This window comes from Macaca fascicularis, chromosome 10, assembly GCF_037993035.2.
Source record: "Macaca fascicularis isolate 582-1 chromosome 10, T2T-MFA8v1.1".
Classification (NCBI taxonomy): domain Eukaryota; kingdom Metazoa; phylum Chordata; class Mammalia; order Primates; family Cercopithecidae; genus Macaca; species Macaca fascicularis.
Genome location: NC_088384.1, coordinates 106,608,187 through 106,887,338, shown reverse-complemented (window position 1 = coordinate 106,887,338; position 279,152 = coordinate 106,608,187). Strand labels below are relative to the sequence as shown.

Genomic DNA, 279,152 nt, shown 5'->3' with positions numbered 1-279,152 from the left:
TTGTTTTCCAATCCCACAGCTGGAGAAAATGAGGCCTTCACACATAACCGTGAAGTGGAGCGGTTGAGCTTTGCACCTATTATATCACATAGAGATAGATCAGAATCTTCTAGAAAATTGCTAAATACCCTAGTAAAAACCGTATTCTTTAGACTACATGAGACATTTGTTTTCTTGTTTCAGAAACTTGTGTTTTTGTTCATTAAGATTCTAAGAACTTCTTTCTCTCTTCTTTCATTAAGATTCTTTTTTTTTTTTTTTTTTTTTTTTTTAAATAAAACGAGGTTTCACCATGTTGGCCAGGCTGGTTTCAAACTCCTGACTTCATGTGATCCACCCACCTAGGCCTCCCAAAGTGCTGGGATTACAGGCATGAGCCACCGCAACCAGCCTTTCATTAAGATTCTAAGGACTTATTTCTCTCTTTTCTTTCTCCCTTTCTCTCCCCTTCCTTCCCTCCCTCCCTCCCTCCCTCCCTCCCTTCTTTCCTCCCTCTCTGCCTTGCCTTTCTTGCCTTGACAGGGTCTCACTGTGTGGCCCAGGCTGGAGTGCAGTGGCACTGATCTCGGCTCACTGCCGCCTGGACCTCCTGGGCTCAACCCATCTTCCCATCTCAGCATCCCAGGTAGCTGGGACTACAGGCACGTACCACCATGCCCAGGTAATTTTTGTAGAAACAGGGTTTCGCCATGTTGCCCAGGCTGGTCTCGAACTCCTAAGCTCAAGCCATCCTCCCACCACAGCCACCCAAAGTGCTGGGATTACAGGCATGAGCCACGACACCCGGCCTTTCATTAAAATTCTAAAGACTTCTTTCTTTCTCTCTTTTCTTCCTTTCTCTTTCTTTCCTTCTCTCTCTTTCCTTCTTTCTCTTTCTTTCTCCTCTTTTTCCTCTTCTCTCTCTCTCTGCCCCTCTTTCCTCTCTCCCTCTCCTTTCTTTTCTTTCTTTTTTTTTGTAAGATGGAGTCACTCTTTCACCCAGGCTGGAGTGCAATGGCACAATCTTGGCTCACCACAACCTCTGCCTCCTACATTCAAGTGATTCTCCTACCTCAGCCTCCCAAATAGCTAGGACTACAGGCGCACACCACCAAGTCCGGCTAACTTTTTTTGTATTTTAGTAGAGACAGGGTTTCACCGTGTTGCCCAGGCTGGTCTAGAACTCCTGAGCTCATGCAATCCACACACCTCGGCCTCCCAAAGTGCTGGGATTACAGGTGTGAGCCACCACACCCGGACTTTTCTCTTCATGCCTTGACAGGGTCTCAGTCTCTTTGGCCCAGACTAGAGTGCAGTGGCACTGATTTCGGCTCACTGCAGCCTTGACCTCCCGGGCTCAACCAATCCTTCCACCTCAGCCTCCCAGGTAGCTGGGACTACAGGCACACACCACCATGCCCAACTAAATTTTGTAGAAACGGGGTTTCACCATGTTGCCCAGGCTGGTCTTGAACTCCTGAGCTCAAGCCATTCTCCCACCGCAGCCTCCCAAAATGTTGGGATTACAGGCATGACCCACCATGCCCAGCCTCAAAGGACTTTTCCATCTTTGGAGTCCATGGCAAGGCTGTGTTCTTTGTAAATGAGGTGCTGCTCTATATGAAATCTGCAGTCATACCAATAACATAAAAAGCTGAGCCAGGCCTCTGGTTGTAACAGTGGCCAAAAGCAACCACATTAAAAAATTTAGCAAAAAAAAAAATTTGTTAATGCATTTACCTGCATGAGGATGTGGGAAATCTTGTTTTCAGCAGTTCTGTGACAAACACAGATCTTTTAAAGGGACTCTGAGTTCAATTTAAGGCAATGAAATAATATAGCTGATATAAAGCAAATGGGAATGAGGATGTTTACTTAGAAGAACACCGCATGCAAAACAGAGGGCCAAGAAAGAATGACCCCGGCTCTGGGACACCCCCTTCTGGGTACAGAGAGTGGCTTTGGGAGGGAGCATTGCATAGGACTAACTACACAGGTCCTAGACTCAAACTGCCTGGGTTCGAATTCTGGCTCCCCACACAGAATGACTGTGTGATCTTGGTGGAGTTACTTAACTTCTTTGTGCCTGACTTTCCTCTCCAGTAAAATGGCATGATACAACTCAAAAGGTTGCTAAAAAGATTCAACGAGGCTAGGCATGGTGGCTCACACCTGTAATCCTAGCACTTTGGGAGACTGAGGCAGGTGGATCACTTGAGGCCAGGAGTTTGAGACCAGCCTGGCCAACATGGAGAAACCCTGTCTCTACTAAAAATACAAAAATTAGCCTAGCATGGTGGCAGGCACCTGTAATCTCAGCTACTCAGGAGACTGAGGCCTGAGAACTGCTTGAACCTGGGAGGCAGAGGTTGAAGTGAGCGGAGATCATGCCATTGCACTCCAGCCCAGGTGACAGAGCAAGACCCTGTCTCAAAAAAAAAAAAAAAAAAAAGTTCAATAAGAACAATCTCATTATGTACGCTGCTTCAAACAGTGTCTGGCAAAGAGTGAACACTCAATAAATACTACATTTTAAGTGAAATTTTGACAAACTAGGATGTTTTCAAGGAAGGGCAAAGAGGATGGCCAGATAAACAAGAGAGCAGGTGACACTGCCAGGCAAAGTATTTGCCATTGTTAAATCAAGATTAGCCTAAAGCTGCCTCCTGACATATTTTAAGTTCCGCTTAAAGTTTTCTCTGTACATGGTGAATAAATGGAGGTGTTGCCTGGGCATGGTGGCTCACACCTGTAATCCCAGCACTTTAGGAGGCCGAGGCGGGAGGATCACTTGAGGTCAGGAGTTTGAGACCAGCCTGGCCAAACATGGTGAAACCCCATCTCTACTAAAAATACAAAAATCAGCTGGGCATGGTGGCGGGCGCCTGTAGTCCCAGCTACTCGGGAGGCCAAGGCACGAGAATCGCTTGAATCCAGGAGGAGGAGGTTGCTGTGAGCCAAGATCAAGGCCTGGTGATAGAGTGAGACTTCATCTCAAACAAAACGAAACAAGGCTGGGCACGGTGGCTCAAGCCTGTAATCCCAGCACTTTGGGAGGCCGAGACGGGCGGATCACTGGGTCAGGAGATCGAGACTATCCTGGCTAACACGGTGAAACCCCGTCTCTACTAAAAATACAAAAAACTAGCCGGGCGAGGTGGTGGGCGCCTATAGCCCCAGCTACTCGGGAGGCTGAGGCAGGAGAATGGCGTGAACCCGGGAGGCGGAACTTGCAGTGAGCTGAGATCCGGCCACTGCACTCCAGCCTGGGGGACAGAGCAAGACTCCGTCTCAAAAAAACAACAACAACAAAAAAAAACAAAAAAACAAAAAAACGAAACAAAACAAAGCAAAACAAGGCCGGGCGCAGGGGCTCACACCTGTAATCCCAGCACTTTGGGAGGCCGAGGCGGGCGGATCACAAGGTCAGGAGATCGAGACCATCCTGCCTAAAACGGTGAAACCCCGTCTCTACTAAAAATACAAAAAAAAAAAAAGAAAAAAAGCCGGGCGTGGTGGCACGCGCCTGTAGTCCCAGCTACCTGGAAGGCTGAGGCAGGAGAATTGCTTGAACCCGCAAGCCGGAGCTTGCAGTGAGCCACGATCGTGCCCCTGCACTCCAGCCTGGGTGACACAGAGAGACTCCGTCTCTGGCCAATCAAATGTCGCCAACTTGAACCGTGTTCAAATAAAGCAAACGCTGAGCTGTAACCAATCTGATTGTTTCTGTACCTCACTTCCATTTTCTTTTCTTTTTCTTTTCTTTCTTTCTTTTTTTTTTTTTTTGAGACAGGGTCTTGCTCTGTCACCGAAGCTGGAGTGCAGTGGCGCAATCTCGGCCCACTGCAACCTCCGCCTCCTGGGTTCAAGTGATTGTCATGCCTCAGCCTCCATGCAGCACCACACCCGGCTAATTTTTAGTAGAGACAGGGGTTTCACCGTGTTGGCCAGGCTGGTCCCAAACTTCTGGCCTCAAGTTATCCATCCGCCTCCCAGAGTGCTGGGATTACAAGAGTGAACCACCACTCCTGGCCGCCACTTCCGTTTTCTATCAGTCACTTTCCTTTTTCTGTCCATAAATCTTCCACCATGTGGTTGTGCTGGAGTCTCTGAGCCTATTCGGGCTTGAGAGGCTCCCGATTCACAAATTGTTCATTGCTCAATTAAACTAGCTTAAATTTAATTCAGTTGAAGTTTTTATTTTATCATCACCAACTGTGCATCTGGGTCTGTTGAGAAACTGAATATGAAGTCATCTCATGTTGGCTGGGCACGGTGGCTCACGCCTGTACTCCTAGTGCTTTGGGCAGCTAAGGCAGGAGGATCACTTGAGCTCAGGAGTTCAAGACCAGCCTGCTCAATATAGTGAGACCTTGTCTCTATTATTTTTAAAAACTTTAAAAAGAGAAAAATTAAAACTAAAGTCATGTCACGTGGTGCCAGTTTGAAGAAGCTGGAGCTGTTTTGCCTGGAGAAAGCTTGAATGATCTGAAGGAAGATCATGAGGAAAAACAATTCAGTGAGTTCTATGAGGCTTCTAAGGAAAGAAGTCCAACTGATCCAGAGAGACAAAAGCCGTAGAAGCACCATTGTCGTGGGTGTGCAGGCTGGTCGCCGCACCACTCATATAGATGACCATCTGAGTGGCATCCCTTGGTGCTGTGCTACACAGGGGCTGAGGGAAGTGGGATTCCAAAATGGCCCCCGAGATTCCTGCCCCTTGGTGGACATGCCCTGTATAACACCCTCCCCCTGGGGTGGGCTGGATCAGTGGATACATGGGATATCACTCCTGAGTTTAGATTCCTGACAAGCTTATTTTGAGTTACTCAAAAGGGAGATTATGGCTGGGTGCAGTGGCTCATGCCTGTAATCCCAGCACTTTGAGAGGCAGTCAGGAGGATCGCTTGAATTCAGGAGTTCAAGACCAGCCTGGGAAACATGGTGAAACCGTGTCTCTACAAAAAATACAAAAATTAGCTGGGTGTGGTGGTGCACGCCTGTAGTCCCAGCTACTTGGGAGGCTGAGGTGGGAGGACTGCTTGAGCCCAGGAAGTTGAGGCTGCAGTGAACCATAATTGCACCACTGCACACCAGCCTGACATGGTGAGACTCTGTCTCAAAACAAAACAAAACAAGCCGGGCGTGGTGGCTCACGCCTGTAATCCCAGCACTTTGGGAGGCGGGTGGATCACGAGGTCAGGAGATCGAGGCCTTCCTGGCTAACACTGTGAAACCCCGTCTCTACTAAAAAATACAAAACCGCCGGGCGCGGTGGCTCAAGCCTGTAATCCCAGCACTTTGGGAGGCCAAGACGGGCGGATCACGAGGTCAGGAGATCGAGACCATCCTGGCTAACACGGTGAAACCCCGTCTCTACTAAAAAAATACAAAAAACTAGCCGGGCGAGGTGGCGGGCGCCTGTAGTCCCAGCTATTCGGGAGGCTGAGGCAGGAGAATGGCGGGAACCCGGGAGGCGGAGCTTGCAGTGAGCTGAGATCCGGCCACTGCACTCCAGCCTGGGCGACAGACCAAGACTCTGTCTCAAAAAAAAAAAAAAAAAAAATACAAAACCAAATTAGCTGGGCGTGGTGGTGGGTGCCTGTAGTCCCAGCTACTCGGGAGGCTGAGGCAGGAGAATGGCGTGAACCCGGGAGGCGGAGCTTGCAGTGAGCCGACATCGCGCCACTGCACTCCAGCCTGGGCGACAGAGCGAGACTCCGTCTCAAAAAAAAAAAAAAAAAAAAAAAACCAAAGATTATCCGGGGTGGGTCTGACCTAATCAGGCAAGCCCTTAAAAGAGGGTTTAGAGGTGGAGGAAGGCAGAGAAACAGGCCTTTGCTGGCCTGGAAGAAAGGGAGCATTCATGCTATGGCCTACCCTTGGGGGCCACATGGCAGGGAGTTGCAGGTGCCTCCAGGAGCTGAGGTCCCGAGACCTGCAACTGCAGGAACTAAGTTCTGTCAACTACCTGAATGCACTTGGAAGAGGCCTGGAGCCTCAGACAGCCCCAGCCAACACCCTGATGACAGCCTTGTGAGACCCTGAGCCAAGGACCCAGGTAACCCATTCCAACACCCCTGACCCAGGGACACTGAGATAACGTGTGTGTCGTTTCTTTGTTTGTTTCTTTTGAGATGGAGTTTCGCTTGTGTTGCCCAGGTTGGAGTGCAGTGGTGTGATCTTGGCTCACTGTAACCTCTGCCTCCTGGGTTCAAGCAATTCTCCTACCTCAGCCTCCCAAGTAGCTGGGATTACAGGTGCCCACCACCACGCCTGGCTAATTTTTTTTTGTATTTTTAGTAGAGACGGGGGTTTCACCATGTTGGCCAGGCTGGTCTCGAACTCCTGACCTCAGGTGATCCACCTGCCTCGGCCTCCTAAAGCACTGGGATTACAGGCATGAGCCACCGCACTTGGCTGATGTGTGTCATTTTAAGCTGCTAAGTTTGTGGTGATTTGTCAGGCAGCAGCAGAAAACAAATACAGAGGCACTGCCAAAAGGAAGCCAACTTTACCTGGAAATAAGGAAAAGGGTGTCTAAAGGTGAAATGGCCAGGCGCAGTGGCTCACGCTTGCCATCACGCTGAGGCGGGAGAATTCCTTGAGCCCAAGAGATCGAGACCAGCCTGGGCAACATAGAAAGCCCCTATCTCTACTAAAAATTAAAAAAAAAAAAAAAAAAATAGCCAGGCATGGCGGTGTGCACCTGTAGTTCCAGCTACTTGAGAGGCTGAAATGAGAGAATCGTTTCAGCCAGGGAGATGGAGGCTGCAGTGGGCTATGTTCATGGCACTGCACTTCAGCCTGGGTGACAGAGCGAGGCCCTATCTCAAAAATAAAAATAAAATAGTCTTGGTGCGGTGGCTTACGCCTGTAATCCCAGCACTTTGAGAGGCTGAGGCGGACGGATCACTTGAGTTCAGTCGTTCTAGACCAGCCTGGCCAACATGGCGAAAACCTATCTCTACTAAAATTACAAAAATTAGCTGGGCATGGTAGCCTGGGCCTATAATTCTAGCTACATCGGCAGGCTGAGGCATAAGAATCACTCGAACCCAGGAGGCAGAGGTTGCAGTGAGCCGAGATTGTGCCACTGCACTCCAGCCTGGGCAACAGAGTGAAACTCTGTCTCTAAGTAAATAAACGAATAAGTAATGGCTGGGCATGGTGGCTCACGCCGTAACCCCAGCACTTAGGGAGACCGAGGCAGGCAGATTACTTGAGCTCAGAAGTTCAAGACAAGTATTTTCTTTGCAAGGATGTAGAATAGAGTTCCAGAGGAAGTTCACCAGAATAGCAATCCCGTGAAGACAAGAACGGCACTGGTCTTGTTCAGGGCCGTGTTCTCACCATCTGGCAGAGTAGAGTTGACATATTTTGAATGAGTAGAGTTTATGAATCATTCTTAACAGCTTCATTGAGATATAATTCACATACTATACATTTCACCTATTTAGAGTGTACATTTCAATGGTATATTTAGTACATTTGTGGAGCTGTGCAGCCATCATTTTCATGCCCCCAAAAAGAAACCCCACACACCTTATCATCACTCTGCAACCCTCCCATTCCCCTATACCTCCAAGGCAACCACTAATCTACTTTATGTCTCTAAGGATTTGGCTCTTCTGGATACTTTCATGTAAATAAAATCATATACTATATGCCCTTTGTGTTTGCTTTCACTTACTGTAATGTTCTCAAGATTTATCCATGTTGTGGCCCGTATCAGTACTTCATTCCTTTTTTTTTTTTTTTTGAGACAGTCTCACTCTGTCACCCAGGCTGGAGTGCAGTGTCACCATCTTGGTTCACTGCAACCTCTGCCTCCCGGGTTCAAGCGATTTTCCTGCCTCAGCCTCCTGAGTAGCTGTGATTGCAGGTGCGTGCCACCACGCCTGGCTAATTTTGTTTTACAGAGTTTCACTCTTGTCCCCCAGGCTGGAGTGCAATGGCACGATCTCAGCTCACTGTAACCTCCGCCTCCTGGGTTCAAGCAATTCTCCAGCCTTAGCCTCCTGAGTAGCTGGGACTACAGGCACAGGCCACCATGCCCGGCTAACTTTTGTATTTTTAGTAGAGACGGGGTTTCGCCATGTTGGCCAGGCTGGTCTCAAACTCCTGACCTCAAGTGATCCACCTGCCTTGGCCTCCCAAAGCGCATTACAGACATGAGCCACTGTACCTGGCATCCTTCTATATTTTATAAATCTGTGCAGTGAATATATATTACTTTTGCAAGGACAAACATTAATCTGTTATTTAAAAAGTTATTCTTCATTATGAAATACGGGTGGTATTTTTGTAAAAAGGAAGCATCCTCTATTGTCTTATCCCTCTGGAAGTATTAATCAATTGGAAATAGTGAGGAAGCTGTTTACAAATAACTTTACACAAAAAGAAGCAGGAGGGGAAGTTATAAACCAACAATAACCAGTTAGGGGACACAGTGGTAAAAATACCTCCTTCATATGAGAACAAAGACCAATCCCTAGAAATATTCCTAACAGGAAATGTATAGGAGCCTGAAGAAGAAAACTATGAAGAAACATAAAAGAAGAAGAAATGGGGAAACATCATATTTGCTGAAGAGAAGGCTCCACTTCATAAAGCTACCAGCTCTTCCTGAAAAGAATCTACAAATTTAGCCTGGGGCAGTGGTTCACGCCTGTAATCCCAGCACTTTGGGAGGCTGAGGTGGAAGGATTACTTGAGGTCGAGAGTTTGAGACCAGCCTGGTCAACATAGTAAAACCCCATCTCTACTAAAAATACAAAAATTAGCCAGGCGTGGTGGTGGGCACCTGTAATTCCAGTTACTCGGGAGGTTGAGGCATGAGAATTGCTTGAACTTAGGAGATGGAGGTTGCAGTGAGCTGAGATCCCACCACTGCACTCCAGCCTTCTCCTGCCTTGGCCTCCCAAAATGCTGGGATTACAGGTGTGAGCCACCATGGGCGACAGAGTGAGACTATGTCTCAAAAAAAAAGGAAAAAAAAAATCTACAAATTTAACAAGATCACAAACTAGACCTGCAGTGGGATTTTTCTTGTATAATGTAAAGACATCCCACAGTTGATCTGCTGAAAGAAGCATGCATTATCCTATTGGTTCTAAGACCCTTTCCTTCCCCTACATTTTAACATTTTTGAGCTCAACTTGCATCTTAGGTTTAGTGAACTTAGCTGTCAAGATTAGCCAGCAAAGTTTTGAATAAGAGTAATTGAAATCACAAAATTATAATTACTCCTCTTACATCATGACTGATGAAGAGGACAGAAATAAGTAAGAATGTAAAATATCAGAATCCTACAAATATTTTAAGCTGAGAACCTGGAAAATATACAACATACTCTGCCTCTCAAGTACCAATGGAACAGTCCCAAATACTGACCCCACAGTGAGCTATTTGGAGGAAAATTCCACAGAATGAAAATAGCACAGATAGCACTCTGTGATCACAAAACAATGATACAGGGCAGTTCTTAAAATACCATAATAACGGGACTTTCTTCTTTTCTTGCTCTTTAAGACAGGGTCTCCTTCTGTCCCCTAGGCTGAGTGCAGTGGTGCGATCACGGCTCAGTGCAGCTTCATCCTCCCGGACTTAAGTGATCCTCCCACCTCAGCCTCCCAAGTAGCTGGGACTACAGGCATGCGCCACCATGCCCAGCTAATTTTAAAGTTTTTCTTTTGCAGAGACAGGGTTTTGCTATGTTGACCAGGCTGGTTTCGAACTCCTGGCCTCAAGCAATCCTCCTGCCTCGGCCTCCCAAAGGAGGCCACCCCTCCTGACCAAGACTTTCTTAAAGAGGAAGCACAAAGCAAAGTTGCAGCACATTAAATAAAAATAATAAAAACACAACATATAGAACCTGTGGGGTTCAAATAAAAATGTCCTCAGATGAAAATTTATATCCTTAAAAACCTACATGAGTAAATAAAGAACAGAAAGCATAAAATATAAAGAAATAAGAAAAGAATAAAATGAATCAAAGGAGAATGGAGGAATTAATAAAGATAAAGCCAGACAGTATTAAAATAGAAAATAGCGGCCATGTGCAGTGGCTCACGCCTGTAATCCCAGCACTTTGGGAGGCCGGGGCAAGTGGATCACGGGGTCAAGAGATGGAGACCATCCTAGCCAACATGGTGAAACCCCCTCTCTACTAAAAAAAAAATACAAAAATTAGCTGGGCGGTAGTGGTGCACACCTGTAATCCCAGTACTTTGGGAGGCTGAGGCGAGTGGATCACGAGGTCAAAAGATGGAGACCATCCTGGCCAACTTGGTGAAACCCCATCTCTACTAAAAAAAAATACAAAAATTAGCTGGGCATGGTGGCATGCACCTGTAGTCCCAGCTACTCGGGAGGGTGAGGCAGGAGAATCAGTTGAACCCAGGAGGTGGAGGTTGCAGTGAGTTGAGATTGCACCATTGCACTCCAGCCTGGCGACAGGGCGAGATTCCATCAAGAAAGAAAAGAAGAGAAGTTTTTCCATGGCCAAAACAACTATACTCATATTCTAAAATAATATTAGAGTCACAGAAATGTTCTGTGTCTTGTGTTGGTAGTTACATGGGTGTATTACATTTGTCAACATTCATCAAACTGTACTTTCAAAGCACATTTTATTATTAACATAAATCATACCTCAATAAAGCTGATTGTTAGGAAAGTAATATGATAAGATGGGGGAAAAAGACAAAAGAAAAGTAATATGATAAGATGGGAAAAATATTTGCAAACACATATCATAGTCAAAGTAACATGACAAGCTGGGAAAAAAGTATTTCCCAACACATATCATAGTTAAAAGTTAATCTCTTTTGGGCTGGGTGCAGTGGCTCATGCCTGTAATCCCAGCACTTTGGCAGGCAAGGCGAGTGGATCACAAGGTCAAGAGATCAAGATCATCCTGGCCAACATGATGAAATCTCGTCTCTACTAAAAACACAAAAATTAGCTGGGTGTGGTGATATGCACCTGTAGTCCCAGGTACTCAGAGGCTGAGGCAGGAGAATTGCTTGAACCCAGGAGGCAGAGGTTACAATGAGCCGAGATTGCGCCACTGCACTCCAGCCTGGGTGACAGAGCGAGACTCCAACTCAAAAAAAAAAAAAAAAAAAAAAAAAAAACTTTCTCTCTTTCATATTTAAAAGGCTTCTAGAGGCCAGGCATGGTGGCTCATGCTTGTAATCCCAGCACTTTGGGAGGGCGAGGCGGGCAAATCATGAGGTCAGGAGTTTGAGACCAGCCTGGTCAACATGGTGAAACACCATCTCTACCAAATATATAAAAATTAGCTGGGAGTGCTGGTGGACGCCTGTAATCCCATCTACTTGGGAGGCTGAGGAAGGAGAGTCACTTGAACCCGGGAGGCGGAGCTTGCAGTGAGCCAAGATCACGCCATCGCACTCCAGCGGGGACGACAGAACAAAACTCCATCTCAAAAAGAGAAAGAAAGAAAAGATAATTCAAGTAGCTCATAATCATATAAAGAGATGTTCAATCTCATTCCTAATAAGATATATTTTATTTTTAGATGAAGTCTTGTTCTGTTGCCCAGGCTGGAGTGCAGTAGCATGATCTCAGCTCAGTGCAACCTCTGCCTCCTAGGTTCAAGCGATCCTTCTGCCTCAGCCTCCGGAGCAGCTGAGACTATAGGTGTGTACCATCATGCCTGGCTAATTTTTGTATTTTTAGTAGAGACGAGGTTTCACCATGTTGGTGAGGCTGGTCTCGAACTCGTGACCTCAAGCAATCTGCCTGCCTTGCCCTCCCAAAGTGCTGGGATTACAGGCGTGAGCCACCACAGACGGTCATAAGATACATTCTTCAACCATCAGATTAGTGAAAATCCACAGGATTGGCAAAGCTGTGGGGAAACAGGCACTCTTGTCTTTGGCGGATGGGAGTAGAAACTGGTGCACCCCAAAGAGGACAAGTTGGCAGTATCTATCAGAATTAGAAAGTCATATGCTTTTGGACTCAGTAATCCCTCTTCTAGGAATTTACTTCAGAAATGTATTTCCACATGTGCAAAATGACTTCTCAATACAACCACTGATTGCCATATAGCCCCTCCCTTCCCCCAGGTCTTCCGTATCACTCTCTCCCAGCCTGCAGGCCTCACAACCAAGCTACCTCCTCAGAGAGGTCCTCCCTGATCCCCTTGGCTAACGTGGCCTTGCCCCTCACCCGTATCCTTCAAAGAACTCATCACGGTTCTGACTGTCTCATTCATCAGTTAATCAAGTATCCTTCTCAAGAATATTAGCTCCAGAGGGCAGGGAGTTTTTCTGTCTTTAAAACAAAAAAATTTGGGGGGCTGGGCACATGCCTGTAATTAGGGGTTACGCCTGTAATCCCAGCACTTTGGGAGGCTGAGGCGGGTGGAACACCTGAGGTCAGGAGTTCGAGATTAGCCTGGCCAACACGGTGAAACCTCATCTCTACTAAAAATACAAAAATTAGCTGGGTGCGGTGGCGGGCTCCTGTAATCCCAGCTACCCAGTCTGAAGCAGAATCGCTTGAACCCAGCAGGCAGATGTTGCAGTGAGCTGAGATCACACCATTGCACTCCAGCCTGGGGGACAAAGCAAGACTTCATCTCAAAAAAATGTCACCCAGGCTGGTCTCAAACTCCTGGCCTCAAGCGATCCACATGGTGTGAGCCACCATGCCTGGCCTGCTTGTTTTTAAAGAGTGTATTTAAATGAAAAGAGACAAATTTAAAGGACCCTTGGTTTAAATAGAGCAGGTTGGAACCACCCTCACGGCAGCCCATGGTCCTGGCTCTGCCATCCTCCAGAACCACCTGGAGCCAGGCGGGGACACCCAGGTGTCTCTGTGCAGAGGACAGCGGCCTGATGGACAGACAGACGATGAGTGCCCTGATTTCTGATTTAGGAGAAGAACAAGCAACTCCTTGGGAAGCCCCAGTGTCCCCTGCGGTCCACTGTCCCAGGACTGCAGGCAGAGGGACGCCTCAACAGCAGGCACAGGAGTGAGGACCGGCGTCCAGGGAGGCCGCTTCCCTCTGTCTGTCAGTCTGCAGCCCTGGGTCCCAGCCCACTCCACTGGCGTTTTCCCAGATAAAGATGACTCATGAATTTCTGTGCATTATCTAGAGGGCGTTTTAATTCAAATGGCCCCATCACTGCCCCGTCACCACTCCCACCAGCCATGTTAGGGGTCAGGCAGGGGTCACCTTGAAGACAAAGTCTCTCTTTGGGAAAGAAGCGGTTTTTTTTTTTGAGACAGAGTTTTGCTCTTGTTGCCCAGGCTGGGGTGCAATGGCACAATCTCGGCTCACCGCAACCTCCGCCTCCCGGATTCAAGTGATTCTCCTGCCACAGCCTCTCGAGTAGCTGGGATTAGAGGCATGCACCACCACGCCCGGCTAATTTTGTATTTTTAGGAGAGATGGGGTTTCTCCATGTTGGTCAGGCTGGTCTCGAACTCCTGACCTCAGGTGATCCAGGTGATCCGCCTGCTTCGGCCTCCTGAAGTGCTGAGATTACAGGTGTGAGCCACCACGCCTGGCCGGGAAAAAAGCCTCTTGAGGCCACTATGGGGGTGGCTGTGTATCAGGGTGCCAGGTGGGAAGGCAACTGGGGCCTGCCCAAGCTGGGGAAGAGAGCGTGGGGAAGTGGGGGGTGATGGGGTAGTGGGAGGGAGCCGGGGAAGCTGGGCCTCCAAGAAGCATAGGCTGACTTGGGAATCCCATCTCAAACGTGCCCCACCCTGGTCTCCAGCTGTAGGAGCAATGATAAGGATGGGGACAGGCAGGAAGGGCTGAGATGAGGTGAGAGCAACTGGGGACTGCAGACAGACCCCTGACACTGAGGGAGTGAGGTAACCTGGTGGTTGCTGTTCCAGGCCAAGCACCTTTGTTCAACTGTCAAAAACTGGAAACAGGCTGGGCACGGTGGCTCGTGCCTGTAATCCCAGCACTTTGGGAGGCTGAGGTGGGTGGATAACTTGAGGTCAAGAGTTCGAGACCAGCCTGGTCAATATGTTGAAACTCCATCTCTACTAAAAACACAGAAATTAGCCAGGCGTGGTGGCACATGCCTGTAATCCCAGCTACTCGGGAAGCTGAGGGAGGAGAATTGCTTGATCCCAGGAGGCGGAGGTTGCAGTGAGCGAAGATCGCACCACTGCATTCCAGCCTGGGTGACAGAGCAAGGCTTGGACTCAAACAAACAAACAAACAAACAAACCTGAAGACTGCAATAATGCCAGTGGTACCCAACATGGCTACAGGAGTTGTGCAGTGCCAGGCATTGCTCAAAGAATTCACTCATTGAATTCCTGGTACCCAGGAAGTCTGGCCTTGAGCCTGTGCTCTGCCCCCACTGAACAGACCCCCTCTTTCTAAATCCCGGACACTGGGCTGGACACACAGGCTGTCACTCACCCCCACAGCTCCACTGGGGAGGGCACTGTTACCAGTGATTCAAACCCAGGTGGGCTGAACTCCGAAGCACACTTCGGCCAACCACTGGTCACTGGAGTGAACTGCCCCCAACCCTCTGTCATCTCAGAGACAAAACCCTGCCCCCTCCACAGGGCTGGACGGCAGAGCAGCTTCCCTCTACAAAACAGTCAAAAAAACAAAGACAGACTTCCAGGCCTGCCGCTGCCTGGGAGAACCCTGAGGTTCCTTTTTGGAGTGACCTCTCCATAAGACGCACAGGCCATGCATGGGCCCACGAACATGTGAATTACTTCTAGGATCAGAAGACAAAAAATGATTCTTTAGGTCAAAGAAAATGTGTTATTATATAATAGTAATGTATTCATTGTTATAACAAGTTGTAATATCCCCTTCTCCTTTTTTTTTTTTTTTTTTTTTTGAGAGAAAGAGAGAGGGTCTCGCTCTATCATCCAGGCTGGAGTGCAGTGGTGGGATCACAGCTCATTGCAGCCTTGACTTCCTGGGTTCAAGCGATCCTCCCATCTCAGCCTCCTGAGTAGCTGGGGCTACAGGTTCGTGCCACTGCACCCGGCTAATTTGGTTTTAATTTGTTTAGAGACAGGGTCCCTCTGTGTGGCCCAGGCCAGGGTGCAGTGGTGTGATCATAGCTCACTGCAGCCTCCAGCTCCAGGGCTGAAGCAGTCCTCCCACCTCAGCCTCGTGAGTAGCAGGGACTACAGGCGTGAGCCACCACACCCAGCCCTATTTCTTATTGGAAGGACCCCTGCAGGCCAAGATGCTCGGTGCCCAGGGAAGTAGGAGAGCATGACCCTGCCCTTGACCCCTCCCAGCCCTCCTGGGAATCTGTCTCCAGCCACCTCCAGGCCACAGGCTCCCTCCCCTTCTCTTCCCCTCCCAGGAGCTGTGGTACACAGATCAGCTTAGCGTTTCCCATGCTAAACAACTGAAACTGAGGGTTTTATCTCCCACTCTCCTTGCTCCCAGTTCAGCATGGCCACTGGCCTGGCCGAGACAGAGCCGCTGGAAATGCCCGGCCAGACCTCATGCTTGACCTTCAGCATCTTACTTAACCCTCGCAATGCAGGGCGGTGGCCTCCACTGGGTCCTGCTCAGCCACTACTCCTAGAAACGGTCTGGGGGGTGAGGGTGGGGCCCCCTGGAGAGCCCGTGGACGTGTGTTTGTGCCATCGCAGTAGTCACCCACCCCCTTCTGCTTCCGCAGAGCCTGGCCGGCTCCTCCCCATTCCAAGGAGAGGCTCCTCCTGCTCCCACTTCCCTCCTTTACATTCGGCTACTACTCTTAGGGGTGGGCCTTTGTTTACTTTGCATTTTCCTGATTCCTAATGAGACTAAGTATATTTCCTTAGGTTTACCGGCTTCCCAATCTCCTCTTCTGGGAATTACCAGTTCCTATTCCTTTGTCCAGTTATCTGCCTTCTTCTTCTTGATTCCTGGGAGCGGCTGATAAATCCTAGATGACCATCCTTTCTCAGTTTTCTCCCAGCCCCTCACCTTTTAATCTTATATTGTTCTGTGTGTGTGTGAGTGAGAGAGAGAGAGAAAGGGGGGGGGGAGAGAGAGAGGAGAAAGAGAGTGAGAGAGAGTGAGTGAGAGAGAGAGATACAAGCTTTAAATGCTTATGTGGCCAAATCTGTCACGGGCTTTCCTTCTGTGTTTTAGAGTTTGGAAACTGCTTTCTCAGTCTCTAAGATTAAGTTGCTAATCTGTTAACCACTGGTATCTAATTCCCTGGGGGAGAAGCTTGTCTTCCCAGCCAGGCTGCAAAGTCCCCCAGGGCATGGCTCCATCTCCCCCGCTGAGGAAGGCCTTGGTCAAGATATTCCACTGCTCCTCAGAAATACCCTGAATTTGTCCCCTCCTTCCCACCTCCACCCCTACTCACCAGGACTAATCCCTGCCTCCCCCTTACCCTGTGCCCCACATGAATACTACAATGACTTTTTAAAAAAGTATATCCATCAGAGGCCAGGCGCTGTGGCTCACGCCTGTAATCCCAGCACTTTGGGAGGCCGAGGTGGGTGTATCACCTGAAGTCAGGAGTTGGAGACTAGACTGACCAACATGGACAAACCCCATCTCTACTAAAAATAAAAAATTAGCCTGGTGTAGTGGCACACGCCTGTAATCCCAGCTACTCGGGAGGCTGAGGCGGCAGAATCGCTTGAACCCTGGAGGTGGAGGTTGCGGTGAGCGGAGATGGTGCCATTGCACTCCAGCCTGGGCGACAAGAGTGAAACTCTATTTCAAAACAAAAAACAAAACAGAAAAAACCTGATGTAACCCAAAGGTCCAACAATAGGGGATTGTTAAATAAATTAAACTGGTTACATATTATGAAGCTACAGCAAAGAATGGGGATAAAATGGATGCGGTATTCTGGACTAGGTCTTGGGCCAAAAGAAAGACATTAGTGGAAAACTAGTGCTATCTAAATAAAGTCTAAAATGTAATCAATAGTGAGCTGGGCACAGTGGCTCACGCCTGTGATCCCAGCATTTTGGGAGGCAGAAGGGGAGGATCACCTGAGCCCCGGAATTAGAGACTACCCTGGGCAAAATGGTGAAACCCTGTCTCTACAAAAAAAAAATTAGCTGGGTGTGGTGGTGCAGGCCTGTAGTCTCAGCTACTTGGGAGGCTGAGGTGGGAGGATCACTTGAGCCAGAGAGGTCAAGGCTACAGTGAACTGTGATTGTACCACTGCACTCCAGCCTGGGTGATGGCGCGAGACCCTGTCTCAAAATAATAATAATAATAATAATAATAAAATCTGGTGTTTTGAAGGAGAAAAAGACACACATATCCCTGCAAGTGTGTACATTAGAGCAACCTTTCTGGAAGGAAATTGGATCTATTCATAAGCCACTCCCTCCCTTTCCAAACAAATGTGTACGCCTTGACCTAAAGATTCCTTTTATTCTAAGGAAATAATTGGACAAGGAACACAAGGATGTATTTACAAAGTTGTTCACCACAGCACTGTTCATGATGGTGAATGAATGAAAGCAGTTCAGAATAAGGAATTGGTTTTACAAAATGATGGTGCATCAATACAGTGAAATATGATGAAGCCATTATAAATGATGCAGAGCCATATTGACAGAGAAGGGTATGTGCAATATATTGTCCTCTAAAGAAAGCAAACTACAGAATAATTTTATAGGTCTAATATGAATATACATTTGATGTGCACATGTGCTGAAAAACTTGAGTGGTTATCTCTGAATAGTAATTTTTTTTCTCTAAAATTTCTCCTAAAATCACATATTACTTCTGTGGGCACACAGCTTCCTTAACTTGTTTACTTTTCATATACAATATTTATATATACAAATATACATTTTTCCTTTCCAGGTATGTCTCCGAAGCTCCGAGTTAAACCTTCAGGCCCAGACATGAATACAAAAAGCCCTGGCCAGGTGTGGTGGCTCACGGCTGTAATCTCAGCACTTTGGAGGGCCAAGGCAGGTGGATCACAAGGTCAGGAGTTCAAGACCAGCCTGATCCAGATGGTGAAACATGGTCTCTACTAAAAATACAAAAAATTGGCTGGGTGCGGTGGCTCACGCCTGTAATCCTAGCACTTTGGGAGGCCAGGGCAGGCGGATAACGAGGTCAGGAGTTCGAGACTGCACTCCAGCCTGGGCAACAGACAGAGACTCCGTCTCAAAAAACACACAGACAAAAAAAGCCCTGCCTACAACTTTTTTTTTTTTTTTTTTTTGAGACGGAGTCTCGCTCTATTGCCCAGGCTGGAGTACAGGGGCGCCATCTTGGCTCACTGCAACCTCCACCTCCCGGATTCAAGCAATTCTCTGCCTCAGCGTCCCAAGTAGCTGGGACTACAGGCGCCCGCCACCACGCCTGGCTAATTTTTTTTGTAGTTTTACTACAGACAGGGTTTCATCATGTTAGCCAGGATGGTCTCGATCTCCTGACCTCATGATCCGCCCACCTCGGCCTCCCAAAGTGCTGGGATTACAGGCGTGGGCCACCGTGCCCAGCGTACAATTTTTATTTTTGTTGCCTATTGATAAAAACATCTAGGAATGAGTACTCAACAAGGAAAAAGTAAAAACAATTAGCCTTAGGAAGAAAAGAGTAAAAATAAGCACAATGTCAGTCTGCCAAGGAGACACAGTGGTTCCATGTTCTGAGAACCCCTAATTGAGAGCGAACTGCTGGCCTGGAAATGAGCATCGACTGAGGAATAAATTATGTATGGCCGCTGTTAAATATTTTATCCATCCTTTTTTTTTTTTTTTTTTTTTTTTTTTTTTTTTGCGACTGAGTCTCTCTCTGTTGCCCAGGCTGGAGTGCAGTGGAGCGATCTCAGCTCACTGCAACCTCTGCCTCCCAGGTTCTAGCGATTCTCCTGCCTCAGCCTCTCGAGTCGCTGGGATTAGAGGCATGCACCACCACACACGACTAATTTTATCTATCCTTAACCATTATTTGTCTTCACAAAGCAAAAAGAGGAAAGAAAAAGAAAATACCCACATCATAAGCATTATCAACTTTGTCATCTCTCCTCCACTGCAAAACAGCCACACAAACTCTCCTGAAGAGGACAAACTTTAACCAGGTTTGAAATACAAGACCAATGTGGCATTACTACTGAGGAATGTCAAGGTGGCATTGCCTCGTCCGTCAGGTTTGTCATCCTTCAAAATCATGAACGTTTTGCTCTACGGAACATGCTGGTCTAAAAACCACATGGCCAGGCCCGGTGGCTCAAGCCTGTAATCCTAGCATTTTGGGAGTCTTGAGCCCAGGAGTTCAAGACCAGCATAGGCAACATGGTGAGACCTTGTCTCTACAAAAAATTTAAAAATTAGCCAGGCGGCCGGGCACAGTGACTCATACCTGTAATCCCGGCACTTTCAGAGGCCAAGGCTGGTGGATCACCTGAGGTCAGGAGTTCAAAACCAGCCTGACCAACATGGCGAAATCCCGTCTCTACTAAAAATACAAAAATTAGTCGAGCATGATGGCATGCGCCAGTAATCCCAGTTACTCGGGAGGTTGAGACAGAGAATCGCTTGAACTCAAGAGGTGGAGGTTGCAGTGATTCGAGATCGTGCCACTGCATTCCAGCCTAGGCAACAGAGTAAGACTCCATCTCAAAAAAAAAAAAAAAAAAAATTAGCCAGGCATGGTGGCACATGCCTGTGGCACACAGCTACTCAGTAGGCGGAGGAGGAAAGATTGCTTGAGCCCAGGCCGTTGAGGCTGCAATGAGCCGTGTTATTTGTGCTGCACCCAGCTTGGGTGACAAAGCAAGACTGTTTCAAAAAATAAAAATAGGCCAGACATGGTGGCTCACGCCTCTAATCCCAGCACTTTGGGAGGCTGAGGTGGGTGGATTACTTGAGCACAAGAGTTTGAGACCAGCCTGGCCAACATGGTGAAACCCCATGTCTACTAAAAATACAAAAATTAGCTGGGTATGGTGGCAGGTGACTGTAATCCCAGTTACTCAGGAGACTGAGGCGCAAGAATGGCTTGAGCCCAGGAGGTGGACACTGCAGTGAGCCAAGGTCGCGCCAGTGCACTCCAGCCTGGGCGACAGAGTGAGACTATCTAAAAAAAATCAAATTAAATAAAAATAAAAATAAACTGTGTGGTGTATGGATTCTTGGTGATGCCCAGGCAGAGGGAGCTTGTATCCCCCTGGTATCCACACAGCGAGTGGTGAAGGACAGCTGGGATAGCTGAGGCCTGGTCAAGGGCTGATGTCGCCCATTCAGCCTCTCCCATTTGGCCAGCTTCCCAGCCACTCTGCCTGCTCTCCTGGCGCGTCTCCCTTTACCGTTTATTTTCTCCCTCTCTGCTGGCCCTGTCTGCTCAGCTGTTGGAAACACATGCCAGCCCCACTGGGCATGGGCCCTGTGAACATGAGCCAAGGCACCCTGGGGGTGGAGGAAGGACACTGAGGCCAGCTCACCAGAAGAACCCTGATGTGTTCCAATTTAATTGCAGAGGTTTATAAACCTCTCACCCTCCAAAGGGGACTGAAAAATTATTACAGTTTGTCAGTTTCTAGTGGGATTTGTGTGTAATCACTTTTCCCATATTGTCTGGCATTGTGTATATGTGTGTGCTCTAGAAGTTTAATTTCACATCTAGGTAGATCAGATTTGTGTGTGTGTGTGTAATTGCATATGTCCACTTTAAAATGAACTAGTCAAAAGTCATGTGGAGGCCAGGCACAGTGATTCATGCCTGTAAACCCAGCACTTTTGGGAGGCCGAGCCAGGCAGATTGCTTGAGCCCAGGAGTTTGAGACCAGCCTGGGCAACATAGTGAAACTTCATCTTTACACAGAATACAAAAATTAGCCAGGCGTGGTGACACACACCTGTAGTCCCAGCTACTCAGGAGGCTAAGGTGTGAGGCCACTTGGACTCAGGAGTTTGAGGTTGCAGTGAGCCATAATCACACCACTGCACCCCAGCCTGGGCGACAGAGCAAGACTCTATCTCAAAAAAAAAAAAAAAAAAAAAAAGTGGGGTGAGGGGAAGAAAAGAAAAAAAGAAAATTAGCTGGGTGTGATGGTTTGTGCCTGTAGTCCCAGCTCCTTGGGAAGCTGAGGTGGGAAGATTGCCAGAATCCTTGAGTTCGAGGTTGCAGTGAGCCATGATCGCACCACTGCACTCCAGCGTGTGTGCAAGAGAGCAAGATCTTGTCCCTTAAAAAAAAGAAAAAGTGTGTGGGTGTGTATTTTGAAAGTCAAGGAGCTTTTTCCACATTTTCTTGTTTTACCAGATAAGGAGTCAAACAATCGAAATCAACATTCTTTGTAAGCTACCCTACGTGGATTGTTGCTCCTGAGAATGACTGATTTGAGATTCTTGGTGATTCTAGGGTCCGTCACTGGTCCACCGGAGAAGCAACACCGTTCAGCGTTGCTATACTCAGGCAGTCGTCATCACTGGCATTACTGGAAGGCCTATGTTCTAAGTCTCTCCTTGAATTCCTCCTTACCTGTGCACATATTTACCAAGTTAATGATTTAGTTTCTGAGTCACTAAGCATACACATTTTTGCCTGAGTCAATTTGGGTTCATACCTGAGACAGCAGCTGAAGGCCTCTGGGAATGCAGGAGAAAACCTGATATGCAACTTACCTACCATTTATTGAAGGGTATCACATGCTGGCAGAGAAGCAGCCTGGGAACAAAACTCTTTTTTTTTTTTTTTTTTTTGAGACGGAGTCTCGCTCTGTCGCCCAGGCTGGAGTGCAGTGGCCGGATCTCAGCTCACTGCAAGCTCCGCCTCCCGGGTTCGGGCCATTCTCCTGTCTCAGCCTCCTGAGTAGCTGGGACTACAGGTGCCTGCCACCTCGCCCAGCTAGTTTTTTGTATTTTTTAGTAGAGACGGGGTTTCACTGTGTTAGCCAGGATGGTCTCGATCTCCTGACCTAGTGATCCGCCCGTCTCGGCCTTCCAAAGTGCTGGGATTACAGGCTTGAGCCACCGCGCCCGGCCAACAAAACTCTTATGTTCTATAAGAACAGTGCTGGGTTTGAGTGTAACCTGCTCCAGGTCTTAGAAACAATGGTATGAATGCTGTTTCCTTGTAGTTGCAAGCATTGCTAAGAGACTGAGTGAAAGAGGAGTGCTGTGCTGATACAATCTGCGGGGTGGAACCATTCGTCAAATTCTAGCCTTTCTTGTCCTTTCTTCTGGTAGATAACCTATAGCACAAAAACTCTGCCTGAAATTTTCAGAGGCTCATTTTCTGCACACATAAAAGGATTTGTGTGAGGAGTTACTGACTTCGATCAAAACTGCAATTCTGATGAATCAGAGTTTACCAATTTAGGAAGTGGGATTCTCGATCAGGCGCGGTGGCTCGTGCCTGTAATCCCAGCACTTTGGGAGGCCGAGGCGGACCGATCACGAGGTCAAGAGATTGAGACCATCCTGGCCAAAACGGTGAAACCCCGTCTCTACTAAAAATATAAAAATTAGCTGGGTGTGGTGGCACGTGCCTGTAGTCCCAGCTACTCGGGAGGCTGAGGCAGGAGAAGTGCTTGAACCCAGGAGGCAGAGGTTGCGGTGAGCCAAGATTGTGCCACTGCCCTCCAGCCAAGGCAGCAGAACGAGACTCCGTCTCCAAAAAACAAAAAGGACATTTCATATGAAAATATGGATTTCTGCCATCTTCTGAAAAGTTAGATGAGCAGGGCCGGGCATGGTGGCTCACGCCTGTAATCCCAGCACTTTGGTAGGCCAAGGCAGGTGGATCACCTGAGGTCAGGAGTTCAAGACCAGCCTGGCCAACATGGTGAAACCCCATCTCTACTAAAAATACAAAAAATTAGCCGGGCATGGTTGCAGATGCCTGTAATCCCAGCTACTCAGGAGGCTGAGGCAGGAGAATCGCTTGAAGCTGGGAGGCAGAGGTTGCAGTGAGCCGAGATTGTGCCATTGCACTCCAGCCTGGGCAACGAGAGCGAAACTCAGTCTCAAAAAAATAAAAAAAAAGAAAAGAAAAAAAGTTATAAGAGCTGACAACACTGGGCCCACACATACCAAAATGACAACCTCACAGCCATCGAATGTGGTGGCCCCTGCCTCGTTGGGGACAGGCATCTCCTACTTACCAGCCCCACCTGCCCTGCCCACTCTGGCCCTTTGGGCATTTGAATTTTCAACTTCCTATCTGAGACCCCTGGTCCTATGATTTCTATACTTTGAAAGTAATAGAATTTGAAAATTTGAAACTGCCATTTCAGGTTGAAGTTTATATTGCATTTATATATTCTTTATATATTCAATTTGTGTCAGATTTATTTCATATATATATATTTATATATATATTTTCTCTTCTTTTCTGTTTTTTAGAGATAAGTCTTGCTCTGGCCCAGGCTGGAGTGCAGTGGCATGATCATAGCTCACTGCAGCCTCAAACTCCTAGGCTCAAGCAATCCTCCTGCCTCAGTCAGCCTCCTGAGTAGCTGGGACTACAGGTATGCACCACCATGCCTGGCTAATTTTAATTTTTTTTTGGAGAGGTGAGGTCTTGCTATGTTGTTCAAACTCCTGAGCTCAAGTGATCTGCCTACCTCAGCAGATGTATTTAAAATAGAATCAAAATAAGCAATAACACTTGAAAACAGAAGTCCTAGTATAGTCACTATTAGGAGTTTTAAGTTTTTCCTTTAAATGTGGGACACTGCCACTGGTCTCTATATTTAATTTCCACCCTTACCACTTTACTTTGATAGAACACTGCTCTCTGTCCCCAGTTTACCTCGTGCAGGACACTTTATAAAAAAATGTATCCCCAAATACTCTTTAAATCTACAATGCAGTGGGAGCATTGCTTGAGGCCAGGAGTTCGAGACTAGCCCAGGCAACATAGTGAGACCCTGTCTCTCCAAAAAATATTAGCTGAGTGTGGTGGCATGCACCCATAGTCCCAGCTACTCGGAAGGCTGAGGTGGGAGGATTGCTTGAGCCCAGGAGTTTGAGGCTGCAGTGAGTTATGATCGCACCATTGTACTTCAGCCCAGTGACAGAGCAAAAGAAAAAAAGAAAAAAAGCTGCAAGTGATACCCACTGTGTTCCCTCCCCGGTAGTTCTTCCTCTTTCTTGTGGTAACAGAACCCTGATCCCTAATTTTTTTTTTTTTTTTTTTTTGAGATGGAGTTTTGCTCTTGTTGCCCAGGCTGCAGTGCAATGGTACAGTCTTGGCTCACTGCAACCTCTGCCTCCCAGGTTCAAATGATTCTCCTCCCTCAGCCTCCCAAGTAGTTGGGATTACAGGTGTCTGCCACCACACCCGACTAATTTTTGTATTTTTAGTAGAGACAGGATTTCACCATGTTGGCCAGGATGGTCTCAAACTCCTGATCCCCGGTGATCCACCTGCCTCGGCCTCCCAAAGTGCTGGGATTACAAGCGTGAGCCACCATGCCTGGCTGATCCCTGATTTTTCTTTAGGGGACCATCCCTCCCTCAATAGGTCCAGAATTGGGCCCATGACTCAGGCTAGGACAATTAGGAGTTACAGGGATTGGGTTAGGGATGGGCACATGACTGAGACAGGGCCAGTGAGGGTGGTCTCTGGGCTTTGGCTGCCATCCTGGGGAAGACAGGCTCCCTGTCAGGTGGTTGGTAATGTGACAGAAAGTTGCCAGGGTTGCTGGAGGCCATCTTTGCCACCATAAGAAGGCACTTGGCCTAAGGGAAAAAAGGTAACGGGGAAAAACAAAAGCAAGAAATGGAGAGGGATTCCAGTTTGTGCTGTAAAATAATACAGTAGCCACTGTCTACATGTGGCTGTTAACATTTAAATTAATTAAAATGACATGTAATTTGAAATCCAGTTTTTCAGTTGCACTAGCTACACCTCAAGTATGCAGTAGCCACATGGGGGCTAGTAACTCCCCTCTGGACAGAGCAGAAAGTTCTATCAGATAGCACTGTGTCTGATCTGTGCTGAAATCTTAGCCCTGATTTTTCAGTTACACGAGCTAATCCATTCCTTTGTATCTAAGTTGGAAGTCAATTGGAGTTAGGTGTATTCACAACCCAAAGAATCCCAAGGCAACAGCCTCCCACTCTGAACACTCTGACTACTGACCAGCCCCATTAGTCACAGATTTAGGTATCATTTGGGTGCTTTCCTTTTATTCAGACCAATGCCAGAGAAAGTCATTACTGAGTTCAGAAATGTAGCTAAGCAAACAACATTCGAGAATACTGGTGCCAGGTCACCATTTTCTATTGTTTCTTCAATAGGAATGCAATCAAAGATGCGGAACATGTGGATATAGAAAACACATGTCTTTCATCTGGATCCATTCAGGTTTTCTTTTCCTTTCTCTCTCTCTCTCTTTTTTTTTTTTTTTTTTTTGAGACAGAGTCTAGCTCTGTCATCCAGGCTGGAGTGCAGTGGCACAATCTCGGCTCACTGCAACCTCCACATCCTGAATTCAAGCAATTCTCTTGCCTCAGCCTCCTGAGTAGCTGGGATTACAGACGGCTGCCACCACACCCAGCTAATTTTTGTATTTTAAGTAGAGACAGGGTTTCACCATGTTGGCCGGGCTGGTCTGGAACTCCTGACCTCAAGTGATCTGCCCCCCTCAGCCTCTCAAAGTGCTAGGATTACAGGTATGAGTCACTGCACCTGGCCCCATTCATGTTTTTAATCAGGACAAGAATAATTATAACATCTTATTTATTTTTTGAGATAGGTCTTGCTCTGTCACCCAGGCTAGAGTGCAGTGGCACTCATAGTTGACAGCTCACTGTCGCCTTGACTTCCTGGGCCCAAGCGATCCTCCCACCTCAGCCTCCTCAGTAGCTGGGACCACAGGTGCATGCCACCATGCCCAGCTAGTTTTTGTATTTTCTGTAGAGACAGGGTCTCCCTATGTTGCCCAGGCTGCTCTCAAACTCCTAGGCTCAGGTGATCCCTCCAGCTCAGCCTCCCAGGTGCTGGGGTTACAGGCATAAGCCACCACCTCTGGCAATATATTTTATTTTATTTTTGCCAAATCACTTCTCACCTGATAAACCAATATTGAATCAAACTGATATGATGTACCTGTTGACATGGTGAAATGAAGATATAACATCACCTATGTAATATTCCTGATAAAAATGCAAACTTGAATCTATTTTTTTTTTTTTTTTTTGAGACAGAGTCTCGCTCTGTCATCCAGGATGGAGTGCAGTGGTGCCATCCTGGCTCACTGCAACCTCTGCCTCTTGGGTTCAAGGGATTCTCCTGCCCCAGCCTCCCAAGTAGCTGGGATTACAGATGTCTGCCACCACATCCAACTACATTTTTTGTATTTTTAGTAGAGACGGGGTTTCACCATGTTGGGCAGGGTTTTGAACTCCCGACCTCAAGTGATCCACCCACCTTGGCCTCCCAAAGTGCTGGGATTACAGGCGTGAGCCACCGCGCCCAGCCACTTGAATCTAATTATGAGGAAACAGACAAACCCCAATGAGGGACAGTCTATGAAACAGTTTGTCTTTACTGTTCAGAAATGTCAATATTATGAAAGGCAAAGAAAAGCTGAAGAACTGCTCCAGATTAAAGGGACCAAAAGAGATGAGACAACTCAATGTGATGCCTTATTCTGGGTTGGATCCTGGATAAAAGAAAAAAATTTCTGTAAAGGATATCATTGGGTCAGTTGATGAGATTCTAGTATTGCTTATATATTAGATAATATTGTAGCAATGTTAAATTTTTTGAATTTGATAATTGGGGTTGTATAAGAAAAAATATAAAAAATGTAAGAGAATGTCCTTGTTTTTAGAAAATATATGCCTAAGTCTAAAGGGGATAAAAGGGGAGAATCTCTTTAACTAATTCTGAAGCGGTTCAGGAAAAAATACACAGATAACAAATGTGGATATAACCTGGACAAAGGTTATGCTTTTCATGCAGCTCTTTTCTACATTGGAAATTATTTCAAAACAAACAAACAAAAAAGCTAGCAAGCAGATAATACAGTACCTTTATTCTCCTTTAGGGAAAAATGTGCTAGTCTTTCCCATGGCAGATATCTCAAGTGAAAAGTAAAGTGCTTCACAGTGTTTTTCAAACAGTGCATCCTGACATTGTTTTTGGAATGTTCCAATACACATCCTACACAAGTGAAATAGAAAATCAGAGCATTTTTCATTATTATATGAAAACATAGATGTGCATGTCCTGGATTATAGTGTTCAATGCATTTCTCACTGTGTATTGCAGTTTTTTAAGAACAATTTTGAGAGCCCCTATAATAGGGTGACCCATATTGCAATCTACCAAGACAGATCCGGTCTGAGCCTGTTCTACTGGCATAGTTCATGGCAAACCCATTCATTCTCAAAAGTGTCCCAATTTGGATTATAAATTATAGTCACTCTTATTTTAAGCCACGATTCCTTTTTGTAACAGAATACGGTGTGGATAAATGTGCATGGTACTGCCAAAACACTTCAGCTTTTTCTGTACTTTTTTTTTTATATGGAGAACGAATTTGCACATTATTTATACGATTGAAAATTATTTTAAAAAAGTTATCTTTACATACTCATACTGTATTATCTTGTTATCCATCCCTTGGGATTATAATGAACTAGATAATAAGGGTATTAAATTTTCTTTATTTTCTATTACACAGAGAATACTACTTTTAGAGTGAACTTCATTCCCAAAAGAGAGCTTTTATAAATGGAAAAACACCTAAATATAGCTTGTAAATAAAATACAAACTCCATTGAATTTTAATATTAACTTATAAAATACAATTGTGCTGTAAAGCAACTGGATAAACACATTAGCTTTTAAAATATTATCTAAGTCTTGTTTTTAGGGGAGAATTTGGTAGATTACTACATATTAAGGATCTTTTAACCGATTAATTTCCTTTATATTTACCTTCTAATGCCCAGACATCTACCCAATGACAATCATTTGACTGCACATATACTTCCTTTGGGCAATGAAGACTTATTTTGGTTTCCAAAATATCTTTTCTGACAGTACTTAAGTAGCATGTTATGTGATCATAGCTAGGAGGCACTGGGTTTTGCTTTACCCTACAGATAACAGCCACCATCACCACGATACATCATCACAAGATAAAAACAAAGGCTTTCCAAGTTTAAAAGCAAAACACTCCCAAAATTGTGCTTAGAAGAACTCAGCTGCCAAGTCGCTGGTGTACATACTTCCAAGTTAAATCCTGCATCAAACTAAAAGAAGGGAAACACAATCAAAAGTGGTTCTATCAGTTGCTGTTAAACACTTGAGCACCTAAAGGCAGGACAGAGAGGTTTGGTTTTTGATAAATTTTTGTAACTTTAGTTTTCCTTCAAAATCAAATTTGTCAGGCTCTTATTCAGCACTGGAAACTAGGATGCAAATTGCATTGGGGTCATTTTTTGGGAATGAAAGGGATGTTTTAATTCTGCATCGTTTCACAGACCTAAAACCCAGAGATGAATATCGGGTACCAAATGCAACCCAACCAAAGGTGTGAAGAGTTCTATGTGCATGATGTTCCCTTTATACTCAGGGGATTTCCAGTGTTTTTAACTTGGAGGGAAGGAATTAGGATTGTCCTACTGTCGTCTAAACTTGTTGGCAGAAGAGTTAGTGCAATGATCAACTAAGCCAGTGGCAGGGTGGCTAATTTGGGATTAGAAATGGCTCAGGAAGGGTTGTTGTTTTCCTCAGACCTTTTTTTTTTTTTTGAGACGGAGTCTCACCCTGTTGCCCTGGCTGGAGTGCAGTGACGTGATCTCAGCTCACCAAAACCCTCGCCTCCCGGGTTCAAGCGATTCTCCTGCCTCAGCCTCCCAGGTAGCTGGGATTACAGGCGTGTGCCACCACGCCCAGCTAATTTTTTTTTTAATTTTTAGTAGAGACAGTGTTTCACTATGTTGGCCAGGCTGGTCTCGAACTCCTGACCTTGTGATCTGCCTGCCTCAGATTCCCGAAGTGCTGGGATTACAAGCACGAGCCACCGTGCCTGGCCTTGTTCTCAGACCTTTTAAGTTTTTCAGTATAAAATGAATTCAATCCACATAGGCCATACTATATAGATAGTATTAATAAGTGAATTTGAATTTCAGAAGATAAGCTGTCACATTACAAACTAGTTTCAAATAGTCTTAAAGAAAATTTTGGGTCAATAGCTTGCATAACCTTTCACACTATCAGAATTAACTACATTTTACAAGTTACCTTCCAACCCATAGCCATATGGTCATACACAGTTGCAATAAGTGCACATACAATTTTGGGTTCATCTTTTACCAATTAAAAGTTAAGGAAGCAAGGATCTTGTTAAAATTCAGGGGTTTTTGGGAGGCCGAGACGGGCGGATCACGAGGTCAGGAGATCCAGACCATCCTGGCTAACACGGTGAAACCCCGTCTCTACTAAAAAATACAAAAAACTAGCTGGGCGAGGTGGCGGGCGCCTGTAGTCCCAGCTAGTCGGGAGGCTGAGGCAGGAGAATGGCGTGAACCTGGGAGGCGGAGCTTGCAGTGAGCTGAGATCCAGCCACTGCACTCCAGCCTGGGCGACAGAGCGAGACTCGGTCTCAAAAAAAAAAAAAAAAAAAAAAATTCAGGGGTTTTTCTCCCTACCTATTTTATATAATGATATAATGGGCACCTGGTATGTGTGGGCAGCTTTTCATATAACTTCAAACAAGAAAGTAGCCTTTATACAAGTCTATCTTTATTTGTAAAAAATAACATACAACTAAAGCTAATTTGATTTTTAAAATCAAAGTTCATTTAGTGATAATGTACACTTTATAAAATTGTAGTAAAATACTGACATTTGATAGTTATAAACAAAGTATCATTCATGTAAAAATCATGTTATAGCATGTAAAATTTAATTAGAAAATTCATAGCTCACAAAAGTACATATATTTTGTTGATAGCTCGAGAACATTATCATAAATTTACTTAAGATACAGAACAAAATTCACAGTGAGGCTTGACATTTAGTACTATAAAATTTTATGCTGGATCCACTGATACTTTTGTTAATAAGGTGCACTTGAAATAATTGAGACAACCAATGAGCTGATATTTTATCGTATAACCAGGATCTATTGGTTTTACAGTATGTCTAGTAATCAATTATTTCACCAATAATTTAAGAGTCAGAGATCTAGTTGAAAATACTATTGACAGATACCCTTAACACGATAATTAAAATAAAAAGCACTAGCAGCTTTGATTTCCATTTCCATGAACGTGTACAAGATAAATCTGTATTTCAGTTAAAATTTGTACAAAAAGTCAAGCCCTGAAGTAGTTTTTCCCCCAAAAGTTCTGATGTTAAAACTTTAAAAAAAAAAAAAGAGAGAGGTAGTGTGTAAAAATATTTTTACTTAAAATGTTGAACCCCTGCACCACTTATATTATAAATGAAAGTTAACCTTCTACATACTAACATTATTTTGCCATTCAAGAGTCAAATTTATAAGACTCACAGAATGTTAAAGCCGGAATGCCATTAAAAATAGTATATAAATGGAAGAACTTCGGTGATCTCAACAAAAAGTACATCGTATTACATAGTGTTGTGTAGTCAGTTAATAGTTTACTGATAATATGCTTAGTGGTAATGTGAACAAAATACATTGAAGTATTCTGAGTCAAGCGATATTCATGTAATCAAGACTTCTTCATATATTTTACCATATAGAGAAAACATCCTTCAAAACGGAGTCATTTGAATCTTCATTGTTTTAATAGCACACAATTGTTAAAAAGATATTCATACTAGCCCTACCATAAAGTTAATTAATAAATAACTCTCCATAAGCCATAGGGAACTTAGGTACTTCATAATATTTTTAGTTTCTATATACAAGCATACCATTGTGCTTGTGCACATTGTACAATAAAATCAGGCAAGGAATTAAAGTTAGCAGCCTTACTCTTAGCTTGTTCTAAGTGGATGCACTGGAAAGTAATAAATAGCCTCATAAAATTAACAGTGATAAACTACCTGTCACAGGTGAATACTATGTAGTTTTCATAAACTGTAGGCAGTGTTTCTAGAAATCCCATGAAGGAAAACCCAATTTTTTTTTTTTTTTTTTTTTTTGGTATAAAAAGTGCACAAGTTTGTCCTATGTGTTAAAACCTCTTAATTTGGATGCATTTTTTATCCAAAATGATGCATACTTGAATGCATTAAAAGCACACCAACAAAAATACACACACTAACAACAAAATGAATGATTTCAAATGAGACTGGGAATGGGAACAAGAACAGGTTAAAGGAGAGACTTCCATGTTTCCAAAGTCAAGAGAACTGCCTTTTAAAACATAAATTATAGCCATACACAATTAATTTGCAAATATGAAAGCTATAGGAAGGACAAACACCAACTTGAACAACTGTTGCAGAGTTTCATAACTCAAGAAAAGACAGCTTCCTGGCCGGGCACGGTGGCTCATGCCTGCAATCCAGCACTTTGGGCGGCCGAGATGGGCAGATCATTTGAGGTCAGGAATTCGAGATCCGCCTGACTAACGTGGTGAAACCCCGTCTCTACTAAAAATACAAAAAAATAAGCCGGACGTGTTGGCACACACCTGTAATCTCAGTTACTCAGGAGGCTGAGGCAGAAGAACTGCTTGAATCTGGGAGCTGAGATTGCACCACTGCACTCCAGCCTGGGCGACAGAGACAAAAAAAAAAAAAAAAGAGAGCTTCCTGAGCTTTATAACATGGGAAGCAACTCCTAAAAACAGCCACGTGGTTTGATTCTTAGAAACTGGAAATGCACTTGAGAACATCATTTGTTACAATTTATTAGAGAGGAACATTAAAAAAACAAAAATCAAAATAGGCTTGGCATGGTGGCTGTAATCCTAGCACTTTGGGAAGCCGAGGCAGGACTGCTTGAGCCCAGGAGTTCAAGACCAGCTTGGGCAACATGGCAAAACTCTGTCTCTACAAAAAATACAAAAAGTAGCCAGGTGTCATGGTACGTGCCTGTGGTCCCAGCTACTCAGGAGGCTGAAGTGGGAGGATTGCTTGAGCCCAGGAGGTTGAGGCTGCAGTGAGCTGTGATCATGCCACTGCACTCCAGCTTGGGCAACAGAGTGAGATCCAGTCACTAAAAAAATAAAAAATAAAAAATAAAATAAAATATTGGGAACATAAGACCTTTAAGAGCTGAGGTCCCCAGTGTACCAAAAGAGAGAATCAGACTTCACATTAGAATTTTAAAAATACAGTTAAAGGAAAAATTAACTGGGCTCTGCACAGCAGGTTAAATATGCAACCACTTCCAACAGAAATGATCTAGTCTTCTCGCATAGTTCCAAGAATGTGCTTTAACATCTGATTCTCCACAGACAAAAAAGTAAAAGCACGTAACTTCATCAGCAAAGGCCCCTTTGTTTTGGACTTAAATTCACCTCTGATCCACCAAAGTTTATATTAACAATTATCAGACTACTACTTTAATAATATTGTAAGCTTGCAACGTTACTCGTCTCATGCCTATTCCACGTCACTGGTCAGAGGTATATATGCTTTTAAACTAGCCAAATGTACAAGTTCTCATGGCATCCTCACTCTGAAAACATTCAAACAATGGTTTCATAATGTTATGATTGTTCCATCTTCTTCTAAGAGTTTTTGATCTGGAGCATGTGTTTCAAATTCCGTGTTTGAGCCACTTGCTATGGGTGCTAAGCTCACTTCATTAGAGGGAATAAAGCCATTCTGTCCAGACTCAAAGCTTAGCTCTATCTGTGTTAATGACTCCAGGCTCTCGGTATTAGGAACAGCTTTTGGAATCTGCTGTGGCACTCCATTGTCTTCAATGATAATGTCATCTTCATCGCTGTCTTCATCCTCTGGCTCACAGCTTGGTTCAATGTGCTGTGGGGAGCCAAGAAGGCTATTATCGGTAGACTGGCCAGAACTGCCAGAAGTCCGACTGTTCCTCACAACATTATTCCTCTGGTTTGCCGGTCTCACTGTTATGATGAGGTTACGGCTATTTGCAATCATCATGTCTGTTACTTGATCAAGGCTCTTCCCTGAAACTTCTATGCCATTAACTTCTAAAACTTCATCATTAACAGCTAATAGTCCTGTACTTTGAGCCAGACCTCCTGGGACAAGCCTGGATATAAAGATCCCTGGAACCTTTTCCAAGCCATGTGGTGTTACCCTGACACTGGAGCCATCCCGGATGTAGAATCCTAGGGGTTTCTCAGTGCCATATTTGTAAAGACGTACCCTACGATGTGTTTCTGGAAGAATATCCACGTCTATAATAGAAGACACAGGTCTAAAGTCTTGGGGCATACTAATGACTATATGTGGCTTTTTTCTATGGTTGTCAGGACGCAATACGTTGGTTAAAACATTCTTCTTCTTTATTAGCGTGTCTGTACCAAAGGCACTGTAGTCTGCTTCTTCTGTTTAAAAATAAAACAAAATAATTATAGAAATGCTGTAAAAATATCTATTCACTTGCGGCAGAATCTGTACAGAAAGGATAACTCAAAATATATTTGGTATATAAACAAACTAGCTAATAAGCTTATTTGCTAATCAGATCATAATCTAGTACAGTAGTAAAATGCCATACCAGAAAAAACCACTAGGTGGCCATCTCAAATACACATCACAAAATAAACCAATGTTGAAGTTAAATTTGATAGAGCTCAATCACTATTAAACATTAAATATGGCAAATGAAATTATGATAGATCTTACGTATTCTTTTTTTTTTTCTTTGAGATGGTCTCGCTCTGTCGCCCAGGCTGACTGCAGTGGCGTGACCTTGGCTCACAGCAACCTCTGCCTCCTGGGTTCAAGCAATTCTCCTGCCTCACCCTCCCGAGTAGCTGGAACTACAGGTGTGTGTTACCAGGCCTGGCTAATTTTTTTTGTATTTTTAGTACAGACAGGGTTTCACCGTGTTAGCCAGGATGGTCTCGATCTCCTGACCTCGTGATCCGCCCACCTCGGCCTCCCGAAGTGCTGGAATTACAGGCGTGAGCCACCGCACCTAGCCAGATCTTACATATTCTTAAACATCATTAAATATATATGTATTTTTCCTTTTTTTAAAATAGGGTCTTGCTGTGTTGCCCAGGCTGGTTTTGAACTCCTGGCCTCAGGAGATCCTCTTGCCTCGGCCTCTCAATGTGCTAGGAGTACAGGTGAGAGCTACTGTGTCTGGCCTTAAAACATGATTTTAAACCAGTTTTTTTTTTTTTTTTTTTGAGACAGAGTCTTGCTCTGTTGCCCAGGCTGGAGTGCAGTGGCCGGATCTCAGCTCACTGCAAGCTCCGCTTCCCAGGTTCACGCCATTCTCCTGCCTCAGCCTCCCGAGTAGCTGGGACTACAGGTGCCTGCCACCTTGCCCAGCTAGTTTTTTGTATTTTTTAGTAGAGACGGGGTTTCACCGTGTTAGCCAGGATGGTCTCGATCTCCTGACCTCGTGATCCGCCCATCTTGGCCTCCCAAAGTGCTGGGATTACAGGCTTGCGCCACTGCGCCTGGCCAAACCAGCTTCTTAAAATACATTTTTCCTTCATTTGTTTAAAAAACTTGTAATGTGGTTGGGCGCGGTGCCTCACGCCTACAATCCCAGTACTTCTCTGGGAGGCCATGGTGGGTGGATCACTTGAGACCAGCCTGGGCAACAGCGTGAGACCCTGTCTTTACAAAAAGTAAAAAAAATTAGCCAGGTGTGGTAGTGTCTGCCTGTAGTCCCAGCTTCTTGGGAGACTGAGATGGGAGGATGGCTTCACTCCAGGATTCAGGTCTACAGTGCACTATGATCACCGCACTCCAGCCTGGGTGACAAAACAAAAACACGCCTGCAATTTACATGTTTATCATATGCAACTCAAAGACTTGAAATGGGATATCTGATTCTCAAAGTAAATCAAGAGAGTAAAATCATAAACCAGTATCAGAGGCTGAGTGGGCAGATAATGTAATTGATGCTGGTGCATATCAAACACACACTTAGGAATTTTGGTCTTTTGCTGATAAACACTCTCCCTCAGTTTTCTGGGGGAGTTTTTTTTTGTTGCTATTGTTTGAGACAGAGTCTTGCTCTGTCATCCTGGCTGGAGTACAGAGGCATGATCTCAGCTCACTGCAACCTCCGCCTCCCAGGTTCAAGCGATTCTCCTGCCTTAGCCTCCCAAGTGGCTGGGATTACAGGCATGTGCCACCATGCCCAGCTAATTTTTGTATTTTCAGTAGAGATGGGGTTTCACCATGTTGGCCAGGTTGGTCTTGATTGAACTCCTGACCTCAGGTGATCCACCTGCCTCAGCTTCCCAAAGTGCTGGGATTACAGGCGTGAGCCACTTGCCCAGCAGGAATTCTTGATCTCTCATGTTCATTTTGAAAGAAGCAAAGGTAGAGTTTTAACTTTTTTCTTTACTGTGTGAAAAACTATGCATAAAGTGCAATGATATTTTGTCCTCAGTGGTGGTGACACAGACAATAGGAAGTAGTAGGACTCTGGCAAACTGGAGAGCTCCTGCCTCATTTAGATGGCATAGCTGCTTCTCAGTTCCTGGCAGATTTTCTTCATGCCAGAAAGTCTTGCTTTTAGGCAAAATCTTCCCATCTTTAAATACTGCCACCTAATTAAACAATAAACTAAAAGGGAAAACAGAACACCTAACACCAGATATGGTTAAATTTATATGGCTGAAGGAAGATAGTCTATAAACAAAACATTTCATCAGAGAATGAGAGGTAAAAGGGAAAATGAAACAGCAGAAACAAAAGTTAAAATAGTATTTTCAAAAATAACTACAACGAGGATAAACTAAAAAGTGAAATTTACATGAATTAAAAAAAAAAAAAAACTTCAATAATGCCTCTCCCTGGTTTTCTAGGGGCTAGGCAAAAAAAAAAAAAAGAAAAAAAGAAAGAAAAGAAAACAAACAAACAAACAAACAAAAAATAAATGGCTTCCCTCCTCCACAAAAGAAATAGTTGAAAATCCTAGTCTCAACTGCTGCCACAGAAAACACCAATCTCACCATCTTGCATTTGTATAGTGCTTCAATTCATATTCTCTTGCTTAATCCTGAACCCCCTCATTGCTAAACTATTATCATCTTCACTTTATAACCAAGAAATTAAGGGTACGTTAAGTTATAGAGAAAGAACTAGAGTCCAGGTTTTCTTACTAGACTAGTATCTTCCAAGTCACAATAATGAATGCCAAGTATCAATTATGTCAGAGCACAGGGAGCTTTAGTATTCTTTTCTGATGCTGTGTGAACACTTTTCAAAACCTGGTTTCAGATAAATATATAAGGTTAGGGGTACCCTATTTTTTTGGCATTTTTCCCCCTTGTGGACACTTGTCATCATTTATAAAGTATTTGCACTGGGCTCTTACAGAGACAGAAATGTATTTATAATATGGCTTTGGATATAAATTCATTGGTACAACAATCTTTTTGGCAAAAAAACCTATCAAGAATAGTCTTCTGGTAATGTGTTTTCTCAAAATCATACACATTTCTGTTTTAAAACAATCAATAAGGAAAGCCTACATAACATTTATAAGGGAAATTCCAGACCGTACAAACTGAGAACAATATTAAGTTGCCTACATACCTACTCATGGGAAACCTAACCAAAAAAACCCCAAATCTGCATAATTTGGCATCACATCCAGACTCCATTTGAATGCTCTCTGCTAAATTCTCAAAAGCAATATGCCCCAGTACAAAGCCACCTTTGTTCTCCCATCTAGCTAATCAGTTTCCAGGCACTGGGAAAGAAAATATTTTGGCAGAAAGCCAGGGTTCAGGATGTTAAAGTGTAAAGGTGAATGTCCACAAGGAATTGGAGTTGACTTTCTACCTGAATACTATCAGAGCATTAAACTCAGAATGAGATGAAAAGTTTGAAAACTTGAGCATAGCCATTGTCCATTTGTATAATTTCACTTATGCAACAGTACATGATATAGGCTGATACAGCAGCACCACATTTATCCCAAGCCTTTTCTTCAGTCAATGATCTCGGCTAACTGAACAGACAAGGATCCACCTAGAAGGCCTCTAAATAGTCAAGCTGGACGTCTTACTTTCTTACACACAAATAGTGGCTGTTCTTCACTCACCCTGCAGGGCCTCCCTCTGAACCTCTTACTCTTTAAACATTAATTCTGAAAAGCCTAGTAATCTCATTCCTTTGCTCATAGAGGGTCATAAACCACACATTCAGAGCAAAGGGTAAGGATCCACTTGTGGGTGGCAGGCAGATATAAGACATAAAAGCTTTACAGTGAGTAAAAAGCAAATCTAGAAGAAAAAAACTTCTACATAAGCTCCATCAGCATCCCCACACAGTAACAAAACAGCAACCGTTATAGTACAGTCATCAACAAAGTTCAAGATTATGCCCCATTTGAAGTTCAGAGGAAGAAATCAAATAATGAAATAATTTTTAAAAATGTTCTAATCCAAGGGTTGACAACCGTTTTCTGTCAAGAGTCAGACAGTAAATGTCTAGGTATTACAGGCCATATAATCCCTCTTGTAAAAGCAACCACAGACAATCCATAAAAGAATATGTGGCCAGGCATGATGGCTCATCCCTGTAATCCCAGCACTTTGGGAGGCCGAGGTGAGAGGGCTGCTTGAGCTTAGCAGTTCAAGACCAGCCTGGGTAACATAGCAGGACCCTGTCTCTACAAAAAAAAAATTTAAAAATTAGCCGAGTCGAGCGCGATGGCTCACGCCTGTAATCCCAGCACTTTGGGAGGCCAAGGCGGGTGGATCACGAGGTCAGGAGATCGAGACCATCCTAGCTAATACCGTGAAACCCCGTCTCTACTAAAAATACAAAAAATTAGCTGGGCGTGGTGGCGGGCGCCTGTGGTCCCAGCTACTCGGGAGGCTGAGGCAGGAGAATGGCGTGAACCCAGGAGGCAGAGCTTGCAGTGAGCCAAGATCGTGCCACTGCACTCCAGCCTGGGTGAGAGCAAGACTCCAACTAAAAAAAAAAAAAAATTAGCCGGGCATGGTGGTCTGTGCCTGTAGTTCAAGCTACTTGGGAGGCTGAAGTGGGAGGATCACTTGAGCCTGAGAGGTCGAAGTTGAAGTAAGCTAAGATGGCACCACTACACTCCAAAACAGGCAATAGTGAGACCCTGTTTCAAGAAAATTTTATATGCAAAAACAGCCAGCAGGCCTTAGTTTCCCAACTCTTGCTCTAATATAAAATGGTTAAATGAGATAGATCTGGTAACGTTTTTTGAGACGGAGTTTCGCTCTGGAGTGCAGTGACACGATCTCGGCTGTGTCACTGCATGATCTCGGCTGAGTGCAGTGACAATATCCAGAAGAGGGAGGGCCAGACAGACAAAGAAATCCAATACAGCTAGAACACAGGGTGAAAAGTGGGAGGGAGGGAGGGAGGAAGGGAAGGAGGGAGGAGTCAGGAGCTGAGTCAGAGGCAGCCAGGGGCCAAACAGACAAACAGGGCCTCCTAGGAAGTACCAAGGTTTACAGACTTTAGCCTAAGGGCAAAGGGAAGAAAACCAAGGATTTTAAGGGAAGACAGAGATGGTATGCTCATTTGGTTTTTCTACAAAGCTCACCCTGGCTGCAAGTTGGAGAAGCATGTGAGGGGGAGGACAAGAAGCTACTGTAGCCAGCGCAGTGGCTCACACCTGTAATCCCAGCACTTTGGCAGGCCGAGGCTGGGGATCACCCAAGGTCGGGAGTTCGTGACCAGCCTGACCAACATGGAGAAACCCCATCTCTACTAAAAATACACAATTAGCCAGGCATGATGGCGCATGCCTGTAATCCCAGCCACTCAGGAGGATGAGGCAGGAGACTCACTTGAACCCAGGAGGTGGAGGTTGTGGTGAGCTGAGATCACGTCATTGCACTCTAGCCTGAGCAACAAGAGCGAGACTGCTTCTCAGAAAAAACAAACAAAACAAAAGCAGCAGTTACTTCAGTAAATTAGGATAGCACCTGGCCTGGAGCAGAGGACGTGGAAATGGGGAGACAAATCTGCAAAATAACTAGAACACAGTTTTAACAGGCTTGGTGACTGACTAAAAAATAGGTATGTGTCAAAGGTGACACCCAGGTTTCTGTTGTGAATAACTGGTGTCACATACTGAGATGTTACTCCACAATTTCTTTTCTTTTTTTCTTTTTTGAGACAGAGTCTCGCTCTGTCGCCCAGGCTGGAGTACAGTGGCGCGATCTCGGCTCACTGCAAGCTCTGCCTCCCGGGTTCGCGCCATTCTCCTGCCTCAGCCTCCCAAGTAGCTGGGACTACGGGTGTCCACCACCACGCCCAGCTAATTTTTTGTATTTTTAGTGGAGACACCCTGTCCCAGGATGGTCTTGATGTCTTGACTTCATGATCCACCTGCCTCGGCCTCCCAAAGTGCTGGGATTACAGGCCATAATTTATTTTTTTCATTTCTGGGACGTATCTTTTGTTAAAACTACAATTTACAATTCACTACTAAAACGTATGTTCCTTAGACAATTTTAAACTAAACTCTGATTCGTAAAAATGTAACCTTAGAAAACATCTACAAAATAATGTCCAATGCACAAAGTCTAAGAGATGATTTAGATGCCCAGTTACCAGTATCTGGGCCACAAAATCGTGCCTGTGTGAGGGCATGCCCTACGTGAGACCAAGTTTAAAGCAAAGCCTTTCTAGTGTTTCCAACAAAACTAGAATAAATTGAAGAGTTAAACATATGTGTCTGGTGTCAATCAAAAATAGACTGTGTTATAGCAAGAAGTCTGGATGTAGAGATTCTGACTAGATCTGGAGAGGGGTCTGCTGTAGCACCTCAACAGATCCTCCACCTGGCTGATTATCAGGACTGGCTGGGAAGCTTTTAAAAATACACATTTCCCTGGCTGAATTCCAAACTGACAGGAATGACCTGAGTATTTTTAAAAGGCGCAAGCTTTAAACATTTTAAAAAAATTTTTGGTGCACAGCAATAACCTCAACAATGACAGCGGAAAAGTCTATTCTGTACCTTCTCTTCCCCGTCTCCTGAATCAATTAGGATAAACTCTAATACTCTTAACAGGGAATGGCGGATTGGGATCCTCCTCATGAAAATAACTTTTAAGATACCAGGTTTCTTGTGTTCTGTTTTTGCTCCCATGATAACTGCTCTAGGAATAGAGTATGGGATTTTTCTTCTAACAATAAATTGTTATAAAAATTTTTCAAGATATCCAACAACACTATCTTAAACTTCAGACTATAAAGTAGTTCACATATTGAATTGTAAGCTTTCACTTTAAAGGAATTTTAGTAGAGTATCAGATGTTAAAAGATCACATAGTTTTAAATTTTTAAATGGTTTTGCAATTTGCTTTTCAAAAATCACTTGGGGGCCAGGTGTGGTGGCTCATATGTGTAAACCCAGCACTATGGGAGGCTGAGGTGGGTGGATCACCTGAGGTCAGGAGTTTGAGACCAACCTGGCTAACATGGTGAAACCCTGTCTCTACTAAAAATACAAAAATTAGCCAGGCATGGTGGCACACACTTGTAGTCCCAGCTACTTGGGAGGCTGAGGCAGGAGAATCACTTGAGCCCAGGAGGTAGAGGCTGCAGTGAGTGGAAATCACACCACTGCACTCTAGCCTGAGTGACAGAGTTAAGACTCTGTCTCAAAATAAATAAATAAATAAATAAAATAAAATAATTGGGGCCAGGCACGGTGGTTCCCACCTGTAATCCCAGCACTTTGGGAGGCCAAGGTAGGTGGATCACTTGAGGTCAGGAGTTTGAGACCAGCCTAGCCAACATGGCAAAACTCTGCCTCTACTAAAAATACAAAAATTAGCTGGGCGTGGTGGCATGCACCTGTAGTCCCAGCTACTCGGGAAGCTGAGGCACAAGAACCCAGGAGGTGGAGGTTGCAGTGAGCCAAGGTCACGCCCCTGCTGCATTCCAGCCTGGGCGACAGAGCAAGACTTAAAAAAAAAAAAAAAAAGAAAACACTCGGTACATATTAAGTGTAACTTCTGCCTTATTGATGCCTAATTGAAATCAAAAAGCAAAGAAAACAGAAAATGTGCTGTATTCAAGCAGTAAAATGTAACTATACTTAATGTCATATTTTATATTAGTTTCTTGAGTTAAATGTTCATTAAGGTTTACAAAAAATCAGATTTCTAGTTAAGCATCGGCTCAACTTTGCTTAAAAGAAAAAGTGCATACATTATAGTAAACTAAGTAAGTCTGCCAGATTTAGATGCTGGGACCTGATGGTAAACAAGACAGACAGGAAACAAGTTAACATATTCTTAAATAAGATACTTCCAGGTCTTCAGAGGATGATGTGGTAAAGGTGGGAGGGTGGAGGGCTTTAGTTAGGGTAGTCAGATGAGACTCCTCTGACAAAGTTATCTGAGCTAAGTAGGAGGAGGCAGAAGTGGGAAGAGCTGAGGGTGAAGTGTCCTTAAGAATAACCAAGCATAAGAGCACAGAAACAGAAACAAGGTCACAGCTGGGTGCAGTGGCTCACGCCTGTAATCCCAGAACACTGCGAGGTCAAGATGGGTGGATTACCTGAGGTCAGGACTTTGAGACCAGCCTGGCCAACATGGTGAAACCCCATCTCTACTAAAAATACAAAAATTAGCAAGTCATGGTGGCGCGCACCTGTAGTCTCAGCTACTCAGGAGGCTGAGGCAGGATAATAACTTGAATCTGGGAGGCAGAGGTTGCAGTGAGCCGAGATTGTGCCATTGCACTCCAGCCTGGGTGACAGAGCAAGACTCCATCTCAAAAAAAAAAAAAAAAGAAAAAGAAAAAGAAAAGCTCACCAAGTCTGAGGAACAGGGAGGAAGCCAATGTGGCTGACTGGGATGAGGGAGTGAGAGAATGAGGGAAGATGAGGTTGGGAAGTCCAAATCAGAAGGGATTTTATTCTGGTTGCAATGGGAAATCATCAGAGGGTTTTAAGCAGGAATGAACTGACTACCTACTTTCATTTTTGCTGAAGTCATATTTGTATTACATTTATATTTTTAAAATATAAAATATTTCTGTTGAATTGCCTATTTCTAAATCAAATTCTAAGGGTTATCAATTATATAGGACATTTTACCTCTACTATTAATACACAGAAAGCATTTGCACATAGAAACGTATTTCTAAGTTGTAATTCCTATGACAATAAAAACCGTCAAAAGTCTCAATAAAAATTACACCACCAATAAATAAAAACCAAAAAAGGAAATAAAACATAACCACCCTTAAAAGATGTTAGGATTAATTCCATAATCATGCAAGGGTATAATTCCATTAACAAAACATGTGGTGGTATAACCCAACTGTCATAATCTTTCTAAGGGGATAATCCAACAAAAGTCTGTCAGATGGCAACACTTTAAAAACCCGCTCTATATCTGAATGCACATTCCAAACAGCAACTAACTTTTTAACAAAAATTACAATTGCTAACAAGAAAGGCCTATTATTCAACCATAATTATTTAAATTCTTCCTCCTTTTCCAGCACTCTATATATAGCTTTCCAAGGTTCTATCCATGGTCTTCATCTCAGGTGGCCTTTATGTCTACTCCCAAAATTTTAACTATCACTTTTCGAAAAGCTTGCAAATCTAACTAGTTTTTGGATTTCTACCCTGAACTCTTGTCTACCATTTCCAATCTCCTGCATGATTGGTTAAGTTTATTTGTCCTAACACAAAACTCATAATTTTCTTTTCCAAATCAATCTACTCTGCTTGTTCATGACACTGTCCCAGCTGTCAGACTCAAACCATCAAGGTATGCTCTGCTGGACTCTCCTTCACTGCAAAGCAGCCAGTGAGTGCAATGACTCCCAAGTATTTTCCCTCCTATCTTCCCACCACTGCCTCCTCCCCCCGGGCCCCGCTTCCCTCCCCTCTACTTCTGGGCCAGTCTCCTCACTTCTTTACCGCCTGCTCCTGGCTCTCTACTGTAAGGCTGCTGCCCACTCCAATTCATCCTGAACAGCCAACTGAATCTTCCTAAGATCATATTCTCATTATATCGCACCCCTGTTAATTACCTACAAGATCCATCTCAGGAGACTTTAGGAACATTAATTTGTGTGTGAAAGTATTTTGTAAAATAGTCAAGTGATATAGGCAGAGGTTATCCTTGGAGGTTTATTTTGTTGGTGGACTTTAGTTCCTGAAACCCAGGAAAGCAAAGATACATAATCAGTGGAATTCCAGAGCCCTGGGAGTGGTCTAATGCTTATCAACTGATTAGAAATAGTTTTCACCTTCAAAGGTAATCCCTACCCATTCTCTCAAGCTACTTTCTTTTTTAAAAAAATTTTTTGAGAAGGAGTCTAGCTCTGTCACCGAGACTGGAGTGCAGTGGTGCGATCTCGGCTCACTGCAACTTCCGCCTCCTGGCTGATTCTCCTGCCTCAGCCTCCTGAGTAGCTGGGATTACAGGCATGCGCCACCACGCCCAGCTAATTTTTGTATTTTTAGTAGAGACGGGGTTTCACCATGTTGGCCATGCTAGTCACGAACTCCTGACCTCAGACGATCTGCCTATCTCAGTCTCCCAAAGTGCTGGGATTATCACGTGAGCCACCATGCCTGGTTGCTCTCAAGCTCCTTTCTGGGTTGGCTTATAAATACTGTAAGTCTTTAATTTATCCCAATACTAGGCTCAATGCTCTCATGCTGGCTTCCCAAACCACTTCATTTACAATAAAGGAATAAATGGTACATACCATAATAAACCCTACCCTGCCCATCTGCAGACACACATACATACACACACAGAGGCTACGAGGTTAAAAAAAAAAAAGTTTTAGGACTCAAAATACATTTGAAAATTTTTGGCTGAGCATGGTGGCTCATGCCTGTAATCCCAGCACTTCTAGAGAGGTGGGGACTGGAGGATCACAGGAGACCAGGAGTTTGAGAAGAGTTTGGGCAACATAGTAAGACCCAGTCTTTACAAAAAAAGAAAGGAAGAAAGAAAGAAAGAAAGAAAATTATTGCCAAATACCGATTTCAATTTTTTTGGAAGACTAATTAATATCCGTGTTTACATCCCTCCATAATAGTAACTTCCCACCTCATTTTCCATATAATTAACTAGTTTTATACGATTTCGTTAAAAAGTATCCTAAAAGTAAAAGAAAATATTTACTGGGTGCCTACTATAAGCCAGGGCACTGCACTTAGCTCATTTAATCCTCATAGTAATTCTACAATATATTATAATCTTTCTATAGGTGCAGACATTGAGACTCAGGAAGATTAAATGGCTTTGTTTCTGGTATTTATTAACTGATAAATACAGCCCTTGAAAGTTGGTTGCCACCAAAAATCAGGAATGCTTCAGATTCCAAAGTCACACTCTTTTCACATTTTTCTGAATGGAGAATAATCCATTTGATAAAGTGAAGATTCAATAAATTCCCAATATTCAGTAAATTCCCAATTTCTACTTAAGGAAAAATAAAACCAAAGAGGTTAACACAAAAGTAACTAGAAATATAAATTTTCTAAAGTACACTTAGTGAAGCATAAAGATATTAATTAAACCAACAATATCACAAATGTTTTAACCTACGTGTTAGTTAACAGAAGAAGATTCACACAAAATGTTTATTCACTAAGTTTGTGGCAAAGTCTGGGTATCCTTTCAGTGAGGAAAATACATTATTTCTATTTCTAACACAATTTTTCTGAACAGTGATACTTACCCTTCTTTTGTATAAATATCCTAAGCAGTGGATTGGCCGTTGAAACAGCTTTGTGATAATTATCATCATTATTTATAGGTAGTAAGTCTCCATGGATGTCTGCATAGCCTACCAAAACGTCAACATTGGGGATCTTATGAACATGTTGTAGTAATCCATAAAACTCCTCAAATTTTCCAGGTTTTGATCTTTCCAGCGAAAACCGACGAAATTCAGCTCCAAACTATAAACATAACAAACATATTACTTATATAAAAAAAAAAAAAAGGTAAAAGGACCCAATTTGAAAATGCATGCAATAAAAAAATTAACGAGTAGAGCAAGTATTTTTAATTAAGGAAAGAAGATTGTCTACTGTCAGGAACCTTACTATCAGGGATTTTAAAAAGCCTAAGAAAGGCATAAGAATGTGCCTCCTGACTGCTGTGTCTCTGAAGAGCATTCCTTTCAAGAGAGGCAGGCTCAACTCAATCCCTGGGGTACCTAGGCGTTACTGCGGACTGTTCTGTATAGTGACTCAGCTCAAACCCTGTCTGGAGCCCAGACTCTGATGACAATGCTCTCCTTACTTGCATCATGGGGTACCAAAGACTTGTCTAAGTCTTTATTTCGACCAAAGGAAAGCATTTAAGTGTCCTCCTCCATAAATGGAACTAGGATTTCATGGGATGTGGTAAGAATCAACAGCAAAATGTACAAAAAGAACTGTGAGCTACGTGGCATTAAGGTATGATCTTCCCTATGTTAACGCAGAAAAAAGAAGCTTTAGTAATACATCAAATGTATGTCCTATAACTATCCAATTAACACACAAAGTGTTTATGTGTTTGGCACAGTGCTAGGCCCTAGAAAGCCTTGAGCCTGCTCCCGAAGCTCACCAATTAGTGGGTAAAGAGAATAATTACTTCAGGGAGGTATTAAGAGATCACATAAATGGGGCAGAATGGGGAGGAAGACAGCCTCTATCATGCCCACACAGTTCTTCTGTTCACAGTTCTGATTCTCAGTCTGTTTCCCTACACCTCTGTTTTCCCAATGTCAAATAATTAAAAGTGACTCTTATTCAACACTAAGAACTAAGGCCGGGCGTGATGGCTCACATCTGTAATCCCAACACTTTGGGAGGCTGAGGTGGGAGGATCATAAGGTCAGGAGTTCGAAACCAGCCTAGCCAACATGGCAAAACCCATATCTACTAAAAATACAAAAATTAGCCAGATGTGGTGGCACATGCCTGTAGTCCCAGCTATGCAAGAGGCTGAGGCAGGAGAATCTCTTGAATCTGGGAGGCAGAGGTTGCAGTGAGCCAAGATCGCGCCACTGCACTCCAGCCTGGGCGACAGAGCAAGACTCCGTCTCAAAAAAGAAAAAAAAAAAAAAAAAAACCAAAACACTAAGGACTGGCTCCATCCAGTCCATAATAAACAGGATTTATAACTTACTGTGGGAATAGCATGACATTTCCTCAAACGTGGAAACCTAAGAAAAGTTAATCAGCCTTCTTCAAAAAGTGTCCCAGTCATATAAGTTTGAGAAATGCTACATAATTATGCTCTTGAGAATCACTGTGGAGACCAGCACTTTAAAGGCTCATTTAAGCCCTATGTTGATTTTTTAAAATATTTAAACAAACATTTGCCAAATGTGTTTAACCACACTGAACTCATATTTCCTCCATGTATCTATTACTAGCAAGAAATACTAATATAAAAATATTATGTCCCAGAGAAATACTAATGTACTGTTGGGGCAGCCTTAAGTATCATGTTGAGAAAGCCCCATCATAATAATTTGAGTTTACAAATATGTCAATTCATTTACCCAAAGGCCCCATGGGACATCTGGATTCACTGGTTTTGCTCTATCTAAAGTTCATCTGCCCTGCTTACACCCATACTCCTCAGTGGTTTTAAAATCAAAACTCACTAAAAACACCTCTTACTTCTAACAAAAGGTTAAAATAGTTCCCAAAACACATTCCTGAAACATAAACACTAACATCTGTCAAGAAAATAAGGTGAGTCATACCTAAGGCTCTCAAAAAGTTTAGTCACACCTTCACATTTCGAAGTAAATAAAAACTCAGGGAACACCCTTCATATCAGAGTTAGTCTTATGATGTTATCAAAAGTCACAGTTTCTCTTCCATTTTCTTTATTCTGGTATCACAACATGAAGTTGCTAGTGCTTTCTGATTCATCTACAGGGTTTATCACTTCCCTGATGTATGAATGGGAATAACACCTGATCATTTAACATTTTAGGGCTTCAATGTTTTTGTTAAAGCTTTTGGATGAAATTTCTTCGCTCAAGATTTTCTCTTGCTTAACTGTTATGATAAAAACAATAAAAAATTGTATGGCTTCATGGTATATGTGCACTTTTGCCAATGTTGGTATGGGAAAAAAAACCAAGAGAAATTATTATGCTTCTTGCAACACAACAATAGGATTAAGAGAACTTTTTACATGAACAAAAACACTGAGAGACAAAATTAAGATTCAATCAGCAATTATTCACTATGTGAACCATTTACAACTGTTTTATCGCCTAATCTAGTTTGCCCTAGTCATCCAGAATGCATATGGACTCCCTTCCCCCAGTGTCTGTTGGTACATTCTAGAAATGCAAACTTAATTTTCATAATCTATTTGCCTATGAATAATAATTAGGAAATTTTATGACTTAAAGACTGTTCCAGGGTTATTAAAGGACATCACCATGATTATTAAGAATCTTCCCAACCCTAGAGATACAATTAGGAAGATAAATCAGTTACCAAAGAAAAGTCACATACTAGCTGGTACCACAAATTGAACTATAGGTATATTTACATTCTTCATTCTTTTATTATCATTACTATTTTTCCCTTCCACGTGTGAAGATAACAATGTTGACACTACTGCTTTATTGCATTTTTTTATTTTTTTGAGATAGAGTCTCCCTCCCTCTGTTACCCAGGCTGGAGTGCAGTGGCTCAATCTCGGCTCACTGCAACCTCCACCTCCCAGGTTCAAGCGATTCTCCTGCCTCAGCCTTCAGAGTAGCTGGGATTACAGGCATGAGCCACCACACCCAGCTAATTTTTACATTTTTAGTAGATACAGGGTTTCACCGTGTTGGCCAGGCTGGTCTTGAACTCAAGACCTCAGGTGATCTACCTGCCTTTTCCTCCCAAAGTGCTAGGATTACAGGTGTGAGCCACCGTGCCTGGCCAACACTACTGCTTTACATGAAGAAAAAGAGATCCTAAAAATGGACCGGAACCCAGTGGGGTGGCTAACACCTGTAATCCCAACACTGTGGGAGGCCTAGGTGGGCATATCACTTGAGAACAGGAGTTAGAGACCAGCATGACCAACATGGCAAAACCCTGTCTCTAAAAAGATAAAAAAATTAAAAATAGTAAAACAAAAATGGACCAGCTAGGTGCAGTAGCTCACACCTGTAGTCCCAGTACTTTGAGAGGTGGACGCAGGCGGATCACTTGAGCTCACATGTTCAAGATCAGCCTGGGCAACATGGAGAGACCCCGTCTCTACAAAATAAATAAATAAAAATAAGCTGGGTGTAGTGGCGCACGCCTATAGTCTTGCTACTCAGGAGGCTGAAATGGGAGAATCGCTTGAGCTCAGGAGGTTGAGGCTGCAGTGAGCCGAGATCGTGTCATTGTACTCCAGCCCCGGTGACAGAGCAAGATCTTGTCTCAAAAACAAAACAAAACAAAAAGGACCTGCACACTACCTAGTTTTGGTTATAAACTCTTAGCAATCAGTTTCGTAAAAAGCTGTGATATCACTAAAGCAATGTCAAAGAAAATACTGTTTCAAAAATCTGTCCAAATATTTTTAAAATATGTATCAGCAATATATATTTGAAACATATAAGGTGTCACAGACACATTAGAAACACTCCCTACCTATACCTTGCCTATTTGTCAACAGCTAGAATAGTGGGACCGACTTCATTCAGCACATGTTCCTAGAATCAGTGTATGATTCTATTTAAAAGACACAGTTCACTAAAAGCGCAGTATGGCAGTTCAAATATACAACATGTAGTTTAGAAGTAAGTGAAAGATTCACAAGTCAGTTGACAAGAGAAAGGCAAAAAGCCTGAAATTCCAGTTTTAAAGCACTCAAGGTTTTCTTAGTACTAGAGATAAATTACTGTTTGATTGTACTGATCAGTATACTTAGAATTCCTACTCATTTTTTTCTATGGAAAAAAATTAAAGACTTGCTACCAAGATTAGTGCTATAAACTTAAAATTTTAAGACGATGCAATATCACAAGTGTTTTTCTTTCCATAACCTCAACACCCACAAATCCAAACCAGACTTATAACAGAAATGCCGTAAGAAGGTTCAACCACTGGGCATGGAACCACTACTGCCACTATACACCGCTAGTGGAAAAGCTCTGCTATATATTTTGGGTCATCTTAACGCTATAGCTCAAGCAAGTCACTTCAATTTGCTATGCTGTGCACAGAGGACACATGGACGTGCACATTCCTTAAATTGCTATAACTACACTTCTATTCTTACTAATTCTGAAACTAGTGCCAATCCTCATATGAGTTAAGTGCCAAATCTTTTTTTTTTTTGAGATGGAGTTTTGCGCTTGTTGCCCAGCCTGGAGTGCAATGGTGCGAACTTGGCTCACTGCAACCTCCACCTCCTGGGTTCAAGCGATTCTCCTGCCTCAGCCTCTCAAGTAGCTGGAATTACAGGCATGTGCCACCACGGCCGGCTAATTTTTTGTATTTTTAGTAGAGATGGGGTTTCACCATGTTAGCCAGGCTGGTCTGGAACTCCTGACCTCAGGTGATCCACACGCCTTGGCCTCCCAAAGTGCTGAGGTTACAGGCGTGAGCCACCGGCGTCCTGCCTCAAATCGCATTTTTTTAATGATGTTACAAACGAATGTAGATTTTCTCGATGTGATTCTCAGTTACAGAAACTTAACAGAACTTGGCTTATCAACCCTAGACAACAAAACCATTCTACCCAGACGCTCTAGGAAGCTTTCCTCACTCCACTGGACCTCACTCAAATCACTCCTTCATTTTACATACTCCTTGGTAGTCTTACCATCTACGATGCTCCATTACATTTTTTTAACTGATGTACTTTCAATTTTCTCCTTTTCTGTGTTTTGGCCTTCTCAATTCTATTTTAAATGTTCTCAGGGCCCAGCCAGTGTCCTGTTTTGTATTCTGCAGTGCCTAAAAGTTATTGTTAAAAAGGCATGAAGGCTTTGCAAAAAGCAGCTTGGGGAAGTCATAACCTTTCTGAGCCTCAGTCTTCTCAGAGAATTGGACTAGATTATCTAAGCTCCTTTTAACTCTTTAACTCAAGAAACGCTTGCTGAAAATGTTCCCGTGGCTGCCCATCACCTTCAAATTCCACCTCAAAACCCCCTTTGGAAGGCATTCCCTAACTAATCCCTCTCTACAGACTACCCTGCTCACCGAGCCTTGAGACTTAGAAATTCAGTGAATACCGCAGTAATCAGCAGACTGGCATACCGTTGGTCAAGGGGAAAAGTACTTGATGTGAGTAGGTAGCAGGATGGAATGAAAAGAGCATCTAGACTCAAACTGTAAAGTGCTACTCCAACGTAAGGTGATAGTGCTAATTTTACAGATTAAATGCATACCAAAGTTAGTGCTACAAAGAGCGCCAGCAGGAAGCAAAGCGAACTTTTAAAGGGTTGTTTAGTTCACTGGGCTCTCTCCTTCGCCGCTCGATGCGCCCCTGAACCACAGAAAGTGGGAACAACGGGGTGGTCCAGGGCCCACACTCACAGCCCAGCAGGCAGGATTCTCCTACACCTTTTGAGCCGCCTCGCATTCCACTCAGTGTGTGCCATCCTCGGGTATACCTTGGCCCCTACTCCCGTCCGTGAACACGGGAATGAGATTTACGGAATGAGATTAAATGCTGGACTAGGTCTTCTCCCTGCCGGGGCCAGGGGCGGACACTAGCGCCCCCCGATCCCCGCCGCCCCCTCCTTGGCAAGTTTATTACCCACAGTCTCCCGCCCGCACCGTCCAGACCCCGGGGCAGCTCTGCCCGTCGCCTCCCACAGCGCTTAGAGCCTGGCCCAGCCTCTCCCAGGCCCCGGCCCTCCAGGCCCGCCGCTCCGCCCAGCCCGGGCCCCGCGCACCTTGCTCTTCACCTCCATGGTGCCCAGGCAGCCGCTGCCCGCCCCGTGCCGGTGGCTGCGGTTCATGCTGAGCGCCGAACTCCGCGACGGCCTCCTCCGGTCGGGCGGTCCCTCAGGAGCGCGGGGAGCAAGTGCGCGACCGGAGGTCTCGGAAACCGGCTGCGGCCCGGGCGCCTCCTCACAGGCACCTGCAGAGGGGGCGGCCGCAGCTCCTGCGTCTGCACTGAGCTCCACTCCGCCAGCTACTCACACAGCGGGACCGAGGGTCGGACTGGCGGCGCGGCAGGCGGGGAGGCAGCTCCCTCCCTCCGGGCCCCGGCGGCGACGGCGACAGCGCTGGAGGAGGAGGGGGCGGAGCGGAGGCCACAGGCGCCGCAACCTCTCCCTCGGCCACCTCCCCCGCGAGCCCGCGCGCGCGCACCCGAGCCAGCCACAGCCGCGGCGCGCGCGCGCGCTCACCTGCAGCTGCCGAAGCTGCCGCAATCGCTCGCGCTCCGCCCACACCCAATAGGAAGCGCGCACCTGCGCCCGCGGCGCCAACCAATCGATACACGCCTCGCGCGGTGCGTGGGCGGGCTGCCTCCTCAAAAACCCCGCCTACCACCGCACCATTGGTCCTGCGCTACGAGGGAGGGGCGGGATCACCTGAAGCTATGGACCTCCGCCCCGCATCAAGCCGGAGAGACAGAAGGCGCATGCGCGGGTTCTGGAGTTTCCGCCCCGGGAAGGCACGCGGGGAGGCCGGCCGGAAGCGCGAGCGCACCTGAAGAAGGGCTCGGCTGGGTGGGCCTTTTGCGCACGCGCGGGTGCGCGCCTCGTTGCCCGCGCCGCCGGGGGCTCTCGCCGTTTGGCGCGCGCCAGTCACACGCACTGCCCGGGGATGGGATGCGCCGCGCGACCGATTGCAGAGGCCCCGCGGGGCTGTTCGGTTCCCGCCGGTCACCCTCACCGCTTCCAATTTGGGATGCTGCAGCCCCCAACGACGCCCCTCCACTGCCCCTTATCGTCGCTTAGGCGTCCCGCTGCAACTCTTGGTTACAAAATTCAAGTTTTCCCGCCTCTGCAGCAGTTGCTGGGGGAGAAGCTTAGGGCTCTCTTGGCTTGATTTTATCCGAAGAGACACCCTGCACACCCTAAGTCCGTCAGGTCGAAAGGGAAGGAAAGTGGGCTGAGGCGCGGGAAGGCTCCTTGCAGGCCCAGCCTCTACTCCGGTCTTTCCGGGTTTTATTTATTTATTTTTTTCTTTAAACCTATTAAGTCTTCCTCTTCCCTTCTCCCGCCATTCCTTGGCCATTCGCTGTTTCTACAAATGACAGCCTCTAGGTTGTGTTCGTTTCCCGGAGTGACCAAGCTGTGTCCCAGAGCAACAAAACGCTGAATCCTCCTCTCTGAACGTCCCAAAGCCCGGCCTCTCTTCACACAGACCCTGTTGGTCATGGAGAGGCGAGGAGAAGACTGAAGATTTTGGCTGGAGGAGATTCCTAGGTCCCAAGGGCTCCCTGTGGGACCTGGGAATCCAAGAGCTGTTGAAACCTGCAAGCCAGGAAGGGGGCTGTGGAAATGGAGGTGGAGGGGCAGGTCCAACCTGAGATGTGGCAAGAAGAGTGGTTAGGATACCTTCCTCCCCTCATCTCCCTTCCCACCCCGGATGCCTCCCAACACTTGTACCCCTGTTTCCCAGCACTTGTGACAAGTTCCAGGTTTCCCATTTTTGTGTGCATCTGAGTTTTGTGAGTAATCCGCCTCCAGCCTAGAATGAAAGCTCCCAAAGGCAGGGACCGCTTGTGCTTTGCTGGCATTGAGTAGCACAGAACCTGGCTCCCAGCGGGTCCTCAGATGTGTCTTTGCTGGGTGCTGCAGCTGAGGGTGTCCGTTCTGCAGGCTCTTTGCGTCACCTGGGTTCAAAGGTGAGAAGCTCATTTTTCCCCCCCCCCCTGGAGGATTTAGGTCACCAGACGTTTATGGGGGAATTTAAGGTTTTTCTGGCCACCTGTGGCAGCACAGGTGGAAAGGACACCAATCCAAGCTGAATAATAAATAAGCAAGCTGCCTCTCTAGGCAGCTTCGAAAGCACATAGGAGGTGACTAAAGCTCAGCCGGAAATAAAGTGCGTGTCAGGGAAACTGCAGGGCCTGTAACTCCCCTGTTTGGACTAGCACAGCAGTTCCCAACTTTTTTGTTTTCAAGACCCCTTTACACTATTAAAAATCATGGAGGACCCCAAAGTACGTTGTTCATGTGTTATGTCTTTCAGTATTTATCTTAGAATTAAAACGGATGAGGCCGGGCGCGGTGGCTCAAGCCTGTAATCCCAGCACTTTGGGAGGCCGAGACGGGCGGATCACGAGGTCAGGAGATCGAGACCATCCTGGCTAACGCGGTGAAACCCCGTCTCTACTAAAAAATACAAAAAACTAGCCGGGCGAGGTGGCAGGCGCCTGTAGTCCCAGCTACGCGGGAGGCTGAGCCAGGAGAATGGCGTGAACCTGGGAGGCGGAGCTTGCAGTGAGCTGAGATCCGGCCACTGCACTCTAGCCTGGGTGACAGAGCGAGACTCCGTCTCAAAAAAAAAAAAAAAAAAATTAAAACGGATGTATCTAAAACATGGGAATACACAAGCATGCATTCCAACTGTCATCAGAGTGATGATGTCATCACATGTCTCGTCCCTTCTGGAAATCTCTATCGTATACTCATGAGACAATGAGAATGTGGAGAACAAATGATGTCTTAGTTTTGTGAAAGCAGTTTTGGCCTTTCAATGACCCCCGTAAAAGGGTCTCAGGGACTCCCAGAGACCACACTCTGATCATGGCTGGACTGGAAACCATGTCACCACCTTTAGAGAGCTCTGTTCTTAGGTCTCCTCCTCCTCTCCCTCATTGGCAGGGCCACACCCTGGGAGCAGTACCCCAGTTCTGTGTGAGTGAGTGTTGGGTGGTTGAGTTTTACTCCTGTTATCAGTACTGATTTATCAGGCCCTCTTGAAAAGGAAGTTCGTGGGTGCCAGTGCACCTGCGTGGGCCCTGCATTCCTGGAGGTGTTGTCACATCCTCTCTCCCTTCCCCGGGTGTGGCATCCCTCTTTACTTGGACTTTCCTTTCTAGAGGGAGGGCCAGGCCAGAGCTTCCTGGATTTCCTAAGGAAAATTATTTCAACCCGTGCGCCTGGGTTGTATAAGGAAGAAATGTGGAAAATAGTTGGAATTTGATAAAGGTATTGTGAAGGAAGAAAACCCTTTAATTCTGAGAGATGTTAAGGCCACAAGTGTGTTCACTGGGCCTGAATTTCAGCCATTCTTGAGAAGCATGATCAGCACAGACAAGGATATTATATTCCCGTTTCTTCCATTTGAAGGCTAACCCTAACCTTATTTCTCTCCATCATCCCTCTCCACCCGCAAATCCTCAAGCTAAAGCTGATCAAGACTTACATGTGGCCTGAAAAGCTAGTCCCTTGCCTGGGAGAATTAATACTCAGTGGGTTAGGGAGATAAGTAAGGTGAACACATGACATTCGGGACTCTCTAAATTATAGGTTCACAAAATTGTTAGTCCAGAATGGGCTACCAGAAATAATCATGCCCATACACTGTCAGGCCTCTCCACTCTCTGAAAGAAGTTAGTGAAGTTTACACTCCTGCTTTCTGCTCCTTTTCAATACTCTGTGTCTTTAGGTTCTACAAACACCCTGTCATGTTTGTCTGAAATCTACCTTGTGAGGTGAAAGGAGTTTGTAATTTTCCACAGTTTTCTTAATTCGTTATCGTGGAATGATTCTTCTTCCTTTCCTTCTTCCTCCAACTCTTAGGAAAAAAAAAAAAAAAAGAGGTGGCAAGAAGTCATCTGTATTGCTGGTAACAATTTTTTCAATAAATTTCTCTTGCCAGCTCTTTTTCTCCTTGATTGCCCAAGTTCCAACTCGATGGAACTGGTTAATCATTCTTTGAAAAAGAGTTGAAGTGTATATTTACGAATATCAGACTACTCACCGAAGCATTTTAAGCATTTAGCAGAGGCGGAATTAAGTCACATGATCAATTTTCTGGTTAATAGCTTACAATACGGTACTGCTTTTTGCGCGGGGCCGGGGTGGTGGTGCTCACAGAGAGACAAATGAATTATTTTCTGTAGCCTTTAGGATGTGAGAGCCCTTTTAGGTAAAAACTGAGCTTTGCAGGAGGCTGTATGTGCCAGGCACGGTGCCTAAGCCTTGCCCTTGGCTTGGCCTGCCACGGGTTTGCTTTCTGACCCCTCTCTGGGACTCAATTTCTCCATCTGTAAATGCAGGACCTGATGAGATCATCTCCACAACCCCTTCCAGCTCTTAACATTCTGTGGTACTCCAGGGATAATGGAGATTGATCATTATTTCAACATTACCAGGGATGAACTGGAATGAAAAGAATAATCTTTCCAAAAGGGTCAACAGACAGGCTGCAGTCATCAGCCAAACTATTCCACTTCCCAGGAGGTGCTGATGAAGAGAGTTGATAGTTAACATTTATGAGACCTACCAGGTGCCAGAAACTGGCTAAGCTGCTTTCTATTTACTTATTTAACTTTAAGTTGCATGATAGAACTTTGTATTTGGAGGCACTCAGATCTTTGTTTTTTAAACTGATAGACATTTATTTGAGTCATTGCTCTGCTCCTTGCTGTCTGGGTGACCTTGACCCTGTTCCCTTAACCACTCAGAGCCTCAGATTTCTCCTCTGTTCCTCTGTAAACAGAATTAGACAGCAATGCCTACCTCACCAGATTGTTGCAGGGCTCAGATGGTACAGATATTAGTGGGTTTCATTTAGCAAATAATGTTGCTTGCCAAAGCCTTTGAAAGGAATTCCTTGAAATAAAATGGAAATGTGTAATAAATACATGCTTCTTTTTGTTTTCACACCAGGTAACCTCTCAGTAGACATCCCTCAGAGAGGCCAAGAGCAGTCATTAAGAGCATGACTCAAGCCAGATACCTATAGTTGAGTCCTGCCTCTGGCATTTTCTAACTATGTGACCTTAGGCAAGTTCTTAACTTCTTTGAGCCTCTGTCTTCTCATCTGTAAAATGAGCATAATAAGACAATGAATTGTCTTAATTCACATACAAAGCACTTAGGATAGTGCCCAACAGAGAGTAAGGATGCCCTAAGTGTTACATATTATTGTCATTATTGCTAATTATTTTTATTACCTACTGTCATAATATAATTCATTAATGTAGCATGTATGTAATGAGCCCCAACTCTGTATATAACGTTGTGCATGGAGATAAAGGAAAACAACAACGAAAGAATGATGCTGGGATTGATTCCTGCCATTGAGCACTGGGCCCTCCATGGACAGACTGCTCCAACAAACTTTCCTGGAGCACCTACCATGGATCAAAGAGACAGATGTGAACGCGACAGAGTGCTTGCCTCCAAGGAACTCAGAGTCGAGCTGAGAAGTCAGACCTATGGAGAGGGAACCACAAACCCTTTCCCTGGAGATGGCGGGCACTAGACTTGACCATTCAGGGGTCACATGTGGTTCTGCCACCATCCTGCTGTGGAACCCTGGACACCTGTCTCAATCTTTGTTTCCTCAGAGTAAAATGAAGATAGTAATAGTATCTACCTTCTTTGATTTAATAATTATTGATTGAGGCTGGGCGTGATGGTTCATGCCTGTTTCCTAGCTCTTTGGGAGGCCGAGGCATGAGGATTGCTTCAGCTCAGGAGGTCGAGACCAGCCTGGGCAACATAGTGAGACTCTGTCTCTATTCTTTTTCTAAAAAAAAATATTATTATAAGGCCGGGAGCAGTGGCTCACACCTGTAATCCCAGCACTTTGGGAGGCCGAGGCGGGTGGATCACCTGAGGTCGGGAGTTCAAGACCAGCCTGACCAACATGGAGAAACCCCATCTCTACTAAAAAATACAAAATTAGGCGGGTGTGGTGTTGCATGCCTGTAATCCCAGCTACTTAGAAGGCTGAGGCAGGAGAATTGCTTGAACCCAGGAGGCAGAGGTTGCAGTGAGCCGAGATCTCACCATTGCACTCTAGCCTGGGTAACAAGAGCAAAACTCTGTGTCAAAAAAAAAAAAAATATTATTACTGATTGAGTACCTATTATGTACCAGGTACTAGTCTATTTTTTTTCCTTTTTTTTTTTTGAGACAGAGCCTCATCCTGTTGTCCAGGTTAGAGTGCCGTGGTGTGATCACAGCTCACTGCAACCTCTGCCTCCCAGGCTCAAGTGATCCTCCTACCTCCAGCACACGTTCCAGCCTCCCAAGTAGCTGAGACTACAGGTGTGCACCACCGCTCCTGGCTAATTTTTAAATTTTTGTAAAGACAGGGTCTCACTGAATGGTGTGAACCCAGGAGGCGGAGCTTGCAGTGATCCGAGATCGTGCCACTGCACTCCAGCCTGGGGGACAGAGCGAGACTCCATCTCAAAAAACAAAGCAAAACAAAACAAAAAGACAGGATCTCACTATGTTGTCCAGGCTGTTCTCAAACTCCTGGACTCAAGCAATCCTCCCACCTTGATTTCCCAAAGTGTTGGGATTACAGGCACGACCCACTACACCCAGCCCCATGTAGTATTCCAGATGTTAAGGAAATTGTAGTTTAAAAAAAGGACAAAATCCTGGAGCTGACATTTGCAAATAAATGAATTTAAGTATGTAGTGTGTTAGCGATAAGAGCCATGGAGGAAAATAAAGCTGGGAAGTGGGATGGGAGGCCTGGGGTGGTGGAGTGAGGAGTGAAGGGAGAAAGAAAATTTGAAGTAGGGTAGCAAGATGGCTTCTCTGGGACATTGGAGGTGAGAAAGTGAGCCTTGTGTTTCTGCAGGTTTAGGGGGCCGGGACTCAGGATGGGCGTGAGGATTAAGGGAGATAAAGCTCACTTGGTGCCTGGCACACAGCAGGGCTCAGAAAGCACCAGCTACTATTTTAAGCTATTACTCAGTGCTAAGGCCAGGGGATGAAAGGAGAGGAGTGGGAGCAGAAGAGAGAGAATGACTAAGTCAGCCCCGGGGCGGGGGGGTCTGGAGTGTTTCACGGGTGAAGTGACTTAGCGCTAGGGCTGAAGAATGAGTAGGAGTTTGCTAGAGGCACGGCGGGGAGGAGGCATTCCAGGAGACGAGCTTCACAGGCAGTGGTGTGGGGGCAGGGAAGGAACATGGTGTATTCCCCAGCCAGCAAGTAGGGTGTGGGCGCGTGCTGGGTGGGGGCCCTCTCTGGAGATCGGGACTGGAAAAGTAGGTGGGAAGCAGATTGAGAAGGGCCTCGGAGGCCATGGTGCAGAGTTTATGCTGGGAGACTCCACACATTTAAAACTGGGGAATGAAATAATCAGATTTGTGTTTTAATAATATCTACTGAGGAGGCAGGCAGTGGCGCAGCAAATTAGTAAGTCTTGCAAGGAAGGCTGTGATTAAATGGCCAAATGAGTGGTGTGGCCTGGGGGGTTTAGGGAGGTGGGAGGGTATGAAATACATTCATGTATTTTTTCATTCATTCAGCACGTATTTATTGAGGTCTAGCTAAGAGCCAGGCACAGGCTAGATGCCCAGGTTACAAGGGTGACAGACAGTCAGCAAGTGCACCAATGTGGGGTGGAAGGAGAGGCTGGGTGGGGACTCAAGGGGACCAGAGCTTCTGCCCCACAGGAAGGACTTACCTCCAGTCCATATGGCTGCAGCTGCATGGGAAGGAGGGCTTTGAAGTGGGCAGATCTGATTCTTTAAGAGAGGCTGGATTGGTTTTGTTTGTTTTTTTTAGAGACAGGGTCTTGCTCTATTGCCCAGTTTGGAGTACAGCGGTGCAATCATAGCTCACTGCAGCCTTGAAACCCTGAACACAAGCAATTCTCCCACTTCAGCTTCCTGAGCAGCCAGGACTATAGGCGTGTGCCACCATACCTGGCTAGTTTTTTACATTTTTTTGTAGAGATGAGATCTCACTATGTTGCCCAGGCTGGTCTGGAACTCCTGAGCTCAAGCGATCCTCACTCCTTGGTCTCCCAAAATGTTGGGATTACAGGCATGAGCCACTGCATCCAGTTAGAGACTGGACGTTTTTATATGAACCTTCCTGATTTTTAAATGTTGGCAACTGATCAAACCGGGTACAGTGACTGAAATGAATGGAGCAAGTGTGTGTGTTTGTGTTGTGTGTGTGCTTGTGTGTGCACGTGCATGCACACGCACATGCGTTCTGCTTAGGTAGAGGCATGAGCCACTGTACCTGACCAGGCCTGGAGCTTCGAGTGAAGGAGAAGAATGGCTTAAAATGAGACTGAAGCTGGACATGGTGGCTCACACCTGTAATCCCAGCACTTTGAGAGGCCGATGGCAGATCGCTTGAGGTCAAGAGTTCGAGACCACCCTGGCCAACATGGTGAAACCCCATCTTTGCTAAAAATACAACAATTAGCCGAGCGTGGTGGCACACACCTGTAATCCCAGCTTCCTAGGAGGCTGAGGTGGGAGGATTGCTTGAACCCGGGAGGTGGAGGTTGCAGTGAGCCGGGATTGTGCCACTGCACTCCAGCCTGGGCGACAAAGCAAGACTTCATCTCAAAAAAAAAAAAAAAAGAGAGAGAGAGAGACTGACTGTGGCCGGATCATGCAGCCTCTTGCAGGCTATGACAAGGACATTGAATTTTATTCTGAGGTCATTGAGAAGCCATCTCAGAACAATTAGAAATAATTTTAAGATCTGTGGCATCTGAATCAGACCGAGATGATGGGAGTTAAAGGAAGAGGTGTTCTGGGCAGGAGAATAGCAAGAACAAAGGTTTGAGCAGAGGTTGATCAAGGTGAGGACAGTAAGGCAGGCTGTTCACATGGAGGGATGTAAAGACAATGGGAAGCCTTGGGAGATGACATTTGAACGGGCAGGCTGGCGCCGTTTTACAGAGATCATTGAGGCAAGATCTTTAGTCTCTTCCAGATTTTATCTTGTAGGCCTGAGTGTCCCAAATGTGCCTGAGGAAAAGAATTGTCTTGGGTGCTTATTAAAAATGCAGATTCCAAGCGCCTCTTCTGTGATCTCATGTCTGGTAGTCTGGAGTGCGGCCCAGGAAACCTATAATTATTCTTATTTTTTGAGACAAGTTCTCACTCTGTGCAGTTGCGCAATCACTACTCACGACAGTCTTGCCCTCCCAGGTTCAAGCAATCCTCCTACCTCAGCCTCCTGAGTAGCTAGGACTACAGGTGCGCACCTCCCCACCAGGCTAATATTTTGTATTTTTTGTACAGATGGGGTTTCACCGTGTTGCCTAGGCTGATCTCAAACCCGTGGGCTCAAGCAATCCACCTGCCTTGGCCTCCCAAAGTGCTAGAATTACAGATGTGAGCCACCACGCCCAGCAGTGAACCTGTAATTTGGACTCTCATCCTAGTGATCCTTATCTCAAGCAAGTTTAGGAAACGCTAATGTAAGTATTCAGGTGTCATCGCAGGTTTTTGACCTGGGAGTCAGAAATTGGTGTGTTAAGATAGATCTGAAGACAGAGAGCTGCAGGCAGGCCTGCATTTGAAGAGGCCCTGGGAAGAGGAACTTGCACAGAATGTGAAGGTCTGGACTTAGGTTGTGGAAGGGAACTGTATTTGTTTTTTTGAGTGTTTTGTTTTGTTTCTGAGACAGAGTCTTACTTTGTTGCCCAGGCTGGAGTGCGGTGGTTTGATCTCGGCTCACTGGAACCTCTGCCTCCTGGGTTCAAGCAATTCTTGTGCCTCAGCCTCCTGAGTAGCTGGGATTACAGGTGTGCACCACCACATCTGGCTAATTTTTGGATTTTTCATAGAGACAGAGTTTCACTAAGTTGCCAGGCTAGTCTCAAACTCCTGACCTCAAGTGATATGCCTGCCTCGGCCCCCCAAAGTGCTGGGATTGAGCCACTGTGCCTGGCCAGGAACTGAATTTGTTCACAAAGTACCACACGCTGGGTGGCTTAACACAACACAATTTTGCTGTCTCACAGTTCTGGAGGCTAGAAGTCTGAAATCTAGGTATTGGCAAGGTTGGCTCCTTCTGGAGTCTCTGAGGGACGGGCTGTTCCGTGCCCCTGTCCCAGCCTCTGTGGCTGCGAGCAATCACTAGTGTTCCTTGACTGGCAGCTGAATCACTCTGATCTCTGCCTCCATCATCACGTGCATCATGTGGTGTTCTCCGTGTGTGTGTGTGTGTGTGTGTGTGTGTGTGTCTGTCTGTCTGTCTGTCTCTGTGTCTATTTTTATAAGGGTACCAGTGATTGGATTTAGGACTTACTCTAATGGCCTCATTTTAATTTTTTTTTTTTTTTTTTTTTTTTGAGACGGAGTCTCGTTCTGTCACCGAGGCTGGAGTGCAGTGGCGCAATCTCGGCTCACTGCAAGCTCCGCCGCCTCCTGGGTTCACGCCATTCTCCTGCCTCAGCCTCCCGAGAAGCTGGGACTACAGGCGCCCGCCACCACGCCCAGCTAATTTTTTGTATTTTTAGTAGAGACGGGGTTTTACCATGTTCGCCAGGATGGTCTCGATCTCCTGACCTCGTGATCCGCCCGCCTCGGCTTCCCAAAGTGCTGGGATTACAGGTGTGAGCCACTGCACCCGGCTACCTCATTTTAATTTTAATTATTATTATTTTTTTTTTGAGGTGAAGTCTTGCTCTGTTGCCCAGGCTGGAATGCTGTGGTGTGATCTTGGCTCACTGCAACCTCCACCTGCTGGGTTCAAGTGATTCTCCTGCCTCAGCCTCCTAAGTAGCTGGGACTGCAAGTGCTCGCTACCACACCCAGCTAAATTTTTGTACTTTTAATAGAGATGGGGTTTCACCATGTTGGCCAGGCTGGTCTGAACTCCTGACCTCAGGTGACCCACCCACCTTGGCCTCCCAAAGTGCTGGAATTACAGATATGAGCCACCATGCCAGGCCTGACCTCATTTTAATTTGATTACATCTGCAAAGGCCCTATGTCCTAATAAAGTCTCATTCCCAGATACTGGAGGTTAAGACTTTATCTTTTTGGGGAACACAATTCAGTCTACAACAGGGACATAGTAATGGAATAATAATCAAAATACTCATATAATACTGATCATAGTGGCTGCAAACACTGTGCTATGCATCTCACAAGCATTCCATCCTCACAACTATTTAGTGTTAATACACCATGTTTCTATTTTTCAAAAAAAGAAGAGCAGGCTGGGCGCGGTGGCTCACGGCTGTAATCCTAGCACTTTGGGAGGCCAAGGCGGGTGGATCACGAAGTCAGGAGATTGAGACCATCCTGGCTAACACAGTGAAACCCCGTCTCTACTAAAAATACAAAAAAATTAGCCAGGTGTGGTGGCGGGCGCCTGTAGTCCCAGCTACTCGGGAGGCTGAGGCAGGAGAATGGCGTGAGCCCGAGAGGCAGAAGCTGCAGTGAGCCGAGATTGCACCACTGCACTCCAACATGGGTGATAGAGCGAGACTCCGTCTCAAAAAAAAAAAAAAGAAGAGCAGACTGAGTGTTGAAGAGGTGAGGCTTCCTGCTCAGAGCCTTGTCACCAAGGCAGAAACTTGGCCAGAAAGCACAGTTGAAGCAGGAGAAGGAAGAGGAAACAGAATAGTGAAATGCTTGGAGCAAGGGCTCTGGAGTCATACTTTGGTTCAAGTCCTGGTTCTGCCACTAGGGGAAGTGAGCTGGCCTCCCTGACTCAGTTTCTTTATCTGTAAAATGAGGATAATAATGTTGCCGGGCGTGGTGGCTCACGCCTGTAATCCCAGCACTTTGGGAGGCTGGGGCGGGTGGATCACAAGGTCAGGAGATCAAGACTATCTTGGCTAACACGGTGAAACCCCATCTCTACTAAAAAATACAAAATATTAGCCTGGTGTGGTGGCGGGCGCCTGTAGTTCCAGCTACTCGGGAGGCTGAGGCAGGAGAATGGTGTGAACCCAGGAGGCAGAGCTTGCAGTGAGCCAAGATTGTGCCACTGTACTCTAGCCTGGGTGAAAGAGTGAGACTTTGTCTCAAAAAAATAAAAAATAAAAATAAAAATAAAATAATAATGGTACCTATTCCTTGGATTTTTCATAATGATCCAATGAGCTATTTTTAAGGGGTTTGATATAGTGCCTAGTATTATACATAGTAAGCGCCCCCAAAATTGTCACTATAATTCATATTATTCAACTATTCAACTATTTGTGTTTTTTTTGTTTTGTTTTTTTTTTTTTGTTTTTTTTTTTTTTAGAGACAGTCTCACTCTGTTGCCCAGACTGGAGTACAGTGGCACAATCACGTCTCACCGTAGCCTTGACTTCCCAGGCCCAAGCGATCCTCTCACCTCAGCCCCCCAAGTAGCTGGGACCCCAGGCATGTGCCACCATGTCCACCTAATTTTATTTATTTTTTTGTAGAGACGGAGTCTCACTATGTTGCCCAGGCTGGCCTCAGCTCCTGGGTTCAAGCGATCCACCTGCCTCTGCCTCCCACAGTGCTGGGATTACAGGCAGGAGCCACCACACCAGGCTCTTCAGCTATTAAGAGACAGAGGAGGAGTGGACAGATAAGCAAAAACCATCGTGGGCATTCACACAAGGGGAGGAGCCTATTATCCCCATTGTAACCTTTAAGTTACATGTCGCCTAAAAATTGAGGAAGAAGAAAAGCCTGAAGGATTTGTTGAAAAGCTCTTTGCCTGGCACTTAATAAATTATCTTAATGGCTGTCCCATGACTGGCCAGAACATGTATTTGGAACTTTGGGAAACAAGTCAGTGTAGTGATAGGAATAAAAGGCATATCATGGGCCCCCGCAGAGTGGATATTGAGGAAATGAGGACCACAGGCAAGGAATCAACGATGGCTGGAGGCAGCCACAAATAATAACAGAAAAGATGAAGGAACATTAAAATGTGCAGGTGTTGGCCGGGCACAGTGGATCGCGCCTGTAATCCTAAAACTTTGGGAGGCTGAGGCGGGCAGATCACGAGGTCAGGAGTTCAAGACCAGCTTGGCCTACACAGTGAAACCCCATCTCTACTAAAAATACAAAAAATTAGCCAGGTGTGGTGGTGGGCACCTGTAATCCCAGCTACTTGGGAGGCTGAGACAGGAGAATTGCTTGAACCCGGGAGGCTGAGGTTGCAGTGAGCCAAGATCATGCCATTGAACTCCAGCCTGGGCGACAGTGCAAGACTTCATCTAAAAAAAAGAAAAAAAAAAAAAGTGCAGGTGTTGTTTCTAAAGGTACATGTAGGCTGGGCTTGGTGGCTCATGCCTGTAATCCCAACACTTTGAGAGGCCGAAGTGGGAGGATTCCTTGAGCCTAGAGGTTCAAGATCAGCCTGGGCAACACAGTGAGACCCCATCTTAATTAATAAATAAAAAATTATTTTAAAATTAAAAATAGATAAATAAAATAAAGGTACATGTACACTCTCATTTCATCTTTTTTTTTTTTTTTTTTTTTTGAGATGGAGTCTCACTCTGTCACCCAGGCTGGTGTGCAGTGGTGCGATCTTGGCTCACTGCAACTCCCACCTCCTAGGTTAAAGTGATTATTGTGCCCCAGCCTCCTGAGTAGTTGGGATTACAGGCACGTACCACCATGCCTGGCTAATTTTTATATTTTTTGGTAGAGACAGGGTTTCACCATGTTGGACAGGCTGGTCTCGAACTCTAGACCTCAAGTGATCTGCCCACCTCAGTCTCCCAAAGTGCTGGGATTACAGGTGTAAGCCACCACACCCGGCCTCTCATTTCATCTTAAGGTGATGGGCACATATCAGTTTGCTTGTGACTTTCCCAGTTTTAGTCCTGAGAGTCCCAAGAAACCTTCTAGTTCCTTGCACACCCTATTTTATCTTCATCAAAACATATGGATTTAGGTACTGTTATCATCCTCAATTTACAGATTGGAAATAAAGGCACAGAGACGTTTAATAGCTTGGCCAACATCACACAGATAAGTGGCAGAGCTGTGCGGTATTGAAACCCAAGCAGTTGGGTTCCAGAGTCCTTACCCTTTTATATAGCCTTTTTTATGGTCAAATGAATTTCAATTATTGGTTTAAAACTCTTTCTTCCTTCATGAAATACATCATTTTCTTTGGGACCAGAAAGCATGCCTGTGTCTTTTTCCTCCTGCCCGGAGATAATCCTACAGGTAAAAAGTCAGTTAAGAGTCAGGTTGCAATGCCTGTTGGCTTCCAGGAGCCTTCTAGAAACATGATATCCTCCCAGGGATCTGACCCACAGCCCCAGTGTCTGATCCGAATTCCTCATGGGATTTTTTAAGGAGGAGGAAGAGTGGTTAACCATGGAGAAGAGTTTCCAAAATGAAAATAAACCAATAAACAACATGACTTATTAACGGAGATCCAGTGACTTCGCCTTTTTAAGTTCAACACGAAGGCGGGGAGAACGAAATCATTTATAGAACTCTTTTCTCCCCCAGGAGATATTTAAGAAGTGAACATATTATTTGAAATTTAAAGGAATGCGAAGTTTATGTAAAATTATACCAGTGATGACAGAAGCTTGAGAACAACAACAAAGCTGGCCAGAGTTGATGCCCACGGTTTCAGACTGAGAAACACAGCAGAGGACAAGAACAGGGCAGCACGAACGTCATGAAAATGGGATGATGGAGAGAAAGGCAGGGAGCCTTTCTGAGCTGGGAGAGCTTGGACAGGGGACCTCACCTTTCTGGCTCTCTAAAATTAGATGCTGGGCCGGGCAGAGTGGCTCACACCTGGAATCCCAGCACTCTGGAAGGTCAAGGTGGAAGGATCACTTGCGCCCAGGAGTTCGAGACCAGCCTAGGCCACATAGTGAGACCTCATCTCTACAAAATTAGCCAGGTGTGGTAACACACGCCTGTATTCCGAGCTCTTCAGGAAGCTGAGGTGGGAGGATCACTTGAGCTTGGGAGGTCGAGGCTGCAGTGAGCTGTGATCATGCCACTGCACTTCAGCCTGGGTGACAGAGGGAGAGCCTGTCTCAAAAATAAATAAATAAAAAGTAAAATAAAATGAGACACTGAGAGTAGCTACTCCAGAGAGTTGTACTAAGAACTCTACCACACTGGGTGTGGTGGCTCACACCTGGAATCCCAGCACTTTGGGAGGCTGAGGAATAGAGGATTGCTTGAGTTCAGGAGTTTGAGACCAGCCTGGGCAACATGGGGAAATCCCATCCCTACAAAAAATACAAAAATTAGCCGGGCGTGGTGTTGCATGCCTGTAATCCCAGCTAATTGGGGGGCTGAGGAAGGAGGATCACTTAAGCCCAGGAGGTTGAGGTTCCAGTGAGCTATGTTTGTGCCACTGCATTCTAGCCTGGGCAACACGGTGAGACCCTGTCTCAAAAACAAACAAACACCACACACACACACACACACGAAAAAAAAGGAAAAAATGGAATTCCACTAGTACTGGGCATGCTGGCTTATGTGTGTAATCCCAACACTTTGAGGGGTGTGGGAGGATTGCTTGAGCCCAGAATTTTGAGGCTGTAGTGAGCTACGATTGTGCCCCTGCAGTCCAGCCTGGGTGACAGAGCAAGACCCTCTTTCTTTCTTTTCCTTCCTTCCTTCCTTCCTTCCCTTCCTTCCTTCCTTCCTTCCTTCCTTCCTTCCTTCCTTCCTTCCTTCCTTCCTTCCTTCCTTCTTTCCTTCCTTCCTTTCTTTTTTTTTTTTTTTTTCTCAGAGTTTTGCTCTTGAGGCTGGAGTGTGGTGACACAACCTCTGCTCACTGCAACCTCCATCTCCCGGGTTCAAGCGATTCTCCTGCCTCAGCCTCCCGAGTTGCTGGGATTACAGGCACCTGCCACCACTCCCAGCTAATTTTTATATTTTCAGTAGAGATGGGGTTTCACCACGTTGGCCAGGCTAGTCTCAAACTCCTGACCTCAAGTGATCCGCCCACCTCGGCCTCTCAAAGTGCTGGGATTACAGGCATGAGCCACCATGCCCAGCCGACCCTGTTTCTTAAAAGAAAAAAAAAAAAAAAGAAAAGAAAGCATCCCACCAACTAATAAAGATCTTACTTAACACTGTTTCTGGCACATGGCATGTGCTGAATAAATGGTATCTGTCACTAATCCGGACTTCTTTGGGTTTCTATTTTGACTTGTGATTAGAGAGAGCCCCAAGCTTGTGCTCATCAAAGGCTCACTGTGTCAGGCCCAAGCTAAGGGTTCTACACACATTGTGCTATTTAATCCTCACATTAATCCAGGTACTATTATTATTATGATCCCATTTGCAGATGTGAAGATTGACACTTTAGAGGGGAGAATAAATAGGTTTGCCTAAAAGATTTACACCATGCGGAAGGGGAGTAGCCTGGGATGAGGACTGAGGGCTGCTCTGACATTGCTCTCTACTGCACAACTTTGCAGGAAAAAAAAAAAAATGCAATTTTCGTAATTCCAGAATTCCAGGTGCCTTTTTTTTTTTTTTTTTTTTTTTTTGAGACAGAGTCTCGCTCTGTCGCCCAGGCAGGAGTGCTATGGCACAATATTGGCTCACTGCAACCTCCTCCTCCTAGGTTCAAGTGATTCTCCTGCCTCAGCCTTCCAAGTAGCTGGGATTACAGATGTGTGTCCCCACACCAGGCTAATTTTTGGTATTTTTACTAGAGACGGGGTTTCACCATGTTAACCAGGCTGGTCTCAAACTCCTGACTTCAGGTGATCCGCCCGCCTCGGCCTCCCAAAATGCTGGGATTACAGGCGTGAGCCACCGCACCCCACCCCAGGTGCCTTTACATATAAAGGGACCTACTTGTTTCTGGAAGGTGCCAGTGGGAATTTCCAAAGCAGAGCAAGGTGTGCCTGGCACTTTTCTTGAGTGGGGCGTCTTTGCTCCCGTTTAGAGGCAGAAACTTTAGGTGGAAGCTGTTTCCTGCACAGTTGAAGCACTTCAAGGTAGACTTGAGGAACTTGTGCCCTAGGACTAAATCCCCCTCACTCCTGTTTCATCATCCTGGGGTAAGTGTGTTCAAAAGCCTCCACTTCAAACAGTAGTCCTTGACTGGATGTGGTGGCTCACACTTGTAATCCCAGTACTTTGGGAGGCTGAGGCAAGAGTTCGAGACCAGCCTGGTTAACATGCTACAACACAGCAACACCCTGTCTCTATAAAAAAATTAAAAAATTAGCCAGGTGTGGTGGCGTTCGACTGTAGTCCCAGCTACTCAGGAGGCTGAGATGGGAAGATTGCTTGAGCCGGGGAGGTTAAGGCTGCAATGAGCCATGACCGCACCACTACACTCCAGTGAGACCCTGTCTCAGAACAAAACCCAAAAACCAGCAGTCCATAAAATAGGATGTTTGTGCATGTGGGTTGTGTTTCCTGTTACTTGGTGAAAATGGTAAGGAGAATGTTTATCTAAGTCTACTAACCTAGTTTGAGTTTTGAAACCACGAGCAGTAAATATTGCTTGTTATTTATGTGTGGCTGTTTTTGGTATTCTTTCCTTTGTTGATCAGTTCTATGACTTGGGGGAAAAAGGTCTCCCACATCCGTCTTTAAAATCAGAAGGGTGCAGGTTTAGTGATGTGCATTATTAAGTGTGGCCATGAACTTGACATCCTAAGCTCTCACCCTTTGAATGGCTCTCAATGAGAAACGTGGATTCTGGGCATTTTTCTTCATGTGGCTGATCCTCTCACACTCAGATAGTCATTCCTTCAGTGATGTATTCTTTCATACACCAAACATGGAGCACCTGCCACAGCTTATTTTTTCTTTAAATTCTTCTTTATTTAAACTTAAATAGAGATGGGGTTTTGCTATGTTGCCCAGGCTGGTCTCGAACTCCTGGGCCCAAGCAATCTGCCACCTTGGCCTCCCAAAGTGCTGGGATTCCAGGCGTGAGCCACCACAGCTGGCTACCTTCCTCAGTTTAGACAACTCTTTCTCTGGCAGCCCAGTGCCTCTCAGAGTGCTAAAGTACTGGTTTTTTAAATTGTCCAAATGTTGCAGGTAAAATGCTGCCGTAAAATACGATAAAATAAATTACCAGAAAAATAAAAATTTAAAACCTCAAAGACCTACAAAATACAAATTTTAATTTTTTAGTTTAAGATTCAACAGAGGCCCGGCACGGTGACTCGCGCCTGTAATCCCAGCACTTTGGGAGGCTGAGGCGGGTGGATCACTTGAGGTCAGGAGTTCGAGACAAGCCTGACCAACATGGTGAAAGCTCATCTCTACTAAAAATACAAGAATTAGCCGGGTGTGGTGGCATGTGCCTGTAGTACCAGCTACTCGGGAGGCTGAGGCGAGAGAATTGCTTGAACCCAGGAGGCGGAGGTTGCAGTGAGCTGAAGTCGCGACACTGCCCTCCAGCCTGAGCAACAGAGCAAGACTCCGTCTCAAAAACCAACCAACCAACCAACCAACCAACCAACAAAAAAGAATCAACAGAGTACATTTAGAGTAGTATTGTGCTTGAGGACACAATTACAATACAGTGTGGTAAATGTCCTCATATGTTTGAGACCCCAGATGATAGGAACATAAATAGTTTTGTGGGAACCCATAGGATTCAATTATCTATGTAGTAGAAAAAGCCTTAAAGATTAGATTCTGGTGCTTGGCTCAGCAGCAGAGCTACTCAAACTGGAATGGTACAGAGAAGATTAGCGTGGTCCCTGCACAGGGATGACGCACAAATTTGTGAAGTGTTCCGTAAAAAATAAATAAATAAAAATTTTTTAAATTAAAAATTAGAGTCCAGAGGCCTCAATGTCTTCACTTGTCAGATAGTCTATTTCATAAAGTTATTGGGTGAAGGTGAAGCATCAAGCACTAGATACACCTAAATCTGAAGAATTTTAAGCAAATCTCTCATCAAGTTCCATTGGTAGTTTAATAACTCAAACTTGCTGGGTGCGGTGGCTCATGCCTGTTATCCTAGCACTTTGGGAGGCTGAGGCAGGAGGATCACATGAGCCCAGGAATTCAAGACCAGCCTGGGTGACATAGGGAGACCATGTTTTTACAAAAAATAAAAAATTAGCCAGGTGTGGTGATGAACACCTGTAGTCCCAACTACTAGAGAAGCTGGGGTGGGAGGATTGCTTGAGTCTGGGAGGTCGAGCCTGCAATAAGCTGTGATTGTGCCACTGCAGTTCAGCCTGGGCAACAGAGCAAGCCCTGTCTCAAAAAAACAAACAAACAAACAAACCATATATGTATATATTATATATACAATTTATATATATATTCTTTATATATATTCTTTATATATAATATATATATAAAGAACTCAAACTGCTTACTCAAACTGACCCAGATAGACTTGCCTTGTAGAGCATCCTACAGATAAAAATATTTTTAAAATAATTTTTATTGTCCAGGTGTAGTGGCTCATACTTGTAATCCCAGCACTTTGGGGAGGTCGAGACAGGCAGATTGCTCGAGCCCAGGAGTTTGAGACCAGGCTGAGTAGCATGGTGAAGCCCAGTCTCTACAAAAAATACAAAAATTAGCTGGTGTGGTAGCGTGTACCTGTAGTCCCAGCCACTCAGGAGGCTGAGGTCAGGGGATCACTTGAGCCTGGGAGGTAGAGACGGCAGTCAGGCGTGAGCCGTGATCGTGCCATGACTTGTGACAGAGCAAGACCTTGTCTCAAAAACAAAACCATACCCAACACTTTGGGAGGCCAAAGTGGGAGGATCACCTGAGATCAGGAGTTCAAGACCAGACTGGCCAACATGATGAAATCCCATCTCTACGAAAAATACAAAAATTAGCTGGGTGTGGTAGCACATGCCTGTAATCCCAGCTACTGGGGAGGCTGAGGCAGGAGAATTGCTTGAACCCAGGAGGCAGAAGTTGCAGTGAGTTGACATTGCGCCACTGCACTCCAGCCTGGGTGACAGAGTGAGACTCCATCTCAAAAAACAAACAAAAAACAACCCAATAAAATAATAATAATAATAAATTTTATTATAAAAGTAGAGCATTTCAGGCCGGGTGTGGTGGCTCAAGCCTATAATCCCAGCACTTTGGGAGGCTGAGACGGGCGGATCACGAGGTCAGGAGATCGAGACCATCCTGGCTAACATGGTGAAACCCCATCTCTACTAAAAAATACGAAAAACTAGCTGGGCGTGGTGGCGGGCGCCTGTAGTCCCAGCTACCTGGGAGGCTGAGGCAGGAGAATGTCGTAAACCCAGGAGGCGGAGCTTACAGTGAGCCGAGATCGCGCCACTGCACTCCAACCTGGGCAACAGAGCGAGACTCCGTCTCAAAAAAGAAAAAAGAAAAAAAAAAAGTAGAGCATTTCATAGGGGGAAAAGAAAAATCTCTCCTTACATTTTTTTTAATTATGCACATACAAATATAGCAATGGGCTTACACCATGTATAATTTGTTTTTTGTTAATGAACCTTTCTTGTTACACTCAGTCATACATCACTGGTGATGCTTTCATTTTACCACCTATGTGCTCTTCCTCATTCTTTTTAGTTGCTGTGTAGTTTCCCAAGGTATAGTGTATCACAAGGCAGTCTTATGATGGCGAACATTTAGGTCATTATTACTCATAAGTGTTGCAGTGAACATCCTGTGGTATATCCTATGCACTTATGTGTATATTTCTTTTTTTTTTTTTTTTTTTTTGAGACGGAGTCTCACGCTGTTGCCCAGGCTGGAGTGCAGTGGCGCAATCTCGGCTCACTGCAAGCTCCGCCTCCTGGGTTCACGCCATTCTCCTGCCTCAGCCTCCTCAGTAGCTAGGACTACAGGCGCCCGCCACCGCGCCCGGCTAATTTTTTGTATTTTTAGTAGAGACGGGGTTTCACTGTGGTCTCGATCTCCTGACCTTGTGATCCGCCCGCCTCGGCCTCCCAAAGTGCTGGGATTACAGGCTTGAGCCACCGCGCCCGGCCATGTGTATATTTCTTTAGGATAGATTCCAAGAAGTGAGCGGGTGTGTCTTTTTTTTTTTTTTTTTCTGAGACAGGGTCTTACTCTGTCATCCAGGCTGGAGTGCAGTGGTGTGGTCATAGCTCACTGCAGCCTCGACTTCCTGGGCTCAAGTGATCCTCCCACCTGAGCATCCCGAGCAGCTGGGATAGGACTACAGGTGTGTGCCACCACGCCCGGCTAACTGGTTGTGCCCTTTTTTAAAATTTTGTATGCACTGCCAAAATCATCTTCCTGAAAGATAGTACCAGTTGTGATCAGTTGTTAATGTTGGACAGTTCGATGTTGAACTTTATTCTGCAGATCGAAAGGCTGAACGGGGAAGAGCTTGACAGGGTCACATGGTGGGAGGGCGAGCCAAGAACACAGCCTCTGGACTCTATCCAGCAAGATTCCGGTGTTCCTGTCATCCTCTTAAAAGCCCCGTGGCTACTTACCTTGTCTGGTATGATACCCTGCACAGACTCAGGTGGGAAGGCTTTCAATTCATGTCAAATAAACCTCTGTCCTTGAGATTGTATCTTGAAGTCCCTTGTCAAATCATCCTCCAGCCACAGCTAGGTAGAGGGGGTGAAGCACAAGCTTTGAAGGCGGCCACCTTGAGTTCCGATCTCGGCTCTGCTCTGGCTGTGATTGGGACATGCTGCCTCAGCTTGCCCAGGTTGGACACAGAAACCTCACCAAGCAACTGCAGGGATAAAATGAGAACGACGTGTGTGAAAGGCTCCTGGGAGGTGTTTGTTTTCTTCTCAGTCCTTCTCACCATGGAGTCGAGGACGGGGATTTGTGGTTGAGGTTTCCAACAGAGGGCACTGTCTGAACTGCAAGTGGGGAATCAGAGCCAGAGAAAGGAGCTGGTGTAGTCCTAGAATTTCGATTTAATTGAGATCAGAGTCATTTTACTCATCACTGCTGCACAGTCTTTAGGGTGATATGGAAAGATAATGTTTCTGTGGGTTTGGAGGTTATTTAAGGACAAGAAGTGGCCATGTACCAAAATTCCATGGACACTCCCTACACTTTAATCCCTCTCTGAACTCTTTGTGTCCTAAGTGTTATCATTTGTCTTCCACTGCTCTATCTCCCATGTAATCCATCTCTGTTAACAGCACCACTATCTCTCCAGTCATCCAGGACTCTAACTTTATTTTGAACCCTCTTTCTCTGTCACTCCCCATATCCACGTGGCTGCCTGATTCTAAACTTCTAACATAGCCAGGCGCAGTGGCTCATGCCTGTAATCCTGGCACTTTGAGAGGCTAAGGCAGGAGGATAGTTTGAGACCAGCCTGGGCAACATGGTGAAACCCTGTCTCCACAAAAAATGCCAAAATTAACTGGCATAGTGGTGGACGCCTCTAGTCCCAGCTACTTGGGAGGCTGAGGCCAGGAGGATCACTTGAGCCTAGAGGGTTGAGGCTGCAATGAGCTATGATCATGCCACTGCACTCCAGCCTGGGCGATAGAGTGAGACACTGCCTCAAAACAACAAAACAAAACAAAACAAAACACCAACCTCTAATAAGCTGGTCTTCTCCTGTTGGCATGTAGCAGCACCCCCAGGTCAGATACTCATAACCTCCTGCCAGAACTAAAAGCCACATCCAAAGGGGTTGCAGGAGGCCTCTGCTGAGGGCTGCAGAGGCAGCAACCTGCCCTGCCCCCTCCGTTCCCCTCCCTCTCCCTTCCTTAGCATAGTACTCAGTTCTTTCCAGGGTCTCTAGGCTCTGGCCCCAACCCCCCACCTTTGGTTTCCATAATAATGGCTGCCACTCATGGAGAGTTGACTGTGCAAAGCTAAGGCCTTTATAGGCAGGATGTCATTTAATTCTTACAACCGCCCTAGGAGATAGGAACTATTATTATCCTCTATTATGGATGAGGAAACTGAGAGCCAACAGGGTGTAGCAACTTAAGGTCACACAGCCAGGAAGTGATGACGTTAGGATTTAAAGCCCTGTGTGTTTTACCTGAGTTTCCCAAACAGTGGTCCCAGCATCCCCCATGGGTGTGTTAAGAGGGTCCCATGAAATGTCAAAAATAGCAATGGCTTCTGTCTCAATGTTTACTTTATTTATTTTATTTTTTTGAGACAGGGTCTCACTCTGTTTCCCAGGGTAGAGTGCAGTTCTGTGATCATGGCTCACTGCAGCCTTGACCTCCTGCACTCAAGCCTCAGCCTCCTGAGTGGCTGGGACTACAGGTGTGTGACACCACACCCAGCTGATTTTTTTTTCTTTCTTTTTTTTTTTTTTTAAACAGAGACTGGCTCTGTTGCCCCAGCTGGAGTGCATTGGCACCATCTCAGCCCACTGCAACCTCCACTTACCGGATTAAAGTGATTCTCCTGCCTCAGCCTCCTGAGTAGCTGGGATTACAGTCATGCACCACCACGCCCGGCTAATTTTTGTATTTTTAGTAGAGACGGGGTTTCGTCATATTGGCCAGGCTGGTCCAGAGCTCCTGACCTCAAGTGATCCACCTGCCTCAGCCTCCCAAAGTGCTGGGACTACAGTCGTGAGCCACCGTGCCTGGCCATCAATTTCTACTTTCAAAAGATCAATAGAGTTACTATTTTTAAAATTTCCTTTAAAAACCTGGTGGCATGGGGCTGGGCACGGTGGCTCATGCCTGTAATCCCGGCACTTTGGGAGGCCAAGGCGGGTGAATCACAAGGTCAGGAGATCGAGACCATCCTGGCTAACATGGTGAAACCCCGTCTCTACTAAAAATACAAAAATAAAATTAGCCAGGCATGGTGGTGGGCGCCTGTAGTCCCAGCTACTCGGGAGGGTAAGGCAGGAGAATGGCACGAACCCGGGAGGCAGAACTTGCAGTGATCTGAGATTGCACTACTGCACTCCAGCTTGGGCAACAGAGCGAGACTCCGTCTCAAAAATAAATAAATAAATAAATAAATAAATAAATAAAATAAAATAAAATAAAAACCTGGTGGCATGGGAGCTCCCGCTTGCCCAGGGAAGGCAGATCAGGTGAGCGTGAACATCACACAGCCACCTACCTGGTTTCTGTGAAACACCTTGAGCACCATGTGGGTGATACAGTGTTTTAAGAATCAAATGACTTTCCTTCTTAGACTTATATTGCTTACTTTATACCATAGTAGAACACTATTGGTTCAATCTGACAAGTTAGCAAGGAGCTTGAGAGGCTGAAAAATCAGCATTAGAAAAAAAACGGAACTCCTGACACCCCACCCCGCAGACAAACAAACAAAACGCGGAGGCCAGTCGCAGTGGCTCACGCCTGTAATCCCAGCACTTTGGGAGATCGAAGTGGGTGGATCCCTTGAGCCCAGGAATTCGAGACCAGTCTGGGCAACATGGCGAAACCCCAACTCTACCAAAAATACAAAAAATTAGCTGGGTGTGGTGGTGGATCACCTGAGGTCAGGAGTTCAAGACCAGCCTGGCCAACATGGCGAAACCCTATCTCTACTAAAAATACAAAAAATTAGCTGGGTGTGGTGGTGGATCACCTGAGGTCAGGAGTTCAAGACCAGCCTGGCCAACATGGCGAAACCCTATCTCTACTAAAAATACAAAAAATTAGCTGGGTGTGGTGGTGCGCACCTGTAATCCCAGCTACTCAGGAGGCTGAGGCAAGAGAATTCCTCCAACCCAGGAGGCAGAGGTTGCAGGGAGCCAAGATCGCGCCACTGCACTCCAGCCTGGGCAACAGAGTGAGACTCCATCTCAAAAAAACAAAACAAAAAAAAAAAAACCACACACACAATTTAAAACACAACATGCAAGTGTTCAAATTGTAGTAGACTTCAATAAAAGGTGGCTGTTAGGAGGATGGTCCTTTCACCAGAAAATATGCTCCATGAAGGTAGGGACTGTGTCTACTTTTGCTGCTGGATAAAATGTGTTCCTGGCACATAGGAGACTCAGGAATTATTTACCAAATGAATGAATGTTGATAATAGGCTGGGCGCGGTGGCTCACAGCTGTAATCTCAGCACTTTGGGAGGCCGAGGCGGGTAGATCACGAGGTCTGGAGATCGAGACCATCCTGACTAACACAGTGAAACCCCGTCTCTACTAAAAAATACAAAAAATTAGCTGGGCATGGTGGCAGACACCTGTAGTCCCAGCTACTTGGGAGGCTGAGGCAGGAGAATTGCTTTTACCTGGGACGCGGGGGTTGCTGTGAGCTGAGATCGCGCCACTGCACTCCAGCCTGGACGACAGAGCGAGACTCCATCTCAAAAAAAAAAAAAAAAAAAAATGTTAAGAATGTTGATAATATAGCTGTCCCAAAGATGAGATGCAAGATGTGATTTTCTGTTTAGAGGCAGAAACTTTAGGTGGAAGGTTTCCCAGCACAGTTCTCTTTAGGAGAAACTAAATGATGACCAAGATTTTCTTTTCTTTTTGAGACGGAGTTTCACTCTTGTCGCCCAGGCTGGAGTGTAATGGCATGATCTCAGCTCACTGCAACCTCTACCTCCTGAGTTCAAGTGATTCTCCTGCCTCAGCCTCCCAAGTAGCTGGGACTACAGGCATGCACCACCACGCCTGGCTAATTTTGTATTTTCAGTAGAGATGGGGTTTCACCATGTTGGTCAGGCTGGTCTCAAACTCCTGACCTCAAGCGATCCACCCACCTTGGCCTCCCAAAGTGTTGGGATTACAGGCATGAGCCACTGTGCCCGGCTGATGACCAAGATTTTCTGCCTTTTATAATTGGCGGCACACTCTCTCCTAATTATTTCATAGAGTCCTTATAATCATCTTGTGCTGTGGCTAGATGAAGTGGTATTCCCTCTTTATAGGGAGATTCAGAGAAGTGAAATGCTGTGCTTAGGGTCCCACAGTAAATGACAGAGGGCAGGTCTTTTGGACCTAAATCCAGTTCTCTTTCTACTCTCCTCCACTCTCAATACACCAAAGGAGGCCCAGAGATTGGTGACTAAATTGATCAAGTTCAGATCCCCCATCTGTGGAGTGAAGTTTGTTTGTTTGTTTGTTTGTTTTTAGAGATGGGGTCTCACTAGTTGCCCCAGCTGGAGTGCAGTGGCATGATCACGGCTCACTGCAACATCAACTTCCCAGGCTTAAGCAATCCTCCCACCTCAACTTGCAATGTAGTTTGGACTACAGGCACATGCCACCATGCCTGGCTAATTTTTAAATTTTTTTTTAGGGATAGTATCTTGTTATGTTGCCCAGGCTGGTCTTCAACTCTTGGATTCAAATGGTCCTCTCACGTCAGCCTCCTAAAGTGCTGGGATTACAAACGTGAGCCATCGTGCCCAGCCAAGGAGTGATATTGTGATTGGCCCCCACTTCTAAATGCTGAGGACCTCCTGGTCCTCAAGCACCTCTTCTCTTCTTTGACTTCTTTCCCAGGATCTCATCCAGGGTCATGGCTTTCGATACCACCTGTGTGCTGGTGGCCTTCACACTGATATTTCTGTCCCCAGCCTCTCCCCTGAACTCCATTCATGCATATATAGTTGCCTACTTGGCCCTTCCATTATTTCTATCTAGTAGGCATTTCACACTTAACATGGTCCACACTGAACTCCCCACCTCCCTCTTCATCAAGAAGCAGATCACAGCTCCATCTTTGCAGTTGTATCTTCCAGATGACTACCATTAGAATTATCCCTAGGCTGGGTGTGGTGGCTCACGCCCGTAATCCCAACACTTTGGAAGGAGGATCACTTGAACTCAAGAGTTTGCCTGGGCAGCATATGGAGGCCCTGTCTCAAAATCAATCAATCAATCAGGACTGGCATGGTGGCTCAGGCCTGTAATCCTAGCACTTTGGGAGGCTGAGGTGGGCAGATCACTTGAGGTCAGGAGTTTGAAACCAGCCTGGCCAACACGGTGAAACCCCATCTCTACTGAAAATATAAAAAACTAGCCAGGCATGGTGGCGGGCGCCTGTATTCCCAGCTACTCAGGAGGCTGAGGCAGGAGACTCGCTTGAACCCAGGAGGCGGAGGTTGCAGTGAGCTGAGGTCACACCATTGAACTCCAGGCTGGGCAATAAGAGTGAAACTCTGTCTCAAATAAATAAATAAATATAAGTAAATAAATAAATCATAAAAATAACAAAGGAATTATCCCTGACTCCTTCGCTTTTCTCACCCCTCAACATCCAGTCCTGTTGGCTTGACCTCCAAAATATATCCGGAATCCAACTATTTCTCACCACGTCCACATCTTCTACCCTGTTCCAAGCCACCACCATCTCTCGCTCGGACTCTCATAGCAGCCTCTTCTCTGGTCCCTCTGCATCTACCCTTGTCCCTCTCCAGTTGATTCTATACAACAAGCCAGAAAGGATTCTGGTAAAACCTGTCGGATGGTGTCCCTCATCCGGTCAAAGCTTTCTGAAAGCTTCTTATCGCATTCAGAGTCAATGCTAAACTTACAATAGCCTTCCATCTCCTGTGATCTTTCGTCCTTTATGCAATCTAGCTCCCACACCATCTCCCGCCTTCAGGTCCTTCGAAGTTGCCTCTGCCACTCCCTCAAGCCCCCAGCTCTCTGCTTCAGGTCAGATTCTGGACATATTTACTTGCTTTGTCTGTTTGTCTTCCCTGCTAGAACCTGAGTTCCCTGAAGGCCTCCGTGAGAGGCACAGACTTGGTTTTTTTCCTGCTTTATTTCCAGTATCTAAAATAGTTTTGGTCAGGCTCAGTGGCTCACTCCTAGAATCCCAGCACTTTGGGACCCCGAGGTGGGAGCATTGCTTGAGCCCAGGAGTTCAAGACCAGCCTGAACAACTTGGAAGGACTCAGTCTCTGCAAAAAATACAAAGATTAGCCACGCATGGTGGCATGCATCTGTAGTCCCAGCTACCCTGGAAGCTGAGGCAGGAGGATTGCTTAAGCCCAGGAGGTTGAGACTGCAGTGAGCCAAGGTTGTGCCACTGCTCTCCAGCCTGGGTGACACGGCGAGCTCCTGTTTCAAAACAAAAATAAAATCGTTCTGGCATGTAGTCTGCACTTATGAGTGAATGGGGTGATCAGTCAAAATCCATATGGTTCTAAGAGGCCAAGACTACCTTGGCCCAGACCCAAGGCAGCACGACATAACTTTACCTTTATCTGGCAAAGAGGGAACCAACAAATGGCACTGGTGGTGTCAGCCACAAAATAACACAGATTCCATGTTAAGGTTTGATCAGGATGCAGAGTAGGCTGGGCGCGGTGGTTCATGGCTCTAATCCCAGCACTTTGGGAGGCTGAGACGAGAGGATCGCTTAAGCTCAGGAGGTTCAGGCTTCTGTAAGCCATGTTCGAGCCACTTCATTCAGCCTGGGCAACAGAATAAGACCCTGTCTCAAAACAAAAACAAGAACAAAAACAAAACAACAACAACAAAATCAAACACAACAATCTCTCCTGGCCATTTGAATTCACTGGGTCTGGGATGGGGCCCTTAAATCAGCCTTTTAATTTATAATTTTATTTATGTATGTATTTATTTATTTTTGAGACACAGTCTCACTCTGTTGCCCAGGCTGGAGGGCAGTGGCGAGTTCTTGGCTCACTGCAACCTCCACCTCCCGGGTTCAAGCAATTCCCTGCCTCAGCCTCCCTAGAGTAGCTGGGATCACAGGCAAGTGCCACCACACCTGGCTAATTTTTTATTTTTGTATTTTTAGTAAAGACAGGGTTTCACCATGTTGGCCGGGCTGGTCTCGAACTCCTGACCTCAAGTGATCTGCTTGCTTCAGCCTCCCAAAGTGCTGGGATTACAGGTGTGAGCCGCCACTCCTGGCCTATTATTTATTTCTATTTTTTGAGACAAAAGTCTTGCTCTAGTGCCTACTAGAGTGCAGTGGTGCAAACATGGCTTACTGCAGCCTCCACCTCCTGGGCTCAAGCAGTACTGTCACCTCAGCCTCTTAAGTAGCTAGGACCACAAGTGTGTGCCACCACGCCCAGCTAATTTTTAAATATTTTGTAGACACGGGGGTCTCACCATGTTGCCCAGGCAGGTCTCGAATCCCTGAGCTCAAGTGATCCGCCTGCCTCGGCCTCCCAACATGTTAGGATTGCAGGCATAAGCCAATTGCACCCGGCCAGGACTTTTTCCATGGCTGTTAAAACCACAAGGTAAAGATTCAAGTGTTTTTCTTTCAAATGTATTATATAAAAAGGAGTATATCTCAACAGCTGGAATCCAAACAGAATGAAACAAAAATTCAATGAATATGTATTTGTTTTTGATGCTTATTGCTCAGAGCAAAGTAAGGGAGGTTAAGCAGCAGAAAGAACCCACATCTCGTATTTAATATTAAGCAGCTGTCATCGCCCCAATTGATATATTGTTCACAGATTATGGTTTCTCTGGCACCTAAAATATACACACTCTCCATCCCTACATATAAGTGTCAAGAGTCCTTAATCATCTCCTGTGTAGAGCAGACTATATTTCCCAAACAATGAGCACAATTTCTCCCTCAAGAAAACTTATTGAAAGATGCGAGAGACTGGAATGTGTAATACAAAACAGAGATGCAGAGAAGAGGGTTTCCTAGTTCAAGAGGAAGAATGACTTTATTGACTGTAAAAATAAGGTCTGCGTGCCACGAGCTGGCCCGGACCCATCTGTGTACCTCTTTTTCAAACAGACCTGAGATTAAAAACTGACCAACAGCCAGGTGTGGTAGCTCATGTTTGTAATCCCAGAACTTTGGGAGGCTAACGCTGGAGGATCTCTTGATCCTAGGATTTTGAGACCATCCTGGACAACAGAGTGAGATTCCATCTCTTTTTTTGTAGAGATGGAATCTCGCTCTGTCACCCAGGCTGGAGTACAGTGGTGTGATCTCAACTTACAGCAACATCTGACTCCTGGGTTCAAGCTATTCTCCTGCCTCAGCCTCCTGAGTAGCGGGACTGCAGGCACATGTCACCATGCGTATTTTTTGTAAAGACAGGGTTTCACTGTGTTGTCCAGGCTGGTCTCAATCTCTTGACCTCAGGTGATCTGCCTGTGTAGGCCTCCTAAAGTGCGGGAATTACAGCCATGAGCCACTGTGCCTGGCCCATCTCTACAAAAAAATTCTTTAAAAATATTAGCTGGTGTGGTGGCACACGCCTGTAATCCCTGCTCCTCATGAGGCTGAGGTGAGAGGATCACGTGAGCCTAGGGGGTTGAGGCTGTAGTGAGTTATGATCGCACCACCGTACTCCAGCCTGGGCAAAAGAGCAAAACCATGTCTCTTGTTTTTGAGACACAGCCTTGCTCTGTCGCCCAGGCTGGAGTGCAGTGGTGCAATCTCAGCTCACTGCAACCTCTGCCTCCTGAGTTCAAGTGATTCTCCCATCTCAGACTCCTGAGTAGCTGGTATTACAGGCACCCACCACCACACCTGGGACATTTTTGCATTTTTAGTAGAGACAGGGTTTCACCATGTTGGCCAGACTGGTCTCAAACTCCTGACCTCAAGGGATCCACCAGCCTGGAGGAAAATAAATGGAAAGTGCTGGGATTACAGGTATGAGCCATTGCGCCCAGCCGACCCTGTCTCTTAAAATGAACAAATAAACAAAACTGGCCAGCCCTTTCATAGCTGTGTGGCCTTAGGTATGTCACCTGGACTCCTTTGAGTCTTGGCTCCTATTAAAAGATGCTATTGCCTCATAGAGAGGTTGTGAAAAATGGAAGGATAGGCTTTTTGGTTAGTTTTGTTACCATAATTGTTGTTTCCTGTCTTACCTGGCCAATGAATCCCAGCAAACCTAGGCACTTTCTAGCCCCCATACCTTTGCTGGTGCAACTCATTCTTCCTAGGCTGCCCTTTGAATTTTTGTATGCCCTATGCTGACCTGCAAAGTTCTGCTTAAATGCCACCTCTTCCAAATGCCTTCCTGGATGCCACCAGTCAGAAGTAATTTCTCCCAGCTCTTATCTTATCAACCCTCCATGTGATTGCGCCTCTGGTTACAGAAGTTAGTGCAAACTGCTCCCAACGCGTTGCTGCCAACATTCCTGTGAATGGCACCGCCTCCACCAGCTGCTCAAGCCCCAAGCTAGGCTTGTTCCAAATGCTTCACCCTTCATCACCTTTTAAAGCCGTCTGTTTTTGCCCATCTCCAGTTCATCCCCCACAGTGATCCTTCTAAAACGCAAACCTGTATTGCCACTGTGATGCCTAAAGCCCTCAATGGCTCCAGATTAGTCTAGGTGTGCCCTCCTTATCTCTGCAGCTTCATCTTTGTTTTTTGACATATCATTCACGTGCCATAACATTCACCCCTTTAAATTATACAGTTCAGTGATTCCTCTGTTTTGTTTTCCTTTTTTCTTTTTTAAAATTTACAGATGCACTTTTTGGTTTCATACGTGTGTGTGTTTGTTTGTTTGTGTTTTTTTGAGACAGAGTCTCGCTCTGTCGCCCAGGCTGGAGTGCAGTGTCGCGATCTCGGCTCACTGCAAGCTCCGCCTCCCGGGTTCATGCCATTCTCCTGCCTCAGCCTCCCGAATGGCTGGGACTACAGGCACCCACCACAACGCCCGGCTAATTTTTTGTGTTTTTAGTAGAGACAGGGTTTCTTTTTTTTTTTTTTTTTTTTGAGACGGAGTCTAGCTCTGTTGCCCAGGCTGGAGTGCAATGGCCGGATCTCAGCTCACTGCAAGCCCCGCCTCCCGGGTTCACGCCATTCTCCTGCCTCAGCCTCCCGAGTAGCTGGGAGTACAGGCGCCCGCCACCTCGCCCGGCTAATTTTTTTTGTATTTTAGTAGAGACGGGGTTTCACCGTGTTAGCCAGGATGGTCTCGATCTCCTGAACTCGTGATCCGCCCGTCTCGGCCTCCCAAAGTGCTGGGATTACAGGCTTGAGCCACCGCGCCCGGCCGAGACAGGGTTTCACTGTGTTAACCAGGAGGTGTCGATCTGCTGACCTCGTGATTCGCCTGCCTCAACCTCCCAAAGTGCTAGGATTACAGGTGTGAGCTGTTTGTTTTAAGAGAGGATTTTGCTTTATTGCCCAGGCTGGGGTATAGTGGCTTGATCATGGCTCACTGCAGCCTCAACCTCCTAGACTCAAGTGATCCTCCCACCTCAGCCTCCCAAGTAGCTGGGACTACAGGTGCATGCCACCACCCTCAGCTAATTTTTACATTTTTTTGTAGAGATGGGGTCTTACTCTGTTGCCCAGGCTGGTTTTGAATTCCTGGCTTCAGGTGATCCTCCCACCTCAGCCTCCCAAAGTGCTGGGATTACAGGCATGAACCACCACGCCCAGCATCGGATGTAGTTTTTAGATTCACAGAGTCATACAACTCTCATCACTATTTAATTCCAGAACATTTTCATAACCTACAAAAGATGGCCCAGACCCACTGGCTGTCACTCCCTGCTGTCCCCAGCCCTAGTCCCCGGCAGCCACCCATCTACATTCTGTGTCTCTAGATTTGCCTATTCTGGACATTTCATACAATTGGAGTCATACGAGAGGTGGCCTTTTGTGTCTGGCTTCTTGTTCTTACCAAAATGTTTTCAAGATTCATCCCCATTCATTGTAGCATGTATTAGTAGTTCATACTTGGTTTTGTTTGTTTGTTTGTTTGTTTGTTTTTGTTGAGATGGAGTCTTGCTCCCTTGCCCAGGCTGGAGTGCAATGGCACGATCTTGGCTCACTGCAACCTCCGCCTCCCAGGTTCAAGTGATTCTTCTGCCTCACCCTCCCACGTAGCTGGAATTACAGGCACCCACCCTCATGCCCGGCTAATTTTTGTACTTTTGTAGAGACAGGGTTTTACCATGTTGGCCAGGCTGGTCTCGAACTCCTGACCTTAGGTGATCCACCCGCCTCAGCCTCCCAAAAGTGCTGAGATTATAGGCATGAGCCACCGTGCCCGGCCAGTAGTTCATACTCTGATGGCTGAATCATATTCCATTGTACGGATAGACCATATTTTGTTATTCGTTCCCTAGTTGATGAGGATTTTGGTTGTTTCCACTTTTTGGCTATTATGAATATGATGCTATGAACATTTGTGTTCAAGTTTTTATGTGAACATATATTTTCATTTCTCTGGGGTATATACCTAGGAGTGGAATTGCTGGTTCAAATTGTATTCTATGGGTTGGGCGTGGTGGCTCATGCCTGTAATCCCAGCACTTTGGGAGACTGAGGCGGGTGGATCACCTGAAGTCAGGAGTTCGAGACCAGCCTGGCCAACATGGCAAAACCCCATCTCTACTAAAACAAAATACAAAAATTAACTGGGCGTGGTGGCAGGCGCCTATAATCCCTGGTACTCAGGAGGCTGAGGCAGGAGAATCGCTTGAACCCTGGAGGTGGATGTTGCAATGAGTGGAGATTGTCACTGCACTCCAGCCTGGGCAACAGAGCGAGACTCCGTCTCAAAAAAAAAAAAAAAAAGAATTGTATTCTATGTTTAACCTGGAGACTATTTTTCATGGTGGCTGCATGGTTTTGCATCCCCACCAGCACTGCATGAGCGCTCTGATTTCCCCACATCCTCCTCTGACATCATCTCCTGGCCCTCTGAGCTCTTAACTCCATACCTCCTGTTAGTTCTTACATCAGCCTGGTTCATCTTCTCACACAGCCAAAGGAGGTGCTTGAAGATGCCTATGGTTTCAGCCCTACCAGACATAGTGCCTCCTCGTCTACCCTGAAATGAAATTCATAAATAACATAACCTACCTACCCAGATCATGAAAACATGTATGTGTAATTCTCAAACTATAAAATCAAGGAGAATAAATGGAAAGTCACTTATAATCAAATCATATGTACTTTAATGCTGGAAGGTCTGATGAAGTATCCAGGTGCCTGAACTCACAGGGGAAAACGCTTTGCAGGTGACAGTGATCATTGCAGAAAGATCCAGGTGTGGCGCATTGTGGCTGCGTGGAGTTGCTGCCAGGGCTGTTACTCCAGAGCAGTCATGAGTGCTTGGTGAATTCCTGAGCGAAGTTAAGCACAGGCCTTTCTCCGTTTATGTGGTCACTGCATTCCAGGAAAATTCAGTGTTTGTTAAAACCATGCAAAAAGTGCTCTGTATTTATATGTAAAATGGAGCCAGGTTCTAGATTGACCTAACCCCTCCTGGTAAGAATCACCTGTGTAGGTTCTTCCCCTCAGCCTCAAACATTCTTCCCTCCTCTTGCATCAGGTCACTTCACCAGCTCTTCCAGCTCACACCTTTTTTTTTTTTTTTTTTTGACAGAGTCTTGCTCTGTTGCCCAGGCTGGAGTGCAGTGGCTCAATCTCAGCTCACTGCAGCCTCCACCTCCCAAGTTCAAGTGATTCTCCTGCCTCAGCCTCCCAAGTAGTTTGGACCACAGGCATGCACCACCATGCCTGGCTAATTTTTGTATTTTTAGTAAAGATGGGGTTTCACCATGTTGGCCAGGCTGGTCTTGAACCCCTGGCCTCAGGTGATCTTCCTGCCTCGGCCTCCTGAAGTGCTGGGATTACAGGTGTGAGCCACCATGCCCAGCCGGGCTTCCACCTTCTAGTAGGCTAGTCCAGCTTATTTCCCATTTGTAGTCTTGAAGTTCCAACAAACAGGCCAGGCATGGTGGCTAATGCACTTTGGGAGGCTGAGGCGGGTGGATTGCTTGAGGCCAGGAGTTTGAGGCTGTAGTGAGCCATGGTCATGCCACCGCACTCCAGCCTGGGCAACAGAGCAGTACTCCATCTGAAAGAAAAAAAAAAGAAAGAAAGAAAGAAAAAGAAAAAGAAGAAATTCCAAAAAACTAAAAACAAAGGTGGAAGGTGCAAAGTGGAGGCCTGGTCCCAAAGTGGTGCACGGTCATTTCCGCCTCATGCGTGTGACAAAGCAGGTCCCAGTGACAACCTGCTGCAGGGGGTTGGAGAGATAGGCTCACCTTTGATGGGAGAGGCAGCCCTGGCCCATGCACGGGTTCCAGGAGGCCTGCTTACCGGGACGCTGCTTGTAGTGATTCAGGCAGCAAGCTCCCTGGAATGCGCTCTTCTGCCCCTTGTCCTGAAAACTGAAGGGCAGCTGTGGCTCTTTCTTACTGATGGAGGATCCTCTGGGAGCCTGAGCCTCCCCTCTGGTCTTGGCATCTCTTTGGGCCTGAAGATGGAGGTGAAGAAGGTGAAGAAGATTAGGGTTTTTGTTGTTGTTGTTTGTCTGGTTTTTTCTTTGAGCTGGAGTCTTGCTCTGTTGCCCAGGCTGGAGTGCAGTGGCTCGATCCTGGCTCACTGCAACCTCTGTCTCCTGGGTTTAAGCCATTCTCCTGCCTCAGCCTCTGAGTAACTGGGACTATAGGCACACATCACCAAGCCCAGCTAATTTTTTGTATTTTTAGCAGAGATGGGGTTTCACCGAGTTGCCCAGGCTGGTGTTGAACTCCTGAGTTCAGGTGATCCGCCTGCCTTGGCCTCCCAAAGTGCTGGGATTACCGGTGTGAGCCACCGGCGCCCGGCCCTTTTGGTTCTTTTTGAGACAGAGTCTCTCTCTGTTGGCCAGGCTGGAGTGCAGTGGCTTGATCCTGGCTCACTGCAACCTCTGTCTCCTGGGTTCAAGCAATTCTCCTGCCTCAGCCTCTGAGTAGCTGGGACTGCAGGCATGTGCCACTGTGCCTGGCTAAGTTTTAAATTTTTTGTAGATATGGGGGTCTTGTTATGTTACCTGGGCTGGTCTCAAACTCCTGGCCTCAAGCAATCTCTTGCCTTGGCCTCCCCAAGTGCTACGATTACGGGTGTGTGAGCCAGTGCACTCAGGTGAATATGTTCTGTTCCAGATTTTGTTTGGGTCTTGTTTGGTTTCATTTGGGAAGAGTGATCTCATTTTTGCTTTGGTGGCTTTGATATTTTAAGTCATGATATTTTATTTTCTTGCCACTTGCCTTCTCTTCCAACTCACCTGCAATGAAAAGTCAAGGCAATGGAGCAATCCAGCTAGTTATTCTGTAGATTTTGCGGCAAAAGCACCTAAGAGTTGAGAGCATGGACTCTAGAGCAAGACCCTTTGAGTTAGAATCCTGGCTCTGTCACTTATTAGCTGTGGGACCTTGGGAAGGTGCCTCAGTTTCCTCCTGATCATGGAGGAATCCCTGATCATGAGAATGCCATTGCTTGGGAGGGTGGTGAGGATGGAGTGAGGTAGTTGATGCAAACCCCTAAGAGCAGTGGTTGGCATCCCCGGGAAGCCCCCGAATCTTGGGTACCAGGACTATGCACAGAGTAGGCACCTCCACAGGGCAGCGGGGAAAAGAGCCAGATCAGAGTGCTTGTGTAGAGGTCAGGCAAGCAGGGCACGGCCCCTGCCGCAGATGTTTCTCAGGGGTGGAGGCGGGGGGTTGCGTGGGGGAATAAAGAGGATGGCTTAAATATTATAAAAAGCAGTTTGTCGGCTGGGCGCGGTGGCTCACGCCTGTAATCCCAGCACTTTGGGAGGCCCAGCTGGGCAGATCACTTGAGGTCAGGAGTTCTAGACCACCCTGACCAACATGGCGAAATCCCATCTCTACTAAAAAAAAATACACACACAAAAAAACAACTTTGCCGGGCATGGTGGTATGCACCTCTGTAATCCCAGCCACTTGGGAAGCTGAGACAGGAGAATTGCTTGAAGCAGGAGGCAGAGGCTGCAGTGAGCTGAGATTGTGCCACTGCACTCCAGCCTGGGTGACAGAGTGAGACTCCGTCTCAAATAAATAAATAAATAAATAAATAAAAATAAAAGGCAGTTTGTAATATCTTAGGGCATTCATGAAAGAACAAAGCCAGCACGTATGGTGACTCCTGCCCATAACCGGGTCTCATTCTAGCCCTATTACGAGGTATTTGTGCTTTCAATATAAATTATAAATCTAAACAGATGCAGGGTTTGTTTTCTCCCCAAAGCAGATTCCAACCAGCATGAAACCAGCCAACACAAATAAATTGTGTGCTTAAGTCCATTGTTTCCAAAAACATGTAAACTGTTGGGTTGCAGAAAGTCGCTTTGAAGGGGCGTCCCATTAGTGTTCCCAGCATGAGGGTTCAATTTAGGTGGTACATATTTGAACAGTGTGCTGGAAATTTGTGGCAAAGAGAGACACGCATGGGGTGGGGGCGGTGGGGCCAAGAGGCCCTTATCAAATCGTACAGGATGCATTTAGGGGCTGTTGCATGAAGTGGCAGCTCTGAACGCAAGAAGAACTGTAGAATTCCTCAGCTGGCGGAATCATTTTGGGAATGCAAAGATCGCTTTCAATGTTGTGTTTGTAAGGAAATGACAGTCACCAAGTGGAGAATGTCAGGTCCTCTGAGAAACCCTGTGGGCACTCATGTGCAGAAACTATTTACTTAACTGGAATTGGTTTCTGAAAAAATTTGACTTTGCAGATCCCAAAGGGAGTGTGGCGAGTGTCTGGGATTTTCTTTCAGGTCAGGACTCGGCCTTTGCTAATCTCCAAAACTGATAAGGCCTCCAGATTTCAGGGCAGATTCATTCCTCATTCCTCTGCTGAACCAAGGTTTAAAGTCCTGGTTGAGGCCAAAGGGAGATCTTGTCATTCCAAAGGCCTCGCCAGCTCCACAGAGCCGACTCCTATCTGATAGATTAGTCACATGGGATCAAAGGGTCGTGGAATGAGGCTCAGGATGGGCGAAGACGACAGTAGCGGAGACGCCTAGGAGTGATGGATTAGAATATTTATCTCCAGAAACACTGCAGCAATCTGACCTTTCCCATCAGGGCAGAAGGTAGATGGGGCTGATCATAGGGGAGAATTTTTGTGCCATTATCCTCAGGTAAATGACGGATTTTACCAAGTAGAATAGGTTTGGAGACTCTTCCTTCTGTTAAGTACCATCCCCTAATCCTCTCCCCAAACTCAGACTCTGTCTCTGCTCTTCATCCAAAGGATGCTTGGGCATTGGGAAGTAACGAGTCCAGAACGGCTCAGCCAAGAGTGACGTTGCCTGGTTCCAGTCCGGCTTTTCCATGTGAATTAGACAAATGACTTAAAACCACCCAGTATTTATCAAGCACCCCCTCTAGGCACAAGCATGCCGTGGTGCGCGTGGCAGTCGTGACACAGAGTACTGTAGCCCTCGGTGGCAAGGTTTGCAGGCATTCATGTTCAGACCACTGGGATTGGTGATTCTCCTCTGACTAGGGCTGGCTTAAATGCTCCCTCTGTGGTCTTTCCTCTCAGGTGAAGGAGGATGAGAAAACAGGCAATATTGTGGGATGATGATGATGATGATGATGATGATGATAGCAACAACATACATTTAATAGGAGCCAAGTATGTGTCAGGCAGCCTCACCTTTTTACATATAATGTTTCAGTGCTTCTCACATTTAACACATATGTGAATCACTTAGAGATCCTGATAAAATGCAGAGGCCGGGCACAGTGGCTCATGCCTTTAATCCCAGTACTTTGGGAGGCCAAGGCGGGCAGATCACCTCAGGTCATGAGTTTGAGACCAGCCTGACTAACATGGTGAAACCCTGTGTCTACTAAAAACACAAAAAAATTAGCCAGGCATGGTGGCGTGCGCCTGTAATCCCAGCTACTCCTCGGGAGCTGAGACAGGAGAATTGCTTGAACCTGGGAGGCGGAGGGTTGCAGTGAGCTGAGATCGCACCACTGCATTTCAGCCGGGCAACAGAGTGAGACTCCGTCTCAAAAAAAAAAAAAAAATTGCAGAATCTGGTTCTATAGTTTCGGGGTGGGGCCTGGGATGCTGCAATCTGCTGGTCTATATGCACATCGAGCAGCCAAGTATTATTTACCTAATGCTCACAGCAGCGCAATGCGGCACTGTTGTCATCCCCATTTTACAGATGAGGAAATGGAGGCCCGGAGAGGCCAAGTTACTTGCCCAAAGTCATGCAGCTCGGAAGCAGAGAAGCCGGGATGGAACTTCAGGGCCCATGTGCTCACGCAGTTCTGCCCTGATGGGGCAGCCAGGATGCTTGGTAGAGGAGCACTGTGCCCAGAGTGGGGGCTTGGAGAAGGCTTTGGGAGATTGAGACTCCTTAGCTGGATTCCAGTGGGTTAAGAGTTAAGGTATTAACCAGGTGAAAGGCAAGGTGGGTGGGACCTGGAAAGATCCAGGCTGGGGGAACCACAGGACACAGGAGAGAGGCTGGCACCTTAAAAGGACTGAGGTTCATTTAGTAGAAAGGGAAAAGTAGATTTGGGGTCAGAGACCAAAAGCCTCTGCAGGACCCTTAGGCTGCCAGGCATGGCCCTCCCCTGAGGGCCATATCAGAGGCTCAATCTAGAAAGATCAGGGAACCTTTCTGTTCTCTCATCCTTCAAGACCCTATTGACATACTTTCCTGGGATACCCCCTTGGTCCTCAAAGGCAGAGGCCCATCCCCCTGCCTCTACTGCCCTCCCCCTGCACTGAGCGCTTGGTGCTGTGGGTCCCAATTTTTTTTCTTTTTTTTAAGACAGGGTCTCACTCTGTGGTCCAGACTGGAGTGCAGTGGCGTGATCTCGGCTCACCTCAACCTTTGCCTCCTGGGTTCAAGCGATTCTCCCGCCCCACCCTCCCAGTAAGTAGCTGGGATTACAGGCACACACCACCACTGCCCCGCTAATTTTCGTATTTTTTTAAGTAGAGATGGGGTTTCACCATGTTGGCGAGGCTGGTCTTGAACTTCTGACCTCAGGTGATCCACCAGCCTTGGCCTCCCAAAGTGCTGGGATTACAGGCATGAGACACCACGCCTGGCCGTGGGTCCTTATTTATATGTCTGTCTCTCACTAGCATATTTCTTCCTTAAAAAAAATTTTTTTTTGAGATGGGGTTTTGATGTCACCCAAGCTAGAGTGCTTGGTTCCATCACAGCTCACTGCAGGCTCCACTGCTCAGGCTCAAGATTCTCTCACTTCAGCCTCTGAGTAGCTGGGACCATAGGCACACGCCACCATGCCTGGCTAATTTTTTTTTTTTTGAGATGGAGTCTCCCTCTTGTTGCCCAAGCCAGAGTGCAGTGGTGCGATCTTGGCTAACGGCAACCTCTGCCTCCTAGGTTCAAGCAATTCTCCTCTCTCAGCCTCCCGAGTAGCTGGGATTACAGGCACTTGCCACCATGCCCAGCTAAGGTTTTGTATTTTTAGTAGAAACAGGGTTTCACTATGTTAGCCAGGCTGGCCTCGAACTCCTGACCTCACATGATCTGCCTGCCTTGGCCTCCCAAAGTGCTGGGATTACAGGTGTGAGTCATCGTGCCCAGCTGCCCGGCTAATTTTAAAAAAGTATTTGTTGAGATGGGGGTCTTGCTATGTTGCCCAGACTGGTCTCAAACTCCTGGGTTCAAGTAATCTTCCTGCCTTGGCTTCCCAAAGTGCTGGGATTACAGGTGTGGGCCGCTGTGCCTGGCCTTGAGTATTTCTTCCTTGTTCTAGCATCTGGGATGAATACTCCTGCCCTCTTTACATGGTGAGGACGCTCTAGCATGGAGAGAGGTGCAGAAATCATTTGACAGTGTGAGAAATGCCACGGCATTTGGAGAGTGTATGCATGTGGAGGCGTGGGAGAGGGAGAGGGACCCTCTGGTTGCCGAGGGGTGGGAGATGAAAGGTGGCCCCTCGACTCACTACAAGGTTTACAGATGCTTTGAGCTCTTGAAGTGCCCTCTGCACTCTTCAAGGACACCTCTATGGGGGAACTCTCATGGATGGTGAAGCTTCTGGGGCAACGGAGAGTGGGTGTGGGTGCTCAGGGACTTGCAAGGTCGTTTAGAATCATCCCAGGCCAGGCACTGTGGCTCACATCTGTAATCCCAGCACTTTGGGAGGCCGAGGCAGAAGGATCACTTGAGGCCAGGAGTTTGAGACCAACTTGGGCAACATGGTAAGACTTCATCTCTAAAATATATATATATAGACCGGGCACGGTGGCTCACGCCTGTAATCCCAACACTTTGGGAGGCCGAGGCAGGTGGATCACCTGGGGTCAGGAGTTCGAGACCAGCCTGGCCAACATGGCAGAACCCCATCTCTATAAAAGCCAGGTGTGCTGGTGGGCGCCTGTAATTCCTGCTACTCAGGAGGCAGAGGCAGGAGAATCACTTAAACCTGGGAGGCAGAGATTGCAGTGAGCCAAGATCGCACCACCGCACTTCAGCCTGGGTGACAGAGCGAGACTCTGTCTCAAAAAAAAGAAAAAGAAGGCTGGGCCTGGTGGCTCACGTCTGTAATCCCAGCACTTTGGGAGGCCGAGGCAGGTGGATCACCTGAGGTCAGGAGTTTGAGGCCAGCTTGGCCAACATGGTGAGACCCCGTCTACTAAAAATACAAAAATTAGCTGGGCCTGGTGGCAGACACCTGTAATCTCAGCTACTTGGGAGGCTGAGGCAGGAGAATTGCTGGAACCTGGGAGGCGGAGGTTGCAGTGAGCCGAGATCACACCATTGCACTCCAGCCCGGGCCAACAACAGCGAGACTCCGTCTCTCTCTTTCTCTCTCTCTCTCTCTCTCTAATATATATATATATATATAATTATATTATAATATATATTATCTATCTAGGGTCCACCAAATGCCACCAACTCAGTTCCCACCTTGACAACTTTGGCCATATTCATTTGCCACCTGGGCTCTTATGTAGTTAATATTTGTATTTAAATTGATTCACTTCCTCCCCCCACAACTTTTCATTTTGACAAATTTCAAACTTACAGGAAAGTTGAAAGAATAGTGCGAAAAACATTCATATACCCCTTTAGCTAGATTCACCAATTGTTAACATTTTTGCCATTTTGCTTTTTCTTTTCTTTCTTTCTTTTTTTTTTTTTGAGACAGTGTCTTGCTCTGTTGCCAGCAGACCCTGCCCAGACACTGCCCAGGTGTCTGCAAGTGACTGCCCAGGCTGGAGTGCAGTGGCACAATCATGGCTCACTGCAGCTTCAACCTCCCAGGCTCAGCCAATCCTCCCAACTCTGCCTCCTAAGTAGCTAGGACTACACCTAAGTTTTTGTACTTTTTTTTTTTTTAAATGGAGGCAGGGTTTTTCCATTTTGCCCAGGCTGGTCTCAAACTCCGGGGACTCAAGAGATCCTCCCTCGGTCTCCCAAAGTGCTGGTATTACAAGTGCGAACCACCTTGCCCAGCCTACAATTTGGTTTATCTTTATTTCTCTCCATATATACACTTAAAAAAACAAAACAAAACAAAACAAAAAACCCATGGATTTATGGTGGGGGGCATTAAAGATATTTAAATAAGCTTTCTTTCTTTCTTTTATTTATTTTTTTGTTTGAGAGGGAGTCTTGCTATGTCACCCAGGCTAGAGTGCAGTGGCATGATATCAGCTCACTGCAACCTCTGCCTCCCAGGCTCAAGCAATTCTGCCTCAGCCTCCCAAGTAGCTGGGCCCGTGTCACCATGCCCGACTAAGTTTTGGATTTTTAGTAGAGACGGGGGTTTCTCCATGCTGGCCAGGCTGGTCTCGAACTCCTGACCTTAGGTGATCCACCTGCCTCAGTCTCCCAAAGTGCTAGGATTACAGGAGTGAACCACTGCAACCGGCCTTAAATAAGCTTTCTATTTCAGAATAGTTTTAGATTTTCAAAAAAGTTGCAAAGATAGTACAGAGGGCTCTATCCACCCTCTACGGATTTCTTGTTTTTCTTAACTGTTCATCGTACATCATATGGTACCTTTGTCAAGAGCAATGAACCATTATGGATACATTATTGTTAATTTAACTTTATTAGGTTTTTGTTAGCTGTTCCCTTATCTGGTGGACGTACTTTTAAACTGAAAAAAAAAAAAAAAACACACACACACACACACAAAAAACCCTAAAAATAGAATGTTCATGGAAAACCATGATCAATTGCCAAACACAATTCTAGCTAGATGCTGTTAGCAGCGGAATGACATAAGCGTGGGGCCTGCTTTCTCTCTGTTAAAAAGGGAGATTGGCCAATGTTAGGTGTTAAAGACAGGCTAGATCAAGCTGAGACTTTCTCCCGGCCAAGTGGCATTGAACCAGCATGGTCATAGCAGCGAAATGGCTTTCTCATTATGAGATTCAGTGTTTAGTGCCCAGTCTGTGTCATCTAAAGTCAGCTTGGGTGGCACCCCTTCAGGAGCCCACCTTTGAGAAACACTGAGTGGTCTGGCTGTGCCACATCTGAAGAGGGTTGGAAACCCAGACCTGAGGCTGCCAGGCTCCAAACCTGGAGCTTCCTTCTGCCCTGGAAGATGGGGTCAGGGCTGGGTGCCCCGATTGGTGGTGGTTGAGGGGGATGGGGGGCTGTGGGGAATGTCATTTGTCTTCTCTAGTAACTCCCCCAGCTGTTTTTCCAAAGCTGGCAGGCATTTAACAAGTGATGGACAGAAAACAGCACACTGCAGAATTCTGTCCACAGCTCCTTGTCACGAACACAAGGGCCATTTATTTGCCCGTCCTGTCGGTGAGATGCATGTGGCCATACTTTTAGTCAGTGAGGGGGTCGGACGTGGCTGAAATGAAATGGCTTTCTCAACTGCCCTTTGCATAATGTCTGAATTTGTTCATATTCATTCCTTGAAAATGCCGCAAAGTGGTTTTTGTGTTTTATTAGTTAGAGTAGGTGATATTGCTTCCTGAAACCAAGACTTTGCTTTCCAATATGTATCTGCCATCGTCATTTCCAGGAGACTTCAGCCCACTACAAACTAACTCGGACGGCTCTGCTGCCCTAAAGGAATTTCACTCTGGAATAAGTCACTGTTGGCTCATGGGTCTGGACATCTAACCGGAGGTGATTCAAACTAGAATGTTTGCAGAATTTCTGGGTTTACCCCTAAGGATTGCTCTTTCTTCCTTATTTCCTTCCTTTCATTTTTTTTCTTTTTTCTTTTCATTTTCTTTTCTTTTTTGTCTCTTTCTCTCCTTCCTTCCTCCCTTCCTTCTTTCTTTTCTCCTTTTTCTTTCTTTCTTTTTGGTGGGGGCGGGGGGTGTGTTTTTTCTTTTTTTTTTTTTTTTTGGGACAGGGTCTCACTCTGTCACCCAGGCTGGCAGGCTGGAGTATGGTGATGTGATCTCACTGTGCCTGTAATCCCAGCTACTCAGGAGGCTGAAGGGGGAGAGTCGCTTGAACCCGGGAGGCAGAGGTTGCAGTGAGCTGAGATTGCACCACTGTACTCTGCTTCCTGAGCTCAAGCAATCCTCCTACCTCAGCCCCATCAAGTAGCTGGGGCTACAGGTGAGAGCCACCATACCCAGCTAATTTTTTTTTGTACTCCTTTTTTTTTTTTTTTTTTCCCCGAGATGGAGATTCGCTCCTGTTGCCCAGGCTGGAGTGCAATGGCGCGATCTCAGCCTACTGCAACCTCCGCCTCCTGGGTTCAAGTGATTCTCCTGCCTCAGCCTCCTAAATAGCTGGGATTACAGGCATGTGCCACCACACCCGGATAATTTTGTATTTTTAGTAGAGACAGGGTTTCTCCATGTTGGCCGGGCTGGTCTTGAACTCCCGACCTCAGGTGATCTTGGTCTCCCAAAATGCTGGGATTACAGGCAAGAGCCACCATGCCCGGCCTTTTTTTTGTACTTTTATTAAAGATGGGGTTTCACCATGTTGCCCAGGCTGGTCTTGAACTCTTGAGGTTAAGCGATCTGTCCACCTCGACCTCCCAAAGTGCTAGGATTACAGGTGTGAGCCACCATGCTCAGCCTGTTTCTTTCTTTCTTTTAATTATTATTATTTTCTTTTATTAATTTTAAAAATAGAGACAGGGTCTCACTATGTTGCCCAGGCTGTTTTCAAACTCCTGCCCTCAAGCAGTCCTCTCACCTCAGGTTCCCAAAGGGCTGAGATTACATGAGCATGAGCCACTGTTTCCTGCAGAATGCTGTTTATTTCTGACCTGACCTACTGTAGAATTATTTTAGTTAGTCCGAGGAGGTGAATGGTTGTGATGAAATTTTCTCCACATAGGGGCGCAATGTCCCTAAAGAAGATAGATGGGTCAGGCGCGGTGGTTTATGCCTGTAATCCCAGCACTTTGGGAGGCCAAGGTGGGGCAGATCACTTTAGGTCAGGGGTTAGAGACCAGCCTGGCCAACATGGTGAAAAGCAGTCTCTACTAAAAATACAAAAATTAGCCAGGCGTGGTGGCGGGTACCTGTAATCCCAGCTACTTGAGAAGCTGAGGCAGGAGAATCGCTTGAACCTGTGAGGTGGAGGTTGCAGTGAGCCAAGATGGTGCCACTGCACTCCAGCCTGGGAAACACAGTGAGACTCCGTTTAAATAAAAAATAAAACACATTTTTTAAAAAGAAGGAAGATGGTTGGGACAAAAGTAACAGATCCATCTATTTTCACTTTTAGAAATGAAAGGATTACAGGTAAAAGCGTCACTCCCAAACTCTTTTCCCAGAGGTGGCAACTCAGTTTGGCTTACATCCTTCCAGCCTGTCTTGCTGTCTAAGCGTTTCCACAGTGTTTCATTTTATGTGTGTAAAGGGGGAATGTTACACAATCAGGATTCTACCAAATGTATCCTGCTGACCCCCTTTTCACTCAGTAATATGCCTTGGAGACCCACCTCTGCTGTTCAGTGCAGACACAGCTCTTTTAAAACTGCTGGCTCAGCTGGCACAGTGGCTCACGCCTGTAATCCTAGCACTTTAGGAGGCCAAGATGGGAGGATCACTTCAGGCCAGGAGTTTGAGACCAGCCTGGTCAACATAGTGAGACACCATCTTTATTTAAAATAATAAAAAAAAAAAAAAAAAAAAAAAACTTGCTGCCTCATCCCAGCCTGGGAAACATGACAAGACCCTGACTCTATGAAAAATGTTTTAAAAAAATTAGCCAGGTGTGGTGGCTCACGTCTGTGGTCCCAGCTGCTTGGGAGGCTGAGGCGGGAGGATCGCTTGAGCCCAGCAGATGGAGGGTGCAGCGAGCTGAGATCATGCCACTGTACTTCAGCCTGGGTGACAGAACAAGACCCATTCTCAGAAAACAAAAAAACAAAAAACTGCTGCCTGACGTACCATATCTTTCACATCTTGTTCAAGCAGTCATTATTGGATGAGTATTTCAGTTATTTCCCATCATTTCCTATGATAAGCAGCTCTCAGCAAGCACCTCTGTTCCTGTCTCCTTGTGTACAGGCATAAGCGATGTACTGGCTGGTAGGAGATGCTCATCTCTGGTTTTCAGAGATCTTTGCCAAATTACCCTTCAGAGTCTGTGTGTGCGCTTTAGTGGGGAAGGGTGTCCATTCCTGTTCTTTGGTGCTGTTTATTTCTGGTTTCTTTTCCACACTAGCTGCAGAGTGGAAAGGAGCCAAGGGGAGGGAGAGAGAAATCCGTCTCTAGGTGTTCCAAGGCCCTGGATGTGCCACAGGGCTGGCCTCTCCTCCGGAGGCGGTAAATGGCTGCTTTGTTCTTGGGTTCGTCCCTGAGCAGAATCAGAACGCAGAGACCTGTCAAGTGGACAAAAGAAGTTGTGCCCATCCCCAAGCTTGGATCCCACCCCTTGACCCGGAGAAACTGTTAACTTTGTAGAAGTCGCACACACACCAGTGTGACGGGGCATGGGGCGAGCGCCCACCCCGAACCCTGAAATAATTAAGTTATAAAAAAGAAAAAACATAACAAAAGAGCCTGACCCTCACTAACGGATGTAAAGGAAAGAACCAAGCTGACTCTCCATCTAGGAGAAGTGGGAGGCGCAAAGGGGGAAAGGGGCTTGGGGGAAACCCAGGACGGAAGGAAGGGGTGTGCAATGGATCAGATCTGGATTGAAGAGGGGGACAGATGGGAAAGGGGAAAGAAAGGAGGGAAAGGAGAAAGAGTGAGGAAGGTGCTGGAGGACAGTGACAAGGTAAGAAGAGTAAGGAGAGGGCTGGAGGAGGGAGGGGTGGCCAAGAGCAGTTTCGGAGGGGTAGGCTGCCTCCCAGTCTGTTTGTGATTAGCACGCAGCCTAGTGCAGAATGGAGTAAACAGAAACTTCCAGGCGTCCCCTCCGCCCCTCTCTGAGGCAAAGCAGAAATCAGATGCTCTGTGATTAATCGTGGAGGATTCAGGACACGACCACAAACGCTGTGCGGACTTGAAATTAGCTGCCTTTTCCCAGTCCCCTTGCCAAAATGGGAGTGGGGGGTGGGACGTGAAGGGGTGGGGGCCCCGCCTGCGGGGGGCCAGCATGGAATTCCCCCCGGCAGAGCTGGGAGTGACACTGACAAGCAATCGGCCGCGTCCAGAGCAGCAGGCGGCATCCGGGGGGAGCGGGGCCGGCTGGGGGGCCCCAGGAGGGCTTCCTGGAACCCCAGCTCCATGGCCGCCTGCACCCTGACACAGGCCAGATAAGAGTCCTGGCTGCATTATCAGAGCCCGGCAGGGCACCGGTCTCCCTGCACCAGAAGGAAGACTGGGGGCGCAGCAGGTCCTCAAGGCGATCTTCCCAGAGAGCGGACCGGCGGCTGGTGGCCAGAGTGGATGGACTTTGCCGAGCCCTAGCTCAAGTCCGGGAGTCCCGGGCCAGATGGGGGCAGACGCTTACTGGCGGCAATAGAGAAAGTGAGGCAGCTGCAAGGAGGGCGGCGGGACTGCACTTGAGTGTCCAGACCTGCTCCATGGTGAGTGTGAAGTGACTGCTTCCCATGTGTGCCCCGACGCTGCCTTGTGTGGACAGACTTCTGGAGCTGGGGGTGACGGGGGGGAGGCAGCCCTTCCTCACAGGCCACCTGGAACTCCCAAGGCCAGAGGAGGGAACCTGGGTTGAGTCTGAGCTGGGATGGCGGTATCGTGCTGTGTGGTCTTAGGCAAGTTACTTGCCCTCTCCAGGCCTCCGTTTGTCCATTTCTAAAACCGTGGTTGAACTGGGTGATCTTTAAGAGATTCTCATGATGACAGCTATTCCTTGTGCAACTGCGATAAGCCAGGCACTGTGTAGGCATTTCTGAAGCCTCCGCTGGGGAAATCCCTGTAAGCCCGCTGTGGGGTAGGTATTATTGGTGTCCTCATTGTACACTGAGGAAACAGCAGCTGGGAGAAGCGAACTGACTTGCTGAGGTCACACAGTCCGTCAGTGGCAGAAACTAGAAAAGACCTAGGTTTTTCCGACTCTGCTTTGGCTAAACTCTTCCGCACACCCCCAGGATTCTGTATTCTGTGCTCCATGGTTCTGCAATTATCCCAAGCAGCAGGAGTGAAGGAGAAGGAGGTGTGGATGGAACATCAACTGCAGGAGGGAGGCAGAGGTGGGACAGGAGTGACAGGGTGACACCGGCAAGCAGCCTTTTACTCTCTAAAGGATGTGTCAAGCCAGGCTGGGGGCTGGCGGCCCTGGGATGGAGCAGGGGTTTCAGGCTTGAATGATGAGCGCCCAGTGCAATTTCCTAGATTTGCTGCCTTGTTGTAGGAGGCTCCTGGGGGCATGAGAGAAGAGGGTTAATATGTCAGAGGTGGAGAGAGCTGGGGGCAGGGAAACTGGCATATGCCTCAACTAGGTTTTGTTCCAATTTTATTTTGCCTTTGCAGAAAATCTGTTTCGAATCACTCTGGGCCTGTGCAGCGTTTTTGGATGAAATAGAATTCTGAAACGCGTACAGCGCTTTCCACATGCCTCCCCTGGAGGGAATCACATATTAATATTATCGTAAGCTATTTGCATATATATCCCTGCAGTTGTGGCTGGCAGCAGCCAAGAGATAAGAGACAGATAAAGTCAGCTCGTGTCTCCCTGGCACGGAAAGGGAGGGTGCAGGTTACATTCAAGAGCCAGGAAACACACAGCAGGTGGGGAATCCCTGGGGTTCCAGGCATCAGGCCAGAGTCAAAAGTCCCAGCACCCAGATGTGGCCTTTTCTTTTTTCTTCCCTTGGAAAATTCCATCCTGAAGCAGCTCTGTACTGATCCAGGCCTCCTTTCCTTTCAGGAACTGGCTGTGAATCCCCCACTGCCCACCTTGGGAACGAGTCAGCCCTGAGTCTGTGGTCTCAGCTCTGGGAGCACCTTGTCCAAAGCTCCCCCAGTCCCAGGCAAACTGGGACAATTGGTCACCCTACCCAGTTCCACCCTCGATTTTCTTTGTGACCTTGAGCAAGTCACTTCCCTTCTCTCAGCTTCCTCATCTTTAAAACAAAGGGATTATTTTAGGAAAGCTCTACAATCTCTCTGCAACCCTCAGATTCCATGAGTCTGGTTGAAGAGCACTTAAGTTCTGGGTGAGGGTGTCTGAAAGTAAGATGAAGTTTGGAGGGAGGCTGGATGCAGTGGCTCACGTCTGTAATCTTAGCACTTTCAGAGGCCAAGGCAGGCCGATCACCTGAAGTCAAGTGTTTGAGACTAGCCTGACCAACATAGTGAAACCTCATCTCTACTAAAAATACAAAAAATTAGCTGGCCATAGTGGTGCGTGCCTATAGTCCCAGCTGCTCGGGAGGCTAAGGCAGGAGAATCGCTTGAACTGGGGAGGCAGAGGTTGCAGTGAGCTGAGATTGTGCCACTGCACTCCAGCCTGGGAAACAGAACGAGACTCCATCTCAAAAAAAAAAAAAAAAAAAGAAGTTTGGAGAGGAGGAAAATCTCCCCGCCACTTCCCTAGAGAAGTCCAGGATGGCGCTGGAGGAGGCTGGAATGAAGGTGGGGCTTGGGGAAAAGGACTGATGGCCTGTGGTACCATCGGCACGGGGGTCAGTTGTAACAACCCGATGGCCCTGCAGCTTCTGAGGAGCCTCATGGGTTGTTGAAAGCGTGTCATGATCTTGTGGCCCAGCGTTTGTACTGAGTGCTTTGACCCAGAGGCCCACCGGTTGCTGAGGTTTTCCCCATTAGAACCTCAGTGCTCCCCCAGGATCCCCCAGTTCTTCCTGGGGAGCTCCAAAGGGGTATTTCACGTGCCCTCGAGAACCAGTCTCTTGTTTTAGTCATCCTTCCTGCTTCCTCTTTCCTCTGGGGCCGTTTGGAGATGCTTCCCTGCCCAGCACAGCGGCGCCCACGGTGCCGTCTGTGTAAACTCCCAAAGCTTCCCGCTACTTAGCGCTTGAGATGCCCTGGGTTCTGGGCAGATACGAAGATAATGGCTTCCTCCTCAGTTCAGTGATATTCTTTGCCATGTTGTCCCCACACAGAGGTGTGCTGGAGTTAGCTTGTACCAGCTTGTGAAAGCTGATTGTCAGATTTTCAGAAATTAGGTGAACGGGTTGCTAAACGCAGCCATTGTTAAATATTAAATTATATGAACTTACAATTAAATAAATTATATGAAAAACAAAGGTAATCAAGGCTGAGTGTGGTGGCTCATACATGTAATCCCAGCATTTTGGGAGGCCGAGACAGGAGGATCATTTGAGCCCAAGAGTTTGAGACCAGCCTGGGCAACATAGCAGGACCCCATCTCTACAAATAATTTGAGAAAAAACTAGCTGAGTGTGGTGGTGCGTGCCTGTAATCCTAGCTACTCAGGAGGCTGAGGTGGGAGGATTGCTTGAGCCCAAGAGGTCGAGGCTGCCATGAGCTGTGATCTCACCACTGCACTCCAGCCTGGGCCACAGAGCAAGACACTGTCTCAAAAAAATAAAAATAGATAAACAAATAATTAGAAATTTTTTAGAAAGGAAAATATTAACTGGTATTTCTGAAGAATTATACTCCTTCATCAATTGTAACCATAGGTTGATTACAGATTTTGCTGGGGGCAAAAAATCAACAAAACTGCTACCTGTGAATGAAATGATTATATTACATGTACAAAAAAGGGTATTGTAAGTTTTATTTTTATTTGTAAATTGTGTGCTGCACATCCTTTATTTGAAGACAATTTTTTTTTTTTTTTTTGAGATGGAGTCACTCTGTCGCCTAGGCTAGACGACAGTGGCGTGATCTCGGCTCACTGCGACTTCCGCCTCCCAGGTTCAAGCAATTCTCCTGTCTCAGCCTCCCAAGTAGCTGGGATTACAGGCACCTGCTACCATGCCTGGCTAATTTTTTATATTTTTGGTAGAGACGGGGTTTCACCATGTTGGCCAGACTGGTTCGAACTCCTAACCTCAAGTGATCCACCCACCTCAGCCCCCCAAAGTGCTGGGATTACAGGCACGAGCCACTGCGCCCAGCCTACATCAATACAATTTATAATAAACCGAAGTAGTGTGTGTGGATATGCAAATATATGTACTCGCCCATGCACACACGTGCACCACACACTCACTTTCCAGGGGAGAGAGCTGGTTGCTAAACCTTTGCCAGCGCACCACTGGTTCCACAGCACCTATGGTCGTGTCCGGGTTGTCCAAAATCCTCTCACGAACAGTCCTCAGTCCTCTTCCAAAGGAATTCAGACCCCAGGCACAGGCGTTGGATGCAAATCTTTCAACTTTCTCCTCTCACTTAAACCAGCAGCCCAACTGCTCTCTCTTGCTGGAAGCACTGGAGTGGATGCAGACATATCGGGTGGGGTAGAGACCCTGTCTACACTAGCAGCATCTGGGCCCCAGCTCCACTAGCGCCAAAGGCCCTGGGACGCACTCTCCATTGCGTCCACTGTGTCTGCCTTTGCAGGGCATTTCGAGTCGGTCCGCAGCGGCTCCCGATTAGTCCTGTTCCGTTTCTAGTCTCTCTCCTGCCATTCTTTGTTTTCATGCACAGCGAATGATGCCCTAACAGAAAAGGCATCTTGGAAGAAGTCAGAGGAACAGCTAAGCCAAACCTATAGGAAAGTTCAGACAGCTTGCTATTTTTAGAAACTCTAGGAGCCAGGTGGGCCCTTTCCAGTTGTAAGGGCCTAAGCCAGCAAGCACGAGAGGAAAATATTTCTCATTCCCAAGTTCCGCTCTCTTATAGTCCAGGCCAAAGAGGAGGCCCAGGTGGGACATTAGCTAAGAGAAGCGCGACTGCAATACAAGAGGAGAACCATGCCCACAGCAGTTTAAAAGAGAACTAAAACGTGCATTTTTTTTTTCTTTTTTTTTTGTTAACAGAGTCTCACTCTGTCACCCAGGCTAGAGTGCAGTGGCGCCATCTTGGCTCACTTCAACCTCTGCCTCCCAGGTTCAAGAGATTCTCCTGCCTCAGCCTCCCTAGTAGCTGGGATTACAGGTGTGCACCACCACGCCTGATTTTTGTAGTTTTAGTAGAGATAGGTGTCCCACCATGTTGGCCAGGCTGGTCTCAAACTTCTGACCTCAGGTGATTCGCCCACCTTGGCCTCCCAAAGTGCTGGGATTACAGGTGTGGGCCACTGTGCCCAGCCTATTTTAAAAAAAATTCTATCCCATCAGGCCAGGCACAGTGGCTCATGCCTATAATCCCAGCACTTTGGGAGGCCAAGGCAGGAGGATCGCTTGAGACCAGGAGTTCAAGACCAGCCTGGTCAGCATAGCAAGACCCTTGTCTCTACAAATGTATTTTAAATAATTAGTTGGGTGTGGTTGCATGCACCTGTGGTCCCAGCTACTCAGGAAACTGAGGCAGGAGGCTCACTTGAGCCCAGGAAGTCGAAGCTGCAGTGAGCCATGTTTGTGCCACTGCAATCCAGCCTGAGTGACAGAGTGAGACCCTGTCTCAAAAACAAACAAAGAGGAACGAAAAAGAAATTCCGCTGGCTCACCTGTCAACCTGCACCCAGAGGCTGACAGCTCTGTGTCACCTCCGCTCCCTCCACCCTGGTCCCAGCGGCCACGGTGTCTCTCTCTGGACTATCGCAGTTGCCTCCTCACCGGTGTTTCTGCTTCTCTCTTGCCTCCCTCCTGGTCTACTCTCCGTGTGCAGCCAGCGAGGTCCTGTTAAAATGAAATCAGATCCCGTTCCTTCTTTGTTCAGGACACCTCCTGTCTCCAGCCAGCCCTGGTCCCGCCTTGCCCAGAGCACAGGCAAAGTCCTCACCACGGCCCACAAGGCCTGCAGGGCCCGGGCCTCTCTGACCTTGTCTCTCCTCCCTCCCACTCCCCACACTTGCTGTTCTTGAGGTCAGGCACAGTCCTGCCCCAGGACCTTTGCAATCGCTTTTCTCTCTGCCTGGGGGCTCATTCTTCACATATCCACGTGGCCCACTTGTTCATATCGCCCAGGTCTTTACACAAACATCACCTTCGCAGTGAGGCCATCCTGACTCTCCATTTAAAATTATAGCCTTCCTTCACTCCCTGGTCTTCTCTATCCCTTTTCTGGTTTATTTTTCTCCTTACCACACATCTCTCATCATCTAACATACATATATATTCTTATTTTCTTAAGTGTCCCCTGCTGGATGCTGGAATGTGAGTTTCCTGAAGGTAGGGATTTTTTTTTTTTTTTTTTTTTTGAGATGGAGCCTCACTCTGTCACCCAGGATGGAGTGCAATGGTGCAATCTCGGCTCACTGCAACCTCCGCCTCCCAAGTTCAAGTGATGCTCCTGCCTCAGCCTCCTGAGTAGCTGGGATTATAGGTGCACACCACCACGCCCGACTAATTTTTGTATTTTTAGTAGAGACAGGGTTTTGCTATGTTGGCCAGATTGGTGTCGAACTTCTGACTTCAGGTGATCCACCCGCCTTGGCCTCCCAAAGTGCTGGGATTACAGTTGTGAGACACTGCGCCCGGCCTCCTTTTTTAAAAATGGACCTCAAGTAAGCAGAATTGACCGGGCACAGTGGCTCACGCCTGTAATCCCAGTACTTTGGGAGGCCGAGGCGGGTGGATCACCTGAGGTCAGGAGTTTGAGACCAGCCTGGCCAATATGGCAAAATCCCGTCTCTACTAAAAACACAAAAATTAATCAGGCCTGGTGACACGAACCTGTAATCCCAGTTACTTGGGAGGCTGAGGCAGAAGAATCACTTGAACCCAAGAGGTGGAGGTTGCAGCAAGCTGAGATCTCACCGCTGCACTGCAACCTGGACGATGGAGTGAGACTCCATCTCAAAGAAAAAAAAAAAGAAAAAGTAAGTAGGATTGAATGATTCATAATTCCATAATGACGTACTGAAAGGGCAACTGAACAGCTCCACCTACCCTTCCATCTAACAAGCTCTTTATAGCTATTTATAAAATGATAAATACCTGTGAAGCCACGGCCCCACCTAAGTGCTGGAACTCGGACAACCATTTTACATCTACTTCCGAACTCTTTTCCCATCTTGCCTCCCTCCCTCTCCCACTGTGGTAGTAGCTGCTTCTTGAATTCTGTGTTTAGCTTTCCCTTGCCTTTCTAAAAATTGTGGTAAAAAACACAGAATTCACCACTTTAGCCATTTTAGGCGTACAATTCAGCGGCACTACGCACATTCACAATGTTGTGCAATTATCAGCGCCATCCATTTCCAGAACATTTTCTTCTTCTCTATTTCCCTTGCTTAAAAAAATAGTTTTATCACTTACATGTATGCCAAAATAATGTGTCATTTACTTTTACTGCTGTTTGAATTTTACATAAAGATATATCTTGTCTTCTGGCACGTACACGCAGACACACACACACACACACACACACACACACACACACACACACACATATATTTTGAGACAGGGTCTCACTCTGCCACCCGGGCTGGAGTGCAGTGGTGCAATCTCAGTTCACTGTAGCCTTGACTTCTTGGGCTCAGGTGATCCTCCCACCTCAGCCTCCCTGGTAGCTGGGACTACAGGCATGAACCACCACACCGGGCTACTTTTCTGTAGAGACAGGGCTTTGCCATGTTGCATATTGCCCAGGCTGGCCTTGAACTCCTGGCCTCAAGCAATCAGCCTGCCTTAGCATCCCAAAATGCGGGGATTATGGGTGTGAGCCACGGTGCCCAGCCCCTGGCACTTATATTTTTATAAATCATTTTATTGCTAAAATTCATTGATATGATTGCGTAACACTTGTTCATTTACTTTCCCCTGCTGTGTACTATTCCATGGCATACCAGCATTTATTTTTCCTGTCTATGACCACGTGGGTTGTTTCCGTTTGTCAGTTTTGTTTGCTACATAAACGGTTCTGCTTTGAGGGTTCGTGTACTGTCCCATCGCACACATACAGGAGTGTGTCTCAAGTATGTACCTGGGAGTAGAATTGCTGGAATATGAAATCGTATGCTGAATTATCTTCCAATGGTTGTACCAATTCACAAGCCACCCTCTACACATGGCATTTGTCAGATGTCTTACTTTTTGCCACCTGAATGGGTGGAATTTCCCCTAGATCTTGACTGACACCAAGGACAGGGCTGGAATGTCCAAAAGCCTTGAATGGGCTGCATGTTCGTGACGTCCCACATCTTTGTGGCACAGCTTCTCCTGGAGGAGAGCCAAGCCTGGCAGCTGTACTACAGAAAGGAACACGTGGAGTAGGGATTACGGATCTAATAACGTCAACTTTTCCTTCCTCCCCTCCTTTTATTTGGTCTGGTTCTCACTGCGTGTGGGAAACGGTGTGGTGGGGAAGGGGCAAATCCTTGGTCCGTGACGGGCACTGTTGCATGCACTTTACAGATATTGCTATTAATTATTTACCCCTCAGATCCTGCAAACGGAGGTGCCCTTAGAAGCCCCACTTTACAGTATGGAAACTGAGGAACAGAGAGGTTAAGTAACTTGCCTGATATTACACAGGGAGTAAATGGCAGAACTGGGTTTGAATCCAGCTCTTCTGGCTTTCTCCGAGGTTTATGCTGCCTTTCAGTAGTGCCTGCAGTTAAGGGTTGCAGACTCCTCAGTCCTACAGACTTGGGTTCAAACCCTGGATCCCCTACCGCCTCACTGTATACCTCTGAGCAGTTATATCACGTCTCTGAACCTCAATTTCTCTAAAATGAAAAGAGCCATCTTTTCCAGAAGCCTCATTATATGTTTTTTTCTTGTGCCTTATTGTTTCTTCTCTTTTCTTCTTTTGTTTTTTTGAGACAGAGTTTGACTTTGTCATCCAGGCTCAGTGCAGTGGCACGATCTTGGTTCACTGCAGCCTCCACCTCCCGGGCTCAAGCAGATCCTCCCATCTCAGCCTCCTAAGCAGCTGGGACTACAGGCATGCACCACCATGCCCAGTCAGTTTTTATATTTTGCAGAGACTGGGGTCTCACTTTGTTGATCAGGTTGGTCTCAAACTCCTAAGCTGAAATAGATTCACCCACCTTAGCCTCCCAAAGTGCTGGGATGAAGGTGTGAGCCACTGTGCCAGCTCTTGTTTCTTGTTATGTTATATTCCCCTTCTTGAAGTTTCCCTAGAATATGTTCTTTGGCTTACACCTGTCAGAGTTTATCCCTGGAGCTGAAGGGGTATCAATGCCACTCACACTCGTACCTGCAAATCAGGGTGCCCTCCCACCCCCTGACCTAACAAAAGCCAAAGGTTGTTCGTAGGAGCAGGAGATAGGCGCTGGGCGTCAGGAAAGCAAGTGTCCACTCTGGGCTGGCTGGGCTGGTTTGGGCCACTGACCTTCGTGACCATTGTATTGTGAAAGAGGCTGCTCTGGTTGAGCTGTAACCAGCACAGGCAGCCTTTGGCCAGGTCGGCATGAGATTACCAGCCGCGCACGGGCGGCTGCACACAAGTCTGCAATACCTATTCTGAAGGGTAATTCTCTGGGATAAAGCGTGTTTATATTTTTTAGGGAGGTGGGGAAGAAAATTCCATTTCTGTTGCCAATTAGTTCTGCTTGAGAACAGCTTTCTCAACACCAACATATTGGCTGCCCAGACTTGAGTTCTGTTGATTAACTCAAAGTGGGGAAAAAAGTGATTTTTCTTTCCTTCCTCCACCCCCAACTGTGAAACCCGGCTGTTAGTGATGAAAGGGGTCCTGTGGATCATTTAGTTTTCCTTGTCATGACTCCAGGAAAGGCTATAAAAATAATCAGTGGGCCCCGCTGGCCGTAATTGACTGTAGAGAGAAGCTGGCTACCACAGCGCCTGAGTTATGAGAATCTGTTTCAGATGCAGGCTTCAGTTGAGCCTCCTCTAATGACACCTGCTCCCCAAGGCCAGTGGAGGGTGGGGGTGCTGACGCTTGTCTGCACGCTTCTCTTCCTTCCCAGGTTCCAGGGAGCTCCTGGCAGAGCGACCCAGGACAAAACAAAGATGCTGGGAGGATGGGACCAAGCATGGGTCTGGCGCCTGCTGCTTGCACCAAATTTCAGGTCTACTGTTTGTTTGTCTGTTTGTTCTGAGACAGGATCTCACTCTGGTTGCCAGGCCGGAGTGCAGTGGTGTGATCTCAGCTAACGGCAGTCTTGACCTCCCGAGCTCAGGTGATCCTCCCACATCAGCCTCCCGGGTAGCTGGGACTACAGGTGTGTGCCACCACACTTGGCTAATTTTTGCAGTTTTTTAGTAGAGGCGGTTTTTTTGTTGTTGTTGTTGAGACAGAGTCTCACTCTGTCACCCAGGCCGGACTGCAAGGGCGCGATCTTGGCTCACTGCAACCTCTGCCTCCTGGGTTCAAGCGATTCTCCTGCCTCAGCCTCCCAAGTAGCTGGGACTACAGGTGAGCGCCACCACGCCTGGCTAATTGTGTGTGTGTGTGTGTATTTTTAGTAGATATGGAGTTTCACCATGTTTGTCAGGATGGTCTCGATCTCCTGACCTCATGATCCGCCCGCCTCAGCCTCCCAAAGTGCTGGGATTACAGGCGTGAGCCACCGTACCGGTGGAGATGGGATTTTGCCATGTTGCCCAGGCTGGTCTCGAACTCCTGAACTCAAGCAATCCTCCCGCCTCTGCCTCCCAAATTGCTGGGATTACAGGTGTGAGCCACAGTGCCTGGCCCAGTCCATTGTTTGTTGACCATGAATCTGGGTTCGAGGAACTTCACTTCTTGGTTCCTCTGTTTTTTTTTTTTTTTTAATTTAATTTTATTTTTTAATCATAAACTCAACCAAGTGGCACCTTCATTTTATATATTTTTAAAATATTATATATATAATATTTTTTGAGGTATATATAATGTTTTAAAATATTATGTGTGTGTATATATATATGTCTCTGTGTGTGTGTGTGTGTGTGTGTGTATATATATATATATATATATATTTTTTTTTTTTTTTTTTTTAAGACAGGATCTTGCTTTGTCACCCAGGCTGGAGTGTAGTGGTATGATCATGGCTCACTGCAGCCTCAGATTCCTGGGCTCAAGCAATCCTCCTACTTTAGTCTCCTGAATAGCTGGTACTACAGGTGTGGACCACCAGGCTTGGCTAATTTTTTGAATTTTTTGTAGAGATGAGGTCTCACTTTTTTGCCCTGGCTGGTCTTGAACTCCTGAACTCAAGTGATCCTCCCACCTGGTATCATTTTAAAGGTGTCATTTTAAAGAGATAATAAGGGTTCCTCCTCCTGGGGTGATGTGAGGATTAAATGAGTTAATAACATGCAAAGCACTTGCAAGCAGCCCCCACCATGTGCAAAGTCCTGCGTAAACGCCAGCTTTTGTTATTTATGCAAGACTCCCCCACTCTTCCTCCCTTGACACTTGAGTCGTATGTGGTTGTGCCAAAATATCTTAGTCCCGTCCCCTGCTGATGGACATGAGATCAGTTCCGATCTTTGGTGATCACGAATAGCACTGCGCTGAATAACCTGTGGCTTGTGTGCCAGCCCCTCCACTCACTCCTTAAGGTATGTGACCCCCATAATAACCCTGGCCTTGGACTTTCCTTCCTGGAGCCTGCAGAACGAGGAGAGATGTGTGGGCATGTGGCCAGCTCTGGCCTGGCATGCAGACAGGCCTGTGGGGTGGGGTGGGAGGTGGGGGCAGGCCCTCCCTGAGCCAGGTGGGACAGATTCCTACTGTGTCCCTCTGGTGAGTGAGGAGCTATGGGGTGAGTTTCAGAGGGTTGCAAGGTCACCCAGCCCCCATGTTCCTGGCAAATGCCTTATGTGGTCTGGAGAGAGGAAACCTGTACTGTGCCACCTGGGCTCTGCCCATTTTTTTGTAATCCTGTTCCTCTAGGAAGCCCGCTGGGATCTCTGCTCCAACACACTTTGCTATATTGGCCACTGGTTTAGCACCCATGGTGGTTGGTTCTCTTCTTGCGGGGCAAAACCCATGATGATTGAGAAAATGAGTTCTGGAGTCAGGAGGCTGATTTTGGTCCCAACTTCCCAGCACCTCCACCCTTGTAACTCCTGTGGCTCTGTGTCCTCATCTGAAAGCAGACTAAGAAGACGAATAATAAGGCCAGGCACGGTGGCTCATGCCTGTAATCCCAGCACTTTGGGAGGTCGGGACGGGTGCATCACTTGAGGTTAGGAGTTCGAGAGTTCGAGACCAGCCTGGCCAACATGGTAAAACCCCATCTCGACTAAAAATACAAAATTTAGCTGGGCATGGTGGCACGTGCCTGTAATTCCAGGTACTCGAGAGGCTAAGCCGGGGAATCGCTTGAACCAGGGAGGCAGAGGTTGCGGTGAGCTGAGATCGCCCCACTGCACTCCAGCCTGGGTGATAGAGCGAGACCCTGTCTCAAAAGAAAAAAAAAAAGCCAGGCATGGTCCCATGCCTGTAATCCCAGCACTTTGGGAGGCTGAGGCGGGTGGATCACCTGTGGTCAGGCATTCGAGACCAGCCTGACCAACATGGTGAAACCCTGTTTCTACTAAAAACACAAAAATTAGCTGGGCGTGGTGACACGAACCTGTAATCCTAGCTACTCAGGAGGCTGAGGCAGGAGAATCACTTGAACCTGGGAGGCGGAGGTTGCAGTGAGCTGAGATCGCGCCATTGCACTCCATCCTGGGTGACAGAGTGAGGCTCCATCTCAAAAAATAAATTAAAGAAAACAAGAAAAGTATAATAGTAATGGCAACAAATTCACGGGAAGGTCTTGTGTGGTCTCAGAGACATAATGCAAATGGGGTTAGACCCTGTGTCTGGCACAAGAAATATAAGCTGGTGTGAGAAAATGACCCATCTATGGGAATGCCTGGGCCACAGGCAGTTGCAGCCACCTCTGAAGGCAATTAGGCCGAATTCCCAGGAACTCGGCAAATCATCCACCCTCAGAACTGAGTTTTCTCTAGAAAATGAGGGTGCTAATGATATGTATCCCACGGGTTTGATGTGAGAATTAAATGAGACCAAGCACATATTGCCTTGCGTTTACACTGTGGTCTTGTTGATATTATTAGTTATCCGTGTTGATAGTTGTGAGCATCCTTCCAGACACTGGCACGATGTGGTGCATGCAGCTGGTGCTTAGTGACTGCAAATGGATTGACGGACAGGGCCAAGTGTGAAGTAGAATCTGGGCTGGGTGTGGGTGGCTCATACCTGTAATCCTAGCACTCTGGGAGACTGAGGCAGGAGGATTGCTTGAGCCCAGGAGTTTGAAACCAGCCTGAGTTTGAAACCAGCCTGGGTATAAGCAAGATCTCTACTAAAAAAAAAAAAAAAAAAAAAAAGGTAGAATCTGGAGGAGGCACTGATAGAGGGTGCAGCCCTTAGGGAGAATAAAGGGAAAAAGCCTGATGTGACCTCACCTGTGGGTTTTTTGTTTTGTTTTGAGACAGAGTATTGCTCTGCGGCCCAGGCTGGAGTACAGTGGCATGATCATGGCTCACTGCAGCCTTGACCTCCTGGGCTCAAGTGATTCTCCTACCTCAGCCTCCAGAGTAGCTGGGACCACAGGCGCACACCATCATGTCCGGCTAATTTTTGTATTTTTAGTAGAGACGGGGTCTCGCTGTGTTGCCCAGGATGGCCTTGAACTCTTGGGCTCAAGTGAACCTCCTGCCTTAACCTCCCAAAGTTCTGGGATTACAGGCATGAGCCCCCACACCCAGCCCTAACCTGTGGTTTTATAGTCAGCTACAGCTTAATTCTGGGAGATGATGGGCCTTATCCCACACACCATGGCAAGGACGTGACACAGCAGGAGGCAGACCCACTTCCCCTGACTCTCAGGGCAGCAACCTTCACCCTGACCTTCAGCCCCATGCAGGAAGCGGCCCGTGGGGGCGAGATACAGTGTCCATCTGTGGCCAGAGCCCTTGCACATTTTTGACATTTTTGCATCTTGGGACAAAAGGCGAAGAAACTCAGATGAACTGGTTCTTGTTTCCTGGTGGAAAAACATTCCTGCTCTGATGGAATCTTCACTGTTGTGTGGTTTTGCCTGTGTTTGTGTCTCTCCCTCACTACCCTACAGTTCAGCAGTGGCTACTCTAGAAAACTCATAGAGGGTAGATCCAGGAATGATTTCTGGGATTGTCTGAGGATATTTAAGGGGCCAGAGGGCTCCCTGCACCACTGATGCTAGCCCTGGATCTCCTGCCCCTTCTGCCATTGGACTTGCCCTGAATGAGTGAACAAGTGAAAAAGCAGACATTTGCTGGACAGCTGCTGCCCTCCAGGCACTGGTGTGCTGGTGTTCCACTGTCTGGGAGCTGAGAGCCACTCAAAGCATTCGTATTGGGAAGTTGGCAGGGATGGTCTGGTCAACAGCATGGGCATTGGCATTGGAGTCAGATGAACCTGCCTTTGTCAGTCCCTAAATAGGGTGGCCTTGGACACACCTGCCTGAACCTGTTTCCTCAACTGCAAAATGTGAATAAAGATAGCACAGTGTGGTCGGTGAGGACTGAGCAAGGAAGTGGCTCTAGCACTTGGCACAGAGTTGGCCCTTAAAAGCAGGCTTTAGACCAGGTAGACCAAATTGAAATCTAGATCCAGCTATGAGTCCCTTAACTTCTCTGAGTCTTTTTTTTTTTTTTTTCTGAGGCAGAGTCTCGCTCTGTCACCCAGGTTGGAGTGCAGTGGCCAGATCTCAGCTCACTGCAAGCTCTGCCTCCCAGGTTCACGCCATTCTCCTGCTACAGGCTCCCGCCACCTCGCCTGGCTAGTTTTTTGTATTTTTTTAGTAGAGACGGGGTTTCACTGTGTTAGCCAGGATGGTCTCGATCTCCTGACCTCGTGATCCGCCCGTCTCGGCCTCCCAAAGTGCTGGGATTACAGGCTTGAGCCACCGCACCCGGCCAACTTCTCTGAGTCTTGATCAGTCCCTCTGTAAAATGGTAGAGTAATAGTGGTGGTTTCCTCTTACAGTTGTTGTGAGGATTTAGGTGAATTCACACATATGATGCATTTATAATGCAGGGAATCTAGTGCATAGCAACCACCTGCATTAGCTGCCTAGGACTGCTGTAATGAAGCACCTCCAACTGGGTGGCTTCAAACAACAGAAGCTTGTTCTCTCACAGTTCTGGATGCTAGAAGTTTGAAATCAGGGTGTGGGCGGGGCCACTTTCCCTCTGAAGACTCTAAGGAAGAATCCTTTCTTGCGTCTTAGCTTCTGCTGGTGGTCAGGGATGCTTGTTGCTCCTCAGCTTCTAGCTGCACCATCTTTACCCACCACTTCCTGTGTGTCCCGGCTTTTTTTAGACAGGATCTCACTCTGTTGCTCAAGGTGGAGTGTAGTGGCCCGATCATAGTTCACTGCAGCTTCATCCTCCCACCATGGCTGGCTAATTAAAAAAATTTTTTTTAAATTTAAATTAATTTATTATTTATTTATTTTTTAATAGAGATGGGGTCTTGCTATGTTGCCCAGGCTGGTCTTGAACGCCTGGCCTCAAGCGATCCTCCTGCCTCAGCCTCCCAAAGTGCTAGGATTACAGGTGCAAGCCACTGCACCTGGCTTTTAGTTTCTTTTTTAGAGACTGGATGGGTCTCAGTATGTTGTCCAGGCTGATCTTGAACTTCTGGGCTCAAGCCATCTCCCTGTCTCAGCCTCCTAAAGCACTGGGATTACAAGTGTGAGCCACTGTGCCCAGCCCCTATCCTCTTCTAATAAGGACACCAGTCATTAGACTTAGGGCCTACCCTAATCTAGTATGACCTCATCTTACTGCTTAGATTTGCAAAGACCCTATTTCCACAAATGGTCACATTCTGTGTCTCTGGGTGGACTTGAATTTTGGGGGAACACTGTTCAACTCACACCACCACCTAATCAATAGTAGCTATTACGAATACTCCTCTTACGACAGAATTTGCTCAATACACACTATGTGCTGGGCACTCCTCCAAACTCCTTTTATTCCTCTTCCCATTTAATCCTCTCCGTGACTCTGTGAAGTAGGTACCAGGATTATCTCTGCCGAGGGCCAGAGAGGTGAGCTGATTTGCCCAGGGTCACACATGTTAGCAAGTGGTAAATCTGGGGTTGGGACTCTTTTCTCTCTGACTCCAAAGCTAGCAAGGTTTTGAGACCCTCCAATCCCGTCCCAAGAGCTTAGAGTCAGCTGCACATTCTGTCCCGGAATCCCAGGCATCAGAGATACGCTCTTTCCGGGCCCACACCTCCTTCCAGACACATCTTCCCCAGAGAGGCCATAAAAAGCGGGGGGAAAGGAATCTTGTCTTTATAATGGCCAACATGGAGTTGGCCTGCTCCTGCCTTGGACTGCTCGTGGCCGGCTCTCCTGTGGGTCGAAAGCGGTATGACTCCCATGCATGGCAGAGCTTGCCAGGAGTGTATACTTCGTGCCTGACATCTGGTAACATTTTGGGAGTCTTGACTTGGGGCTACAAATGGAAAAATGGTTCATGAAGGTGTGATTTATTCATCATCAAGATAATGCTATTAAATAAATGCTCACAACGATTCGCTCCATCGGGTCAGGGAGCCCTGACTTCCCGGGCCAGGCCTGGCGAAGGCCCTGGCAGGACGAGGCTGTTTCTTTGACGCTGAGGAGAGCATGGAGGCGTGCTGAGGCCGGACTGGGGCCTGATGGAGGCAAACAGTCACGCTGCCGGATGATGAACGGCAGTTTACATTTTAACATGCCTGTGTCTTGGACGTGGAGTAACTGGCTTTGGCTGATCGGGGGTGGGTGCAGTTAGGAGCCTCTCACAGCCGTGAGCTGGAGAAGAAAGGAAGGTCATTTCCAGAGACTGGGGCTTTGGGGCCAGGAAATAGTTGCTCTGTCAGCAGGGAGAGCCAGTGGGTGGGTTGGAGGCCCCTGAGAGAGATCAGGGGCTCCTGAAGGGCAAAGCCAGGCTGCCCACCTTTGCAGGTGTGTCCACCTTAGCTGGCAAGGGTGTCAGAACTAGCCACATGGCAGAGAGCAGTGCCCCAAAGCCAGGCTGCCTGGGTTCAAATCCTGCCTCCCTCACTGACCAGCTGGGCCTGGGACAGTCCCTCCCTAACATAGGGACCATTACAGGGCCCACCTCAGAGGCATCTGTGGCCATCGCAGGGGCACATGGACCTAGGGGTCTTCACTAAGTGTTAACTGCAGTTGTCACGGTGGTGATGGTATCTAGAGAAGAGTGGAGGCTGGGATGCAGAGAGAAGCAGCCCAGCTGTCTTCTGGCTGTAGATCAAGGACAAGAGTTACCTTGTCTTCTGCACAGCAAGTAGGAGCCTTTTCCTGGACCTGCCTCAGGGCAATGGGGACATCCACCGGTCCGGCTCTCAGCACATTCAATGCTGGGATTGGTTACCACCCAGCTTGGACAGCCCACATAAGCAGCATCACTGGGCTTACCCCCAAATCTCTATGCACTACAGGTGAGTTGCCATGGGCTGGCAAGCAGTCCCCGCACCTGTGGACATCGAGGATCTGCCTTCACATCCCCTTCTGCCCACATGGCTCCAGACCAGGAGGAGATGGGAGGACAGGTGTGCACCTCTATGGGCAGCCAAGCCTGGGGTGGTGGGTGGGGAAGGTGTCAAGTCTGATGCATGTCTGTTAGGGTTCCGGGCACTGTGACGTGCATCCAGGTGGAAAGTCCATTCTCCTAACTTGGAGTCTGGCATCTGTTACAGCATGAGAGCTGGGACCTGACCCTTCCCCTGTGTCCTTGTTACCCCCAGGACTGGCCACTGACAGAGCTGTGGTCAGGCTGTGGGACTCGGGCCAGCTGGTCGCAGCCTTCCCACAAGAGTCAGTTACTGGGGCTATCAGATGCTGTAGCTGTTGGTTTGTTTGTCTCTGTGGTGCCAAACTGGGCCAGCTTTTAGGCAAGAGCAACCTCATGGGGAACATAATCAACGAGAAAAGGATGGCAGAATGTGGCCTGGGGGTTGCCCAGTGGAGGGCAGAGAGTGCTAGGTTGCCTGGCCATGACGCCTCTTCAGCGCTGAGCTCAGCAGGGGGCTCCAACCCCTTTCACTGCAGGACTCTGCTGGCTTCTGACCAGAGGTAGCTTTAAGCACACTGGTCCTTTGGAGCCCCAGGAGGAACTGACTGGGGTAAAGAGGATGGAGGTAGGGCTTCACCTTGGTGAGGGGCTTTCCTAGGGGGACAGCCAGGTGCTTGGCCTTGTGACAGCTGCTCAGTGAGGGTTATTCACAGCCTCATTGGGACTTGCTGATTGGGCTTCACTTCCTGATTCTGTGATATTCACATGGCTCCAGTTAGTAGTTCCATCCATCCATCCATCCATCCATCCATCCAGTCGCCCACCCACCCACCTACCCATCCGTCCATCTACCCACCCATCCACCTAATCATCTACTCATCCACCTATCCATCCATCCATCCATCCATCCATCCATCCATCCATCTCTTCTTCCTTCCACCCATCCATCTATCCATCCACCAATTTACCCACCCACACACTCACTCATTCATCCATCCACCCATCCATCCATCCATCCATCCATCCACCCACCCACCCACCCATTCATTCACCCACCCATTCATCTATTCACCCACCCAACTATCCTTCCATCCATCTATCCATCTACCCATCTACCCATCCATTCATTTTCGTGATACTCACAATTAGCCTGTATGTTGGGGATGTGCTGTTATGCCCATTTTCAGATGAGGGTATGCACATACAGATTAAGAACTGGTCTGAGGGCAGAGCTCATGAGTGGCTGTATTAGTTATCTATTGCTATTAGTTATCTATCTATTAGTGGCTAGAGACTGATTTCAGTTCTTTTCTATGTGGGTATCTCCAGCATGGCAGCTTGCTATGTCAAAGCAAGAAAGCCAAGAAGTGTGTGTGTGTGTGTGTGTGTGTGTGTGTGTGTGTGTACGCTCACATGAGAGAGAGGGAGAAAGAGAGGTGGAAGTCACTGTCTTTTATAACCTAATCTCGGAGGTGACATCCTGTCCCTTTTGCCATATTCTGCTCATTAGAAGTGTCCACCCATGGCCAGGCATGGTGGTTCATGCCTGTAATCTGAGAACTGTGGGAGGCTGAGGCAGGTGGCTCACTTGAGGTCAGGAGTTTGAGACCAGCCTGGCCAACACGGTGAAACCCTAAACAACTCAAATACAACTAAACATGACCCTAAACAACTAAAATACAACTAAAATAAACCCTAGACAACTAAAAACACAAAAATTAGCCAGGCATGGTGGTGCACGCCTGTAGTCCCAGCTACTCAGGAGGCTGAGGCAGGAGAATCACTTGAAGCCAGGAGGTGGAGGTTGCAGCGAGCAGAGATCGCACCACTGCACTCCAGCCTGGGTGTCAGGGTAAGACTCTGTCTCAAAATAAATCAAATAAATAAATAAATAAATAAATAAATAACAGAAGTGTCCACCCACACTCGTGCCAGGAGGTGGGATCACTGGGGGCCATGCTAGAAACTGCCTACCATAAGGCCAAGCCAAAGTTTGAACCCGGTCGGATCTGACTTAAAACCTGTCCTCCCGGAGGAAGCCAACTATAGAGCCTTGTTCTTCCCCAGTCCCAGAGACCAGCCACCTGTCTGCTGCCACGCAGGGTTGGAATTTAATCACACATTAGCCTCACTTCATGGGTGTTTACTGAGCGCCTACTATGTGCCAGACACAGTGCTCCACAGGATGGTGCGGTGCCTGCCCAGGGGAGTGCACTGCTGGTGACAGATACCCCGTGCTGTACATTTACTCACCTGCCACGTGGGTCTGCAGAGAACACGTCTTTCTTTTTTTTTTTTTTTTTTTTTTTGAGACGGAGTCTTGCTCTGTCGCCCAAGCTGGAGTGCAGTGGTGCAATCTCAGCTTACTGCAAGCTCCGCCTCCCGGGTTCACGCCATTCTCCTGCCTCAGCCTCCTGAGTAGCTGGGACTACAGGCGCCCACCACTGCGCCCGGCTAATTTTTTCTATTTTTAGTAGCAACGGGGTTTCACCATGGTCTCGATCTCCTGACCTTGTGATCCGCCCGCCTCGGCCTCCCAAAGTGCTGGGATTACAGGCGTGAGCCACCGTGCCCGGCCCACGTCTTTCTTTATTTCCTGCAACTGATCTGATATTTCTCACAAAGCCTACTCACAGGGCAACAAGGAAAAAAACTAGATTTAATTTAATCTGATCCAGTACTTTAGAGGCCTTTGGTAATGCTTGGTCTCAAATTTCCTTCTGCTCCTCCCAGCTTTTCTCTAAGCTGGCACTGGGTGGGTGGGGGTGGGGGTGTCCGGTTGTGGATGACGAGACTTCCCAGGAGGAGAGGGGTTTGGGTTTCCAGCCATGTCTGATGCCCAGGATTGCTGTTTGACTTTCTGGCATTTTGGCCGAAACCAGCAGCTGGTAAAACTCATGCTCTGGGCCTAGGCCTGCCTGGCTGACTTGGCCCTACCTTGGCTCAGAGCTCCCTCTTCTTCTCTTTTTTTTTTTTTTTTGAGACGGAGTTTCTGCTCTTGTTGCCCAGGCTGGAGCGCAATGGTGCGATCTCGGCTCACTGCAACCTCTGCCTCCCGGGTTCAAGTGATTCTCTTGCCTCAGCCTCCTGACTAGCTGGGATTACAGGTGCCCGCCACCATGCCTGGCTAATTTTTGTATTTTTAGTAGAGATGGGGTTTTGCCACGTTGGTCGGGCTGGTCTCCAACTCCTGACCTCAGGTGATCCACCTGCCTTGGCCTCCCAAAGTACTGGGATTACAGCCTTTTTTTTTTTCCCCCAGAGCATTTCTGAATCTACTCTCTACTGCGTCTGACCCTTACCTGGGCCATCTACTCCCAGACCCTTCTGCAGGTCCCTCTGCCCCTCACCTTAATGAGGTGTCACCTACTGAGCAAGAACGCATTGAGTCCATCCTGGCCCGGAGAGGACCCAGTGCAGCCAAGGAAAGCGACACACCAGAGCTTCCTTCCCTTCCACTTGCTGCACCTCCAGAGGCCCCACCCCTAAGCTGCTGGAGGGTGGTCTCAGAACACTTTCCTCCCAAGCCCCCAGAGGGTCAGTGCACAGCAGTGGCTTCTAAACGTCTCGTAGCAAAGTCTGTGTTGATGATCAGGAACTGGATCTGCCACGGTCCTCTTTATTCCTTCTGTACAAATTCAAATATTTCCCAGGTAGCCAGGTGCCTCAGGCCTGAGAGGGGAAGCGCTACTTACCCAGAAAGGCCAAAGAGGAAAGCCCGCTAATATTTTTCGAGCTATTAATATTACCTGTTACCAAAATGATCACACACGTGATTAGTCACGATCGTGGTACAAGTGCCGAAGAAAAAACCTAAGAGTAATGAGGGTGTAAGGAGAGCGGCCTGACCTAGCCCGGGGCTCAGGAGAGGTGGTCCTGAACCAGGGTTGGGTAAGGGGATCCAGAAGGAAGAGTAGGGTGGCTGGGTGAAGAGGGGAGTGTGTATGTGCATGTGTGAGTGTGTGTGTGTGTGTGTGTGTAAGTGTGCGCCATGTGTGCATATATGAGCACACGTGTGCATGTGTGTGCACGTGTGAGTATGCATGTGTGAATGTGTGTGCTATGTGTGCATATGTGTATTATGTATATGTGAGCATATGTGTGCACATGTATGTGTGTGACTGTCCTGTGTGTGCATGTGAGCAGGTGCTGTGTGTGCACATGTGAACACATATGTGCATGTGTGCATGTGAATGCATGTCAAGTGCATGCGTGAGCTATGTGTGGTGTGTGCATGTGTGTGTGCAGCCTCATCATTTCCCGAATTTTTTTTTTTTTTTTTTGAGATGGAGTCTCATTCTGTCGTCCAGGCTGGAGGGCAGTGGCTTGGTCTTGGCTCACTGCAACTCCACCACCCGTGTTCAAGTGATTCTCGTGCCTCAGCCTCCCAAGTAGCTAGGATTACAGGCGCCCACTACCACACCCAGCTAATTTTTGTATTTTTAGTGGAGATGGGGTTTTGCCATGTTGGCCAGGCTGGTCTTGAACTCCTGACCTCAAGAGATCTGCCCGCCTTGGCCTCCCAAAGTGCTGAGATTACAGGCGTGAGCTACTGTGCCTGGCCATTTCCCCTGATTTGAGGCACTCCATTCTCTGAGTCTGGATTGCTGGGTGGGTGTGTGTGGGAGAGGAACCGCACTGAGGAGAGGGAATCGGATTCTCTGAGGATGAAGTGCAAAGGCTGGGGCCTCTGCAGGAAGCAGCTTTGCCTGTTCACGGGAAGCAGCTTCTGGAGCCTGAGTGGTTGGCACCACCAGGGACCGCAGTGGTGGCAGCAGCAGGGGCAGGAGGTGGAAGGGCACTGTGTCCCCCATTAGGAATGTCCTCCTCTCTTTCCTGCTGGGCTCAGAGCTGAGAACCAGGATACAGGTGGCCAGGCGCCTCCGTCAGCAGACTCAGGGGCCTGGGCAGAGTCAGTTTCCCCACCTGTGCACAGGGGAGCAAGAGATCTGTCTCTGCCAGGAGGATGAGTGGATGGTTCTCCCTGGGCTGGCAGAGCAAGCCTCAGACTGAGGGCAGCCAGGGCACAGCAGGTCATACTCCCACGGCAGAATGATGCTGAGGTTCCCAGGGTGTCCCAAACACTCTTCCCACCCCCTGCCCCAGTCTCATGAGAGGGCCATGGACCCTGACACTGTGACTACCCTCTGCTAGTCAGGCAGACGCTAGTCACAGCGGCATCGAATCTCAGAAACAGCCATCGCAGTGGGCAGTATTAGTATCCCCTTTCCTCAGAAAGGGAAATGGAAGCTCAGAGAGGTTACGGAACTTACCCAGAATCACAAAGCAAGCATGTGTCCCATGTCTATGTGATCCCAAAGCCTTTGCTCCTCTGACTCCCACAGCTGCTGTGTGACTTTTCACTTTCCTGAAAGGGAGAAGAAAACAATTTGCTGTAGAAAAAGCTTCAAGCCAGACTTCAGAAATGCCCAGAGCTGTGAGTTCAGTATCATGGCCCCTGCCCTCCCCTCTCTGTGCAGTGGCCGCGCAGTGAGCTGAGCCACGGTGAGGGTGTGTTAAGAACTTAAAGCAGAAACTCGATTTTGAAATGTTCAAGGACAAGGCCAGAAAGGCTCCTTTGGGGATGGGGTGGAGGTTTCAGTCCATTTAAGTGGGCTGGAGGGGAATTTTAACTTTGCCGGCTGATGGTTAATGTTCCCTTCCCAAGGTATTCATGATTTATGCTGATGCTTTAAAAGAAAATTTAGCCAAGCTAGGTTCAGAGTCCAGGAAACTAAGGACAAGGCTTTCAGGAAAGCTTTGTTTGGAGGGGAGGTTAGGAGGGATAGAAGAACACTCCAGATACCTCGCCTCCACTCACCCAAAGGAGAGGTCACCTTATCACATAAGACCGTAAGATAGCTCCCCAGGAGGGATCACGCTCCTAAGATGTTTCTTCCTACGTTCGAAGAAATGGGTGTCCAAGGCTGGGTGTGGTGACTCATGCCTGTAATCCCAGCACTTTGGGAGGCTGAGGCGGGTGGATCACTTGAGGCCAGGAGTTCGAGACCAGCCTGGCCAACATGGCAAAAACCCATTGCTACAAAAAATACAAAAATTAGCCAGGCGTGGTGGCACGTGCCTGTAGTCCCAGCTACTTGGGACGCTGAGGAGGGAGAATCGCTTGAACCCAGCAGAGGTTGCAGTGAGCTGAGATGGCACCACTGCACTCCAGCCTGGGCAAGAGTGAGACACTGTCTTAAAACAAAAACAAAAACAAAAAGCAAGCAAACAAACAAAAAAACAAGGAAATGAGTGTCCTGGCTGGGTGCAGTGGCTCATGCCTGTAATCCCAGCACTTTCAGAAGTCGAGGCAGGTGGGTCACCTGTGGTCAGGAGTTCGAGACCAGCCTGGCCAACAGGCAAAACCCCGTCTCTACTAAAAATACAAAAATTAGCTGGGTGTGGTGGCGGGCGCCTGTAATCCCAGCTACTCGGGAGGGTGAGGCAGAAGGATGGCATGAACCTGGGAGGCAGAGCTTGCAGTGAGCCGAGATTGCGCCACTGCACTCCAGTCTGGGCGACAGAGCAAGATTCTGTCAAGAAAAGAAAAGGGAAAGGGAAAGAGAAAGAAAAGAGGGTGTCCTTTCTCTGTATTACAGGCCTCTTATCTTAGCTGAATTGAAGAAAAATGTGTATAAGGCCCTAGATATTCACTGTCATGTTAATAAACCCTTCCTTGGTATCCATTCTGGGGCCTGAATGGAAAAACGAAAGGCCCAGAATCTGGGCCTTGGGACTCAGCATTACAAGGGACAAGACCCTGATTTATACCAGCTTAAGCCAAGACGGGAATTTACTGGCTCATAAAATTTAGACGTCTGGGATTCAGTTTGGCTTTAGGTATAGCCGGATACAGTGAGGTGTGTGGAGATGGGGGCTTTAGGGCTGATTTTCCTTCACCTGGCTTGGAGGAGGTTCCTCGGCTGAACCAGTCATGGTGGCCAGAAGAATGTGGAGGTGACTGTCTGTGTTCTACTCCATGTAACTATGTGCACTGAACGTGCTGTGGGATCATTCACCATAAGAAACCCGCCCGGCAGTCGTGGAGGCTCACGCCTGTAGTCCCAGCACTTTGGGAGGCCGAGGCGGGTGGATCGCAAGGTCAGGAGTTAGAGACCAGCCTGGCCAACATGAGGAAACCCCATCTCTATTAAAGATACAAAAAATTAGCCCCGTGTGGTGGTGCGCACCTGCCATCCCAGCTACTCAGGAGGCTAAGGCAGGAGAATTGTTTGAACCCAGGAGGCGGAGGTTGCAGAGCACTGAGATCATGCCGTTTGTCTATAGCCTGGGCAACAGGGCAAGACTCTGTCTCAGAAAAAAAAAAGAAAAAAGAAAAGGGGTCTCTGAGCCAAGGTAGAGCCAAGTCAGCCAGGCAGGCCTAGGCTCCAGCAATCTTCTTGCCTCAGCCTCCTGAGTAGCTGGGACCACAATCACACATCACCACAACCAGCTTTTTTTTTTTTTGTATTTTTAGTAGAGTCGGGGTTTTGCCATGTTGCTCAAGCTGGTCTTCAACTCTAGGGCTCAAGTGATCCTCCTGCCTCGGCCTCCCAAAGGGCTGGGATTACAGGTGTGAGCCACTGCACCCAGCCAGTACCATGGGTTTTGTTTGTTTGTTTTGTTTTGTTTTTTGAGACAGGGTCTCCCTCTGTTGTCCAGGCTGGAGTACAGTGGCATGATCTCGGCTCACTGCAACCTCTGCCTCCCAGGTTCAAGTGATTCTCCTGCCTCAGCCTCCCAAGTAGCTGGGATTACAGGCATGCGCCACCATGCCTGGCTAATTTTTGTATTTTTAGTAGAGGCAGGTTTTTGCCATGTTGGCCAGGCTGGTCTCAAACTCCTAACCTCAGGTGATCCTCCTGCCCCGGCCTCCCAAAGTGTTGGGATTACAGGCTTAAGCCACCATGCCCGGCCGGGTTTCTTCTTTACCCCCTCTTTTTCACTTCATAGTAGACACAGCACCCTTTCCTAGTGAGCCCAAACACAGCCTCAGACTCTATCTCAACACTATACCCAAAGCAACCAGTATCTCCCACCTTGGCGTTGGAACCTGAGCCAAAACTCTTCATAATTCCTGCTCCAAGCAGATGGAGATGGAAAAGCGCACTCTGAGCGTTGAGTGATCTGCCCAGTGTCACAGGGAACTCAGGCACACAACCCTCCTGACTCAGCCAGCCCCCTTTCCTGTGGGATCCTGCCTGGTGTGAGCCTTGAAAGCAGGTCTGTCCCTCAGTGGAGATTTCCACTCCAGGCAGCAGCTCCACGTGCACATGGAGAAGAAACAGACTTGAGGTCAGAGCAAAGCCAACAGCGCGACTGCCGACCCAGCTCTCAGGGGTGGCACACAGACAGGCGGGAGGGCTCACAGCCTAGCAGCCACACTGTCCCCCACAGAGATCTCACTGGGCTTCACGGTGTCCTACCTTAAATATTAGGTTGGTGCAAAAGTGATTGCAGTTTTTGTCCTTGAAAGTAATATATTGGGACCAGGTGCGGTGGCTCACGCCTGTAGTCCCAGCACTTTGGGAGGCCGAGGCAGGTGGATCACATGAAGTCAGGAATTCGAGACCAGCCTGACCAACATGGTGAAACCCCGTCTCTACTAAAAATACAGAAATTAGCCGGGTGTAGTGGCGGGCGCCTGTAATCCCAGCAAGTCAGGAGGCTGAGGCAGGAGAATCACTTGAACCCGAGAGGCGGAGTTTGCAGTGAGCCGAGACCACGCCATTGCACTCCAGCCTGGGGAATAAGAATGAAACTCTGTCTCAAAAAAAAAAAAAAAAAAAAAAAAAAAAAAAAAAAAAAAAGAGAGAGCGAGAGAAAGTAATAAGTCATATATTAGGTATTCAAGCATTAGATACAATTAAATCTAATAATGTGCTCGAGTTGGCGGCCACTCAAATGGTGAGAGAGGCGAGGTGTTTTCCTTTGGGGATGGGGATCAGGGTTTTGTCTTGGACGGTGGGACAAACGGCTGGCAGCAGTCTAGGGAAGCCAGAAAGTGGAGAGTAAATCCTGAGGTGGCCATGATTCTGCCAGCTCAGCTTTGCCCAATGAAGGGGAGAAAACAGGTGGCAGAGAGCCAGCCGCTTGTTTGCCATAGGAAGGCACTGAAAGGCTGTCCTGACCTCTAGGGGCCTCTTGTGATATGAACTTCATCATTGTAGGGAGCTGACCTTGGGGTCATGTGCTCACCACGCCAAGACCTTCACATGCGTTATGCTGATTAGTATTCACAGAATAGCCCTGGGAGGCAGGTGGAGTTATTCCCTCTGATCAGATGCTGCACTGGGGACTTGGAGAGGTGGAGTCGCACTGCCTGACCCTGGCTCTTAGCCACTGTGCCATACTCCACGGGCTGGCAGACACTGTGAAGCAGAACAGAACAGGGTATGTGAGTCACCTGACAATCATTAAGCACGTTGTAGCGAGCAGTAGGTCTGGGTAAGGTGATGGGAGGCAGCATGCGGGAGTCCCAGCCTCAGGTCACTTGCTGAAGGACAGAGGTGCACTGGAGAAAATGTGGCCTCGGAGACAGAATCACGTCAGTGAATACCTGTGTGACTCACTCAGTTGAGCTCAGGGCCTACAAACAGGTACAGTCAGCAGTTTGAAAACTTTTTTTTTTTTTTTTTTTTTTGAGATAGTCTCTCTCTGTCACCCGGGCTGGAGTACAGTGGTGAGATCTTGGACCACTGCAACCTCCACCTCCCCGGTTCAAGTGATTCTCCTGGCCTCAGTCTGCAGAGTAACTGGGACTACAGGCATGCGCTATGACACCTGGGTAATTTTTATATTTTTGGTAGAGACGAGGTTTCACCATGTTGGCCAGGCTGGTCTCGAACTCCTGACCTCAAGTGATCCGCCCGCCTCGGCCTCCCAAAGTGTTGGGATTACAGGCGTGAGCCACTGTGTCCGGCCTGAAAACTTCTTGTCTAGCACAAACTCCCATTGTACACGTGAGAAAGCTGAGGCTCGGAAAGAATTGACTTGCCCCTTGTCACCATGGCCAGAGAGTGGTGGGATCAGGACTGGGATCCTCCCTGGGGTCCTGGTCCAGTGGATACCCCTGTGGGTCCAGAGAGAAGGTATGAACTGTGATGGAAGGGCAGTGGCGGGCCACCTGAGAGGAGGGTCCTGGGTGGGCAGAGGCATCCGGGCACACCAGATGGAGAAATAGCTTAGAGCACTGTGTCTTGCTGTCTGCAACAACTCCCCAGGGGAGGGATGACAGCGGTCACGGCTGCACCTGTGAAGTCCACCACCTGGGCTCCAACCTAGCCCTGCCACTCTCCAGCCAGTGGCTCTGGGTGAGTCATGTCACCTGCCTGAACCTCCTGGACCTCAGCACCTTCCTCTCAAGGGACATTATCCCACAGCCCATTGCCTGGCCCTTAGTGCCCAATTTCACCAATATGACCAATTATGACTGCTTATTTATTTCCATTTGGAAATTTACTTTTTTTTTTTACTTTTTTTTTTTTTTTGAGATGGAGTCTCACTCTGTTGCCCAGGCTGGAATACAGTGGCGCAATCTCGGCTCGCTGCAAGGTCCGCCTCCCGGGTTCACACCATTCTCCTGCCTCAGCCTCCCGAGTAGCTGGGAATACAGGCTCATGCCCAGCTAATTTTTTTGTATTTTTAGTAGAGACGGGGTTTCACCATGTTAGCCAGGATGGTCTGCATCTCCTGACCTCCTGATCTGCCCGCCTGGGCCTCCCAAAGTGCTGGGATTACAGGTGTGAGCCACCGCGCCCGGCTGGAAATTTACTTTTAATTCCTTTTGGCTTTCCCCTTCTCTGAGGGCTCCTTCTTTAGAGGGTCCTGCCCTGGATGAAGACAAAAGCAGATACTCCCAGGTAGTCTGGGACACACCCACGCCTCCCATGGGTCTGGAAGTGGCTGGAGGAAGAGTGAGTCTGTGGCTGATCCTTTTCCTCATCAGGAGTCAGCTCCTTGGAGCCTCCAGGGATGTCTGAAGCGGCTGCTGATTGCGGAACCAGCTGGAAGGGAAATTAGAGGGCAGATGTGGCCACAACGGAGGCTGCAGCAGTCAGAGCTTCCCCGCAGTGTAGTGGGACAGGTGCCACGCCTGGAGCCCCTCAGCCCCATGTTCAGATCCCAGCGTCGTCACTGCCTGCCTGTCGAGTGGATGTGATTCCTCCCATGGTCGGCTGAACTGGCTATGAACAGCAGCTGTCCCATGCGGGAGCCCAGGGGAAATGGAAAACATCTCCGCCCCAGGCCAGCTTCCCCTTCTCTCCCAGGCCCCGACCTGCCCTTTAGACTCAGGAGTCCCTGCTTCACCCTTTGTCCGGAACCTTCAAGAGACATCACAACTCTGATAACAGCAGTTCCAAGGCTGAGAAGGGGGGTTGTCGTGGGGACAGAGTGTTCCTGCAGCTAAGCCTTAGCCTCTTTGCCTCTCCTCAGAATGCTTCAGCCCAGGAAAGGGGAACTTGTCACTTGGGACTTACAGGGACACTGTTTTGAATGTAAACTCTCCCAAAGAGCCTCTGCCTGCTTTAGGGAGGAATGTTTGTTTGGGTTCTATGAATCAGAAACCTACTCTACCAATTTCAGGTTTAAAAAGGATGGGTCACGAGGCTATGGAGATGTTTCTCTTGGTTATTAAAAATATGTTAGGCTGGGTGCAGTGGTACATGCCTGTAATCCCAGCACTTTGGGAGGTAAAGACAGGAGGATTGCTTGAGCCCAGGAGTTGAAGACTGGCCTGGGCAACATAGTGAGACTGTGTCCCTACAAACCTACAATTTTTTTTTTTTTTTAGACGGTCTCGTTCTGTTGCCCAGGCTGGAGTGCAGTGGCATGATTTTTGCTCACTGCAACCTCTGCCTCCCGCGTTCAAGCGATTCTCCTGCCTCAGCCTCCCAAATAGCTGGGATTATATGCATGCACCACCACGCCTGGCTAATTTTTGTATTTTCAGTAGAGACGGGTTTTCACCATGTTGGTCAGGTTGGTCTCGTACTCCTGACCTCAAGTGATCCACTCACCTCGGCCTCCCAAAGTGCTGGAATTACAGGCATGAGACACGGCAGCCGGCCTCTACAAAATTTTGTTTTTTAAATTAGCCAGGTGTGGTGCTTCCTGTAGTTCCAGCCACTTGGAGGGCATAAGTGGGGGGTGCTGAGGTGGGAGGATCCCTTGAGCCCAGGAGGTCGAGGCTACAGTGAGCTGTGTTTGTGCCACTGCACTCCAGCCTGGGTGACAGAGCAAGACCCTATCTCAAAAAAAAAAAAAAAAAGTTAAATCCCAGAAAACCCAATGACACTAATTTAAAGGAAGATTTGTTGGTTCATGTAACAGAAAGTTCAGGGGTAGTGCTGTGATTTGGATAGGGGTTGTCTGTCTCCAGCAAAACTCATGTTGCAATTTGATCCCCAGTGTGGCAGTGATGGGAGTTAGGGCCTAGTGGGAGGTGTTTGGGCTATGGAGGTGAATTCCTCATGAATGGCTTGGAAGTGCCACCCTCTCGCTGGTGAGTGAGTTCTTGCTGTCATTCTCGTGAGACTGAATTGGTTCTCCATCTAACCCATTGCTGTGAGAGTGGGTTATTATAAAGCCATGATGACCTTCAGGTTTTCCCCTGTTTTGCAGTCTCCCTTCTGTTTTCCCTTTTCCTGAATGTGGTGATGCAACGTGTAAGCCCTTGCCAGAAGTCAGGGCCATCCCTTTAAATGTCTCAGCCTGCAGAATTATAAAATGAAATAAGCCTCTTTTCTTTATGCATTACCCAGTCACAGGTATTCTTTTATAGCAACACAAAACAGACTAAGACAAGTAGAGTGGGTTTCAGGTGAAGCTTGATCCAGCCACTTAGCTCTATCACTGGGATCCAGAATCCCACAGCACCCGCTCCTCTTTCTATATGGATGTACTCCCAGAATGACCACCCCACATCCAGGTATCCATGACCTTTTAACTCAAGTAGCTGAACCAGCAGGAACATCCTGTGTCTCTTGATCCACATTTCTGAGGGAGGGAATCCAGTACCCAGGCTCATCCTTTTAGGGCATGCGTCTGAAGTCATGTTTGTGGCCAGTGAGTGAATGGTCTCTCCCGGGTCCGGTGTCCGTAGCTTGCTCAGTCATCAGTGGCCAGACCATGTGGGTCACATGCCTCCTCCACCTCCTTAGAGACAGGGTGTCTGAGAAGGGGTCACAAATAGGTCAGTCACCCCAATACCTCCCCAGAGAAGTCAGGACTCAGCTGGTGAGTCTCTAAGGACCCCGTAACTCCTCCCTGGCCTGGAAACCACCCAAAGAGGCCTATTTTGGTCTTAATTTGTAATTTTGGGAGAATTTTAAGTTTGGTTCTGGTTAGAATTTTTTTTTTTTTTTTTTTTTGAGACAGAGTTTTGCTCTTGTCACCTAGGCTGGAATGCAATGGTGCAATCTCGGCTCACTGCAACCTCTGCTCCCATCCGCCTCCCAGGTTCAAGCGATTCTCCTGCCTCAGCCTCCCGAGTAGCTGGGATTACAGGTGCCTGCCACCATGTCCGGCTAATTTTTGTATTTTTAGTAGAGACGGGGTTTTGCCATGTTAGCCAGGCTGGTCCTGAGCTCCTGACCTCAGGTGATCCACCCCCGTCAGCCTCCCAAAGTGCTGGGATTACAGTCGTGAGCCACCACACCCGGCCCTGGTTAGAATTTTTATGCCTGGGTATTTCCTGATGTTTTGTTTCTGGTTCATTCAGGAGGAGAAATTCAGACTTCGGTTCAGGAAATGGTTTTAATCACTGTCCCCAAGAAATCAGCCAACAAGTACACGTGTCCACCATGAGGTGGAAAACCCAGAATCATTTTCAGATGGCTGTTAACCAGCGGCAGGATGGCTGCTGCAAGCAAACGCTGTATTATTATTTTTTAAATTTCATACCAGGAAAAGGGTTTTATCTTCAAAACAATGTATCCACGTCACTAATCGGTCTGGAAGAACTTGTTTGGCCAAATTTAGAACCCACAATAAGGTCAGAGAGAATAAATTTAGAACTGAACTCTGAGCTCTCAGGGCCAGCAGTTCCGTTTGGCACTGTGTACTTGCTAACTCCATCTGCCACCTTGAGCTTGATTGTATTTCCCCTTTACCTCCCAGGTCCACCAGAATTTGCAGGATAACGTAGCCTTGGAGAGTAAGACCTGGCATCTAAACCTATCTTCACCATTTAGAAGCTGTGTGCCTCTAGAAACGTGTTTCACCTCTCTGAGCCTTAGTTTCATCATCTTTTAAAGAAGGATGGAGGTAATAATAACATCTTATAAAATAGCACATTGCAAAGATTGATTAGAATTTTTTTTTTTTTTCTTCTTGAGACAGAATCTTGCTCTGTTTCCCAGGCTGCAGTGCAGTGGGGCAGTTACAGCCCACTGTAACGTTGATCTCCTGAGTCTAATCAATCCTCCCACCTCAGCCTCCTGAGTAGTAGGCATGTGCCACCACACCTGGCTAATTTAAAAAAATTTTATTTTGTAGAGATAGGATCTCACTCTGTTGTCCAGGCTGGTCTTGAACTCCTGGGCTCAAGTGATCCTCCCAGCTTGGTCTCTCAAAGTGCTGGGATTACAGGTGTGAGCCACCTCTCCCAGTTCAACCATTCTGATTTCTGTCTCTGAATTTGAGTACTCTAGGAACCTCATATAAAAGGAATCGTACAATACTTGTCCTTGTGTAATGGGCACGTTGTCTTAGCATAATGTCTTCATGGTTCATCCATGTTGTCACATGGGTCAAAATTTTCTTCCTTTTTAAGGCTGAATAATATCTCCTTGCCTATATACACACCACATTTTGTTTATCTATTCATTTGTCAGTGGACATTTGGGTCTCTTGCACCTTTTGGCTATGATGGATAATATGGCTGTGAATATAGATGTACAAATATTTGTTAGAGTCCCTGCTTTTGCTTCTTTTGGGTATATACACAGAAGTTTGATTAAGACATTTTATGGAGGCTGGGTGTGGTGTCTTACACCTATAATCCCAGTACTTTGGGAGGCCGAGGTAGGAGGATCACTTGAGCCCAGGAGTTTGAGACCAGCCTGGGCAACAAACTGAGGCCCTGTTACTACAAAAAAAAAAATTCGCCAGGCATGGTGGTGCACCTGTAGTCCTAGCTACTTAAAAGGGAGGCTGATGCAGAAGGATCCCTTGAGCCCAAGAGTTCAAGGTTGTAATGAAGTATGATCGCACCACTGCACTCCAGCCTGGGTAACAGGTAAGACCCTGTCTCTCTCTAAAAAATGAAAAAGATATTTACCCTATGTTTGGCATATAGTAAACGCTTAACACATTGTAGCCAATAAAACCAGTATACTGGGTGAAATTTTTAAAGTGCAGATTTAAGAATGAGATGTCATTTTTGCCTGTCAAATTAACAATAACTAAAAGGTAATAATCCTCAATGCAGCTGGGATGTGGTAAGATGGGTCTCTCTCTCTCTCTCTTTTTTTTTTTTTGAGATAGAGTCTCACTCTGTTGCCCAGGCTAGAGTGCAGCAGTGTGATCTCGGCTCACTGCAACCACCACCTCCTGGGTTCAAGCAATTCTCCTGCCTCAGCCTCCCGAGTAGCTGGGATTACAGGCATGTGCCACCATGCCTGGCTAATTTTTGTATTTTTAGTAGAGATGAGGTTTTGCCATGTTGGCCAGGCTAGTCTCGAACTCCTGACCTCAAGTGATCCGCCTGCCCAGGCCTCCTAAAGTGCTGGGATTATAGGCGTGAACCACCACGCCTGGCCTCTTTCTTTGTGTGTGTGGAGAGATGGGGTCTCACTATGTTGCCAGGGCTGGTCTTGAACTCCTGGGCTCAAGCGATCCTCCAACCTTGGCCTCCCAAAGTGTTGGGACTATAGGTATGAGCCACCTCGCTTGGCCATAGGGTTCTCTCATACACATCTGTAGCTAATCTTTCTAGAAAGCAACTTGCAGTGCTAAATATGGTATATCAAGGCTCTTGGAAGTGATCATACTATTTGATCAATCATTTAACTTCTGAGAATTCATCCCAAAGACAGAGCCTCAAACATAGACCAAGATTTGGGTCTAGAGATGTTTATCACAGCAATCTTTATAATATTGTGGAAGCAACCTCTATTTCCATCCATAGGAAACGGTTTAAAAACTAATGTATGGACTATTTTGCAGTCATTAGAAATGCTTGGCTGGGCACAGTGGCTCATGCCTGTAATCCCAGCACTTTGAGAGGCCAAGGCGGGCGGATCACACGAGGTCAGGAGATCGAGACCATCCTGGCTAACATGGTGAAACCCCGTCTCTACTAAAAAATAGAAAAAATTAACCAGGTTTGCTGGTGGACGCCTGTAGTCCCAGCTACTTGGGGGGCTGAGGCAGGAGAATGGTGTGAACCCGGGAGGCGGAGCTTGCAGTGAGCTGAGATCACGCTACTGCACTCCAGCCTGGGCAACAGAGCGAGATTCCGTCTCAAAAAAAAAGAAATGCTTATGAGTTGACTGGGCGCGGTGGCTCACACCTTGTAATCCCAGCACTTTGGAAGGCCAAGGTGGGTGGATCACGAGGTCAGGAGTTTGAGACCAGCCTGACCAATGTGGTGAAACCGCGTCTCTACTAAAAGTACAAAAATTAGCCGGGTGTGGTGGCGGATGCCTGTAATCCCAGCTACTCAGGAGGCTGAGGCAGGAGGATCATTTGAACATAGACAGGAGTTTGAGGCCCGCCTGGGCAACACAGCAAGACTCTGCCTCTAAAATGAGGCAATGAAACAGGAAACTGTATATACTATATTGTTTTATGAAAAAGAGATAAATATTGTATATATTTCTCCTATAAAATAGGTACTGTTTGCATTTACTATTGCTGAACCTTCACTAAGCTCTATATATACTTTCTCTTGTTTACTCCTCCCAACAATCAAAGAGGTAGGTACTATTGTTACACCATTTTACAGATGAGGAAACAGAGGTTCCAAGTGGTAACATGAGTCTCAGGGTTACACAGCCAGCAAATAGCAGAGCTAGGATTCAAACCCAGGCCCTTCAACTCCAAAGAGTATGAAAGAAGGGGACAGCCTGGCCAACATGGTGAAATCCTGTCTCTACTAAAAATACAAAAATTAGCCGGGCATGGTGATGTGGGCCTATAGTCCCAGCTGCTCAGGAGGCTGAGGCAGGAGAATCGCTTGAACCCAGGAGGCAGAGGTTGCAGTGAGCCGAGATCACACTACTGCACTCCAGCCTGGGCAACAGTGAGACTCCGTCTCAAAAAGGAAAGAACAATTCTGCAGTCAACCCTAACCTAACCATAGGAGTGATTTTTACTTTCTTCTTCATAGTTGTCTGTATTTTTTTCCCAAACTGGGAGGAGGTAGAGGGAGCAATTTACTAGATAAAAAGGGAAAGAAAGAAAGAATTGCTATTTTCAAGCAGGCATCTTTGAAGATAAAACATGAAGGTCTCGTGCCTCATGCCACGAACTCAGTTCGTGTTCATCTTTTTTCTGGTTAAAGAAGAGCAGAGTGTCCTGGCTGAGTCTTTTGGCTGATTACTTAATAATGGGAGGGTGTGCTGTGGACACACACACACACACACACACACACACACACACACACACACAGCCCACGCCAACCGAGACAGGAGGGAGACAAAACCCAGCAGTAGCCAAAACTCTGCTAGATCGATGCAGACTGTTACAGGCGCAGCTTTCCAAAAAGCAGAGCTCAGTGAAATAAATATTTTTCCTGTGAGAAGAGGCTTAAGTCGGCGATCTTAACAACCCCCCAATTCATTCCAGATCCACTCAGAGCAGCTGGCGTCAGCGGGCCCATCTTGATACACTTAGGTTTGCTTGCTAACTGCAATGAGCCCGTGTGTCTGGCTGCTTTCACCCACTGGGCAGTGTGCCCTGGGGCACTGGGCAGGGGGGCAAGGAGGAGTTTGTCCCTGGGGAACCCTCTTCCCACTCCCTCAGCTCCCCACAACTTCTGGGGGTTTCTCACTTTTTTTCCCCTGTAAAACCACTATTTAATCTAAACTGGAGGCCTGAGAACTCAACCTCTTCTTGGCAAAAGGCTCCATTCTCTTAGTCCTGGAGACAATATGCAGGAAGAATGTACAGTCAGGGACTCAGGAAACATACAAATGGAAAGTCTGGGTTACCTCAAAAAGCGGGAGCTTCACTACCCAGGGAGAAATTCATTGATTGGTTCATTTACAATGGTTGGCTGGGTGCAGTGGCTCATGCCCATAATCCCAGCACTTTAGGGGGCCGAGTTGGGCGAATGGATGGCTTGAGGCCAGGATTTTGAGACCTGACTTGGCAACACAGCGAAACCCCATCTCTACTAAAAATCCAAAAAGTAGCTGGTGTGGTGGTGCATGCCTGTAGTCCCAGCTACTCGGGGAGTTGAGGTGGGAGAATCACCTGAGTTTGGGAAGTTGAGGCTGCAGTGAGTGGTGCTGGCGCCATTGCATACCAACCTAGGGGAAAGATTGAGATGCTGTCTCAAAACAAACAAACAAAAACTGCCAAACATGCAAAAACAAAGCAATGTTTAATTGAATCACCTCCTAAGTGTAAGATGTGGAACAAAGCTGATATAAGAGAGGACAAAGCCACTGGAGATACAGATTCATTCATTCATCTATCCCTCCATTCATTCGTTCATGGAAATTTGCTGAGTGCCCCCTATATGTTAGGTCGTCTCCTCCTAGTGCTGAGGACTTAGTAGTGAACCACGCAGACAAAAACCCTGCCTCCTGGGTGGGTCATGAGGTCAGGAGTTCGAGACCAGCTTGGCCAACAGAGTGAAACCCCGTCTCTACTAAAAATACAAAAATTAGCCGGGCGTGATGGCGGGCACCTGTAGTCCCAGCTACTTGGGAAGCTGAGGCAGGAGAATCAATTGAACCCGGGAGATGGAGGTTGCAGTGAGCCGAGATCGCGCCACTGTACCCCAGCCTGGGCGACAAGAGCAAAATTTCATCTAAAAAGAGAAAAAACTGTGCTTCCTAGTACTTGCCTCCTAGCACTTCTAGTTGGGATGACAGACATCAGACAAGGACAAGGTAATGTATGGAATGTCAGATGGTATTAAACGCTAAAGAGAAAAATAAAGCAGGAAAAGGGAATTGGGAGATAGGGGGCTCGGTGGTCACACTTACAGATGAGGGGCCAGGAAAGGCTTCATGAGAGGGTATATTGAAGTCACAACCTGCAGGAGATGAGGGGAGCGCATTAAATAACAGTGACCCCTGGATCACGCAAGTCCCTTTTCAATGATCTTTCAGTGCTGATTATGCCAATGAGAAATACCCCAGGCGGGTGGATTGCTTGACTCTAGGAGTTTGAGACCAGTCTGGGCAACATGGCAAAACCCTGTCTCTACAAAAAAAATACAAAAAGTAGCCGAGTGTGGTGGTGCATGCCTGTAGTCCCACCTACTTGGGAGGCTGAGGTGGGAGAATTGCTTAAACCCGGGAGGCAGATGTTTCAGTGAGCCAAGATGGCATCACTGCACTCTAGCCTGGACAACAGAGGGAGACCCCGTCTCAAAAAAAAAAAAAAAAAAAAAAAAAAGCCAAGTGTGGTGGCATATGCCTGTAATCCCAGGAGGCTGAGGCAGGAAAATTGCTTGAACCCAGGAGGCAGAGGTTGCAGTGAGCCAAGATCGTGCCACTGCACTCCAGCCTGAGTAATAGAGGGAGACTGTCTCAAAAAAAAAAAAAAATGTATAGAATTTAGTGGGGTTTTTTTTTTGTTTTGGTTTTGTTTTTTGGCATATTCACAAAGCTGTGCAACCATCACCACTAGCAGTTTTACCCCAAAAAGAAACCCCATACCTATTAGTAATGACTCGCATTCTCCCCTCCCCCAACTTCTGGCAATGACTGATCCACTTTCTGTCTGGATTTGCCTGCTCTGGACTTGGATGTCAGCGGAGCCATACCTTCCGTGGCCTGCTGTGTCTGCCTCTTTCACTTAGCGTACTGTTTTCAGGGTTCATCTGTCTCGCAGCCTGCATCAGGGCTTGGTCTCTTTTATATGGCCCTATCGTGTCCCTTTGTATGACTGTCCCACATTTTGTTTACCCACTCATCAGCTCATAAACATTTGAGCTGTTTTTACTTATTGGCTACTATGAATAACGATGCTCTGAATGTCTGTGTACAGGTTTTGCGTGGACATATGTTGACATTGCTCTTGGATGTATACTTAGGAGTGGAATTGCCGGGTCGTATTTACATGTAACCATTTGCTTAATTTCATACTTAACCATTTGAGGAACTGCCAAGCTGTTTTCCAAACCAGCTGTGTGCTCTTACTTGTCACCAGCAGTGTACCAGGGTTTTAGTTGCCCCACATCCTCTCCAGCGCTTGCTGTGGTCTGTCTTTTGGATGATGGCCACCCTAGTGTGTGTGTGTGTGTGTGTGTAGTGGTATCTCCCTGGGGATTTGACCTGCATGCCCAGTCGTCAGGACTTCGGTCAAGGCTGTGCTTATGGGTATAGAGAGGGCTCGGCGATTTCTTTTTTCTTTCCTTTTCTTTTCTTTATTTTATTTTATTTTTTAGACAGAATCTCTCTCTGTCACCCAGGCTGGAGTGCTGTGGTGCAATCTTGGCTCACTGCAACCTCCACCTCCCAGGCTCAAGCGATTCTCCTGTCTCAGTCTCCCGAGTAGCTAGGATTACAGGCGCCTGCCACCATGCCTGGCTAATTTGTGTATTTTCAGTAGGGATGGGGTTTCACCATGTTGGCCAGGCTGGTCTTGAACTCCTGGCCTCAAGTGATCCACCTGCCCCAGCCTCCCAAAGTGCTGGGATTATAGGTGTGAGCCACCGTGCCCAGCCTCGGTGATTTCTTGAGGGACAGTCAGTGGGGCCTCAGGGTTTGGAACCTGGGAGGATTTGGGAGTGGGATAGGCCTGGGGAGAGTACATGCCAGGGACAGAACTGGGAGACTGGACCCACCCTCTTCCTGGGCCCAGGGTCACCTCCTCCCTTAACAGTGTAAGGCCTTGGTCTCAGGCTTCATTTTAGACCAAGAGAAAGAGGTTCTACAGCAGAACTCTAAATACAAATCCTTCCTCAGGGAAGCCAATGCAAAGGGAATCTTGAGGAGGGAGCTCCACTCAGGCCTATGCCGGACTCCAAGGGGGAGTTCAAAGACATAAGGTTTTGTCTTTGCCCCGCCATATCCGCAAGAACATAACGCATGTACCATCTACTTTCCCCAAAGTTGTGATTTTCTGTTCAGGTTCCTGATTCCCTAATTGGCCTGTAGCTCCCAGAGCAGCAGATCTGGGCTCCTCCCTATCTTCTTTGGTGTGTGGGCAGTTCATTGAAGAACACTGGTGCATTGGTGTTAGTTCTCAGCTGGTTTCTAATATTTAACATATACAGTGTTTCTTGAGCTATTACTATGTGTCCTTACTACACATACCCTGCTCTGATGATTTCCGTGCATTTTATTTCCACTGCTCTTTCACAGAGGAGGAAACCGAGGATATAAGAGGTGAGCAAGGGAGTGTGGACAGCGTTCCACAGCCAGTGGATGGAATTGCCAAGATTTGAGCATCGTTCCGTCTGACTCCAGAGCCTTTGTCTCTAACCACTAGACTATACTGGGAGGGTAGATTGAGTAGGAGCCTTCCATTTTCAGGCTTCCTTGACAGAGGGTGTATTGGTTTTCTATGGCTGTGTAACAAATGATCCCAGACCTAGCAGCTTAAAACAATATCCGTGTATGAGCTCACAGCTGTGTTGGTCCAGAGTCTGCTCATCACAAGGCTGAAATGCAAGATGTTGGTCAGGTTGAGTTCTTGTCTGGAGGATCTGGGGACAAATCCCCTTCCAAGGTCATTCAGTTCCGTGGGGCCATAGGACTGAGGTCCCCATTTCCTTGCTAGCTGTCACTAGGGGGCTCCTTTCAGCTTCTAGAGGCCTCCCGTATTCCCCACCATGTGGCCACCTTCATCTCCAAAGCCTGCAATGGAAAATCTCTCTCACGCTGAATCCCTCTCATACTTTGGACCTCCTTGGCCAGTAAGAGCCAGTATTATAGGAGGCTGAGGCAGGAGAATCGCCTGAACCCGGGAGGCGGAGGTTGCAGTGAGCCGAGATCATGCCACTGCACTCCAGTCTAGGCCACAGAGCGAGAGTCAGTCTCAAAAAAAAAAAAAAAAAAAAAGCCAGTCCTATTTGAGGGCTCTCTAATTAGGTCCGGCCCACCCAAGCTAATCCCCCTTTTGTCATATACGGTAACCATGGCAGTCAGATCATAATATTCCCAGGTTCTGCCCACAATCAAAGGGGTGGAACCTGTGAATATTATGGGCTTAGAGAAGTAGAGTGTCTTTGGGATCATCTTAATATGCCACTCACAGGGACTGGGGAAGGTCTTGGGTGCTAATAATAACAATAGCAATAGCAATAGTGATATTAGTACTTCTTTTCTTTTGCTTAGAACTTTGTGGATTACAGACTCATTCTACATCTGTAATCCTGCAGGAGGCTGTGATGGACTGAATGGGTCATTCTGAAATTCATATGTTGAGGTTGGACATGGTGGCTCACACCTGTAATCCCAACACTTTGGGAGGCCAAAGAGGGCAAATTGCTTAAGCCCATGAGTTCAAGATCAACCTGAGCAACTTGGTGAAATCTCTTCTCTACTAAAAGTACAAAAAGTTAGCCGGGTGTGGTGGTGCATGCCTGTGGTCCCAGCTACTCAGGAGGCTGAGATGGGAGGATTGTTTGAGCCCGGGATGTAGAGGTTGCAGTGAGCAGAGATTGTGCCACTGCACTGCAGCTTGGCAACACTGTGTGAGACACTATCTCAAAAAAAAAAAAAAAAAAAAATTCCTATGTTGAACCCAAACCCCCACGTACTGTGATTAGGAGGTGGGGCCTTTGGGAGGTGAATAGATCTCGAAGGTGGAGGCCTCGTGAATGGAATTAATGGGGTTAGTGCTTTTTTTTTTTTTTTTTTTTTTTTGAGATGGAGTCTCGCTCTGTCACCCAGGCTGGAGTGCAGTGGCCGGATCTCAGCTCACCGCAAGCTCCGCCTCCCGGGTTTATGCCATTCTCCTGCCTCAGCCTCCCGAGTAGCTGGGACTACAGGCGCCTGCCACCTCGCCCGGCTAATTTTTTGTATTTTTTAGTAGAGACGGGGTTTCACCGTCTCAGCCAGGATGGTCTGGATCTCCTGACCTCGTGATCCGCCCGTCTCGGCCTCCCAAAGTGCTGGGATTACAGGCTTGAGCCACCATGCCCGGCCAACTAGTGCTCTTATAGCAGAGGTTCCAGAGTGTTCTCTTGCCTCTTCCCTCCAAGTGGGGATGAAATTAGAGGACCATAGTCTGCAACCTGGAAGAGGGCCTTCACCAGAACCTGACTATGCGGTCATCCTGATCTCCAACTCCTTGCCTCCAGAACCATGAGAAATAACCCCCAACCCCCACCCACCGGCTTATGGTTCTCTGTTACACACAGACTGCAGGCTGTAACATATGTGCCTGTATCCCCATTTCACCCATGGGGCGAGTACAGCTCAGACAGGAGACTGCCTAGCTAGCCTGGCTGGGCCTGGAGCCCAGATCTTTTGACCCCAGGCCAGGGCTTTTGGCGCCCAGAGCATCCCCTGCCCCCACTGGAAGCCTCAAACCTCATTACCATCTTTGGAAGGGGGCAAAGTATCTGCTTCCAGCCAGCCTAGCCCTCGGGGAGCACTTCCCTGTAAACTCACCCCATTGGGTCATCCAAATGGCTTTTACAGGAATTGCCTGTGGGCGAGCAACCTCACCTCATTAAGCAGGAAAAGCAATAAAGCCCAAGGGCTGCAGAATCAGGATAGCTCCTGGGCAGGAAGCGCCCAGTCCCTGGGAGTGGGGGGCACAGGCAGGCTGGGCCAGGCTTGGCTGTATGGCCAAGACCAAGGGTCCATGCTCTCCAGAGGGGAAAGTGTCAGGACTGTCACCATTGTCCCACCTCTGAGTGTGCCAGGCATCCTTCCTGGGGGCCTATATATATATATATATATATATTTTTTTTTTTTTTTCAGTCGGCTTGCTCTGTAGCCAGGCTGGAGTGCAGTGGCATGATCTCAGCCCACTGCAACCTCTACCTCCTGGGTTCGAGCGATTCTCCTGCTTCAGCCTCCTGAGTAGCTGGGATTACAGGCACCCACCACCACACCTGGCTAATTTTTGTATTTTTAGTAGAGACGGGGTTTTGCCATGTTGGCCAGGCTCATCTCCAACTCCTAACCTCAGGTGATTTGCCCACCTCGGCCTCCCAAAGTGCTGGGATTATAGGCATGAGCCACCGTGCCCTGCCCCTGATTCAATAACATCATATCCTTATAAGAAGAGGGAAGACCTGTGAAGACAGAGACACTGGGAAGTACCATGGGACAACAGAAGCAGAGACTGGCATCATGCAGTTACAAGACCAGAAATGTCAAGGATTGGTGGCCATCACGGGGAGCTCAGAAGAGGCAAGGAAGGATTCTTTCCTAGATCCTTTAGAGCAGGAGTCCCCAGCCCCTGGGCCATGGACTTGTACTCGTCCATGGCCTCTTAGGAACTGGGCCACAGAGCAGGAGGTTAGCAGCAGGCAGGTGAGCGAAGCTTCATCTGTATTTAGAACCACTCCCCATCGCTTGCATTACCTCCTGTCAGATCAGTGGAGGCATTCGATTCTCAAAGGAGCACAAACCCTGTTATGAGCTATGCATGCGAGGGATCTTGGCTGCATGCTCCTTATGAGAATCTAATGCCTGATCATCTATCACTGTCTCCCATCACCCCCAGATGGGAACGTCTAGTTGCAGGAAAACAAGCTTAGGCTCCCACTGATTCCACATTAGGGAATGTGAGTTGTATAATTATTTAATTATATATTACAATGTAGTAGTAGAAATAAAGGGCACAATGAGTGTAATGCACTTGAATCACCCCAAAACCACCCACCCAACCCCCACCCTGGTCGGTGGAAAAATTGTCTTCCACAAAACTTGTCCCTGGTGCCAAAAAGGTTGGGGACCGCTGCTTTAGAGGGAGCATGGCCCTGCCAACACCTTGATTTAGACTTCTAACCTCCAGAACTCGAAGACAATAAGTTTCCCTTGTTTTAAGCCACCCAGTTTGTAGCATTTTTTTTTTACAACAGCCCCAGGAAACCATAGAGTACTCTGAATTATTTATTTATTTATTTATTTATTTATTTATTTATTTATTGAGATGGAGTTTTGCTATTGTCACCCAGGCTGGAGTGCAGTGGCATAATCTCAGCTCACTGTAACCTCTGCCTTCCAGGTTCAGGCAATTCTCCTGCCTCAGCCTCCAGAGTAGCTGGGATTACAGATGCCCACCACCACGCCCAGCTAATTTTTATATTTTTAGTAGAGATGGGGGTTTCTCCATGTTAGTGAGACTGGTCTAAAACTCCTGACCTCAGGTGATCCACCCGCCTTAGCCTCCCAAAGTGCTGGGATTACAGGTGTGAGCCACGGTACCCGGCCACTACCCTGGATTTTAACCTTAGCAGCACAAAGTGGTAAGATAAGCTATACATTGTATTTTGTGTTTTCCTTTTAATAAAGAGAAAAAGAGCAAGTCCTCGCAATTGAAAGTGACTGTAAGATAATGCAGTGGCTTCCTATGTATAGATGAGGACCTGGAGGCTCAAAGAGGATAAGTGACTTGTCCAAGATCACATAGTGAGAATGAGGCAAAGGCTAGACTTGAACTTGTGTTGACTCCATGGCCTCTGCTCACCTCTGTGTCAGTGTGTGGTTGTGTATCTCACAGGTTATTGGCATGTCTGTAAAGAGTCCCAAAATCCTAGTCCCTAGATGTCACTTTTCTTTTTTTCCTTTTGAGATGGAGTTTTGCTCTTGTCGCCCAGGCTGGAGTACAGTGGTGTGATCTCACCTCTGCCTCCCCAGTTCAAGTGATTCTCCTGCCTCAGCCTCCCAAGTAGCTGGGATTACAGGCACCCACCACCATGCCCGGCTAATTTTTGTATTTTTAGTAGAGACAGGGTTTTGCCATGTTGGCCAAGCTGGTCTCAAACTCCTGACCTCAGGTGATCTGCCTGCCTCAGCCTCCCAAAGTGTTGATTACAGGTGTGAGTCACTGCACCCGGTCCCCTTTTCTTTTTCACATGAGCTCAAAACTTAGTATTATCCTTTTCCTTATGGGAACTACCTATGCTAGCCACATTTCCTGTAATGTGAGCCCCTGTGAAGCAAGCCTTCTTTCCCTGGTGATCTTCATTACAAAATTGGAGATGCATTCCCAACAAAATCATCTCCCAGTAGACCCAAGTAAGAATGTTTGGCAAAGTAGAAATTAATTAATAAACAACTTGTAGCACACAAACTCTAGTGTCTGCCTGGAATGTTTTGCAACACTTTTGGAAATTCTAGAATTACAATCCCAGCACAAGCTGTTTATTTCAGGCTGTTAGGCCACATACATATCTCACATGCTTGAGAATCTACTGACTCCACTCTGAGCATCAGGAATGGAGCCCGTCTTCCTTTTGTGTGGGCATTTATAGTGGCTAGTAGAGCAGGGTTGCAATACCTGGGAAGACCAGGAGGGGTCTGCTTCCAACAGGAAATGGATTTAAAGCTGAAGGTTCTTGAAATTCAGGGCTTTGGGTTCTAGAAAATAAGTCTGTTCCTTTGGGAGGAAATCCACTGTCCTCAGGATGTAGGTTTAACCATCTGATTCACTTAGTCCCAGGTCAGACATGGTGGCTCCCACCTGTAATTCCAGCACTTCAGGAGGCCCAGGAGGGTGAATCACTTGAGCTCAGGAGTTTGAGACCAGACTGGGCAACATCGCAGCAAAACCCTATCTCTAACCAAAAATACAAAAATCTTCTGGCATGGTGGTGCACACCTATGGTCCCAGCTACTCAGGAGGCTGAGGCAGGAGGATCACTAGAGCCCAGGAAGTTGAGGTTGCAGTGAGCTGTGACCGCACCACTGCACTCCAGCCTGGGCGACATAGTGAGACCCTGTCTATAAATAAATACATAAATACATGAAGTTGCTCAGTCCTGGGAATGGAACAAAGATGTGAAAGAAAATCTGACTTTTCCTGCCTCCCTACCTAGACACGATCCTGCCCCAGGGAGGCACTTCAGCTGGGGTCAGAGTGCCTGGGACAGTCTCCCTCTCCAATCGGCACCAGGATGAAAAAGAAATTGCATATTTCACTGTCAAAAGAAAAACTAGAACAGCATGCCGGCTTGATGTGTCTCTTGTAAATTGTTTACCTCTGGAGGACCAGATGGCTCATCTCTTGTTGAACCCTTGACCACTTCCCGTGCTGTTAACAGCCTCCACTAGCAAACAGACCCGGCTCCACTGGCTCACATGGCTGTGCGGGAGTCCCAAGGCCGGCTGGCCTGTGGGGAGTTGCGGGCATTCCAGAGGGCTGACTCAGCAGTCCTGGGCTCTGGATGCTTGAGGAAATGCAAGACAGGAAGGATCTAGGTTGGGCAAATGGTCAGGTGTGGCAGGGATGGACAGCAGCTGGAGGGAGCAGGGATGGGCTTGAACTGCCCATGCCTACAGGGTTCCCAGTGCCCTTAGGCTATGGCCCTAGCATCTCACCCACCTACAGAGTCCTTCTAACGTAGTCCCCATTCACCTCACCCGCTCACCTCTTACCACTCAGATGCCTTGGAATGTCAGCGTTTCCCCTGGCCCCACTTCGCCCTGGCTACGTGTTGGGTGGAGTGGGAGAGGCCGCATCTCCCGCTGCTGCCTTACAGGCCTGTGGAGGATCCACAGACACAGGATGGATTACGAACAGGCTTTGTCCTGACTATGATATGATCTGACTGTGGTTTTTTTTTTGAGGGGTAGAACGGGACACAACGGTGCTCTTGCCTTCCTGGGCAGTGGGCAGCGAGCTTTTGGCCGTCCCTGCCTGGGTTCCATCCTTAGACACCACAGAGCAAGGCCTCTCTGGAGCTGGCTGCTGGAATTTTTTTTGTAAACTACTTTATAATAAGAAATAGGGGCAGGGCGCGGTGGCTCATGCCGTAATCCCAGCACTTTGGCAGGCTGAGGCAGACAGATTGCCTGAGGTCAGGAGTTCGAGACCAGTCTGGTCAACATGGTGAAACCCTGTCTCTACTAAAAATACAAAAAAATTAGCTGGGCTTGGTGGCGTGTACTTGTAATCCTAGCTACTCGGGAGGCTGAGGCAGGGGAATTGCTTGAACCATGGAGGTGGAGGTTGCAATGAGCCGATATTGCGCCCCTGCGCTCCAGCCTGGGTGACAAGAGAGAAACTTCGTCTCAAAAAAAAAAAAAAAAAAAAGGGCTGGGTGGCTGGGTGCCATGGCTCACACCTGGAATCCCAACACTTAGGGAGGTTGAGGTTGAGGATCGCTTGAGCCCAGGAGTTTGACAGTAGTCTGGGCAACATGGTGACACCCCATCTCTACAAAAAAAAAAAAAAAAAAAAAAAAAGAAGAAAGAAAAAAAAAAGCAAACAAAAAAACCAAAACAGAAATTAGCTGGGCATGGTGGCACATGCCTGTAGTCCCAGCTACTCAGGAGACTGAGGTGGGAGGATTGCTTGAGCTCAGGAGGCAGAGGTAGCAATGAGCCAAGATTGTACCACTGCACTCCAGCCTGATGATAGGGCCAGATCTTGCCAAAAAAAAAAAAAAAAAAAAGAAGAAGAAAAGAAGAGAAAGATGTACCAATCCAGGTCATAAAAAGTATTACATGTTTATATTAAACAAATTAATGCATTTAACATGTATGCATGTTCTCCTTGAGCAACTAAAGTGGTAATTTGTTTCTGTGCACAAGAAAAGCCTAGAATTAATATATCTATTTTAGCCGTTATAAAATACTATGTTTTTAGTGTCAAAAATGTGCCTTAAGAATTTTTGGTTGGGGTCAGGTGCAGTGGCTCATGCCTGTCATCCCAGCGCTTTGGGAGGCTGCAGTGGGAGGATTACATGAAGCCAGGAGTTCCAAACCAGCCTGGGCAATATAGTGACAAACTAATGGACTTTTAAATTTTTTGTTTATTTTAAAATTTTTTTTACAGATGTGGTCTCACTCTGTTGCCCAGGCTGGAGTGCAGTGGCACGATCCTAGCTCACTGCAACCTTGAACTCCTGGGCTCAAGAAATCCTGCTGCCTTAGCCTCCCAAGTAGCTGGGACTACAAGCACGTACCACCATGCCCAGGTAATTTGTAAAAATTTAGTTTTAATTAAAAAATTTTACTTATGAGTGACCATGGCCCAGGACATAGCCTCAGGGGCTCCTGAGAACATGTGCCCAATTTTTTTTTTACTTCTCTCTATGTTGCCCAGGCTGGTCTCAAACTCCTGGCTTTAAGCGGTCTTCCCACCTCGGCCTCCCAAAGTGGTGGGATTTGGCCAGACATGGTGGCTCACGGATGTAATCCCCGCACTTTGGGAGGCCACGGCGGGAGGATCACTTGAGGTCAGGAGTTTTAGACCAGCCTGACCAAGATGGTGAAACCCCAACTCTACTAAAAAAAAAAAATACAAAAATTAGCCAGGTGTAGTGGTGCGCACTTGTAGTCCCAGCTACTCAGGAGGCTGAGGTGAGAGAATCACTTGAGCCTGGAGGCAAACGTTGCAGTGAGCCAAGATCCGGCCACTGCACTTCTGCCTGGCGGACAGAGCGAGACTCCATCTCAAAAAAAAAAAAAAAAAAAAAAAAAAAATGCTGAGATTACAGGCTTGAGCCGCTGCATCCAGATCTGATGGACATTTTGCTTTTCTTTTTGGGTTTTTTTTTTTTTTTGAGACGGAGTTTCGCTCTTGTTGCCCAGTCTAGAGTGCAATGGCACAGTCTCGGCTCACCACAACTTCCGCCTCCCAGGTTCAAGCGATTCTCCTGCCTCAGCCTCCTGAGTAGCTGGGATTACAGGCATGTGCCACCACGGCTGGCTAATTTTGCATTTTTAGTAGAGATGGGATTTCTCCATGTTGGTCAGGCTGGTCTCAAACTCCTGACCTCAGGTGATCTGCCCACTTTGGCCTCCCAAAGTGCTGGGATTACAGGCATGAGCCACCGAGCCTGGCCTCTGATGGATTTTTTTTTTTTTTTTAATCACTGTGGTATTCATGTGGGGCACAGGGTAAGGGGGAGGCAGGGATTAGTCCTGGTGAGTAGGGGTGGAGGTGGGAAGGAGGGGACAAATTCAGGGTATTTCTGAGGAGCAGTGGAATATCTTGACCAAGGCCTTCCTCAGGCGGAGATGGAGCCATGCCCTGGGGGACTTTGCAGCCTGGCTGGGAAGACAAGCTTCTCCCCCAGGGAATTAGATACCAGTGGTTAACAGATTAGCAACTTAATCTTAGAGACTGAGAAAGCAGTTTCCAAACTCTAAAACACAGAAGGAAAACCCGTGACAGATTTGGCCACATAAGTATTTGAAGCTTGTGTCTCTCTCTCACTCACTCTCTCTCTCCCCCCCCCCCTTTCTCTCTCTCACTCACACACACACAGAACAATATAAGATTAAAAGGTGAGGGGCTGGGAGAAAACTGAGAAAGGATGGTCATCTGGGATTTATCAGCCGCTCCCAGGAATCAAGAAGAAGAAGGCAGATAACTGGACAAAGGAATAGGAACTGGTAATTCCCAGAAGAGGAGATTGGGAAGCCGGTAAACCTAAGGAAATATACTTAGTCTCATTAGGAATCAGGAAAACGCAAAGTAAACAAAGGCCCACCCCTAAGAGTAGTAGCCGAATGTAAAGGAGGGAAGTGGGAGCAGGAGGAGCCTCTCCTTGGAATGGGGAGGAGCCGGCCAGGCTCTGCGGAAGCAGAAGGGGGTGGGTGTACTACTGCGATGGCACAAACACACGTCCACGGGCTCTCCAGGGGGCCCCACCCTCACCCCCCAGACCGTTTCTAGGAGTAGTGGCTGAGCAGGACCCAGTGGAGGCCACCGCCCTGCATTGCGAGGGTTAAGTAAGATGCTGAAGGTCAAGCATGAGGTCCGGCCGGGCATTTCCAGCGGCTCTGTCTCGGCCAGGCCAGTGGCCATGCTGAACTGGGAGCAAGCAGAGTGGGAGATAAAACCCTCAGTTTCAGTTGTTTAGCGTGGGAAACGCTAAGCTGATCTGTGTACCACAGCTCCTGGGTGGGGAAGAGATGGGGAAGGAGCCTGTGGCCTGGAGGTGGCTGGAGACAGATTCCCAGGAGGGCTGGGAGGGGTCAAGGGCAGGGTCATGCTATCCTACTTCCCTGGGCACCGAGCATCTTGGCCTGCAGGGGCCCTTCCAATAAGAAATAGGGCCGGGTGTGGTGGCTCACGCCTGTAGTCCCTGCTACTCACGAGGCTGAGGTGGGAGGACCGCTTCAGCCCAGAGCTGGAGGCTGCAGTGAGCTATGATCACACCACTGCACCCCGGCCTGGGCCACATAGAGAGACCCTGTCTCTAAACAAATTAAAACCAAATTAGCCGGGTGCAGTGGCACGAACCTGTAGTCCCAGCTACTCAGGATGGCTTGAACCCAGGAGGTCAAGACTGCAGTGAGCTGTGACCCCACCACTGCACTCCAGTCTGGATGATAGAGTGAGACCCTGTCTCTCACAAAAAAAAAAAAAGGAGAAGTGAGCTGGGGGCGGTGGCTCATATCTGTAATCCCAGCACTTTGGGAGGCCAAGGCGGGCAGATCACCTGAGGTCAGGAGTTTAAGACCAGCCTGACGAACATGAAGAAACTCCGTCTCTACTAAAAATACAAAAAATTAGCCAAGCATGGTGGTGCATGCCTGTAATCCCAGCTACTCAGGAGGTTGAGGCAGGAAAATCGCTTTAACCCAGGAGGCAGAGGTTGCAGTGAGCCGAGATCGCGCCACTGCACTCCAGCCTGGGCAACAAGAGCAAAACTCTGACTCAAAAAAAAAAAAAAAAAAAAAAGGAGAAGTGCATATTACAACTTGGTGTAACAATGAATACATTACTATTATATAATAACACATTTTCTTTGACCTAAAGAATCATTTTTTGTCTTCTGATCCTAGAAGTAATTCACATGTTCGTGGGCCCATGCATGGCCTGTGCGTCTTATGGAGAGGTCACTCCAAAAAGGAACCTCAGGGTTCTCCCAGGCAGCGGCAGGCCTGGAAGTCTGTCTTTGTTTTTTTGACTGTTTTGTAGAGGGAAGCTGCTCTGCCGTCCAGCCCTGTGGAGGGGAGCAGGGTTTTGTCCCTGAGATGACAGAGGGTTGGGGGCAGTTCACTCCAGTGACCAGTGGTTGGCCGAGGTGCGCTTCGGAGTTCAACCCACCTGGGTTTGAATCTACACCCTCCCCACGTGGAGCTGAGCCTGACCAGTGCGTGTGTTCATCACACTCAGGCATTTTTCGTTTGTTTATTTTCGGATGGAAAGGGGAGATAGCCCTTCCGCCGGTCTCTCCTCCCGGGCAGCCGTGCCGCAAGGCCAGGGTTGCAATGAAGGCAGGTCTCAGGCAGGTCTCGGCTCTGCTCTGGCAAAGGGGCCCCAAAGGTCTGAGGAATCCAGCCAGCTCCTCCAAGCTCATGTCCTTGGTCTCAGACCTACAGGCTTTGTCCACATCCTAGGCTGGTGACAGCATGTGTGTGTGTCACGGCTGGAGTGGCAGAGGCCCTGTGGGAGCTGCAGATCCAGGCCCCCTCCGTAGGTGTCAGGCTGTGTTATGCCAGAGTCCCACACCTGTTCGTGTGAGGGGAAGGTGCCTGTGCAATACTGTAGCCAACCAAATGCCATAGTGTCTTCAATACTACTCATCTTGCCCATGGAAAATTATGCCTAAGCCACCATATGGGTCAATGAATGCTCCAGCCCAGATCCAAAGAGATGCCTTCAGCCCAGGGACGTGTGACAGTGTCTGGAGATGTGCCAGGCTGTCACGGGCTGTGCTTCTGGTGTGGGGACACTGCTGAACACACAGGACAGCCTCCACAGCAAAGCATTACATGCCAAGGTCCAGGGACCCTCCCATAACCAATTCCAGAGCGAGGGCTTCTGACTGGAGAGCCTTACACTGCATATCCCTTCGTCACTCATGGGCCCCAGGTCAGGCATACACCCACCTGCACCACACTGCCTATACACAAGCACTTTACCTGTGTTGTATTTATTTATTTTTGGCTCACTGTGTTGCCCAAACTGGCCTCAAATTCCTGGGCTCAGCCTCCCAGGTAGCTGGGACTACAGGTGAGTGCCACTGCACCTGGCTTTTTTTTTTTTTTTTTTTTTTGAGACGGAGTCTCGCTCTGTCACCCAGGCTGGAGTGCAGTGGCCGGATCTCAGCTCACTGCAAGCTCCGCCTCCCGGGTTCACGCCATTCTCCTGCCTCAGCCTCCCGAGTAGCTGGGACTACAGGCGCCTGCCACCTCGCCCGGCTAAGTTTTTGTATTTTTAGTAGAGACGGGGTTTCACTGTGTTACCCAGGATGGTCTCGATCTCCTGACCTCGTGATCCGCCCGTCTCGGCCTCCCAAAGTGTGCACCTGGCTTTTTATGCAGGCGTTTTAGGTGAGTCATTGGAGGCACAATGCTACCAACTTGCCACTTCAGGTGGCTCCATCTCGATGAGCCTCAGTCTCCTTGTCTATACAATGGTAACAGTGCCCCACACCAGGGGAGCTGTGGGGGTGAGTGACAGGCTGTGTGTCCAGCCCAGTGTCCAGGATTTAGAAAGAGGGGGTCTGTTCAGTGGGGGCAGAGCACAGGCTCGAGGCCAGACTTCCTGGGTACCAGGAATTCAGTGAGTGAATTCTTTGAGCAATGCCTGGCACTGCACAAGTCCTGTGGCCGTGTTGGGTACCACTGGCATTATTGCTGTTTTCAGGATTTGTTTGTGTGTGTGTGTTGGAGTCTCGCTCTGTCACCCAGGCTGGAGTGCAGTGGTACGATCTTGGCTCACCGCAACCTCTGCCTCCTGGGTTCAAGCAATTCTCCTGTTTCAGCTTCCCGAGTAGCTGAGATTACAGGCATGCGCCACCACGCCTGGCTAATTTCTGTGTTTTTAGTAGAGATCCGGTTTCAACATGTTGACCAGGCTGGTCTCAAACTCCTGACCTCAAGTTATCCATCCACCTCGGCCTCTCAAAGTGCTGGGATTACAGGCATGAGCCACCACACTCAGCCTGTTTCCGGTTTTTGATAGTCAAACAAAGTTGCTGGGCCTGGAACAGCGACCAGGTCACCTCACTCCCTCAGTGTCAGGGGTCTGTCTGCAGTCCCCAATTGCTCTCACCTCATCTCAGTCCCTCCTGCCTGTCCTCATCCTTATCACTGCTCCTACAGCTGGAGACCAGGGTGGGGTGCATTTGAGATGGGATCCCCAAGTCAGCCTGTGCTTCTTGGAGGCCCAGCTTCCCCCACTCCCTCCCACAACCCTCCCACGACCCTCCCACGGCCCCATCTTTATCTTCCTTCACCCCCTACGCCCCATGCTCTCTTCCCCAGCCTGGGCAGGCCCCAGCTGCCTTCCCACCTGGCGCCCCGATACACAGCCACCCCCACAGTGGCCTCAAGAGGCTTCTCTCCCAAAGAGAGACTTTGTCTTCAAGGTGACCCCTGCCTGACCCCTAACATGGCTGGTGGGAGTGGTGATGGGGCAGTGATGGGGCCATTTGAATTAAAACACCCTCTGGATAATTCACAGAAATTCATGAGTCATCTTTATCTGGGGAAACGCCAGTGGAGTGGGCTGGGACCCAGGGCTGCAGACTGACAGACAGAGGGAAGCGGCCTCCCTGGACGCCGGTCCTCACTCCCGTGCCTGCTGTTGACTGGTCTGCGGGCAGGAGGCGTCCCTTTGCCTGCAGTCCTGGGACAGTGGACAGCAGGGGACACTGGGCCTTCCCAAGGAGTTGCTTGTTCTTCTCCTAAATCAGAAATCAGGGCACTCATCATCTGTCTGTCCATCAGGCCGCTGTCCTCTGCACAGAGACACCTGGGTGTCCCCGCCTGGCTCCAGGTGGTTCTGGAGGATGGCAGAGCCAGGACCATGGGCTGCCGTGAGGGTGGTTCCAACCTGCTCTATTTAAACCAAGGGTCCTTTAAATTTGCCTCTTTTCATTTAAATACACTCTTTAAAAACAAGCAGGCCGGGCATGGTGGCTCACACCATGTGGATCGCTTGAGGCCAGGAGTTTGAGACCAGCCTGGGCGACATAGCAAGACCCATCTCTATAAAATATATCTCTATATATATATTTACATTTTCTTTCTTTCTTTCCTTTTTTTTTTTTTTGAGACAAAATCTTACTTTGTTGCCCAGGCTGGAGTGCCATGGTGTGATCTCAGCTCACTGCAACCTCTACCTCCTGGGTTCAAGCGATTATCCTGCTTCAGCCTCCTGAGTAGCCGGGATTACAGGAGCCCGCCACCACACCCGGCTAATTTTTGTATTTTTAGTAGAGACAGGGTTTCACCATGTTGGCCAGGCTAATCTCGAACTCCTGACCTCAGGTGTTCCACCCGCCTCAGCCTCCCAAAGTGCTGGGATTACAGGCATGAGCCCATAATTACAGGCGTGTGCCTGGCCCCAAAATTTTTTTTAAAAAGACAGAAAAACTCCCTGCCCCCAGGAGCTAAGATTCTTGAGAAGGATACTTGATTAACTGATGAATGAGACAGTCAGAACCGTGAGTTCTTTGAAGGATACGGGTGAGGGGCAAGGCCACATTAGCCAAGGGGGTCAGCGAGGACCTCTCTGAGGAGGTGGCCTTGGTGGTGACGCCTGCAGGCTGGGAGAGAGTGATATGGAAGTCCTGGGGGAAGGGAGGGGTGTGCCAGGCAGAAGGCACAGCCAGGGCAAAGGCTGGAGGGGGGCTCCGGCTGAGGCCCGTGCTTTGGCAGGGAGGAGGAGTTTGGGTCCTTCTGGCTCTTCCAGTCGCCTTTGGGTGGTCCAGGCAAGTTGTGTGACCATACTGGGCTTAGTCTTGCCATCGGTAAAATGAACGAGTTGGACTCTTGGACTCCACACTTTCTCGGGCCCCCTCTGGTACAGGCAAACTGGTTCCCAGAGAAGCCTCCTCGGGCGCCCGTCTGTCTTCTGTGTAAACTCACATTCCTCTTCCTGGGCTATTTTGCCATTTCCTTTCATGCGAAACCAAATGAGCTATTTTGGAAACTCCTATAAGCAAACTAAGCCCTGGCTGGCATTTGAGTGGATAAAAAAGAGCCCTAAGTGAGGGACTCAGGCATAAAAGCCACCCAGCCCCGAAAGCCCATGACGTTAAATTTAGATGTTTTACCTCTAAATGAGGTGAAATTGCAGGTTCCCTCTGGCTGGCAGTGGGGAGGAGACGCAGGGCAGCTTCGGCCAGCAGTGAGCAGGACAGATTTAGCGGGAGTGGGCTCTGCTTCCTCCAGCCACACCTTGGGGACGGAGGTCCAGGACAGTCCCCAGTGTCTGGGAGCATCTGGCATCCTCTCCCCGCATGCACCAGCCAGGTCTGAACGGCATCAGTTCTAAGTGCCAGGCCAGAGCGAGGCAGCGAGGGACACGGAGTGGAAGAGGCTGTCCTGTCTGCCACCAAAGGTTTGGGAACTGCATGACTCTGTGCCTCCCTGCTCTGCCCTGGGGCCCAGCAGGGTCTCTGCCCTGTCTCTCATGCCTGCAGAGTGCTGGTTACCCAGGGCTGCCCTAAGCCCCCCGAGCGTCCCTCCTCTCTTCCCGATGCCTCCCCAGGGACCTCCTAGACCTGCCCACAATCCGGTAGCTAAAGGGTTAATGCCAGCCCCAGCAGGCGTGGTGACATATGGTGGGAGGGGACAGGGTCTTCAAGACCCTGCTCCAGCACCCAGCCTCCACTTGCTGCTGTGCGAATGCTTAAATATCAGGAATGTCACCCTTAGTCGCAGGTGACAAACTGGACCTGTCAGAAACTGTCCGCTGAAGGCTCCTGAGATTCTGGGTCTCAGCCTGGCCATCCCATCCCCAATCAGCGAGGGGGAGATCTGTCTCTTTTACCACAAGAAACACAGCTTGGCTGGACTCCAGGTCAACGTCATGGATCAGCCCCACTAGGCCCAGCCGGGAGGGGGCGCAGCTGAGCTGCCTGGGAACCGTCACTGTCCGCTGGCCCCAAGGGGCCCACAGGGGCTGGGGCTGCAACACCCTGAAGCCAATAGAGGTTGGGCTTGATTTTTCTCGGCCACCATCCAGGGCTACCTTTCTAGCTTGGCAGGTCCCCCTCCCAATCCTATTTCCATCCTGGGGCCTCTTCCCTCCTGGAGGAGGTCTGGCTCCTGGGAGCGGGGCGTGTCCTCAGCAGAGCTCCGGGAGCAAGCGCAGCCTAGTCCTGAGGCCAGGCTTTGGAGTCCACGCGCCCAGGTCCACTTCCAGCTCTGGCACTTCCTACCTGTGTGACCTCGGAGGACTCATTTCTGTCCTCTCTGAGCCTCGGTTTCCTTCTTTTCTTCCTTTCCTTTTTCTTTTCCTTCTTTTCTTCCTTCCTTTCTTTCTTTTGAGACAGGGTCTCACTCTGTCAGCCAGGCTGGAGTGCAGTGGTGCAGTCTCAGCTCACTGCAGCCTCGACTTGCCGGGAAGTCTCCAGTGATCCTCCCACCTCAGCCTCCCGCAGTAGCTGGGACTACAGGTGCACGCCACCACACCTGGGTAATTTTTGAATTTTTTGTAGGGACCAGCTCTCATTAGGAGACCCAGGCTGGTCTGGAACTCCGGGGCTCCAGTGATCCGCCCACCTCAGCCTCTCAAAGTGCTGGAATTACAGGCATGAGTCGCCATGCCTGGCATGAGCCTCGGTTTCCTTATCTGCAAAATGGGGGATAATAATAGTACTTGTCTCATATGGTGTTGGAGAATGAAATGACAATTTTAAGTCCTTAGAGCAGGTAGCAAGCAGTGCTAGCTACCCAAGGGTCAGAGGCAGGGCCACCCATCATCCTCAACAGCTGCTGCAGCTTTTGTAAATAAAGTTTTACTGAAACACAGCCATGACATAATTCATTTACATAATGTCTGCAGCTGGTTTTGCTCTAAAATGCTAGAACTGAGTAGTTGTGACAAAAACTGTATGGCCTGAAAAACCAAAAATATGTACTATGTGGCTTTTTATTTGTTTGTTTTTGAGATGGAGTCTTGCTCTGTTGTCCAGGCTGGAGTGCAGTGGCTTTATCTTGGCTCACTGCAACCTCTGTCTCCCGGATTCAAGCGATTCTCCTGCCTCAGCCTCCAGAGTAGCTGGGACTACAGGCGTGTGCCACCACGCACAGCTAGTTTTTGTGTTTTTAGTAGAGTTTCACCATGTTGGCCAGGCTGATCTCGAATTCTTGACCTCAGGTGATCCACCCACCTCAGCCTCCCAAAGTACTGGGATTAAAGGTGTGAGCCACTGCGCCCAGCCTTTCTGTCTGGCTTTTTACAGAAAACATTTGTTCATCTTTGCCTTAGAGTCCAGCACATAGTGATTATTATTATTATTATTACTGTTACTATTCCAGCACCCTCCTCTCGGGTTGCACAGCCTGGTGAAGTAGGGGAAGCAGCGTCAACCTTTCCTTCATTGTTTTCTGGTTCAATAAAGATGTGTTATCAATCTTCCATGCACCTGCTCCCTGCCCGCAGGGAGCTCCCTGTCTAGGATGGGGAGATAGACAAGTCACCATTCACAGTCCACTCTAACAGAGGAAGTCAGGAGCGTCCACAGGAAACACCAGACACAGCTAGGAGTGGGGAGGTGTCCAGGAAGGCTTCCTGGGGGAGGGGACACGTGGGCTGAAAGATGAGGAGGGTTTAGCCAGGAAGCCAATCCATGTGGCGATGGCACGTGGAAGAAGGAAGAGCCAGACTTCAGTTTGAAAAATGTGTGTCCTGGTCAGGCATGGTGGCTTATGGCTATAATCCCAGCACTTTGGGGAGTTGAGGTGGGTGGATCGCTTGAGCTCAGGAGTTCAAGAACAGCCTGGACAACATGGCGAAACTGTCTCTACAATAAATACAAAAATTAGCTGGGTGTGGTGTGCCTGTAGTCCCAGCTACTTGAAAGACTGACGTGGGAGGATGGCTTGAGCCCAGCAGGTGGAGGTTGCAGTGAGCTGAGATCATGCCAGTGCACTCCAGTCTGGGCAACAGAGCCAGACCCTGTCTGAAAAAAAAAAAAGAAAGAAAGAAAGAAAAGGAAATAAAGAAAGAAATATGTGTGTCCCTGAGTTGCCTCTCACCTCTCAGAGCCTTTCTTTCCTCATAAGAAAAATGGGGCCACTGAACCTCATAGTGCTGTGAGTGATGAGTCTGCTGTCAGGTTCTGCAGGTCTGCTCCGAGCCTTAGTTTCCCTCCTTTGTCCTCCTCTCTCTCACACTGAGCAGAAGGACCTGGGGCTTGTTTTGAGCATTGCATGGGGAGGAACTGCTTAGCAACTGTCCTTCTTTCTGACCTTGAAGTGGAGTGACTGAGGTGAAGCTCCAGGAATGGCCCAGAAGGCCTCTGATGGGGAAGTGCAGAGGGAAGGGCTGGGGAGACCCCTTTCAGCTCCAGTCCTCAGGCTGACTCCAGAGCACGTCCCAACTACACACCTTGGGGAATCGCTCCCTACTCCGTCCTTATTCTCTTGCCTGGCTTGGCTGGAGGGATCAAGCAGTTTGAGCAGCTTCTCAGGCCCTGCATAGGTGCTGATAGGGGCAATAGCAGTGAGGAGCTCCTAAATGTTTAACAAGCAGCAGACAGAAACTCTAACTTGTAGAACTTGCCACTTTCTGTGGTGTAAATACTCTTACTGTGGCTGATTTCAAACCACCAACATGATGTCAACAGGCTCACAAAATTCCTGAACATTTAACAATGGACTCTTTTTTGTTTTTTGTTTGTTTGTTTGTTTTGTTTTTTGAGTTAGAGTCTTGTTCTGTTACCCAGGCTGGAGTGCAGTGGCATGACCTCAGCTCACTGCAACCTCCACCTCCCAAGTTCAAGCGATTCTCCTGCCTCAGTCTCCTGAGTAGCTGGGACTACAGGTGCCTGCCACCACCCCCAGCTAATTTTTTGTATTTTAGTAGACGAAGCTTCACCATGTAGCCCAGGCTGGTCTTGAACTCCTGAGCACAGGAAATCTGCTTGCTTTGGCCTCCCAAAGTGCTAGGATTACAGGTGTGAGCCACTGTGCCTGGCCTAGTTGACTCTTGTGAGCTGGTACAGGCTGGCTTAGCACAGCACAGCACAGGAGGGGACTGTGGGGGATCTCTTTACGGGGGGCAGTTGCAAGGCCCCAGTGCAAGGCACTCCTGACCACGGGTAAGACAAGCTCTGACATCGGGCATCCTCGGGTTCTAAACCCAGTGCTCAGGTGCCCTGCTGGGGCCCCTGGGCTAGTCTCATCACTTCTCTGAGCCTCAGTTTCCTCATCTATGGAATTAGGTCATCAAAAGCTCCTGCTCTTAAGAGGGTTGTGTGGATTTCATAATTTACATAAAGCATTTAGTGCAGGGCCAGCTTAGTAATGAGTAATGAGCATTTGATGAATGATGCCTCAACTTCCCCATCTGTACACAACGCTGCTAGTCATGGGTTCATAGCTGTTCATGGATTCGTAGCCACTCATGGGGCACCAGGCTTGCCACACAGCGAGTGGTCAGCAAATGCTTGCTACCTTCCTCCATCAGGGCTAGAAGCCGCTCACTTCTCACTTGGCTCTCCCTGAGTCACCTGGCTCATCTGGCTCACCTGGCTCGCCCGCAGGGCTGGGGTCTTAGCCAATTGCACAGAGAGAGCCAGCCCTTCTGACGTGTCACTTGCACACTGTGGGCTCTCAGGACGTGCTCTCCTTGGTCCTTCCAGCAGTCTCCATGGGAGGTCCTTTCTGAATTCCCATTTTACTGTTGTGATCACTGAGGCCCAGAGCCTGAGTGGCACAGCTGGGATTTGAACCCAGATCCACTTTCTTTGTTGCCAAGCTTTCCTGTGTCCAGCACATGTGGGGCTGTGGGGTGGGGGATATATGGGAGGAGGCCTGTGGAGGCTGCACAGATCTGCCAGGAGATGCACTAGTAGATGCTGCGCAGATGTGGCTCCATAGAGGAAGTTTTTCCAGGCAGAGGCCCCCAAGTGAGCAGAGGTGTGGCAGGGTGGACTTGGCCCCTGGGGGAAAGAGATGTTGGAACGTGGGGGTCTCATCGTGCAGGAGGATGAGGGCCTAGGTGGACTGGAGCTTTTTCATAGGTTTTGTCTGGGCAGTGGGGTCCCTGGAATCCTTGGATTGACACCACCCTGGCAAAGGAGCAAAGTATGAAACCATAGCAGCTGAGATTTAGGTTAGATATGAAGGAGAACTTTCCAGTTGCCCGTGCTAGAAGATGCTGACCTACATTCCCAAGGGATAGGGTGGCATTTTCCCAATCTAGAGATGGTTTGGAAAAAAGAGAAGATGGCCAGGGCTCGGGGTTGACCCCATTGCAGGGCGGGTTGGAGCCGGGGCAATGGATCGGGGTGGAAGCAGCTTTGACGCCAGCAGCTTGGCTTCCTGTGAATTGGGCTTTTCCACCCCCTTCTCAAAGCCCTCCCATGGCTCCCAGTCACCCTTGCCCCATTGTAAGGCCAAGCCCCTCCTTGGGGCTACCAAGGCCCCTCGGGACCCGAGCCCTGCCGGCCTCTCTGACCTCATCTTTAGCCCCCTGAGCTTCTTGCTGCTTCTGGATGACACCAAGGCCCCTCATGCGTCCTGGCCTTTGCTCAGGCTGTTCCCTCGGCCTTGGACACCCTTCCCCTTCACCCCACCCCAGCCTTCCTCCTCAGCTCTTGGGCACCTCTTCACAGCTGGGTCAGATGCCCTCTGGGGACCCCCATCACTCCAACACAGACTCTGTATCATGACTGTTCGGCCCTTGAGGATGGGGGGACTTGGCCTGCCTTGCAGAGTTCACCTGTGTTAGGTGCTCAGGGAGGGCTGGAGGAGGGAGAGGAGTGTCTGTGGGGGTGAGAGGGCTGTGTTCAGGAGGTGCCGTCCTCCTGCTCTGGGAGGCAGCATTGCCCGGCATTAGGGTACCTGAGCACAGAGTGCAGAGTACAGACACCTGGGTTCGAATTCTGTTCCCATCACTGTCCCCCATCAGGTCCCCTACCCTTATGGGACCTCAGCTTGCTGACCTGTAAGCCGGGCACAGTACCAGCCCCCACAACACTCTGGGGCCATCGTGAGGTCTGTAGGTGGTGGTGGAAGGTGGCTGACCTGCGGACAGCACTCGCCGGATGATGGTGCCAGGCTGACTCTCCTGTCCTCTCCTTGCAGGTGACCGCCATGTCAGTGAGGTTGCGGTTCCTGTCCCCTGGGGACACAGGGGCTGTGGGGCTCGTGGGCCGGAGCGCCTCCTTCGCAGGCTTCAGCAGCGCACAGAGCCGGAGGATTGCGTAAGTTCCGCCCGTGTCCTGTGTCGGGGTGCAGGGGCGGGGCTTGTTAATGGGCAAGGGCAGGGACATCCTCCTCCTGCTGCCAGAGACCCGAAGGCTCACTCTCAGGCTGGCTTGCAGAGAGAGAGAGAGATTAAGAGAGAGAGAGAGAGAGAGAAAGAGAGAGAGATTGAGAGAGAGTATCTTGGTGTTGGGATAAACCTATCATTTCCTTGAGACCTGAATGGTTATCATTTCAAATGCTCCAGAAGTTGATCTGCATGAGCTTAGCAGGTCCACTTGGCAGATAAAAAAAAACTGAGGCTCTGGCTAGGCACAGTGACTCACGCCTATAATCCCAGCACTTTGGGAGGCGGAGGCAGGAGGATCACTTGAGCTCAGGAACTTGAGACCAGCCTGGGGAACATAGCACAACCCCATCTCTACAAACATTTTTTTGAAAAACCAAAAAATCAGGTTGGGTGCGGTGGCTCATGCCTGTAACCCCGGCACTTTGGGAGTCCGAGGCAGGCGGATCACTTGAGGTCAGAAGTTTGAGACCACCCTGGCCAATATGGTGAAGCCCCGTTTCTACTAAAAATGCAAAAATTAGTTGGGTGTGGTGGCACGTGCCTGTAATCCCAGCTACTTGGAAAGCTGAGGTGGGAGGATCACTTGAACCTGGGAGGCGGAGGTTGCAGTGAACCGAGATCGCACCACCGCACTCCAGCCTGGGTGACAGAGCAAGATGCCATCTCAAAAAAACCCACAAAAACACCAAAAAAGAAAAACCAAGAAACCAGAGGCTCAGATAGGTGGAGCCACTGACCCAAGGTCACAGAGCAAAACTGGCGCAGGGTTGCGTCTCCTAAGGGCGGGGTTGGGAAGGAATGTTCTTCCTGTCTGAAAGACTAGGCAATGGGGCCACCTCTTCTGGCTCTGTGACCTGGGGCAAGTGACCTCACCTCACCAGCCTTGTTGTCTTCATCTGAACAGTGGGAATTGTGGGTGCGCCCTGTTCCTGGGGCTGTCGGGAAGGAACCACGAGGGAGGCAGGGCCAGCAACCAACGTGGCCGGTGCCGTGGGGGGTTATCAGATGAGGGAGCAGGCTTGGCACAGATGGGCCTGGGGGGCAGCACTGACCCTATGGCCGAGTTCCCGGGGTTGCTGGCTGGACCAGGCCCTGCCTGCTGCCCCGTCCTGTGTCACCTCCCGCTTTAGGTACTAAGTCCCTGGGCGGAAGGTTGTTTCTGCTCCCGGAGGCCACAGCCTGATAAGCTCAGGCCTGCTGTCCCCTGGCTCCAGGGCCTCATGCCAGGCACTGTGCAAGCCCTCAGGGAACCGTTTACGAGTGGGCAGGACTGGGGACTGGGGCAGTTTTCCGATATCCTGAGGGGGCCAAACCTCTGTCTGTCTGAGCCAGTGGGGTGGACGGGTGGGGGTCCCCAGCCAGAGCAGAGTGCAGAACCCAGTAGGTCAGTGAGTCAGTCAACAACCAAATCCCACCATGCTCTTCCCCGACTTGAAACCCTGCAGATTCCCATACTGCTTAGAATAAACCCAGTGCCCTCCTGGCCTAGAGGCCCCTGGGACCTGGCCCCAGCAGCTTGCCTCTCTCCCCTCCCAGCCTCAGGGCCTCAGCACACACGTGCCCTCCTCCTGCAGTTCCCGCCCCACTCCTCCAGTTCCTGCTGAATCACCTGCAGGCATTGACTTACTGCTAGGTTCTGGGGGAGGACCCTCGATCCCCAGACCAGGCCAGGTCCCTCCTGTGTGTGCTCCCTAAGCTGTTTCCCAGGGGCGTTTGCTGCTGGGATAGGACCTCACCTCCACCCTGCCGAGGTCAGCCCACCCAGCTCACTAACCTTTCCCTGGGGCCTCCCTTCCCATGGGTGCCAGGACCCCAGGGTTAAGATACTGGAGTGTCCCAGCTGAAAGCACCTTAGGAATCCCGGTTCACGCAGCAGATATTCATGGAGCACCTACTCAGGCCCTGTTCTGGGCTTTATCAGAGGCCCTCACTTTCTTGTAGGGGTCTGTAATCAAGGCTGGGAAGGTCAGCTGTGCAGATTACCTGGCTAGGGGGCCATCCAGCCCAGCTGACCCTCTCCAAGCTGTGTGCCCCAGAGTGAGGCTGGTCCACTGAAGCACTATAGGGACCCCTGTGTGGTCTGGAAGGAGGGGTAGGGTCTGCAGACCCTGTAGCCAAGGGCAGCTTCAAGAGCAGGCAGCCTGCGCTCTGTACGGTAATTGAAGGCTCTGCCGTTGTGCTCTAGAAAGTTTTTTTTGTGGGTCTCACTCTGTCGCCCAGGTTGTAGTGCAGTGGTGCAATTCGCTACAGCCTTGACCTTCTTGATTCAAGCGATCCTCCCACCCCAGTCTCTCAAATTTTTTTTTTTTTTTTTCTTGAGATAGTTTCTCTCTGTCGCCCAGGCTGGAGTGCAATGGCGCAATCTTGGCTCACTGCAACCTCTGCCTCCCAGGTTCAAGTGATTCTCCTGCCTCAGCCTCCTGAGTAGCTGGAGGACTACACACCACCACGCCTGGCTAATTTTTGTATTTTTTTTTCTTTTGAGACAGAGTCCCGCTCTGTTGCCCAGGCTGGAGTGCAGTGGCATGATCTCGGCTCACTACAACCTCCGCCTCCTGGGTTCAAGCAATTCTCCTGTCTCAGACTCCTGAGTAGCTGGGATTACAGGTGCACGCAGAGACAGGCTTCTACCGTATTGGTCAGGCTGGTCTTGAACTCCTGACCTCAGGTGATCCACCTGCCTTGGCCTCCCAAAATGCTGGGATTATAGATGTGAGCCACCACGCCTGGCCTAATTTTTGTATTTTTAGTAGAGACTAGGTTTCACCATGTTGGCTAGTCTGGTCTGGAACTCCTGACCTCAGGTGATCCGCCCACCTCAGCCTCTCAAAGTGCTGGGATTACAGGTGTCAGCCACTGTGCCCGGCCCCAAGTAGAAATTCTTAATAAATTTTTTTTTTTTTTTTTTTTTTTTTTTTTTTTTTGAGACAGTCTTGCTCTGTCGCCCAGGCATGCAGTGGTGCAATCTAGGCTCACTGCAACCTCCACCTCCCAGGTTCAAGCGATTCTCCTGCCTCAGCCTCCTGAGTAGCTGGGACTACAGGCGTGGGCCACCACACCGGCTAATTTTTTTTTTTTTTGAGACGGAGTCTCTCTGTCACCCAGGCTGGAGTGCAGTGGCCGGATCTCAGCTCACTGCAAGCTCCGCCTCCCGGGTTCACGCCATTCTCCTGCTTCAGCCTCCTGAGTAGCTGGGACTACAGGCGCCCGCCACCTCGCCCGGCTAGTTTTTTGTATTTTTTAGTAGAGACAGGGTTTCACCGTGTTAGCCAGGATAGTCTTGATCTCCCGACCTCGTGATCCACCCGTCTCGGCCTCCCAAAGTGCTGGGATTACAAGCTTGAGCCACCGCACCCGGCCAATTTTTTTTTTTTTTTTAAACAGAGTTTTGCTTTTGTTGCCCAGGCTGGAGTGCAATGGTGCAATCTCAGCCCTCTGCAACCTCCACTTCCTGGGTTCAAGTGATTCTCCTGCCTCAGCCTCCCGAGTAGCTGGGATCACAGGCATATGCCACCACACCCGGCTAATTTTGTATTTTTAGTAGAGACAGGGTTTCACCATGTTGGCCAGGCTGGTCTCGAACTCCTGATCCCCGGTGATCCACCTTCCTTGGCCTCCCAAAGTGCTGGGATTACAGGCATGAGCCACTGCACCCAGCCCAAAATTCTTAATAAATTTTGAATAAAGAGCCTTGCATTTTTATTTCGCACTAGACTCCACAAATTTCACAACTGGCCCTGCCTGCAGCTCTCCTCCTGCCAGGCCTGTGGGGGCCTTTGAATGTCCTGTATCCATGGGACATGTCCCCTCAGGCCCTAGAGGGGAGCTCTGCCCAGAGAGTGCCCCCACGGTGGGCCCCTGCCTCTTCTTGGCCCCATCCTGGATGCCTGGGATCAGCTCTTTGGGAGGAAGGAGGACAAAGGTGATCCATCGCCTTGACACCAGGGCTCGCTGGCTGTCAGCAAGGGTCCCATGGTGTCTAAGTCCTAGTATAGGAAAGACAGCCCTGATGGCTCTAAGTATCCCGGACCCCTCCTGTCCCCCACCTGATTGTCAGGGATTCCAGAGGATGCTGGGCCTGGGCTGGTTCAGAGGTCCCTGGGCAGTCCCCACCTGGCCTCAGCCTCTGTGGCCCCCTTGTGTGAGGGCAAGGAAGAAGCTGCCCACGCCAACGGGGAAGCGGTGCATCTATTTTTAACTTCCTATCTCCGTCGAGCTCCCTGGGGTCTGGACCCTTGGAGCCAGGGCTGGAGCATGATTGGGTTTCAGGCCCCACCTTCTGGCCTTGTTCCCCGGTAACCCGAGCAGGTGGAAGTGCAGCCACACTGTCCAGGCAGACAACCTGGCAGGAGGGGGGGGCTCTGTGTGGAGAGGGTGGGCTGATGCCCCTCTGTGCCCACCCCCACCTGGACCCCCACCCGGCACCTCGAAACCCGTTTCACTATAGACAGGGCTTTTTATTCCACAGTCAGATGGCTCACTTGGGGAAGTAACCTGGTGGGGAAATTTTATACTAAGATGTGAATGATTGACATAATAAGGCCATTTCCCAAGAGCTGGACCTGGGGGGTGGGAGGATACAGAGATAAGAGGATAAACAGAGAGGATGAAGCAGGAGAAGGCCAGGCCCTGACACTGTCCCATTCTGCCCCAGTTGACAGGCATGGCTGCCCTTCCCCCTTTCCTGCCCCTCCTCAGCCAGGTCTCCCTCCCCCAGGCGGTCAGGCAGGTACTCCCTGAGCCAGGAGCCACTGGGACATCCTCCTCAGCTTGGGAATTCCTCTGTTGGGATGCTAAGGAGTGTGGGTGTGAAAACAAAATAACAGCCATGAATTTACAAGGAGAGGAGGCTGGAGAAAGAGGCGGCTCATATCCAGCCCTGCCTGTGATGCTGTCAAGCACACAGACTCTGGAGCCAGAGGCAAGTGATACAAGTTCTGTCTCCTGGACTGTACCAGGGGGCCTGACCTCAAAGTCTGTCAGGAGGAATGGGTCCATACAGGTAAAGCACCAAGAGCAGGCCAGGCGGGCGCGGTGGCTCACACCTGCAATCCCAGCATTTTGGGAGGCCAAGGCGGGCGGATCACTTGAGCTCAGGAATTCAAGACCAGCCTGGGCAACATGGTGAAACCCCATCTCCACCAAAAATACCAAAAATTAGCTGAGTGCAATGGTGCATGCCTGTGGTCACAGCTACTCGGGAGGCTGAGGCGAGAGGCTCACTTGAGCCCAGGAGGCGGAGGCTGCAGTGAGCCGAGATCACGCCACTGCATTCCAGCCTGGAAGACAGAGCAAGACCTCATCTCAGTTAAAAAACAAAAACAAAAGCGCTGAGAGCAGAGCTTGAACTTGGCAAGTGCCGAGTGCATGCCTGTCATCATCACCGAGCGGCCAACACCGCCAGGCACCTGGGTAAATGGTTGGCTCATGTCCTTGTTGCATGGAGTCTTCACCTGAAGCCTGTGCAGTCAGTCCTATAATTGCCCTGCCTGGAGGCTGGGGGCAGGTGCAGGACTTGAGCCCAGCCCTGTCTGCCTCCAGAGCCTGCACTTGCAACAGCCGAGTACCAAGGCCTCTGCCAACCACAACAGGCAGAAGGACTGCTGTAGCAACCTCACATGAGGGCTGGGGCTGGCGGGTTGCATGTGCCCGTCTGGAAGCTTGTCTGGCATGCCAGGGGCTGTTTAATATTTACTGAGTCCTCCCAGACCTGGTGAAACATCCGGCCCCAGAGGCTCTCCCTGCCCCGGCTTCTGTGACACCTGGGCCAGGCATGCAGCCTGATTTGGCCATCTGGAGGCTGCACGCACATCACCTTCCCCGGTGGGCGGGCCCTCAGAGTGGCCACTGTGCCTGTTGAACCTCAGACAAGGAGCACGGGGCTCAGAGCTTTCCCGGGAGCAGGTGCATTCAGGTATGGCTGCAGCAGTGAGGGTATAAGGTCCCCAGGTGGACGGAAGCAGGGCTAGGCCAAGGGTGCACACCTGCTGGGGACTGGAGGTGGGAGCTGGGAGTGAGCGGGCTCCTGCAGCCCCACCTCCAAACTGCCTGCCCCACTGCCTGCTGCCTGCCTGCCGGGGTCTCTAACCTGTCAGAAACCCGCCTTTCCCCGAGGCTGCAGCCCTGACCACCTCTGCCGGCCTTGAGATGGCAACCTTGCAGAGGGCCCGGTTCAAAAGGTGGGTGATGGGGCCTCAGGGAGGGCAAGGGGAAGAGGGAGCACAGCCCCTCTGGGCTTTGGAAAGCATCAATTAACATTAAATATATACAAATGGCCAGGTGCGGTGGCTAATGCCTGCAATCCCAGTACTTTGGGAGGCCAAGGCAGGCAGATCACCTGAGGTCAGGAGTTCGAGACCAGCCTGGCAAACAAGGTGAAACTTCGTCTCTACTTAAAAAAAAAAACAAAAATTACTGGGCGTGGTAGCAGATGCCTCTAATCCCAGCTACTGGGGAGGCTGAGGCAGGAGAATCGCTTGAACCTGGGAGGCGGAGGTTGCAGTGAGCAGAGATCATGCCACTGCACTCCAGCCTGTTGACAGAGCGAAATTTCGTCTCAAAAAAAAAAATATATATATATATATATCTATATATATTATAATACCTGTCTCCTAGGGTGGTTGTGGAAGTCGAGATATTTCTATAAAGCCCTTAGCGAGCTCCTGGCGGCTGCAGTTGCCCCAGTTACTTAAGCTCATGTGTTCTCACTAAGCTCCCGGGGCCCTTGGGCTTGTGGTATCAGCTGTTCAGCGGCCCAGTAGCCCTGGCCTGAGCTTAGTTTCTCTGCTCTACAGTCATTACTTGTCATCGTAAAGGTGTTGGAAGCTGGACTTTCTCTGGGAGCTGCCCTTCTGCTCCTCTCACACATCCTGGGTCTCCAAAGCTAGAGAGGCCCTGGGTCCAGGCCCTCTGCAGACTCCCACTTCTGCTTGGGTCAAACCTTGCTCCTTGCTGTCCACTCCCAGAGCACAACAGGTGCCCCTCTCCACCCTTGCTCCCTCTGTCCCCAGCTGGGAACACCCAGGGGTGCACTCGCTGTCCCACTCTGCCTGCAGGGGCCAGGATCTCTGTTCTCCAATCCTCTTGGGATGCTATATTTTCCTCCATTCAGCTGAGCTTAATATTTACGAAGTACCTAATATTTTCTTCTTTTTTCTTTTTTTTTTTTTAGGCGGAGTTTCGCTCTTGCTGCCCAGGCTGGAGTGCGGTGGCATGATCTCGGCTCACTGCAACCTCTGCCTCCCAGGTCCAAGCGATTCTCCTGCCTCAGCCTCCCGAGTAGCTGGGATTACAGGTGTCCACCACCATGCCCAGCTAATTTTTTGTTTAGCAGAGACGGGGTTTCATCAGGTTGGCCAGGCTGGTCTCAAACTCCAGACCTCGGTTGATCCACCCGCCTTGGCCTCCCGAAGTGCTGGGATTACAGGTGTGAGCCACAGTACCCAGCCCGCACCTAATGTTTTCTAAGCTGTGAGCCAGGGGAAAGATACAGATAGGATGTGACGATTCTGACAATAGCTCGCATGTCGAAGGTCTCCTTTGTGCCATATTTTGGGCGTGGCATCTAATAGAATTCTCAGCACCACCCTCTGATGTATTATGTGGTTCCATTTTACCGATGAAAAGACAGAGGCTTGGGTGGTGTGTTAGTGTAGAGATGAAGTTGTTTTGATAAAAGGACCCCCAAAATGCAGGTGCTTACTTAAGCTTGGTTATTCCTCTCTCTCTCTGCAGTCCGGAGCCAGTGGGTGGATGAGGGCATGTGTGTGGCGGGCGGTCTGCTTCACAAGGCTGTTCAGGGTCTGTTCCTTCTCTTTTGTTGCTCAGTCAGCTTTTGGGGTGGGTTGAAGCTGCTTCCAGCATACCCTTATTCCTGCCCCTGGGAAGAGGAGGAGTTGGAAGAGAAGGGCCAGTAGTCCCCTGTGAGAACTGATGCCGAGCCAGGCGCGGTGGCTCACACCTGTAATCCCAGTACTTTGGGAGGCTGAGGCAGGTGGATCATTTGAGGTCAGGAGTTCAAGACCAGCCTGGACAACATGGTGAAACCCCGTCTCTACTAAAAATACAAAAATTATCCAGGTGTGGTGGTGCATGCCTGTAATCTCAGCTACTTGGGAGGCTGAGGCAGGAGAATCGCTTGAACCCGGGAGGTGGAGGTTGCAGTGAGCCAAGATTGCACCTATTGCACTCTAGGCTGGGTGACAGCGACACTCCGTCTCAAAAAAAAAAAAAAAAAACTGATGCCAAAGTTAGTTCTAAGAGTCATTTCTGCCATGTCTCTTTTGTGAGAATGTGGTCATTAAGTGATACCTGGTGCCAGGGCACCTGGCCGATGGCTTTAGAGGGCTAAGAGCGGACTTCAACACATCTGTTGGTGAGCAAAGGCTTCATCAACCAGCCTGGTCCTCAAGCCTCATGGATAAGTTATGGGATCCTGAGAACGGGCTTAGATGCCAGGGAAACCAGCTCTGTGCTGTGATGAGGGTGCCCTGGCCTCGTACTCCTGTAATCAGTCTTGAGATGCTGCTACATCGCTAAAGGTTGGGAGACCCAGCCGTCACCACTGAAAGGCAGTTTTTAGGATCATCCAGTCCACACTCCCAACTCCAGCTGGCTTAAGCTAAAAAAGAGTCAGTTGGCTCATGTAACTGCAAAGCCCATGGGCAGGTACAGCTTTAGACATAGCTGGATCCAGGAACTTACTGTCATAGAGATTTGGCCTGACTCTGTTTGTTCCTCTCTGTGTTGGCTCCAGTTTCCCTACGTGGTGGCAAATGGAGGAGGCTGGAAGTCCCGGGTGTATGTTCCCCAGGTTAGCAATGCCAGGGGAAAAAACCCTTCTCCCTTCTGTGAATTCTGAACTCCTGGCTGGCTACTGGCCAGGTTTGATCCCCATATTTCTTGGCCTAGGGGAGCAGAATATGTTGACTAGCGCAGGCCTGGGATGTGGATTTGTGGAAGAATGCTCGTGTGCACGTGTGCGTGTGCAATGTGTGTGTGCATGTTGATTGGTCAGGCTACCTTTCCCCCAAACCACAAGTATAAAAAGCAAAGCTGGGGAGGTTCCCCAGAGGAAAATTGAGGTGCTACTACTGGAGGGAGGGGATGGAAGCTGGGCAGGTAAAGCCAACAGATGCCTCCCCGTGGGTAAAGCACAGGACTATGACTTGGCCTCCTACACGGCTTTGCCTGCACAGGCAGAGCATGCTGATCAGAGAGCATTGGCATTTGGGCTGCTTGATTGTATTTCTTGCTGTAAGTTCATTTCTGATATCAGACTTTTATTACTTTTTTTTTTTTTTTAATTGTCAAGCTGTTCTTTATTTCTGGGAGAGGGCAGGGGATGGGGCTCAGTCTTTCCTGGCAGTGGCTTTCCTCATGGCAGCCAGAACATTGCTCAGCTCCTTCCGCTTCTTCTTGGTACAGATGTGTATCCCTATCCTTTCCTTGATGAACTTGAGGGTCCGTTTGTCCTTGGAGACCTTCAGTAACTCCATGGCGCCCCGCTCATATGGGGCAAAGCCACACAGCTCTCAGATCATGTCCCACACAAACTCAGTGTATTTGGTCAGATGCCTGCTGTGGCGGCTGTGCCTGGGCTTGCTCACGCTCTTGGTCACCTTGTGGTCCTTGTTGAGGCCTATGGCTATAGGGTAGTGCAGAGCCAAGGCTGCTGCTCTCCAGTGGCAGCCATGGCAGAAGGGCTTTATTACTCTTAATCCTCAAATCCAGGCTCCTTATTTTTATTTTTATTTTTATTTATTTATTTTTTAAGATGGAGTCTCACTCTGTCACCCAGGTTGGAGTGCAGTGGTGCAATCTCGGCTCACTGAAACCTCCCGCCTCCCAGGTTCAAGTGATTCTTGTGCCTCAGCCTCTGGAGTAAGTGGGATTACAGGCATGTACCACCACACCTGGCTAATTTTTATATTTTTAGTAGAGACAGGGTTTCGCCACGTTGGCCAGATTGGTCTTGAACCCCTGATCTCAGGTGATCCACCTGCCTCAGCTTCCCAAAGTGCTGGGATTACAAGCATGAGCCACCGTGCCCAGCCCCAGATCCTTATTATACAGATGAGAAAGCAGAGGCTCAGAGAGGCTCCATAACTTTCTGGAGACCACACTGCTTGGTGGTGATGGGGGTGGGACTGAGCCGGGTCTCCTGACTCCCTGTGGCTCTGGTCACTATTTCCAAAGTGCCTGCCCCTGGAGAGGGCTGTCAGGACCGGGCTCTGATTTCTCTTCCTCTCCACCCCTTCTCACAGAAAGTCCATCAACAGGAACTCCGTGAGATCGCGAATGCCTGCAAAATCCTCCAAGTTGTACGGCACGCTGCGAAAGGGGTCGGTCTGTGCAGACCCCAAGCCCCAGCAGGTGAAGAAGATCTTCGAAGCATTGAAAAGAGGCCTCAAGTAAGGCTGGGCTGTGTGCTGCTTCTAAGAAGTGCATTCTTCTACCTCGCCTTCTCTCTGTCTCTTCCTGGGGAAGCGTGGGTGGGTCTTGTCTACAGGAGGTGACAGGTTAAGTTCCTGGTCATTCGTTTAGTCAACAAGTATGTCACGGTGCAGCCATATGCTCAGCCCAGTTCTTGGGCACTGGAAACCTGGCAGTGACTAAGGCAGGAGGATTCTGGTCTTGTGGAGCACGCAGTGCAGAGGAGCAGATTTGATGCAATCAATCAAGAAGCAATGCAATGAATCATGCAGTCCATCATGGAACTTCCACCTGTGCTGAGTGCAGTGGAGAAGGGTAACAGAGAGACGGTGTGTCGAGGGCCTCAGCAGACAGGATGATCCTGGCAGTCACCGAGGAGGTGCTGACAGTGTCTGACACACAAACGGTCTGAAAAGGCGCCACCATGCTCACCTCTAGGGGACAAGCGTTGTAGGCAGAGGCAACAGCACAGGCAAAGGCCCCGCAGTGGGAGCCTGAACTGTGAGCTCACACACACAGGAGGTCAGGGCAGTGGGTGTCTGAGTGAAGGACAGACTTGCTCAGAGACTGACTGATGAGCTGGGCTGAGGCCCGCACAGGAAGAATGAGTCACTCCACAAATTTTTTTTTGAGATGGAGTCTTGCTCTGTTGTCCAGGCTCAAGTGCAATGGTGCAATCTCAGCTCACGGCAGCCTCTGCCCCTGGGGATCAAGCAATTCTCCTGCCTCAACCTCCCGACTAGCTGGGAGTATAGGTGCACACCACCACACCAGGCTAATATATATAGAGATATATATATATATATATATTTTTTTTTTCCTTTTTTTTGAGATGGAGTTTCACTCTTATTGTCCCGGATGGAGTGCAATGGTATGATCTTGGTTCACTGCAACCTCTGTCTCCCGGGTTCAAGCGTGAGCCACCATACCTGGCCTAGGATCCTTATTTTACAGATGAGAAAGCAGAGGCCGAGAGTAGCTCCTGCCTCAGCCTACTGAGTAGCTGGATTACAGGCGCCTGCCACCACGCCTGGCTAATTTTTTGTATTTTTAGTAGAGATAGGATTTCACCATGTTGGCTAGGCTGGTCTCAAACTCCTGACCTCAGGTGATCCGTTCGTCTCAGCCTCCCAGAATGCTGGGATTACAGGCATGAGCCACCGTGCCCAGCCAATATTTTGTATTTTTAGTAGAGACGGAGTTTCGCCATGTTGGCCAGGCTGGTCTTGAACTCCTGACTCAAGTGATCTGCCTGCCTTGGCCTCCCAAAGTGCTGGGATTACAGACGTAAGCCACCATGCTCAGCCCACAAATATTTATTGAGGCTTACAGAGTGCCAGGCCAGGGGACAAAAGTAAACTAAACACACAAAATCCCTACCCACTGCAGAGCTGACTCCTAGTGGGGAAGAGACAGACAATACACAATGCAGAAAAGAAAAGGACAGAGAATATCAGATGGTGTTAAGGGCCACAGAGGAAAACAGGCCTGGGTAAGAAGGCGGAGGCAGGGAGGGTTCATTTTAAATTGGGCAATTGGAAGGGAAGGCCTTGCTGAGAAGGTGACATTGGAGCACACGCCTGAAGGGGTGGAGTGAGCCATGCGGATAATGGGAAAAGAACATTCCAGGCCAGGCTAGCCACATACACAAAGGCCCTGGGGCGCAGCAAGGAGGCCAGCGTGGTTAGAGCCAAAGGAAAGAGGATGAGGTCACCGGGCAATGGGGACCAGATGACAGGGGGCCTTGTGGGCCAAAAAGTGGTTTCCCGGAGTGATTTTCCCCAGATACAGTGGTACTTAGACCCTAAATTCGCTCCTACCTACATCTTTGGTTTTTTTTTTTGAGACAGAGTCTCACTCTGTCACCCAGACTGGAGTGCGGTAGCACGATCTCAGCTCACCGCAACCTCCGCCTCCTGGGTTCAAGCTATTCTCCTGCCTCAGTCTTCCAAGGAGCTGGGACTACAGGCATCTGCCAACACACCTGGCTAATTTTTTTTTGTATTTTTAGTAGAATGGGGTTTCACCATATTGGCCAGGATGGTCTTGAACTCCTGACCTTGTGATCCACCTGCCTCAGCTTCCCAAAGTGCTGGGATTACAGGCTTGAGCCACCACGCCCGGCCCCTACATCTCTTATTTATAGACGGGGCACCTGAAAGAGGAACCAGAGTCAATTAAAAGTTGAAACCAGGCCGGGCGCGGTGGGCCTGTAATCCTAGCACTTTGGGAGGCGAAGGCAGGCAGATCACAAGTTCAGGAGTTTGAGACCAGCATGGCCAACACGGTAAAACCCCGTCTCTACTAAAAATACAAAATTAGCCGGGCATGATGGGGCATGTCAGTCATCCCAGCTACTCAGGAGGCTGAGGCAGGAGAATCACTTGAACCCGGGAGGTGGGAGTTGTGGTGAGCCAAGATCACACCATTGCACTCCAGCCTAGGCGACAGAGCAAGACTCAAAAAATAAAAAAAGTGAAACCACCTTAGAATGAAATGGTTTTCAAAATATACATCCTTGTTCGGGCACAGTGGTGGCCACCCTGTAATCCCAGGACTTTGGGAGGCTGAGGCAGGCGGATTCCTTGAGCCTAGGAGTTCGAGACCAGCATGGCAATATGGCAAAACCCTGTAGAGGTGGAGGTTGCAGCGAGCTGGGATTGTGCAGAGTTGGAGCTAGGATGTGCATGGAGGGTAGAGCATGTTTCTGAAGGGCAGATTCTGTGTCCTTTAAGGACCACATGTTTGAGACTTGTCTGGGGCCAAGGCAGTCCCTTCTTCTCAGAAAGCTCAACACTTCAGTGAGTAGCAGCCTGGCAGAAGCTCTCTTTTCCACATTTGAGGTGGTGTCAGTAGAGCCCAGAGAGGGTGAGTGACCTTCGTGGGGTGACTCAGCAAATCCAGCAAGATGGGACTCCCTGCCCTGGCCCCCCACATATCTAGACCCCTCCTTTTTTTTTTTTTTTTTTTTTTGGAACGGAGTCGCTCTGTTGCCTGGGTGGGGTGCAGTGGCGCCATCTCGGCTCACTGCAACCTTCGCCTCCTGGGTTCAATCAGTTTTCCTGCCTCAGCCTCCTGAGTAGCTGGGACTACAGGTGTGTGCCACCACACTCAGCTAATTTTTTTGTATTTTTAGTAGAGATGGGGTTTCACCGTGTTAGCCAGGATGATCTCGATCTCCTGACTTTGTGATCACCCACCTCAGCCTCCCAAAGTGCTGGGATTACAGGCGTGAGCCACCGCACCTGGTCTAGACCCTTGACCTTGAGGGAGGTGTGCCATGATGGCCTCCCCATGAGCTGGGCCCCAGCTTGGGAGGGGGTGAAGATTTTGGGCTCTGAAGGCCACTGTGTGGTTTCAGACCTGGGTCAGCCTCTTGTCTGCTGTGTGACCAGGGCTGGGGTACTTGCTGCCTTCGAGGGTTGGTTTGTCTGTCTTTAAAATACATATACTAGGCTGGGCGCAGTAGTTCATGCCAGTAATCTCAGCCCTTTTGGAAGCCAAGGCAGACGGATCATCTGAAGTCAAGGAGTTTGAGACCAGCCTGGCCAACATGGTGAAACCCCGTCTCTACTAAAAATACAAAAATCAGCCAGGTGTGGTGGCACACACCCATAGTCCCAGCTGCTCAAGAGACTGAGATACAAGAATCACTTGAACCCAGGAGGTAGAAGTTGCAGTGAGCTGTGATCACACCACTGCACTCCAGCCTGGGCAAGAGAGGAAGACCTTGTCTCAAATAAACAAACAAAAAATAAATAAATAAATAAATAAAATGCACATAATAACAGTAGGACCTACTTGTGGGCCTGGTGAGGGAATTCACTAGGAACTTCCCCATAACCAATTTTGCACGGTGCTGGGCACACAGCCCCCAGTGTGAGGGGGCTGGGCTTCCTACCTGCTTCTGAGCCCCGCTGAGCCCCGTGTCTGCTCTCCACACGGGGACACTGTCCATTTGGCCTGTTTCCTTTCCCTTTCTTGTTCCTCTTCCATTTGAAACTCTTCCTCGCTCTCCTTGCAGGGAGTATCTGTGTGTGCAGCAGGCTGAGCTGGACCACCTGTCTGGACGCCACAAGGACACCAGGAGGAATTCCAGGCTGGTGAGACCCCTCCCTGCCTGCTTCCCACCCAGATAGCCTCGGCCAGGAGTAAAAGATGAACCCGCGTTCCCCCTAGCCTATGTCACGGTGTGACTCTGTCTCAGAACTAGAGGTTTACGGAATAGCCTCTTTATGTTGTGCTGAGTTAACTTCACTTTGGCACATAGAGCAGTTCACACGTTTTAGGCCCACGTCACACTCTCTCTCGGTTCTAGAAGTAACGCTAAGGTGGGCAGAGTATAGAGGTGCATTTCTTTTAGGTCGTCCTACTTTATAGACCTTGGCCATCAGGTGACCTGGACTTGAGATGGCTTCTGTAATGCCAGGAAAGTGGGTCAGGTGTCACATCTCGGGTATGTCACAGTGGCCCCTGCCGCTGTCCTTGATGAAGCCCGCGTGTTCCTTCAGTGTGCAGCTGACAGGCAGCGTTTCCTGCCATCATCAGGGGAGCGTCTTTTTTTTTTTTTTTTGAGACAGGATTTCCCTTTGTTGCCCAGGCTGGAGTCCAGTGTCACAATCCCGGCTCACTGCAACCTCCACCTCCTGGGCTCCAGCGTTCCTTTTACCTCAGCCTCCCAAGTAACTGAGACTACAGGCGTGCACCACCATGCCCAGCTAATTTTTAACATTTTTTTTAGATACAGGGTCTCATCATGTTGCCTAGGCTGGTCTTGAACTCCTGGGCTCCAGCAGTCCTCCCGTGTCCAGCCAAGGCAGTGTCTTTGAGGCTGGCCCTGGGCCCTGTGTTGCTCAAGGCTCACCTGCTCTGGTTTTTGCCTTTCTCTTAGCAGAGACAGACTTAGCAACACACATACACACACACACACACACTCACAAATAGCATACCTCATTAAAAAAAATTTTTTTTTTGAGACGGAGTCTCACTCTGTTGCCCAGGCTGGAGTGCAGTGGCACAGTATCAGCTCACTGCAACCTCTGCCTCCCAGGTTCAAGCAATTCTCCTGCCTCAGCCTCCTGAGTAGCTGGGATTACAGGCACCCACCACCACACCCAGCTGTTTTTTCACATTTTTAGTAGAGACAAGGTTTCACCACATTGGTCAGGCTGGTCTCAAACTCCTGACCTCAGGTGATTTGCCTGCCTCGGCCTCCCAAAGTGCTGGGATTACAGGCATGAGCCACTGTGCCGGCCTCCCCTTTTGGTTTTTCAGACAAATCACAAATTTGTTTAGGTATAAGTATATCCCATGGAATCTCTGGGACATACTTATGTGAAAATAATTGTTCCTTGTTTATTGGAAATTTTAATTTTAATTAGGTGTCCTGTATTTTATCTGGTGACATGGCTAGGATCCCACTGCTCAGGGACTTCATCCTTCCAGCGGGAGGATCTTCCTTTTATCTGGGAAGTCTCCACTGCTGCCTTGCGAAAACCCCACATGTCCTTAATGAATTAGATTTGGAAACAAAAGCAAGGAGGCCTTGCTGCTGTGGGATTCTCCTCCCAGCCAGTGTTTCCCAGAATCCCTCCTCCAAAGCGCCAACATGCAGAGCAGGCCACCAGCTTGACTGAGGGACTGGGAAATCGAGGAGGGGAGATGAGTTTTTCTACTAAAATAGCATCCAGCGGCTCAGCGCAGTGGCTCACGCCTGTAATCTTTGGGAGGCCAAGGCAGGTGGATCACTTGAGATCAGGAGTTTGAAGCCAGCCTGGCCAACATGATGAAATCCCATCTGTACTAAAAATACAAAAATTAGCCAGGCATGGTGGTGGGCAGCTATAGTCGCAGCTACTCGGGAGGCTGAGGCAGGAGAATAGCTTGAACCCAGGAGGCGGAGGATGCAGTGAGGTGAGATCACACCACTGTACACCAGCCTGGATGATAGAGCCAGACTCTGTTTCAATGAATGAATGAATGAATGAATGAATGAATGAAATAAGCCAACAAGCAGCTTTCTCTGTATCCTGGCTCCAGCAGAGAGGGCCTTGGAGTGGGCAGGGTGGGAGAGGTAAGGGCCCAGCCTCATGCGTGTGCCAGGCAGGGACTTGGGGAGGGAAAGGTCTGCCAAGCTTAGCATGCTTCACCCTTGGTGGACAGTTGGGCGGGTGACCAGCAGCAGATGGTGGGAGGAGGTGCTGCCAAGATCTCATCCAGCTCCAGCACCTGCCCCTCTTCTCACACGGGTGCAGCAAGTCTCACCCCGTGGACTTCCTTTCCCATTCTTTCTGTTCTAGAAGTAACTCTAAAGTAGGCAAGAGTATAAATACATGTATGTTTTAGCTGCTCCCATGTCATAGATGGGCACACTGAGGCCGGGGCACAGTGACCGCACTGGAGCCACATAGCAAGATGCCTGTGTTGGGTCCTGCTCCTGTGACACTGCTGGTTCTCATTTAAAACAGATACTGGTTTTCAAGACGTTGCTGGGTAGTCACTCTTCTTTTCAAAGGCTTGGGATCTTTCCTCTTTGTTTATTTCTTTTTTTTTTTTTTTCCGGAATGGAGTCTCGCTCTGTCACCCAGCCTAGAGTGCAGTGTCAAGATCTCCGTTCACTGCAACCTCTGTCTCCCAGGCTCAAGTGATTCTCCTGCCTCAGCCTCCCGAGTAGCTAGGATTACGGGCACACACAATCATGCCAGGATAATTTTTGTATTTTTTATTTAGTAGAAAGGGGGTTTCACCGTGTGGGACAGACTGGTCTCGAACTCCTGACCTCAGGTGATCCACTCACCTTGGCCTCCCAAAATGCTAGGATTATAGGCATGAGCCACTGCGCCAGTCCTGTTTCTTTATTTCTTAAATGAAGTTTTAATTCTTAATTTTAAAAAGATTTTATTTATTTATTTATTCATACATTCATTCATTCATTTATTCTTAAAGAGATAAGGTCTTACTCTGTCACCCAGGCTGAAGTGCAGTGGTACAATCATAGCTCTCCATCACCTTGAACTCCTGGGCTCAAGCAATCCTCCTACCTCAGCCTCTCGAGTAGCTGGGACTACAGGTGTGTGCCACCATGCCCAGCTAATTTTTACATTTTTTGTAGAGATGGGGTATTGCTATGTTGCCCAGCCTGGTCTTGAACTCCTGGGCTCAAGTGATCCTCCTGCCTTGGCCTCCCAAAGTGCTAGGATTACAGGTGTGAGCCACTTTACCTGGCTTAAATGGAATTTTTATTTCTTTATCGTATACGTACAATTTCACATAAATACATACATGGGACTTTTTGGGGTTGAATCCTTCTTTCTCTCTTGATTGATGCCCTCCTCCATTCGATCTTCTGTGTCCCACCCTGTTTAACCCTTGAGAACAATTTTGTATTGATCTTTCCATATTTTTCTCTCTGGTCACATAATCATGTAAATGTGTTTAGCAGTTGTGAGTTAATAATTGTCTTACAAAAATGAAATGTCAATTTACATACTCTCCTACAGCTTACTTTTTTTTCCTGGTGGATCTCCAACCTCATGGTAACCCCTCCAGGTTCAGACATAGTGACTGTAATCTCCACTGGCAATTAACAGCCAGTGAAAATTAGAGTCACTATATTTTAAAATTAGAGCCACTTAAAAAACAAGAGTTTTTTAAACATTTGTTTAAAAAAAAGTTTCTTGGCCACACTTGTTCATGTACATATTGTCTGTGGCTGCTTTCCCGCTATGATGGCAGAGTTGCTTAGTTAGGACAGAACTTTGACCCTGATGAACTTAATCCCACAGGCAGGTACAGCACTTCACATGCCTTAGGCCCACTTCACATTCTCTTTCTTGGTTCTAGAAGTAACTCTAAGGTAGGCAAGGATGTGTATGTTTTAGATGGTCCTACTTTTTTTTTTTTTTTTTTTGAGATTGAGTCTCTCTCTGTCGCCCAGGCTGGAGTACAGTGGCGCGATCTTGGATCACTGCAACCTCCACCTCTGAGGTTCAAGTGATTCTCCTGCCTCAAGTCTGGCAAGTAGCTGGGATTACAGGCATGCACCACCATGCCCAGCTAGTTTTTATATTTTTAGTAGAGATAGGGTTTCGCCATGTTGGCCAGGCTGGTCTCGAACGCCTGACCTCAAGTGATCTGACCACCTCAGCCTCCCAAAGTGCTGGGATTACAGGCGCGAGTCACTGCGCCTGGCCAGGATGGTTCTAATTTATAGATCTTGGCATGGGGCGCCCTGGCCTGCCAAACCTGACATATTTACTATCTGGCCCTTTATAAACCTATGGAAAGGTTTGCCTGCCCTGATGATATATTATTTGTCATGGTCGCACCCTGGTCTCTGGAATAGATAGACTTAGGAATTCACCATTAAGGCTTGAACTTCTGTGCCATGTGCCCCTCCCGCTTCCATCCCCCTCACATTCTTTTGGTCATGGCTGAGGCCATCCCTTCAATCCCAATGGTTCCCATTTTGTCAAGGGCCTTCTGTGTCCTTTTTTCTCCCTATGAGGCAGGCGCTTCTCCTACCCTGCTTTGCATAGCAGGAAATGGAGGCCCAGAGAGGTTGAATGACTTGCCTGGGACACACAGCTGGGAAATAGAAGAGCCAGACCTAGAACTGCCTCATCCAACGTGCATGTGTTTAATCAGTGCTGTCCTTGGCATGGACAGCAGCCTGCCATTGGCAGAGGAAGGAGTGGGGGTGGCTGTAGACATGGCTTTCTGTCCTCTGACTCTGAGCTCAGGCAATGCCAGCATAAAGCTCATAGGCCTTGGAGGAACATGTGGGACTCTAACAGCTTCTTCCGCCTTCCTTTCCTCCCCCACAGGCTTTCTATTACGACCTGGACAAGGTGAGTCTGCATATGGTGAGTGAGGTGGGCTGGGCCCTGCTGGATGAGAATGACTGTGCCTCATTGCATCCTCCTGGCTGCCCGATGGGCAGAATACCTGGGTTTCCTCCCCATTTTAGGAATGGGAAGGCTGAGACTCTGCGATGAGCCTTCCTCAGGGATGGTGAGGGCCCGGCCCAGCACTAAACCCCATTCTCTGAGTTAGGACCTGCAGGAGGGTGGCAGGGGCAAGCAGGGCCGGCGGGTGGCCCGGGCGACTTTGCAAACATCTTCCCTTTTTCCGGGAGAAGCAAACGCGCTGTGTGGAAAGGCACATTCGGAAGATGGAGTTTCACATCAGCAAGGTCAGCGGCTCGTGGGTGTTGCAGGGTGGGGCAGGGCAGTGCCAGCTTGCTGGGCCTCAGCTAGGTTAGCAGGAGCTGGGGAGGTGCCCTCGGAGCAGGGGTCAGGGCCTTGGGGTATGGGGCAGCTGCAGGAGGCTAAGGATAAGCAGGGGCCTTGGGACAGCTGAGGGACAGCAGGGGCTCAGCCCTGAGGTGGGAGTCGGGGGGCTCAGCCCCGAGGTGGGACTCTCTGAGGACAGCGTGGGCTCTTTCTTCAGTTTATGCAGAAAGACCTCATGCTCAGTCTTAGATGGCTGGGAAGGTTGAACCCTCCCAGCCCATTGTACAGATGGAAAAGCAGAGGTCCAGAGAGGAACATGGGTTGGCCCAAAGTCGCACAGCAGATCCTTAAGCTTTAGAGTCTGCAGTTTCATGATCTTGCTTTACTCCCCGCACTGCCCAGCGGGTGGCAGGCTATCACAAACTCACCTCCCGTTTCACTGTTGAAAAACCAGGCAGAGGAGGAGAAGGGACAGATTCCCTTGTCCCTTTCACTCATTTTTGCTGTGCACACTGTGTGCCAGTTGCTGCCAATAGCTGGGTATGCAGCAGGCGAGGCAGGAGTGGCGGGCGAGGCAGGTGAGGCAGGTGAAGCAGGTGAGGCGGGTGAAGCAGGGGTGGCAGGTGAGGCAGGTGAGGCAGGAGTGGCGGGTGAGGCAGGTGAGGCGGGTGAAGCAGGTGAGGCAGGTGAGGCGGGTGAAGCAGGGGTGGCAGGAGTGGCGGGTGAAGCAGGTGAGGCAGGTGAGGCGGGTGAAGCAGGGGTGGCGGGTGAGGCAGGGGTGGCGGGTGAGGCAGGGGAGGCGGGTGAAGCAGGGGTGGCGGGTGAGGCAGGGGAGGTGGGTGAGGCAGGGGAGGTGGGTGAGGCAGGGGAGGTGGGTGAGGCAGGGGAGGTGGGTGAGGCAGGGGTGGCAGGTGAGGCAGGGGAGGCGGGTGAAGCAGGGGTGGCGGGTGAGGCGGGGTGGTGGGTGAGGCAGGGGTGGCAGGGGTGGCGGGTGAGGCGGGTGAGGCAGATGTGGTCCCTGCCTATGGGGGTTCATGTCCTACTGGGGCCAGGGGTGAGTGCTTTGAATGGGACTGGACAGGTAGTGACTGCCGCCATAGGCTGGGCTAGCGGGGTACTTAGCTCAGGGAGGGCCTCTCCCAGAGGGGAGAAGTCGACAGGCAGGTGTGGGGCCACCCCTCCGCGTGGGCAGCGCCACCAGCCCGTGTGCCCACCACAGGTGGACGAGCTGTACGAGGACTACTGCATCCAGTGCCGCCTGCGCGACGGTGCCTCCAGCATGCAGCGGGCCTTCGCCAGGTGCCCCCCGAGCCGCGCGGCCCGAGAGAGCCTGCAGGAGCTGGGCCGCAGCCTGCACGAGTGCGCCGAGGTGGGCCGGGCCAAGCTGGGCTGGGCAGCAGGGGCAGTGTGGAGCTGGGTCGGGCAGTGGGGACACCGAGAGCTGGGCCTCTGTCTGGCTGCAGGGATGGTTAGAGGCCCCCGTGGCCTAGCCCCAGGCAGCCTCCTGAGCCAACTCCGGGGCTTTGCAGGACATGTGGCTCATCGAGGGGGCCCTGGAGGTTCACCTGGGCGAGTTCCACATCCGGATGAAAGGTAACAGGGCTGAGAGGGGTTGGGCGGAGGCCTTTCTGGAGGCCCTGAGACTTCTGCTGAGGAGCGCGGGAATTGGCTAGAATCCCAGGGGTCTGAACCCAGCCCTGGCTTTTGCATCCATGTGACATGTGACCTCTGGCAAGTCCCACCCCTCTCTGAGGTGTGAGGGCCCAGCACCCTCCTGCCCATTATCCATCGTGATGGTTTTCCCCTCCCCCCATCCTCACCCCACTGAAACTGAAAACCTATACTCGGGGGACCCCCAGCGAGGACATGTGGTCCCAAGTCAGGGACAGTGGAAGGCAGAGGGGAGACTGGCCATGTCTGTGTTCCAGGCTTGGTGGGCTACGCACGCCTCTGTCCCGGAGACCACTATGAGGTACGGCCACCCTCCAGGGTCAATCCTCAGGGCTCCCCACCAGGTCTTTGGGGGATGGGAGCTGCTGGGAACCAGGGTTGCAGGTGGGGCTCTGTCTGGCAGGGAGGGCCCTGGGCGGGCAGCAACGGGACACCCACCTGGGCTGACGCGGCCCCTCTCGGGCTGGTTCACAGGTGCTCATGCGTCTGGGCCGCCAGCGCTGGAAGCTCAAGGGTCGGATTGAGTCAGATGACAGTCAGACCTGGGATGAAGAGGAGAAGACCTTCGTCCCCACGCTGCATGAGAACCTGGACATCAAGGTGGGGATGAGGCCTGGGGGCGGGGCTGGGGTGCCTGGGTGCTCAGCTCAGACACCACCCTCCAGCCCCACCCCTAGGTGATGGAACTGCGGGGTCTGGGCTCGCTGGCTGTGGGCGCAGTGACGTGTGACATCGCCGACTTCTTCACGACACGGCCACAGGTCATCGTGGTGGACATCACAGAGCTGGGTACCATCAAGTTGCAGCTGGAGGTGCAGTGGAAGTGAGTCCCGCCCAGCCTGGGGACAGCGGAGGCCTGGCCGGCTGCCCCTGGTGGCCTGACCACACGCTGGCCCTGGGTTCCTGCACCAGCCTCCACCGAGGGTGTCCCCGCCCTCACGGGTCCTCATCTGTCCCTCACTCCTGCCAAGGCCTGGACCTTCTCTGCAGCCCCTTCCTGCCTTTCTGGTTTTGCTTCCATTCTTGCTTCTGAACCCAACTATTAAAGCCTCAGGGAAGTTTGCGGGGGACACTTTCCAGGGCCTCCAGGCTTGGCTCCTTGGAGGAGGCTCACCTCTCCAGGGAGGCCCTCCTTGCTGCTCCCACCCCCTCATTCCTGGCCGACCCTGGCTGCCCCTCAGGCCCAGGGCTGAGCAGTCACCTGCGTCCCCTTCTCAGCTGCAGACCCATGAAGCCCATGTCCGTGAGATCATCCCCTGGAGCCCATGAGCGTGCCCATGAGCGTGCCCGTCAGCGTGGTGGGCTCCAGAGCTCTTTGTTCTAAGGAAGCTTTGCATTTCCAAGGCGTTCCCTTCCTCCTCCTTGGCACAGGGGCAGCAGGAGGGAGGGCTGAGGAGCCTCCTCTGCTCTGTGCTTGCTCTGGCCAGTCGGGGCTGGTCTCTCTCCTCTCTGCCTAGGGTGGGTGTCTGAGCTGGGGGTCACAGAGCTGCTGCCCTCTTCCCCCGTGAACTGGGTGAATTCTGGTGAGCGACCACCTGCACCCTCAGGGTCCTCACCTCTCTGGTAGGGCTGAGAATACCTCTTGCCCAGGGGCCCCTGAAGTGTAGAGGGTGGTGGGCAGCTCAATGCCATCCAAGCCTAGGACCCAGGGCGCCTGCGGGTCTGCAGATACCCCAGGCAGAGAAGCGGGCACTTGCAGAGCCTCTGAGCTGTAGGACTTCTGGTCAGGCCAGGCCCAGGTGCCACGAGCCAGGCCTTTGTGCAGATAATTGTGAGCAAGTTTCTTCGAGGCAGGAGGGTCTACGGGGACCTACCTGCTCCGAGTGCAGGGCTGGACACAGGACAGGCTGAGCATCACTCACCTCTGTGCTCCCATGCGCTCACCTGGCTTCCCAGCCTTCCCTGTGCATGTTCCACATGGAGGTTCTTCTGTAAGGGCGCCCCTTTTACAGACGAGGGGTCTGAACTGAGTGTCCCCTGCTCATTGGCTGAGCTTCTCAAAGGGGCCTCTAATTGGGGGTGTCCAGTTGTTATTGGTGGAGGGTCTTGATAATGAATTGTCCAGGTCCTTGGCGTTTTGAACAAAGACTTGAACAAAATGCACAAAAGGAGCAGAGGAATGAAATGCAGGAATGAAGCAGCAGGGCTTTATTAAAGCAAGAAAGCAGGTTGGGCACGGTGGCTCACGCCTGTAATCCCAGCACTTTGGGAGGCCTAGGTGGGCAGATCACCCAAGGTCAGGAGTTTGAGACCAGCCTGGCCAACAAGGCGAAAGCCCGTCTCTACTAAAAACACAAAAATTAGCCAGGCGTGGTGGTGCGGGCCTGTAGTTTCAGCTACTTGAGAGGCTGAGGCAGGAGAACTGCTTGCACCTGGGAGGCAGAGGCTGCAGTGAGCCAAGATGGCACCACTGCACTCCAGCCTGGGCAATAGAGCAAGACTGTCTCAGAGGAAAAAAAAAAAAAAAGAAAAAAGGCAAGAAAGCACTCTGCAGGGTGGGAGTGGGCCCAAGCATGTGGCTCAAGGGCCTGGTTACAAAGTTTCTGGGCTTTAAGTACCCCGTTTGAGGTTCCTATGGGCTGCCCCTTGTCTGGATAAAGGATCTGGTCTGTGGTTAGAGGCTGAGGTGGATGGCACCCTACGCAGATAGAGGGACGGCCCTTGTTTTGCCAGTAGCCCATCCAAGGCACCCTCCCTTTCCATGTGGGCCGTGTGGAGGTGGGAGGGCTGTAGGGACTTTGATCCTTCAGTGTGGGGAGACGGGATTTTTCCTTTTGGGTTAGCTTTAGGAAGATTGCATTAATTGGCAATTCTCTGTCCCTTCAGACCTTGGTGTCCTTCCTTGATTTAGCATCCATTGGCCTGAGGTTTCTGCCTCCAGATCCTGCTCTCCTGCTCCTAGTCATTGTCCCTCACCATCTGGCTCAGGGCCCTCAGGGTGGTCAGAGGCTGAGAAATTTTTTTTTTTTTTTTTTTTTTTTTGAGACAGAGTCTCGCTCTGTCGCCCAGGCTGGAGTGCAATGGCGTGATCTCGGCTCACTACAACATCTGCCTCCCAGATTTAGGCAATTCCCCAGCCTCAGCCTCTCAAGTAGCTGGGATCACAGCTGCCCGCCACCATGCCCAGCTAATTTTTTTGTATTTTTAGGAGAGATGGGGTTTCGCCATGTTGGCCAGACTGGTCTCAAACTCCTGACCTCAGGTGATCCACCCGCCTTGGCCTCCCAAAGTGCTGGATGACAGGCATGAGCCAGTGCGCCCGGCCTTGAGAAACATTTCTAAAGGGGTCGAGGCCATGTAACTTGGAGTTCCTAGGCTGCACCTGTGACCATGCGCAAGGCCCTGGCCTTGGAGACCCAGGCCTCCATTTCCTGTTTTTTTTTTGAGATAGAATCTCGCTCTGTTGCCCAGACTGGAGAGCAGTGGCATAATCTCGGCTCACTGCAGCCTCCACCTCCCAGGCTCAAGTGCTTCTCCCACCTCTGCCTCCTGAGTAGCTGGGACTACAAGCATGCATCGGTCACCACGTTAGCCCAGCTCATGTATTCATTTTTTGTAGAGATGGGGGTTTTGCCAGGTTACCTAGGCTGGTCTCGAACTCCTGAGCTCAAGTGATCTGGCTGCCTTGGCTTCCCAAAGTGTTGGGATTACAGGTGTGAGCCACCGCACCCGGCCCATTTCCTCTTAAATCCGTTAAGTACAGTGATGTCTGAAGAGTAGCCAAAGCCTTTAGTGATCTTTAAGGCTTTGGAGTCAGAGAAATCTCTGTGTGAATTCAGTTCCATCTCGCGTGGTTGGTTGTGACACTGCCCTAAGCAAGTCACCTATCTCTCAGAGCCTTCCTTTCCTCCCCTGTAAATAATTTTCCAGGCCACAGAGGGCTGCCACTGGGGGTGGAAATAAGGATTTGTGTAAAGTGTTTAGTAGAGGCCGGGCTCAGTGGCTCACGGCCTATAGCCCCAGCACTTTGGGAGGCTGAGGCAGGCGGATTGCTTGAGCCCAGGAGTTCGAGACCAACCTGGGCAACATGGTGAGACCCTGTCTTTACAAAAGATAAAAATTAATTTAAAAATTAGTCCGGCATGGTGGTACATGCCTGTGGTCATAGCTACACAGGAGGCTGAGGCAGGAGGATCACTTGAACCCAGGAGTTCAAGGATGCAGTGAGCTGTGATGGCACCACTGCACTCTAGCCTGGGCATCAGAGCAAGACCCTGTCTCAAAAAAACAGTTTAGAGCAGAGTTCCTTGCACACCATCCATGCTATTATATTGTAAGATGAAGACCATCTACCTGTGTAACCCAGGTGTAACCTGGGCCGTCTGGGCCTGAGATGGCCTCTGGGCACTGATGGCATCCTGGCCTTCTGTTCTCTCCTCCAGCCCGTTTGATACTGAGAGCTTCCTGGTGTCACCCAGCCCCATAGGCAAGTTTTCTATGGGCAGCAGGAAGGGCTCCTTGTACAACTGGACACCCCCGAGCACCCCCAGCTTCCGGGAGAGATACTACCTGGTGAGTGGGCCTTCCCTGGGGCAGGGCTGCTGTGGTCACCCTGGGATGGGGGCAGCACGCGGGGGCTGGGCTGAGCAGTCTGGCCCTCCCAGACATGGCAAGCCTCAGGCTCAGCCTCCGTTTGGGGTGATCCTGGGTGTTCTCTTGTGCGCTTTCTTCCTCTGCTGCTAGCCTCCATCCCAGCCTGGGTTCTGGGCTTGGCTGGTTCTTCAGAACATCTGCAATGGGCTCTCTGGATGGTTCTACCACCCCAGCCATGGCCTTGGCCTTAATATATACGTTTCTAGTAATATTACTTGACAGAGTGCCTAGTAAAACATCTCTTTCCTGTGATCTCCATGAATCAGGGTCCCCTCCTTAATGCCAACTCCTGTAATCAGTTTCTTCCATATTCTTCCAGAGATAGCAATCCATCTACTAGCAAGTGTATGCACCTCTTTTTTTTTTTTTTTTTTGAGAGGAAGTTTCACTCTTGTTGCCCAGGCTGGAGTGCAGTCGTACAATCTCAGCTCACTGCGATATCTGCCTCCTGGGTTCAAGAGATTTTCCTGCCTCAGCCTCCTGAGTAGCTGGGATTATAGGCACACACCACCACATCCGGCTAATTTTTGTATATTTTTAGTAGAGATGGGGTTTTACCATCTTAGCATCTTAGCCAGGCTGGTCTCGAACTCCTGATGTCAGGTGATCCACCCACCTCAGCCTCCCAAAGTGCTGGGATTACAGGCATGAGCCACCGTGCCCAGCCCTCTCTGGACTTCAATTTCTGTATCAGAGAAGTGAGAATAACAGCACTGCCCTTATGGGATTGTTGTGAGAGTTAACTGAGTTAATGAACACCAACCATTATCATTGGTTCAGCTGATGAGAGGTAAGCATTCGTGTCCATGTACCCAGATTCACACTGTGGCACTGTATTCACCATCCGTGTGGCCTGAGGACCTCTCTGAGGTTAGGGCAGTGCCACCCCCATGGGGTGTGGTGAGGGTAATGCGAAGGCCCTGGAGAAGGGCCGGCAACCTCAGAATGCTTAATAACAGCTGCTGCTGTTTCTATGGTGTGTATATTGGGCCATTCATTCATTCATTCACTTCATTCAAAACTAGGCTGGGTGCAGTGGCTCATGCCTGTAATCCCAGTACTTTGAGAGACTGAGGCAAGTGGATCACCTAAGGTCAGGAGTTTGAGACCAGCCAGGCCAACATGGTGAAACCCCATCTCTACTAAAAATACAAAAATTAGCCAGGCGTGGTGAAGTGCCACTGTAATCCCAGCTACTCAGTAGACTGAGGCAGGAGAATTGCTTGAGTCCGGGAGACAGAGGTTGCAGTGAGCTGAGATAGTGCCACTGCACTCCAGCCTGGGCAACAGAGTGAGACTATTTCAAAACAAAAAAATGAAATTATATGCTAGGCTCTGCTCCAGGCCAGGCAAAGACTGTGCCCTCAGGGAGCTGAAATTCTACAGGGGAAATAGATGATACCAAAATCCGACAAGTGCACAGTCAGCCCAGGGGCGTAAGGACTGTGGGAGACAGCAGGAAGGGAAGGGGCCCACTGGGGCCAGGTGGAAGTTGCCACTTAAAAAAGGCCGTCCAGGGCAGGGTTCTCAGGAGAGGTGACACCTAAGTAAGGTCCTGAGGAGGCGAGGGCACAAGCCGTGAAGGCACATGGGGAAGAGTGGCCAGAGCACAGTCAGTGCAAAGGCTCTGAGGCAGGCACAGGGGGCCCAGCCCACGGGGCATGAACAACAGTCAGGAGGCTGCTGGGAGTGAGTTGGAGGCGGGATGGGGGATAAGTGCAGAGAGGGGACAGGGTCTTGTCTGCACCTCTGGGATGCTGGTCGCCTGGGCAGGCCTCAGTCATCCTGAGAACACGGGCATGCGGAGCAGGTGTCTGTCAGGGGAAGCCCCTCTGGGGGACTTGCTGTGGTCCCTGGGGTGGCTGGTGAGGCCACTCCGGTGTCCCCTCTCCAGTCTGTCCTACAGCAGCCAACACAGCAGGCCTTGCTACTCGGTGGCCCAAGAGCCACCTCCATCCTCAGCTACCTGTCTGACAGCGACCTCCGGGGTCCCAGCCTAAGAAGCCAGAGTCAGGAGCTACCTGAGATGGACTCCTTCAGCTCTGAGGACCCCCGAGACACGGAGACCAGCACGTCAGCGTCCACCTCAGATGCGGGCTTCCTGCCCTTGGCCGTCGGCCCCCACGCCTCCATTGAAGAGGAGGCCCGGGAGGAGCCCCTGTCCCCAGGTCTCCTGCCAGACATGGCCCACCTCTCGGGAGGCCCATGTGCAGAGCAGCCCGGCTGGAGGAACCTAGGAGTGGAGAGCCCCAGCCTGCCACAGGGCTCCCTGTTCCACAGTGGCACAGCCCCGAGTAGCCAGAAAGGCCACGAGGAAGGGGCAACCGGGGACAGAGAGGAGGGGCCTGGCGTGGCCCTCGAGGGGCCTCTGCAGGAGGTCCTGGAGTTGCTGAGGCCCACGGACTCCACCCAGCCCCAGCTCCGGGAGCTGGAGTACCAGGTCCTAGGTTTCCGGGACCGGCTGAAGGTATGCCCACCCCGCCCTGGGCGGCGGCCCTGCTTTGCTGATGGCATGATGACTGGGAGTGGGCTCTGGGGCCACACAGCCTGGGCCGGCATCCTGGCCTCATCCCTGCGTGACCTGGGTAGGCCATGTCTCTGTGGGCCTTGGTTTCCTCATCCGGCAAGTGGGGATAACAACAGCCCTCATGGGGCTCAGGAAGATTCTAAGAGTTCACAGTAACAGCTCAGCACATCCAGCCAGAACCTGGCCCGTCTCGCACCTTCTGACCTGGGTGGGTGGGGCTGTGGCTCGTGGCTACAAACCCAAACTTGGAGTGTTGTCAGGGTCAGAGCTGGCTCCGTGGAAGGCCCCACACAGTTCCGCTTGCCTCATCCACGCACCCCGCACGGAACCTTCCCCTCCACAGGGCTCATACCCCAGGGCGTTCTCAGTTCACAGGAGGGCTTAGGTGGCAGGTGGCTTTTAGAGGCGCTGACCTGGGCAAATTATTATATTCCCCTCTTGTGTTTACACAAATTTGAATGTACATAAAATGTATACCACTAGTACCTATTAATACATCTATTAACTTAAAGACATCCTTCCCTGGACACCCTCTTTTATTTTTTATGTATTTATTTTTTGAGATGGAGTCTCGCTCTGTTGCCCAGGTTGGAGTGTAGTGGTGCAATCTCGGCTCACTGCTACCTCTTCCTCCCAGGTTCAAGCGATTCTCCTGCCTCAGCCTCCCAAGCAGCATGGATTACAGGTGCATACCACCACGCCTGGCTAATTTGTGTATTTTTAGTAGAGATGGGGTTTCGCCATGTTGGCCAGGCTGGTCTCAAACTCCTGACCTCAAGTGATCCCCCTGCCTCAGCCTCCCACAGTGCCAGGATTACAGGCATGAGCCACTGCACCCGGCCTGGACACCTTCTTTTAAATGGCAACTCCCACCGGGCCCTGGCAAGCCCATCCCTTCCTGCTCTGTTCCCGCAGTCCTTATGCCCTCAGACTGGCTGTGTACTTCTCTGATTTTGCTGTTTTCTGTTTTCCCCTCTTTTGTGTAAGACACACTTTGGCACTGAAATAGTTAACAGCTCTCTTCAAACACATTTTATCGCTACCCACACCTCCAACAGGACAAACCAGCCCAGGAGAAACAAGTTTCATTTCTCACTTTACATCCATAACTTTAAAAATATGTTCCGTTTACCACTGCTATGGTTGTTAAAAAGGACCTGCCTAAAATTTCCAGAAAAAAATTTAAGAAATAATGTCACCTTTTTTGGTATTTTATGTTTTTCGTTTTTCTTGAGACAGGGTCTCACTGTGTTGCCCAGGCTGGAGTACAGTGGTGCAATCTTGGCTCACCGCAACCTCTGCCTCCTGGGATCACACAATCCTCCACCCTCGGCCTCCTGAGTAGCTGAGGCTACAGGCACACATCACCATGCCTGGCTAATTTTGTTTATTTTTTGTAGAGACAGGGTCTCACTTTGTTGCCCAGGCTGGTCTCAAACTCCTGGACTCACACAAGTCTCCCGCCTCAGCCTCCCGAAGTATTGGGATTACAGGCTTGAGCCACCGTGCCTGTACCTTTTTTGTACTTTTTATTATTTTTTTTTTTTTGAGACGGAGTCTCGCTCTGTCACCCAGGCTGGAGTACAGTGGCCGGATCTCAGCTCACTGCAAGCTCCGCCTCCCGGGTTCACCCATTCTCCTGCCTCAGCCTCCCGAGTAGCTGGGACTACAGGCGCCTGCCACCTCACCTGGCTAGTTTTTTGTATTTTTTAGTAGAGACGGGGTTTCACCGTGTTAGCCAGGATGGTCTCGATCTCCTGACCTCATGATCCGCCCGTCTCGGCCTCCCAAAGTGCTAGGATTACAGGCTTGAGCCACTGTGCCCGGCCTCTTTTTTGTATTTGAGTCAGCATGCACATTTGTCACATACTTGTCTTTTGAAAAATTACACCCAATTTACATAAAAATGTTAATGCCGCAATAATGTAATCATTTTAAACATCTTTGAGGAACTTTTCTTTTTTTGGCAAACGAAGTCAGAACAATGCAAATTGATTACAGACCGTGGTTTTTAGTTTGACTTTCTGGAGAGAAATTACACACACATTTATGCAAATCTATGTGTATATGAATACATGTATGATGCTGGGCGCGGTGGCTCACGTCTGTAATCCCAGCACTTTGAAAGGCCAAGGCAGGTGGATTGCTTGAGGCTAGGAGTTCAAGAGCAGCCTGGCCAACATGGCAAAACCCCATTTCTACTAAAAAGACAAAAAAATTAGCTGAGCGTGGTAGGGTGTGCCTGTAGTCCCAGCTACTTGGGAGGCTGAGACAGGAGAATCACTTGAACCTGGGAGGCGGAGGCTACAGTGAGCCAAGATCGCACCAATGCACTCCAGCCTGGGCAACAGAGCAAGACTCTCTCTCAAAAAAAAATCATGTGAGTGCATACATACACACACACACATACACGATTTATCCTCATTCTTCGTGGATTCTGTATTTTGAAATTCATCTACTTGCTGAAATTTATTTCTAACCCCCAAGTCAGTACTCGAGGCGATTCCAAGTGGTTTTTGGGGCTGGGCAGAGTGATAGAAAATCTGAGCTGCTTGAAGCGCACATTCCCAGCTGAGGTCAAGTGAGGCAACGCTTTGCCTTCCTGTTTCAGCGCCCAAACGGTAAACAAGCGTCCTCATGGTCTATTTAATGCCATGTTTTTCAAGTTTTTGTGCTTCTTGTTGACGGTTTCACTGTTTAAATGCCTCCCAAGCGCAGAGCTTCAGTGCCGGCTGGTGTTCCTCAGTCCAGGAAGTCTACAAAATGCCTTACGGAGAAAATGCGTGTTAGATGAGCTTCCTTCAGCCATGAGTTGTAGTGATGCTGGCTGTTGAGTTCAATGTTAATGAATCAAACATATCTTTTTTTTTTTTTTTTTTTTTTTTTTTGAGATGGAGTCTCACTCTGTCGCCAAGCTGGAGTGCAGTGGCATGATCTCGGCTCACTGTAACCTCCGCCTCCTGGGTTCAAGTGATTCTCTTGCCTCAGCCTCCCTAGTACCTGGGGTTATAGGCACTTGCCATCATGCCTGGCTAATGTTTATATTTTTAGTAGATATGGGGTTTCACTATGTTGGCTAGGCTGGTCTTGAACTCCTGACATCAGGTGATCCACCTGCCTCGGCCTCCCAGAGTGCTGGGATTACAGTCGTGAGCTACCATATCTGGCCAACAATAGCTATTAAACAAGGTGTCTTTAAACCGAAAGACACATACAAGGTTCTGTATTGCTGTGTTGATAAAACTGCTGTGACCAGAGGTTCACAGGAACCTAACCCAGTATCTCCCTTAGGAACAGTGGTTCAGCTTTTGCTGATTGAGTTTTATAGAACATAACTAATTTTTTTTTTTTTTTTTTTTTTGAGATAGAGTCTCACTCTGTTGCTCAGGCTAGAGTGCAGTGGCGCAATCTTGGCTCAATGCAACCTCCGCCTCCCCGGTTCAAGCAATTCTCCTGCCTGAGCCTCCTGAGTAGCTGAGACTACAGGCCTGTGCCACCATGCCTGGCTAATTTTTGTATTTTTAGTAGAGATGGGGTTTCATCATGTTGGCCAGGCTGGTCTCAAACTCCTGACCTCAAGTGATCTGCTTGCCTTGGCATCTAGAACATTACTACCTTGACTATTGAGAATCAACAGTCTATATGCATGTGTGTATTGATACGCACGTACATACACACGTATGCATGTATTTTTGTATCGGAAAATGGGATCTCTGCAACTAGCCTTGCTATTCCCTTCGTCCTCAAGATTCTCTCTTTGGGCTCAATGGTTAGGATCCTGGTTTTGCTTTATGGCTTCTGCTTGGGCTGTGCCGTGGCTGCAGTTTGTGTTGGACAAGGCCTGGGTGGGGTGTGCTGGGAACGGGGGCAGGGACCAGCCCTGGAGCCAGCCACGAGTTGCGGACAAGACAGAAATCTCCAGGGAGGGAGCTGCCACTGGAGGCTCTGGTGACTTGACCAGTGGTGGGGTGGTGGCTCCAGCACTCTCCGTTAACCTGTTGGGGAGAGAAACCCAACAGGGTGGAGGAACCTGAAGCCCACAGGCCTTTGAGCCTCGTGAAGAGGCGTTTGCCTGACCTACACCATCTATTTAAAATACTTTGAAATTTGTTGTTGGTATTTCAAAACTGGGCAGTTTCCCATACAAATCCATGTTTTAGGGTTTTCTTAGAACTGGGCAATCTATGAGCGCGGCCCCCTCTTAGGGGAGGCACCTGTACTCCTGCCTCCCCGGTCCCTGCTGGGGCCGCTCATTCACTCTTGCCATTGGCCTTGTCTCCGTGGGGGTTTGAGATACAGCGGAGGGTTTTCAGATCTGTCTCCCTCAAGATTCTGCTCCTACCTTGTCACAGGCCATTCAGGAGGGACTTTGAGGGGAGCCATGCCCAGTGCCATGCCTTGGGCCAGCGGCTAGGCTTGTGCTGGGGGATGGTGTGTGGGATCAGGGCTCAGGACCGGACACTGCCCAGGTCTGCCGTGAGGCCCCTGAACAGTATCCCAGTCGGATGGGTGGGGCCCGGTGCTGCCCTCAGGTCTGGCCACTTCGTCCACAGCCCTGCAGAGCACGGCAGGAGCATGCCTCGGCCGAGAGCCTGATGGAGTGCATCCTGGAGAGCTTCGCCTTCCTCAATGCCGACTTCACCCCAGATGAGCTATCCCTGTTTGGGGGCTCCCAGAGTCCCCGGTGAGTGCACCTCCTTCCAGCAGTAACCCAGTGGCCAGCACTCCCACTGGGTGACCCGAGCTCCACATTTCCTGCTGGCCTCCCGGTCTGTTTCTCCCACTCTCCTTGGCTCAGCTCTTGTCACTCTATCGTGCACCCCTCCCCACGCCATCCCCGCACATCCCCCACTTGGCTCAGAGCTGGTCCTCAGTGACCATGAAGTGGGTGAGATCATCCCAGCCTTGCCCTGAGCCTTCTGCTCCAAGGAATAAGCTTTTATTATTATTTTTTAAACCTTAAAAAATAACCACCGAGTATATAGAAGTTCTTTGAGGCCAGGCACAGTGGCTCACACCTGTAATCCCAGCTCTTTGGGAGGCTGAGGCAGGCGGATCACCAGAGGTCAGGAGTTCGAGACCAGCCTGGCCAACATGACGAAACCCCGTCTCTACTAAAAATACAAAAATTAGCCAGGCATGGTGGTGTGTGCCTGTAATCTCAGCTTCTTGGGAGGCTGAGGCAGAAGAATCGCTTGAACCCGGGAGGCGGAGGTTGCAGTGAGCCGAGATCGCACCACTGCACTCCAGCCTGGGTGAAAGTGAGACTGTCTCAAAAAAAAAAAAAAAAAAAAAGAAGCTCTTTGCCCTCTAACCAAGGTGCAGCAGTACCCAGTGCCGTTCCCTCTGTCCCACCGCAGGGCCCACACCTCCCATGACAGCTTCCCTCGAGGCTACACAGCCTCACCTTCCCCACCCTCCGAGGGCTTCTGCATCCACATCTCACCACGTGGAAGAGTGGAGGCTCAATTCCTTCTCCTCGCCTCTCACAGTCCCATGGGCCAGTGTGGGATTTCATGCCACACTCGCTTCCGCCCTTCTTGAGTAGTCGTGAGTGGGTCGGGCAGCAGGTCCAGCCTCTACCACGGAGCGGACTTGGTGTGAGGTGCTCTTGCCCACCATATTTCATGCACCCCTCATGGCCTTGAGTGTGGGACTCCTGCCTCCCTTGACAGATGAGTCAGCTGAGCCTGGGGGAGGCAGGCTTGTCCAGCGCCACAGAGCTGGGATTAGTTGGAATTGTCTTCTACCTCCACGAGACATCCTGGAAGACGACTGCCCGCCCTGCCTTCCCCAGGCCCTGGGCCACACCGTCCAGCTCTGTTTTGAGTTGCTGCCGCCCTTTGCTCCTTTCCCCTTCCTCCTCGGTTGAACTCCCTGGGACCTGGAGTGGGCCTCCCTGACCTGGGGCTCTCTGGGAAGGGAGGGTTCCCCCTACCCTCAGAGGGAGCTGAACTGCTAACCGAATGGTCACCCAGTTCTCAATTCAACTCAGAAAGGACCGGCCCCTGCCCCCACCATCATCACTGAAAACGTCATCCAGGGAACTCACAGCCGGTGCCCCGGAGCTGGACGTGCTGCTGACGGTACACCTCCGAGTCTGCAAAGCTCTGCTGCAGGTGGCTGGGCTAGGGGACTTGTCAGGGAGGGCAGACGGGTTTGGAGTCCTCTTGGCAAAGGGCTCATCTTGAAGGTAGTGGGAAGCATCGTAAGGGGTGACAGACCCGCATCCTGGAAGCCTGTGAGACTGAGGCTGTTCCCCAGTGGAAGAGGCAGACCAGGGTCTGGGTGAATACTCCTGTGGCTCTTAGGCAGCCCAAGCCCTAAACCAAAGGCTGTGGTGGTGACTCTTTCATCTATAGATGCCAGAACCCTAATGCAAACTGGCTCAGCCAAGAGGAAAATGTATCGGCTCATGGCATTGAAAGCCTCAGAGGTAGGCTTCAGGCCTGGCTGGATGCACGGGTTCAAATGCTATCAGGACTAGGTCTCTCTCAGTTCTGCTTTGCAATGTAGGTTGGCTTCACTTTCAGGCAGGTTGGTCCTCCGTCTGGGGGCAAAGGTGGTCCCTGGCAGCCCAGCCTGCATCCCATTAGCTCAGCCACCTTGGTGAAAGGGGAATCCTCAGATGACAGTTAGGGAGCTGCCCCCAGGACAGAAGAGGTGGGCACAAGCAGGTGGGAGCCAGAGTCGTAACGGCTGCCCTCAGCGGGCATGCTCCATGCTAACCTGGAGCATTGTGGGCTGCTTCCCAGAAACTGGCCTCCCCTAATTTATCAAGGCTGGTCCAGGAATGCCTGCTGGAAGAAGTGGCAGAGCAAAAGCATGTTCTGGAGACACTTTCTGTCCTTGACTTTGAGAAGGTCGGCAAGGCAACATCCATCGAAGAGAGTAAGTCGCTGCCTACCACCCAGGGGCTGCACGTGTGAGTGGTGCGTGGGGACGGGATCAAAGCTCGGGGAGCCTCTTCTCCCTTCCTAAGAGCCAAAGTTAACCAGGGCCCAGAGTGGAGGCTGTGGCTGGGCTGGACTCAGAGATACACACTCTTTGCGGGGAGGTAAGGGAGGCAGGTCTTGGGGCTGCAGCATACTCTTCAGTCAGCTGTGTGACTCTACAGGCAAATGATTCACGTCTCTGAGCCTCTGCTTCCCTATCTGTATAGGAGGAGGGAACTGCATAGGATTCAGTGGGCTAAGCCTAGGCTACATTCAAGGTGCAGAATGTGCCCTCAAAGAGTAGTTGTGATCCCGCTGTGCCTCTGCCCTGTGGGACCTCCCCTCTCAGAAGGCCAGGTTCCTTGTCTGTAAGGAGAGGCTGGTGACAGCAGCCCCTCCCAGGTTGTTGTGGGGACTGCAGGTGGTGGCCCTGGTAAGATGCTTAGAGCCAAAGCTGCTCATGTGTCACATGGGAATGCAGGGAAGGGACCTCGCATCAAGCCACACCGTCCTGCCCACCCCCTCAGGTCCCAGTGGAGGGAAACCTTTGGGGTCCTTGTGACGTGCTCTCCCCGAGCCACCATTCAGTTTCTGAACTGGGGCTTTCAGTCATCCCACAGGCCTCGCGGAGGAAGGGGTGCCTGAAGCTGTGGAGAGGGTGCACAGGGCCTGGCAGAGTCCTGTCCTGCCCTGCCACGAAGCTGCTGAACCAGCTCAAGAAAACCTTCCTGCACAGAGTCAGAGGGAAATACCCGGGACAGCTGGAAATAGGTGGGTTCCTTCCTGTCCTGTCGTCCCCTCCCACAGAAAGGCTGTATTGAGTCTCCAGGGCCTGCAGGGTGGCCACAGCTGGCCTCATTTCAGCCCTGTCTTCGCCTCTGAGTGTCTTCATGCCATCAGACGGAGGTGGTTTCTCAGCTTCAGTGCAAGTCGCCGCCCTTTCACTGGGCGAGAAGGGGCCTCCACCTGGGGCCTTCTGAGCAGTCTGTGGAGCCCTGAAGCTGCGTGCAAACCCTGATGGGCCAGTGTATTTTTATTTTCTTTTTCTTTTTTTTTTTGAGATGATGTCTCACTCTGTGGCCCAGGCTGGAGTGCAGTGGCACAATCACGGCTCACTGCAACCTCACCTCCAGGGTTCAAGTGATTCTTCTGCCTCAGCCTCCTGAGTAGCTGGGATTACAGGTGCGCACCACCACGCTTGGCTAATTGTCTTTTTTTGTATTTTTAATAGAGACGGGGTTTCACCATATTGGCCAGGCTGGTCTCGAACTCCTGACTTTGTGATCCGCCCGCCTCAGCCTCCCAAAGTGCTGGGATTACAGGCATGAGCCACTGCGCCCGGCCGCTGGTGCATTTTTCTGGGGACAGATTCCATGCCTCCCACCAGAGCCTGACGGGGTAAAGAATGAACCTTACGGGAAGGGAGGCCTCTAGAAATGTGGGCTGGACTGTATTCTTCCCAGAATGCAGAGCCGTAGGGCCTTCTCTGGAGCAAGTGAAAGGTGATAGTCATGTTCCAAGCACCACCTGGGCTGCTGGTTGACGCATATTCCTAGGCCCTGCCTCGGGATTTAGATCCAGGTGTGGTGTGGGGCCCTGGGCATGGGGATGAACCCAACACGGTCTGACTCAGGGTGAGTCAGAGTCACAGTCCTGACTCCAGCTGGGCACACTCCTCCCCCATGGCACAGGAAGTGCAGTGAAGGACACCTGCCCTTGTGCCATCAGAAACCCTTTTATTTTTTTGATATGGAATATGGAGTTTCACTCATGTTGCCCAGGCTGGAGTGCAGTGGTGCAGTCTTGGCTCACTACAACCTCCACCTCCCGGGTTCAAGCGATTCTCCTGCCTCAGCCTCCAGAGTAGCTGCGATTACAGGCATGTGCCACCACACCCAGCTAATTTTGTATTTTCAGTAGAGACGGGGTTTCACCATGTTGGTCAGGCTGGTCTCGAACTCCTGACCTCAGATGATCCGCCCACCTCAGCCTCCCAAAGTGCTGGAGTTACAGGCGTGAGCCACTGTGCCCAGCCCAGAAAGCCTTTTAGCTGACCAGGCTACTCCCAGCTGAGAAGTGTGGAGGGTCGAGGTCTCAGTTTCTCCTGATGTGCTCTCCCCTTTGGCCAGTGTGCCGCAGGCTCCTGGAGCAGGTGGTCAGCTGTAGTGGGCTGCTCCCCGGAGCTGGGCTCCCCGAAGAACAGACCATCACCTGGTTCCAGTTTCACGGCTACCTGCAGAAGCAGAGCGTCTCCGACCTGGAGAAGCACTTCACCCAGCTCACCAAGGAAGGTAAGGCTGGGGTGGGTGGCTGTCATAGCAGAGGAATATCCACGGGGCCCTGTCACATGCAGTTTCTCAGGTTATAATTCGGAGCCACTACATCTATCCCCGCCAACTGTTCTTTTGGGAACCCCGATTTAATGAGATTCCGCATTCAGCCAATGGGGGCTGATATCAGCTCCCAGGGAAGTCAGCTTTAAAAAGCACGGAAGAGAGTTCAGAGCTGGGTAGGAGGGTGATCTTGGCTGGCCAGAGTCCCTGGAGTGTGGGCTGTGGTTTTATTAATTTTTGGAGCATATTTGATTCTGTGTTAAAAGGCCTTCCTGAAGATTCCAGGAGCTCCCTGGGAAACTAGTCCAGACTGGGCCTTGGTGATCATCCCGGTGGGTCTGGGATTTGTTCCTCTGTGGCTACTGGCAGCAGCCAAGCAAACTTGCAGCTGTCCTGCCAAACTCCCACTCAGGGGGCCCGGGCCCACCTCTTTTCTGTCTTCTAGTGACACTCATCGAGGAGCTTCACTGCGCAGGGCAGGCCAAGGCGGTCCGGAAGCTGCAGGGGAAGCGGCTGGCCCAGCTCCAGCCCCTGCCCCAGACTTTAAGAGCCTGGGCGCTGCTCCAGCTGGACGGCACTCCGAGGGTGTCCAGGGTGGCCAGCGCTCGCCTGGCGGGTGCAGTCAGGAACAGAAGCTTCCGGGAAAAGGTACGTTGTCCAGGGCAGGTGGCAGCCCCTGGCCACAGATGTGTGGGCACAGGTAAGCAGGTGTTCTCATGGAAAAGTACAAAGAAGTGAGTGCCAGGGGCTGCAGTGGCTGTGAGCTATTTTGATGGAGGGACCTGGGCTGCCACCTAACACACATGAATGCACCTTGCTGCTGCCAAAGCCAAACATCTGAGATGTCACTTTGCACGCTGAATGTTTTTCTCAGTGGTTTATTTATTTTTTTGAGACAGAGTTCTGCTCTGTTGCCCAGGCTGGAGTATAGTGGCATGATCTTGCAACCTCCGCCTCCTGGATTCAAGCAATTCTCCTGCCTCAGCCTCCCGAGTAGCTGAGATTACAGGTGCCCATTACCATGCCAGGCTAATTTTTGTATTTTTGGTAGAGATGGGGTTTCACCATGTTGGCCAGGCTGGTCTCAAACTCCTGATCCTGTGATCTGCCCGCCTCGGTCTCCCAAAGTGCTGGGATTACAGGCGTGAGCCACTGCGCCCAGCCTTTCTTAGTGTTTTGATAGTCATCCTTATTTACTTTCAATTAATATTCGTGGCTACCTGGTAATGGGTCATTGTGTTCAGTCCATTTGAAAACCAAGAGAATGGACCTCTCTGCCTTTTCACTCTTGGCCTGTGACTACTGTATGTTTAAGCCGCGACACTCTGAGGGGTTCAGGAAGGGTGACATCAAGGGCATAGTCTACACTGCTGGTCTCAGCTCCAGACTGGAGAGGAAATCTCCAGTTACGTTGCCAATAGCCCTTCTTGGAGCCCATCCGCCTACTTTGTGGTTGTTTTAAACTCTTTATTTGGAGACTTTTGAACTTGCAAAAGTAGGCAGAGCAATATAATGAATCCACCTGCACCCATAACCCAAGCCCAACCACCATCAACTCATGGCCAATCCTGCCCCTTCTCCCTCCACTTCCCTGTATCACTTTGAAGCAACCTGAGGCATCCTATTTGACCTTAAATAGTTAACTATATGTGTCAAAAGGTTAAGAATTCTTTCAAAAATCACAACTCTAATACCATTACCTTATCTAAAAAATTAACCATGAATTTCTTTGTATCATACATCTTATGTTCAAATTTCCAAGCCTCAAACATCCTGTTTTTTGCTAAACTAGGATCTACATAAGGACACATATTGTGATTGGCTGATGGTTTTCAATTTCCACTTAATCTAAAGGCTTTTTCTCCATTTCTTTTTCTGCTTGCAATTAACTTGACAGTCCCAGGTTGTTCTAGACTATCTAGACTTTGCTGCTTGCAGGAAGTTTAATGGTAGTTTAATATATTTGTTTTCTGTAGTTCCTGAAAACTAGTAGTTGGTTGGCTTCCAGGATCCATTGAAGTCAGGTGTATTTTGTTTTTTTGGGTTTAGGGGTATGGGGGTATCTTTTCATACTGTAAACAAGGCCTCCATGGCCAGATGTGGTGGCTCACGCCTGTAATCCCAGAACTTTGGGAGGCCGAGGCAGGTGGATCACTTGAGTTCAGGAGTTCGACACCAGCCTGGCCAACATAGTGAAACCCCATCTCTACTAAAAACATAAAACAATTAGCCAAGAGTGGCAGTGCATGCCTGTAGTCTCAGCTACTTGGGAGGCTGAGGCATGAGAATTGTCTGAACCTGGGAAGCAGAGGCTGCAGTGAGCCGAGATTGTGCTACTGTACCCCAGCTTGGACAATGAAGTGAGACTCTGTTTCCAAAAAAAAAAAAGCCCTTCGTCTTCATGTGACAGACTTGAGAGAGTAGGAAACACTGAGGTGGGGGCCAACCCAGTGACAGATCACTTGCCCTCAGGTGAGGGTGCTGAGGAGGGAGTGGGCTGCCATGACCTGGCACCCCGGGATTAGAGGCAGTGGGTAGTGTGACATTTCCATACTGATATGGCCTGACAGCCTTCACCAGTGCCCTGTGTAGGAGGAGCGGGAGAACCCGATCCTACTCCCAGTCTCCCTGTCTTCCCAAAGCAGCAGACACTTCGGAGAGCCACCTGCAGATGGGCCCCCCCACCGCCCCACCCGTGCAGTTGAAGGTGCAGCCACTCGACTGAGTGAGCACAAACCCACTCCTGGGTTTCCCTTTGCAGCCGCAGATGCTGGACTCCCCTGCGGGCCGGGCACAACCCCGTGTGCTTTCTAACAAACCCTACAGCAACGCATGAAACAAGTGCCAGCTTTGTTTTCAGCTGAGTCAAGTTAGGCCCAAAGACATGAACTGATGTGGCCATGGGCGTGAGACTGAAGAGGGCACGGTCACCGCTGAGATTGGACAGGGGGGCTGAGGGGAATAGGCAGGTTTCCCTCTGGCCTGAGGCAGCAGCGCCGCCCGTTTTCAGCTGCAGAGGGCGATGCACATGGTATGATCAGTTCTTCTGTTGCTCTGAGCCGGGCATCTGATGTCTCTCAGTCAGCATTTTATAGACAGCAGTTTCAGAACGCACTTCTGGAATATCATTAGACAAAAGGAGTTTTCTTCATTGTATTAGCCCTGGGACCAGTTTTTAGGGATAAATTAAACACCACAGTATAGCTCTTGTGACTGTGTACACCTGGCCCAAAGATGGACTGATCCTGTCCTGAACGTTGTTTAGAGAAAGATGGGCACAGCGTGCCTTACTGTCGGCACCTGGCGGTTGATGGACCCGGAACCATGGACTCCACTCCTGCTCACCCCTCCATTCACAGCCTCCTTACTCTCCCCAGGCTGTGCTCTTCTACACCAACGCCCTGGCAGAGAACGATGCAAGGCTCCAGCAGGCCGCGTGCCTGGCGCTCAAACAGCTCAAGGTGAGCCTGACGTTTCTCCATTAGTGGCTGACAGAGAAGCCTGCTTGTGGTTAGGGTTAAGGTTAGTTAACTTTAAAATGATTTCACTGGGGCCGGGCCATGGTGGCTCACGCCTACAATCCCAGCACTTTGGGAGGCCGAGGTGGGCAGATCACCTGAGGTCAGGAGTTCGAGACCAGCCTGGCCAACATGGCAAAACCCATACACACAAAATTAGCTAGGTGTGGTGGCACATGCCTGTAGTCCCAGCTACTCGGGACTTGAACCCGGGAGGCGGAGGTTGCAGTGAGCTGAGATCGTGCCACTGCGCTCCAGCCTGGGCGACAAAGCAAGACCCCATCTCAAAAAAAAAAAAAAAAGTATAAAATACAGAGATAGAAAAGAAAGTTATCCATCATCCTAGAATGTAGCAGAAGCAACGGCTGACATTTTGGTATGCTTCTTTTACAAGTTTGTGGGTATGCGTGAGCATTTAAAATTGTTGATCCAAACATAGTTTAAAAACAGTCAACAAAACAAGAACATTTTGTGTTAGACTGGCAGCACTTTAGAATTCTTTATTTGTGGTTTTTTTTGGGGGGGTCTTTTTTTTTTCACTTTAGAATTCTGTATGAAGGGGCTATCAAGTATACACCTTAATTTAACCTACTCACCCGCTGTCATAGGAAATAGTTTTCTTTATCCAATTTTTATCATAAAGCATGTCATTGTGATCATGTTTGTGCATAAAGCTTTAAAAACAGAGTTCTGAATTATTTCCTTAGGCTAGACCCAATTCTAGGGCCAGAGAATATGAGCATTTTTGAGACTCTTGATACAACCCACACATAGATCCCATGGATGTGAGGGGATGCCCGCTTTCCCTCAGCCTCACCTGCATTTGGAATTGCACAGCTGCTAGATGAAAGATAGTTCAATACAGATTGAACTCGCTCATCCCATTCTTTCTGGGATGAATCAACAGGAAATTCTAAGAGGAGAAGCTGGTTAGGATCAGAAAACCAGCAAGGGCCGGGTGTCCAGTAGAGGGCGCTGCAGCGCATGCTGGTCCTTGGCCCGCAGGAGCAACCCGCGCCGGGGGGCATGTGCCAGAGTCGGGCATACTGGCACAGGCTGCCCTGGAGAGTAGGGTAAAGAGAGCATGGGGGAGGCAGGAAGGTCCAGAAAGCAGCAGGTCTCCTCCTTTTCAATTCTAGCCTTTCAGCAGGCATCCAGGAAGACGAGTTCTGCCAACAGCCTGACTCCCTAGCAGGTGTCAGAGCTGAAGAGGCGAGACACTTCCACAGTCCAGAGGTGCCTCTCATGCACCTGAGGCCACCTAAAAAACCTGGAAGCCTGGAGAAAAAGAAGGGGCTGAGGCCCCAGAGACCACGCTAGGGCTGGCCCTGCAGGGCCGCTAAGTGGACTCTACCTGCTGTTGAGAAGGCCCCCAAAGGATTCTTTCTCCTAATCTCGAATAGGGCATTGAAAGCATCGACCAGATTGCCAGCCTGTGCCAGTCTGACCTGGAGGCCGTGCGGGCGGCAGCCCGGGAAACCACACTCTCGTTCGGTAAAGTGGCACAATCTGTGCAGCGCAGCGGAGTTCCTGGGGCCCTCAGAACCTGCGAGAGGCCACACCCAGCTCTCCCAGCAGGCAGAACAGCTCTGGGGTACCCGGGATGGGCACCGTTAGCAGCCCTGGCACAGAGCCAACCTTCACCCTTTGTAGCATCCTGCCAGGGCTGGGTGGCAGGGAGTGTTCGCTATCTTCTTAGACTTTATGACCTTTGGGATAGAAGCCAGAGGCAAGGCAGGGTTCCGATTCAGCAGGACATCCTAGAGTTAAAGGCAAGGCCCCCCAGGCCATGTGAGTCACCAGGTGGGGGCTCCCGCACATACTCCCTCCCCTGCCGCTTTGCAGAGACCACCGGGACCCACAGTCACTAAGCACTAGGGCCACCTTGGCCCATGAGAGTCGGAAGTGCCAAGGCAGGATCCAATCTGGTGACAGGTCCCTTTGCTATTTCAGGTGAAAACGGACGGTTAGCTTTTGAGAAGATGGACAAGCTCTGCTCAGAACAAAGAGAAGTCTTTTGCCAGGAGGCAGATGTTGAAATCACAATATTTTAAAAAATCCTGGTCGTTGAGCACAAATCTCACATCGGTTTTTTGCCGCTGCCCGGCTTGGACGTAGCCTGCGCGCTGGGTAATGGTGCTGTGCACTCCTCCAGGAGTGTGAGCTGTCCAGAGCGCTGCCTGAGGCTCCAGCCACTGACCCAGCCCCAGGGCATGGGCTGGTCTTTTGTACAGAAGCAGAAAAAAGCAAGGCAGGGGCTGCCAGGCCTCAGTGGAGCGCTCGACTTCTGGCTGCGGGTCTGTGTGACCTTCCCAGAGATGCAGAGCTGAGCTGCACTAGGTGGCCACCTACAAAAGGGCCAAGGCCAGGCAAGTCGAGGCCCTAAATAAAAGGCTCCAAGACAAGCGTGTAGAACTCCAGGCCTCCCTGCAGGTCAGCTGCTTGGCACTTCTGGGTCAACAGGCGCTGGGATGCAGCAGGCTGGCAGGTGGCTGGCCCTGTTAATGCAAGACTGCTCAGGTCATTTCAGCAGCAGCCAGGTGTCACCTTGATGAGCTGGGGAAGGCGGGAAGGCACAAAGCCAGGGTTTCTACATGCACACTCTCAGCCTGACCTGCAGCCAGAGTGCCGGTGGAACTCCCAGACAGCGGCTGGTAGACTGAGAACCTCATTTTCCCCCTGTTCAGTAGCACAAACGGAAGAAGCCACCACATCAGCCCAGGAGCCCTGAGTAGCACGGGCAGCAGGGCCACTCACTTTGGCCATCCGCACCCAAATGCAATCAAGCCAGCTTCGGAAGCTACCCTAGGGTCTCGTCAATAAACCGTTACAGAAGCCATCAACTGGCCTGAAGAAAGAGTTCACTGAAGAACACACTGTTTTAAAGAAAGAAAATTAGTTTCCTATTTAAGTCTTAAAAAAAGCAAACCATGTCCTGAGATGTCTGTGTTAATAGTGCAGACAGAACCTAGGGTTTGAGGTTGCTGTAGCAATGGCTTTGGAGAACTTTAACTTGAACATTCTCATCGATACTTCCTGTACATATTTTGTGCTTTTTGGTTTAACTTAGTATTTATTTGCCTTGTTCATATGTTCCATTTTCTGAAATTTCAATTAAACTATTTTAATTGGTGTTTCACTTTTTACCCAAAAGAGTAGACAGCGGTTGTTTCCCCAAACACCTGCCAGTGGGGAGGTCACCCCTGTGGTCTTGTGGTGCGCTGTGGGGACACTTAAAGGAGGGCGGCCTCAGGCAGCGGCTCTGGTAAACGCTGTCTCCAGGCTTCTCTGCATGCTCTCGAAGGCTCCAGGCGTGCTCTCCCCTATATGGGCACTCTGTGGCACAGCCTTTGCCCTTTTGCCCCATCTGATTTCTGGCAAACCCCCTCCTCTTTTTTTAAGCATCAGCAGTACCCACTTAGAGCAGGGGTCCTCAACCCCCAGGCCACGGACCGGTACCGGTCTGAGGCCTGTTAGGAACTGGGCTGCACGGCAGGAGGTGAGTGGCCGGTGAGCAAGCATTACTGCCTGAGCTCCACCTCCTGTTAGATCAGCTGCAGCATCAGGTTCTCATAGGAGCGCGAACCCTATTGTGAACTGCATGTGTTATTGTGAACTGCCTGTGCGAGAGATCAGCTTGCAAGCTCCTTATGATAATCTGATGCCTGATGATCTGAGGTGGAAGTTTCTATCCCAAAACCATGCCTCACCACCCCCAGGCCTGTGGAAAAATTGTCTTCCATGGAACCGGTCCCTGGTGCCCAAAAGGTTGGGGACCATTGCCCTAGAGCGTTCTCTTCTTGAAAGCTTAGAGGCCCTTTTTTATACCTGAAACAGTGGGAGCAACACTGACATCTGCAGCCCTAGGCCCCTGCGGGTCCACATGACCACAGCCTGTCCTTTTCCCAGTCTCATGAGCCTGGGCCTGCAGCCAGCTTTGAAACAGTCGAAGAACCTTGGAGGGTACCGGGGAACTCTTTGTACTATTTTGGCAACATTCTGCAAGTCCAAAATTACTTCAAAACGAAAAGTCAAAAAAATCACTTTGGGGGGAATTTTTACATTGTTTAATTTTGTACACAAATGAAAAACTGTACTAATTTTTTATCTTATTTTTAAGTCAACTCTATATCAAATGGACTTTACGTACTGAGATGCGGTAACCATTGTGTCTTACAGGTAATTGGGTAAGGGACATGGTTTTGAGATTACAACTCAAAACACTGTTCTTCAAACAACACTGATAAGTTTGTTAAGTTATCCAAGGGCCCTCTACATGGAAAGCGTGGGTTTGGGAAGGAAGTGGGCTGAGGCCTAAGGTGTTCAGTAAGCTCACCCTCAAGGAAAGCGCTCCAGCCTGAGGGCGCTGGCAACGCGGGGATGCTGAGGTTAATTCTTAGAAGTGGAAAACTCTAACCCCAGCTGATTGACAACATCTGTTTCACATCAGCAGGGATGGAAAGAAACAGGAGTTGCTCATCCTGGTTTAGCTCAATTAAGCAAAGAAAAAAAAATGGGAAGCACCCCAAATTCACGTTCTTTAGAAAAAAAACTTTATTGTTGCAGCTAAAACGCAAACCCATCATGAATATGGCAAGTTGGAAAACTGTACAGTCTGACAGTTCTGTGAGGTCACAGAAGACCCTGAGACACGCCCCCCCACCCACCCGGTCATGCAGCCACGTATCCACACACACCTGAAAAGGTATTATACCAAAACACCTTGCTTTTTTTGTTTTTATTTTTGTAAAAATGGTTTATTCCATGGCCATTGTAAAAAATAATGACCTGATGAGTAAATATTGGCTTAAGGCATATAGCAGAGCAGCTCGCTACCTCTCTAACATACGTGTAACAAGGTGGAGAGCCAGCTGCTCTCCGAGGATAGGAGGTTAAACCAGTACGTCCATTTTGAAATGCTACTATATATACACACCCAAACTACTACATACATATACAGGACTTAAAAACAACAAGCCCAGCTCAGAATGCTTACAGCCTGGCACCTAAGCCTTATCCACACCTCACCACAGCTCTATGGGGTGATGCCTCGAATGTTCCCACGACAGAATTTCTCTGTACTGGCTTCTACCACGAGAAAGGCAAAATGTGAAAATGCTGGCAAGAGAGTAGCTCGGGAGCTACAGCTGCCGTGTTTTTCTTGTTAAAAAGCCACTTAATGTGGAGGTCTTCAGTTCCCTTTGCAGGAAGAGTCGTGAGCACCATCAGGCCCCACAGGGTTCGAGGGTGGGGCAGACGCGCCTCTCTCGGCAAGGTGAACCCAGACGGAGACGGCGGCAGGCTGCCTAAAGGACCGTCACCCAGGCTGTTTCAAGAAGTGTGGTTTCCAGCAGTTGCCTCTCTTCCAAATCACAGTCTGCTCAAGAAGAGTGCTGACTTGGAATGGCAGAGGCTGATCCCAAAGGTGGGGGGCGGGGGGTGTCCCTGCTTGCCTAAATAATGTCCAGAGCGTGAGGTGTGAATATGGCTTCCCATACCCTTGGAATGTCTGAGTTACAGCGAGACCCTGCTGCACCAGGACAGGCCGGGTCTCACCAGGAAGTCACTAGAGTGTCAGGCCAGGAATGAGGCAAATGCCTATTCCTGGAAAACTGCACCCTATTGCTGAGTGACAACGACTTCAGCAACAGGCTTAGGAACCACAGCCATGTAATGATCAGGTCATGCACAGGCAGGTTGGACTTGGACATGGGGCACATTAGTAAGCAGAGATCAAAGTTTCTCATTTCAAGCACATATTTTTCATCAGGACACAAGAAGACCTTACATGCATTCTAGTACACACGGGGGAGCAGTGATTGAGAACTAGATCTAGCAGATAACAGGGAGGAGAATAAGCGGGACAAAGTAATCTCACATCATGTTTCTTATTAAATACCCACGTGTTCATTATATATTATAGCATTGTTCTATCTTCTCACGTTACCCACAATATCACTAAATAACGACTGCCTTACAACCGTCCTCCTTCCCAGTACTGGTCTGACGCAGCAGGCCCATGGCAAAGTCTTCCATTCCCAGTACTACCTGAGGATTTATTATTGTACTTTTTGATAAAGCCCTTGATGCAAGGCTGACATCAAAAATTTTTAATACATTATTGGTTCAAGAAAATGCTAGTGCACTATGGACACCTTTGGGGAAAAATTGTTTAAATAAATATGGAGTGGAGAGTTGCTCCCTGCGAGTCAAGGGGGCTGTTGGTGTACCACCTGCCTGGGATGCTCCAGGAGGGAGCCCTGGGTGGGGCGAGCCTCCAGACAGGTGCAGGCCCCCTCCCTCTGCGCCGCCAGCATGGTACTCTTTCACTCTCCTCAAAAAATGGCTTGTGGATTTGGTACTCAAAGTGGAAGGGGCAAAAAGTAAAAGGATGAGGGGTGAGACACACATCCGGGGAAGATGGGTTTTAGTGCAGAACCAACGTCCGTCCGGGGCCCGGCTCTCTACGCGGTCCGGCGGCCCTTACCTACCGCGGCATGCCTGCTAGTCGGGCGTGGGCTCTGCGGGCAGAGGCGGACAGTGGGTGGAGGTGGAGTGGAGGAGGGTCAGGCTATGTGTTGCTGTTGAACAGGAACTGGAATGAAACCAAACAGTTCAGATGAGCCCAGACCCGCACCCGCAGAGCTGTCGCCTCATGCACGACCCCGGCCACACCCCCCGGCAACTTCAACCTCCGAGGGAGCAAAGGGGGTTTTGGTTTTATTTTTTACAGTAGCCCCTTCTCCCCAAAAATCACCCCCAAGGAAAAAATTGTTTGCATTTTGCAAAACCATCTGATGTACTCAGATGGCCACCTGAAAAGAGGTAAAATATTTAAAACGATGAAAAAGTCTCAGGAGGTCATTTCCATGGCCAGAGCTCTGAGGCTAGTCCTCTCTTCCCCTTACTTAACAGCAACACACGTCTAACGTGTGGATTTCTGCTGAAATGGCACTTCTCCCAATGAGGTGGAGCCCACTCCTCTGAATTAACAGAGGGCTGACATGCTGAGGGCCACCCTGTGGTGACCTCTGACCCCCAGGGAGAGGCCTCGAGGACACTCTTTTATGGGAATGGGGTGATGAGGGCTGGTACATGAGCAAGATGGCTGTCACAGGAGGGAGCAATGGAGAAAGGACAACGGACACCCTGAGCAGAAGCAGAGGCAGGTTCTGTTTCTCTAGACGGCCTTGTGTTGCTGTTCTTACAGTGGGAAAGCTCAAAGACCCTGTCCTGGCTCAGTGTGCACACAGCTGAGGGGGGCTTGAGCGCAAGAGCGTCCTAACCCTCTTCTCCAAGGGAGTTTACATTCGTAAAAGTTTGGGATTCCTTCCCTGGGAAATCAAATATAAATTATATAGCTAATTACATCACCTAAGGGTACGAGAAAGTTTCATTAAGTGCCTAGTTTGTTTTTTTTCCAGAAATAACAAAAAGCTGCTTTTTATAAAGGTTAAAAACAACAATGTGTTGTAATTCTATTTTTTTCCAAAAACAAAGGAATAAAAAAAAGAGAGAGAGAGACAGACGTATTTGGCATTTTCTCTACTTACTCCTGAATAGGTTAAGGCCCTGAGATTAGACTCTTATATTCTTGGGACCAGAGGGCTCCTTAAAACCCCAGTGCATCGATCCTTAATTCTCGTTAGCCCTTCCACAGTTCCAGACTTTAAAAACCTTTGATCTGTTTCTTCTGAGACTGGCTCAGATGCGCCACAGAACTGAATCCTACCATCGGGCTAGCGGCCAGTGCTCTCTGCACACGAGCATCTCGCCAGCGCGTCTGTCAGTGGAAACATACCCTGTAGCAGAGGTACGCGCCGGCCGTGAGGACCGTAGCCACACACATGTTGACCAGGAAGGGCTTCCAGTGACTCAGTGCATGGTCCTCCTCCTTCTTAGGCGGTGACGGCTCCCCTTTGGCTAGGGAGGCAGCCTGGGCACCTCGAAGACTTCCCCCCACGACCCGACTTCTAACTTCAGTGTCTTGACTCATGCTGAGGAATCAGAGGGGCAGAGATGGTTTACTCACTTTGGAGAAAGTGAATGGCAAGGATGCTGCTACTGTGGCAGGAATTCTGGGAAAAAACAAGCCACGTGTAGACAGAGTAGGGTGATGTTAACCTTCCAGCGAGCCAGCCCCTCTTCTTGGCGGGAGGGCCAGGCCAGGGCCCACAACAGCCTGAAGTCCACTTGTCACCCCCTCCCCCAGGTACTTCAGACAGCACCCACAGCCAGGGTAGGGTTCACAAGGTGCCTGGGCGATTGGGCACTGTGAGGATTTATCTGGCTGGAGGATCCACTGGTGTACACACTATTGTATGACTTGCCTTCTCATTTACTGCAATTGCAATGTCTGGCCACATCAGTACACCCAGATCTCATTCTTTAAGAGCTATAGAATATCCCAACACCGGGAGAGAATGTAATTGATCAGGTCCCTGGTTATATCATTGGCCTGTCTCTAATTTTTCACTACTACAAGCAATGCGACAACAAACACAACTACCTATACACATCTTTACATGCTTATTTTGAGAGTCGCTGCAGGGTAAATTTCTCCATGTACACAACTGCTGGATCAAGTATGCACACGTCTTAAAACTTCCCTCCGGAAAGCAGGTACCAAGGGCACGGCCGGCAGTCATCTCCAGCTGGAACTAACACCTGCTCGTTCTGCAAGCTTTCTGTGCACGGCCACCTACTGCAAGCAGCCTTTTCTGACCACCTCAGTGGACACCTCTATCACATCACTGTCCATGGGCTCCCACCAAAATATGCTTTGGGTCTGCCTTTTTCCCAACAAGATGATCTAGAACACAGACCAGGGGACATGTTCTAGTTAACTCAGTACACCACACATATCAATAGGTACTCAATAATGGTTGTTAACCTGCAAGGAAGTAAAATGGGATTTAATCAAGACAACATAAAAAAGGTTACAGTCCCCAAAGGACCACTGTGGGGACTGAGGGCACATGGTCAAGCCTGGACATCACATTTCAGGACTGTCCGGAAGCCTGGGGGAGGGTGCTATCATCAGGGGGCAGAAAAATGCTACTCGGTGGCACCGAGCCCCTCATTCCAACAAGCACCACAAGGTGGCACTAGAAGCCCACAGAAGTGGCTCATGTCCTGCGGCCACCCTGTGCCCAATACCGGGCCTCCCGCAGTCAGGAGTGGAGGGGCTGTGGTCCACACGCCCTGTTCCCCAAGGATGCGGAAGCACTGCTTGCCAACAGGAGGCTGCGTCCACAGGGTTTCAGTACCAGTGTGTGTTTCTAGAACAGAAGGTCATCTCCCCTCAACCCAACAAGCCGGGACCCAATCATATTACCTTTCCATGCTGTAGGGTGCGGCATTTAAGGGGCTTCCTGTTTCTTCCTTGATGGGGCAGTCTTTATCCTCCTGGGTCTCATCCTTCACCCACTGGTGATTTGGGAAGAACTCCCTGCATTTCCCATTGTGTGGCTCCAGGATTCGTTTGGGTGGCCGGGGAGGTGGGGGGACGTGCTCGGGTGGGGGCTCCAGGTCCTCGTGGGAAAGCTCCTTCCACTGATCCTTGAAAGAGCAGCAAGAGGAAGTCCTATTAGTGTTCGCGTCGGCTGGCTTGTCAGGAAGTCCCCTTGCGTGAGCAGAGGTGGCGGCTTGGCGAGGGGCTCTCGGCCTCTCGGGGCTGCAGCCATGTACTTGGAAGATGAAATCTTTTGAAAATAAAGTCTCTTCTTCCTACCGATGCTCTCTGTGAGCACTTCAAAGGCACAAAGTGCAACATGGTGAACATTTTGACAACTTTCTAGCTATTTTAAACATGAAGGGTAGCTATTTCCCCTGACACCAGACGGTGTTTGAACTTTTACAACTGACAGCCTCCTTCAAAGACAAAAAAGTTAAAATGGTCACACCTGGATTCAAACAAAGGCAATGCTGACCTGCACAGAGGAGTCCCCCATGATGAATTTGGCACCTTCGATCACAGCCAAGTAGGAGAAGCGCAGCTGGTCTGCTGTCTGGATCAGCCCCATCCGAAACTTCCTCATTTCTAATAGCACTTTCTTGATATCAACGGAAGAAGGGTCTTTCCTCTTGTCCATCTGAAAGCCAGAGAGAGGACATAAGTCAGCCAGGTCCAGTTCTCAAGGGCAATGTGACTAACACAGGTAGATGTCTGTCCCCTCCCAATCTCATGCTGAAATGTGATCCCCAGTGTTGGAGGTGGGGCTGGGTGGGAGGTGTCTGGGTCAGGGGGGCAGGTCCCTCATGAAAGGCTTGGTGCCCTCCCTGAGGCAATGCATTCACAAGAGATCTGGTTGTTAAGAGTCGGGACCTGCCCATCTCTTGCTCCTGCTCCCCTTCGCCTTCCACCATGACCGGAAGCTCCCTGAGGTCTCCCCAGAAGCCGAACAGGTGCTGGCGCCATGCTTGTACAGCCTGCAGAACCGGGAGCCAGTTAAACCTCTTTTCTTTATAAATGACCGAGTCTCAGGTACGCCTTTATTAGTAACGCAAAAACAGACTAACACAGTGAGTCTCTGTATTTTGGAAGAGGAGTGCTTCAGTTTCTATTTAGGAAAAAACATCACAGCAGAGCAGGTGGAGGAGCTCCCCAGGGTGCCTGCAAGGGCCTCCTTACCAGCAAGAGGCAGGTATCAGCCAGACAGAAGGTCCCAGACCTGCCGATACCCGCACTGCAGTGCACCACGACGGGCCCATGCTCCGGGCTGAGTGACCCTGACTCTCGGACTTTGAAAAGAAAGTTCAAGAATGAGGCTGGCGATTCGGGGACTCCAAAGTCAGGCCATGTGGTATAGTGGAAATGTAAGATCTCTCGAGTTTCTTGGGTCTGAAAGAGAAAAATACTCACGATGATTCTAAGAGAATCATCTGTACAGAAATCACTAATTCCAAGTACACACAGAATCACCTTCCACTCATTGACCTCTAAGAGGAACATTAATTCTCAGACTTTCTCTCCCAGCGTCCACACACCCAGTCAACAAATACCACGCCCTGGGGCCAGGCCCTGGGCTTGACACTGAACCTGCAGGGTGCACCTGCTTAGACTTCACGTCCCTTCCGACTGACGAGTCCCCTCACCTCTTTTCTCTTTTCTCCCTATCACTTCTACTGTCTACATGGTCACAACTGGTTTCTCTCTGTCTCACGAGTCACAGTGATGCTGCGTGGCCACCCATAAAATCCTGTCATGAAGCCCTGCAAGGCCTCCCATGAAAAAGTGAACAAGGAACAGCAGGTGAGGCACTGGCTCTGGGCAACTTTCAGACAGGGCTTCAAGATGATCTGGAGGTTTCAGAGGATTGTCACTTTAGAGAAAAAAGTAACAGACTTGGTCTCCAAAGACTGGTGACTCCAAGGTGTGGCTCAACACTCAGCTGACGAGGTAGTCAAGGCGAACGACATCAGCCCATGAACCGAGCCTGGGTGCTGGCACTGCGCTCTCCCACCAGCTGCTCCAGGCAGGCACTCCCATCCATTTTCCTGAGGAGGAGGTGGACATTTGGAGGCAGAGAGTCCATGCTCAAAGCCTGCTGCAGACACTTTTGAAAGGTGGACCCCAGCCCTTGTCCCAGAGTGTCTCTTCCCCTGGCTGAGTCTGCCCCACAGGAACAGAAACAACGGCCTGGGGTCTGTTTCCAGCTCTGCTCCTTCCTTGAGGCTTCCGGCAGCTGTGATCAAAAGGCAGCCCTCACTAGGGGGAGTGCCCAACATCTTCAGTGACCTAAGAGCTCATAGTAAATGGGAACCAACCACTTGGTAAGCAATGCCCTGAGAGGGAAAGGGCTCCGGAAGTGAAAGTCTCCTAACATGGGCCCAGGAAGACAGCCACAGACAGGAACCATACCAGCCTGGAGGGTTTCCCTGTGGCCTAGTGCCAGGGCCACCTGGAGAGCAGCTGATGGCAGAAGGATTCAGGCCAGAGATCTGCTCATGATGTCTTCCTTCACTTGACGAATGTCCACACTATGCCAACCATGTGCCAGTTACCGTGCCACGGAGGCGGGGGCAAAGATACCACCTCACCCTCACTGAGCTCATGGCAGAGTTACTAGGACCTCCCCCAACTCCGCTGGGATGAAAATAATACATATTTAACCCTGCCTCAGCCATTAACTACACTAGTAAATAATATTTAATATTTATTAAATATTAAATACAGTATCTTGCACAGAACAAGGAGAAATTTGTGTGTGTTAGGATAATTGCTAGAATCATACTAGGCAATTCCATCATTCTTTCCTCTCTAGAAAATGGTATCCATATAACCTTAATGACATTAAAGAAAAAGAAATATTTCTTCTATTTGGGGCGTGCAGGTGAGTGGGGAAGAAAAGGACTTAAAATGTATTTTAAAAAATTAATATTATTATTTTGAGACAGAATCTCGCTCTGTCGCCCAGGCTGGAGCACAGTGGCATGATCTTGGCTCAATGCAACCTCCACCTCCCAGGTTCAAGCAATTCTCTGCCTCAGCCTCTCGAGTACCTGGGATTACAGGCGCCCGCCACCACGCCCGGCTAATTTTTTTGTGTGTGTTTTTAGTAGAGACAGGGTTTCACCATCTTGGCCAGGCTGGTCTTGAACTCCTGGCCTCGTGATCCACCTGCCTCGGCCTCCCAAAGTGCTGGGATTACAGGAGTGAGTCACTGCGCCTGGCCGTTAAAATGTATTTTAAAACTGAGTAAGAAGCAAGCATGCCAAACTCAAGTTTTCTTTTAATCCTTGAAGGTGTGGGTTACCGCCCACTGATACCCTCCCTCACACCTGCCCACATCTTTCACAAGGAATTCACTCCAGCCTTGTGCTAGAACAGACAGCCATGGCTGAGAAAAGCCTTTTAAAAACAAAGTCTGTTGGAGCAAACAGATCCTAACATCAAAACCTCTGAGCTGGCTGTATTCATTCTGCCAAGCAAAAAGCACACAGCTCTTCTGCTCTGTTGAAATTCAGTTTCCCTCAACAAGCAAAGAGTTCCCCAGAAGTCACTCTTAATGTCAGGTTTGCAAACGCTAAAAAGCATTTTTTTAAAAGTCTACTGCATAAATCCTCTAGCACATTCCAACATGCTGCCCATGTTACTCCGAGAATCTTCCAGAAAGCGCCTCCATCCACTGTACTCAGAGCCCCTCTGCCCTACCAGGGCTATGGCAGGACTGCTGACTCTGGAGCGGTCACCACCAGAGGGCAGAAAGCACTCGAAGCAGCTGCACTGCTACCGTCCTCAGGAGCCAGGCAGCCTGAACCCCTTCCCTACTTCCTGGTAACCTGTGCTAAATTCTAGATCTTACTTTCACTATTCTATTTTTTTTTTTTTTTTTTTTTGAGACAGGGTCTTGCTCTGTCACCCAGGCTGGAGTACAGTGGTGCAAGTATAGCTCACTGCAGCCTTGAACTCCTGAGCATGAGCAATCCTCCTACCTCAGCCTCCTGAGTAGCTGGACTATAGGGGAGTACCACTATGTCTGGCTAATTGTTTTTGTTTTTTTTTTTTTGTAGAGACGGGGGTCTCGCTATGTTGCCCAGGCTGGTCTTGAACTACTGGCCTCGAGAGTAATCCTCCTGGCCTCAGCCTCCCCAAGTGCTGGGATTAAAGACATGAGCCACCACAGCTGGTTTACATCAACTATGAAATGAATGGCAGGAACCATGATGATTAAAAAGTAGTGCTTGAGAAGGGGAGGCATGGGGTCACCCAGAAGCAGATCCCTCCCCACCCACACAGCCCTGGAGCCCCAGTCCACATGGTCTCCCTACAGCTCCATCTTCCCTTCAGACAAAGCCCGTGCTACACACCCACAGTAACTGCTAACCCTTCCCACACAGGACCTCCCAGAACCCTGGCAAAACCTGCGTTTGACAGAAGAGGAAACGGAGACACCGTGACGAGCTGGTAAGGTGGGACCAGGATTCCACCCCAGTTAGGTTCCAGAGGTTGGTGGCTTGCCATCTTCACTGGCGCCCCCAGGTGCTGCCTCGCACTCCCTCCACTGTTCCCCAGAATGAAACGAACACCTCCAAGTTACGGATCCAGGGGAATTATTCTGAAGCCCCAGGAGCAGAGCCTTCAGTGGTGGTGCTGCTTACCACAATGCCTTGCCATGTCCCAAGACCAACTTTTACCAAGCAAGTAGCTGGTGTTATAAACTCTTCCCACAACAAATAAACCCAATACCAGGCCTAGAAAACTTCCACTAGCTATAAAACTGGAGTGAGACCCCAGACCCCTTCTTCCCTCTCTTCAGACTCAAAGACTGAGGACCACAAAGAAGGCAGCATGCTCCGCTGGGACCTGCAGACTGCCGCTTCGGTCCCTCTGCAGCTGCACAAGCAGGAACCAGTCTTTTGGGTCAGAAACTCTCCTTTCCCTAAGAACCGGTGTTAACTGTTGTTAAAGGTCAGAGAGAGCACTGTGGTTTCCACCCTTTCTGGGCATTCCTGGGCACTTGGTAGGTGCACAAGTAAGCTCCGCTCACCTCAGTGCCAAAACCACATCTTGCTCGGGGTACACAAAAGCCAGGAACACTGGCAGGAGGTAATATCACCCAAGGGATAAAGGAAGAGGCATCTGAACCAGTAGCCGCCTGAAGTGCTGAAGTGCGTGCCATACTCACTGTAAGGTTTTCCAATTCTAGCTGTCGCACTGTATAATATGATTTGATATCTTCAGAGATCAATGTTAATTTCAAGTTTGTGTCTTCAAAGATCATTTCTTTTTCTTCTTTTTGTGGCCAGTACTGTGCGCATTTTAACTGGGGGAACAAATAACAGTGAATTATTGTGAGCAACCATTTTCCTATGGCAGGAGGCCTGGAGCACATCCCACAAGCTTCATGATAACCCAAAGACCTGGGGTTTTCTGAACATGGAAGCCATGGTCAGCACAGATGCCTGCTTCATGGGGAGATGGGGGTGGGGGCACGAAGCTGCTGACTGGGGCAGGTTGTGCAGACAGGGCTCAGACTTCCAAACCCATCAGCTCCCTGGTCAAACACGGCAATGGGGTCCTGCAGGGCTCTGACGCTTTCTCACAGTCTATGAGGTGAAGCCAGATTGTACAAAAGGCTTTGAAACTCCTCTATGTAGCCATTTCAAACATTACACAGGACCTGATCAGGCTGCTGGCATAGAATGTAGGTGCTTTACTCTGCACAGAAAACTCACAGGCAATTAAAAATAAAACTGGGAGAGACGGCAGGTGAGGCCCTTTGGAAAGGCTGAACGGTTGTCACCAAATGCAGACTCCCTTTCAGAGAAGGCTTGGAGACGGGCTCCCCAGGGCTTGCCCTTTCATTCTGGTTTGGTTCAGTTCATTCAGAAAAATACTTTTGATGTTCTATTTTGATAATCTGAGACACTATTTGATGTTCTCGATTTAAATGTAGCTTGTTAAATTTTTCTTTAAAACAAGCAAATTTATGAAAATTTGGTTTCATTTAGGGTCTAAGACAAAAACGGACTCGAATTTAGTGACATTTACTGAATCTGCCTCAGTTATGCAAACGTTTCTGCTCATGGATAACTGTTGTGGACAAAAATGGCAGATCAACAGGGGCAGAGCTACCGGGTCAGCCTGACCATGTGCCTGGACATAGGGAAGCTCAAAGCCCTTATGATTTTCAGCGGAAGAAATGTCAGCGTGTGTCAACAGCTCTTTGGCAAATGACACTTGCAGTTCACGTGCACTGACCCACTCAATACCTCCTCTGGGGCAAAGGATGGTGTGGGTGAAGGGAACCACTTCAGGGCCAGCTGTCTGTGAGGAGAGACTGCTGTACCCAGCAGTGACAAGGTGGGCCACGGAGGAGGGCTGAGGGGGAAATGCTACAGACAGGCAGCAGGAATTCAGAAGAGGGAAATGTTTCAGGTCAGCCAAAGTTACAGGAAAGAAAGATCAGAGAAAGCTCTATGCAAGAGGCAGGTTTTGAAAGATGACTAGGATTTCCTAGGCAGTGACTGCAAATAAGCCAGGCTGAAAAGAGCAGCTGGAGAAGGGGCCAGCAGAGGCCCAGATCACAGCCGACTGGCAGCAGGCCCACGGACCTGTGGCATCATCTGGGGGCAATGAGGAGCCAGGAAGCACTTGAAGAGGGTGAATATAGAACCACAAATGCCTATTGGTCCTGCTCTGCTGAAGCTGGAAGCTGCCCAAAAGACAAAACCAAAGCAAAATGTGGGAGAAACAAATTAAGAAACACTAGGTTGTGATGCCAGCATCACAGCAAACTTCTCAGTGCCAGACCAGAAGCCAACAGAGCTTTCTGAAGAGTCTGGACACGGGCCTGTCTGAAGTCTTAGCCAGTTTCATCCATGTCACCTTCCTGGATCAGTGATGAGTTGCCAAAACTGAACTCTTGAATGGGGACAATCTGTCACCACTGAAGCAATTCTGCCACTCAGCACGGAGGCGCTAATTACATGGCAAGACCCCCACCTAGCCACAGTGGGTGTGGCAGCTGAAAGCAGGAACTTAGAAGAATGTGAAAAGATGCATTAATCCCACACTTCTAACAAGTAGATCTTATAATGCCTCAAGACCCCAGAAACAAGAGACTGATCTGATAGGTTCCACACCACCCATGCTGGGGTGCGCATTCCACACAGTGAGCAGAGAAGGAAGCAAAGAACAGAAATGCAGGAGGAAGAGGCCACCATTCCTCATCTCATGAGCAGGGTAGATGAGTCTTAAATTTCACCTCCAGACAGCAAGCACTCACTTTCAAAACCAAACCTAATGCCTAATAACCCTCTGTAATCTGGGTAAAGACTAAGACTTTGGAACTGTACAAGAGGAATTCTGTCATACAACTAAGTGTCAATCACCCAATATTTATTTTTAAGGACTCTCAGGTGTCTACAGCAGCAAGCTATGCCCTGCCATTTCCAATAGAAATTTTTGTTTTAAACACATAAAATTTTTAAAAGGCACAAGATCACTATTTTCAGTTACCCTATTACATTGATATATACTGCCATGAAAAGTAGACAGACTTTTATTAGAACATAGTTCTTCACTAGGCCTCAAATTGAGTCCTATCTTGGGTTGGCACCAGAGAAACATGGCGGTGCCAACATGCTGGCATCTCTTGTAGTTGCTGTTTCCACCATGAAGGCAGATGTTAAAGAGTCCTTGGGGCCTTCCCAAACAAGTGGGCAGGCGGTGTTTAGAAAACCTATGAAAGACATCTACATTAACCCTGTGACAGGTAATTTGGTTTCGCCAAAAATTATTAACACAGAGAACTAAGTAATTCTTAACACAGAGAACTAAATACGAGAGAAAAATGAATTATACGGACCCTGTGATACAAAGTTCAGTGTTTTGTGCATGAAAGCACCTGAAAGCAAACGGCAGCTTTAGCGAGGATTTCAGGAGAGAGATACAGGTGAGATTCTGCAATGGCCAATTAAACTGGCCTTGCTTACTTCCCCCATCTAAACAACAATCCCAACCCTTACGCCATGGTGCAGCCTACACTGACGTGTCTAAAGTCAATCCTTAAACAGAACCAGTGAGAACTCCAGCCATCTGGATGACCCCAGTCTAACACACACAATCATCTTCTGCATAACTGGTTTCCGGGAAGCCCAGGGTCCCAAAAGACAACAGGCATGTTTGCCAAAAGTAAGAGGGAGCATCCTACACTATTTGGTGAAGGAAGGAAATTAGAAAACAAGTATGCATTAAATGAAAACTCCCCAAAAGCTGGTTTTACCACAAGCTGTGTGGATCATTTATAATTAGATTAGCTGAGCAAATAAGATACTGTAACTTCTCATGATTTTTCCCAGCCAGCCCTCTGGGAAGGATAATGCTGATACAGAATTGAAAATGTTGATCCCAAAGAAACTTTAACAATCTCAAACCATACATTGTTTTTCATGCCAATTTGCATGCCCAAGTAATCCTCCAGTGGACTGGGATACTTAACAAAGGAAAGTAGGGACTGCTGGCACAGTTATCACAGTAAACTACAGCAAAGCCAACCAGCCATGTTTTCGATGCCACCACAGTAACCCAAAGGGAAAGGTTGTCACAGTGGATCTGTGGGCCATTTGTGGTCAGCCTTGGGTGACAGACAATGAAGCACAGGGCCTGGTGAGGCTGGAACACGTAACGACAGTGCTGGACACTGCTCAAACACATAACCACAGCGGTGGACACCGCCCCTTGCTGTAACGTGACAATGATTGCTAAAGCAAATCTTGTGCTCACAGCAAAGAGGTTTTACCAAACACTTAGCAACAAAGAAATAAATAAAAAGCAAATGCTACTGTATCTGGTAATTTCTGAATAAATGTCTTGATTTAAAATTCCCAACCCTCAATACCATCTAGAGCAGTGGTTCTCAACCAGGGGCAATTTGGCCTACGAGGGGACATTGGACAAAGTCTGGAGTCTAGACACAGCTGACTGCCACATCTGGGGAGGGGGTGCTACTGGTACCTGGTGGGTAGAGGCCAGAGATGCTGCTAAACATCCTACAATGCCCAGCACAGCCACTCCCCGTCCGGATCCCTAGCAGAGAGAATGATCCAGCCCAAGTATCAGTAGTGCTGAGGGTCAGAAGCCTGCAGATGGAGCTGTGCTGAAGGCTTCCACAGGCCGCCAGGCTTCCCCCTCCCTCGCCGAGAGTGTGTGCTGTGAGAACCTGAGGCTTTGTTCTTTACTCAAACTTGCTGACGAGTGGTGAAGAGTGGGGGTTTGCTTCACATTTGTAACTTCACATTTTACTAATCAAGCTACTAAGGAGGGAAGAAAAAATTTAAAAACCACCTTTCACTGAAAAAGTTATTTTCTAAGACAAGATACATTATATCATCAACAGAACACTCAGGCAAGCTCCCTGTTATTATTGGGCAAATAAATAGTTTCATTTTTTAAAAAAGTAGGCAAAGGCGAAAAAACAAAACAAAACCCCAACCCCAAAACAAACCAAACCAAACCCCTATGATTTTAAACATGCGCTGTCCCAAGAGGAAGGCCTTCTGCGAGTAACTAAAGCCGTTTCTTTGTGTGTGGTGGAGGGAGAAGCTTTGTGGTTAATGCTTCAAGTTTTCACTGCTGAAGTTTCCTTTGATGTGTTGCTTCTTAACACTTGGATTTTTACACTCTAGGGCCATGACTGTGCTTTTTTTTGGAAAGGTGGCCTCTCTGGAGCCCCCACGTTCTTCTGTGGCTGGAGGCAACCAGGACAACTGTGAGAACAATGTCCCAGCTAAGCCTGGACCTGGCAAGGCCCAGGGACACCCAATTCCCTGCTCCTGGGCCACACGTTCCTATTGGTCTCCACGATCCTTAGCTCGTCTCCTCCTGGACCCCGCAGCAGGGCTGGCAGTGCTGGGGAGCAGCGAGGGCAGGGAGGCCAAGGAGCCTGTGGCCCTGCTGAATGCTGGCCTGTGCCTGCACGGGCAGACGGTCTACATAGACTATCTACACAGTCTACACAGGCCGGTCTACAGAGACGGTCTACACAGGACAGTCTATACACGACGGTCTACAGAGACAGTCTACACAGGACAGTTTACATAGACAGTCTACACAGACAGTCTACACAGGAGAGTGGCTGCCCAGAGATCGGCTCTCCTCAGCTATTCCAACAGAGTGAGGAGGGCAAGGGAGAGTGCAGGCAGTTGGGGAGCTGTGGGCAGCCATCCAGGGGTGCCTGGAAGTGGGATGAGCATGGGCACTGGGACTCCTTGGCCCAGAGAACATGGTAAGAAACTAAAAACGAAAAGTTTGTCCTGGCTAAAGTTCCAAGAGCGGTGAGAGGTCTGTGTCCAGGGGCCTAGGGCCAGACCTGCAGGGTTCTGTAAGCCACACCATGCACTAACCTGTGAGGCAAAGGGAACCACACAAACATTTTCAGCTGGGAAGAACTGTGGTGACACTTGGATTTGAGAAAGCTCATTCTGGAAGCATGGTACAAAAATGAACTGTGGTGAGTTGAGAAGGAGAGGTGGCTAGACCCAGATGCAAGAGGAGTGGTGGCCTGCACAAATGGACACCATGCAGCCACACACTAGCCCTAGGGGTGTTTGAAAAGTTGCAAGAACTTAGAATGACACACATCCTGAAGTCAACACTCACTCCGAAGAGGTACGGCAGGGCAAGCATCTGGGTATTGGATTGAGGCAAATCTCATCTAGAGTCAGTCACTCCCACAGCTCCGCAGAGGTAGCCACACTCTCACCAGACAAAAAATCAGACACCATGAAGATGCACTAAGAATTTGCTTTTCAATAAAAGTAGGTCTCCATAACTCCACACACAAGTCCACAATGTGACGAGAGCCGCAAAGGCAGCGCAGGTGGGCGGAGCACCACACACACCGCGCTCTGGAGAAGGTGTGGGCGAAGAGGTCCATGCAGTTCTTCCGCCGCCTCCCTTTCATTCACTTCATTAAGTGGTTGATGACCAACATGCATTTATTTGCTGCTGTTTTAATTTTTTTAAATAAAAATACTACATAAAGGAAATACAAAAGCAAGAAAAATAATTTAAAAATCTGGATGAAATGTTAACTGTATGGAGTGGTGCGCATGATCACATACACAGCAGATGAATCCGAGACTTACCGAACCTTTCTCCATCACTCTGTTGAGCATGACGACACCCCTGCTTTTCTGTTCCCACACCATCTCCCAAAAGTGACCGCATGTGTTAGGCAAAGGGCCCTGCAGACACAATAACACAACATGTGACATCTGAAACATAACACGCCACAGCGTGAGCTCACCTTCTGTAGTCAGCTAATGATAGCGCCCTCAGTCCCCACAGCTTAGGCAAAGTGGCGGCTGAGGCTGCGACAGGGACCCACCTCTCTCTGCCTGGTGGTCAGTAACTGCAGCTCCATTTTCTACCAGGCAGCAAAAGGCCATTTCCGCATCTCAGTTCAGGGCTGGCCGACCAAGGACAGAAAAATGCCGATTCTGCTTTCTGGCTCAGGCAGGCCAGCTAAGGGCCTCCACTGAGATTCGTCCCCAAGGCCCTTGGGCTATGGGACAAAACTCCTTGGTGCAGATGAGAGGCGGTGTGGGGGCGTGACCAACCACAACACTCCTCTCGTGTCATCTCGTGACCTTGGGCAAGTCACTTCATCGCTCCCTGGTCAGTTTCCCCATCGCTTACTTGACTAATAATAGTACCTATTCACAGAGCTGTGAAAATGAAGTACATTCATTTATATAAAGTACTTAGCACAGTCCCTAGAATACAGTAAACACACAATGAAATGTCAGCAACTATTCCTACTAACAGCAATGAGGACTCTGATGGCAGACAGCCTCCCTCCTTGGCGCAACAAACTTAGGAGATGTAGAAACACAAATGGTCATTGAGGTGGCCCAAAGGGAACAGAGTCACTGGGGCATGAGGTGTCTGCTGAGCAGCTGGCCCATTTCACTCCAGCTCACCCGGCAATGGGCACAGATGTTTACTGGACACAGGGTATGAATGCCTTGAGTTTGTCTCAATTATTAGCAGTCGCTGGAAGAGACATCGCCTATTACCTCCACATCAGAACCTGTCACGTCCTCATGTCCTTGGCCAGCATCACTTCTCATGGTTTCCATTCTCATCTATTTTCATCTAAGCTCCATTTCTTGTTTTTTTTTTTAGACAGAGTCTCGCTCTGTCACCCAGGCTGGAGTGCAGTGGCGCAATCCTGGCTCACTGCAACCTCTGCCTCCCGGGTTCAAGTGATTCTCCTGTCTCAGTCTCCTGAGTAGCTGGGATTACAGGTGCACACCACCACACCCGGCTAATTTCTGTATTTTTAGTAGAGACGGGGTTTTACCATGTTGGCCAGGCTGGCCTCAAACTCCTGACCCAAGTGATCCGCCCGCCTCAGCCTCCCAAAGTGCTGGAATTACAGGTGTGAGCCACCACACCCAGCCCATAAACTCCTTATTCTTAAAATCTTCTCCCTTTAAGTCCCATCACACTTGGCTCAACCATGCTAGCCCTCAGTGTCCTCTCACTTTTTTTCCTGAGCTCATCTTGAACTTACTGCCTGAACAAGACAAGTCAGCACTCCCTGTGCTGAAGGGACTTAGAGAAAAGCAGGCCACATTTAACTCTTCCCTCCCCAGTGAACAGAAAAACAGCTCCTGGCAGTCAGAAATCCCGTGGCACATGGCTGATGACCTGGGCCTTGCATTCTCCACCCTGGCGTGAAGACTCCAGTCACTGCAGCTCTCCACTACTCCCTTCGTGTCTTCCCCAACTCCCAACACCACCCCCGTTTAGAATGGTCTGAAGGATCACAATCCCCTAAGATCTGCAAAGACACACACCACACTTAGCTGACACTGCACGGGGGAGGTGAAGGAGGACCCCTTGGACATTATTCTCTGCTCTTCTATACTTCCGACTTTTAAAAAATGAGAAGACAGACTTGTATTATTACATAATGATGTAATATAATGAAAAAAAATGGGAAGGGTGTTCTTGGTTTGGGCACTAGTAAAATGTTTCAGTCATAGTGTCCAGGGGTGATACTTTGGGGTCGGGCTGCCTCGACTCCCTTAGTAAATCCCCAGGGCAAAGGGAAACTGTGTAAACAGTTTCTCGACATCCCCAGTGTCACCTCACAAACCAGACAGAACTTCCCATGTCCCAAGGAAGTGCTAGGATGCGGGGTAGGCAGGACAGTAGCACAAGTGTACATGGCATTTGCTAATGCAACACTTGACATGATACACCCAATAACAGGTATTTAAAGGGCTTCCTGACTCCACACCAGAGTTGAAGGGCTGAAATCAGGAAGCAGGAAATTTGACTTCTCCAAAAAGCAAAGTCCCCAAGAAGTCACTTTTGCCTCAACCTCATCCCCAGACCTCTCCCTCCTTATCAACCCCCTCCCCCATAAGCCTCCCCTAAATACCCCAATGGTGCTGGGAGGACCAGGAGCTCAGGGTCTGGTAAAGGCCTGCCCTGTATTCATGTACCAAGAACTTACTCAATGGCCCCACAGGACTGAACACAGCTGGGCTGATGCTCTACATCCCAGATGACGAGAGGCATCTGGGCTGATTTTGGTCATAAATGGGGAGCAACTGGGACAAGACAAAAAGGCAGTGAAGAAAGGCCTCAGTTGAACGCACCCTGACCTAGCTCCTTGCTCAAAGCAGCCTTTCTTCATACAGCATTCTGGCTTCCCCAGAATTTTCATTTCCAAATTATTAAGCAAAATTACAATGTTCGAAATCACCCTATGGCCTAAAGCCATATAAAACTAAAAGCTGACATGGAATGAGAAAACAAAAATTATGATGAAAAACAAAACAAGAAACTCAGTCTTTTTAGACCAACTTACAGGTAACAAGTTAAGACTTGAGAAGATTAATTAAAAAGCAACTCTTTTTATCCTCTTTCCCAGATACCCTTTTGGTCACAAGCCACTGAGTGTTTTACAAGAGGCTCAATTATTAAACCACTTTCAGGATTTTGTTTCCATAAAGATGCCAAAAGCCAACAGAAATTTTAAGTCATTTTTCATGCTTGTTCACATGATCTAATGATGCCTTTCTTCTGGGCCAAAGAATGAGAACCATGGCGAGCTACTCTGAATGGCTCTGGACAGAGATTCCTGGTCTACTGCTAACGTTCTTAGATTTGCCATCACAAGTGCTTGATGCTCTACGACAAATACTTCTGGAAGCAACACAGGTACAGACCCTCCTCCAGCCATGACTGCTGCCTCTGCCAACAGACCACAGGCAACTCTGGCATTTTAATGTTGTTTTTTATAAGCTCTCATTTCCAGCAATGCCATCTTACACTTCCCAGAAAAGATTAGTGTTCCTTACAACCAAACTGAACCTGTGAAGGAAGACTTTCCCCCTTCCTTGTTGCTTTTTGGTTTGCTGAAAACCTGACCTTCTAAAGGATGTGGCAGATTTTATTTGAGGTGTGGATAACAGCACTCTCAAACTCTTAAATTGACATAAAAAAAAAAATTCAGACAATCTGCTTACCTGGGTAAGGATGTAACTCCTTTGGGCTTCTTCCATTTTTATCAAACTAGCGTTGATATAGTCGTTATCTTCTTGATGTAGTTTAATCCGACTATGGTCAACTGAAAGGCAAACCAGAACTCAGAGGTTAAACCCGGAAAAGCTGAATGTGTCCATGCAAGTGCATACCCTACAGAAAAGCAAAGGTGAGTTGGTGGCATTGGGGCATTCACACTGGCTGAAGCCCTGTTTTAGCTGAGATTAGTCATCAGTATGGGGCGACTGGGATTTTCTGAAAGAGTTTTCAGAAGTGTTTGAAACTTCACACTATGAAGCAACAGCGGTAAGCCATATTACAATATGGATCATGTCCTATCTGGGAAATCTGTTCTCAGGTCATATCTTGTTATGACACTTATTACTCTCCCCTCAAACCTTCCAGGACCAGAGGAGGGCATCAAAGGATCTGTTCTCTGATGTGTAACTTTTTTTTTTTTTTTTTTTTGAGTCCGAGTCTTGCTCTGTCACCCAGGCTGGAGTGCAGTGGCATGTTCTCAGCTCACGGCAGCCTCCGTCTCCCGGGTTCAAGTGATTCTCCTGCCTCAGTCTCCCGAGTAGCTGGGATTACAGGCACAGGCCACCATGCCCACCTAATTTTTGTATTTTTAGTAGAGATGGGGTTTCACCATGTTGGTCAGGCTGGTCTCGAATTCCTGGCCTCAAGTGATCCACCCACCTCAGCCTCCCAAAGTGCTGGGATTTCAAGTGTGAGCCACCCATGCCTGGCCGACATAAACTCTTAGAGAGCAAAAAATATGGTGGCTTCAATCTTTAAAAGGGAACAAAATCCACCATAAATTCCACCTAGTCCCTACAGCTGTTGCTAGTACAATGAGCTACAGTAGGTAGGATTTAAGATCGAACTTCAACCTCACCTCTGTCCAGTAGTTTCAAGATTAAATAACCTAAGTACACAGCAGCATGAAGTCATACCTTGACCTTTATACAAGGTTTTTTTTTTTTTTTTTAAGTTCAAGTATAATGAACTTCAATGATTCTAAATTTTTAAAATTCAGAGCATATCACAAAGACATTTGAAAGAGAATTTAAACCCAAACACTGAAAGCATATTAAATGTACCTTTTGGTTTTTAGAAATAAACTCTCATTTGGAAGTTCTGCCCCAGATCACTAAAAGAAAAAAGCCACTTTTTTTCTTGTATCATTTGTTTGTCACAAAAGCAGTAGCTCCCTGAGGGCCACTTTCCTTATCCTGTTAGTAGAGCTAATAAGAGCAGGTGGGGACCTTTATTTCTGGCACAGCACAAGGGACAATAAACTCAGGTGACCACCCATAAATAGTACCTTCTCCCTGCGTCCAAAGGGGAAAGGAGACATGAATGGGGATAAGTGGTCTGGGGCTTTTTGTTCTAAAGGAGGATTCCAAAGAGAGATGTCTTTGAGAACCAGCCACCATCTGGAATACTGTTTCTCATTATGGACGCTTAGTACAAATAAAGATACTTGGATAATTTTTAAGTGGATCATAGAGATAAAAGACCTCAAAAAATTATGTAATGGTATTGGTGGGTTATGTGAGTGGGTTCAAACAGCACTGGGTGACTCTGGGCAAACAACTCACCTCAGAGCCTTGGTTTTTTTAACTTGCTAAACGGTAGGTGACAAGAGGGTTGTGGGAAGAGTCAATGAGCTGAGGTGTATACAGAGCCTCGTTCAGCAAGTGCCTGTAACTGTGGACTGCTGTCATCACCAGCAGCACCGTGAGCTGGGCAGCAGGTGACCTTCTACCTTGACTCATTCTTCCCCATAACCTTCACAGCAAATGACTGTTTCTACTGGAGGATAGGAGTAGGGGAGAAAGATAAGACGAGTGGGATTGGGAGTGAAAAAGCTGGAGAATTGTTTCCCTGGAAGAATTTTTATTTTTTATTTTTTTGGCTAGTCAAGTAAAGCAGTGGGGATGGAGAAGGAACAAAGAAATCTGTAACTGGTTGTGATCATATAGTTGTAAACACTACTGTACTTGGACCAGCCCCTGGAAGAATATTTTTTAAACTGTTTTTTTTCTCTGTAAAACTGATTCATAAAACCATTTAGATAAGAAATGTTAAAAAATGTAGCAAAGGAATATTAAAGACAAGATTATTCCCTAATTAGAGCAAGTACAGCAAAAGCTAGAGACCCAGGGTATCCTGGCACCATGTGAAAGAGGTGAACGGTGATGGTTCTGTTGCGTTCTGATCAGCGGTCTGGAGGTTTCTGGCAGGACTTCACAGCAGAATCCTCAAGGCTTTTTCTTTTTGTTTTTAAACAAATATCAATGAGGTGCCTCAGCTGAGACGTGCTAAATCAAGAGTACCATGTGTTGGCGCCAATCATGTCACCTGATGACCTAGAAGTGCACTTCAGATGTTGGTGACAACCATCCCCACCACCGACAACATTTATTGAGCACTTATGTCTGCGTGAGGTACTGGGCGCTGGGCTAAGCGGTTTATGTTGCCTCATCTTCACACACTCCTATGAGAGAGAACAACCTGCCCAAAGCCACTCAGCTCTAAGTGGCAGAGCTGACACACAAAACCAGGCAGGGAACCATGGTGGCAAGCCAAGAGGCACACGTTCTACACCAAGTCTAAGTCCATTTTTAGACCCCTTCCAGGAATCTGGGCGCCACCTAAGTCAGATCAGGATGCACTGCTAACCCTTCTGGCAGAGAACAATGACAGCCACCACTCCCAGCCATGGGCACAGGACCTGCAGGAAGTGCTCACTGGAGGAATGACTGGATAATCTTCTACATCCCTGGCAGAGCATACTACCACGGAGACATTGGCAGCTATGACCCCTCACTGCCTGACAATGTCTAAAGACCTGGAGGGGGTTCAAAAAAGCCTCTGTGGCCTAGAGGAGATGGCGCAGTTCACGTCCTGTACTCATTCCAGTTTTCCTTGCTTTATGCAAATCCTAACATGTTAAGTTATTTACTTTTCAGCTACCGGCAGATTGACAGCCAATCACTCAGAAGGCGGACAGGGCTGCCACAGGCCAGCAGGCACACTGACAATCTTAGGAAGAACTAACAGCAGGAAAGAGGGAGAAAAATGACGAGGTTGGCAGGGGTGGAGGCAGTGGGGACTCCAAGCAGAGATGCCTTGCATATTCAGTGCAGGGGACAACAGTGCCCACCCCTGAAGGCCTGTGTGGGGCTTCACTACAGCTGAACACAGTGCTTGTGCTCTAATGACGCTACTGCTGAGTCATCCAGAAAAGCTTTTATTATGCCTGCTATCCTCTGCTTCAGCTGGTAGGACAATGATTCATCACAAAAACAGTCAAAGCTAAAAAAAAGTGCTTTGAACTTCACTGAATTTTCCAGAAACTGAAACCTCAGCCCTTCTATAATGGTGGAAAAATGAGCCATTACTATACGTCTCTAATGCCTTTACTATAGGAAACAATCAAGTCATAAACCTCTGCTACATTGATTTATTATTATATTTCTTATTATACCAAACCCCGAGGCGAAAGGAATCTTGACTAAAAGGGCCTGCAGCAGAGGAAGAGCAAGACTGGTACCAGCCACGTGGATACTTACAGGGACTGACGTCTCTGTACCTATTTCGGTTTTTGTTCTTAGGAAGCTTGGCCACTCTACATGGGAAGTCACTGGCTTCGTGTCGGATATCCTACAAAAAAGAATAAAGACATTTAACTGACTGCCAGGCACTGAGGAAGACTCAGCAAAGAAACAGACATCAAAGAGAGCTGGACAGTATGGGAAACGCAAGGTGATAATTCAGAGGTATGTATCAGGTCATGGGGGAAAACCAAGGAGGAACGAGCACAGGCCTGGGGTGGGAGGCAGTGATGTGGGGCAGGAAGATGGAAAGATGAGGAAGAGGGCAGAGAGACAGACAGGAGGGACAATTTACTCTGGAACACTCCGCACAGCAAAGGCATGGGGGCTGGAGATCGCATCTCATGCCAGGAACAGTGAGTGGGCAGTAGGAGGTATGACAGACGGCTGGAGGACACGGTGGGTAGCCCAGATCACGGAGAGCCTTGAAAGCCAGGCCTGGGAGTTCCAACTGCAATTTCTATAAAGCTACGATTATTAAAAATAGATAAAATGTACTTTTATGCCAACAAACTATCCAGCTGCTTTCCTAGGAGGTGGTAAACAAATCCTATCACCCCTGTTTCAATGGAAGACTACACCATGGCTCCTGATCACACCTAAAATTCCACTATAATCACATTAAACAATCTTTTATTTGTATTTGTTTTATTACTAAAAAATAAAATACACAAAACAACGTGAATGTACTTACTGCCACTAAACTGTGTACCTAAAAATGGCTAAAATGGAACACTTTATGTTTTGTATATTTTAACCATAATTTAAAAAAAAAGACACCATCCCCCATGGTGGGAATAGGAGAGCAGACAACAGCAATAGAATTCTGGAAGCTGGAAATCAGGCTGATTAGCGGTTGGCAGTTGTGAGAAAGCAAAATTACAAGTGAACAGTAAGAAAGCCAGACTGCCGGCCGGGCGCGGTGGCTCAAGCCTGTAATCCCAGCACTTTGGGAGGCCGAGACGGGCGGATCACGAGGTCAGGAGATCAAGACCATCCTGGCTAACACGGTGAAACCCCGTCTCTACTAAAAAATACAAAAAAAAAAAAAAAACTAGCCGGGCGAGGTGGCAGGCGCCTGTAGTCCCAGCTACTCGGGAGGCTGAGGCAGGAGAATGGCGTAAACTCGGGCGGCAGAGTTGCAGTGAACTGAGATCCGGCCACTGCACTCCAGCTTGGGCGACAGAGCGAGACTCCGTCTCAAAAAAAAAAAAAAAAAAAAAGAAAGCCAGACTGCCCGAGATTTTCACTCCAGATTCCTCCAAAGGCTCTGGCTGTGCTCCCATGCAGGAGTGGGATTCCCTGCAGGGGACAAAGGTAGAGCCATCTGGGAAGACCTGGATTGCCATCTCATTCCCCAAGCTCCTTCCAGGCTCCTCAGACTTCTGCAGAAATCTAAAGACATACTTTCTGGAAAAATGTAAACCAGGAGGTCTATGAACTGCAGCAAGACTGCTGGCACAGTGGAAGATGTGAGCGCTCCACCAAAAATGGGGTAAGAGCGGCCATGCACAAGCCAAACACCAGGAACTCAAGTCCTTTTCCCCAAGAGACACTCACACTGCTGGCCGCTAGACCCTTCTCCTCCAAGTAGGAGGCAGAACATCTCTAGATAATCTGACCAGGCAAAAGGCACAACCAAAAGACATCCTCAGACTGCACAACCGGCAGCCTCCCTAGAGGCCCTGTGGCTAGCGCAGTGTTGACAGGCCCCTTACCCCTGCTCAAGACTCACACACTCCAATAAGCCCTTACTCTCCACCACATGCAGATACCACTGATGATCAGATATAACAGGAAAGTCTCTAACAAAAAAACAAAAAACAAAAACCAGAAAAAAAAAAAAAACAACCCTTAGAGGAAACAAACTGCAGAGAATAGAAAGATTTAAAATATATACTAATATACTAAGAAAGAAAAGTCATCTTGCATCTACGTATTAAGAACAGAATGTTATATAAAATAAAGATGTCTCTCGAAACTTAAAAACAAGATAGCAAAAATGACAAGTTCAACTGAAGAATCAAATAGAAGTAGAAGAAATCCCCCTGCCCAAGAAAGTAAAGTCAAGAAAAAAAATAGAAAATTAGCAAACAAAAAAATACAAGGAAAGAAAACATCAAAAAGTAATTCAAGAAAACCTCCCCAACCCATCCAGTACTCTGCCTAATGACAAAAACAGACCCATTCTAAGGCACAGTAATTGCAATCCCAGAATTCTGCGGACAAAGAGAATGTTCTGTACGTTTCTGGGAAGAAAAAACAGTTCACTTTCAAAGGATGGGGTGATTAGCATAGCTTCAGACTTTGCAAGAACACTGAAAGCTGGCCAGCAATGAAGCAATGCCTTCAAGATTCTAAGAACAATGATTTCCACCTGGAATTCTATACCTAGCCCAACAGACATGAAATGAGAAGGGACAACAAAAACATTCCAAGGTGGGTGGATCGCCTGAGGTAGGAGTTCAAGACCAGCCTGGCCAACATAGTGAAATCCCGTCTCTATTAAAAATACAAAAATTAGCTGGGCGTGGTGGCGGGTGCCTGTAATCCCAGCTACTCGGGAGGCTGAGGCAGGAGAATCACTTGAACCCAGGAGGCAGAGGTTGCAGTGAGCTGAGATGGCGCCACTGCACTCCAGCCTGGACAGCAAGAGCAAAACTACATCTCAAAAAAAAAAAAAAAAATTCCCTGATGTGTAAGGTCTCAATACCTTTATCATTCATGCTCCCCTTTTCTCAGTAATCACCGGAGCATCTTTTCCACCTGAGTGATTAAATAAACCAAGAAAGAGAAAGATATAGGATACACGGGGGGTGGGGGAGAAAGACCCAAGAGTGAAGACAAAGGAAATTTCTGCAAAAACTGGAGGGAGAGACAGCACGGTGACAACTACATGACAGACACGGGAAGTGAGCAGGCTGGATTGGAGGAGTATGACTCACGAGATAGCTGTGTGAACACGCTATCCCAACCATGCCATACCAACCATGACCTAACAAAACTACCAGAGGAAAACGAGAAGACCTGAAATTCAGGAAACTGGATATCCAGTAGAGAAGAAAAGCAAAGAAAGTCTCAAGATGACAGCTGTGAGTGGCAAGTCTATAGACCAACCACCTAGATACACAGAGAATGGAAATTGCAAGTGGGATGTCTCCAAGGAAAAACTTGAAACTGAAACCGCTCTGTCCAATACAGTAACCCCGAGCCACATGTGGCCAGTCTGACAAGAGATGTTCTGTAAGTGTAAATATGCATTGGATTTTGAAGACTTAGTAACAAAAGAAATAATAAAAGCAAAATATCTCAAGTATTTTAAATACTGACCATTTATTGAAATAACATTTTGAACAAACTGGGTTAAGTAAAAGATACTATTAATTTCATCTGCTTCTTTTGACCTTTTTTACCACGGCTACAAGAAAAGGGAAAATCATGTATGTGGGTTGTAATATGCGTCTACTGGACAGCACTCCCTGATCTTGTGGAAAATTGTTCTGTAAGGCTATAAGAAGATATGGGAAGATTAGCAAAAGGTACAAAGAAAACTATGCAAATAAAAAAGAAGGCAATTATCATGGGGTATGGTGGCATGCATCTATAATCCCAGCTACTTGGGAAGCTGGGGCAGGAGGCTCACTTGAGCTGAGAAGTTTGAGATGAGTCTGGACAACATGGCAAAACCCACCTCTACAAAAAATATAAAAATTAACCCAGCGTGGTGACAAGTATCTGTAGTCTCAGCTATGCAGGAGGGAGGATTGCTTGAGCCCAGAAGTCCTGGGCTGCATGCGCTATGCCGATTGGATGTTCACACTAAGTTTGGCATCATTATGTTGACCTCCCAGGAATGGGGGACCACCAGGTTGCCTAAGAAGGGGTGAACAGGCCCAGGTTGGAAATAGAGCAGGTGGAAATTCCTATACTGATCAGCAGTGGGATCGTGTCCACAAAGAGCCACTGAACTCTAGACTGGGCAACATAGTAAGATCCCATCTATTTAAAAAACAAAATAGGAAAAAAATTAAAAAGTCAATTATTAACAACAGAAATGTTTAAAAAAGAAACACAATACAGTACAATACTATCTGTGACTACGTACAGAGGCAAATAATGTAAACAATGAGTACCGATTTAACCAAAAGGTAAAACATTGGGAGAATGGGGGAGGTGAAGCAGAGGGAAGGAAAAGAAAGGGGATGGCTGTTTAAGAAAACTAAATCCTCCACCTTAGTAATGGTCTCGATTAATATACCAAAAGATAAACATTTTGAGGTGGGCACGGTGGTATGTGCCTGTAGTCTCAGCTACCTGAGAGGCTGAGGCGGGAAGACCGCTTGAGCCCAGGAGTTCAAGGCTGCAGTGAGCTACGGTGGTGCCACTGTACTCCAGCCTGGGCGACAGAGTTAAGACCCTGTCTCTGAAAAATAAAAAGAATGTATAAGTTTAAAAAAGATAAACATTTTGCTTAGAAATATGGAGATACAAACAAGCTGTAATCAATCAGCAGAACAAAGACTGGGAGTGGTGGTTGATGAGAAAGACCAGAGAAATGGTCTGAGGTGGGGGCGGCAAACCACCAGATTTTGTTTTTTTCAAATGATGGGGTTTTGCTCTTGTTGTCCAGCCTATTAATTTCATCTGCTTCTTTTGACCTTTTTTACTATGGCTACAAGAAAAGGTAAAATCAAGTATGTGGGTTGTATTATATGTCTACTGGACAGCACTCACTGATATTATGGAAAATTGTTCTGAAATAGTGCGATTTCGGCTTACTGCAACCTCTGCCTCCTGGGTTCAAGCAATTCTCCTGCCTCAGCCTTCCATGTAGCTGGGATTATAGGCATGCACCACCATGCCTGGCTAATTTTGTATTTTAGTAAACAGACAGGGTTTTACCATGTAGGTCAGACTGGTCTCGAACTCCTAACTTCAGGTGATCCACCTGCCTCGGCCTCCCAAGGTGCTGGGATTACAAGTGTGAGCCACCGCACCCAGTCAAACCACTGGATATTATCATAAACCGATTAAGGTACTATTTGACTCCTTGAGTCATGTGCATATTCAACTTAGATTTTTAAAAATGTCCACATTCTGCTATTCTGCTTATTTATTTACAAAACTATAAAATGGCAGGTAAGAGTTTTTGACTCATACTAGAAAGCAACTAATAACAGAATGATGGAGCTGGGAGTGGTGGCTCACGTCTGTAATCCCTGCACTTTGGGAGCCGAGGTCGGAGGATTGTTTAAGCCCAGGAGTTCGAGATCAGCCTTGGGCAAAAAAATGATACCTCGTCTCTACAATAAACTTAAAAAATTAGCCGGGTGTGGTGGCGTGCACCTGTGGTCCCATCTACACAAGGGGTTGAGGCAGGAGGATCACTTGAGCCCAGGAGATTGAGGTTACAGTGACCCACAAATGCATCACTGCACTCTAGCCTCCCTAACCTGGGCAACAGAGCGAGACCCTGTCTCAAAAACAAAAACAAACCCCACACGAAAAAACGACAGCATGATGACAGATTACAAACCTACCTAAAAGTAAATAAATTAATCCAATAGTAACACGTCCACTGCATCACTTACAGATGAGATTAAGCTTTCTGGGAAACGCCATACAGCACAGAGAGAGAAAAAAAAAAACCTGAAAGAGTAAAAATCTAGGTCTTAAATTTGTTGTTCTACTTATCATTTGGAAGCATTCAGCAGTGAGTACAAATTCTGCCCTTGAAGTGAAAAACAATCTGGTCAGTCCAGCTGGTGTGACTGGATGAAGATGTAAGAAATATCTGATACAGATAAACCACTCGGCTAACGAATATATACTCGGAGCAAATAAGGGCCAAAATGTCAATAACAGTTGCAACTGATTTTATTCAGCCAAAAGGATTATGCATATGTACTTTTTTTGGTGTGTGTGTGCATGCCTGAGAGAAAAATAAAAAAAAAAGAAGAGATGGAAGAAGGAAAACGTGGAGATGTCATTTAACAAAGACATTGAGAAAATAAAAGGTATCTACGTAATACTTTTAAAAAAATAGATTTTAAAATTAAGGTATACTCAGAGTAAAATGCAAAGATCTTAAGTATGTACTTGAGTAAGTTTTTAAAACTGCCTTTAAGGTATATTTTACAAATAATAAAACATACCCACTTAAGGGTTCAGTGAGTTTTAAGCAATGTCTACAACCATTTAACTATCAATGCAACCAAGATACAAAACATTTCCATCACCCCAAAAAGTTCACTTGTGCTTCTGGTTCCAGTCAATTCAACCTTCCACTCCCACTCGCCTACTGCCACCAAGGGCAACCACAGTCTGCTTTGTATTGTTCACATTTTTTTCCATACCATCTATCTAACTTACTGCATTTACTACACACAGTTTGCATAATACTTTGAATTCTCTGTTTTTCTTCCCGATACTGTTAATTTGTATGTCTTCTCTTTTTTCTTGGCCAGTTTAGCTAGAAATTTATCAATTTTATTGACCTTTACAAAGAACCAGCTTTTCAATTTAATTGATTTTCTTTGCTCTTTGTTTTATACTTCATTAACTTCTACTCTTATTTCCTTTCTTCTTCTTACTTTGGATTTAATTTGTGCTTTTTCTAATTTCTTACAGACAGTATGTAGTTGGGTCATGCTTTTTCAATCTAATCTGACAATCTTCATCCTTTAATTCAGGTATTTAGAATATTTACATTTAATATAATGATTGGCATGGCTGGATTTAAATCTGCCATGTTGCTAGTTTAGTTGCTTTCTATTTGACTCATTTGATCTTTGTTCCTTTTTCCCCTATCTCTGCCTTCCTTTGAATGTTTTCCTTTTTTTTCCATCTATCTTATCTCTACCATTGGCACATTAGCCATATCTCTTTATTTTCACCTTTAGCGGTTCCATCTGGTTTACAATATGCATTGAATTCATAATGGTCTACTTTCAAATAATAGCGCATTTTACCAAAAATATGACAACAGCAATTGTCCACTTACCCTTTATGCTATTATCATACATCTTTACTTCTGTGTTATAAATATATTACTTTTGCTTTAAATAAATTTTAAAATGATAAAAATATATTTCATATTTATATGTCACTTTTAGCAGTCCTCATTCTTTTAGATATATCCAAATTTCCATCTTTTATTATTTCTCTTCTGCTTCAAGGACTTCCTTTTTTTTTTTATGCTAGTCTGCTAGCAACAAATATTCTGCCTTTATTTTTTCCCCAAATAAGTCTTTATTTCACTGCCTTTTTTTTTTTTTTTTTTTTTTTTGAGAGATGTGGTCTTGCTGTTGCCTAGGCTGGAGTGCAGTGGCGGTCCTAGCTCACTCCAGCCTTGAACTACTGGGCTCAGGCAATCCTCCCTCCTTAGCCTCCAGGCTAGCTAGAATTACAGGTGTGGACCAGCACATCCAGCCAATTTATTTCATTTTATTTTTTGTAGAGACAGGGTCTGGCTATGTTGCCCAAGCAGATCTCAAGCGATCCTCCTGACTCAGGCTCCCAAAGTGCTGGGATTGCAGGCATGAGACACTGTACCAGGCCTACTTTGGTTTTTTTTATTTTGCTGAAGGTTTGTTGAAATGCTTGAATCTGTTGCCTTATAGTTTTCATTAAACCTGGAAAAAATTTGAACATTATTCCTTCAAGTATTTTGGGGGCAGACTTGTTTAATATTGTTCCATATGTCACTAAGGATCGCCCCAATCCACATTTTTTTCCTCTCTGTACTTCACTTGGGTATATTCTCATATAGATGTTCACTGTTTTTTTTCTTCTGCAGTGCCTAAACTGCTACTAATCCTATCCAGTTAAAGTCTCATTTCAGATACTGTATTTTTCTTCTTTAGAAATGGTATTTGGTTCTTTTTCTTCCATTATCCTCATTATGTTGTTTTTCTTTAAATCTACTAAGTTATTTATAACAGCTGTCTTAATGTCTTTATCTGCTAATTTATCATCTGTCATTTCTGGGCTTGTTTCTATGTCTGATTTTTCTTCTAGCTTAGCATCACATTGTTTGCTTATTATTATTACTTCTTGTGTATCTGACGGTTTTCGGTTGAATATTTCTACCAAATATCCTATGTATTACGGAGGTCTGTCTCTCCATTCTGGCCGATGCAGACTTGAATGAGTGCTGGGAATTATCCATTCCCCAACAGTTGTTCTTTATCCAAGCTCATGAAGATACACCCTAGCAAGTGTATACTGTATCCAGCCAGACTCAAGGTGATCCCTTTGCAGATTTCTGGAGTTCTTTCTGTCACAGCCTGCTCATCCTTAGTACCCTGCTCTGCAAATCCTAGCCATTTCAGCCTCCTTTGAACCCCAATCTGCATCCTAAACTCAGCAAGATCGCCAGGCAGAAAGTTCATCCTAGGGCTCATCCCTTTCCAGTCTACTAAGGTAATGCTTTTATTATCACTCCATAGTTTTCGTATTAGTCACTAGATAAAAATTAGATATCAGAGTGTCAACATTTATTCAACAAGTATAAAGGGCCTAATGTGTGTCAGGCACTGTTTTGAATATTGGAGCTACAGCAAAGAACCAAACACAAAAAGTCCTTCCTTTATAGAATTTACCTTCTATGAGAGAGAGAGACAGAAAGACAAAATATATGTCAGCTGATAAGTACTAAACTGAAAAATCAAGTAGAGGAAATAAAAGGAGAAAGTTGGGGAGGTTTTTTTTTTTTATGATAAGTAGGATGGTCACAAAAGACCTTCCAGTAAAAGTGACACTGTAACAGAGATCTGACGAAGGTGAGGGAGTGAGCCATGGGAATGTCTGGGGGGGAATATTCCAGGTAGGAGGACGCTTGGCATGTCTGAGGAAGAGAAGAAAGCCATTGTGGTGGGAGTGAGGGGCTAAGTGGTGGAGATGAAGCTGCAGGTCAGGGAGAGCATGCTGGATCCCAGAACAGGTATATTAGTACTATACCTGGCTAGTTAAAAAAATTTTTTTTTTTTTTGGTAGAGATGAGGTCTCATTATATTACCCAGTTGGAGGCTGGTCTCAAACTCCAGGGCTCAAACAATTCTCCAGTCTCAGCCTCCCAAAGTGCTGAGATTACAGGCATGAGCCACTGCACCTGGCCGAGGATTTCTGCTCACAGCAGTAAGTGGATCCCTTCTGGCTGCTACATGCAGATAGGATTGCAGGGATCAATGGTGTAAGGAAGGATACAGTCAGGAAGCTAAGGTAACAATGCAGCAAAGGATGTTGGTGGCTGAAACCACAGTGACAGTAACAGAAGAGGTGAGAAGGGATCGGTTTCTGGATAATTTATTAGAAATCACAGTTTCTGGTGAATCCCTCATCTTTCCCTATTTTAGAATGGTACATGGAAAACATACACATACTCTGAGTACAAGTCTTTATATTTCATTTTGTAAGATAAAATGCCAGGCTTAGAGTCTTAAAATTGAGGGATGATAGGACCTATACAATAAAAGGTAACTATAACATTAGTGGTTTGGAAGAAAGTAACCATACCATAACAGCAAAACAAGATTTCTGTATTCTACAACTGTATCATAGGTAAGCTAACTTTCCAACAGCTATAGAAAAAGCAGATTCATGACTAATGAACACATTTAACTAGCCTTCCACTGCAAGCACAAAATGTCCCTAGAAGATCTTTTATTATGCTAACCAAAGATTAAATAAATACTTCTAATCTACTGAATGTGTAAAATTTCCACAGAGAAAACGAAATAAAATAAAAGCCTTTAAAACTGGTAAGATGACTGTTGGGTAAACTGATGAGCCAAACCAAAAGGGAATAATAAACTTGCCATGAAACAGATTCCCAGAAGAGTCCCCTAAACAAAAACAATAAAGATGTCAGGAATCATTCAGTGTCTGCCTCAACATTTCAGCGCTGGATCACACTAAATTGGAAATTTTACCAATGGGAAATGGTATCAACAGGTAACAAACAGATTCTTTACGGATCCCTCCTTCCCTTAGTCCATACCTCAGCGGTTTTTTTAACAGCCTCCTTGCTCCTAGTGTAGATTTCAGAAATGTGATAGAATAAAACGCCACACATCATAGATGTCAAATGTGTATGGCTCTCCTAGAGTGCAAGCCTGATCATGTGTTCCTGAAGCAGGCCTGGGTGTGCCCAAAGCTTACAGGTAAATGGTTTCCATTTTACTGTATCACTTTACATAGGCATCAGGCACCCAAAGTGATCTGAATCATTTCTGTGGTAAACCATTGTCATGGGAGAAAAAAGCAAGTCTTTCCAAAGTTATGATTTAGCTAGGCTAGGAAGATTCACAAACACTTGATCAAGTTTAAACAAAGCATCTGCTGAGCTGGAGATTTTAAAAGGGTGAAGGAAGTGAGCAGGGCAGAAACCTTCCTCACCTGAATAGTTTCTACAGCTCTTCCTCATTTCCCATCCTCCCCCACTCATTTAAGAAGATAATCGATGATCTCCCAATGAATGCAAAGGGGTAACATAAAGCTCTGGTAACAGAATGAATTAGAGCCTGGAGTTAATTAATTTTTATATTTATTCAGGAAAGCTCAATATCCATTATTCAAACACCTCCCAAATTCAATTAGGCAAAAAGTCAAACTTGGGTGAAAAGCTGACAATGTTTGATTAGAGATTTCTATTTCTCCTGAAAACACAGGCATAAAAGCCAGTTTAGCCTTGTGGAAATATTTCTATGTTTACATTAAGCACTTCATCAAGCGAAACATCACAATCTGGGTTTAACACCCTTCTCCTCGCTCCACAATTGGGTGAATGTCTCTTAGAGGCTCCACGGTAAAAATGCATTACTCATTTTAAAGCTATCTGCTAAGTGAAGAAGTAGAGACAGCAACCCATTAGCAGCCAGGAGTCTGAGAAGAAGTGCTTTGGACTCTCACCTTAGTGTCCCCTCCTAACATAGGCCCAGGCCCAAAGTAGGCACTCAACATAATTTTGTTAACAGAATTAATGGATGCTTCTAAAGGTTCCCAAAGCTTAGTGTCCTTAACAATATACCAACATTCTTTACAGAACAGAACAGAAGTGCTCCTGAAAGGGAGTATGTATAAGCAAATATCTGATCCAATCCTATTTTCTCAATTACTTGTTACAAAATGGAAGTTACTGAAATTACATTTTATTTATTTATTTATTTGCAGTTGACCCACACAGGCTTCTGACCAAACAGTGCCAAAATAGTTACTAAAACATGGATTCAAAGCAGAAAGAGTAATTTTTGACAGTGATCTCTGTTTTAAAAGTCTAAAGGAAGAAAAAATTCCAAGGGTACGTTTTACTCACTGGAACTTCAGGGAACGACAAAGTCCCTTAGCACCCATCATATCTTCTAAGCTCTCCTGGAACCTCCATTCTACAAATGGTTGTCTAATTTGATTGTTCGAGTTGTTACCTGGTTCTTTAGGGAAGCTACTGGCTCTCAGAAATGTACAGACAGAGCTAGATTGAAGGGAAATGCAGAAGTATAGTAAAGGCAATGATTTAAAATGCAGTAAGTGAACACACGGTGTACATTTCCTGGAACTCTTGCAGTAGTCGCTGAATAGGGAGATATATATAGAAGGGGGGTGGGGTGGCTAGCATAAAATTTTAGAAACCAGATCTTCAAAGTAATGCATCTTGAACAAATTTTGTTAATCACAAATCTCATTACAAATGAGAAAACTTCTGTGTAACAAAGTATACTCTGAGGAATACACAAATCATCAGAGGTTCAATATCTTCCAAGTCAAAAGCAAAGCTGGCCGGGGGCGGTGGCTCAAGCCTGTAATCCCAGCACTTTGGGAGGCCAAGACGGGCGGATCATGAGGTCAGGAGATCGAGACCATCCTGGCTAACACAATGAAACCCCGTCTCTACTAAAAATACAAAAAAATTAGCCGGGCGAGGTGGCGGGCGCCTGTAGTCCCAGCTACTCGGGAGGCTGAGGCAGGAGAATGGCGTAAACCCGGGAGGCGGAGCTTGCAGTGAGCCGAGATAGCGCCACTGCACTCCAGCCTGGGCGACAGAGCGAGACTCCGTCTCAAAAAAAAAAAAAAAAAAAAAGCAAAGCTATATCCTTCATATATGAAAGTTAATGAAACAATATATATGTACTACAAAAATGTTAGGAAAATATTTTTTAATTTACATATACATTCATATAAGCAATATGAAATAAGTCAAATACTTAATATTAAATGCTAAGATAAACTACACTGTTTAATAATAAAGAAAAAGCTTAAAATTAAGCTAATCAGTACCAAGTGTGTTTTGTTTTAAATTTTAAAATGACTATGTACTGAATAAGAACACATACTAAAAAGCAAACCAGAATCTTATGTGATAGTTGAATGAGAGACAGGGGTTGAGGGGAGGAAGGAGCAAAACTGGTCAGCATTGAAAAGGCAGCAGGGTACCAAGTAACTGTCCCTGCCACAGCTGGAGGAAGCATTGGGTCTGCTTGTACAGTGGTCTGGGGCAAGGTTAATAGATACTGGAGCTACAAATCACTAACAGAACAATTATGTGCACTTGGAAAACTACATGGAAAAAAATAATCAACTGCTTTACAAACTTCCCACAAATCAAGAGATAAGGGCAGGAATGAGAGTATGAAAAAATGCTTCGTGAAACTGGCATGGAGACCTCCTGGTAGAGACGTTGGGGCTCGTTTCACGCTCTGATGTACACCCACTGCTCCAAACATAAAACAATGGTCAATTAAATTTAGAGAAAACCATAAAGGCACAGCTAGGCTCGAAAACAGCATGAGAATGAAAACAAAAGGCTCCCAACTCAAAATGACCTACAAGCAAGGTATCAAACGCAGAAGATAACTAGTTAGTTCTACAAAAGATAACCAACAAATCAACTAGAAGAAAAATCCATTCCATATGCAATTTATTGTAAAGTTGTTGGGGACTTTAAAAATAAACATACTTGGGCCAGGCGTGGTGGCTCATGCCTGTAATCCCAGCACTTTGGGAGGCCAGGGCGGGCGGATCACTTTAGGTCACGAGTTCAAGACCAGCCTGGCCAACAGGGTAAAACCCCACCTCTACTAAAAATACAAAAATTAGCTAGGTGTGGTGGCACGCACCTGTAAGCCCAGCTACTCAGGAGGCTGAGGCAAGAGAATCGCATGAACCCAGGAGGCAGAGGTTGCAGTGAGCTGAGATTGTGCCACTGCACTACAGCCTGGACACAACAGAGCGAGATTCCCTCTCAAATTAAAATAAATAAATAAATAAATAAACATACTTGGCCACGTGCAGTGGTTCACGCCTATAATCTCAGCACTTGAGGAGGCCAAGGGCAGATCACGTGAGCCCAGGAATTCAAGACCAGCCTGGGCAACATAGTAAGAGCCCATCCCTACAAACAAACAAACAAAAATTAGCTGGGTGTGGTGGCTCTCACACCTGTAGTCCTAGCTACCTGGGAGGCTGAGGTGGGAAGGTCACTTGAGTCCAAGTAGTTGAGGCTGCAGTGAACTATGACTATGTCACTGCACTCCAGCCTGGTGGCAGAGTAAGACCTTGTCTCAAAAAAAAAAAAAAGAATAAAATAAGCAAATAAATATATTTAAGATTAGAAATACATGAAGGAATCGTGTATGAAAAAGATGTTATGAATAAAAACAGGAAGAAGTAAAACCAGAACAAGGAGATGCGACTGAAGAAATGATAAATCCTGGAAATAAAATGAATAATCATGAAAAATTTTTTAAAAACCTCAAGAGATAGGATAAATGCTAGATTAAACCCAGTCAAAGCATGAGCAGATTGAAAGCTACTACAGAGGAATGTGCCCACGATGCAGCACGAATAATGAAACACAAAACAGAGCAGTTCAAAAACAAGGGGGATAAACGGACTCCAGTCCATACCTCAAAATAAGCAGCACTGAGACACGGAGGCAAAGGGTCAAGATGCAGGATGTTGAGAATAAAAAAATCTTCAAAGTAAACTACAATATTGTTTGGAGGCTTAATAGAGCATTAACATGGTCATTTACTTAATTTTTTAAAACTCTATGGTTATGCAGCCATTTAAGAAACTCTTAAAAATTCAATAAAAACGGACCACTGTCATTGATGGTGACCCTAAATCATTTACAAAGCAAAGCCACTTTATATGTGTGTGGCTAATAGCTATTTTTGATTCCCTGAGGCCTGATGTAGTTTCAGAACTGAAAAATTATTTTCCAGCTAGAATGAGATTCATCTGGAATGGAGCATCCTATCTTTAAGAAAATACTGTTATCAGTAGAAGCAACATATTGACATGGTGGTCTACCACTGAAAAATTTTAACGCGGCCGGGGGCGGTGGCTCACACCTGTAATCCCAGCACTTTCAGAGGCCGAGGCAGGCGGATCACAAGGTCAGGAGTTTGAGACCAGCCTGACCAACATAGTGAAACCCCGTCTCTACTAAAAATACAAAAATTAGCTGGGCGTGGTGGCACGCACCTGTAATCCCAGCTACTCAGGAGGCTGAGGCAGGAGAATCGCTTGAACCCGGGAGGCGGAGGCTGCAGTGAGCCGAGATCATACCATTGCACTCTAGCCTAGGTGACAGAGTGACACTCTCTCAAAAAAAAAAAAAAAAAAAGAAAGAAAAGTTAACGCAGATAAAATGAATTTGGGCCTAAAACCAGAATTTAGAAATAGCACACCAACTTCAATATAGTAAGCTACCAGAGCCTTTATTTATATTATTTATACAAAGAATTAGAATAGAATCGTTATCAAAGATATAAAAATTGCTTTTTCAAGTGTCCTTGATTTTAAATCTTATTTTTACAGTCCTTAATATTGTCTGCTTTTAAAAAATCACTTATGTTTTCTGTTAAATGTCAAGAATTTCACCTTGGGTAGAAATCAATAGGCAGAAAATGAATCAGACTTACAGTAATTGATGTCAATAAAACATATTGGAACCACTATTTTTTTTAAATGCTGAGAACCACAAAACCATTCCTGTAAGAGAACAGTCTAAAAAATTAAATCTACTTTCACTTCTGTTTTGTTTACCTTCTGCTTTCCATAATGACAGCTTAAGAACTTCAGGCCCTGGGCTTCTGGCTGTTTGCCGGAGGACAGTGGTACAGTTGACTAAGGACACATGTAGTTGGCAGACATCTGCAAGTGGAAAGCTCACAGCTTTCCTTACCGGGAACCAGACTACCAATCACCAGCTTCTGCCCTCCATGGTCCCAGGGAGAAAGGTACCATAGGAACCCACATGATACTCCTACCCTGAAGTATGGAGAACCATCCTCACAAAACAGGGATGATACTTTGGTGAACAATTGGAGTGTGAATGGAAGGAAAATAGAACATCAAAATGAAACTGGCTTTGGTTAAGAATTTCTTCTATATTCCAAGAGCAGCACAAGATTCTGCTACCAGAACCAAGGAAAAGGCATATGTAGTATTATCAACCAAATGAGTTTATGAAGTGCTTTCTAGATGTAGTGTACTTTTCTACATACCATCTGAGGGGTAAGGATGAAGAAGGAACAGAGAATAAAATATGACCAATGCCCAAAATTATTTGAAACGAGAGTGCTTCAGTGAAGCCACAACAATAAAAAGACAATCTGGGGAAGAGAGGAAGCAGGCAACCAAGTTCCTCTGTGTGGCTTTCCAAAGAACTCGCCATATGCATTAAGAAAGCAAGGTTTAGATTCAATGCATTAATCCCTTCAATTCATCCAAATATTGACTGAGCATCAACTATGTGGCACGTACTAAGCATACGAAGACTAACAAGAAAGACAAAAGTCCTGCCCTCACAGAGCCTGCGCTTCAGTGGGGAAGACAGTCAAACAGATGTCTGAGCTAGGCGCTGTCATATGCAACCCTCACAAACATTACATCCTGGCTCATTGTTTCTATTCTTTTGTAGAGACAGGGGGGGTCTCACTATGTTGCCCAGGCTGGTCTTGAACTCCTGGGCTCAAAGCGATCTGCCTGCCTTGGCCTCCCAAAGTGCTAGGATTACAGGTGTGAGCCACTGAGCTCAGCTGGACTACCCTTATTAAGGCAGAATCATTCAAAGGCCACAACCTCTAGCTGCACCTGCATCTTTCTTTTTGCTTCTTTCTGGGGATTAAGAGTTCTGGCACTGAAAAAAGTACCTGAGAACAATGGTGCCAGACGGTACACATAAAACCACATGTATCATACATTATTAGCAGTTTAAGGATAACTTGGTCTACATACAGATTTCTCATCTTTTTCAGACTAATCCACAAGGAAGATGCAATTCCACTAACATAGAGCTAATTTAAGATGTTGCTGAATAAACAGCAAAGATTTAAAATCATCAGTTCAGTGAGTGCTTACTATTTACTATGCCAAGATGTGTTATGCCTTGTCATGATGTTACAAGAAACAAAACTCACTTGAGCCCATGGCCTACGGTTTTCTATTGTTCTCCCCACTACGACGTCATGCAATATTCAGGGTGACTCGAAATTCCTACTCAAGAAAATGTATCTGGACCAGATGCAGTGGCTGATGCCTGTAATTCCAACACTTTGGGGGGGCTGACGTAGAAGGATCACTTGAGCTCAGGAGTTTGGGACCAGCCTGGACAACACTGACAATATAAATAAAACAAATAAAATAAAAAGTAAAGGAAGACATTGTACCTCTTGATGGGAATCACACTCAGGAACTTGCAGAGAGGTGGGAGAAACCTGTGGCTACTTCTGCCAACAATCTAATGTTATTTTATTTATTACGATTACTATTACTTTTTGAGACAGAGTGTTTCTCTGTCACCCAGGCTGGAGTGCAGTGGTGCAATCTGTGCTCATTGCAGCCTCTATCTCCTGGGCTCAAGCAATTCTCATGCCTCAGTCTTCCGAGTAGCTGGGATTACAGGTATGTGCCACCACACCCAGCTAATTATTTCTAGTTTTAGTAGAGATGGGGTTTCACTGTGTTGGCCAAGCTGGTCTCGAACTCCTGACCTCAGGTGATCCGTCCACCTCAGCCTCCCAAAGTGTGAAAGAGACAAATACCTCAGCTCCTTACTTCTCAGGTACAGCAATGTGGAGGCATGGTCCTCGCAGTCTCTCAGACATCCCCAGTGGGTTTGAGCCCCACTGGCCCACTGGGAACCTGCTCATTCATGTCCCTTCCCAGACATCGTGATTTGTTTCTTTCTGTCCCTTGCCTTCTAATCTTTTGGAATGTTAGTGTTTTTCTTGTTCATATAAGCTCTTTATATATTTTAAGATCATCAACTCTTTATCTTTACTAGAAATCACTTTTCCAACTTATCTGTTTGCACATTTAAAAAATCAGGCAGGGCACAATGGCTTACACCTGTAATACCAGCACTTTGGGAGGCCAAGGGAGGAGGACTGCTTGGGCCCAGATGTTCAAGACCAGCCTGGGCAACATGGTGAAACCTCATTTCTACAAAAATAAAAATAAAACAAGTAGCTGGGTGTGGTAGTGCATGTCTGTGTTCCCAGCTACTCGGGACGCTGAGGTGGTAGGATCCCTTGAGGCCCTGAGGTCAAGGCTGCAGTTAGCCATGATCAGGCCACTGTACTTCAGCCTGGGCAACAGTGAGATCCTGTTTCAAAAAAATTAACACTGCAACAATTTAGGCCAGGTGCAGTGGCTCATGCCTGTAATCCCAGCACTTTGGGAGGCCAAGGCAGGCGGATCACGAGGTCAGGAGTTTGAGACCAGCCTGGGCAACATGGTGAAACCCTGTCTCTACTAAAAATACAAAAATTAGCCAGGAGTGGTGGCCCATGCCTGTAATCCCAGCTACTTGGGAGGCTGAGGCAGGAGAATTGCTTGAACTCAGGAAGCGGAGGTTGCAGTGAGCCAAGATTGCACCATTGCACTCCAGCCTAGGTGACAGAGTGAGACTCTGTCTCAAAAAAAAAAAAAAAGTTTAAAAGTAGTTTTTAATTTTTATGTATTCCAACCTATTGACCCTTTCCTCTGCAATTTCCTTTATTGCTTCTAAAAGTAGAAAGTCTTCTTCCTCAATATGGGAATATCACCTTTTTAAAAAAGCATTAAACATTAAACCATCTGAGTTTATATTTTCCTTCTACAATTTTCAACTATGCCCATTATATTGCCTTTACGTCTCATACTATGCTGAGAACAGGCGTTTCTTCTGGTTTGGTCAGCTAAACACAGTTCCACTACGCGTGGTGTCTTCTTTGCGTTGTGTATTTCAGTAGCTCAAAAGGCTGCATCCTCCTCCCGCTCCCGAAATTCAAACAGTAACAAAATGCAGCTGCATCCGGTAGTTCTGATTTCAGAATGAACACATCACTATTTTTCAGAGATAGACAAACTATTATAATTAGATAGAGTTGGTTTTTAAGAAGATGATGCAGGTTACCTTCATTCTTTGCAACTATTTAGCAAATTAAAGGTCAAGAGGAACACAAGATTAAAATATAAGGAATTTTAAAAACCTACAATAGTATTTTTGTAGTTAAATACTGCTTCTTTGTCCTTCTGTATGAAGAATGGGCAGGACGGCTCTGGTATAAACACTTCCCCCTTCCCCCACATTTATGTTGTGTATAAACTTGTAGTAAAATACAAGAAAATACTGAAACATTAAATTGTTTCTGTTTACCATGTTCATATGCAGATATTTAAAACAAAGAAAGCATAGCTCTCCATGGCAGTTATCTGACTTCTAAACTCCAACGAAGCAAGTTGTATTTTATCAAATATATTTAATTAAGAAGCAATGTTCAGAGTATCTATTTCATGTAATAGTCAATAAAATAGCAAAATCTCAACAAATATATCTTACCACTTCCTCAACATATTTAGTAAAATGGGATTTTAAAAAAGTGTTCTTATCTCTTTCCTCTTTAGTCACAAGCCTTGGGCAACAACAGATGGAAGATCTTTTGGTTGTCTGCCTTCTTAGAACGGAATACATAAAAAATAAATTGTCTATACAATGCAAGCAGGCAGTAAACCTTTGCTAATAACATATGATCAATTTTTAGAAGCTTTTGAAAGCTGAGGGATGCCAAATCCTTTCTTAAGAGGGCTTGCTCAATATCTCAAAGCCACAACTAAAACTATATAGGAACCAAAATCCATATACATATTGCTAGAAACAGATCCGGGGTCGCTATTATTACATAAATAACTTAGGCCTTATAAACAGCTGTTGCAGAGATAATATCCTTTAAAGATATTACACAATTGGCTATACACTCTTCCTCCAAAGCTCATGAAATGATGACATCTAAGTTAGGCTAAGAGGAAAACAAAGCCCTAGGACCTGCAAAAATCAGGATGAACAAAGAACTTTAGCAACATTAAATCTAGTCAGATTTTCACGCAACAGCAGTATATAAACTCGGGGAAAAAAATCACTATTAGAATATGTCTTTCCTGCTGTGCTAAAAATCAATCTTCACAAGGTTACTCAAAGCAAACAGTATAAAGATATTCTTGTGCTCTTAAGAGGACAAGATAGCTAGAAAGCCAGAATTGTAAAACTCTTTTAAAGTAACTGGTTTTACCCAACCCCCTACGTGTATTAAGGCAATATGATGCCAAAGCCAAGTTTTAAGGATCACCTTCAGAGTGAAGTCCACATTGTACATGCAGCAAATTTCTGTCCTTGCATTTCAAGTTATGCCAAGTGTTGATGGGGCAGGTAACTTTGTCATGGTCCCTGTCCTCAATGAGTTCCCACTGTGGCCACAAATAGTGTTGAGTAGAAAGTACTGATCAGAGGGGAAGTCTATTCTACAGGAAGAAGGGAAAAACATCAAGGTTGGCTAGTAAAAACAAGAGTAGCAAATTCAGGAGTAGTTGCAGAGCAGCCACATCTGGTGCAGAGGAAAGAGGAAGCTTCCAGGCACCAGCGACCTGCTACCTCTCCTTGCCAACTTTGGCTGGCCTCAATGGGTGGTAATAAATCATACAGCTGCGTCCAAGCTGCTTCCCCTAGTCTGTTCCGGCACTGTTGCTTCAAAGGAAACCTCAGCAATGAGGGCCAGGATGGAGAAGGGATGGCCATTCTGAGGCTAGAGCAACGTCAGAAGCCTGCTGCTTGTCACTCTGTTGGTTCTTGCCATCAACACAAAAGGTTCAGAAAGAAGAGAGGAAGCTCACACCATACTACGATGACTTGTGACTGGGTCTGTTGCCCAGGCTCTTAGAAAGGAACATGGGACACATGGACAACTGCTAAATGTCTTGCCACTGTTCACCAAGCCTGGAGAGGCTTCCCAGAGGAGATGACAGATGAGCCGCCTCATACATCTCAAAGGAGCCGACACTCGCAGGTCTGGCTTGGTCATCAGCACAGCACAACTATGCAGACACTGGGTCCTCCATAAGGACTTACTGAATGAGTGTGCCAAACAGGCCAGGAAGAACCAAGGTGAAAGCAGTGGATGTGGATTGAGAAAATAGACATAGCATGATGATGACTATGGCAAACAAAATAAGAACTGCATAAGAAAGCACCAGTGACCAAGTCAACTTTGAGAACTTTCTCTGTTCTCTCCTTGACCTCCTTAACAGAAGGCTCATGGGGCATTTTTCAGCAGTGAGTAATTTCCTGCTGATATCCAGGGAATGGCCGGGTGTTGAGAGAAACATTTCTCGGAAGAATGTGCCTCTTCAGCTCTACTTCTCCTGCAGGTCGCACTGTTTTCTGATGTGGTACATTCCTGAGACGGAATGTAGTACGTTCTATCTGACACAGAATCTAGGCTCCTCACAGCCTCCTTGCAAACTAGGGACTGAGCAGGTGGATGGCTAGGATATCAAGAAGATTTTCACACGGAGCCCCGAAACAAGCCAGATAGAGTGTATAATCCACAGCATTCCCAGTGGCAGTAAGACCCAATGAAGACACAACACAACTCAGGCAAGGGTGGCAAGTACTGTCTTCCCAGCTCCCTGTGCCTCGAAAAGCCCACCGTGATGATTAGATCCCTAAAGGATGGACTCTTGAGTACTTGCAGACTGATGGGTACCTCTGCAGAACCCTGAACAGTAGCAGCTTATTTCCTGGATATTTTGCCTTTCTACCTGAGTCCAAAGTACAGGTGGTAATGGCTCCTCCAATCCCTGAGTGACATGGTTTGTAGTTTTGCCCCCTCCAAATCTCAGGTTGAAATGTGATCCCCAATGTTAGAAATGGACCTAGTGGGAGGTATCTGGGTCATGGGGGCAGATCCTTCATGAACGGCTTGATGCTGTCCTCATGGTAATAAGTTCTCACTCTATGAGTCCATGTAAGAGCTGGTTGTTTAAAAGAGTCTGGCACCTCCCCCTTCTCTCTCATAATTTTTCTGTTAAGTTTAAATTTATGTTTTAAAAATTTTTTTTTTTTTTTTTTTTTTTGAGACGGAGTCTCGCTCTGTCGCCCAGGCTGGAGTGCAGTGGCGCGATCTCGGCTCACTGCAAGCTCCGCCTCCCGGGTTCACGCCATTCTCCTGCCTCAGCCTCCCGAGTAGCTGGGACTACAGGCGCCCACAACCGCGCCCGGCTAATTTTTTGTATTTTTAGTAGAGACGGGGTTTCACCGTGGTCTCGATCTCCTGACCTTGTGATCCGCCCGCCTCGGCCTCCCAAAGCGCTGGGATTACAGGCGTGAGCCACCGCGCCCGGCCGTTTTTAAAAATTTTTAATAAGGCCGGGCACGGTGGCTCATGCCTGTAATCCCAGCGCTTTGGAAGGCTGAGGCAGATCACGAGGTCAGGAGTTCGAGACCAGCCTGACCAACATGGAGAAACCCCGTCTCTACTAAAAATACAAAAAAATTAGCTGGGCGTGGAGGCACATGCCTGTAATCCCAGCTACTTGGGAGGCTGAGGCAGGAGAATCACTTGAACCTGGGAGGCGGAGGTTGCAGTGAGCCAAGATTGCACCATTGCACTCTAGCCTGGGCAACAAGAATGAAACTCCGTCTCAAGAAAAAAATTTGTTTTTTTTTAATAAATGAAGTTAAAAAAAGTGAGAGGAAGTGAAAGAAACAGACGACAGGCAAAGAAGATCAAACATACATATAACAGGCTGAGTTCCTGAAGAAGGAAACCGAAGCAATGTACCAGATGAAAAACTGAAAACTCTAATTCAAGATTTTCCTGAAATAAAAAAAAAAAAAAAAAGATTTAAAACTACATATTGAAAGAGCACACGGATTTTTGAGGGAGAACAACCCAAAACAGCCAACACCAAGACATGGTTGAATAAATGATTAGACTTTGAATTAAAAGCTTAAAAAAATCCTTTGTTCCTCAAGCCCTGGAGTTCAAAACTGCAGTAAGCTATGACTGTATCACTGCACTAAAGCCTGGGCAACAGGGTGAGATCCTGTCTGTTTAAAAAAAAAGAAAAAGAAAGAGGGAAAAAATCCTTTGGGCACCTAGGCAAAAAACCCTAAGTCAGTTATAAGCAAAAGATAATTAGACTGTCAAACATTTACAGCAATGCTTTATACCAGAAGACAATAGAATAACATATTTACCTTAAAGAAAGAAAATGTGATCCAAACATTTTTATATACAGACAAAATGGCCTTAAAATAATAGGCTGCTGACAAACTATTATGAATGTGTACTGTTGATTCACAGAATATCGTTTCCATAAGCCCTTCCTGAGGAATCTAGGGCAGAAAGAGCTTTAGGAAGAATTGAGAGAAGAGGCCGGGTGCGGTGGCTCACGCCTGGAATCCCAGCACTTTGGGAAGCCGAGGCAGGTGGATCACCTGAGGTTGGGAGTTCGAGACCAGCCTGGCCAACATGGAGAAACCCTGTCTCTACTAAAAATATAAAATTTGCCAGGCGTGGTGGCACGTGCCTGTAATCCCAGCTACTCGGGAGGCTGAGGCAGGAGAGTCGCTTGAACCCGGGAGGTGGAGGTTGCGGTGAGCCGAAATCGTGCCATTGCACTCCAGCCCGGGCGACAAGTGAGCATTAATATTTACTAGTAGGTCTAAGATAGAAGGATATAAGGGAGACAACACTCTATACTACGGCTATGTCCAAGGCAGGAGCACAGAACAGGATGAGTTTGTGAAAAGTAAAACAATCTTGCTTATTGGTTTTATAAGCAGCAGCTAGGAATACTTCAAATCAGACTCTGGGGGAGGGTGAAGGTAGGGAGAAGAAATGAATATTAGCTAACTTCAACACTGCTCACACAAGGGAATCACAACAACAGCCCAAAACTGAGAAGATGAAGGGCATACAATAAAGATATTAGTATAGAAGCAACTATTAGAAAACACAAATGTTCCTAAATACCAAAAGATTTAATGATTTATAAAATTTCTCTTCATATTATACAAATAACATGTCCAGCGTATATAATACAAAGATATAACGATAACCTAACCAGCGTTCGGTCTGGCAGTGTCTACTCTTCCGCACTCTTCTCCAAACACACGCAAACATAAATAGCGAATTCTTACTGCTTGTTTTTACACAGATAGCATCACACTGTCCACATGACTCTGACAGTCACACCTAACTAGTTTTTCTTCTCAGGTCCTTGCTGTTTGCTTGCATAGCCCCTTGGCCGTTTTATCTCCCGTTTCTACATTTTTTTCCAGCTGACTTTCTGGTCAGTGTGCTTATAGCTACCCCATGCAACCTGACAACCAGCTTCTCTTCTGTCCTTTTCATGCTTTCTCAACTCCAAATACTCTAACACAACTTCAATTTCACTTTTTTTTTTTTTTTAACTTTTTACAACACCCTCAAATCAAAAATTGGGATTGTTTTCTGATTATAAAGGTACTGGGTTTCCATTTAGAAAATTCAAGCAACAATGAAAGCCAAGAAGTATAAATCAACTGACCACCTATGTACCAATCAGGGTGGTGAATATCTTTTCGGTTATTTGTTCCCCAGAGAGGCAACCAGGGGAGAAAGTTCGATGGTCTATTACTACCTGAGAACAACATCCACTCAAGATGAAGAGCAAGAGCTCAAAGCCTCCTTTGTTGCTGGTAATTTCCCCATGTTTATTCTTCTACTTACTCTACTCTGCTTAAATTATAGGCCACTTGACATGTACATTACCATCAGGCCTTTTTCAGACACTGCTGACGCTTCAGTCCATTTTGAACAGCATTCAACGGTTCTCTGTTGGTTAGGTATCATCCAGCATACCTTTCAGCAGCCACGGGGGCAACTATAAACCGGCTAAACCGTATCTAAACAATCAATAGGATGATAAAGTACAAGCAGATCGGAATTCTGTTTTCAATCTCATTATTTCTCTTACAGGTAGCTGCTTTCTTAAAACAGGTTTAGAGAAAACAAACAAGGATATGAGGGAGATATGATTAGGAGAGGGGATGCTTTTTGAGAGCAGAACAAAACAACCTAGAATTGAATCACATTAAAAACAGCTTTACTAAAAAAAGAGTATTGAAAACACAATGCATACGTAAGTGAATACAAGTAAAATTGGGGAAATATGAATAAGACGAGTAGACTGTATCAATGTCAATATCGTGGTTGTGATACTGTACTGTAGTTCTGCAAAATGTTATGGGTAGTGGATGGGGGAACTGGGCAAAGTGTACATGGGATCTTCTTTTTTATTTTTATTTATTATTATTATTATTTTTGAGACGGAGTCTTGCTCTTGCTGCCCAGGCTCGAGTGCAATGGCACCATCTCGGCTCACTGCAACCTCTGCCTCCGGAGTACAATCGATTCTTCTGCCTCAGCCTCCCAAGTAGCTGGTATTACTGGCGCCTGCCACCATGCCCAGCTAATTTTTGTATTTTTAATAGAGATGGGGTTTTGCCATGTTGGCCAGGCTGGTCTCAAACTCCTGACCTTGTGATCCACCTACCTCAGCCTCCCAAAGTGCTGGGATTACAGACCTGAGCCACTGCGCTCAGCTCTGTATTATTTCTTACAACTGCACAGGAATCTACAATTATCTCAACAACAATTTCAATTAAAATATATGATTGGCAAAATACAGATCAAAATGTTTAGAGTGCTTATAAGCTGCAGTTATAGGAATAAAGAAAAATTTTACTTTTTTTGTTTTCCACAGTAAACATGAAATACAGTATAAAAATAGAAAAAAAGTATTTCTTAATAAAAGGTAAAAAGATATAATCCAGACTTGGGACGTGTAAAAAATATTTTATAAAATCTCAAGGAATATAAGTAAAGAGAATACAGGACTGTTCAACAAATCACAGGATTTTAAGTTATTAAAAACATCCCTAAAATTAAAAAAATCTGGGTAAACAAAGGGAAGGGCCTATGTATAGTGGTAAAACATTAACTTAAGGGAATGGTATGTCAGGAGGCGACATACTTTAGGGACCAATGTTCTGGCCACACACCTTCCCTGTGTCCTTCAAAATTGCTAAGCCACTTCTAATCACATCATTCTTTAGGCCTTGCTTAAGTGCCCAAGGACCACTTCAAACAAACTCAAAGCTCCTTAGTAAACACTTGCATTGCATCTTTTATTTTTCTTTCCCAGCACTCCTCCACAATTAAAAATTAATCATTTGTGTGACTGTTTCACATTGGTCTTCCTCTTACGACTATAAAAGAGGCCATGGGTATGCGTTTCTGATCAGCACACCGCCTGACAACTGCAGTCCCAGAATATATTTTTAATGAAGTAAGTGCCAACATAACTTACATGAATATACAGATGGCTATCACGCTGCTTTATAGGGAAAAGTAAGACTTTTCTGTTCAAGAATAACTGTTAGGTAGGTAGATGAGTCTCAAGAGCTGAGTCTTCAATAAGGCTTTATTTAATTTCACAAACATTTCTGAAGGATTTATGGAGGTATCCCATCTTATGTGGTCACTAAATCCTATAGTTAGATATGAGGTAAAATTTGCACACAATCAAAATTAACCTCAGGAAAACATACCTTAAATTGCCAGCATCTAAGCCTTAGACACTTTAATGCCTAGATTTTAACCTCTTTTCTCTTTTCAACAGATGCCTCCCTTTTCCCAGAGGATATCAAAGTGTGGTTTGATATTGGCAACGTGCTGTTCAAGGAATTTATTTCTCTCTTTTTTGGGGGTGGGGGATGGGGAGCAGTACATATGGTTTAATCAAGGAAGGCTAATATGGATGACACAAGCCCATAGGGTCACTGAACATTAGGTACTGAGGATACAAAGATGTTAAAGTTAATCCCATGTTCCTATAGGGTTCACATTCTAGCTAAAAAGAAAGTAATGCATAAGCAATTGAATAAAAATATTAATTCATATAAAATGTCTAAGCATTAAAAAGGAAGAGGATGCTACAAAATCCTATTCTGCACGTCAGAAGCCAAACATTGTTCTTTCTAGCAGCTTGCTTTCTGTAACCAAATCCTAACTTTCCCCTAGGCAGACGGAGTCCTCAGGCGAATTAGGGCAAAGTTAATGCGCTCACAGAGGCAACAGAGAAAGAGTATTCATAATAAAATATTTCCCATACTACAAAAAAAGGGGGGATTCAATAGAAAGGACAGTTCAGTGTAGGAAGAGAGAGGCACGTGCTCTGCTGAGGCAGGGGCTGTGAATAGAACGGAGGGTGGCTCTGCAGGCAGAAGACACAGCATCAGTAAACACAGAATGTGGAGCATGCGCTGCAGGTGTACGGGGGCCTGGCCAGGAGAGCAAGGGAGTGCCTTTATCCGGGCATGCCTTCAGCACCTGTGTTAGGAATCTGGAGGTAACACCCTCATCAATGGGGAATGGAAGTTTTCAAGTAGGACAGTAATACATCACATGTCCTCCCACAAAAGATACAGCAGAAAGGAAGGACCTGAATCAGCTGAAGGCGACTTTGAAGACCACAGATGAGAAGGGCCTGAACTAAGGCATGGGAAGGAAGTGAAGGAAAGAGTTTCAGACATACATCCCAAGAATAAAATTGGGCCTGTAATCCCAGCACTTTGGGAGGCCAAGGCAGGAGGACCGCCTGAAGCCAGGAGTTCAAGCACAGCCTGAGCAACACAGTGAGACTCTCTCTACAAAAAATAAAAATAAAAAGTTAGCTGGGCACGGTGGCACGAGCTTGTAGCCCCAGCTATTCCAGAGGCTGATGTGGGAGGATCATTTGAGCCCAGGAATTTGAGGTTACAGTAAGCTATGATTGCAACACTGCACTCCAGCCTGGGTGACAAAGCACCCTTTAAAAAAAGGATAAGAATTAAGTTGGAGGACTTGGCAGTCAACTGGATGTTAGGGTAAATTAGAGTTGAAGATTACTTTAGGTTTTGAGTTAGAGTAACTAAGGAATAGATACAAATATTAACTTGTAAATGTGTCCACTGACTTTATAATTACTCAATGTATTTCTCAATACAGCAAAAGAAAAAAAATATTATAGTAAAAACAAAAATCAAGCTTACAAGACAGATAAAGCAGTCCTCTACATTACAAAATACACCCTTCAAACAAAAGCAGCAGAAAGCTTAGAGAATACATTAGACAACATATAAAATCTTATGGGTAACTGACTTCTGATATATTTTAAAACAATGTAGCATATTTTCACAGGATAAAAATACAGCTTAAGTGCTTGAGTGATTTTCTGGCAAAAATAATTAAACGTGTTACAAGGAACTGCTGGTAAGTCAGAGCAAGAAAATCTAAAGTCTCATTTGAATTAAATTTGCTAAAAGCAGAAAGTGCTATTTAATATCACAGCTTCAGCCGGGCAAAGTGGCTCATGCCTGTAATCCCAGCACTTTGGGAGGCTGAGGTGGGCAGATCACAAGGTCAGGAGTTCGAGACCAGACTGACCAACATGGTGAAACCCTGCCTCTAATACAAAAATTAGCCGGGCATGGTGGTGCGCGCCTGTAATCCCAGCTACTCAGGAGGCTGAAGCAGGAGAATCACTCCAACTCGGGAGGCGGAGGTTGCAGCGAGCCGAGATCATGCCATTGCACTCTAGCCTGGGCGACAGAGCGACTCCATCTCAAAAACAAAAAAAAAAATACGACAGCTTCTACAGCCAGACAACCTGCCCCTCTTCTGTGCTCATAACTATTAAGGAGAAAAAAAAAATGATGAAAACTTCCATCACTCTCTGCCAGAAGGCACTTGTGGAACAATCTGGAGTTCTAGGGAGCAGCCCTGTTCCACCTCCAGCCTCACCTGACCTATCTTCTTGGTTACAGTGATGCCAGACTGAACCTTTTGGAAGTCGTACATCAAATCTTCCTTTCTGGGAGGGGGCAAGGGTGCCCCTTTCTGCTGAGAAGTGAAACAGCAGCCACCAAGTCTGGGACAAAAAGCCTCATGTGAACAAGCAAGGGGCCTCCAGCTCTCGACGAGCCAGCTGAAAAAAGCCCATTGAAAAGAGTGGGCTTCTACATGGAAATCCCTTAGCCTGCATCTTCATCAGCTAGCAATCGAATGCTCTTGCATTTCAGCAGTGTTTGGCTGAGGACAGAAATGGGGTACAGGCTGAGTGTATCCAGGTAGGGGGCGGGGGGCAGTGGGTAAAGTGATGTCTCCCGGACATGAGAGCTCCCAAGACAAGTTGGAAGCCCTCTGTACAGTTATGTACTGCCATGAAAAGGTCTTGTCTGAAAACTAATCTTAAATAAGAAATATAGTCAAGGGAGGCAATGTAAACTCTAGAGGCTGTTATTTTCTGCAACGTGATATATACAATGGAGAATTAGATGGAAATGTGTGTATGGTTTACAAGATTAGTCATCTGGGATTCTACAACTTCTCACAGCAAAATTAATATGTAATAACTCTGCCACAACATTTAGATTTAGAAATTCGCTAGAACACATCAAAAAAACTATATATTTATTTCAAAATCAAGAGACTGTGATAGGATATTCAGTTGCAGACCAGAGGCAAAAATCCTGGTCAAAAGCAAAAAAAAAAAAAAAAAAAAAAAAAAGTGGTATTAGAAGAACAAAACAGGGCAATAGCTGCGGACCCCAGGAGAAAACAAAAGGGGATAGTGAAGACAGCCAGGCCCAAAAAGTGTTCCTGGAAGCTACTGATCTCCACCCCAGCAATTCTAGCCTAATCCTGTTTCTCAGGGCTCTAGTATACACCCTGCATCCCTGAACCCAGTCTGTACTCCAAAATTCATGGGAATGAAACTTAACTGGAAATGATAAAACCAATTCCAGTGCCAGGATTGCAGGGAAGGGGATCTATGAATACACACCCACCCACAAACAGACACACACACCCCTGATCGTCCACATGGAACCCAGAATGTTTTTTATTCATACAATCATTATTATGTGTAATATTAAATACATTACATACAAATCATTATCATACATAGTTCCATAGGGGAATTACATATTAATTGGAATACTGCAGGTATGTTGCAGATTACACAGGTTCTACAGACTCATTTGGGATTTAACCACCATTCCCAACACGGATTCTACAGGACAATACAATTAGAGCTCCAGACAACCAACTTTCCAACTTTCCAACTTTTCAAGCATGACACATTTGTGCGTTAAGGACTGTCTGTACTTTCATGCTTGATTACCATTTTGACTCCATGTCAGCTAAAAAAGTCCATCTGAGCATCATTCTCTGAACTGACCCAAAGAAGATTTAAGGGGACACTCTGTAAACAATAAACTGTGAACCTCACAAGCTAGGTACTCCATAACATGTAAGACTGGCCATAGCTTTTACCCAAAGCCTCTCGATTTAAAACAGATTATATGAGGATATTTAAAAAACAAACTCATGGACACAAAGTTTTGCCACAAAAAGATGCTGTTCTACTTTGCAGGCTATTATAGTTTTTCAGCTGTTTATTAACATCTCCATCCTCCATCCTCTTCAACCGGCATTGGTAGGTCACAGATCTCCCCTTAAATACAGAGGTAGAAAGTACAACTACAGACAAATTCGATACCAGAAGATGCAGTTTATTACTAGTCTGCAGCCAATCCCAGGTCACAAGGCGCACATGTGGAGAACCACAGGGCTACCATGGTTACCTTGTGCATAGCCAACACCACATGCCCTGCAGCCTTATAGGGAAGTAGCCCTAAGATCCCACATGTCAGTAATTGCTAGTGGTAGCTGTGGTGGCCATGTAGGGAAAGGATGGTAAGGAGAGAAGCAGGACAAAAAGTATGGCTGTGGGTGGGGACTCAGTAACACACAGAGTACGATTAGGAGGACAGAGCAAGCATGGCAGAGCCCAGCATACTGGAATACAAAGGATCTCTACTTCCCACACCGTCCACGACAGCTTCTATAAGACTCCCTGCCAGGCACAGTGGCTCATGCCTGTAATCCCAGCACTTTGGGAGGCTGAGGCAGGCAGATCCCCTGAGGTCAGGAGTTCGAGACCAGCCTGGCCAACATGGTGAAACCCCGTATCTACCAAAAATACAAAAATTAGCTGGGCATAGTGGCAGGCGCCTGTAATCCCAGCTACTAGGGAGGCTGAGGCAAGAGAATCGCTTGAACCCAGGAGGCAGAGGTTACAGTGAGCTGAGATCACACCACTGCACTCCAGCCTGGGTGACAGTGCGAGACTCAGTCTCAAAAAAAAAAAAAAAAAAAAGACTCCCACCAACAACCCCGCCTTGAAGGTTTTATTTCTACTTTGTTCTCCACTGTCCCACCTCTGGCCTTCAATCTCATTAAAAGGCATTTTTATGTTTAAAAACACTCAGTAAATAGCACTGAGGATTCAGAACCACAGTCTAAGTGAGAAAAGCAGAATGAAAGCCGGTGAGTGCAGTGGTCTGGAGAGGAACCGTCTATTCTGTTCAAACTCAGTTACTCTGATGACAGGCAATCAAAGGCTCCAGGAAAGTAGTGCATCAGAGGAAAGGTGCTGGACCAGGAGAAAAGGGTTCCCTTCGGGTCCCAGGTCTGCTCTGGGACCACTAATCAGGCTGGGTCTCAATTCACTTAAAAAACAATCCTTGGCCAGGTGCAGTGGCTTGTGCCTGTAATCCCAGCATTTTGGGAGGTCGAGGCAGGAGGACTGCTTGAGCCCAAGAGTTGTAGACTAGCCTGGGCAAAATAGTGAGACCCCGTCCCTACAAAAAAAAAACAAAAAACAAAACAATTAGCTGGGCACAGGGGTACATGCCTGTAGTCTCAGCTGCTTGGGAGGCTGAGGCAGGAGGATCATTCAAGCCCAAGAGGTTAAGGCTGCAGTGAGTTGTGATTGTGCCACTGCACTCCAGCCTGGGTGAATCCCAGCACTTTGGGAGGCCAAGGCGGGCGTGATCACCTGAGGTTGGGAGTTCAAGACCAGCCTAGACAACATGGTAAAACCCTGTCTCTACTAAAAATACAAATATCAGCCCAGTGTAGCGGTGCATGCCTGTAATTCCGGCTACTCCAGAGGCTGAGGCACGAGAATCGCTTGAACCTGCGAGGCGGAGGTTGCAATGAGCCGAGATTGACCCACTGCACACCAGCCTGGGCGACAGAGTGAGACTCTGTCTCAAAAATAATGATAATACTAATAATAAATCAAATGTAACAAGAAGCCAAACCAACCCTAAAAATCCCTTTTCCACAAGAATAGACATGTCATCAGCTCCAAGCTATAAAGCCCAACTTGCCTAGTCAAGAACAAGTTTTTGACTAAGTTTATTTTTATATCTTCCTTCTCTATTCAAATAATACCATTTATTTCATAAAGATCCAGGAGATGGGGGGAAAGTTGAGATCCACAAATAAAAGAATAATCTTCAGGGCCGAACTAAGGATAATATATTAAGAAAAAAGTTAAAAACAATGATTTGGTTTCAGATGCAAAAGTGTCACCTGCTCAGAACTTTTGCCATAAACTTTCTGACAAGATCAAAATCTCAGGAAATTCCAAACCAATAAAAGTCTAAAGACAAATTATTTAGGAAAAATGATCTTTGGAGACCCAAGCATGCTCCTCCCATTGTCATCCAGTTTTTACTTTTATATTGGACTACCAAACCCACCACAAAATCATATGCTAAAAAGAGCTTTGCTTCCTGCAAGTTGAAAAATCTCCGGCTTTTAATAAATGCCTCTATTTCCAGTCAGCACTGGTCAGTCCCAGCTACCAAACCTACGAAGTTTGAATGAGAGAGACTCTCTCATACTACTGACGTCTCTCATACTTGGCCAGCACACTGGAACACAAGACTAATAAGCCACAGGGAAACCACCTCTCCAGAGTGGCATGGTCTGTGCAGGGCATGGAGGCAGGGCCAGCTGATGAAGACACGAACTGCTTCGAGATGAGACTTAGCCCCATCGAGCATTAACATAACTGGGATTAGATCCACTGAAATTCAGTCCAATTCCATGCAAGGCACCGTGAGGGAGCTACCAAGCATTTACACATAGTTCTCAATCAGAAATAGTATACAATCTCACAGGGGAAAAACACCACATACAGAAAATGAATATAAAAAGGGACAGAAAAAACAAAGTGTAAAATGTAAATTGATCTTGGGTAAGTAACACATGGTTCAATACAATACCATAAACTCAAAGCCTCCCTATCAACCACAGTTTCCAATTCATGAACCTTCTAAATACCATTCTTACCTATTCATTCAGGAACTACTTATTGGGTATTTACTTTTTTTTTTTTTTTAGATGGAGTCTCGCTCTGTCACTCAGGCTGGAGTGCAGTGGAGTGATCTCAGCTCACTGCAACCTCAGCCTCCCCAGTTCAAGTGATTCTCCTGCCTCAGTCTCCTAAGAAGCTGGGACTACAGGCGCCCGCCACCATGCCTGGCTAATTTTTGTATTTTTAGTAGAGACAGGGTTTCATCATGTTGGCCAGGCTAGTCTCGAACTCCTGACCTCAAGTGATCTGCCCGCCTCAGCCTCCCAAAATGCTGGGATTACAGGAGTGAGCCACTGCGACTGGCCTTATCAGGTATTTTCTATATGCCAAACACTATATTGGGTACTAATAGATACACTAGAACAAAAGCAGTCCCGCCCTTTATGAGATTTGATAGATTACTTGGCAATAGGTAAGTAAACAGACTATTAAGAGCAATGCGTGTTATTACAGTATACTCAGACATGGTGCTATGAAAGGAGGCCTTCAGAGGGCCATGGGAGGACCTAGACAAGGCTCCTAACTTGGACCTGTGGAAAGGGGAAATCAGAGAAAGCATCCCAAAAGAAATGTGCAAAATGTGACTGGAAAGAAGAACAAGAGTCAGTTAAGTAGAAGGCAGGATATTCCAGGCAGAGGAAACAGCATATTCAAGGCTCCATGAGAGGCAAAGACCACCACAACTTCAGGAACAAAGTGCCTCTGACGGCTGTCCCAGAGTGCACGGTGGATATGTGCACACTCTGAATTCAAGGGCCAGTGCTACTTCCTGGGTGAGTGAATGAGATGGCTCAAAAAGAACAAAAGGGCTAAATGAAAGCAGCAGATGGGGTAAATCCTGTAGGAACTCCTCAAGTTGAGGAACAGAGAAGACACCGACAAGTGAGGTCTAGGATTAGCTAGAGAAGCAGGAGATATAAAAGAAAAGGAAAAAATAGAGTTATTAAAACAGGGAAGAGAATATTCAATAAGCAAACACAGGTCTGCCACACTGAACTGCATTAAAATTAGGATGCAAACTATCCACTGTATTAGCAACAAGGAAGCAGATCTTGTCAAGAATTATTTCAGGCCAGGTGCGGTGGCTCACACCTGTAATCCTAGTACTTTGGGAGTCTGATGTGGGCAGATCACTTGAGGCTAGCCTGGCCAACGTGGTCAACATGCCAACAAGGTCAACAAGCCTGGCCAACATGGTGAAGCCCCATCTCTACCAAAAATACAAAAAATTAGTCGGGCATGATGGCAGGCACCTGTAGTCCCAGCTACTCGGGGGGCTGAGGCAGGAGAATTGCTTGAAGCCGGGAGGCGGAGGTTGCAGTGAGCCAAGACTGTGGCACTGCACTCCAGCCTGGGCGACAGAGCAAGACTCTGTCTGGGGAAAAAAAAAAAAAAGAAAGAAAGAAAGAAAAAGAATTATTTCAGTGGCTTGGTAGCATAGAGCCTCACTTCCCTGGAAGATAAACACAGAGTGACTGGAAGATGAACGATGGGCACAGTGACCTATTTACTTCAAAAATTTCAACTGGAGGAGAGTAAAAAATAGCGGCTGCAGGGGCAGTCTCGGCTGGAGGAAGCTGAGAATGTTGAACTGGCATACAAAAGATGATAATTGGGAGGGCCTGGAATCCATTCCTCAGAGAGTCACCAACCCCTTATTGCGAGATGCCTTGAACAGGCGAGATGGGAAGGGGTCAGGAGCGCAGACTGAAGGTTGCCTCAGACAAGGAGCAAAGGCTCCTTTTCCCCTGTGAGAGAAATGAGGTGGGAAGGATGACAGGTAAGCTTTAGAGCTGATGGCCAGATGCCGAGGGAGACAGATTGGAGATTAAAGACTGGATTTCTAGGGGCTCAATACTGGGAGATTTTTTTCCCAGCAGCACTTAGGAGCCTGGGCCCAGGAAGACAAAGGCAGGTGCGGAGCCTGCTCCAGGGCTAGAGGTGGTAGGTAAGAAGATGGCCACAAGTACAGTGGAGAAGCAGCATCTAAAGTGACTGACCACAGTCTCCACTGCAGAAGGGGGGAAGTGAGGAGGCTGTGGTGGCAGGAGGGGAGAAACAGCTGGAAATCTGAATGAAGGAGAAAACCCAAACTAAAGAAAGTGACTGAGCGAGGGAACATGGAAGCACAGAGGCTGTAACTAGAGAGCAGAAGGTCTGAGCTTAACAATAGGTGAAAGGTAGAGACGACCTCAACAGCCAGGGAGGGAAATAGCTGGAAGAGAGGAACAGGAAGTTCCCTGGGACAGGAGGTGATGATGCTGGGTGGGCTGCCCAAATGCACTGACATGGGCCAGGGGTGACAGAGCCTTGAAATGGAAAGATAGGTTGTGAGCCAGTAAACTATGGGGAGTAGGGAGTGCTGCAAAGGGGCCCATTTAAAATACAACTAAGCTGGGCATGGTGGCTCACACCTGTAATCCCAGCATTTTGGGAGTCCGAGGTGGGAGGCTCACTCAAGCTTAGGAGTTCAAGACCAGCCTGGACAACATGGTAAGACCCTGTACCCAACCAAAAAAAAAATCATTAAAAATAAAATTAAATACAAAAACAGAAGGCAAGCAAGTAAGCAATTCCCCACTATGGCAATTTATTGACTAGAAAGCTTAACTGCTAAGATATATATGCATACAAATACATACACATACACACACCCCCCCTATGTGCTCCCCCACACCCCCCAGGCATTTTCACTCTTCTCAGCAAATCAGAAAACAAAAGCATAATCAACAAACTGGGGTCTTCTCCAGAGTTCAGACTTCTAACCAGGATGCCTTTTTATCACTCATTATTACTCATCCCTTTCTTCAAAACCGCTGCCTCCCCCTGTGATAGTGTGGCCATATAATGCACACTTCAGTGATTCTATCAAGGAGTTTATGAACTATGGGTTTTTTACCCCATACATCTACTTCTGTCACATATGTTCCATGGTATCCACTCACTGACACACAAATGACTCCAAAAGAAAATAGAAAGGGAAAAAAAATCTCACCATTCAAAAAAATAGTCAAAGTACCTTTTTATTCTCCTTTGTCATCCATTTTTAAGGAAAACCTTTCCCCATTCAGATGTTTAAATGATTTGTAGTCAACAACTATTAAAAAAAAAAAATCAAATCCAGGACTACTTCTATATATAATCCTCACAGCTAGAATTAGGAATAGGAAAAAAGGGGAAACGTTTTCACAACTTCAATGGTTTGCAGACAGCTAGTTCTGCTATCTATGTGGCATAGATGGCATAGGGACTGCTTCTATATGACAAGGGAAGAATTTAATACATGTGTGAACAGAAAACGGGGAGCAATCAGGAAATCATTCAGAATTACTCAACATAATTTTTGTATGTAAATTTAAGTAACCAGGCCGGGCGCAGAGGCTCACATCTGTAATCCTAGCACTTTGGGAAGCCGAGGTGGGCGGATCGCCTGAGGTCAGGAGTGCGAGACCACCCTGGCCAACATGGTGAAACCCTGTCTCTATTACAAATACCAAAAATTAGCAGGGTGTAGTGGCAGGTGCCTGTAATCCCAGCTAGTCAGGAGGCTGAGACAGGAGAATTGCTTGAACCTGGGAGGCGGAGATTGCAGTGAGCCGAGACCGCACGATTGCACTCCAGCCTGGGCAACAAGAGCGAAACTCCATCTCAAAAATAAATAAATAAATAAACTTAAGTAACCACAAAAATATCTGTGATCATATCTGAAGTGTTACAATGCCTAAAAATTCAGTCTTATCACTTAGCCATTTAAAAGATAATTATCAGTACACTTGAATTTTTTTAATAAGGTGCTTGACTTGAAAGAATCACTCAAAGCTATCTGTGTACTGAGAATTGCTAATAAGACTACATAGGCCAGGTGCAGTGGCTCACGCCTGTAATCCCAGAAATTTGGGAGGCCGAGGTGGGCGGATCATGAGGTCAGGAGTTCGAGACCAGCCTGACCAACATGGTGAAACCCTGTCTCTACTAAAAACAGCAAAAATTAGCTGGGTGTAGTGGCAGGCGCCTGTAATCCCAGCTACTCAGGAGGCTGAGGCAGCAGAATCACTTGAACCCGGGAGGCGGAGGTTGCAGTGAGTTGAGATCGCGCCACTGCACTCCAACCTGGGTGACAGAGTGAAACTCCATCTCAAAAAAAAAAAAGACGACCACATAATGGGATAAACCAGCCAACATTATTGAAAATATCCCTTGAAATTCACAACAACTAAATGAGACCTTTATTCTCATAGTGTCGGCTGCAAGTCAGTGAGCTAGGCACATATTTTCAATATATTCCTAGTGGGAAGGCTAAAATTTGAAGATTCTTTTAAAAAATCTTTATATATTAAAATATAATTCTGGTTTTTTTTGTACAAATCAAAGATTATCTGCACACATACTTGGATAAAAGTTATCACTTCACTTCAATGAATACTATACTGCCTGCCTACTAATTACAGTGCACTGTTGTTGGTGTTCTAGGGCTACAAAATTTACAATGAAACAAATATTATCCTCCTGGAGAAGACACCTACACAGATGCCTTCACTATCTGGTCTCATGAGCTCAAGGTCATGATGGAATAACCTCCACTAGGCTACCTTTCTGGAAGCATTTAGAGGCCATATGGCAGTCAAGGTTAAAAGTAATGGCAGAGGAAACATAAAAAGGAAGAGAGGAAAAATATATACAATAAGAGAATAATGCATATGCATTGTGTGAGGGGGTAGCAGAGAAAGGTTAAGACCAAAGAGGAAGGAAGTGAAATATGATCTCATCCTTTCAAGCCTAGGTGACACTTAATATGAACAGAGACGGACAAGAAGTCAATCCCAGATTAGGGAGGGACTCAGAGAACATACAGGCTCACTCCTCCTTGTCCTTCAGAACTTCAACTAGATACTATCTTTATACACTTTCCTTTCTTTGTTTTGCCTGTTCCCAATCCCAATTAGATACCCTTTCCTGAGTATCCCCACAGCACCTGGAGCCTAAGCCTGTAAGAGTTCTTATCACCGTAAACTGGGATTATCTTTATGCAGACACTTTGTCTGCTGGACTACTGAACTTCCTAAGGGCAGGTACCAAGTTTTTCTTCCTCACCACATATCCTGACTGCCCAGCACACAGCCTGGTACCTAGTAGTTGTTCATGTATTATTTGTTGAATGACTGAATCAATGGACACTGGCTGCAAGGAGCTTACAATCTAGAGTAGAAAAGCAAATGAAAGATGGACAAAAAGCTTCACAGAGAAATTGGTCCGGAGTGGTTTTAATTTCACATACACAAAAAAGTATAAAGCAGCCATGCTGTCATGCCATATTATCCCAGAGTGCTAAAACACTGAGCTGTTTTTGTCCTTTTGAGAAGGGTTCTCTGAAGCTTCGGAGCATTCTCCGAATGTTCTATATTTAAACACCCCACCACCTACCAGATGCTTCCCCTGGACATCCTCTATTGACATGTTCACAACCAGATCACCATCTTCTTTGCACACCTGTTCCTTTTCCTGTGTCCCCACCTTGGTGAGGGGCTGCATCTTTCATCTAGCTATCTATTTCCCTAATCTGGAACATTCCTTCCATTTCCTTTTCTTCCCCTTCCCCCACATTCAATAAATCACCAAATCCTCCTGATTTGAGACAGTAAGGCATAGAGATTAAAAATACCTGGCCGGGCACGGTGGCTGATGCCGTAATCCCAACACTTTGGGAGGCCGAGGCGGGTGGTCAGGAGTTCAAGACCAGCCTGGCCAACATGATGAAACCCTATCTCTACTAAAAATACCAAAAAAAAAAAAAAAAAAATTAGCCGGGCATGGTGGCAGGCACCTGTAATCCCAGCTACTCGGGAGGCTGAGGCAGGAGAATTACTTGAACTCAGGAGACGGATGTTGCCATGAGCCGAGATCGCGCCATTGCACTCCAGCCTGGGCAACAAGAACAAAACTCCGTCTCATAAATAAATAAATAAACAAAAACAAATACCTTTCCCTTTGGAGAAAGATACAAAACTTAGGATAAAGACCTGGACTGGGTTATAATGGTAAAGAATCATCCTTATCTATTGCTTGTTCTAATTTGCCATACACGACATACCTCTATAGAGTAACAGGTGTTCAAGAAGGATCAAAGAAAAAGCATGTCCTACAACATAAAATGTACTTCTGTTGCTAAAAGGGAGAGACCTTCAACAAGATACATTCCTCCCTGCAACCTGTGTATGGATTTTCTTTTCTTACGGCTATGAGGACAAGGTAGAGAAACCATCTAGTCAGGAAGCTGGACACATGACAAATCGTATCACTCCTGACCAAGTCACAAAACAAGTCATTAAAAACCTTACTTCGTAGTCGTCTCGGTGCAAGCATATTTGGGCAAGTCATTCTTTTATCAGCTCCCATTAGGCCCACCCAATTTAACTTCAAGTTGGTCATCAAAAATAGTTCCTGGAAACAACTGAACATGCGACAGAAATACAGCCACACTCAGTTGCCTGAGGTGGGAAAAAATGGTGGTGGCTTCTAACTTCCTCAAAATAGCAGAAGGGGGCTGAGGATAAAGAGAAAAGAGGAAGAGCAGGATGGGAAGGAGCACCTGGCCAACGATTTTATCCCGGACTTTACGGTCAAGGGCACTCCCTCAGGCCACTAACCCTTTAGCCCTTTGCTTCAATTTTATTGAACGATAATACACCAAATACCTACACAAGGCCAAGCATCACATAACATTAACATCAAGCTTGACGAGAAAACCCAGCTTGGGGTAGGGGTTGCAAACTCAAGTGCTAGGTAGTGCACACCGACAAGGACAGCGTGACCCACTGTGGGACTGTGGTAAACTCTGGAACACACAAATGTCCATCCAAAAGGAGTTGTGTCCCTCAGTCCAGCAGACCACTGCCAGTGCAGGATCAGATGGTGTGATTTTCAGATTTTTCGAGAGAGGCCAGAATCCAGAGTTGCATGTCATTTCTCCTGATTCATTTATAAACGATGGCACAAATTAAACTCTTCTCTTTTTAAAAAAACATTGTGTGAAGCAAGCAAAATATGACTGTCGGTGGCCAATTTGTGACATCTAGGTAAGAGGTTAGAAAACTAGGCAAAGGTCAAAAACTACAAACTCTCTCTTCCTATGTCCTAATAAATCGGGGAGGCTTAGCACAATCCCCTGTCTTTCTTCACAGCCATGTATTTAGAAGCTGAAGCAATGGCCACACTGCCACAGTGCTATTGTGAAGTTGAATCCAGGACACAGGAGAAGACTGAGGGCCTGAGACCTCACTGTCCTCCTAAAACATTTCCTGCTATTATAGACCAATTGATAGTATATAATAAATAGCGCTTCATGTAAAGGACTTTGCACAGTGCCTGAGGCACAACGCAGAATTCAATAAATGTTAGCTATTAGTGGGTTTTATCCTGAACAAGGGTAGAACATGCCACAGACTGTGTGTGTTTCTCTCTCAAATGGAAGATTTTTTAGTCCAATTACAAAATCCAACATTCCTCTTTAGACAAAAGAAGAATTTCAAAAGGAACTACATTCATCCATGTGGCATTCAGGAATTTTAAAATATAATGTGGTTTATGTCCCAACAGGGCATTTTATTATTTTTAAGGAAATAATGGTTTTTTTTAAGCTTTAATTTGAGTTAGTATGAAATTTTAAAGTTCTGTCCCACTTTTAGATCGGGGGATCAGGAAAAGCCACATAATGCTACCAAATCCCGCATGAGTAGGCCATTTTTTCCAGAAAGATCACCCCACGCTCTGGTCTCCTCCTGTGACCGTGTCTTTGTAGAATGTGAGACCCAGGTAATGCTATATAGCTGTCTAGTCTAATGACTACATTTTACAGATCTTGTATGTAACTCCTCAAAATCCCACAACAGTCAAAGGCAGAGTCACAATCCAAACCCGGTGTCCTGAGTTGTCTTCTTCCATGACCTCACATGTCCCCTCCTGTGAGTAGTGCACATGTTCAGGGTGGCTGCTTCAGGCGAGCAGGGCAGCTTGAGACTAAAGCTCTGAAACACAACTGTTCTGTGTGAAACTAACCAACACTGGAGACAGATACAGGCACCTACCCTTAGGAGCAAAATGTTCTATCAACCAAGGGCACAGGCTGGGGAAGGTTTCCTACACACAGCCCAGCAGAGTCTTGCTTCTATACATTGCAGGCATGGTCAAAATCTTTTAAAAATCCTCTAATATCAACTGTGCCTTTTTAACCACTGACTTGGAACAAGAATTCCATACCTGTATGAAAGAATTTACTTGCTGGAAAAGTAGAAGTGTCACAAAGCAAAGGAATCAAGGTTTTTTTTTTTTTTTTTTTTTTTTGAGATGGAGTTTCACTCTTGTTGCAGAGGCTGGAGTGCAATGGTGCGATCTCAGCTCCCGGCAACCTCTGGCTCCCAGGTTCAAGTGATTCTCCTGCCTCAGCCTCCCAAGTAGCTGGGATTACAGGCATGCACCACCATGCTCAGCTAATTTTGTATTTTTAGTAGAGATAGGGTTTCACCATGTTGGTCAGGCCAGTCTTGAACTCCCAACCTCAAGTGATCCACCCACCTCGGCTCCCAAAGTGCTGGGATTACAGGCGTGAGCCACCGCGCCTGGCCGGAATCAAAGATTTTTAAATACTGTCACTATGCTTCAAACTGTCCAACTTCCAAAGTACTGAGAAAATATTTTTTGAAATGTAGCCAAGTATAGAATATAGACTGTGTCCTACATTCAAAAGTTGTCTTTCTAGAAAGCATGTTTTAATGGCAAAGGATACAAAGCAAGCTGTAAAAAGAGACTAAAATTAGCTAAAACCGCAAATAACTTAACATACTTATCACTTCCTTATGATCAACCTACAAAAATCAAACTTTAAAGGCACTTACAAAACCAAAGGTGGGAGGCCAGCTGCGCCCTTTAACTTTAGCTCTACCCTTTCCTCCTTCTAACATGGACCCTGGCACGTAAACATTGCCAGACAATGACATTGTATTAATGTGAAGGCGAGCAAGCACCAGGGAAACCACGGGAGCTCAGTTTTGCACTGTAAATAAAACAGCATGTACCACGCAGTTCTTAAGTGGTTAGAAAGGTAACTACCTCCTCAAACTGAAGATGGGAAATGAAGATGAAGGCCCACACCCATCTCCAGCTGCATTTCACAGACAGCTAAGGACATACCACACTCCCACTTCAAACCAAAGTATTCTTCCATCTTCTAAAGCCATCTATTTCCTACTTTCAAAAGCAACATCTTCCAAGTCTATTGGGAAACCAAAAGTTTGTCACCATTCGAGTAGTGGAACAAGTTGCAAAATGAGGCTTAGTTGACAAATATATAATCTTGGGGGAAAAAAGTCACTGGGTTTGTTAAACTACATCTACTTTTTCAGTGATTCTCTCTCTGAGTGTATTAACTATGTCTGGTAAGTTTTGTGATAAATTTTTTGGAGACACTTCAAGCTCACAAAGGATGAAAACAAGTGGTTAAGGATGAGAAGAGAACCTACCAATACCACTGTGCACACTCCAACATTGTTACTCAAACTTTCAAAAGCATTTTCATCAGCAGGTAGAGAAATAGGGGCAAGTAGCAGACCTGGGTAGTTATTTGTGGTGTGAACAGGACAAACAAAATACTGATAATGGCACCAATATTCCTAAGATTTATCCAAGAAAAACTGTCAGTAAGGCATGAAGGAATATTTAGAAATGCTCAGAAATGATACCATGATAGGTACATAAAAGGGCCCATTAAAACCCAGCATTCTAGGGATGTGGATTCTCAAGGAATGTTCAAGAGCAACTCTTAGGTGTGGCTAAACCAGCTTGCACGCTGGGGACTGCTCCAAAAATTTGGTTCTGTGCTTGTATAAACCTGATGTAGCTTAATGTAACTTCCTGATCTTGGCCCCATTCTGCCTCACCCCACCTCGGAGGATGATCCTTAACACTCTGGCAACAGGGAGGCAGCGTCCAGGTAGTGGAGAACAATAATAGTAATGCTCTTAACTCAAAAGTCCTGTCAAGATACAGTTCAGATCAGAGTAAAAAACAACAAAGCAAAACAATGACAACAACAACAAACCAAAAAATGATATTCCCTCCCCAGGCCCGAAAAAAAATTCACAGGGTACCTTCTTAGAGGCCGCTTTTCTCTATGCAAAAGTTAGCCACAAAAATATTTATGACTCAGTGAAGGCGTATTTTCCCTTTATCCTTACAGAAGCAAACTAAGTCCTGACTATTTGAAAAGTAAAACAGTAGTTGACAGTGACAAATATTCAACCATCAAGGAGAATTAAAGCTAATTTACCACGTTATGCTAAATGCAGTTTGCTTATCTGTTCTCGAGTGAAGTTATATTCAGAAGTGACTTCATCCTTAGACATTTTTAAGTAACCCACGTTTGTAAGAGAACTCTATTTGGAGTAATTAGTTGATGTTCACTTTCCTGTAAGAAATTCGCAATAGTGTACAATCCTGTAACCAGTGCCCATCTGAATAAAAATTAGCTAAGCTGTTTGCTATAATTTAACATGGTGACTTTTAAGTAAGATTCTGCAAAAGGAAGAGATGTGCCAATAAAAGATCCATTAAGAAAGAAAAAATGTCGAAAAACATTTCTTAACAGAGATAAGGGAAGAGTTTTCCTTTTCTAATCACTAAGAAATTTTTTAAAATTATTTTGAAGACCTAGTTTTGCTATGCTCATCTTATCTTTGCGAATGACGTTGCTCACCCACAAAAGCCACAAACACAGCCGAGGCTTCCTTCTTCATCTGTGAAAGTAAAACATACCTCAGTCTCTAGGAAGAAATATCTGAAAAGTAAAGACAAGGAGACAGGGACACAAGCCTACTTGGGGCCCAAAACTTTACTTCAACAAGTGGTTAATCCTCAAGAAGGATTTAGAATTTTCCAGCACTAGATTCAGAGTAGTAAAGAATATGTTTATTTCTCAGAGAAAATGTAGACCTTAAGTGTCCCTTTGCCATGTTTACTCTGAGTCCATATTACAGAGCTGACTTCAGAGCACTAATTCTATCTAATTACCATAGGGTATCCATAAAACCTTACTGCCTTGGTAAAACCATAAGCATTCAGTATATCGAACCATGTCACCCATTTGTCTCTTAAAAAAAGGATTGGGCCGGGCACAGCAGCTCAGCCTGTAATTCCAACACTTTGGGAGCCTGGGGCAGACAGATGGCTTAAGCCCAGGAGTTCAACACCAGCCTGGGCAACACAGCAAAATCCCATCTCTACTCCAAAAAAAATACAAAAGTTAGCTGGCCGTGATGGCACATGCCCATAGTCCCAGCTACTTGGGAGGCGGAGGTGCGAGGATCACTTGAACCCAGGAGGTGGAGGTTGCAGTGAGCCAAGATTGTGCCACTGCACTCCAGCCTGGATGACAGAGCAAGATCCTATCTCAAAAAAAAAAAAAAGTATTAAAAAAATAAATTTTAAAAGGACTTTATAAATAAATTTATAAGTACTTGGTATTATTTTATTTGTAGTGTGACTTGTACCAAAGCGCAGACATCAATAGATTTGATGGCTACAGTTTTCTTTGGTTGTTTCAGGGCAGGAGGGAATCTTCCATGTGAAATGGACTTGTTTCCAGTTTTCATACAATCAAAATTTACAAGCTGTCAGCAAGATACTCATGATTATGTCAAGCTGCTTTGAAAAAGGAGAGGGCACCAGCTAGTAAACTCTGAAGACCATTTCTACACAAAGTAAAGCATTATTTCTAAAATCCTGGAGACTTAGGTACTTTCTTCTCAAATATAGCAGATGTGTCAACTATCATATTATTCAAATGAAACTTAGACCAGATTTAGGTTTCCTCCTAAAATTACAACATAAAGGGCAGCTATTCTTTGCGTACCTAGTTAGGGTTGAAGCTTTCGTAAATTCTCAAGAATCAGTTCCTCTATCTTTTACAGGAAAAGCCACCCAATTGCTACTTGAGAGAAAAACTGCAAAGGGACAGCGTCCGTGTCAGGGCTACTCATTTTCCCACATTACTAAGTCAAATGAACTCCATTTATCAAAAACGTTTCATGCCCCTTGGGAAAAAACACCCCATTCTTTTGAGTTGTTAACTATACTCACAAACCTCCTATAAATTTTTGAGCCTAATCGTACCCACCCACACCTTACCAAACTGAGTAACCGCTGCAGTGTTTACAAGGAGTATTCAGGAACATTAAATTCTATTTGTGAGTACATTAAAGATTTTTATTACTTGACCTGAACTTAACGATCTGTTAGTCCAGGATCACTTTGACAAAGGGAGAAATCAAAACCCAAAGAAAGTAAGGGACTCACTCAGCACTGTTAGTATGACAGCTGAGACTACAACTATACCCAGACACAGGGGACACTAGAAAAAGCAAAACATGAAACTACTCTCTTGGCCCTAAGGGTGGTCTGATCAAAGGCCAAAAAGTGTCATTACCATTTATAGTTCGAAAAAAAAAAAAAATCAAAGACTTGGTAACGGTCACTATTTTATGGCGAACTATATTTTATATCCCAAAATCAAAAAATATTTTACAAACCAACCACATGCAAAAGCCCGCTAGAAGGCTTGTGAGAACCAGTGAGGAGTGATGACGGCAGAGGAATTCAACAATTCTTAGAGAGACAAACATATTACCTCCAAGTTGCCTGTAAGGTTCACCTTAGGCCAAGTACAAATTTATTGTTACATTTAAAGCTTCTGTGAAACAAATCAGTGGTATCAGCTTCTACTGGATAAGAATGCCAGCCTTTCTTCCAAAGCCACTACAGCAGGCAATACTAAATTACCTCATTAGGCCATGATTCAAAATGTGCTAGGACTTTCTCCCAGAGTGACCTCTGCTATTGGTACTAATGTGGGCTAATCTATTAGTCTCCATCATTGCCCCCCTAGAGTGGGAGCCAGGAACCATGTTTTGTACATCTTTATACCATCAGGCTAGCAAAGTACTGACCACCAATTCAATCCCAACTTCTGTTAGGTACCTACTCTGTGCCAGGAGCAGAGGACTTCGAGATGAATGAGAAAGATAGAACAGGTGGCCTCGGGAAGCTTGGGCTCCGCTGGAGATAGACCTGGGATATAAAGTAGCAGCTACAGCGGGCACAGTGTCTCATACCTATGATCCCAGCACTTTGGGAGGCCAAAGCAGGAGGTTTGCTTGAGCCCAGGAGTTTGAGACCAGCCTGGGCAATATAGTGAGACCTTGACTTTATAAAAATTTTTTTAAAAATTTTACAGACGTAGCTACAATGACAGCAGGACTTTAGAAGAGATATGTGCCAGCTTGTATGAAAACACACAGGTGATGGAGTAAAACTCCGGTGCAAGGAAGCACACATTTGAGCTGGAAGACGCAAGCTAGACTGAATGGGAGAGGCATCCTCAACAAAGTACTTAGCAAAGGTATAGAGGAATGAAGGGTGAGGATGAGTTTGGAGAATGCTGCCTTTTCTTGTCTGGCTAGAATGGAAGCCACATGGGAGGCAAGGACTGGAAGCTGGCTGCCATGCTAAGGAGGAGTTTGGACTTTACAAGCGTTATGAAAGAATCAGAAGTAGTTACACAGAGGAGTGACAGGCTCAGGTCTGGTTTTAGAACAATTAATTACTCTAGTGATGATGGGACCATATTAACGGGTAACCGGTTTCAATCATTTCTGCAGTGTGAAACTAGAAACCATTGCAGGCTCATAAGCAACATCTGAGAACCTAGACTACTAGCGTGGTGGAAAGGATGCCATAGTAACCAACCAATGAAATGTGGCAGAGGGAATCATCATACTCCAAAGTCCCCAACCCTTCTGGATACTCAAAATGTGAACATGGAATGGCTGGTGCCAAACTACATCATCTGGGAACAATGACCCAGCTAGAATTCCAATTTTCCTGAACAGGGGCAGCATAAAGCAACATGCCCAGCCTATTTGCCAGTAGTAGTTGTTACCAGAAACAAATCAGCATAAACACTGTAGGGAGGAATGTCAAATTGTGCAAAATATATATAGGCTCAGGCAGGCCTCAGAGAAAGTACCTGTAAGCCAGGCATGGTGGCTCACGCCTGCAATCCCAACTTCGGGAGGCCAAGGTGGGAGGATCGCTTGAAGCCAGGAGTTCAAGACCAACCTGGGCAACACAGCAAAACCCCATCTCTATTTTTAAAAAGAAAGAAAGAAAAAGCACTGCTAGGAACAAAAATTGCCAAAAGGATTCTGTAATCTACAAGATCAGAGGACAGTTTTCTTTAACAAAGAGAAAAGGGAAAGAATCACAAAAGAAAAGGCCATTATTTCAGTAGCTAAGTCAAAAAACCTCCACAGGAAATTTCTTATTCATTTCTACTGTGAAATTCAGTACACATTCAATTACATTATTCAATACTAGGTATTTTAATAGGTTTTGAGGAGCTATTCATGATAAAATGCAAAATGGAGGAGAAGCAACGGCAGATAACTTGAGGCTAAGAAAAAGCGGCATTACCATTACCCCCCAACTGACTTTTTGGAACCATCTGGTATGGTTTACTTACTTCCAAAAACATCAAAGTATTCCTATAAAAATGCCAGTGATGTCAAATAACAATAGCAAAAAGTTCTTCCCTTCACTATTTCTACTTGTGTTCCCAGTTAATTTAATATCAGTCCAGACAATTACAAAGGTATTTACACCATTTCCAAAGTACTGATCAGACACCTAAATTTAGTTCACTCAAACCAGGGCTAAACAAGAACATTTAGATCTAATGGGTCACTCAAGATGACTAGAACTTCCCAGTCTCTCCATGTCATTTCCGTTGTCTTTTTTTTTTTAAGTGAAGTGAGTCATAGTGTATAGGTCTTTCTCCTTTGCATAAAATAGTTTTTTTTTCCTCTGAAGAAAATGGTATTTAAGTAAACGTTATTGGCAAATTTTAATATTCATCTTTTTGGAATATAACAACATAAGCTGTGTATCAGTAAGGAATTTTAGTGAATTATTGTTACACAGTTTTAACCTAGTCCGGCATTAGATTGTATTTCATAATGAAAACAGCTATAAAAACAAATGTCAACTGGAAGAGTGGCCCATTTTACAAAGCCTGCCTCTAACATGAATAAATCTTGCCTTCATGTCACAAGCTACTATTGCAGTCCCCTTTATCTGAAACAATCAAATCATTCACACTGAAATATAGTGAATGGTGTCAGAGAATCAAAGAATTTACAGATGAGAAAACAAGCAAAACACCGGACCCAACCCCTCTTAAACTACAGATGGAGGGCAGCACATGAGCTATTCTTTTCATTCACTCAACCCTCTCTCCTCTCATTCTAGCTCAGTAAAACCAATCTATTTTCCTCATCTGGGCTCGCTCTCTCCTCTTAGACAGCTAGGCCCAATCTAGCAACGGGATGATCTGAAAGTGCTTAAATGCTAGAAAACAATGTCTTTAAAGCCATCTATATACACTATCAAAGCTGACTTTTTGTAGACCTAGATGCTTACTAGCATCTATGCTATTCATTAAAAATACGGTTATGCTCACTTTATCAAATTGACCTAGCAAAGAATCTCTGCCTGAAAATTTGTTTTCTAAGCCACCACATTCCTCAGCACTCAAAAGTCCTCTTCACTCTTGATTCTTTCCCCAATAGTTTTCAAGTTTTTACATCTTTTTGTTCTAATTAGAAAATAAGTTAGAATAACTGACCTGTTTACCAAGTTGTAAGCAAAAATTACATTATTTCTCTAATCACAATAGGCTAGGCAAGCTCAAAGTATGACTTTGTATAAGGCTGCCCTCATTTCGACATCTATAAAATATTAATTTTTTAACCTTCCATTTTCTATCAATTGTAAACACATTTCTTTGAATCTCTGAAAAATAATGGTTTTGGTAAACTGATACACACCTTGGAAAGTCAGCCACTTTAGACTCAAGGTCATTTGAACTCTGTTTCAGAAAACCCTACAGTTGTATGACAAAGAGTTACTTTTACACTTAGAAAGGAGAAAAGCTTCTGATTTCAAGATTCTAGAAAAGAAAAATACCCATACAGTGGAGGTGAGAAAAGCCCTCCGTGACAATTCTCCAAGACCAAAAGAAACTACCTCCGGGAATGTGGCAATCCATTAAGAAACAGGGAAAATCTCAACACCTTGACTAACTTGTGGAGTTTACTTATGGCAGAAAAACTTATGAACAATGAAGGAAATGAATTGAAGACTGACACACTCCATGCTAGTTGCATGCTTAATACAGTTTTAACAATGCTTGGGTGACAGGTCAGCCCACTCTGGCTTTAAATTGTAAGAAATAAAATTCAACTAAGAACTAAGTTACAATACGTATTTCTTGTTGTCAACTCAGTCAGTTTCAGTGGAAAGACTTCTCCACAATGCTTCCACTGTGATGGGATGTATCATAATCAACTCCAACACTTCAGATCAACAATTTTCATTTAAAGGCACTTTAGACTCTACTGCATTAAACTGATGCAGAAAATTTGTCTACACATTCTCAAAGTCACTTGTGGAATTCATTCAACTAATTCAGAGACCAGATATGGCATACAAATTTTATATACTGATCAATCATACTTATTAGTATATAGATTACAGTGGTTAGAAATATTAGTCTAGCAGAAACTAATATACACACTACAGTTCAAATAAAAAGAGTCCTGTCAAATAAGCTTGATGTAAATCCACATGAAAATCAAGGCTGCCAAAAAAAGGCTTTTGTTAGTCAAGCATACCAAAGAACTGCTTAAACCTTTTTTCCTTTCTAAGCAGTGCTCAAAATAGATTTTAATACTACAGCTGATGGATCTCACAATTTGCCTTTTGAGCCTATAAGCTGAAACCAGAATCAACTGCCGTCTCCCTTTACACAAGTAACAAAATCTCTCTATTCTGTATATCGCTTAAGATACTGTGCAAGTGTGGTTTTAGTATATCTTCACAACCCCCGCAATGACATTTAATTGGGAGTATGTATTTTCTTCAGAGGATTTAGCTGCTTGTGAAAGGAAGAGCTCTTTGTGTTTTTAACTATTTGTTTTACAGATCTATGAGAAATCCTACTTTCCTAACTTTTTAACACACAAGGAGATGAAGACTCCTAAGACAAGGTCATCTCTGCCATGACCAAAGACTAAGCTGCTCACTGAGGAAAGACGCTATTTTAGAGAGGGTTAAAACGTTAACCTTCCTGATTCCCTGCCTGAAAGGATAATATCATGGCCCCAATGGAGTGGGTACCGCAGGCCTCCTGGCTAGAAGGTTCTTTAGCCCCATATTATCATGGTTTTCTGCTCCTTTTGGTTCAGCTCACAAAGCAAATGTCTCTTCCTTTGACAGGCCTTCCCTGATCCCCTTCTCTAAGGTAGCCGGCTTTCTATGCAGTCACCCTGTACCCCGTTAGGAATTCGTTCTCTTCACAGCACTTGTCTCTATCTGAAATTATTTGCTTTTGTGTTTGATTGCCCTATTCGACTCTACGCTCCACTAAGGCTAGCATCTTGCCTGTCCTGTTTAGCAAACACCATCTCCAATGCCTAAGCGGTGCCTAGCACAGAATAAGCTCGCCAACTCCTATCCAATAAATGAATGAACAGAAAGGGGGAAGGGGACAGTCATCCCTGGGACTCGACGCACACTGAGACTAGGGAAAAGGAAATGTGAAGGAGGGAGGGGGGGAGTAACCTTTTTCCCCAGGGAGACAAAGGAAGAGAGTCTGAGGTGGTCCAGTCCAGAAAAGGAAACAGTGGGGGTGCTAAATCACCCCAGGGGACAAAGAGTGGACAGGCAGGGGGCGGGGTCGGGGTGCGAGGGATTCGCGTTGAGCACAGACAGGCGATCCCCGGCTTGAGAGATCACCCGGGCTGCAGAACAGGAGGGAGGTGGGGGATCGAAGGGGGCTCCGAGGCTGCGGCGAGAAACAGGCCCACCCCGGGGACAAAAGGGGGGGGGGGGGGACGCAGTGCGTCGCTGTCCCATCGAATCCTCAAGCAGGAGGAGCGAGGCAGAGGGCAAGACCCAGAGGGAGTCTGGAGCCTGGGAGTCTGAGGGGATGTTCAAGCGGCCTAAGCGAAGGGCCCGCCACGCTCCGCGGCGCTCCCGCACCTGGTAAATGGCCGCCCAGCTCCCGGACTTGTCGATCTGCTCGAACTCCTTTTCCATCTCCATGACGGGCCAGGGCGGCTGCTGCGCCTCCTTCTCGGCCCACTGCGCAGTCCGCCGCTGTAGGCCGCGTCGCGCTCTTAGCCCTGAGGTCCGCAGCAAGCACCGACTGCTGCCGCTACCGCCGCCCTAGCCGCCGCGGCTTCTTCATGTCAACCGGCAGCCGGAACTACGCACCGCGCCTGCCAGGGGCTCCGCCCCCGAGCAGAAGGACCAATCAGCGATCGAAAATGTCGACAAGCACTTCCGCGGGGAGGAGCCGGGGGAGGTGCTAGGGGAAGTGGCCCCAGCACCGCGAGATATCTAATTGCGCGCGCTCCCTCCTCCGCTCCGGGGCTTTGGGCTCGGGCGTGGCGCGCGCCCGTTGCTTAGGCGACCCCGGGAGCCCTGCCCACGGCGCGTGGGCTCTCCAGGCCCGGGAGGGCCTTGAGTTCCAGCCTCCACCCGGCCCGTTGAGTCACAGAGTGAGTGGCCTTAAAGTAGTCATGCACCTCCTTTCCTGCAGGGCCTGGGCCCCGGCCTCGGTAATCCAACCTGGAGTATGGGCGGAGGGCACCGTGCTCTATTTCCTGCCTCCCAGCTCTGGCCAGATGTCTGCCCTCTTTTCATGAAACTCAGTGTCATGTTTCACCACGCTGCTGGGGAACCCACTACTCTCTAAGGGTAGTGTCCCTGTCTGAAACGCAGAATTTCCACTTGGGTGATGCAGGAATGAATGGATAGGGATGGAAGGATTTTAAGTGTTTCCCAGAGTATCAAGGAACTCCTGCTCAGACTGAACTAAGCAGAGCACAAATTCCACGGTGCGTTATGTTAAATAAAAATCATAGGAGCCCAGGCGCGGTGGCTTATGTCTGTAATCCCAGCACTTTGGGAGGCAGAGGCAGGCGGATGCCTTGAGGCCAGGAGTTCCAGACCAGCCTGGGTAACATAATGAGAACTCGTCACTACTAAAAGTTAAAAAATTAGCCGGTGTGGTGGGGCCCAGCTGCTGGGGACTGAGGCAGGATGATCACCTGAGCCCAGAAGGTGGAAGCTGCAGTGAGCTGTTTTGGCGCCACTGCACTCCACCTTGGGTGACAGAGCGAGACCCTGTCTTAAAAAAAAAAAAAAGGGCTGGGTGCGGTGGCTCACACCTGTAATCCTAACACTTTGGGAGGCCGAGGCAGGTGGATCAGCTGAGGTCAGGAGTCCCAGACCAGCCTGACCAACATGGTGAAACCCGGTTTCTACCAAAAAAAAAAAAAAAAGTAACCGGGCGTGGTGGTGCATGCCTGTAATCCCAGCTACTTGGGAGGCTGAGGCAGGAGAATCGCTTGAACCCTGGAGGCGGAGGTTGCAGTGAGCCGAGATAGCTCCACTGCACTCCAGCCTGGGCAACAAGAGCGAAACAAACAAACAGAAAAAGTTCTGGCATAGGGTCCCAACAGACTACACTAAAAATCAAAATGGAGTCACTCATGCTAAAGTTCTGCATCATCAGACTGATAACCTTTCCTGAAATCAGAAGAGAGATACACACCCTGATTTCCCAAACAGACCGTTTTAATCAACATAATGAAGTTCGCTTTGCTTTAATCCTTACAACAAAAGTAACCTGAAGTAACCCGATGCGAACCAATCAGTTATTTCTCTCTTGTTCTCTTTCCCTGTTCCTGCCTTACAAGGAAAGTAACTTTGAAATGACCAATCTGCTTTTTGTTCTTTGTTTCTGCTTTTTTCAGCCCTTTTCTGTCTATAAAACCAACCTCCTCTGCTCAGCTCATTGGGACACTTGTGCTGCTTTGT

General features: G+C 47.5%; 3 protein-coding genes, 1 long non-coding RNA gene, 1 other non-coding gene and 1 pseudogene across 33 annotated transcripts; 2 read left to right on the top strand and 4 right to left on the bottom strand.

Moving 5' to 3' along the window:
• Positions 1–29,640: 29,640 nt before the first annotated feature.
• Positions 29,641–51,151, bottom strand: PARD6B (par-6 family cell polarity regulator beta). Its single transcript, XM_005569345.4, has 3 exons — positions 50,879–51,151; positions 44,705–44,927; positions 29,641–33,390 (listed from the first exon to the last, which is right to left on the bottom strand). Exons 1-3 carry the CDS (start codon positions 50,942–50,944, stop codon positions 32,561–32,563), a joined length of 1,119 nt encoding a protein of 372 aa, XP_005569402.1. The 5' UTR covers positions 50,945–51,151; the 3' UTR covers positions 29,641–32,560.
• An 18,296-nt stretch (positions 51,152–69,447) lies between these two features.
• LOC123567322 (U6 spliceosomal RNA) lies at positions 69,448–69,554 on the top strand. The gene has a single exon (XR_006690242.1). It is a non-coding gene; the product is annotated as a U6 spliceosomal RNA (small nuclear RNA).
• A 28,368-nt stretch (positions 69,555–97,922) lies between these two features.
• Positions 97,923–202,094, top strand: RIPOR3 (RIPOR family member 3). Of its 27 annotated transcripts, none has more exons than XR_012419560.1 (24): positions 97,923–98,326; positions 129,363–129,509; positions 157,508–157,626; positions 167,963–168,109; positions 172,156–172,234; positions 176,957–176,980; positions 177,271–177,324; positions 178,584–178,733; positions 178,894–178,957; positions 179,293–179,336; positions 179,510–179,635; positions 179,713–179,858; positions 183,418–183,547; positions 185,523–186,095; positions 190,709–190,839; positions 192,155–192,274; positions 192,911–193,046; positions 193,700–193,861; positions 194,322–194,488; positions 195,220–195,381; positions 195,869–196,071; positions 198,801–198,884; positions 200,345–200,435; positions 200,895–202,094. XR_012419560.1 is itself a non-coding variant. In XM_074005546.1 (24 exons), the coding sequence occupies exons 4-24, from the start codon at positions 157,517–157,519 to the stop codon at positions 200,993–200,995; spliced, it is 2,841 nt and encodes a 946-aa protein (XP_073861647.1). In that variant the 5' UTR covers positions 97,923–98,326; positions 129,363–129,509; positions 144,333–144,474; positions 157,508–157,516; the 3' UTR covers positions 200,996–202,094. The 27 variants fall into 27 exon arrangements, 17 of the variants coding, with proteins under 17 accessions (XP_073861647.1, XP_073861648.1, XP_005569398.3 ...); XR_012419556.1 differs by having other exon boundaries at positions 192,151–192,274; XM_074005546.1 differs by lacking the exon at positions 194,322–194,488 and adding an exon at positions 144,333–144,474 and having other exon boundaries at positions 192,151–192,274.
• LOC141407940 (uncharacterized) lies at positions 98,221–103,559 on the bottom strand. Its single transcript, XR_012419565.1, has 2 exons — positions 103,300–103,559; positions 98,221–99,118 (listed from the first exon to the last, which is right to left on the bottom strand). It is a non-coding gene; the product is annotated as an uncharacterized lncRNA (long non-coding RNA).
• On the bottom strand, positions 166,953–167,404 carry LOC102129691 (large ribosomal subunit protein eL36-like; annotated as a pseudogene).
• Positions 202,095–203,471: 1,377 nt separating the features above from the next.
• PTPN1 (protein tyrosine phosphatase non-receptor type 1) lies at positions 203,472–277,537 on the bottom strand. 3 transcript variants are annotated; one of them, XM_065523300.1, is made up of 11 exons: positions 277,308–277,537; positions 239,851–239,964; positions 226,536–226,626; positions 222,939–223,039; positions 219,537–219,635; positions 213,572–213,709; positions 209,575–209,784; positions 208,874–209,035; positions 208,279–208,502; positions 206,743–206,938; positions 203,472–205,536 (listed from the first exon to the last, which is right to left on the bottom strand). In XM_065523300.1, exons 4-11 carry the CDS (start codon positions 222,972–222,974, stop codon positions 205,513–205,515), a joined length of 1,089 nt encoding a protein of 362 aa, XP_065379372.1. In that variant the 5' UTR covers positions 222,975–223,039; positions 226,536–226,626; positions 239,851–239,964; positions 277,308–277,537; the 3' UTR covers positions 203,472–205,512. The 3 variants fall into 3 exon arrangements, with proteins under 3 accessions (XP_065379372.1, XP_005569396.1, XP_045219062.1); XM_005569339.4 differs by lacking the exon at positions 239,851–239,964; XM_045363127.2 differs by lacking the exons at positions 219,537–219,635; positions 239,851–239,964.
• Positions 277,538–279,152: the final 1,615 nt, after the last annotated feature.

Bases quoted from the DNA above. Each gene is read 5' to 3' on its own strand.
- PARD6B (XM_005569345.4), bottom strand. From the start codon at position 50,944: ATGAACCGCAGCCACCGGCACGGGGCGGGCAGCGGCTGCCTGGGCACC. The intron at 44,928-50,878 runs GTGCGCGGGGCC...TTATGTTTATAG, and splicing joins CCATGGAGGTGAAGAGCAAG to TTTGGAGCTGAATTTCGTCG. The intron at 33,391-44,704 runs GTAAGTATCACT...ATTTTTAAACAG, and splicing joins GATATTTATACAAAAGAAGG to AAGAAGCAGACTACAGTGCC.
- PTPN1 (XM_005569339.4), bottom strand. From the start codon at position 277,370: ATGGAGATGGAAAAGGAGTTCGAGCAGATCGACAAGTCCGGGAGCTGG. The intron at 223,040-226,535 runs GTAAGTATCCAC...TTTGCCTTTCAG, and splicing joins GTACAGAGACGTCAGTCCCT to TTGACCATAGTCGGATTAAA. The intron at 209,036-209,574 runs GTAAGGAGGCCC...TCTGGCTTTCAG, and splicing joins CTGATACCTGCCTCTTGCTG to ATGGACAAGAGGAAAGACCC.
- RIPOR3 (XM_045363117.2), top strand. The intron at 193,047-193,699 runs GTAAGTCGCTGC...TGGGGCTTTCAG, and splicing joins GGCAACATCCATCGAAGAGA to TCATCCCACAGGCCTCGCGG. The intron at 196,072-198,800 runs GTACGTTGTCCA...TACTCTCCCCAG, and splicing joins ACAGAAGCTTCCGGGAAAAG to GCTGTGCTCTTCTACACCAA.